Source organism: Acomys minous, assembly GCF_964271855.1.
Source record: "Acomys minous genome assembly, chromosome: 16".
Taxonomy (NCBI): Eukaryota; Metazoa; Chordata; class Mammalia; order Rodentia; family Muridae; genus Acomys; species Acomys minous.
Genome location: NC_140498.1, coordinates 20,808,419 through 21,033,418, shown reverse-complemented (window position 1 = coordinate 21,033,418; position 225,000 = coordinate 20,808,419). Strand labels below are relative to the sequence as shown.

The 225,000-nt window shown below is 47.1% G+C and overlaps 8 protein-coding genes and 3 long non-coding RNA genes across 37 annotated transcripts in view; 4 read left to right on the top strand and 7 right to left on the bottom strand.

Moving 5' to 3' along the window:
• Window positions 1-4,984, bottom strand: part of SQSTM1 (sequestosome 1) — a 13,429-nt gene extending 8,445 nt beyond the window's left edge. Inside the window, exons 1-5 of one of the 5 annotated variants that reach the window (XM_084763310.1) lie at window positions 4,733-4,984; window positions 2,454-2,549; window positions 2,022-2,251; window positions 1,787-1,928; window positions 640-720 (exon numbers count right to left, since the gene is read on the bottom strand). In XM_084763310.1, the coding sequence (XP_084619436.1) occupies window positions 640-720; window positions 1,787-1,928; window positions 2,022-2,251; window positions 2,454-2,549; window positions 4,733-4,931 (748 nt within the window). In that variant the 5' untranslated portion in view covers window positions 4,932-4,984. Of the gene's footprint in view, window positions 1-639; window positions 724-1,786; window positions 1,929-2,021; window positions 2,252-2,453; window positions 2,550-4,732 lie in introns of all 5 variants that reach the window. The other 4 variants (XM_084763309.1, XM_084763306.1, XM_084763307.1 and 1 more) reach the window with 4 other exon arrangements.
• Window positions 4,985-20,199: 15,215 nt separating this feature from the next.
• Window positions 20,200-29,964, top strand: MGAT4B (alpha-1,3-mannosyl-glycoprotein 4-beta-N-acetylglucosaminyltransferase B). The gene is made up of 15 exons (XM_084763287.1): window positions 20,200-20,577; window positions 25,556-25,741; window positions 25,831-25,971; window positions 26,061-26,194; window positions 26,650-26,696; window positions 26,948-27,061; window positions 27,261-27,336; window positions 27,505-27,619; window positions 27,830-27,960; window positions 28,162-28,269; window positions 28,366-28,559; window positions 28,919-28,997; window positions 29,077-29,164; window positions 29,244-29,356; window positions 29,448-29,964. Exons 1-15 carry the CDS (start codon window positions 20,481-20,483, stop codon window positions 29,469-29,471), a joined length of 1,647 nt encoding a protein of 548 aa, XP_084619413.1. The 5' UTR covers window positions 20,200-20,480; the 3' UTR covers window positions 29,472-29,964.
• A 1,084-nt stretch (window positions 29,965-31,048) lies between these two features.
• Window positions 31,049-33,407, bottom strand: LTC4S (leukotriene C4 synthase). 2 transcript variants are annotated; one of them, XM_084763321.1, is made up of 5 exons: window positions 33,262-33,407; window positions 32,208-32,307; window positions 32,061-32,131; window positions 31,892-31,973; window positions 31,049-31,289 (listed from the first exon to the last, which is right to left on the bottom strand). In XM_084763321.1, the coding sequence occupies exons 1-5, from the start codon at window positions 33,317-33,319 to the stop codon at window positions 31,148-31,150; spliced, it is 453 nt and encodes a 150-aa protein (XP_084619447.1). In that variant the 5' UTR covers window positions 33,320-33,407; the 3' UTR covers window positions 31,049-31,147. The 2 variants fall into 2 exon arrangements, with proteins under 2 accessions (XP_084619447.1, XP_084619446.1); XM_084763320.1 differs by having other exon boundaries at window positions 31,892-32,131.
• LOC311586968 lies at window positions 32,126-73,553 on the top strand. 2 transcript variants are annotated; one of them, XR_014775710.1, is made up of 4 exons: window positions 32,126-32,246; window positions 66,001-66,146; window positions 67,334-67,490; window positions 73,117-73,553. It is a non-coding gene; the product is annotated as an uncharacterized lncRNA (long non-coding RNA). The 2 variants fall into 2 exon arrangements; XR_014775711.1 differs by having other exon boundaries at window positions 71,374-73,553.
• On the bottom strand, window positions 41,351-139,119 carry LOC311586966. 4 transcript variants are annotated; one of them, XR_014775705.1, is made up of 4 exons: window positions 138,980-139,119; window positions 131,630-131,869; window positions 124,713-125,453; window positions 41,351-41,685 (listed from the first exon to the last, which is right to left on the bottom strand). It is a non-coding gene; the product is annotated as an uncharacterized lncRNA (long non-coding RNA). The 4 variants fall into 4 exon arrangements; XR_014775708.1 differs by lacking the exons at window positions 41,351-41,685; window positions 138,980-139,119 and adding exons at window positions 136,422-138,038; window positions 138,520-138,611 and having other exon boundaries at window positions 116,431-125,453; XR_014775707.1 differs by lacking the exons at window positions 41,351-41,685; window positions 138,980-139,119 and adding an exon at window positions 138,520-138,652 and having other exon boundaries at window positions 116,431-125,453.
• MAML1 (mastermind like transcriptional coactivator 1) lies at window positions 49,887-84,242 on the bottom strand. Its single transcript, XM_084763281.1, is given in 7 exon segments — window positions 49,887-53,013; window positions 57,033-57,129; window positions 59,305-59,526; window positions 60,960-62,375; window positions 82,431-82,445; window positions 82,447-82,551; window positions 83,640-84,242. Coding segments are annotated over 7 exon segments (3,171 nt in total). The 5' UTR covers window positions 83,976-84,242; the 3' UTR covers window positions 49,887-52,033.
• On the bottom strand, window positions 86,559-115,788 carry CANX (calnexin). 3 transcript variants are annotated; one of them, XM_084763285.1, is made up of 16 exons: window positions 115,620-115,788; window positions 114,493-114,618; window positions 106,885-107,068; window positions 105,641-105,714; window positions 105,184-105,242; window positions 101,975-102,116; window positions 101,289-101,370; window positions 100,318-100,510; window positions 97,655-97,844; window positions 93,786-93,899; window positions 93,097-93,253; window positions 91,443-91,658; window positions 90,558-90,677; window positions 89,258-89,378; window positions 89,050-89,129; window positions 86,559-87,930 (listed from the first exon to the last, which is right to left on the bottom strand). In XM_084763285.1, exons 3-16 carry the CDS (start codon window positions 107,059-107,061, stop codon window positions 87,877-87,879), a joined length of 1,779 nt encoding a protein of 592 aa, XP_084619411.1. In that variant the 5' UTR covers window positions 107,062-107,068; window positions 114,493-114,618; window positions 115,620-115,788; the 3' UTR covers window positions 86,559-87,876. The 3 variants fall into 3 exon arrangements, with proteins under 3 accessions (XP_084619411.1, XP_084619410.1, XP_084619412.1); XM_084763284.1 differs by lacking the exon at window positions 114,493-114,618; XM_084763286.1 differs by lacking the exon at window positions 114,493-114,618 and having other exon boundaries at window positions 106,885-107,064.
• On the top strand, window positions 137,310-139,483 carry CBY3 (chibby family member 3). 3 transcript variants are annotated; one of them, XM_084763318.1, is made up of 2 exons: window positions 137,310-137,413; window positions 138,538-139,483. In XM_084763318.1, exons 1-2 carry the CDS (start codon window positions 137,406-137,408, stop codon window positions 139,166-139,168), a joined length of 639 nt encoding a protein of 212 aa, XP_084619444.1. In that variant the 5' UTR covers window positions 137,310-137,405; the 3' UTR covers window positions 139,169-139,483. The 3 variants fall into 3 exon arrangements, with proteins under 3 accessions (XP_084619444.1, XP_084619445.1, XP_084619443.1); XM_084763319.1 differs by having other exon boundaries at window positions 137,335-137,417; XM_084763317.1 differs by lacking the exon at window positions 137,310-137,413 and adding an exon at window positions 137,450-137,561.
• A 15,340-nt stretch (window positions 139,484-154,823) lies between these two features.
• Window positions 154,824-164,825, top strand: HNRNPH1 (heterogeneous nuclear ribonucleoprotein H1). Of its 13 annotated transcripts, none has more exons than XM_084763300.1 (14): window positions 155,509-155,636; window positions 156,154-156,282; window positions 157,752-157,907; window positions 158,105-158,248; window positions 159,752-159,890; window positions 160,846-161,024; window positions 161,118-161,189; window positions 161,267-161,379; window positions 161,497-161,632; window positions 161,991-162,050; window positions 162,144-162,233; window positions 162,920-163,012; window positions 163,445-163,494; window positions 164,081-164,825. In XM_084763300.1, the coding sequence occupies exons 2-13, from the start codon at window positions 156,186-156,188 to the stop codon at window positions 163,492-163,494; spliced, it is 1,329 nt and encodes a 442-aa protein (XP_084619426.1). In that variant the 5' UTR covers window positions 155,509-155,636; window positions 156,154-156,185; the 3' UTR covers window positions 164,081-164,825. The 13 variants fall into 13 exon arrangements, with proteins under 13 accessions (XP_084619419.1, XP_084619421.1, XP_084619417.1 ...); XM_084763289.1 differs by having other exon boundaries at window positions 161,246-161,379; window positions 162,144-162,203; XM_084763298.1 differs by having other exon boundaries at window positions 161,246-161,379.
• A 3,096-nt stretch (window positions 164,826-167,921) lies between these two features.
• Window positions 167,922-214,954, bottom strand: RUFY1 (RUN and FYVE domain containing 1). Of its 2 annotated transcripts, none has more exons than XM_084763282.1 (18): window positions 214,461-214,954; window positions 204,249-204,422; window positions 202,783-202,900; window positions 201,779-201,880; window positions 199,298-199,421; window positions 194,659-194,720; window positions 193,294-193,359; window positions 189,908-189,977; window positions 186,932-187,033; window positions 185,394-185,510; window positions 184,309-184,476; window positions 180,280-180,377; window positions 177,530-177,649; window positions 176,850-176,979; window positions 174,278-174,372; window positions 170,685-170,733; window positions 169,119-169,196; window positions 167,922-168,584 (listed from the first exon to the last, which is right to left on the bottom strand). In XM_084763282.1, exons 1-18 carry the CDS (start codon window positions 214,777-214,779, stop codon window positions 168,441-168,443), a joined length of 2,136 nt encoding a protein of 711 aa, XP_084619408.1. In that variant the 5' UTR covers window positions 214,780-214,954; the 3' UTR covers window positions 167,922-168,440. The 2 variants fall into 2 exon arrangements, with proteins under 2 accessions (XP_084619408.1, XP_084619409.1); XM_084763283.1 differs by lacking the exon at window positions 214,461-214,954 and adding an exon at window positions 204,533-204,684.
• Window positions 214,955-224,466: 9,512 nt separating this feature from the next.
• The window catches only part of LOC311586967, a 31,092-nt gene continuing 30,558 nt past the window's right edge, over window positions 224,467-225,000 (bottom strand). Inside the window, exon 9 of the long non-coding RNA XR_014775709.1 lies at window positions 224,467-224,828. This is a non-coding gene — a long non-coding RNA (uncharacterized lncRNA). The remainder of the gene's footprint in view (window positions 224,829-225,000) is intronic.

Below are 225,000 nucleotides of genomic sequence, written 5' to 3'. Positions count from 1 at the left end.
CCCTCAGCAAAGGCTCATTTTACAAAACAAAACCTTGCTGGTGTCAGGCACACAGATCTGCTCTGGCCTCTGCAGCATTCCATGGAAAGCTGCCGAAGGCTCCTTGCACATTGAGTCACTGTGGTGGTCTGAATAAAATGGCCCCCACAGGCCCTAGGGATTGGCCCTATTAGTAGATATGGCCTTGTTGGAGGAGGTGTGTCACTAGGAGGGTGAGCTTTGAGGTCTCAGAAGCTCAAGCCAGATTACTTCCTGCTGCCTGTCAACCAGGATGTAGACCTCAGCTCCTTCTCTAGGACCAGGTCGGCCTGCACACCACCACGCTTCCCAGCAGAACAATGTACTAAGCCTCTGAAACCGTACGCCAGCCCCAATTAAATGTTTTCCTTTGCAGGGCTCGGTGGCGCACAACTTTAATCCCAGCACTCAGGAGGCACAGGCAGGTGGATCGATGTGAGTTCGAGGCCAGCCTGGTCTACAAAGCGAGTCCAGAACAGCCAGGGCTACACAGAGAAACCCTGTTTCAAAAAAAAAAAAAGTTCCTATAATCATGGTGTCTCTTCACGGCAATAAAACCCAAACTAAGACAGTCACTAAGTCACAAGGGTGTCTCACAGGCTGACAAGGAAGCTCACTCACCTAGAGGACTGAGGGCTGCTGCCACACTCTCCCCCACATTCTTCAGGAAATTGACACTGGGGTCCTCTGACGGAGCAGAAGCTGCTGGATTTACAAGAAGGAAGATGACCTCTAATTCTGTAACTTTGACCCCTACCACAGTCCCCGGACTTGGAGCCAAGGTCCCATCATCTAGATAAGCAGTCCTGGGAACCTGACCACACATGGTGCTAGCTCCTCTTCCCGTCCACTCTGCACCCCTGAACCCCTGAGTGGGCAACATGGTGAGCCTTTCTGGGCACTGCGCCAGAACTCAGTACAGCCAATATATAAATATTATGCTGGCACATGTCTGTAATCCAAGCATTCAAGAGGCTGAAGCAGGAGTCTCAAGGAGCAAAAAAAAATAATAAAAATCAAAAGGCAAAAATCTCAAAATCAAGGCCAGGTGTGGTAGCACATGCCTTTAATCCCAGCACTCCAGGAGACAGAGGCAGGCGGAAATCTGAGTTTGAGGCCAGCCTAGTCTACAAAGTGAGTCCAGGACAGCCAGGGTTACACAGAGAAACCAAACAACAACAACAAAAAAAAACCCACCAACCAACCATACAAACAAACAAACAACAAAAAAAAAACCCTCAAAGTCTGGAGTATAGAACTACTTTGTGAGGTCTTTGCTTTTAGGTTTTTTTGAGACAGGGCCTTGAATTCCTGATCTTCCTGCCTCTACCTCCTGAGAACTGAGATTACAGTCAGTGCACCACTACACCTGGCTTTGTGACCATGTTTGGTTTTGGATTAGAGCAGCTTTGGTCTCGACAAAAACAAAACAAAATACATTGTAGAAAGCCAGCCACTCAGCCAGGCGTGGTGGCGCAAGCCTTTAATCCCAGCACTTGGGAGGCGGAGGCAGGTGGATCAATGTGAGTTCGAAGCCAGCCTGGTCTAAAAAGCGAGTCCAGGACAGCCAAGGCTACACAGAGAGACCCTGTCTCAAAAAATCAAAAAAAAAAAAAAAAAAAAAGAAAGAAAAGAAAAAAGAAAAAAGAAATTCAGCCACTCACTTATACCCCAGAAGGCAGCATGGCAGGACAGGGTGTGCCACGTGTGGAAATTACTGGCCTTAGGCAGACACTTATTCCAAAAGCCAATTCAAAGCCAGCCTTACCTGGCTCAGCTGTGGGGCAAGGGCGAGTGTCCCCTGCTCGAGGAGGACGTGGGCTCCAGTTCCCAGGTGGGCCCATCTCCCAGCCAGGCCAGCCAAAATGCCCATGTTTCAGCTTCCGAAGCCAGCGGCTGTGAGAGAAGCTCTGGGTAGGAGAAAGCAAGACAAGGCAGTGAGGGGTCAGGGCTCCTAGCTCCCACCATCCTGTGCCCCCCAGGACTACAGAGACCCAGCTCACATCAGAGAAGTGGCCGAAGGGGTTGGGAAAGATGAGCTTGCTGTGCTCTCTGTGCAGGCCCTTCCCCTCGCACACGCTGCACAGGTCGTAGTCTGGGCACACACTGCACTTGTAACGAGTTCCCACAACAGGCCCATTGCAACCATCACAAATCACATTGGGGTGCACCATGTTTCGGGAGGCCTCCTGAGCACATGGTGGGCGATGGTCCCGCCGGCACTCCTTCTTCTCTGCAGGGAGAGTCAAAAGCTGTTAGAGCAAAGCCCCAAAGTTCCCCCTTCCTTGTCACTGCAGCCCCGCACCTTGCCACCCACACAGCAGGAGCCCATCTGCACCTCTAGCAGCTCCTGGCCCCCAGAGCTCATGTTGGTCGCAGACTCCTGCCCCACAGCAAGTGCCTGGATTCAGGCGTGCCCTAGAGCAGCTCTTTACCTTTAATGTAGATGCGGAAGGTGTCTTCTTTCACGTAGGACATGGCCATTGTCAGCTCCTCATCACTGGAAAAGGCAACCAAGTCCCCATCCTCATCTAGACAGTTTAACAGAAAACACATTAGAGCCAGGGACAAAGCTCAGTGGTGGAGCACTTGCCAGCACTAGGAGAGAAAGCAGCAGAGGCATCCAGGCCTCTCTGCTGGGCACACACGGCTGCCATGGACAAAGTCCATCTGCAGAGGCGCTAGACTCAACCTGGGTGCTCAGGCAGGCAGCAGGATGGCCACTCACTCTTGATACAATCACAACGTTCCAACCTAGGTCCTGGACTCCAGGTGCACGCCGGAGGCAGAGCACATGTGGATATGTAAAAGGACCCAGCCTCCTGCTACTCAACCTCTGGGCCACCTGCGCCCTCAGGCCACACCTAACAAGGCCCAGGTCCATTTTCACCTACCTAGGAAGTCCCTGCCAGGACCCTGGTCCTGGGTGGCCCAGTCCCTCAGGCCTTAGGCTGCAGAAGGAAAGAAGGTAAGGTCTGCCTGTCCCCTCAACGCTAGGGCTAGAAAACATTGTGCATTCACATGTTATCTAAATCGTTTTATGGCTAAGGTTGTTTTTGTTTGTTCTGATTTATTCATTCATTCATTCTTTGGTTTTTCCAGACAGGGTTTCTCTGTATAATACCTTGGCTATCCTGGAACTCTCTTTATAGACAAGGCTGGCCTCACAGAGATCTACCTGACTCTGCCTCCTGAGTGCTGGGATTACAGGCCTGTGCCACTATGCCAGGCTTCTTCTGTTTTGTTTTTAAATTCTGTTTTGTTAGGGCGGAGGGCATGGGGGCATGGTGGCGCACGCCTTTAATCCCAGTACTGGGGAGGCAGAGGCAGGCTGATCACTGTGAGTTAAGGCCAGCCTGGTCTACACAGAGTCCAAGACAGCCAAGGCTACACAGAGAAACCCTGTCTAGAAAAACAAAAAAACAAAAAAAGAAAGAAGAACCAACCAAAAGCTCAGCCTGGTAATCCCAACACTCTCAGAGGCAGAGACAGGCAGATCTGTGAGTTCAAGGCCAGCCTGGTCTACAAAGTGAGTGCAGGACAACCAACGCTACACCAAGAAACCCAGTTTTGATTAAACAAAACATAAAACCAACAAAAAAAATTGTAAGATTGCATTTATATAAAGTGTCCTAATAGTAAAATGAATACTAAAGTACATCAGCCATTGCCTGGGGCTGGAAAGATTAGGAAATGACAAACATCAAAAGAAATTACATAAAAGACAATTTATAAAACAATGAGACTCTAAATTTTAGAGTGCTAGGCTAGCATGCATGAGGCTCAGGATTTTCCTACCACGATATAAAGCAAGGAATCGGGCAATTTGGAGTTACAGGCCAGCCCAGCCATAAGGTGAGACCTGTCTCTGCTAATACTTAAAGAATACGCTTAGCCAGGCATGGTGGCCCACGCCTTTAATCCCAGCACTTGGGGATCCCAGCAGAGGCAGGCTGATCACTGTGAGTTCGAGGCCAGCATGGTCTACAAAGTGAATTCAGGACAGCCAAGGCTACACAAGAGAAACCCTGTCTCGAAAAACAAAAAAACCTTTGTACACACTTTTACTGCGTGAACTGCGCAGGACCTAGTTATAACACTGAAAAATGTTCTGTTCAGGAGTACTGGTGAACGCCTGTGATCACCACACTGGGAAACTGAGGCAAGAGGGCTGCAGTAGTAAGCGAGACCAGCCTGAACCTCGCGTGAATTGAAGGCCAATCAGGCTACGTGGCTTTAACGCAGAAAAAAAGAAAAAAAAAAAAAGACTTAACCTGGCAGACCCACAGTCTTCCATAAGATCTCGATACTGTCCCCTCCCGCAGGGAGGGCCTTGGCCACCTCCCTCTTGTCAACAACTCCTAGCTCCACCCCATGCAGCCACCAGCCACTCCAACACAAGACACTGAGCTGGTTCCGGGGTCCCCCGCCTCCCCTCCCACGGGCCGCCCCACCCGCCCCCGAGGCTTGTTTACCCGCGTCACTCCTCTCCACCCCCTCCTCCACGTCGGCCCGCTCCCTGCCCTTCCGGGCTTTTAACTGAAACCTGCACCTGGCGTTACAGGGAGCAAGCGAAGGGAGGGATGTCGGCCGTAGCCTGAGCCGCCTGACCATCCAACCCCCCAGGGGAGCCGCAGGACGCCCCGCTGCGTCCTCGCCCAGACCTGCCACACCGTGGTGGGGGAGGCTGGCTTCCCCGTCCCCGGCCCCTCACCGCGGTAGTGCGCCTGGAAGCCGCCAGGCCGCAGCGTCGGGAAGAGCACGGCCACTCGGCTCAGCAGCCTCTCGCAGGGCCCTGGGCCCGCCGCAGCCTCGGCCTCCGGCTCCGGGCTGAAGCAGAAGCTGAAGCGGCGGATCTCGCGGGTCGCTTCCTCCTTGCCCAGAAGATAGGCCTTCACCGTGAACGAAGCCATGGCAGCAGACTAGGTACGGACGAAACAGCTGGGCGGCTGCGGCGCCGAGCCCAACCTTTATAAGAAACGAGGAGCCACGCCCCGTGTGGGCGGGATCTCGCTGAGTCCCGCCTCCCCAGCTGGCTGGGCTGCCGCGCGAGCCCCCTTGACTGGGGCCCCTGTCAGGTATCGGGGAAGGGGTCGTCCTCACTGACAACCCCTTTCTCTCCCTCCCAATACATGAGTGACCATAAGAGACCAGCCTCATCTCCACTTGTTAGGAAAAGGACCCGTAAGTGTCCGAGCCTTGGGGCCTACCTGGTTTGGGCCTGCCTATGACTCAGCAGTGTAGTCCCTAAGTCTAGGGGGATGCCCGGCGCAGAAGCGAGGAGGGACGAACAAGATGGTTCACAAGATGCTGTTCTGAGCCTTTCAAGCTTAGTGTCCCAGGGGTAGTCCTCCACCATACTCTCTCTCCCTGGCATACATGACCAGGCCCTAACAGGATAAAAGGACATTACCCCTCTAACCTAGGCCTGATCCAGTTTAACAAGGATCGGATTGAGAAGTGTTGAAGAAGCACCAGCCGACTTCCCACAAGCCCATCCTAGGTAGCCAGGACGCCAGCGCCCGTGGCGTGCGTGCGTGCGTGCGTGCGTGCGTGCGTGTGTGTGTGTGCGTGTGTGTGTGTGTGTGTGTGTGTGTGTCAGGCCCTGTTGGCCAAAGGGATCAGACCACCTGCCCTACAACTAGGAACCAGTCCTGTGCCACAGGCTTGTAATCCCAGCTGTTTTAGATGCTAAGGCAGGAGGATACCAAGTTCAAGGTCGCCCGAGCAATTTGGTGAAACTGTCTCAAAATAGAAAGTGATGCTACCTGGGTGTGGTGGTGCTTACCTTTAGTCCCAGCACTCAGGAAACAGAGGCGGGCAGATCTCTGTGAGTTCAAGGTCAGTCTTGTCTACTAAGTGAATCCAGGACAGCCAGGGTTCTGTTACACAAAGAAACTCTGTTTCAGAAAAAAAACAAAAAAAGAAAGAGCCAGAAGTGGTGGCACATGCCTTTAATCCCAGCACTCCGGAGGCAGAGGCAGGAGGGTCGCCATGAGTTCGAGGCCAGCCTGTTGTACAAAGCAAATCCATGATAGCCAGGGCTATTACACAGAGAAACCCTGTCTCAAAACAAAAAACAAACAAACAAAACAAAACAGAAAGAAAGAAACTAATCCTAGCACTTGGGAATTAGGGGCAAGAAGCTCAGGAGTTCAAGACCGACCCCAGCTACTTACTTGAGGCCTCTCAAAATAAATAAATAAATAAATACAATAAGATAAAATAAAATAAAAGGGCTGGGTATACAGTTTAGTATACCCCTCACGGGGATACTGCCAGTGGGGATTTGATGCTTAGGGACATAGGTCAGTGACAGCAACCCTCAACCCTCAAGCCAAAACCAGGAAGTACTGCTTTCTCTGGCAAAAGTGACTTGTTGCTGTCATGATGACACCCATCTGTACCCCAGCACTTGGTAAGCTGAGTCAGGAGGATTTCTAATTCGGGGCTAGCCCAGGCTGGCATAGCAAGTCCTCTCAGAAGCAAATGAAATGAATAAAAGTAAAAGGAGCTCTTAGCAGGAACCCAGGCCGTGGAGGAGTGTCACCCTGTAAGGCCTTCAAGTACAGTCCTGTCACTAGACAAACTTACAGTAGACGTGCTTGCAAACTGCAGCTCGAATCATCTCCCTAAGGCAAGTGCCTAGGGTCCTGATTCCCATCTTTTCCCTGGGCCTCTCTAGGAGCTGGATTTGTGGGAGCAGAGAAACCTCCGATTGTTAGGAAGACTCAGCAAGGGACAGTGATTTGCCACACCGGTGTAAAAGCCTTTTCTCTGCTGGCTGGAAGGTTCACACCTATGCCCTGTCCTGTGGAGGGCAATTCCATCTGAGGGTCTCCCACCCTCCACCCCTACCCCATTAAGTTGGTAGCCCAGGAAAAGAGGAAAAGGCCTCTTACCCTGCAGGAGCCTCTGCTAAGGAAAAAGGGAGGGGGGGGGGCGCACGTTAATCCTGATGGCTGCTGCTGGCCAAGCATGACTCAGCAGCATAGTGGCCTGCAAGCCTTAAAGCTTCCTATGGGCCTAGAAGCCAACGGGGAACCACCAGGAACTGCTCAGCTTTGTCACCAGTGGAAGAAAGAGAAATGTCAGGAAATAGAACCCTGGGAAAGTTGGCCTAAAGACTCCTGCCTCTGGGAGATGCCCTGGGTTCCAGGCCAGGCCATCATGCCGGATTGCCTAGAGCAGCCCAGGCTGTCTTCCCGGTTCCCAGGCCAGCCAGGAAGGTAAACAAGACAGTGGTTGGGGAACCCCCTGGCAGGGCCCTCTCTGCTAGATGCAGTCAGGTGGCCTGGGCCAGGCAGTGAGTCAGAGTCCCATGATCATGATCTTAGCTGGGAGATCCCAGGCTGCTGCCATCTATCCTATTGCCGTAAGGCAGGATGGAGAAAGGTCTTGGGCTCCGTGTGTGTGTGTGTGTGTGTGTGTGTGTGTGTGTGTGTGTGTGTGTGTCTTTGTCTATGTCTGTCTTTGTGTCTGTGGTGTGTGTGTGTCTTTGTGTCTGTGTCTATCTGTGTGTGAGTGTGTCAGAGGACAAGGTTGCCAAGATAAATCAGACCATGAATCTTGCCACTGTCTAATGTCTTTTTTTCCCCATGGGTTCCCCTGTCCCTCCTCATCCTCTGAAGCCCAGAATGGAGGAAAGGAGAAACGTCAGCACCTGAATCAAGAGATAGGACCGTTGACTATCGTTGGGTCCTTGACTAGCCTCATCTTGGGGAACTGGGTCAGGGGTGGGAGGACCTGCGCTGCCCCTCCCCCCCAGGTTATTCCCCACAAGTGACTAATTATCTGTTGGCCTTTGGGAGCATAGGCTTCCAGGAAAGTCAGGGTAGAGGCCTTAAACGGGTTAAGGTAGATGTGTCGGGAACACAGAAGAGACCTAAGTCAAGAGGTAGGTGCTGGCTGGGCGTGGTGGCGCACACCTTTAATCCCAGCACTTGGGAGGCAGAGGCAGGCGGATCGCTGTAAGTTCGAGGCCAGCCTGGTCCACAAAGTGAGTCCAGGACAGCCAAGGCTACACAGAGAAACCCTGTCTCCAAAAAACAAAACAAAACAAAACAAAAAAAAAAGAGGTAGGTTCTGTGAGAAGAGCAGAGTGGCCAGGTTTTCTGCCATCTGTCTCCTTGGGTTCCCCCACGGCGTGGCAATGGTTTTTCTCCAGTTTGATTCACATTTTTTGGTTTCAGGTAATCCATAAATGTAGACATGAGCTCAAGCTGGACTGTAGAAGGATTTCTGGTGGTGAGATAAAAGCCAGTATTCCTCAGGAACCTACGAAATGGGTTTTCATCCCTAAAAGAAGTCATTTCCTGTCTCTGGCCAAAGGGATGCGGTTTTCCACTGACATACACCTGTAGTTGTACATCAAAGCCCGTGCTGGCTTCCAGGCTCCTTCAGTCCCTACTCACTAACTAGATATTCCAAAGCCCCCATGCTAAGCCAAGCTTGGTGCGCATGCCTTTAATCTTAGTACTTGAGAGGCAGAGGCAGGCAGATCTCTTGTGTGAGTCTGAGGCCAGCCTAGTCTACAAAGCGAGTCCAGGACGGCAAGGACTACAGGAGAAACCCTGTCTTGAAACAACCCCCACTCCTCCGGGGGTGGGGTGGGGGGGCGGGGACCCTCCACGATAGCATCCTGTCTCTGCTCACCTACCCAGGCCCCTTCCTCCCAGATACCTGTTTGTTGTCTATATAAAGGCAAGGTTCCCCCCCCCCTGAGACCTACCCCCCACCTCTGGCTATCTCCACTATACTCTTCCAGACACCTCTGGATATTTTCTCTCTCTTAATCTCTCCACCTCCCCCCCCCCCAACCCCAGGGTTTCCCTGTGTAGCCCTGGCTGTTCTGGACCCTTTGTAAACCAGGCTTGCCTCCAACTCACAGTGATACTCCTGCCTCTGCCTCCCCAGTGCTGGGATTAAAGGCGTGCGCCACCACGCCTGCCTGACCCTCTCTCTCTCTCTCGTTTACAATAAAAACCTTTCCCTAATAATGGAGCAGGCATGTGGCGGCCTCTTTGCCACACCACCCAGCATGTGGTTGTGGGATGAAGCCTCCAGATGATGCTGCCACTGAGGATTCAGGCTGAGATGCTCTGCTTGGGCCATCCTCAAGGAGACTGGGGGCCATCCTTAAAGAGACAGCCGCCTCTAGATCCCTGCTCCATGTAGGCCCAGTGAGGCGGGGATGCGCAGGTTAAGGTAGCCACTCTCTTCCACTCAAGACACACTGGAGTGACACACCCCAAGTTCCCAGATATGCCCAACTCATCTCACCTGGCCCTCTCCCCGCAGGTCCTTACACCTGTCTAGACCCCTTTCCTTCCCCACCTCTGAATGGCAGTTTCCCTCCCTAAACGCTCTCTCCTGAGGAGCATCTTCCCTGGCCACCCCTAAGAAAGGCCTCCATGTCCTGGACATCATTTTGCTTATGGCTGGCTGGCGTGCTGTCACCACCTCCGCAGGTCCCTCCATGGCTTTCAGTTGATATCCTTTTGGGAGTCAAGAGTGCAGGTGGGCCATGCTCAGCTCTTAGGTCCTGTGTTTTGTTTTGTTTTGTTTTGTTTTTGGTGGTGTCAGGGAGAAAACCCAGGGCCTCCCTTCAGGCACACTGGGCATGCGCTCCGCATCCCCAGCCTCTCTTTTAGCCCACGCGTGAAGTGCCTGGCCCTGTGGTAGGAGTAGGGACACAGCCCAAAGGCTCTTAAAATTATTCTAAAAGAGGAACGGCCAAGTTGTCGGGGCTGCGGAATCTAAGGGCCCTCCAGCCTCTCTGGAGTTGGGCCACCCATGTGGGATGAAAGAGGGACCACAGGGTTGGGGTTGACTCTAGCATGAGTCCACGCTCGTCAAGGGGAAGGGAGGGGAGGGGAGGCCACAACACAGGTGAAGGCGGTGAAGCTGTTATTGGTACCCAGAGAGGGAAAAGGGAGGCAGAACAAGGCCCAAGGTGAATACCCAGATGCAAAGCTCAGAGCCCCAAGTTGGCAGAAAACTCCCCGTGAGGAGGTGCAAGAGAACCCCAAAAGGGCAGAGGAGGAGCCCTGGAAGGAGGGCAGCAGACGACCTGGGGGAGGCTGTTCTCTACGTATCCCACCCCCCACGTGTGTGTGCATCAGCAGGGCGCCTTCCTGACCCTTCACTTTGCCAACCTGTTCTTCAAGATTCTTCCATGTAAGGCCACCGTTCTGCTTCCTCTCCAATGTTGAAGTCAAACCTGTCCCTGGCCCTGGCCCTGGCCCTCTCCTGGGTGCTGCACCCTTAGGTACAGGGTCTGAGGCTCAGAGAAGTGAAGAACAGGGATCTGATGGCCTCGTTCACTTTGTGGGTCTTTTCCTAACTCCACCCCTTCCCCATGTGATTGAGGCTCCCAAAGCTAGGGGCTGGGCCACATGTTAAGAATGATTCTGGGCGTCTTTAATCCCGGCACTCAGGAGGCAGAGGCAGGAGGATCGCTGTGAGTTCGAGGCCAGCCTGGTCTACAAAGCGAGTCCAGGACAGCCAAGATAACATAGGGAGACCTGTCTCGAAAAAGGAAAAAAAAAAAGATTCTGGGGGCCCTGGAAAAATGGCTCAGAGGTTAAGGGCACTGACTGTTCTTCCAGAGGACCTGAGTTCAATTCCCAGCAACCACATGGTGGCTCACAACCATCCATAATGTAATCTGATGCCCTCTTCTGGCCTGCAGGTGTATAAGCAGGCAGAGCAGGGCACTGCATACATAATAATAAATAACTTTTTAAAAAGAAAGAAAGGGAAGCCGGATGTGGTGGCGCACGCCTTTTATCCCAGCACTCGGGAGGTAGAGGCAGGTGGATCGCTATGAGTTCGAGGCCAGCCTGGACAGCCAAGACTACACAGAGAAACCCTGTCTCGAAAAAACAAAACAAAACCAAAAAAAAAAAAAAAAAAAAAAAAAAAGAAAGAAAAGAAAGAAAGAAAGGGGCTAAAGAAATGGCTCAGCGGGGGCTGGAGAGATGGCTCAGAGGTTAAGAGCACTATCTGCTCTTCCGAAGCTCCGGGGTTCAATTCCCAGCATCCACATGGTGGCTCACAACCACCTGTAATTGAGATCTGGTGCCTTCTTGTGGTGGGCAGGCACATGTGTGGGCAGAATACTGTATAAATAATAAATAAATCTTTAAAAAAAAGAAAAAAGAAAAAAGAAATGGCTCAGCGGTTAAGAGAACCACCTGCTCTTCCAGAGGTCCTGAGTTAAATTCCCAGCAACCACATGGTGGCTCACAGCCATCTATTATAATGACTTCTGGTGCCCTCTTCTGACCTTCAGGTGTACATGCAAGCAGAACACTGTATATGTAATAAATAAATAAATCTTTTTTAAAAAAGAAAGATAGATAGATAGATAGATTTTGGGGACTAGAGAGATGGCTCAGAGGTTAAGAGTCCTCTTCCAGAGAGCCTGAGTTCAATCCCAGCAACCACATAGTGGCTCACAACCATCTAGGACATGATCTGATGCCCTCTTCTGGCACTAAAGTATACATGTGGATGTAGCACTGTATACATTATAAACAAAATAAAATATTTTTTAAAATATTTATTTTTTATTTATTATGTATACAGTGCTCTGCCTGCATGTACACCTGCAGGCCAGAAGAGGGCATTAGATCAGTTTATAGATGGTTGTGAGCCACTATGTTGTTACTAGGAATTGAACTCAGGACCTCTGGAAGAACAGTCAGTGCTCTTAACCTCTGAGCCATCTCTCCAGCCCTAAGAGAAAATATTTTTTTGTTTTTGTTTGTTTTTGTTTTTGAGACAGGGTTTCTCTGTGTAGCCTTGGCTGTCCTGGACTCACTTTGTAGACTAGGCTGGCCTCGAACTCACAGTGATCTGACTGCCTCTGCCTCCCAAGTGCTCGGATTAAAGGTGTGCGCCACCACATCTGGCTCTAAAATAAAATCTTGAAAGAAAAAAAGAAAGAAAGATAGATTGATTGATTCTAGCTAGGCATGGTGGCACACAGGACAGCCAGGACTATTACAAAGAGACCCTATCTTGAAAAACCACCAAACAAAAAACAAAAAAACTACACAAAAGTCTTGGAGTATAACTCAATAGTAGAACACTTGCCTAGCATACAGGCACTGGAGCTGGATCCAATCCCCAGTAAACACACACACACACACACACACACACACACACACTATTATAGAAGATATCATGACCACTATTTTATTTTATACCAGGGTCTTCTACCAGGCCCAATAGACCACACTAAAAATCAAAATAGAGGCCGGGCGGTGGTGGCGCACGCTTTTAATCCCAGCACTCGGGAGGCAGAGGCAGGCGGATCGCTGTGAGTTCGAGGCCAACCTGGTCTACTAAGTGAGTCCAGGACAGGCAAGGCTAACACAGAGAAACCCTATCTTGAAAAACAAAAGACAAACAAACAAAGAAAAATCAAAATAGAATTAGCTCCCTATAGAGGGTCAGAAGACAACTTTTGGCAGTCAGTTCTCTCTTCCTACCATGTGGGTCTCTGGGCGGGGGAGGTACCACTTAGGTCATCCAGCTGGATGGCAAGAGTCTTTACACAGTAAGCCATCTCCCCAGCTTTTTTTTTTTTTTTTACTTTATTTACTTATTTTAAGATGGCTGGCCTGCAATTACTATTCAGACCAGGCTGGCCTCAGACTGTCAGTCATCCTCTCTGCTTCTGTTTCCTGAATGCTGAGGTGACAGGTGTGGACACCTTAGGTTTGGATCAATAGTATCCAACAGTACTAAGCTGCCTTATTCGCAGACCCCACCTCTACGCCAGAGTTCCAGAGAAAGCCACTGAGATAAAGGCTAGAAGCCTGTGGCCACACCCTGTCCCTCACACCAACAGCAATTTCTGTTGACTGTAATTCCTAATAGCAACAGTAATCAACTCATGTGTCTTTTATGCCAGGAAACTGAGTGTTCCAGGTCTATAAAATCAGCCCGCTCCCTTAGTGTGAGACCAACCATGTGATTCGCTCCGGCCAAGGCCAGTGACAAGGCAAGTGTTTCTTTATCTGCTAAAGCCAAAGAATCTGTAGCTTTCTTTCCTCCGCCAGCAAAGCATTATCGCAGTTGCTAACCCTGAGGCCTGGGCAAGCACTAAAAGGAGTAGAGCTGTCAGAGTCCTTGACGGACAAGCAGCTTTGATGATGAGCATACTTTTATGAAAACTCCCTCACCCTATTCCAGACCATCTTTTCCCTGCGTGCCTATTCAGGGACCTCTACCTTCCTATGTCCATTTGGGGGAAGGGGACTGTGAAATTAAGGTAAAGTTCAATCGCATTTCTTTACTTACCTGTTTGTATTTGTATATGTGTGCCACAGTGTGAACGGGGAGGTCAGTGGGCAACTTGCAGAAACCATGTGGGTCTGGGAGAGTCAAAGGGAGATCTAAAGACCTGGCCTTAAATGGCTATACCCACCGAGCCATCTCCACGGTCCTGGTGGTTGTGGCTGTTAACTGTTTGGCGTTAGAGTACGGAATGGTGAGCTTCTGTTGGACATTTCGTGTGTGTGTGTGTGTGTGTGTGTGTGTGTGTGTGTGTGTGTGTGTGTGTTAGGCCTGTGAATTTAGCCAAGCCATGGCTACACAGAGAAACCTTGTCTTAAAAACAAAAACAAAAACAAAAACAAAAACAAAAAAAAAAAAGAAGAAGAAGAAGAAAGAGAGAAACAGGAGCCAGGCATGGTGGCGCACGCCTTTAATCCCAGCACTCAGGAGTCAGAGGCAGGAAAATCACTGTGAGTTCAAGGCCAACCTGCTCTACAAAGCCAGACCAGGACAGCCAAGGCTACACAGAGAAACCCTGTCTCGAAAAACAAACAACAACAACAAAGATTAACTCTTTACTGGTCTGTCCATATCTGTTGATTTATGTCAGTTTTTTTTTGTTTTTTTAATATTTATTTATTTATTTATTTATTTATTATGTATACAGTGCTCTGCCTGTATGTGTGCCTGTCTGCTAGAAGAGGGCGCCAGATCTCACCATAGATTGGTATGAGCCACCATGTGGTTGCTGGGAATTGAACTCAGGACCTCTGGGAGAGCAGTCAGTGCCCTTAACCTCTGAGCCATCTCTCCAGCCCTGTTTGTTTGTTTTTTGAGACAGGGTCTCTCTGTGTAGCTTTGGCTGTATTGGACTCACTTTCTAGACCAGGCTGGCCTCAAACTCAGAGGAAGCTGCCTGCCTCTGCCTCCCCAGTGTTAGATTTATGTCAGTTTATGTTTAATTACTAGATTGTTGTTATATGTTTCATGTTCTGGGAAAAAGGCCAAACTTAATTCACTGACCATTTCACCCTTGACTTAGTTGCTTGTTTTGTTGGTTTTGTTTGTTTGTTTGTTTTTTGTTTTTGTTCTTTTGAGACAGGGTTTCTCTGTGTATCCTTGGCTGTCCTAGAACTCTGTAGGCCTCAAACTCACAAAGACCTGCCCGCCTCTGCCTCCGGAGTGCCCTTGACTTAGTTTTAATTCACTTCCAGCCCTATAACTAGGAGTCTTAACACAGTGCTGGAGAAGCCCCGTCTTCTGCCTGGATGAAACTGACAGCAGGCCCAGAGAGTTCAATTCCCAGCCAACTACATGGTGGCTCACGACCATCTATAATGAGATCTGATGCCCTCTTCTGCCATGCAGGTGTGCATGCAGGCAGAATACCGTATACAGAATAATAAATCCTAAAAAGATTTAAAAAGTTTAAAACAACAGGTTTATATGAAATGTAAGATTTAAAACTATGGGGGTTGGGGATTTAGCTCAGTGGTAGAGCGCAAGGCCCTGGGTTCGGTCCTCAGCTCTGGAAAAAAAAAAAAAAAGATTTAAAACTATGCCTGATTAATGAGATTTTTTTTTTTTAGATTTATTTATTTTTATGTATATGAGTGCTCTACCTGCATGTAGGCCTGAAGGCCAGAAGAAGGCATCAGATCCCAATGTAGATGGTTCTGAGTTACTATGTGGTTGCTGGGAATTGAACTCAGGACTACTGGAAGAGCAGACCGTGCTCTTAACCACTGAGCCATCTCTCCAGCCCTGACTAATGAGAAATTAAAGCTGCACCTCCATGCATTCATGTGTGAGTACTTTTTATTTGTTGTTTGTTTTTTTAAGACAGGGTCTCTCAGTGTTAGCCTTGGCTGCACTGGACTCACTTTGTAGACCAAGGTGGCCTCTAACTCACATCGATCCGCCTGCCTCTACCTCCTAAGTGCTGGCATTGAAGGCATGCACTACCATGCCCAGCTTGCAGGAACTTTTCTTGCTGGCAGCCAAACCATATAACATCAAAATAATATAGTTATTTTATTTATTTATTTATTTATTTATTGGTTTTTTGAGACAGGGTTTCTCTGTGTAGCCTTGGCTGTCCTGGACTAACTTTGTAGGCCAGGCTGGCCTCGAACTCACATCAATTCACCTGCCTTTGCCTCCTGAGTGCTGGGACTAAAGGCGTGCGGCACCACCACCTGGCTGAAATTGATTTTAGAGATTGTTTACACTGTTAAAATTTGGTTTTGTTGGGGAGGGAGGTGGTGCACCCTGACTCAAAAACAAATCAAAGCAAAACAAAAAAATTGGTTTTGTCTTATAAAAATGGTTAATGAGGGAATGTTATAACCTGCTTAAACTCTATAACTGCTCCATCGAGAGCTACTTTAGCTCCTCTGTGGCTTTTGGCATATCAGAAGCCATTTTGCCTCCAAGTCTCCATTTTGATCATAAAGTGAAATTAATTAAGTTCATGTTCTCAGGCTCTGCCTGCCTGGGAGCTTGACTAGCCTTTTCCTCACAATTCAATGCTGGTTGAACATTCTGCTTGAATTAATGATTAATGTTCTACTTAAACAAAACCACAAAACCAAAACTGCAGGATGGTGGGGAACTGAACAGTCTCCAAGCCTATATATCCTAGCCAATCACCTTAAAATGCTTTGTCTAGCTGCCTGGATATTATGCTCAGAACAAAATCGATTCTTCTGGTGTTTAGCTAATCAAAATGACCCTCCCCCTTGCTTCCTACCCGGTTACCTGGCTGTTATCTGGTTACGGTCTTTCTTATAAAAAGCTTGCCTTAGAAACAGACCTGCGGTGCACACCTTTAATCCCAGCATTTGAGAGGCAGAAGCAGGTGGATCACTGTGAGTTCCAGGCCAGCCTGGTCTACAGAGTCCAAGACAGCCAGGGCTACACAAAGAAACCCTGTCATGAAAAACCAAAAAAAGAAGAAAAAAGAAAAGAAAAGAAAGAAAGAAAAGAAACAGATATGCATCACAGGCTTCCCAGTCCACTGTGTCCCTGGCTATGGTCAGTCTTAGGGTGTGGCAAATCTAATAAACCATCAATATCTGCCATTGGTGCTCGATTAATTTGTGTGGCAAGTCTTGTATTATAACAGCCCCAGAAAAAAATTAAATCAAAACCTGACAACAACGGGGCTTTAGAGATGGCTCAGAGGTTCATAAGAGCACTGCCTGTTCTTCCAGAGGTCCTGAGTTCAATTCCCAGGAGCCACCTGGTGGCTCACAACCATCTATCATGTGATCTGGCGCCCTCTTCTGGCCTGCAGGTGTGTAAGCAGGCGGAGCACTGTATACATAATAATAAATAAATAAATCTTTCTAAAAAAACCAACCTGACAGCCAGGCAATAGTGGCGCACATCTTTAACACAAAACAAGGGGGCTGGAGAGATGGCTCAGAGGTTAAGAACACTGGCTGTTCTTCCAAAGGTCCTGAGTTCAATTCCCAGCAACCACATGGTGGCTCACAACCATCTGTAATGTGATCTAATGCCCTCTTCTGTTATGCAGGCAGAGCACTGGATACATAATAAATAAATAAATCTTTAAAAAAAAAAACACAAAACAAAACCCAAAATAAATAGATAAATAAAAGCCTGTTTCAAATGCTGTCAGTGCAGAATAAGTTCCATACAGTGAGTGCATCTGTTCTTTTGAATTGCCTGCCACAGCTCTAATGGAAGTAGATGAAAATCCTTGTGATTTCCGTTGTGACCGGCACACCACAGACTGGGAAATCCACAGGATGCTCTTCCCATTCATAACTGAAGGACACATCAAGTTTCACATAAAGGATAGTGAAAACATGCATGCATTTTATATTTCCCTCTGCTTTGTTCTTGACTCCCACCAGGGCTGGGAGCCCCTACGCCACCTCCACAGGTTGCCCCAGCCCGTGGACTGAACCTGCGATCAGAACAGCTGGGGCTCCTGTGGGCTTTTAATGCCGGCTTTCGTGTGCACAGTGAATTACAGGCCAGCCATGGTTACAGAGTGAGCCGCTGACTCTGAAAAAGGAAGGGGGTGGGGGTGGGGGGCGACGACTGTGTTTTCACTGTGTGGAAAGTGAGGAGAACAAAGGGGAAACAGCCCACAGCTGGGGGTTGCAAGGAAGGCAGGATTTTTTTTTTTTCCTTCTCTTTGGTTTTTTTTTTTGAGACAGAGTTTCTCTGTGTAGCCTTGGCTGTCCTGGACTGGCTTTGTACACCAGGGACTCACAGAGATCCACCTGCCTCTGCCTCCCGAGCTCTGAGATTAAAGGCGTGTGCCGCCACCGCCACCGCCCGGCTGGAAGGCAGGAATTTTCAGGGCCCATGTGGTTCCATTTTCCCTAAGTGGGTCCCCAGGACCTGAAGCCGAACCTCTGAACTCCAGATAAAGGTGTGTTCAGAGGTTCACCAGCTTCAAGGCAAACCGCCGAGCTAGGAAATGCCTGGAGAGACTCTAGGTGGCAGGAAGGCCCAGATAAATTTAATTACTACTAAGGCGAAGAGAGTGGAAAATAGGACACACGCCAGGCAACTGCTGCAGTTTTAAAGGGAGGAGGCTGCTGTGAGGTCCTCGCCCTGAAACGACAGCTCTACAGAACCCCATGTGGTCTGTGTCTACGGAGGCCGTGCTCCCCAGACACCAGGGCCCTTCCTGGGCTGTCCTCATCCCTGCTCCCCTCCTCCAAGGTAGTAATAGGATGGAGAAGGAGATCAAATGTGGTCACCTACAGCCCATCTCTTTCACACCCACTGGTCTAATAGTTGTAGCATCTCCCTTAAACCATCCCATTTAAACCGCAAATACACGTTTTGTTGTGTATATACAGCCCCAGGGCTGCAGGGTGCTGTAGATAGACACTGATTTTGCCGGAGAGTGCTCAGTCACATCTCCAGCTGGGATAGACATTTTTGTTTGTTTGTTTTATTTCAAGACAGGGTTTCTCTGTGTAGCCTTGGCTGTCCTGGATTTGCTTTGTAGAGCAGGCTGGCCTTGAACTCACAGCGATCAGCCTGACTCTTCCTCCCGAGTGCTGGGATTAAAAGAGGTGCACCACCACTGCCCGGTTTATTAGATTTATTTTTAAGTGTGTGTCTGCACTCAGGTTAAGCTTGGAGGTGACTGACCCCCAGTGAGCTAGAGTTCCAGGCAGTTGTGAGCCACCTGATACGACAGGTGGGAACCTAACTCGGGTCCTCTGGAAGAGCAAACAGTTAAGTACTTTAACCTTTAACTATTAGGCCATCTCTCCAGCCTTACTGTTTTTAGGACAGTTCCACTGTTTAGCTCTACTTGGCTTAGAATTTTGAAATTTCTATGTATATCAAGCTGGTCCCAAACTTTTTTGGGGGGGTTGGAGGGATGACAGGGGCTCACTGTATACCCTTGGCTGGTCTGGAATTCACAGAGTTCTAGGCCTGCCTCTGCTGCTCAAGTGCTGGGATTACAGCCAAGGCTACACAGAGAAACCCTGTCTGGAAAAACCAAAAATAACAAAACAAAAACAAAAACAAAAAACCTCACCAAAACAAAAACAGTGGCTTTCAGGCTGTGTCTTGCCTTCTGTGCCTCCCCATCCCCCACCGGCCCCCAAGTTCTTACTTTGCAGCCTTGGCTAGATCAAGCTGGCCTCAAACTCATAACGATCCTCCTGCCTCCTGGGTGTGGGCCAGTACACTCATTGTACACACACATATATCTCACCACCATTGTAGCTTTTGCTTTCCTGATTGCCCCCACCTCACCCTCACACACATACATACACCCCACATCCCAGGTAGCGACCTCCGGGACATCACCCACACACATATGTGTGGATAGCACTTTCGTGCCACAGTGAGCATGAGATCAGAGAACAAATTGCGGGGGTCATTCCCTCCTTCCAGCCGGTGAATCGTGAGGGATGGAAACCGGGCTTGACAGCAGCCATCACTCTGTTCTTAGGTAGCTCCATTTTACAAAGCAGCAGCGTTTGGTTCCATTTTGAATGTCAGTTGAGACCCAAGCAGGGAAGTAAACACAGCGCTTCCAAAATGCACGCCCAGAGGCTGCCCTGGCCCAGGCAGTCCTTTCATTGTGTGTTCAGTTCCTGGTTCCGCAGAGGCCTGCGGAGAAGTCTGTAATGAATCCTTACGTGAAGGTGCAGGAAGAGACCAGCAATAAAGTCTGAGGCGGCTGCTGTACAAATAGGAGCAAGAGGCTCGCGTCACCCTACGGACCTGGTACCCCACTAAACTGCAGGTTGAGCCTGACTCCCGCCCACAGCACCCCCGGCACTGGGAAGCTAGCGAGCTGGGCTCAGAAGGGTGCTCCACACCTACAAACAACAGCTGTGTTACTCCTGAGAGCGGTCCATTGTCCTTGTTCCATAAAGTAGGAGCGCCACCCCCGGTCCCTTGCATACCATCCGGGGTGCAGCAGAGAATGTCCTGAGCAGGGAGTACTGGTGGGCGCGAGAGAGGGCGGCGGGCACTCCTGGCTAGCCAGCTGGCTGGAGACAACCTAAGCTCGGTCACAATTGGCCCCTCCCAAGCCTAGACCCTCTGGGTCTGCCTTGAAGGTCTGTGTGTAAGGAGTTGCTCGGGGGATCTTCTGGAAAGAAGACTTGTGGGGGCAGGCACCTCCGCCGTCTATCCCTGCTGCGCAGAGCTGACCCTTACTCAATACCACCGTAGCCTCGACTTTCCTGAGGCTAGACCACCTCTCCCTTTAGGCGCGCTATTCCACGGGCGCGCCATGGTCCCAAGGCGGGCCTCCCCCGATCCCCGGAGCTGGCCTCCTACCCCGCCCCCTCGCGGTGCTCCCAGCGGCAGCGGGTGATGCGGCCCCTTTAAATCCCGGCCGCCCCGCCCTTCGCCGTCGACTCGGCGGCGGTCCCGGATCCAGCCGGGCCGCGGCTCTTGCCGCCTTGCCCCAACCCTGCCCCGCCCCGGCCCAGCCTCTGACCGAGGCCGTCAGCGCCGCGGAGAAGCATTCCGCACGGCTCCCGCTCGTCCCCATTTCCGTCTAGTCAGTAGGCACCTCTCCCGGGCCCGCAGCTCCTCCGCGCTCCGGGGCCGGGGCCCCCTGCCGCCTCCCGGCCCCCGCGCCCCGGCCCCGGTCCCCCGGGCCATGCGGCCTCGGCCCCGCCGGCGCTCGCCGCGCACCGGGGGAGATGAGGCTCCGCAATGGCACCTTCCTGACGCTGCTGCTCTTCTGCTTGTGCGCCTTCCTCTCGCTCTCCTGGTACGCGGCGCTCAGCGGCCAGAAAGGTGAGGCCTCCCCCCCACCCCGCCGCCACCCTGCCGCCGCCCGCGCAGGCTTGCCCGGGGAGCACCTGAGCCCCTCCCGTCCTCACCCCACTTGTTTGCTGCTGGCAAAACGAAATTCCCAGGGCCGGCCTGGCAGATCCCCGCCTCCGTGTGGCGCTTAGGACTGGCCTCTGCCTGCGGTTATCCCATGCCAGGGGTGGGCGCTCCCACTGGCAAGTTAAGGACTTACGGAGTTCCCACAGGGGGACAGAGACACAAGGTCAAAGAGGTAGTTGTAACCAGGTGGACCCAGAGAACCTGCGGCAGGCTCTTGGACAAGAGCAGGCACAGTGTTGTTAAGACAGGTGAGGAGATAAAGCCAAGGCATCCATTCCCCTGCCCCACTCACTGCTGTGCTCTGCAGCAGCCCCGCTCCTGGGAGTGCTGCACCCTGGGGGCCTACAGCCTCCTCCACGGCACCGAGCCCCAGGGTTCCTCTGGAGGGCCTCCTGAACAGCTCGCCTAGAAACCCTGATATGTGATCACTTTATGGGGTTTCCTTGACCCACCCCAGCTCCCTGATAACACCTCTGAAGCTTGAGCAGGTTGGCCAGTACACACTATGGCCTCCGAGCCTGGCCAGCCCTCTGGGGAGTAGGAGGGGCACGGGGGACCCCTAGAGCTGCCAGGGGTCTTCCTGAGCTAGGTTGAGTGGTTTGAGCTGAAGTAGGAGCTGAGGATCTCGGAGGCCATGAATCCACCCAGCCTGAACACAGGACTCTGCGAAAAGATGCTTCCTTCCTGCCTGCCTTGTGGGCTTCCTGTCCTGACAGGCTGAAGCCAGCTAGCTCCCTTTCTCCCTCACGTGGGGTTTCTGTCCGCCCCCCCCCCCACCCAAGGTTATGGAAAATGGGTCTGGGGATAGAGCCATGGGGCAAGTTCTTCTCCGACCACCAGGCTCCTGCTAAGCCCAGCCTTGTCTAGTGCGCTTGTCCTGTTTTGGTGAAGGCCTGAACTGGCCTTGAGAGAATTGGCAAGCCAGGAACTCTGAGGAGAGTTCCTGAGGGCCTGCCACAGAGGGAGTGTGGTGAGGGCTGAGGCTGTAGGAGCGGATGGGCTATCAGGGGAGGCTTCTCCGAAGGGTAGGGAGAGTGACCATGAAAGGCCGGAAAGGCTGCTGTGGAGCCGCAGCGGCGTCTGAAGAACTGGAACCAGGTTGCCCCACTGTGGGTTGGGCCATTAGCCCCCTCGTCATCTCATCGGTAGTGGTTCCTGTGTGCATCCTACAACAGTCACATGTCCCCGTCTGATGTCAGGAAACCTCCTAAGGGAGTAACCAGGAGACTGGCACTCTGAGGGCCTGGGGAGCAGGAGAACCAGAGAAGGGTAGGGTTCGGATGCAGAGATCTTCCTCCTGAAAGACAAGCCGCCCAGGAGCCTGTGGGCATGAAGGGAGTAGTAGTGACCAGGCCCACCCTGTCCAGACCCTGTCCTGTTTCCGTGGGTGTCCAGCGGGGCCAGGTGTCTAGTCTGTGAACCTTTCTCATTCTTCCATGCAGACAGTTGAGTAGCAAGCTCCTAGGGACGCCATGCTCACGAGTTCAGCCACTAGATTGGAACTGGTTTCCAGTTCGCAGCGGACACGGGGCTCAGGAGAGGAAGCCCCGCGGACTTAGGGGAAGAGAAGAACTGGAAGCAAGGATGTAGGCAGGGGGCCAGAGAGGAAAGAGCCAGCAGGAGCAGGGGGTCACCCCGGAAGCCTGGGTTAAGGATAGCAAAGAATCAGACTTGGCCAGATGTACCTAGGGTTCAGGACCCAGGTTCAAACCCAGCTGTCCAAGCAGCCAGACCTGCAGGGAGCAAACTGTAGCTTCAGCCACGCAGCTGCTGAGCTTGCACTTCAAGGGGAGACGGATCCATACAGCCCTCCTCAGCGTCCAGGGCCACCCTCCGCCACTGGGCTGGATATCAGTGATGGACAGTTCCTCTAGAGTCCTTGGAGGCTGTAAGATCTGGAGACCAAGTAGACACCTGCCTCTCTCCGCCTTTACCTCCTACCCTCTTGTAGGTCCACAGCAGACCTCTGGCCGGGCCTGGCAACTCCCTAAAGGCCCTGAGCCTATTCTCCCTCCCTAAATACAATGTACAAGGTTTTGTAACCCCAGCTTGGCTCTGAAGTCTGTTATCTCTGCCAAGAGGGAGCCAGGTGGAATATTGCAGTTTGTGGGCCTCAGGGCATGTTAATTGCCTGCTTACAGGGCATCCCAGTTCCCATAACCACTTTAGTCTATTATGGTGTGGCCACTGCTGCATTCCTTCCCTGAGGCCAGCTCCAACCTGCTTCCCTGGGATTGGAGGGTGTGGATAGAAGCCAAAGTCCTCTGCCTCCCAGGAAGGCCTATCCCAACCTGCTCAACACACCCAACACACCCACAGAGATCAAAGAATCCCCAAGGCCTTAGCACTGACCTTCCTTACTCTCCAGCCTAGCAGACATGTGGGGTGCCAGGATGGCCTAGCAAAGTCCCCTGCTTTAAGAACAACCCATTACCAGGTGGTGGTGGCCAGCACTTGGGAGGCAGAGGCAGAAGTAGATCTCCAAGTTCAAGGCCAGCCTGGTCTAACAGAGTGAGTTCCAGGACAGTCAGGGCTACACGGAGAAACCCTGTCTCGAAAAACCAGAAAAAAAAAAAAGAAAGACAACAACCCATAGGGATATAATCTCACAGCTTAAGTTTCTGGATTTGAAGGGTACAACGGCAGAGCCCACACCCACACGCATCCCCCATCAGAGGTCCAGACCACTAGAACCAGACCAATAGAGAGCAACAGCAGGCCGAACAGGGTCAGAACACTATGGTGGGCTGCTAAGTGAAAGGGCCTGTGGGGTTCTGAGGAATGACAGCAGGCTTGGTGTGTGGGCGGCAGCCAGGCCCAGGAACCCAAGGGGCCCATTACCTGCTGGTAAACAGACAGCACAAGCCTTAGGAGGAAGGGAGGCTGGGCCAGGGATCCAGCTGTGCCCAGGCCTGGATGATCAGGGTGATTCAGAGAAGTGCCACCCACCATGACCTACCTGAGGCAGTCTAATGCAGGCTCAGCTTCCTCCCAGAGCAGAGTAAATCTGCTAGAAACAGACAGACCAGGGTGACTTCCCTGTGCCCTCTCATGCCTCTGCCACAACGCTGCTTGGGATGCTGCCAGTGGCCCAGGCTGCCCTTTAGCTTTACTGTGAGGGGAGGGCAGGGACTTTTCAGGCAGGCTGAGGGGGAAGGCACCTGGCTGTCTAGGCAGCTGTGAACTACCTCCCTGGCTGGCTCTGACAGCCTGGGCACTTCTGGCCTTCTACCCTGGGTGGCTGCTGGTATAGCCCAGTGCTTGGAGGGTGTGCTTAGGGGTGGGCTCTCAGTATTCAAGGGGTCAGGTTTCCAGGGTAACCTGGCCCCTGAGCTGAGCTCTGAGTCTCACAGATCCTGAAACCGGACTCCTCCTCCTTCTTCCCCCACAGGGGTGGGGTGGGGGTGGGCCTGGGACCTTAGCCCTGGATAAGACAGGGTGTAAGATATGGGGCGAGCGTGCTCCTCAGGTAAGGATGCCTCAACAGAGCCCAGCTGGCTCCTTCATCTCCAGACCTCTCTCCTTTTCCCTCTGCACTCCTTGCCTGTGACTTAAGCAGCACTCAGACCTCTGCCTTAGTCGCTCCCAGGAGGAAGTGTGTCCTGAAGGGACTCAACTTGCCTTAAGCCTCACCTTCGGTTTACAGGGCTCTAGGAGAAACCCCCCACCCCACCCCCCCCACCCCCCGCAAGGCCTTCGGAGGGTGTTTCCTAAACCAAGGCCTTGGTGCCTGGGGGCTGGAGGATGGGATGGGAGTTAGAAAGGCTTTCTTAGACTTAGAGACAAGGCCTTGAAGGCTGGGCCAGATGATGTGGGGTTCAGGCAGAAGAAACAGCTTGTGCAGAAGCCAGCACAATAAAGCAGGATGGGGTGTATGTGATAGCAGATAAGGAAGGCAGAACCCAGCCAGCCAAAGGCCTTGAGTGCTGGGGCTGGCAGGAGCTGCTGGCCCCCAGCCCCCCAAAATGCCGCTTTCCCACTTGCTGTTGATCCCTGCCAGGCCAGTGGCACCAGGTGCTACTCATCCTGGGGACTCATCTCCACCCTCAGGCGGCTCCACTCGGGGGTCCCAAGTATCCCCACAGTGCTCATCGTATCTGGGCCCTGCTGCTCCAGCTCTGGGGTGCAGCTGAAGTTCTGACAGTTCTCCTTGGGGTGGCATGCACAAGTCGTTTGAGGTTGGGGTGTCTGCTGTGGCCTGGTTGAGCAACCCCTGGGCTAGTCAGTTTCTTCTCTTGATCTGAGCATGGGGGGTTGGGTGGACTGGGCTGGGGAGGGTGTGAAGGGGGAAGAACCCAGCGAATGAGCAATTACAACTGTGATGGAGGAGCGCCCTCCCCTCCACTTCCATCCTGCAGGGACACAAAGTCACAGGTCCTGCGCCCAAAGTCATTTATTTACTGTTGTTGTTGGTTTTTTTTATGAGACAGGGTGTGTGTGTGTGTGTGTGTGTGTGTGTGTGTGTGTGTGTGTGTGTGTGTGTGTAATAGCCCTGGCTGGCCTGGACTCTTCTTTGTAGACCAGGCTGGCCTCGAACTCACAGTGATCTGCCTGCCTCTGCCTCCCGAGTGCAGGGACACTAAGGGTCACGCCACCACTACCTGGCTAATCTTTTTGGTGGGGAGGGGGTGGATGGGTGGGTGGGGAGGGGAGTGGGGGTGGGTGCGTGGGTGGGGGTGGGTTTTTCAACCCCAGGCTGAGTGTCAGTGTAGCTTCACATGAACTGGTATATGCCCCAAGAAAGTTGGGTGTGGCAGGCATCATCCCCTTTCAGGTGTGCTGTTGCACAGACAGGTGTTCAGTGATGACATGCTGTGTGGGACTGGGTCTTCAGGAAGCTGTTTCCTGGTATGTGTCACCTCCCTACTCCCCTCCCCACCAGGTGACGTGGTGGACATTTACCAGCGCGAGTTTTTGGCGCTGCGAGACCGTTTGCACGCGGCGGAGCAGGAGAGCCTCAAGCGCTCCAAGGAGCTAAACCTGGTGCTGGAAGAGATCAAGAGGGCGGTGTCTGAGAGGCAGGCGCTGCGGGAAGGAGAGGGCAATCGCACTTGGGGCCGCCTAACAGGTGAGCTGGATGGGGGTGCATTGAGGTCTGCAGAGCTGGGCCGGTTTCAGGCCCAGCAAAATCTGACCGCCTCTTTCCCAACCACCCAGAGGATCCGCGACTGAAGCCGTGGAACGTCTCGCACAGGCACGTGCTTCATCTGCCCACCGTCTTCCACCATCTGCCGCACCTGCTGGCCAAGGAGAGCAGCCTGCAGCCCGCAGTGCGAGTGGGCCAGGGCCGCACCGGAGGTATGGGCGTGGCCCGGGAGGGGCGAGAGGCGGGCAGAGAGGCTGTCCCCCGGAGCCCTGTCCAGTGTCACCCCTCCGCGCCCCTGCAGTGTCCGTGGTGATGGGCATTCCGAGCGTGCGGCGCGAGGTGCACTCGTACCTGACGGACACGTTGCACTCGCTCATCTCGGAGCTGAGCCCACAGGAGAAGGAAGACTCAGTGATAGTGGTGCTGATCGCCGAGGCGAGTGGTCCAGGGAAGACTCACAGTAACAATTCAAAACAAAACAATCCCCCGGGGGACAGAACGACCTGGGGCGGGGGGAGGGCCTGTGGCAGGGGGTGGGGGTGGGTGGGTGGGTGATGGGGGCAGGTTTGCTGGACAGGACGGACAACAGAATTGTAGACCTAAGTTTCATTAGATCAAGACAAAAAGTTAAAGATGCATCTTTGCGCCCCCTTGTGGAGAAACTGGCTATCTGGTTCCCTTCACCCTACTGGCCAGTGTCTCTCAAAAAGGCTGTTTTCTGAGGTTAATCGTGACCACAGCCAGCCCCAGCCCCCATCTGTCTTGGCACACAGGGCGGGAAGTTGTGCTGCTGTACGTGGGGGGATATCTGAAGCTCGCAGTCCTGCCCCTCCCTCTCCCAGACCATTTGGGGGTGGTAGCTAAGCTAAGTGTACTTGGTCTTCCCACAGACCGATCCACAGTACACATCGGCAGTGACAGAGAACATCAAGGCCTTGTGAGTGTCGGCAACCAGGAAAGGTTGCTGGAGGGCGGGCAGCCGGGTACCTGCCTCCCTTAAGTTGGTGGTCTGCCTTGTGTTGGGGGAGGGCCTGTGTGTGGCTCTTGGCCTTTCCGGAGCTCCAGTGCCTCTGTAGGCTAGTGGAGGAGGGCCGTCTGCTTGGAGAGCCCTTAGAGGCAGGTGTGGATGGATCCTACCATTCTTTTGCCCCTGGAGGCTACACTGGATCTCCCCCCGCCCGCACCTAGGTTCCCCACAGAGATCCATTCTGGGCTCCTGGAAGTCATCTCCCCTTCCCCTCACTTCTACCCGGACTTCTCCCGCCTTCGAGAGTCCTTTGGAGACCCCAAGGAGAGAGTCAGGTACTTAACACTCAGTACCCCCAACAGTCTGTTGGTGCTAGGCCACCAACCATCACCGTCTCCTCGGAGGACCCCGTCTGATGGGTATGGGGTGGGGAGTGGGCAGGGCGGGTCCTACCCACCTCAGTGGCTTCTCTGTGGTAGTCCACCAGAGGTGGAGTTGTCTCTGCCTCTGAGGCTACCTGCCCCTGGCCCATAGGTGGAGGACCAAACAGAACCTCGATTACTGCTTCCTAATGATGTATGCGCAGTCCAAAGGCATCTACTACGTGCAGGTCAGCCTGATGCTTCTCCCCTGCCCACCCTGACCCCCGCTGGACCTGAGTGTCTGGCCTTGCCCGGCTTCTCACCCTATCCTGCACGCGGTCACACCTGGGTGAGGGACCCACTTCTGCCCTCCACCCATCCTGAGTCCCCGCCCCCTTCTGCTCCTCCCTGTGCAGCTGGAGGATGACATCATAGCCAAGCCCAACTACTTGAGCACGATGAAGAACTTTGCCCTCCAGCAGCCCTCCGAGGACTGGATGATCCTAGAGTTCTCTCAGCTGGGCTTTATTGGTAGGCCGCCCCTGTAGTGCCCCCACTAGCCAGAGGATAGCCCTGAAGTCCCACCTGTGCATCTCTCAGCCCCAGTACCTGGCTTGCGAGCCTTGATGGAACTATCTTCTGTATGCGGCCATGCCAGGGTCTCCAGACCTACCCTGTTTTCTTGGGTCCAGGAGCAGTATTTTCCCACTCAGAGCTCTTTTCCCTGACTCCTACTCTCAGGGAAGATGTTCAAGTCGCTGGATCTGAGCCTGATTGTGGAATTCATCCTGATGTTCTACCGGGACAAGCCCATCGACTGGCTCCTGGACCACATCCTGTGGGTGAAAGTCTGCAACCCTGAGAAGGATGCGGTGAGCAGGGGAGGCTTGGAGCCAACACAGGGAAACGGTGGGCCCTCAGCTGCCAGCGCATACCCGCCTTCCTGGCCGTGCCTCCATGTCAAGGAGAGGACGCTGCTGGCTGAGGAAATCCCCTGGTTATCCCAAGGAAAGGCCCCATCCTTAGAGTCTGGGCTGAGCTGCACCCTAATCAGGGCACCAATCTGTCCACAGAAACACTGCGATCGGCAGAAGGCCAACCTCCGGATCCGGTTCAAGCCGTCCCTCTTCCAGCACGTGGGCACGCACTCCTCGCTGGCCGGCAAGATCCAAAAACTGAAGGTGGGCTGTGCCTTCCTCAGAGTTTGGACAGAGGGCGGTGGGAGGCAGGCGGGACTGGAGAGGGTGGCCCTCACGCCTGCTGCTGCCCCTCCCTAGGATAAAGACTTCGGGAAGCACGCTCTACGGAAGGAGCACGTGAACCCGCCAGCGGAGGTGAGCACGAGCCTCAAGACGTACCAGCATTTCACCCTGGAGAAGGCCTACCTGCGCGAGGATTTCTTCTGGGCCTTCACACCCGCCGCAGGGGACTTCATCCGCTTCCGCTTCTTCCAGCCACTGCGCCTGGAGCGGTCAGTGATCCCTGGGGCCAGGGGCCAGGGTGGATAGCAGTTAGAGGCCTCAGCATATACTTCTGGGTCTTTAGGTACCCTGTCTGTAGTCTCTCTCTACCGCACCATGCCTCAGTTTCCTTATTGGAAAGCACCTACCTTGTAAGAACTATGGCAGGCAGATCTTTAGGTACTCGGGTGACACACCCATCACCACAGTCTCAGGCCACGGCCCCAGCTGTCCAAGATGGTGCTCTCCTCCCCCAGCACCTGGAGTTATTACTGGCCCAGGCATGGCCCTCTTGCTCCTGGGCCTGGGCAGTGCGCCCGGGCTGTACCTCACTTTTGCAACAGCTCCCCGGCCTGCTTGGCACCTGTAGGTTCTTCTTCCGAAGCGGGAACATTGAGCACCCAGAAGACAAGCTCTTCAACACTTCTGTGGAGGTGCTGCCCTTTGATGTGAGTATGTTGGGTATAGGTGGGAGCTGAGGGTGCCCCCTTCTGGCCAGCCGTTCCGACCCTGCTGCTTCGCCCTCAGAACCCCCAGTCAGAGAAGGAGGCGCTTCAGGAGGGCCGCTCAGCCACTCTCCGGTACCCCAGGAGCCCTGATGGCTACCTTCAGATTGGTGAGTAGGGCGGGGCCTGCGTGGGCTGGGCTTTGCGGTGTGGCTTGTGTGTTTACCCCTAGGTACTGCGATCCCACAGGCTCCTTCTACAAGGGCGTAGCCGAAGGAGAAGTGGATCCCGCCTTTGGCCCCCTAGAAGCACTGCGCCTCTCCATCCAAACGGACTCCCCTGTGTGGGTCATTTTGAGTGAGGTGAGATCAGCTGGGTGCAGGGATGGGACCAACCAGCTAGACCTTAAGAAGCCCCAAAGGCCCCTGCTCATCGCAAGCCTGACTCTTCCAGATCTTTCTGAAAAAGGCCGACTAAGCGGAAGGCTTCCAAGGGTGCTCTGTGGCCGACTCTGGAGCCTACAGTTCCGAGGGTGTTGCTGCCTCTGCTGCTGCTGCTGCTGCCGCCGCCAGCCCAGAGGACCAGGCATATCCACCCCACGTGGAGGGTTCTGCCTGGCAGGCAGCTCGGGCTGGCCTGGGGTCCACCGCTGGCCCGGAGGCCCCAGAAGCTGGTGCTGCCCCTGCCCGCCGGGCCGCGGGAGAGGCAGGCGGCTCCCACACTGTGCCTGAGGGCCGGCCTGCTGCCGCCCAAAAAGAACTGAACCGAATTATTTGCCCCTGGCCGGACGTCTTCAGCCAGGCCGTTAGAAGAGCTTTTTCTTAGGGTGCCCGCTGTGTGCGGCGCAAACACTGGAATGCATACACTACTTTATGTGCTGTGTTTTTTATTCTTGGATACATTTGATTTTTTCACGTAAGTTGGCATATACTTCTATAAGAGCGTGACTTGTAATAAAGGGTTAATGAAGTATGTGCCTCATAGGTGAATGTTCCCAGTTCTGGCCAGGCATTTTAATGTCTGCTTGGCCTATCCTCATGCTTTCCCAAAACTTGCTGGTGGTGGGCATGTGGGGTATATGTGGCGTGCCTGTGCTGTGAGACCCTCATCCAGTATTGGCTGGCTACTTGGCCACTGTCATGCCAAGAACTGATTCCCAGACCCCCTTTACCATGTCAACTATCGCATACCAACACAACCTCATCCCCACTTAGCTGGAAGATCTTAGCCACTGAGTCGGTAACTGGGGTTCCTTGCTCCCAGCCTTGTGCCTGTCTGTCCACATGTCACCTTAGGCTGGCATCACATTACCCACCCCAACTATTGCACAGACCTCAGTGTCTCAGGGGGGAAGAGTTGGCCAACCTCTTTGTACTGGGGTTACAACATGAACCACAACACCTGGCTCATGCTGTGGTCATCTCTAAAATAAATGCACCATTTCCACCTACCCAGGGTCTTTTCACACATCGATTGAGAGGCGTGTCCCCTTGTCAGAGAGGTTAAAAGTCATTTAGAGCCTTTTTTTTTTTTGGGCCTATCCAACGAAGCCTGGCCCCCTTCAAGCACCCTGAGTCCACTTGAGAGTACCTATCACTGACCACATTTCTGGTCACGCTCACTGCTTTGTGGGCCTCTGCAGGGGTGTCCAGAACACCTACCTACACTGAGCTTCATGTTGAGGAGCTAGTACTGATCTAAAACGGACCCATTTCCCACTCGGGGAAAGACCAACTGGTTCTAGTTGTGAGGTTGGGTTGTGGTGGGTGGGGACGGGCATACAAGAAAGAATACCACAGCCGAGGCTCAGGCTGAAAGGAAGGTGAGCCTCAAGTGCAGAAAGGTGGGTGGAAGGTTCTGTCGCTGGAAGTAAATGTCAGGACAGAGGTAGACTAGGTGCTGTCTAGAGGAAGAGTGCAGGGATAGGAGGATGAATCCAATCCTGCCCACACCACCCCCGCCTCCCTCTCCCAAAGCCAGGCTACATCTTTCTAGCTCGGGGCCCTCCAGGCATCACAGTCTGCGGTAAGCGACCCTCTCAGACACAGAGAATGCATAAGGGACCGTCGTGGGAACTTTAATTAGAAACTGGGATTCGGAGGTGGACACCCCAGCATATTGTTCTAAGGTCTTCTCCAGCTCCTCTGATGCCTTCAGGCCATCGGCAGGAGCACCTGGAGATGTCGGAAGAGCGCATCCCGTAGCGTGCCTGGGAGGAAGTGTAGCAGCAAGCCCAGCGTAGCCATCGCCACCAGCAGCCAGAGCGCGCGCGCGCTCGCGTACAGAGGAGTCAGCCTGCGGGCGGCACTCAGCGGGAGCGGAGCCAAGGCCCCGCCCTACCAACACAGGCCCCGCCCCCTCCGCGCCAGGACTGCCTCCAGGCCTAGGCCCCTCCCTACAGATACAGGCTCCGCCCCCTCTGCCCTAGGACTGCCTCCAGGCCTAGGCCCCGCCCCCTCCGCGCCAGGACTGCCTTCAGGCCTAGGCCCCGCCCTACCAACACAGGCCCCGCCCCCTCCGCGCCAGGACTGCCTCCAGGCCTAGGCCCCTCCCTACAGATACAGGCTCCGCCCCCTCTGCCCTAGGACTGCCTTCAGGCCTAGGCCCCGCCCTACCAACACAGGCCCCGCCCCCTCCGCGCCAGGACTGCCTCCAGGCCTAGGCCCCTCCCTACAAACACAGGCTCCGCCCCCTCCGCCCTAGGACTGTCTCCAGGCCTAGGCCCCGCCCCCGCCGGGGTAGTCCAGCTCACTAGGGCTGGGTCCACCCACCCACCGTGCCCGAAGGCAATCTCTTTCCACTGGTCCCCACCGGCCGATTGCCACCTCCCACCGTTGAGTGGCGTCTAGGAGCAACCCTCCCCTGCAGCGCTTTCCCGGAAGTCCGTCCCGAGTTACCTGAGCTGCGCTGAGCGCGCGTAACCTTGGAAGTAGCGGAAGCGCGCGAACAGGTAGAACAGTCCACACACGGCTGCGGCGCCTGCGAGGGCCGAGGAGGTGCGGTGAGCACGCGCTCCAGCCACCCAGGGGACCAACCCCGGATCGCGCCCCCCGCGCTGTCCCGCACCTTCGTGGAAGAAGATGCCGGCGACCCAGAGCATGGCGAGGAACAGCGGGAAGTACTCGCTGCAGTTCACCCTGCGTGGGGCAGGCTTGGTGAGCGTGCGGACCGGCTGAGCTGACACCCGAACCCGCCCGGACCCGCCGCGCTCACTGGGCTCGGAAGACGCGCTCGAACTCGGGAGGGCCAGAGGTGAGCGGCGGCGAAACGTGGAAAGCCCTTCTCGCAGAGATCACCTGCAGGGAGAAGTAGGCTGCGGCCGTGGGGATGTGGGAGTCAGGTGTGGCGCCCGAAGTCCTGGGATGAGGACGGGGTTCACCCCGTCCCCTTCTCCCTGTCTCTCCCTAGGTGACTCCCTCCCAACTCCTTCCCACCTGCCCCACTAGTGATGCTCAATGGAGACGCCCAGTGGGCCTGAGGCTTTGCCTGGGGTGATGCAGGCCTGAAACACCTGTCGGTGGGAGGAGCTCCTGAGCTATTTGACTTGTAAATTCCCACTTCCCTTTCTGCAGGTCTGGACCCCAGTCTTTTAGCCTGAGTAGGCAGTGTCCTGGGACAAAAGTGGCTGTATTCCTTACGGAACTCGCTGTAGCTAAGGGATCCTGGTTTCCTACCTATAGAGTCGCCCAGAAGGGACCCTGCCTCAGGCCAGGCTCACACGAGCTTGAGTCTCAGTACCACCCAACAACGGCATAAACTCTTGTCTCAGCCTCTCTGAAAAGACATCACAGACTCAGCCCTAACTCTGGCAGATACCCTGTTCCAGATGCCTGTAGAAGCCTGAACTCTCCCAACCTAAGCCCAAAGCTGGCCTCCTAGCCCTCATACCCCGAAGCAGACACCAGCCCCTGCCGCGGGCACCTGACATGCTTTCCTCAGTGGCCCCTCAGCAATCTTGACCGTCCTTCAGCTGGTCCTGCCTCTAGACCTTGACCCATGTACACTTTCCACTGCTTCCCTTCAGAAACCTTTGAGGCTTCTTCCCCATTGCAGGCAAGTGTGGGCTCCTCAGCTGGGACTTAGGCACTTTGACACCCAAAGACTCCAGTAGCTCTTGAAGACCTGCGCTCTTGAGGACCTCCCGTCCTTCACCTGGACCTAGGCCTGCCGGCACCCCTATTCCCCCCCCCCCCAAAGACCCTGAAAGGCACAGAGCAGGCCGCCTGGGAAGAAGATCCACCCACCTCCCGCCCAGGAGCCAGCCCACCTTGCAACAGAACTCCCAAGAGAGTGACTGTAGCCAGAAGAGCCACGTCGTCCTTCATGGTGCTAGCCACAGGCAGAGGTAGCCCCAGGGTTCTTATCAGCCCAGTGTGCTACTCAGCTGCTGCCCCAGGACAGGAAGAGCCTCGGTACTCCCCACCCCTTCTCAGTAGAGAGGCGGGGAGGGGTGGGGGCGTGACTGTATCCACAGAGGCAGGGAGCCTGGCCAGGAAGGTAGAAACCAGGGCAGTGGACAGCTTGGCCACACTTCCCTCCAGCCGTTCTTGGCCTTGCGTGCGTAGTCCTGATGATGGCAGAGTCCATGCTGCTCACCCAGGCCCCGCCGTCTCACTCAGGCCCCACACCCTCGGGAGGTTTCCCACTGGCCTTTCAGACCTCCCCTTCATCCTGCCTTCCGTTTTAGGCTCTGTGCTCCTGGACTCCCAATCCCGACTTACCCTCTCCCCACAGTTGCTTAATTTGTGTCCACATAGTCTGTAATGTGTAGGGTTCACATATCCTTCCCAACTCCCTATGGCTTCAGAATGCTGTCCCGCTGTCTCCAGCCACAGTGGACCTACTGGTGTCTTCTACTCCTTGTCGGCATCCTGAGGCCCACCACCCCTCCAGCCTCACAGACCACCGCCTCATGAATAACGTCTTCCATCCTTGGGCTGTGGGAGAGAGTTTGTCGCTAGGCCCGTTTATTTGCCCAGCATTCCATTTAGCCTCAGGCAGTGATCTTTCCCTTCCTCAGTTCAGACCTTCCCACACCAGACAGAGCTGGCACAAGCTACCCTCCCCCCCCCCCCCCCCCGCAGTGTGTCCCCAACCCCCGCCAAGTTTGTGATGTGTATACACCTGTGCCAAGACTGAGGGAAGAGAGACCCACTTCTGGAAACCTCAATTAGCACTTTGGGAAAGGAAGCTCAGATTAGGGAAGCCGAAGGCTCATGTTGTTGAGTCCCCCCCGGGGGGCCACCTTGTCTGATATGCGCCCCTGGACTGTTCTGTCTTGTGAAATAGTCACTTCTCTTTTCTGATGAAGTTGGTTTGAGGTGAATCTGGTCGGCAGTGGCCGAACCCAGCTTGGAATGACAGGAGCTGTGGAGCCGCACGTGAAGGGCCCAGACCAGCACAGCATAGGAGATCTGAGGACTCCCAGCTGGGGCTCTCCAGGCGCCTCGAGGCCAGAGCTGGGTCTTCTGCTGGTCCTTGCTTTGATGCTCAGTGACAGAGGTGTTTGGGGCAAAATGAACTGTGTATCCTTATGGTCTGCCTAACCTTTCAGCCCCCTTCCTCCCTGAAGCTGCGGGGACTGCAGGCTCCTGATCTGTCCCGTCCCCCCCCCCCCCGCCCCTCCAGTGTCACCTGGAAACCCCTAAAGTTTGGAACCTAGACATTGGCATGGCTCTGGCAGGCCGTGCTCCCATAGGCCCATGTGAATGATGCGTGTGCCTGTCGGCGTGGCCCATCAGCAAATGAACCCGTCCATGTGTCTCTGCTTGTGAGTGCGGGTGCTCATGGCTGCAGGCTACAAGCTTGGCCCAGCTCGTGTTTCTTCTGAGGCCCACATATCCTCCCATGATTGTTCATTCTCTCTGGCCTGGCAACAGGAAACAGAGGCTCGACATCAGCAACTTCTCAGGAAGTCTCTGGGCGGATGTTCAGGGCAGAGGCAAGGGTTACCAGCCTCTCACCCCCCCCTCCTACATCCTTTGATCCTTCTTGATTCTTCTCCCTTGCACTCCGAGTTTGCCCAGCTTCTGAGGGCTCTCTTGGGCATGCCCACCCTCTGCCACTCAAGTGCTGGGTTTTTTGTTATTGTTGTTTTTCGAGACAGGGTCTCTCAGTGTAGCCTTGGCTGTCCTGGACTCGCTCTGTAGACCAGGCTGGCCTCGAACTCACAGCGATCTGTCTGCCTCTGCCATGTCTGGATGTTTTTCATCCTCTTGACACTGTTTAGTGTCTTTGTAATCAATATTGTATATTTGGTACGGGGGCAGGAGGCAAGGCTTCATGTTCTTATGTAGCCTAGGTTAGCCCCCAAACTCACAATGTACTCAGCTGATATGACTTAACTCCTGACCTTCCTGCTTCTACCTCCCACCTAGTGGTTGGGATTACAGGCATTTGGTACTATGCCTGGCTGGTTTTTTGTTTTGTTTTTAAAGGTTAAACTAACTTTCCTTTCTTGCTATAATTGCTATTTGGTCATGGTATATAATTATTTTATATATGTGCAGACTTCATTTATTAGTCTTTGTTGAAAAATGTCAACATTTTAATTTAAATCTTTTAAAAATATTTTTTAAAAGATCTTTATTTATTATGTATACAGTGCTCTGCCTACATGTATACCTGCAGGCCAGAAGAGGGCATCAAATCACATTATAGATAGTTGTGAGCCACCATGTGATTGCTGGGAATTGAACTCAGGACCTCTGGAAGAGCAGTCAGTGCTCTTAACCTCTGAGCCATCTCTCCAGCCTCTAAGATATATTTTTATATCATCATCATTAAAATAAAGCCAATATTGAATTGGTCATGTACACCTATGATCCTGGCATTTGGTGGGTCAGAGGCAGGAAGACCACAAATTCAAAACCTGCAACTTAGTGAGACCCTGTTTCAAAATAAGAAATAAGAGGCCTGGAGGTAGGGCTCAGAGGCGGGACTGCCTGCAGGGTGTGGAGGGAGGCTGGCCGCCCGGGTGGAAGGATCTCAGTTATAGCTGAATCCTTTCATGTCCCTCTTTTTTTTTTTTAAAGATGTATTTATTTATTATTATGTATACACTGCTCTGCTTGCATGTACTAGAAGAGGGCGCTATATCACATTACAGATGGTTATGAGCCACCATGTGGTTGCTGGGAATTGAACTCAGGACCTTTGGGATAGCAGGCAGCACTCTTAACCACTGAGCCATCTCTCCAGCACCCTCATGTCCCTCTTAAAAGGTGATGCCAAACAAACCAACTCCACTGTTTTGCCATCTGTGATGACGTCACATGTCTAGACATGGCGTTCACAGTTGACAAGCTCTGAAGGAAGTCTCTCACGATGGGACCCTGGGATTCCAGTCCATGTGGCCCTGGAAACAAACTTCCCTTTCTGACCCTCAGCTGCTTCTGCAAAACCTACTTTTAGTAGTGTGTACTGTTGTTATAGCAATATTTTGTCTTCGTTATTCTGATCCAATCTACTTGTGTTTGTTTGTTTGTGTGTCCCCACTACCATCTTTTATTGATTTATTTATTTTTGTAATCAAGGGTGACTTTGAACTTTTGGGCTTTTTTTTTTAAAATAATTTATTTATTTTCATGTTATGTGCATTGGTGTTTTGACTGTCTGTATGCCTATGTTAGGGTGTCAGATCCCTGGGAACAGGAGTTACAGACAGTGAGCTGCCATGTGGCTGCTGGTTAACCAAGGTCCTCTGGAAGAGCAGTCAGTGCTCTTACCCACTGAGTCATCTCTCCAGCCCGGACTTTTGGTCTTTATTTTTTTTATTTTATTTTATATTTTTGGCATATCAGCTGTTCCCTCTATGCCTGGCTTCTATCTGATGTCAGGGACTGAACCCAGAGCTTCATGCAAGTATGCTACCGCGTGAGCTACAGCTCTAGCCCACTCTATACCATTTCCTCATAATGAGTCATGACCTGAGTTGAGCACCCTCCCCACAAGCCTCCCTGATGCAGGCAGAACCCCATTCTGATTCCTTGACTTGCAGACTGAGAGGTATCAGAGTAAGACAGTCAAATAGAATCTGATCTGCTATTCACTATGGAGAGTTTGTCATCCCTGGGTCTCCATCAGGGACCGCTGGTCCTGGGACCCCCGTGGATGCTAAAATTTGTAAACACAAGTCTTGTATAACATGGGCTAGTGTTATATGTAAGCTATACACACCCTTCTATGGGCTTTAACCATGTCTAGATGGTGTGTGTGTGTGTGTGTGTGTGTGTGTGTGTGTGTGTGTGTGTTTTGTTTGTTTGTTTCCTGAGACAGGGCTTCTCTGTGCAGCCTTGGTTGTCCTGGACTTGCTTTGTAGACCAGGCTGGCCTCAAACTCACAGAGATCCACCTGCCTCTGCCTCCCCGAGTGCTAGGCTGGCTTATAATTCTTTTTTTTTTAAAGATTTATTTATTATTTATACAGTATTCTGCCCGCATGTGTGCCTGCAGGCCAGAAGAGGGCACCAGTTCTCATTATGGATGGTTGTGAGCCACCATGTGGTCTCTGGGAATTGAACTCAGGACCTCTGGAAGAGCAGACAGTGCTCTTATCTGCTGAACCATCTCTCCAGCCCTCGCTTATAATTCTTACTATGACATGAGCATTATGTAAATACTTTTATGGTTTGGGGAAATAATGCCCATGGAAGGGCTTTGTATGTGCCCTGCAAGTGTTTGTTTTCTGAATAGCTGTCTTTTGAGGTTGGTTGTATCCTCACATCTGGGCCTTGTGGGTACAGAAAGTGTCTTCTTAGTTTCAAAAATCATATTGTGATCTGGGTGTTGGTGAAGGCAAAAGGATCATGGGTATAAGGCCAACCTGGGCTACATGGTGAGACTTTGTAAGTGGTTGAGTATAAGGCCAGCCTCGGCTGCACGGTGAGACTTTGTAAGCGGCACACACACTGTCCTGATTTTGATCTTCAGCACCATAAGAAAACAAAACAAAACAGAAACTCCAGAACGTTATGGTATCCAGGAAGGAAGACTTAGAAGCCCCCTTGAAGGATGCAGAGGATGGGTGGTTCCCATGGTGACATCAGTTCTTTCACCATCTGGCTGCTGTAAGAAGCAAGGGGCCCTTACTAGCAGTGCGTTCCTGCAGACTCAGCCACGTGGGTGCTGGGTGCCAGCTGCTGGGCTCTGTGTGGTCACAGAGTGTGATGCTCAGATACTCACGGGTCCTGCCTTCTCATCTGCAACACCCCTCACCCCACTCCCCAGCCCCCCCACCCCCCACCCCCCCATCCCCAGCTCAGCACAGCTGCCTGTCGAATGAGGGCCTTCCACACGGACAGTCTTGAGTGACAACTGTTCATGTTAGGTGGCTGCTCCTGTTGTGGTTGGTTGGCTGGCTGAAGAGTGAGAGTCTATGCCAGGCTGCCCTTGAAATTTCTCTGTAGCTGAGGATGGCCTTGAGTTTCTGGTTCTTCTGTCCTTTGGGGTTATGTGGAGCAATGGCCACACCTGGATTTCCACAAACGCTTGGCATGCGCACTCCCAACTGAGTGACACCCTGTCCTGCAAGCCCTGTTTTGTTTGTTTGGCTGTGGGTTTTTGAGGCAGGGTGTATCTGTACAGCCCTGTACTGCCCTGGATCTCTATATCCGACTAGTCTGGCCTCCAACTTGTGACAATCCTCCTGCCTCGGAGAGCTGGATTACAAGTGTGACCCACCACACATGGCTCAGGGGGAGCCTCTGTAGGATCTATTTAGGCCATTACATTGACAACATCGTGCTAACTAACATGTTGGGCAAGTAATGCTGCAGCCACTGGATAAAAACAAACACTGCAGCAGTGAGGAACCCTGCACACAGCTGGGGTCTCAGGCTTGCTCTCTCAGGGAGGTCTACCACCTGGTAGTGTCAGGGGCCCCCTTAAAAGAAATGCAAGTTATTGGGATTTTTAACTGTTTATCACTGAAAATGGATAATAAGATTTGGCCTGTAGAGTTCCAGGACAGCCAAGGATACACAGAGAAACCCTCTCTCAAAAAACAAAAACAAAGCCCAGCGTGGTGGAGCACGCCTTTAATCCTAACACTTGGGAGGCAGAGGCAGGCGGATCGCTGTGAGTTCAAGGCCAGCCTGGTCAACAAAGTGAGTCCAGGATAGTCAAGGCTACACAGAGAAACCCTGTCTAATAAAAAAAATTCTTTTTGGCCCCTTTGGGTTCTAAAGGCAGCAGATTTCACATGGGAATCCCACTATGACCCACTTAGACTTGAGGAAAACCAAATGGGAGCAGGACGTGGAGCAGGAAGGGGCTTTGTGTGGGTATGATGTCGCACACTTTCTTTTTCCCTTCGAGACAGGGTTTCTCTTTGTAGACCTGGCTGTCCTGGCACTTTATCTGTAGACCAGACCAGAGATCCACCTGCCTCTGCTTCCTGAGTGTTGGGATTAAAGGTGTGTGCCACCACTAACCCGGCCTATACTGCATACCATATTTTTCGGACCATTAGATGCACTTTTCCTCCCAAAAGTGTGGGTGGGAATTAGAGTGCGCCTTGTGGTCTGATTGCTGTTTTAACTGTTTTTCTTGTTTTACTGCTCTAAAAACTGGGTGCATCTTATGGTTGGGTACATTTTATAGTCCGAAAAATACGGTACTTTTTTTTGTTTTGTTTTTGTGTGTGTTTGTATGTGTGTGTGTGTTTGTTTTTCGAGACAGGGTTTCTCTGTGATGCCTTGGCTATCCTGAACTCACTTTGTAGAGCACGCTGGCCTCGAACTCACAGCGATCCACCTGCCTCTGCATCCCAAGTGCTGGGATTAAAGGTGTGTGCCACCATGCCGGGCAAAATGCGGTTCGTTTAATCTCAGCATTTGGGAGGCAGAGGCAAGTGGAGGTTTGTTTAGTTTGGTTTGCTTTTTTTTTTTTTTTTTGGCTGTAAGCTGCTTTATTGGCGTATCAGGGAACAATTGGGGAGCAATGTTTATACAAGATTGAGATAGGAGATTCTCAGAACTAGGATTGCAACCAGATGTGGGGTGGGGGTACAGAAATCAGCATTTGAATTACACAATAGCCCTATGCCTATACGTGGGGTGGTGTCTGCTGCAGGCTTGCTGTCAGCAGTTTCTGACCTTTGCCCCTGGATTGACCCACCCCACTCCAGTTACTATCTGGATGAAGGTGGAGTTTAGAAGAATTCCCACAGTATCTGGACACGGGACCCATAACTGCCCTGCCTTTTACTTTTAATTTTCTTGTTTCCTAAGTCAGGGTCTCACATCATCCCAGCCAGTCTCAGACTTGCTGTAATCCTCCTTCCTCAGCCTCCCCTGGGCTGAGCCCCTAAGAGCACAGAGGTGGAGTTGAGTTGTGCCTTGCTCACACTTGGTGCTTTCTAGTCTGTCATTCCAGTTCCCCTCCTAAGGCTCAGGATAGTTTTTAACAAAATCTCAATCTTTAGATTTTACCAGTAAAGACTCAGGAACCAGATGAAATCTGCTAGCTGAGAGAGGCAGAGAAAGCACCCAGATGACCTTCCACCTTAGCTGACATCCCAAAAGGAAAAGGAAGCCTCCTTCCCCGTGCCATCTCCAAAACACACAAACAACAACAAAACCCCTCAAACTGAATGTCCCTGCCTTCTGCTTCCTGTGCATCTCTCTATCCATCCTCCTGACTTCCTCTTAACTCTGGTTTTTCCCTATGTTTGCTCCCTGTCAACTGGTTGCTTGCTCCGCCTCTTGACCTGTGGTTGACTTTATTTAATCCCATTTACAATTCTCAAACAGAAAACTCTTGGATTAAAGATGTGTAGTAGGATCTGGGTGCGGTGGCACTGCTCGCCTGTAATCTCAGAACTCAGGGAGGCAGAGGCAGGCCAATCTCTGAGTTCGAGGCCAGCCTGGTCTACAAAGTTAATCCAGGACAGCCAAGGCTACACAGAGAAACCCTGTCTTGAAAAACAAAACAACAACAAAAAACGTGTTTGCTAAGGCTGAGCCACACTACAGCTATAAATAGTTTTTTTCCAAACAACAGAATCTTGGGTGTCACAGTGTGATTAAATATCCTGCAACAGCTCAGGCTCAGCTTCTCCCACTGGGTTCTTTTCTTGGCGTGAGAAGCTCAAAGCAACTGTCACTTTATGTTATTTTTACTTTTTACAACTCAGTGTTTTTAACCTCATGTCTTAGGGTTTCTGTTGCTGTGACCAAAAAGAAAGTTGGGGAAGAAAAGGTTTATTCGGCTTACATTTCCATATTGCTGTTCATCACCAAAAGAAAAAGTCGGGACATGGACTTAAACAGAGCAGGGAAGGCAGGAGCTGATGCAGAGGCTATGGAGGAGTGCTGCTTACTGGCTTGCTCCTTATGGCTTGCTCAGCTGCTTTCTTTTTTTTTTCTTTTCTTTCTTTCTTTTTTTTCTTTTTAAGACAGGGTTTCTCTGTGTAGCCTTGGCTGTCCTGGACTTACTTTGTAGACCAGGCTGGCCTCGAACTCACAGCAATCCGCCTGCCTCTGTCTCCCGAGTGCTGGGATTAAAGGCGTGCGCCACCAATGCCCAGCTTTCTTTCTTTTCTTTTGGCTTGTAGAGAGAGGGTTTCTGTGTGTATCCTTGGCTGTCCTGGACTCCCTTTGTAGACTAGGCTGGCCTCGAACTCACAATCATCCACCTGCCTCTGCCTCCTGAGTGCTGGGATTAAAGGCGTGCGCTGCCGCCACCACCACCTGGCACTCAGCTGCTTTCTTGTAGAACCCAGGACCACCAGCCCAGGGGTAGACCCACCCACAATGGGCTGGGCCCTCCCCCATCAAAAACTAACTAAGAAATGCCTTACAGTTGGAGTTTATGGAGGCCTGTTCTCAATTGAGGTTCCCTCCTTTCAGATAACTCTAGTTTGTGTGTCAAGTTGGCAAAGTCTAGCCAGCACATCTTGTTATGCCCAAGGAGTGGGTTCCAAAGTCCAGCTTTGTGGCCTGGACTCTGCCTGTGTGCTGCTCCAGATGGAATGGGCTGGCTGTAGATGGACAGACTTATTCTTTTTCTTCTTCTTTTTTTTTAATTTTAATTTTATTAATTTATTCAGATTACAACTCAATTGTTATCCTATCACTTGTATCCTCCTGTTCCCCCCCCCTTTCACCCTATTCCCCTCCCCTAGGTCTAAGACCAAGGGGGACCTCCTCCCCCACTATATGGTCATAGGATATCAAATCTCATCTTGGTAGTCTGCTTATTTTTTCTTTGAGTGCCACCAGGCCTCCCCACCAAGGGGAGGTGGACAAATATGGGGCACCAGAGTTCATGTCAGAGTCAGTCCCCGCTCTCCACACAACTGTGGAGGATGTCCTGTCCATTGGGTAGATCAGAGTAGGGGTTCGATGTTTGCTACTTGTATTGTCCTTGGTTAGTGCAATAGTTTGAGCAGACACCCCTGGGCCCCAATCCACCCGTCAAGATGGTCTTCTTGTAGGTTTTTAGGACCCTCTGGGTCCTTCTATTTCCACATCTCCTATATTTCTCTTACCTAGGGTCCCAATAGGATGTCCTCACATCTATCCCAATTTCCTGGTAAGTGAAGCCTTTCATGGGACACGCCCCTTGGCCTAGTGTCCAATTATAAGTGAGTATATACCATGTGAGTCTTTCTGCTTCTGGGTTAACTCACTCATTATGATCATTTCTAGTTCCATCCATTTGTCCACGTTCCTTTTTTTTTTTTTTTTTTTTTGGCCATTTCGGAAGCTATCTGGGCTCTTAAGATGTTGCTGTTGTTATTGTGTGTGCACACAGTTATACATGGGTGCACGTGGAGCTCAAAGGACAGCTTTGAGAAATCGGTTCTTTCCTACCTTTATGTGGGTTCAGGGGATCAAACTCAGTTTGCCAGGTTTACCGGCTGGACTATCCCACTAGCCCCTGCTTTTGTTTTTGAGGCAGGATCTTGCGATGTAGCCCTGGCTGGCCTGGAACTTGACATGGAGATGGAGCTGGCCTTGGAAGTTACAGCTGTCCTCCTGCCTCTGCTTCCTGGATGTTGACATCACAGCCTGTCCTCGTGTTCCACTCTGAGAATATGCTCAGTACCTACAGGCTCAATACACACATTTATTCCCTTGGTAAGAATTGACAGTACCGTGGCTCCATAGCTCTGTGAATATGCTAAATTACCCACTGGACTGGCTAAAATGGGTGGATGAACGAGCCAGGCAGTGGTAGCACACGCCTTTAATCCCAGCACTCAGGAGACAGAGGCAGGCAGATCTTTGAGTTTGAGGCCAGCCTGGTCTACAGAAGGAGTTCCAGGATAGCCAGGGCTACACAGAGAAACTCTGTCTTGAAAAAACAAAACAAAACAAATCTCAAAGAATTGATACCTTTACAACAATGCCAAAGACATGCTAGGTAACAAGCATGGCTCTTATGGTAGGACATTTTTCTTTCATTTTCTTTCTGTTTTGTTTTTGGTTTTGGAGACAGAGTTTCTCTGTGTAGCCTTGGGTGTCCTGGAACTCACTGTGTAGACCAGGCTGGCCTTGAATTTACAGGGATCCACCTGCCTCTGCCTCCCGAGTACTAGGAACAGTAGGCTATATCTTCGAATGGCACCCCTGTGCTTGCTGTTCACAGTGTCCACCTTCTAAACCGCTGCTTTAGAGGTGTTTGTGTGACTGCAGGAACAACTCTAGCTATTTTATTTTTAATTTTTAAAATGTTTTTGTAAAATCACTTAAGACTTTTATTAAAAGTAACTGTTTTTGAGCCGGGCGTGGTGGCGCACACCTTTAATCCCAGCACTCGGAAGGCAGAGGCAGGTGGGTTGCTGTGAGTTTGAGGCCAGCCTGGTCTACAAAGCGAGTCCAGGACAGTCAAGGCTACACAGAGAGACCTGTGGGGAGGCGGGGCAGCGGGGGGGGGGGGAGGGGAAACGACTGTTTCTTTAAAAAATGAAGTTTTAAACTTTTACTAGAAAAAAAGCCGGGCGTGGTGGCGCACGCCTTTAATCCCAGCACTCGGGAGGCAGAGGCAGGCGGATCACTGTGAGTTCGAGGCCAGCCTGGTCTACAAAGAGAACCAGGACAGCCAAGGCTACACAGAGAAACCCTGTCTCGCAAAAACCAAAAAAAAAAAAAAAAAAAAAAAAAAACTTTTACTAGAAATTTAAAATGAAGTTCTTTTTTAAAAATCACATTTTGGGGCTGGAGAGATGGCTCAGAGGTTAAGAGCACTGTCTGTTCTTCCAAAGGTCCGGAGTTCAATTCCCAGCAACCACATGGTGGCTTACAACCATTTATAATGAGATCTGGTGCCCTCTTCTGGTGTGCAGGTGTACACGCAGGCAGAGCACTGTATAAATAATAAATCATAAAAAAAATCACATCTTGACCAGATATGAAACGATATTAAAGCATTAAAAGCGTGTTGAGAAAAATTGTGCCTGAAAAATATGCTTAGTAAGCTGGGCGTGGTGGCACCTGCCTGTAACCGCAGCACTTGGGATCTCTGAATTCAAAGTGGATCTCTGAATTCAAGGCCAGCTGGGTCTACAGAGCGAGCTCCAGGACAGCCAGGGCTACACAGAGAACCCCTGTCTCGAAACCGCTTACCCTCACCCCCATACATGTTTATTTGGCTGGGCATGGTGGCACTCAGGAGGCAGAGACAGGACGAGCTCTGTGAGTTCAAGGACAGCCAGGTCAGCCACCCTGTCTCAAGACAAAGCAAAACAAAACAATATGTTTATCGCTTATGCTAGTTAGTTTTTGTCAGTTTGATATCAACTAGAGTCACCTGGGAAGAGGAACCCTCAATTGAAAAACTGCTTCCATCAGATTGGTGTATCGGCAAGTCTGTGCATTGTTTCTTGATTAATGATTGATGTGGGACGGAGGGAGGGCCCAGCCCACTATGGGTGGTGGGTGCCACTGCTGCACAGGTGGTCCTGGGTTGTAAGAGTGAGCAAGCCAGTAAACAGAGTCCTTCGGTGAATCTGCCTCAGTTCCTGCCTCCCAAGTCCCTGCCCAGGCGTTCTGTTCCTGTGTGTGGAGTATGACTTACAAGTTGTAAGTTAAGATCAACCCTTTCCTCCCCAAATTGCTTTTGCTCACAGTGTTCATCCCAGAAACAGGAAAGAATAGAACAGAGGTTGGTAAAAGGACTGTGGGATGCTGCTGAGAGGGACCTGACCTTTGGTTTTCTTTTTGTTTTTTTGAGACGGGGTTTCTCTGTGTAGCCTTGACTACTATCCTGGACTTGCTTTGTAGCCGAGGCTGGCCTCAAACTCACAGCGATCCGCCTGCCTCTGCCTCCCAAGTGCTGGGATTAAAGGCGTGTGCTGCCACCACCTAGCTGACTTTTAGTTTTTTGAGACCGGCTTTCTCGCTGTAGCCCTGGCTGTCCTGGAACTCTCTGTAGACCAGGCTGGCTCACAGAGATCTACCTGCCTCTACTGGGATTATGTCTGGCAGGATATGACCTTTTAAACCTTAGCTGTTCATGGGAGGAGGCTGGAGGCTTTTTGGAGCTTTGGTCAGGAAAGTCCACTGAATGCTCAGAGCTGGATGAACTGCTGTGAGCATGCACAAAAGACCCCCCACTGCTCCCCGGTTATGAGGCTGTAGGGCAGTGCTTCTCAACCTACCTAGCGCTGTGGCCCTTTAATACAGTTCCTCATGTTGTGGTGACCTCAACCATAAAATTACATGTGATCATGTACATGAATCATAATACAAATATTTTTGGTAATAGAGGGTTGCGACCCACAGGTTGAGAACCGCTGCTTTAGAGGGCTGTTCATATGATAATTTGGATTAAAAATCTGTGGAGGTGAAACCTTTGCTTCACTGGGACAACTGATTCTGCGTTAATCAGCTGAGACTAAGAAAAGACTAGCATCATTGGGGCAAAATCTTCTGTGAAGTATTTACTGAGGTTCAGCTATGGCCCAGTGGAGAGAGGGAAGGGCAAGGCTGCACCTCAAGCCAGTAATGTGTAAGAGTCTTCCATATGCTACTGGCTTTGCGGATCCAAAGGGTCGTCTTAGTTATTTTTCATTTTTGTTTGTGTTTTTGTTTGTTTGTTTTTTTTACTTGTTTACCGACCCTCCACCCCCAGACAGTCTCTATGTAGTTCTGGCCATCCTGGAACTCAGAGATTTTCCTGCCTCTGCCTCCTGAATGCTAGGATTAAAGGTGTGTGCCAGCACACCCAGCTAAATGTTTGAATTTGTTTTGCTTTTTCAAGACAGGGTTTCTCTGTGTAGCCTTGCCTGTCTACTGGACTCGCTTTGTAGACCAGGCTGGCCTCGAACTCACAGAAGTCTTCCTTCCTCTGCCTCTGGAGTGCTGGGATTAGGGATGTGTGTCCCCATGCCTGGCTTAAATGTTTTAAGTTTGTAAAGTCTAAAATTATACTATACTTAATGTTAATATTAACAGGATCTTGCACAAGCAAGAAAAGAGCTGTCATGGTGTAACAGGGACGCTTTGTGTGTGAAATGGGGGTAAACTGTGTTAAGTTCTGTCAGCTTGCTAAAAACCAAAGTCACCTAGGAAGCAGGAACCTCAGTTGAATTGCCTTCATCAGATTTGCCTGTGGACATGTGTGTGGGAGTGATTTCTCAATTGAAGATCGATGTGCGAGGGCCCAGCCCTCGGTGTATCATGCCAGCCCAGGGCAGGTGGTCCTGGGGTGGGTAAGTAAAGGACCTGGGCAAGCCACGGAGTGTGAGCCAGTGGGCAGAGGTCCTCTTTGACTTCTTGCCGCTTCGGTTCCTGCCCTGAGCTCCTGCCCTTTGCTCAAGTGGAGTGAACCCCTTCTTCTCCAAGAGGAATTGGTCACTGTGTTTAACACAGCGACAAGAAAGCAACAGTGCATCCTTACCACATCATTACCTTGGCAAACACGATAGCAACCCCATGCTGTGTGGAGATGTGGGTAGTTGTGGTCTCTCTCTGGTCGATGGGCAAAAATAGAGCACTGGAGGTTTTCTGCGCCCAGGCTTCTGTTGTTTCTTACAGCCGGCATTGCACTCTCATTTCTTCTTGGATTTTTTTTTTTAAGTCAGACGATGGCTGAGATGTTAGGCCAGCTTTTGCTCAGCCTTGCCCTGCTCAGCTTCAGGAGGGGTCAGGTTCTCAGCTGGAGCACCAGCAGCTCTGGTCTTGTGTCATCCTGTGGTTCTCTGGCATCTGTGTAGCCAGTTGAAGTTGTTGATACTGACACTGAGTTGGCTGCTAACTTTGGGTCCTTGACTTTCCTTGCCATCCTCTCTAGGTTGTTGGCCTCGGCAAGGAAGGCTTTGTGGACCTGTCGTCTGTAAGTAGCGGACTCCATCACTCTACCAGCTTTGGGGGCTGGACACTGGTCTGCGCAGTCTTTATATATTCCCTGCAGTAGGGAACAGGGCTGGTGGTGTTGGGCCTGGCCTTTAGGAGTGCTGAAGTGACATCCCTTCCCCCACTGCTGGGGTAGTCCTGCTGATAACTGCATGAAGGACCCTAGGAAGCAGATAGTATCTACAGTGTCCTTTTGCTGTTTGTACTGCTGTGGACTGTCCCTCCCCCTGGGATTGTGACATTGGCTGCCTTTAAACCCATTTCTATGTCAGCATTGAACTCCACAGCGACTTCCCTGGTTGGTTTGTTTGTTTGTCTGTTTGCTTGTTTTTGAGACAGAGTTTCATTGTGTAGACCAGGCTAGCCTGAAAGAAGCAAAGATCCACCCCCCTCCCATGCCCCTTAAGTGCTAGGATTAAAGGGAGTGCCATCATGTGTGGCTTCGTATCTGCTTCTTACATCAAACCGTTCTACCGTTGAGATAATCTTTTTGGCCCTGTCACCAGGCACGTCAGACTTCAGGCCACGTTGGCCAGTGCTGCTTGCCATACTAGGCTTGGGATTGGAACTGGTGTGAGCTGGTGACTACTGGGTGTCACCGTTGCTATTCATGGCAGTAGTGATGGGTGTTTGGAGTTGGCCTTGGCAGCTGCAGCTCTCTCAGTGTTGCCATGGTAATTAGGTGAGCAGAACTCCAGCGACTCCAGGCTCTCTGGGATTCTTTCTCCATTCCTGTTACTGGTCCAATGCCATCTTTTCTCTCTGCCATAAGATTTATTTGAGAGCTCGTATTGGAGACGCATGCCTTTAATCCCAGTACTTGGGAGGCAGAGGCAGGCGGATCACTGCGAGTTCAAGGCCAGCCTGGTCTACAAAGTAAGTCTAGGACAGCTCAGGGCTACACAGAGAAACCCTGTCTTGAAAAACAAACCAAACAAACAAACAAACAGACAAACGATTTGTTTGAGGGGCTGGAGAGATGGCTCAGAGGTTAAGAGCACTATCTGCTCTTCCAAAGGTCCTGAGTTCAATTCCCAGCAACCACATGGTGGCTCACAACCATCTATAATGAGATCTGGTGCTCTTTTCTGGCCTGTAGGTGCTATGTAGAGGCAGAACACTATAAATAAAATAAATAAACCCTTAAAATTTTTTGAGTGTTTTTTGCCTCCATGTATGTGCACCATGTGTGTGCCAGATGCCCCCAGAGTCACAAGAGCATATTTGATCCCCTAGCACTGGAGTTACAGAGGGTTGTGAGGTGCCATGTGGGTGCTAGGAACTGAAACCAGTAATTGCTAAGCCAACTACCCACTCCCCATCTTTCCTTTTTAAAAATCAACCCTTCCAACTCTTATCCCCCTTCATTTCCTTTGTACTATCTCAAACTGGCCTTGAACTCCTTGGTTTATTCACATGAGCCTTTCCTCAGCCTCTTGAATGCTAAAGGTTAGACACATTCTACACTGCTCATACTCAAGGTGTTTAATTTCTTGGGTTTTTTTTTGTTTTTTGTTTTTTTCTTTCCGAGACAGGGTTTCTCTGTGTACTTTGGCTTTCCTGGACTCTCTGTAGACCAGGCTGACCTCGAACTCACAGAGATCCGCCTGCCTCTGCTTCCCGAGTGCTGGGATTAAAGGCGTGTGTGACCACCACCCAGCTCCTTTGTGTTTTTGTTTGTTTGTTTTTTGTTTTTTTCCGAGACAGGGTTTCTCTGTGTAGCCTTGGCTGTCCTAGACTTGCTTTGTAGACCAGGCTGGCCTCGAACTCGCCGTGATCCGCCTGCCTCTGCCTCCCCTGAGTGCTGGGATTAAAGGCGTGCGGTACCACACCTGGCTTTATTTTAATTTTATGAGATTTATTATTATGCACATGGCCAGCTCAGCAGCAGCATTTCCTTGGAGATGCTGCAGCACCCATGAGCTGCACTGCGTCAGCCCAGCATCATGAGGAGGCAGTGCTGTGTGGGTGGACTGGGAAAACACCCAAACTCAATTCTGAAGCAGTTTCTCTTGACTACACATTGCATTCGCACTATGAAAAAGCAGAGTAATCACTAACTGAGCATCTTAGAAGGGAACTGGCTGTAGGTACCCTTAGGCCCACCCTCATTCATTGACATCTCCCTAGCCTGGACACTTACTATGATAAGCACACCAATGTATTTGTGTTTGAGACAAGGTCTCCCTCTGTAGCCCAGGCTGACCTGGAACTTGAAGTGATTCTTCCGTCTCCTCCTCTCATGGGCTTACCATAATTGGCCCCGTCTAGCTCCCGTGACGTCTTCAGCTGCCTCCCGGCATCTTTTCGTCTAGCAGGCTGGCCCAGGAGAAACAAAAATTCAGAGAGATCCAGGCTGGCTGCCCATGTGTAATTTCTCTTTCTGGTAAATGGAACATGCTCTGAGTGTTACTGGATGCATCTGACTAGTGACTTGGGACCCACCAAGACAGACCACTCCATCCCAGAATAACTGCATGTCTGGATGTCTGCTCCCTTTCTCTTCCATCTAACAGCTACTTTTGTGATTTCCCTCAGTGAGGAAATCAGGAAATGTTATCCCACCCCACAGAAGTCAAACACACTGGTGGTTTCCATACTAGTAAAATATTTTTATTATTTTTATAACACAAGGAAAGTAAAGATTTCTTTTTGGTGTACACCAGAGCTACGGGAAGCAGAGTAAGGGGGATTAATAGGACTTTTATGCATGTCTGATGATCATAAAAGGTTAACAATACCAACTGCTTGCCATAAGACTCATCATAGCTCCAAACACATATAAAGGATCAGTTTTAAAATCTATAAAAGTAAAAAATATACAGTTGGACGCTCTAACACTTATTTCATCTTCAATATAAAATTGTAAACATTTATTTACACAAAGCACATGTGTATAAGAAAGTCCGAGCACCCTTTTCTTCTTGAGTCATGGCTCTGAGAAGATGGGATGTGCGAGGAAGTGGGTCACCTCTTCCCAACTCCTCAAAGCCAGACTCATAAATAAAGCCATGGGCAGCTCTGGGGGGACCCCAATAATCACATTTTATTGCTATGACACTGCAGCAGTGAGCTGCCCACTGCCTGTGTGGCCAGCCTGGGGCTAAGGTAGAGTGCTGGGGCCAGCAGGTGTGCCCCTGGCAAGGGAGGCAGGAGGTGGCAGCTATAGCAGGAGGCTGGAAGAGGAACCAGGATCCGTCTTCAGCCTTGGCCCTATTTTTGGTAGAGAACCCGCTGATGTTACCCTCTTCCCCAGACAGCTGGGGACCGATCAGGGGGCTACACCTGCTTCTCTGAGAGCTGAGCTGAGTTTCTGGGGAGAACGGGTAGCAGGAGAAATGGCTATGAGACAAGGACCTGAGAGCACAGCTGCCCTCAGTGAAAGGCACTGCTGGTGCAAACTAGTTAGCAGTGTGCACGCCCTCTGACTCCTCCAAGTGTGCAGGCTGCTCTTGTCACTTCCTTGGCTGAGACACCAGGACAATGAGAGGAGCTCTGGTTCCCCTAGATCACGCTGCCTGGAAGTCACCCCAGAAAACACCTCTCCCTCCACCCTCCTGTTTCAGGTCTCGCTGTGTGCTCAGCATCTTGCTTGTGATGAGGACAAGTGCTCAATCTTGCTGTCAGAAGCCCACATGCCATATTCTATTCCATGGTTTCTCTGGTCAGACATGTCTTTAGCAAGGATGGGTTAGTGTTATAAAACCACTTTAAAAGTGCAAGTCATCAGCTGTGGAAGAGCAGAAGTCTGGCAGGTAAAGAATAAAGTGACTCCTAGACAGCAGGCTGCCTGCAGCCTTCTTTCCCCAAGCATATGCCAGGCTCAGGCTCCCTAAGGAGGTTGAATCTTTCTCTAATGTAGTAAAGCAAGTCACTGTTTCCCCATTTTGGCTGGAAGAGGAAGGGGGGGAGGCAGAAAGGAGGGTTGTGGGGATGATGCGGAGGAGGAAAGCCACGCACACAACTGAACAGCGGCACTTTTCTACTGTAAATACGGTTGTCAGAGACGAGCAGAAGGCTGGACTGCGCATCTCCACTTCAGCATTTAGCCATGCCAGGGCATGGAGGGGACTCTGAGGGGCCAGTGTCCTCAAGAGTGGCAGCCAGGAAGTAGGAGGAGCTTTGAGGAGGGACCTTATCTGGACCACTAGATCTACAATCTTGTGGCATCCTGACCATTCTGGCATCTGCAGTCAGAGCCTGTACTTATGGCAGTGATTCCCAGTGACTGTGAAAGCTGACAGAGCAGAAATAAAAAAGGCTCTGACTCATAAGGAAACTCTAGGTTTCCAGTGCCACTTACAAATACAACCACCACCTATTCTAATCTGCTTAAAAATCTTAAATTAAAAAATTACTTCTATGCTATAAAATGCAAATAATCCTATTTAAAATTTCAACAGAAGTTTGTTCCCAGCCTTGAGGCAAGTGGAGAAGTCTTGGTAAAAACATGGCACATATTCTTGATAAGCCCAACATGGTGGGGCTTAGTTATTCCCACTGGCTTTTTTTGGTCATCTGGGTAGGAAGCCACCTTTCAAACCTCTATCCTGCTGTCCCAACCCCAGGTAGTGATGCCAATGGGCTGGGCCAGCCCAGTGGACCAGCAGGTACTGACCAGAGCTGGCCTCAGCTGTGGCCCAATTCCTTGGGCCATGGGCTTTTGGTCCAAAGTAGTCACTCTTTCTTGAATCTGAGAACAAAAATGTAAGATGACTAAACACCACAAATTTCTCCATTACTGTGACCCTAAAAGATCATCCAACTCATTTATCCACTCCTCAGAAGTCCTGTTCTTCAGCAGCGAGTCGATCAGGTCAGTGTGTCCAGCCACACTGGACAGCCCACTGCTGCCTGGCTGCCCACTGTAGGCAAAGGGCAGCTCCTGGCCCATGGTCCTCACAGGGTAAGCCTGAGCACAGTGCAGCCCCGCCCGGCTGTTCATCTGTGAAGTGGGGCTCTGGCTGAAGGCCCCCAGCTCAGGCCCTCCAGGGCTTAAGCCAGGCAAGCCCTGCTGTGGGGCTGCTTGGGGAGGGGCAGGGGCAGGGGCACTGTTCCTCTGCTGCGTGCTCACTGGGGGCAGCAAGGATCCCGCTGCACCTGCTGAACTCATGGGGGCCATGGGCCTGTTGGACATGGCTTGGGAGAACTGCTGGCCAGATATTTTCAGGTGGGCCTGTTGCATGTGGAAACCGGAAGCTGCAGTGAAGGGGCTCACGCTGCTGTTTGCAGGTGTCTGGCTGCTCAGGTTTGGCATTCCCTGATGTTGCCATGAGGCATTCTGGCTTCCCATGGTTGCTGACACCCTTGGGACTTGAGGCTTTGCTAAACCAGGAGGCATGGTTCCCTTATTGTGCTGCTGGGAGAGGCCAGCACTCCCCAGAGAGGTCTGTCCATAGGCAGCTGGAGCGGAGGCATTCTGGCCCACGGGGGTTTGCCGTGGAATGTGGGCATGTGTGCTGGTAGCCTGTGCTGGGGGCTGAGCAACTATCTGGGCTAGGCCAGAGGCCATGCCATAAAGGCTGTTCTGAGGCAAGCTCTGGGACCCAGTAAACTGGGTCACTCCTCGGTCCTGCTGGCCTGAGCTGGAGGGAAGAGAGGAAACAGCGCCATGTCCAGGACCCATTGACATCAGAGTCCCAGGCTGAGGGAACACTCGAGGGCAGCTCGAATTGGATGGACCCAAGTTGTTCATGCCAGGCACAGCAGCAGAAGGTCCTAGAAGACAGAAAGTTCTAGTAATCAAGTTGGCATTTTTATTTTTATTTTATTTGTGTGTGTATAGTTTCTATTGCTGTGATAAACATCATGACCAAAAGCAACTTAGGGAACAAAGGGTTTATTTCATCTTTTTCTCCCCAGAGAGAGTTTCTCACTATATAACTCTGTCTGTCTTGGAACTCAGAGATCTCCCTGCCTCTGTCCCCAAGTGCTAGTATTAAAGGTGTACATCACCACACCCAGCAGTTTATTTCATCTTTTAGCTTGTAGTCTATCATTCAGGGAAGTCAGGGGCAGAAACTCAGGGCAGGAACCTTGGATGCAACTTGTTCACTCTTTCTCCTACACCCAGGAACAGCAACCAGCGCAGGAGTAGCATCACCCACAGTGGACTTGGCCCTCCCACCTTAATCATTGATTAAGAAATGTCCCACAGCCTGGTGGTGGTGGCGTGGCGGCACACGCCTTTAATCCCAGCACTTGGGAGGCAGAGGCAGGTGGATTGTTGTGAGTTCTAGGCCAGCCTAGTCTGCAAAAAGAGTTCCAGGACAGCCAAGGCTCCACAGAGAACCCTGTCTCAATGCTCTCCACCCCCCCCCCCCCAACCCCACAAAAAGACTGGCCTGTAGGCAAGGCTCTGGGGCATTTTCATTTCGTTTTCCAGACAGGGTTCTCTTGAGTAGCCCTGGCTGTCCTGGAACCTGCTTTTCAGACCAGGCTGGCCTTGAACTCAAAGATTTGCCTACCTCTGCCTCCCTGAGTTCTAGGATTACAGGCATTCGCCACCACCACTCAGCTTGCAGGCCAATTTTACGGAGGCAAATTCTTAATTAATAGTCCCTCTTCTCTCTTCTGACTTGTGTCAAGATGACATAAAACAATCAATAGAAAACTCCCTCCTGCCACCATATGGGACCTAGGGATCACACCCAGGCCATCAGGCTTGGTGGTTGGTGGTACGTATCTTTACTTGTTGAGCCATCTTTGCAGCCCATGTTGGCATTCCTGACTACCATGGTGGAGATATCTCTGAGACCCAAGCTGCAGTTCCTTTTCCACAGGCACAAGAGTCAGAACCTCACACATTATGGGCAGTGGGACAATGACAGTACTCAGAGACCGAGGATGGAATGAAGCTCAGAGGGGAAAGCCAAGTGTCTTGTCCACTTATTTATCAAGTAGCCAACAACTTTTTTTTTTCCCTCAGTTTGGATCTAGCTAGGGACTAAGAATTTTGAGACAAACAGAATCTGTCTGTGAAAGACAAAGCCACCACCACAGTGTGGTGGTGTGACAAGGTCAAAGCTCAAAGCCTGAGCAGCAGGCTAGAGGAAATGCATGGGCCTGAAGGCTTTGTGCCTAACATTTGGGAAAGTCTTCTGAAAGAAGAGGGCTTAGAATTGAATTTAGGGTTGGGAGTGTAGCTCAGTAGGCAAAACGCTTACTTAGCATGCACAGGACCTTTGAGCATGCACAAAACACGCATGCATGTGTATATCCATGCAAATGCACACATACACACATGGAGATGAACATACTCATAATGCATACATACACAAATGCACACATATGTACACATAAATGTGCACTCACATGCACGTTTGACAAAATAGCAGTTTAAAGGGCATTTAGAACAGAAAAGGCTGCGAAGGGACAGAACTGTGACAAGCTATGGGACCTTAAGCAGCTAGCCAACGCTGGGTGTGTCAAGAGCCACACAGTAAAGCCTGAGACTGCAGTTGAGTTCTGGGATGTGGCTGTGGGTGACGTGGATGAGGCAGTAGCCATGTGGGAAGGGCTATAGCTGAAGCCACGCCTCTCACCCTGTTGTTTATGACATAAGGTGGTTGAGGGAGGCAGAAATCTAGCATGGAATTACCAGGTATTTACTGAGCACAAGCCTTTGTCCTCAGGAAACTTGCTGTCTGCCCTTTGTGTTCATGTGTGTATCTGTGCATGTGGGAGGTAAAGGTTTACCTTAAGCATAGTTCCTCGGGAGCTGTCCTCCTTGTTTTGGGACAGTTTCTCATTGACCTGAAGCTCGCTGAGTAGGCTAGACTGACTGGCTAGAAAGCTCCAGGGATTTGTCTGCCTGTTTTTGTGATACCTGGATTACACATTTTACACACACACACACACACACACACACACACACACACACACACACGGCTTTTACATTGTTGCCAAGGAACAACTTAGGTCCTCGTCCTTCCAAACACTTCACTGAGGTCTCTCCAGCCCTCTCCCCTTATTTTTGGAGACCGGTTTTCTCTATAGAGACCTGTGTGCTGACCTCCCGATTGATCCTCCTGCCTCTATCTCCTAGGTGCCATCATGTCTGGCTGGAGCTTGCTGCCTACTGGTTCCGGCCTAAGCTTTGCAGAGCATGAAAGTTTAGTCTCTAGCACCTGCAACAGGTGGCTCAAACTGTCCATAACTTTAGCTCCACAGGAATCCAACAGCTCTGGCCTCCATGGGCACCTGCAACACAAGTGTATATAACTCCCCAAATGTAGACATAATAAAAATAACTTTGAAAAAATAGTTTTCTGGGGCTGGAGAGGTGGCTCAGGGGTTGAAAGCACTGTCTGTTCTTTCAGATGGTCCTGAGTTCAGTTCCCAGCAACCACATGGTGGCTCACAACCATCTCTAATGAGATCTGGTGCCCTCTTCTGGTGTACATGAAGATGGCATGCTCATATACATAAAATAAATAAATAAATCTTTAAAAAGAAAAAGTAGTTCTGGTCAGGGGGTGGTGGTGCATGCTTTTAATCCCAGCACTTGGGAGGTAGAGGCAGACAGATCTCTATGAGTTTGAGGTCAGTCTGGTCTACAACGATAGTTCCAGGACAGCCACGGCTATTACACAGAGAAACTTTGTCTCATAAAGCAAAAAAAAAAAAAAAAAGTTCTGAAGAAAAGAGGAGAGCTGAAATGGACCACTTCACTTTGTTAAAGCCTATATCAATGTGCCATGGGATGGAGACCCAGGCCAGCCACAGGTTCTGTGACACTTATAGACTTCAACTCCATCTTTACAGCCAGCACACCAGGACACCCCACTTAGAGTTTTACATGGCTGTGGTTAGTTTCTCTATGACACTTCACTGTAACAGTCTCGAAGGAGGGCAAGGCCAGAGCACACCCAATGATATGTGACCTGCAATATCCACCCAAACAAGCTGTTCAATACACCTCAGAGGTGATACTGAGGCTCAGGTGCTGCCTGCTTTCCCTGTGACACCAAAGTGAGCAGACAGAAGAAGCAAAAGCCCACACAAAGTGCATCAGAATAAACTCTTCCATCTGGAGATCAGTTCTGTTTTTGAGACAAGATCCCTCAAACTCACTAAGAAGCTGAAGATATTAAACTGATCCTCCTACCTCCACCTCCCAAGTACTAGGATTACAGGCACGCACCTCCACACCCGGCTTGCCATGGGGCTCTTCTGAAGATACAAAGAACTATCTTAATTAAGACTTAACAATTAAGCCGGGTAGCGGTGGCACACGCCTTTAATCCTAGCACTTCGGAGGCAGAGGCAGAGACAGGTGGATCTCTGTAAGTTCGAGGCCAGCCTGGTCTACAAAGCCAGTCCAGTACAGCCAAGGCTACACAGAGAAACTCTGTCTCGTTAATCTCATAACTAGGAGGCAGAGGCAAGTGGATCTCTCTGAGTTTGAGGCCAGCCTGGTCTACAGAGTGAGTTCTAGGACAGCGAGGGCTATACAAGAAAGTCTGTCTCAAAAAACCAAACCAAAACAAAGACATACATAAGATGCCCTCTAGTAATAATTTTGCTTTAAAAGCATGCTTTAACTGTGAGCATCCTCAGTCAACCCTGGAGACCCTCTTCTTGTGCCACAAAGGAACTAAAAATCAGGCCTCTTCTCCAAACCACAAAGTCTACAAGCAGGTAAACTTAGGAGTTCATCAGCACCACAGTCATGAGTTCCACCCACCTTTATGCCCCAAATTGCCTGCCCCACAACCTCCTTCACATCCCCTTACCTGTGAACTGTCCAACCTGCTGTGGGAAGGTGCTTTGTGTTGGGTCTTGGTACTGGGGAGGAGGGCGGGTCAGATGACGCTGAAACTGTTGCTTCTCCTAGAATGTGCCAAGAATAGAAACAGTAAAACAAAACTAAAACTCAATGTAAACCTGAAGTAAAAATCAATGAGCAGAAAAGCAAGGTACACAAGCTAGTGTGTCACTCACAGATAGGCTCCTGTGGGTGCAGAGAAGGAAGGAAGTACTCATGGAAAGTGTCTGGGTGATAACAGTGGGTTCTGGTAGTGACTGCACAATTACAATGGAAACCACTGAAGTGTGCCTAAATAAACTGCATATGACATGAGCAGTTCGTTTTTAAAAGATGGTGGCCCTGGTGGTGGTGGTGGCACACACCTTTAAATCTAGCATTCAGAAGGCAGAGGCAGGCCGACCTCTGAATTCAACGCTAGCTCCCTGGCCTACAGACAGATTTCCAGGATAGTCAGAACTACAGAGAAACTCTGTCTTGAAAAACCAAAAATTAGAGCTGGAGAGATGGCTCAGAGGTTAAGAGCACTGGCTGCTCTTACAAATGTCCTGAATTCAATTGCCAGAAACCACATGGTGGTTCATAACCATCTATAATGAGATCTGGTGCCCTCTTCTGCTGTGAAGGTGTATGTGTAGGCAGAACACTGTATACATAACAAATAAATAAATCTTAAAAAAAAAAAAAAAGAAAAGAAAGAAAAGAAAGACCAAAAATTTAAAAAAAAAAAAAAAATGGTGGAACTGAGGCAGTGACCAACCTCAGCAAAGTGTCGTCTTTGGAGTTGGTTTAAAGTATTGTCTTTGTGTGTTTGTGTGTGTGAGTGCACGCCATGGTTTCTGTCAGAGGACAACCCTGCATGTGGGTTCTGCTGCCTTCATTGGCTTTGACAGGATTTCTTTCTGTTCAGTACCGAAGCCAGGCTTCCTAACTCAGGTGCATCAAGGGGATCTGTCTCTGCTTCCCAGCTCCACTTAGGAGCCCTGGGGTTACAAACTTGGATCCTGCTTTACATGGGTACCAGGGATATGAACTCAGGGCCTCAGGCTTGTGAACCATTTCCTGGTCTCTTTCCTCCTTTTGAGCTACAGTATCACTCTAGCTCAGACTGGCCTCAAACTTACTCTGTAGCCATGAGGGCAACCCTCTCGCCTCGCCTTCCTGAAAGCTAGGATTACAGGTGAGAGCCACCATGCCCAGCTGGCTCCTGTCTCACTGGACGATGTGGTGAACCCTCTCAAAGGTGCTCATGGTTGCTGGGGTCTGCACTCCATCCATGTAACCCAGCATCTTCATCTCAGGACGTCAGGGCACCATTACTGTTCTGCTTCCTCACAACTCATGTTTACAACCAATGCACTGATGGCCCGTGTGCCAGCATGAAGATACTGCCTTCAGTAGCTCCCACAGAAAACCTGCCTAAGAAATGCTACTGCCTTAGAAAGGGGGTTCTAGTCATTTGTTTTAAGTATTAACATTTTTTAGCATTTTTTTAAAAAATGAAATAAGCTGGGCATAGTGCGCACGCCTGTAATCCCAGCACTTGGGGAGGCAGAGGTAGGTGGATCTTTATGAGTTCAAGGCCAGCCTGGACATGAATCCAGGACAGCCAAGGCTACACAGAGAAACCCTGTCTTGAAAAACTAAACTAAACACTGAGAAACATTTTTATTTACTTGTATGTTTATGAATGTGTCCCATGGTAATGGAGTTATCAGTTTGTTTCATTTTGGTTTTTTGAGACAGGATTTCTCTGTATAGCCTTGGCTGTCCTGGACTCATAGAGATCTGTCTGCTTCTGCCTCTCAAGTGGTGGAATTAAAGGCATACGCTACCACAAAACAGCCTGGCTTTTTTTTTTAAAATAGATTTATTATTAAAGGTCTTTGTTGTTGTTGATAAAGCAGCTGTGAGCCACTTGATGTAGGTGCTGAGAACAGACCTTAGCCTAGCTAGTCCTGATTGCTAAGAAAACAAGAATCTAGCATTATATCATGTGTGAGTATGGACATTTACGCTTTGGGGTATGTGTGCCATGGTGTGGGTGTGGAGGTCAGAGGGCCACCGTGGAGGTGATCTCGTTTCACATGTATGTGGATCACAGGGATTGAAGATTGAACTCAGGCCATCAGGCAGGCTAGCAAGCACTTTACCTGCTTTGGGTTCTTGCTGGGCTAAATGGGATTTCAAAGGACACTGCACTGACACTGGGTGCCTGCAGAGTTTCCTGTGCCTGTTACCTGCTCAGCAAGGAGGTGCTGCCTCTGCAGGAACTGCTGTTGCTGCAGCTGCTCCCGCTGCTTCTGCTGGTCCAGGAGCAGCTGCTGGTGCTTCATCACAGCGGCCTGCTGCTGGCTGCTGAGATACTGGGAGCTGCTGTGAGTGCTGGCCGCAGACACGCTAGGCTGGGTCCCCACACTAGCAGTCGGGGCTGGTACAGGGACACTGGAGGGGTTCTGCTCCTGTCAACAAAGATGAAGTGATCCAAGTAAGGTGGTATGAGTGATCCAGCAGGGAAGCCTCACCCAGTAATGACCTTGCTCACTGTTGTGTCTTTAACTCCCAGCCTCTGCTTCCCCACTGTTAAGAGTCTGGACATGAAATGTCCTTTGTGTGTATGGTGGCAGCATCTTAAGGCCTAGTGCTTGGGAGGCAGAGGCAAGAGGAACTCTGAGTTCCAGATCTGTCAGGGATGCATGAGACCCTAACTCAATAAACAATACCCCCGCCCCCAAAGCCCTAACTAACCAACCCAAAACAAAAGCCCTCGTCAAAAACAATACTACCCTACAAACATCCTACCCACCCCCCAACCAAACCAAACCAACATGAAATCACTTTTATGCCCACTTGTACATGTATTTTTCTGGGAGAACAGGGGATAGCTCTTCTCAGATACTTTATATGTTTAGACTTTATCAAGTGTTTTTCTTAATTGTTTCACTTCATTTTTTGAGAAAGTGTTTCTCACTGAAGCCAGAGCTTCCCCATGTGGCTAGCCGGCTACTGGCTGTGAGCCCCAGCACTTTGTGACTGTGCTGTCCACCAGCTCCACACTCTGCCTTTCTTGAGTTCATGCTTAATGCTATGTAGCCTTACTACATCCCTTCCTCCTCATTTTTTTTTTTCTTCTCCAAAACAAGCATGGCCTCACACTGTAGCCCAGGTTGGCCTCAAACTTGTGGCTGCCTCAACTTCCCTGTGCTGAGATTACTGGCTTCTTGTTTTGTGACAAGTGTCTCATTATGTAGACCAAGCTGGCCTTGAGCCCCGTGCCTCTGCCTCTGCAGAGACTTTTGGGATTTAAGACATGATACCATGCTTGGGTTTTTTCTATTTTATTTTTATTTTTTGAGACAGGGCTTTATGTAGTTGTTTGGCATGCAACAACTAAACTAGGTTATTTCCCAAATGTCTATGTAGTTAATGTCAATTATACTAAGGAATATTTTTTTTCTTTCAAGACTGGGTTTCTCTGGTAGCCCGGCTGTATTGGAATTTACTCCATAGAGCAGGCTGGCCTCGAACTTACAGGGGATGCGTGTGCCTCAGCCTCCTGAGTGCTGGGATTAAAGGCTTGTGCCACTACTAGCCAACTCTACTAAGGAATTTTACTCTATTTTTCCTAAGGATCAATTCCAGTCACCCGTGATCTCAACACTTAGAGGTAGAAGCAGAATGCAGAGTTCAAGAGCAACTCGGCTGCACAGCCAGCTAGGGCTAAATGAGCACAAAACATGTCTGACATTTTCCTGGTCTATTTTTTTACAGTTTCCACTTCAAATGGTGACAGCAGCTGCTCCCACCACTGTCTCTTGCCCACTGACTTCTAGTTTAGTAGGGGACTTCACCCGAGCCCATAGCAGAGTGGTGGGAAGGGAAGGCTCCTACTCACCTGACCAGGTGGAACCAGTGACCGAAAGGGCATGCTTCCTGGCTTTGGTTTCATCAGAAACAAGGAGTTCTGCTCATTACTCAGGTGAGGCAGCTGCTGGGGAAGATACGCCATCAAAGCTGGCTTGTTCTGGCCAGACCCAGGCCCGCCCTGCCCACAGTCTGCTTTGTAATGAGAGAGGGGTTTTGTATTGCCGTAGTCTAGCACAGACCCTTGGTTATTCACGGAGCTCTGATTCAAGTTACTTGGTGACTGGTGACTCAGCAGGTTTGAGTGGCTGGGTTGGAGGTAGGGGCCTCCCGGCCGAGGAGAACTCTTGTTTACACTAGGCATCATGAGCAGTTTTGAGTTGGTAAAGTCTTGCTTATAGCCAGGAGGGCTGGTAGGCTTCTCCATGGGATAAGGGACATCTAAGGGACTGTGGGAGGGCCCCGCCTGCTGCCATGTGGACAGCTGGCCCGGGGCAGGTGCTGGGGCAGCTTGCTGTGGATTCTGCAGCATCTGCTCACGCTTCTGCTTGGCAGCTATCTGCTGGAGCTGGTGAGTAGAGGGCAGCTCTGAGGCCCCTCCTGGGCCCTGGCTGGGCAATACCACACTTGCGAGGGCTCTTTGTGCATTCTGGGCCTGGGCTGATGCCGGCATCAGGTTTGAACTGGGATTGTCTGCCCCAGGTTGACCAGTGGTATGAAACAGAGTCTGAGAGCTCCCAAGGCTTGGAGAATCTGTGCCCACAGGGGCAGATGAAGGTCCCAGAAAGGTCTGTCCTGCAGACCCAGCCCTCACTTGTGGAGAGCCTAACTGCTCCTGCTCAAAGGCTGCTGGAGAGAACTCAGTCTTAATATTAATGTCCTGAGCCAAGGGGGTTTGTGTGGCAGACCCAGGGGGCTCTGGATCCTTCTTCTCCTCAAAGTCCTCAGTAAACAGGTCCTTCATGTCTTCGTCAGGCACTGACCTGTTCAGCTCTTCAATGAGCTCCTTCCACTCCTGCTCATTGAGGTTGAGGTCGGGCATGAGATTGCTCTGGGCCACGGAGCCGCCAGCCCCCGCGATCATGCATGGCAGGTCATCCACTGGCTCTTGCTTGAGCTCTTTACTCAGACTCAGAGGAAATGGCTCACTGGAGCTGCTTCCTCCGTTCAGGTGGATGCTTGAGTCTGCCAGACACTTCTTGCTGATAGAATCTAGCCCCAGCGAGTGCTTCCCACCAGACTGTAAGGCATCTCCCCCAGGAGGCTTATCAGGCTGACCAAGGGGTGAGGCAGGAGGGAGCCCATTGGCAGACACGCTGACGCCCAGAGGAGCCTCCCTGCGGGTCTTCTTGTGCCCAGGAAATAGATCTCCATAGCCATTCTGTTGATCGCCGTTCTGAGGGGAGGCAGCGCTGTCAAGATTCCTCTTCACTGTCTCATGAAGATGCTGAAACACATGAACCGTGGACTTAGGACACAGTACCCTGTCTCAGGTCCTCTGTGCTTCCAACAGTGGCTCCACCCAGGGACCTGCAGTCTTGCCGCACTCCCTGTGGGCTCAGACCTCCCTGCATGTCTGCTTCCCTTTATTTCCACCTCCTCACCAGGGCTGCCCTGCCCAGTCAGAACTGTACATCTAGCTTGCTGTGGGAAAGGGAGCCCCAAACATGAGGATGGCCACGTCACCTAGTGTGAGGGTCCGCAGGAGACCATCACAGGAATGCCGTGGCTTGCCACACCAGGACCTGCCTGTGGCCTGGCCCCTCTCCCACCCGACTGTCCACTCATATGAACCCATACATTTTTTCCCCTTGTTCTAAGGTCGATATGGATTCTGTTACTTCCAAGCAAAGGAGCTGTGGCAGTCTGATGAGAATGGCCCCACAGACTTAGATTAGACTGCCTGGCCCACAGCTAGTGGAGCTGTCTGTGAACGACTAGGAGCTGTGCCTTTGGAGGAGGTGAGCCGATGGGGGTGGCCTTGGAGGATTTTTGGTTTTTGTTTTGTTTTGTTTTGTTTTGCTAGCTGGGCGTGGTGGCACACACCTTTAATCCCAGCACTCGGGAGGCAGAGGCAGGCGGATAGATTACTGTTGAGTTTGAGACCAGCCTGGTCTACAAAATGAGTCCAGGACAGTCAAGGCTAATACAGAGCGAGCCTGTCTCGTAAAACCAAAAAAAGAAGTTCCTAACAGGTTTTAATTTTCAGTTTTTAGAGGCGTCAGAGCAGGTCAGAACCCAGGTGAGAATCCACGCTATCCCGCTCTGCCTGCAGGGAAGGGCTCCTGCCTTAGAAGCAGAGTGTGGGCGTGCACTGATGAGTTGTTGACCAAGGCACTGAGTGCTGCAGCTATCAGCCTGTGCTCTGGTCAGAGGACAGCTTCCTCCACCTCTCAGTCTCAATTGTTGCCATCCTTCTTTCCCACATTATCAACCTTTTCTTTTTATCCATTTTCTGTGTATGGGTGTTTTGCCTGTGTGGAGGCCACAAGAGGGCATTGCATCCCCTGGGACCAGAGTTAAGAGTCAGTTGTGAGCTGCCATGTGAGTGCTGGGAATGGAACCTGAGTCCTCTCAAAGACAGTCAGCACTGTCAACTGCTGAGCTGATGGTTCAGCTGCTAGCTGGCATTCCTTTAAGTTCATGTATGGGTACATAGCTGACTGAGAAAGGCAACTGTGGGGTATACCACACGATATCAGTCCAAGAATCCAACTTAAGAGCCTTTGGAGGCTGGAGAGATGGCTGAGTGGGTAAGAGCACTGGCTGTTCTTCTAGAGGACCTGGGATCAATCTACAGCACACGCCGCACGTGTGTACACGTACACACACGCACGCACGCACGCACGCACGCACGCACGCGCGGTAGCTCACAACCACATGTAACTCCAATTCCAGGAACACCCTTTTTTTTGTCCTCCTCAGACATCAGATATGCACGTGGTGCACATATATACATGCAGGCAAAACTAATACACATACAAAATAGATTAATCTTTAAAAAAATAACAAGCCCTTGTAACCAACAGGTGTCGCACTGCTCCATGGAGGTTCTTTTGCTTCCTGCTGCCACAGAGGATGGCCAGGGAGAAGAGAGCCGCCCTCCTGAATGCATTCCTCATAAAACTGGTTCAAAAAGTTTTATTTGAAGAATGTAAATATATCCTCCATCCTTCTTTAATTATTCAGAGGAAATATATTTGCCAATATTCCCCGCCCCTGACAGGGTCTGTCTGTGTTAGCCTTGGCTATCCTGGACTCGCTTTGTAGACCAGGCTGGCCTTGAACTCATAGTGATCCACCTGCCTCTGCCTCCTGAGTGCTGGGATTAAAGGTGTGTACCACCATGCCCGGTTTTCTTTTCTTTGTTTTTAGAGACAGGGTTGTTCTATGTTGCCCAGGCTGGCCTTGAAGTCTCCTCCTCCTGCCTCAGCCTCTCAGGTGCTGGATTAGGGTGTGAGGCACCACACTGGGCTCTAACATTTCTTTTGTTTCTATCTTCCCTACTACCATCCTTTGCCCCACAGAGCTACTGCTGGGTTGGTCATTTTCATATCTTTCTAGTGACGGTAGACACCAAAGGTGTCAAGTCATTTGATGAGCCAGCCAGCTGCCTCGGGTTAAAACAGACCCCCCCCTCCACTCCAGCAAACCTAAGACCTCTGAGTAACCACATGCAAACAGCTGCAGACAAGTGCCGAAGGAACAGCTCATTTTTCTAACATCCACTGCTTTCAGCCAACAGAACTACTGGGCCACATCCTCAACTAGCCAAAAATTTACCTGGCGTGGGTAGGGGTTGGTGGTACGATATTGTAAAATATGGTAGCCCTGGCAGATTCACAACCTTGGGCACTTGCACGAATACCCCACACGGGCAAAGTCCCTGTGGTGGCCGGTGAGGTGGGGAAGCCTTGGAGCCCAGACAGTTACAAAGGAGGTGAGAAAGCAATCTGAACTGGTTAAATAATGGCCACCTATTGGGCTGGAGACGGGACACAGCAACAAGGTGCTCACCTACAACCTGTGATACTGTATGTTCCATCCCCACCACCACGACAGTCAAGTTATGTGAATGCTGCATAGTAACACAACTGGCCTCCTCTATGACTAGGGGCCTGTATGTGCTCAGCCTAGAGGTCCTTGCAATTCCAGAATGACGAGTTCAACAGGATGCTGTGATCTGCAGATAGCAAGGGCCTCCATCATGGCATCCTCAACCCTTTAACCCCAGCACTTGGGAGGCTGAGGCAGGTAGACTGATGTGAGTTCAAGGCCAGCCTGGTCTACAAAGCCAGTCCAGGACAACCAAGGCTACACAGAGAAACCCTGTCTAAAAAAATAAAAATAAATTAAAAAGTGCTCTTCCTTCACATTCCTGCCCAATAGTCTTGCTTTAGTGTCAACTGGGAGCAGCTGTTTTTTGGGCTTTGTTTGTTTTTTGAGACAGAGTTTCTCTATGCAGCGCTGGCTGTCCTGGAACTCAAGGATTAAAAGGCATGCGCCACCATTACAGGCGCTCTCAGTTCCTCCAGGCTCCTCTGAGCGCTCTTCCTCTCACTTACTTGCTACATGCACTAACACAGCAGCTTCTCTTATTTGGACTATTTCAATGATTTCTAGAACCAGTCTAGCTGCAGTCTCGCTCCCACCCACATGTGACTTCAGGGTCAGATAATGGCAGTGACAAGCAAATGTGTGATCACTCCTTTTCTTTTGCCCTTCTGTGGCTCCTGGTTATGCTTGGGTCTTCACAGCCCCAAGCTTTGGCTCTGTTGTCCTTGAGCACCGTCTCTCCAGCCTCACCACAGTTGTACCAAGGCTATGGCTCCTTGGACTCCTCCAGAACACAGGTTAAAACAAAAAGGAAACCTCATGTTTCACTGCCCCCCCCCCCCACTACATTGCATTATATAGCCCAGGCTGGCCTGGGCTCACAGCCTCCTTTCTTAGCTTCCCAAATTTGGTTTGGGTTTTCTTAGTTACCCACACTTGGCTAGAACACTTTAAAAAATAAAAAAATTTATTTATTTAATGCATAATGAATGTTCTATCTGTATGTCCACCTGCAGGCCAGAAGAGGGCATCAAATTTCATTATAGATGGTTGTGAGCCACCATGTGGTTGCTGGGCATTGAAGAACTCAGGACTTCTGGAAGAGCAGCCAGTGCTCTTATCCACTAAGCCATCTCTCCAGCCCCTGGCTAGAATTTTAAAGGTAAACACTGTTAAATACTGGCAATTTCAACTTCACCTCTTCCTTTCCCCCCAGTCTCTACTCTGCATATATACAGTAAGAGGCCTTGCTACTGTTTTTGTTGGGAAACCCATTATTTACAAAGTGTTCCAGGCCACTCTCTCATTCCGTTACTATGATTTATTTTTGGCTGTCCTCAAACTCAAAGAGAATACTGGGATTAAAGGTGTGCACCACTACCGCCCAACTTGTCTGAGTCTCTTAATCTGGGATTCCACTCAATATTTTTTTAAAAAAATAATGTTTTTAAAAGAGCTTTATTTATTATGTATACAGTGTTTTGTCTGCATGTACACCTGCATGCCAGAGGAGGGCACCAGATTTCATTACAGTTGGTTGTGAGCCACCATGTGGTTGCTGAGTATTGAATTCAGGACCTTTGGGAAGAGCAGGTAGCACTCTTAACCTCTGAGCCATCTCTCTAGCCCCATCCACTCAATATTCAAACAACCCTAGGACACTAGACCATTTGTTCCTGTGTTATAGTCAATAAAAGTCAGTAAACCCCATGTGTTTCTAAGGTTTCATTGTTCAGCTGTCTTGGGAAGGAATCTTGTAAGTGTTGAGGTCTGTTCCAGATCCTTCAACTCAGGCTTGCAGACGAAATGCCAGTGGGCACATGGCATGCATCAGAGTTCCAGACCATGCAAATGTTCCCCTCAGCAAAGAGGGAAGAGCCTCATCCAGGTGTCATCATTAGAAAAACAAGCCCACAGCAATTCTTTTTAAAACACTTAAAGGAGCTGGGTAGTAATGGTGCACACACCTTTAATCTCAGCACTCAGGGGCAGATGCAGGAGGATCTCCGAGTTTGAGGCCAGCCAGGTCTACAGAGTGAGTCCAGGACAGCCAGGCTACACGTGAAACCCTATTTCAAAACAAGGAAGATACTTAAAGGAAAAGGACTGCCTATAATATACCCAGTTACTAAAATTTTCCAATTTTGTATCATTTGCCTCTAGTTTAGAATGCAAACAACCCAGCCTGGGGTGGACAGAAGGGCTCTGGAGACGCCTTCCACTTGGCAGGGAGTTTCCATCCAGAAGATGGGAAGTTCACTTCAGAAGACTTTTCAGTTTGATGCCTATGTACTTTTTGAAGAGTTATTATGAGGTAGCATTTTGAAATTTCTTTTTCTATTTATACAGTATTCTACCCGCATGTGTGCCTGCACGCCAGAAGAGGGCACCAGATCTCACTGTAGATGGCTGTGAACCACCATTTGGTTGCTTGGAATTGAACTCAAGACCCCCGGAAGAATAGACAGAGCCCTTAACCTCTGAGCCATCTCTCCAGCCCCCTGAGGTTTCTTTTAATAATTTATTTTTCTTTCATGTGCATTGCTCTTTGGTGTTTGCCTGTTTGTATGTCTGTGTGAGGGTGTCAGATCCCCTGGAACTGGAGTTACAGCTAGGTGTGAGCTGCCATGTGGGTGCTGGGAATTGAACTGGTCCTCTCAGAAGAGCAGCCAGGGCTTTTTTTTTTTTTAAGGGGGTGGGTGGGTTTCAAGACAGGGTTTCTCTGTGTTACCCAGGCTGTCCTGGACTGGCTTTGTAGACCAGACTGGCCTCAAACTCAGAGATCCGCCTGCCTCTGCCTTGCAAGTGCTGGGATTAAAGGTGTGTGCCACCACCTCCTGGCTCAGCCAGTGCTCGTAACTACTGAGCCATCTCTTGAGCCTCTGGAGTCTGGAACTTTTGATTGTGCTGTCTTGCCATCTCAAAAGCTGGCACTACTGGCATGCTACAAATGCACACTGTATGGTTTTCTTTTAGGAAGAAAACAGGTTTATCAAGTACACTGGTAAAGGGCAGCAAGCTGGCTGGCAGCACCAACGAGCTGCCTGCCTCCACTGTCTGCTAAGGGTTTACTGTGAGATATTGTTTCAGGTTAAGAGGAAACTGAGGAGGAGGAGGCAGGACTGATGGGGAGGAAATGATGGAGGAGATATAGGATGTCTTACTATTCCAATGAAAACATCCTATATATAACTGACAGTGTAATGGCTCCACACACTATGGATCCACTAAAATGCCTGCTGAACTGGGTAACTGAAATGAGCGAATGACCCGGCATGTGAGTGAAGCCCTTATTTAAACTGAGGGAGGGTCAGCTGGGCGAATGGGCTGCTGCCAAGTCTCACACCTGAGGTTGTTCCCCAGAGCCCCACACGTTGCCCTCTTACCCACATACATGTGTGTGCGTGTAAGTAGAGGCTAGGGGCTGAAACCACGTATCTTTCTCAATCACTGTCCACCTTATCCACTGACCCAGGGTCTTTCACATGACCCCAGAGTCCACACTGAAAAGTCCAGCTGAGTCTACTTGCCCATCTGTCTCTGCTCCTGAGTGCTATGGTTACAGGGGAGCCACCACGCTCACCTAGCATTTACTAGGTGTTAGAAGCAAATGCAGTTCCTCCCACGTGCACAGCACATGCATTCTCACCAATTTCCCTAGATCCTCCCCCCTCAGGTCTTCTAGTTCCTACTGTGGTGTGGGTCTTCACATGTCACAAGGGACCCTCCTTCCAGAAGTTTAAAATGGTAAGACTGGTGTGGGTGGGTTTTATTAGCCTAGTACTAGGCACAAGCATGCCCTGTAATATGGCAGCTCACTCCTTGCAGATGTCAATGAACTATGTAGGGAATTGCCCACTGCTGTGCTTTCACTGTAATTTCTATTATTCTGTTCCTGGGACTGCCGCACTAGTCCTCCAAATCCTTCTCCCCAACCCCAGTTATTCAAGACAGGGTTTCTCCGTGTAGCCCTGGCTGTCCTGGAACTTGCTCTGTAGACCAAGCTATCCTCAAACTCAAGAGATCCACCTGCCCCTGCCTCGTGGGTACTGGAATTAAACTGTTACCACCATGTTTGCCTCCTTTTTTCTTTAAAAATTATTTTACATTTATTTATTATTTGTGTGATTTGGTGTGCCACGGTATGTGTGTGGAAGTGGGAGTCCAAGATGGCCCTTAGGTTGTTAAATTTGGCAACATGTTCTTAGTCAGCTATCTTGCCAACTTTTTTTTCTTGGATTTTCTGCTTTTTATTTTATTTATTTATTTGATTTTTTTCAAGACAGGGTTTCTCTGTGTTGGCTGTCCTGGACTCAGTTTCTAGACCAGGCTGGCCTCAAACTTACAGCGGTCTGCCTGCTTCTGCCTCCGGAGTGCTGGTATTAAAGGCGTGCGCCACCACCATCCAGCTCCTCTGCTTATTTTTAAGATTTATCTTTTTATTTCTATTTATGTGTATCTGTATGTAGTCTGTGAACATGAATGTTGGCTTTCCTAGAGCTGGAGTCATAGGTGCTCATGAGCTGCCTGATATGCAAGCTATGAACCAAATTTAGACTACAAGAGCAGTCCATGTTCTTTCCTTTTCTTTTTTTTTTTTTCTTTTCTTGGTTGAGACAGTGTATCTCCGTGTAGCCTTAGCTTTCCTAGACTCACTTTGTAGAAGAGGCTGGTCTCAAACTCACAGTGATCCGCCTGTCTCTGCCTCCCAGAGTGCAGGGACTACATGTTCTTAAGCACTCAGCTCTCTTTCTAGGCCCTTCTTTTGGTTTTCTTCTTCACTGTAGTTAGGTATTTTTGTTTTTACAAGACAGAGTTTTCTGTATAATGGAGCCCTGGCTGTCCTGGCACTCACTCTGTAGACTAGGCTGGCCTCAAACTCGGATTATCTGTGTGCTTCCACGCTGTGGCCACCCCTGCCCCCCAGCTGAGTAAGGATAGTCTTGTGCATCATATGCATGCAGTGCCCATGGTGGCCCGAAGAGGACATCAGACCACATGGACCTGGAGTTACAGTTGTGAGAAACCATGTGCTTGCTAGGAACTGAACTTGGATCCTTTTTTAAAAGATTTATTTATTATGTATACAGTGCACATTAGATCACATTATAGAGGGTTGTAAGCCACCATGTGGTTGCTGAGAATTGAACCCAAGACCTCTGGAAGAGCAGTCAGTGTTCTTAACCACTGAGCCACCTCTCCAGTCCCTGAACTTAGATTCTTTAGAAGAGCAGCCAGTACAACTCAACTACTGAATCACCTCTCCAGCCCCCAGGCCTCACCTCTGATATTGTTAGAAACATGGCTGAAAAATAAATTACAGGGCTGATGATGTAGCTGAGTGTGGAGTCCTTGCCTAGCACGACAAGGCCCCAGGTCAATCTCCAATGTTATTAAAAAAAAAAAAAGTGCTAAGGTGCTTGCTACTTGAAGGCTGAGGAGGAATGACTGCTTGAGTCTGGGAGTTCAAGACCATTACTAGGTGATAGTGAGACTTTCTTTAAAAAACCAAACAAACACAACAAAGGATGGTTGCACACAGTCATTTTAGCACTCTTAGCAAAGAGGCAGGAGTTTGAGGCTAATCTAGGCTACAAAGCAAGGCCTCTCCCCCCACCCGCCCCACCCCCATCTTAAACAATAAATGGCAAAAGGCTGTTTGGGGATGAGAAGCCTGAGCCGCCTTGGGCGTCCATCAGCCACCCCTCTCCAAGATGCAGTCAGCCGCCACCATCACCCCGACCCCCCATGTCCCAGGATCCTCAGGTTCACTGTGCTCAGCTCACCTACCCGTCAGACTTTAGGGCACAGATCTAGCTGCCCTTCAGTCTCTCACAGACCGTCTCGACAGGCAGGTGTGGATCCCTAAGGCTGAGCTGTAGCTGTACCACACGACCATGATGGCAGCACAACCAAGTCTTTCTTCTTGCTTCACAGTAGAACTCTGAAAATCCCCTTTCAATTGTGTCTGATGGAATACAACATTGCTGTCTGAGACCCTGTAAATCTCCATTTACCTCATAAATCTATGCCTAGATAGAAATAAACTTGTGCAGCTGGAGGGGGTCCTCACCTGCAAATCCCAGGGTCTGCGAGGAAAGCAGGAGAGTCACAAGTGGGAAGTCTTAGCTGAGGGTTCACCAAGACCTCACCTCCCAACACCAAACAAGCTGAGGGCCCAGCGCAGGAGCACAGTGCCTTGACTTCAACCTCCCAGAACCGCCAAAACAAAAACTTAGAACTGCAGCACAGAGCCAGTGCTACACGACCCTTACTGCCCACATACCTTTTGCCTCCCCTGTCTTTGCTGTTTAGCACAACGTGTGTGTGATACACATATATGTTTAATATTGTAAATTTTTTCCTGAATTTTAGTATGTATTCTTTAGCTTTCAAGCAGCATCTTAGTGGAAAAGGAAGAGCATATGGCTAAACCCAAACTAACAGGATGAGGAAGCATCTTCCATCTCCTGTGAGGCACGGCAAGGGTGTATGCAGACATGTAATAAACTGAACTAAGCACACACTCCCACACTACTAAGAGTGGGACATCGCCATCACTGAAGTTCATTAGCAACAGTAAGAACTAAAGGCCCAGCACTAATGGAGAACACAAGAGGATAGGAGTTCAAGGCCGCCTCAGCTGCAGACTTTAAACCAGTCTAGGCTTTATGAGACTCAGCAAACAAGAACAACAAGGTTGAGAGGAAGGGATGGCAAGAAGATAAGAAGTTACAAAGTGCCGCTGCACCTCTGCCATAAAGCCTTTGATGCAAGACCGCTGGTCTTTATTAAATAAAATAACCAGCAATTTATTTCCTAAAAATGTGTAATTTTTATGAGTGTGTTCCCATATGACCCATCTGCAGAAACTAAATAACCCAGTGAAAGGATAAGGGAGCTGGAGGGATGGCTGCTTTTCCAAGGGTCCTGAGTTCAATTCCCAGCAACCGCATGGTGGCTCACAACCATCTACAGTGAGATCTGGTGCCCTCTTCTGGCCTGCAGGTGTACATGCAGGCAGAGCACTGTATACATAATAAATAAATAAATCTTGAAAAAAAAAAAAGGAGCCTTGACAGTGGCCTTTCATTTGAATTCTGGTTCTACACTTCGCAGGTGACTGTCAAATTAGCCTACCTGAAATCTCATTTTACTTACATGTAAATTGGACAATCAGTGTCTACTCTGTGAGACTGAAGTGAATAGTAAGAGAGAAGCAAAGGCTTTCCTTGTTTCATATGTAGGAAGAAAGCCATGGCCATCTCTCTTTGACTTGCCTTTGAAATGACAATGTCCTTGACCAGGTGGTAGTGGAGTATGCTTTTAATCCCAGCACTAGGGGAGCAGGCCAACCTGGTCTTCAGAGTGAGTTCCAGGACAGCCAGCACTAACACCCCTCAAAACCAAAACCAAGACGAAACAAACAAACAAAAACCCTGGCAATTATCTATACTTTTATTAATCCCATACAAGGCATAGGGCCAATGCCTCAGTGGTTCCTGAGGACTTGGGTTTAGATTCCCTAGATCCCATATAAATGCCAGGTAGGGCTGCGAACCTGCCTGTAAATCTGCTTCAGAAGGCAGATGGGGGTGGGGGGTCCTCAGAGTAGGCTGCTTAGCAAGACTAACCACATCCAGGATCTCAGGGTTTGACCGAGAGACCCTGCCTTAAAGAGTAAGGTGGAAGAACTACTGAGGGGTCACCATCTATACACACACACACACACACACACACACACACACACACACACACACACACACACTTTTCCATACAGTATTAGAAAAAAATGTCAGAGGACACATGGCTTATAAAATAACTTGTTGAGCCAGGATGGTAGGCAGAGGCAGGCTTGATCTACAAAGAGTGTCCAGGACAGCCAAGGATGTTACACAATGAAACCCTGTCTCAAAAAAACAAATAATAAACAAACAAATAAATAAAATAACTTGTCCTATCAAAAACACATTCAAGATGGGGATAGCTCAGTGGGCAAAAGTGTTAGCCATGCAAGCCTGACCATTTGAGTTCCATTCCCAAAACCCATGTAAAAAGTCCAGTGGAGGAGACTCACAAACACCTACAGACATTGCGTATAACAACGTCACTGGAATGCCTTTGTCTTCCAGAAATAAAACCTTGAGGCCACAGATGTTCCACGGTAGAGCACCTGTGAGCACGACAAGGCCCTGGATCCAACACTAAGAACAAATCAACCACAGAGCCCCGAAACTCACTATCCATTGGACATTCCCTCAGACCGCAGGAGCCAACCTTCCACTGTCTCCGACTCTTTTAAGTATCTCATACAGGTGGAATTATGTAGTCTCTGTCTTTGGTGAACCTCTGGGTTTGTCATGTTAAAAGAGGGAAGACTGGGGCTGGGAGATGAGGCTCAGTCAGTGCAAACACGAAGAGCTGAGCAACCATGGGAGGGAGGTGTGTGTGTGTATGTATGTGATTCACAACCATCTGTAATGTGATCTGACGCCCTCTTCTGGCCTGCAGGTGTACATGCAGGCAAAACACTATACATAATAAATAAATAATTAATAAATACATCTGATGTCAGACTTCTGGTCTGCACACGTGCGCGTGCATGCACACACACACACACACACACACACACACACACACAAAGATACACAGGATTTCCTTCTTTTCAAAGTAATATTCTGGGGGCTGGAGAGATGGCTCAGAGGTTAAGAGCACTGCCTTCTCTTCCAAAGGCCCTGAGTTCAATTTCCAGCAACCACATGGCTCATAACAGTCTTAATGAGATCTGGTGCCCTCTTCTGGTGTGTAGATGTACATTCAGGCAAAACACTGTATACTTAAAAATTTTCTTAAAAGTAATATTCCAGGGGCTGGAGAGATGGCCTCAATGATTAAGAGAATACGTTGCTCTTGCAGGAGCCCAGTCTTTTTCCCTGCACCCATATGGTGATTCACAACTATCTACAACTCTACTCTTAGGTGACCTAACACTCTCTTCTGAACTTCTTGGACACCAAGTACACATGTGGTGCACATACGTTTTTAAAAATAATATTCCAGGGTAAAGGTGCTTGCTGTGTAAGCCTGATCCCCTGAGCATAATCTCCAGGACCCGCGGAAGATGGATGTGCTGGCAGTGAGATGGGAAGCAGGGACAGAAATTCACTGAGTATGCAGAGTGGCAGAAATGGTGTGTTATTTTCTGATGTTAGAACAATGTGATTTAGGACTAACAACTCAATTTCTTCCTTTCCTTCAAATTAAGATATGAACCAAAACTGGGCATGGTGGTGCACACTTTTAATCCCAGCACTTGGGAGGCAGAGGCAGGCTGATCTCTGTGATTTTGAGGCCAGCCTGGTCTACGGAGTGAGTCTGGGACAGCCAAGACTACACAGAGATCCTGTCTCAAAAAACCAGATTTTTTGAGGACTTAAGTTTATAAAAATAGAGTAAGAGGGCTGGAGAGATGGCTTAGTGGTTAGGAGAACTGGCTGCTCTCCCAGCGGCCCTGAGTTCAATTCCCAGCAACCACATCGTAGCTTACAAACATCTATAATGACATCTGGTGCCCTCTTCTGGCATGTAGTTGTACCTGCAGGCAGAGCACTATATACATAATAAATAAATCTTTAAAATAGATGTGGCACATAGACGTGTCCATGCTCTTTTATTCATTAATAATTAATATGCATCATTTGTACAAAATAATAGATTGTCATGACAGCCATGTTTATCTGCACTCTACTCTGGCCATAGTTGCCAAATCCCTCGTCACTGTTCCTTTTAGAATTGCCCTTTTATTAAAAATCTAGATTATACTCATGTATTATTTCCTATGAGTCAACTTCATTCTTTAAATTAATTATTTTATTTTGTTTTGTTTTTGTTTGTTTTTAAAAGCTAAGGGTATGCCAGGCGTGGTGGCGTATGCCTTTAATCCCAGCACTCAGGAGGCAGAGGCAGGCGGATCACAGAGAAACCCTGTCTCGAGGGGGGAAAAAAAAACCAAAAAACTAGGGTATGGGCTCAATCCCCTGTACCACACATGCTGAAGGTAAACAATGAAAGTCTGAAGTTCAATTGTGGATTGATTTTTGTTACAGAGAAATGTGAGAGTTATCAATAAAAAGATTCTCATACATTTATATTAAAATTAAAATATGTATTATGGAGAGTTAGTGTAAAAGAAATGTAAGCTCTCTAAGAGAAAGAGTAATGATTCAAAGTCTTATATAAAGAAAAGCATTCTCCAAATGGTTATTAAAAGAGCATGCTGCTAAGAAGTTTATTGGCTCTATTTTAAAAAGTGATGTAGCAGGGTGTGGTGGTGCACGCCTGTAACCCTAGCACTCTGGAGGCAGAGGCAGGCAGATCTCTGAGTTTTCGAGGAACTAAAGAGTGAGTTCCAGGACAGCCAAGGGCACACAGACAAACACTCTCTTGGGGGCAAAAAGTGATGAACTATTTTATATTTAAATGCTAATATTTATAATTCTCTGGAAGTTAAGTTACTTGTAACTATAAATAGCATGTTTAACCATTTCACCTTCTAAAATACCTGATTTATATTAAGCATGTAGACTATATAAGGCTGTTATATACAATTTGTATTTCATTTTCACTTAATAAAAGAATTATGGTAATTCAGCATACAACTAGGCTAAAAATAAATGCATTAATATTTAATCTTTAAATTTTTTAATGTGTATGGCTGTCTGCCTACATGTATGTCTATGTACCACATGTGGGCCTGGTGCTGAAAGAAGCCAGTACAGGGCATTGGCTATCCAGCAACTGGAGTTACAGAAGGTTCTAAGTCACTATGTGGGTGCTGGGAACAAAACCTGGGTCTTCAGGAAGAGCAGCCAGCCTTAACCTCTGAGCCATCTCTCCAGCCCAACATTTTTAAATGTGCAAAAAAGACCTAGTTATAATACCCCATGCTTGTAATGCCAGCACTTTGGTGCCTAGGGCAGGAAGATCACAAGTTCAAGACTGTCTGGGTAACAGTGAGATCCTGGATCAGAAAGAGAAAGAGGGGAGGAGTCTGCTGCAGAGGTGCTCAGACTTTCTTGTGGAGTACAGAAGTTTCACTCCCAGGAGGCTGCAACTACCTGCAACTCCAGCTCCACCTTCTTTTGGCCTTTGCACATTTGTGTGCATATGCAGACACATAGAAAAGAAATCAGAGGGAGAAATAAAGCCAGGTATGGTGCCTGTAATCCCAGTACCTGGGAGGTGGAGGCCAGGAATGTGGATTTTAGGGCCAGTGTTGGCTACACGGCCTGATTGGACTACATGAGATCCTGTTCTCCCTAAAAACAAACAAAAAAAGCAAAGGAAAGCTGGTTTGCTTTTCCTTTTCTTTCCTTCCCCCCCCCCCCCCGCCCTTTTCTTTTCTTTTTTTCTGTGTAGCTCTAACTGTCCTGGAACTCACTCTGTAGATCAGGCTGGCTTCAAACTCACAGAGCTCCATTTGCTTCTGCCTCCTGAGTAATATGTGCCACTACCTCCAGGTTTGCTTTTCTTTTCTGTTGAAGAGCTGGCAGTTGAACTCAGGGTCATTCTTGTGCTAATGTTCTAACCATTATTGACCTATACTTTCAGTCCCAAATTTTCCTTCTTTTTTTGTTTTGTTTTGTTTTGTTTGTTTGTTTGTTTTTCGAGACAGGGTTTCTCTACGTAGCCTTGACTGTCCTAGACTTACTTGCTTTGTAGACCAGGCTGGCCTGGAACTCAGAGAGATCCGCCTGCCTCTGCCTCCTGAGTGCTGGGATTAAAGGCCTATGCCACCACGCCCAGCTTTTTTTTTTAATTTTTATTTTACATGTATGAGTATTATGCCTTTATGTGTACGCATATATGTGGGTGTGTGCGCACGCGCATGCTCGCATGTGTGCTTGTTTTATGCACCACATGTAAGCACTACCCACAGATGTCAGAAGAGGGCCTAGAACCTCTAAAACTAGTTATACGATAGTTGTTAGTTACCATGTGGGTGCTAGGACTCAACCCTGGGTCCTCTGCAGTATCAGCGAAGTGTTCTAAATCACTAGGCATCTGGCCAGCTCTCCTGCTCTCCCCCAACCCCCCGTTTTTTCTTAAGACAACTGAGGAATGCCTATTTCTCCACATGGCCAAACTACCTAGTCTAGCAGTCGAGACCTGTGCCTTTGCCTTCAGGATCTGTTGTGTTCACCAACCTGCTACCTTCTACCTGGCACCAAAATGATCATAACATGGAAAACACTATTACCAAACCTGATACCTGAGTTGCCCTGGGTACAGCATGGTAGGAGAAAATCGCCATCACATGCATGCACCTTTCTCCCATACAGTAAATAAATAAATGTAATAAAAATTAAAAATAGGGGCTGAAGAGATGGCTCAGCTAGTATTGGTTACTCTTCTAGAGGCCCTGGGTTCAATTCCCAGCACCCACATGGTTGCTCACAACTGTCTGTAACTAGTTCCAGAGGATTTGACACCCTCACAGACATATACATGTACGCTAAGGACCAAATGTACATAAAAATAAAAAAATAATACATTTCTAAAAATTAAAAATAAAACCCTGAGGATAAGCCGTCTGTGTCTGTCCAACCCCTGCTGCTGACTGCTTCCCAGTGAACCTGACTTTTGTCTGCTCGCTGCCACCGGACGGGCTGCACAGGACACTCAAAGCTCCTGTCTCAGCCATCTCTGCTGCCGGGCCTATCTGGGATGTCCTTTCTCAAGACTCTCCGCTAGCCAAGGGCCTCCTTTTAGGTACAAACAACAGAACATCTTGGTAGTGTGGTGGCCACGCCTTTAACTCCAGCACTCAGGAGGCAGAGGCAGGTGGATCCCTGTGAGTTCTAGGCCAGTCAGGGCTACACAGAGCCTGTCTATCTATCAATTAATTACTCTGAAACAGGGTCTCACTAAGTTATCTAGGCTGGTCTCCAACCTTCCCTTCAACCTTCTGAGCAGCTGCGCTCAAAAGTGCACATCTATACTCCTAGACAGAATCAACTTCTGAAATTCCTGATCCTCTCTCTCCATGGCAGCCAAATTTTAATTTGTTTTGTTTACTGTTATATTTCTAGTACCTAGAAATTCTGGTGTACACAGTAGGAACTCAGATATTTGTTACATGAGCTAAGGAAAAGGAGACTGAGAATCACACACACACACACAGCGTCAGAGCAGGAGAGAAAATCAGAAGAGAGCAGAAGCTAAGAGTCTTTTGGAGGAGGAAGTCAAGAACAGTGACTAAGAAGCCACTGAATTTGGCAATACCAAATTGGTGTGTTTAAAGAGGGCAATTTCAGAAAAGCAGGAGGGGCAAACAACAGATAACAAGGAGCTGGTAGTTTCAGGTGGAGAGTACAAAGGGAAGAAGAACACGGCATGTGAGCTTAAGGGTGAGAAAGCACAGAGGAGAAGACTGAGGGCAGAAAATGTTTGCTCTTGTTTTCAAGCTAAAGGAAAGGGCTGGTGAGAAAGGAAAGGAGGAGCGTCACAGGAGAGGGCGGGACGCCTCAGGGGAAAATGGATCCAGAAGCCACATCAGTCATCTTTAAAAACCAAAGGCTGCCCTGCATAATCAAGTACAGTAGCTTCTTTATGCTTAGAAAGACGTATTCTTTGAATTCATTTACTGGCATAATCCTTACATGAATTTCCGGTCTTACTCTTAGGCAGTACACACTGGGGAGCTGGGAGTAGAGAAGTGTGCATCTTTAGGTGGCTCACAGAACAAAGCAAGGAGGAAATTTAGGAGGAGAAATTTAGGGCGCAAATGTCCAGGCAACAGGAACTCAAAAGTAACAAAAGGCCAATCAGGGTGAAGTGTTCTTTGTACTGTTGGTGCCGTGCTTCTCCCTGAATGACCAGCTAAGCTGGGCGTGCTGGGACACCTGTCATCCCAGCACTCAGGAGGCAAAGGCAGGCAGAGCTCTAAATTCATGGCCTGTCAGGTCTGTAGTAAGACCTTGTCTCAAAAAAATTAAACCAGACCAAAGAGACAAAACCGATAAAAGGTAAAAAAGAGGAGCCGCTCATAACTAAATGAGGTAGGGAAAGGGACTTTAGGGATGAATAGGCCGAAATGCAGTTGTCAAAACCACACAGGGTAATTGCCTCTTGACCCAGTGGCAAAAGTCCATAGAAGTACTGGGAATAAACCTTTATAACATTTTGTTAGAGAAATAAACTATGCTTCTGTAGAAGATTGTTTTCACTCAGAATGAAGGTTTCTATGAAGTGGGTGGGATACTTTGCTATAATCTAGCAAGCCTAATTAAAAAAAAAAAAAGGCAACCCCACCAGCAAGGTAAGTTCAGTGAGTACAGGTGCTTGCCCACAAGCCTGGCAACCTGAGTTTGATCCTCAGAACCCACATGGCAGAAGGAGAGAACCAACTCCTGAAAGCTGTGCTTCAGTGTCCACACGCCAGTACCTGTGCACATAACCACTCCCCACGCAGAAAAATAAAAAAATACTAGTACTTTTTTTTCAATAGCAGATTATAAGGAAAACCTAACAGGCTTATTCCTCAAAAGTCAGGAGAGAAAAAGTCTAAAGTATTGTTCGTGATTCATCTCTAACACAGTGATAGTGGTCAGGCCCTTGCTGGGGTGGGGGTGGGGGGGAGTGTGTGTGTGTGTGTGTGTGTGTAGGAAGAAAACAATAAGTAAAGGGGAACTCTCACTAGCAGTATCTGTCTTGTCACACACAAGGCATGCCGGTTAGGGAACTCTGGCTGTGCAGTGACTGCCTCATGGTTTGACAACTACCAACCCCCCCTGGGGGATGTATCAGCAGCCTTTCTGCAAAGATTGAGACCGAACACACAATTGTCAAAAACCAGGAGTGAGAGAGGTGCTCTTCTCTTTTTCATCTCTGTGCAGCTGTGTTCTTGGGCTGTCACGATGGCTCAGCTAGTCCTGGTGTCGGCCACCAAGCCTGATCACCTTATTTCAGTCCCTAGGACCCACTGAGAAGGGGAAAGCCAGCTCCAGCAAGCTATCTTCCAGTCTCCACAGGCATGCCGTGGCATGCACCTATGCACCCACATACTTTTTTTTTTCTTAATGTAGTTAAAATTCAAAGTGGTGCTTTCCAAATCAAACTCCTACAGAGTCAAGCAAGGCCTCTTTTCCCCTCTAAAGGAGCCACTAAAATGGAAACACCACTGCTCTCTTAGTGATACTCCTCTTCTGGGTCCAATCCCAAGGCTGAACAGCTCAGCTAGAATCACCCTGCAGCCTGATTGAAGAGGGGTCCTTCCTCCTTAAAGAGATAAAGAAGAGCACTACCCACTCAAAGTTTAAATTCCCAAGACCTTCGCGTCAAGGTTTAACGCAGTAACATCAACCTGACATGGCAAATCTGGTCAGGGTTTCACACTCAAAAGTCTGACAAGCCAGACTCAAATTGCTTTTTAACCTTTATTTTCTAGCTAGGCTTAGTGGCCCATGTCTTTAATGTTTTACTCAGGAAGTAAAACAAGAAGTCGGGGCTGGGTGTGGTAGTGCACACCTCTAATCCCAGTGCTCGGGAGGCAGAGGCAGGCAGATCTCTGTGAATTCAAGGCCAGCCTGGTCTACAAAGCGAGTCCAGGACAGCCATGGCTACACAGAGAAACCCTGTTCAAAAAAACAAAACAAAGAAAAAGAAAAAAAAAAGTTTTTTAACAATTTGAGTGTTGTGCCTAAATGTATGTCTGTATATGAATTATGTAACCAATGTCCTCAGAGCCAGGAGAGGGAGGGCACTGGATCTTCTGGAACTGGAGTTACAGATGGTTAGCTGCCATGTAGATGCTGTAAACGGAACTAGTTCCTGTAAGAGAGCAGCTAGTGATCTTAACTGCTGAGCATCTCACCAGACTTCCTCTCCCCACCCTTCCTTTGAGACTCCTTCTCCCTACATAGCTGGCTTAACTACATATCCCAGGCTGGTCCTGAACTTGCAGCTGTCCTCTTCTTTGCTCCGGGTGCTGGGATCACAGGCATGTACCACTATGGCCTGCTGGGTTCAAGTCCTAGCTATCTCCTATTGAAACACTCGGCGAGAACTCAATTTTTTTCTCCAGTGACTCAGAAATTAAAAGTTATAAAATCATCTCTTCTCTCCCTATCCTCTCTCTACATAACTTCTCTCTCTCTCTCCCCCTCCACTGGCAAGTCTGCCCAGAGTTATTTCCAATAAACCTGAATTTATATACTAAAAAAGTATAAAATTATGTAAAGTCAAACCTTTAACATAATTTTAAAAAGAAATTCAAACACTATTACTATTCTTTCTGGGAAGGTGTTCAAGGCAACTGTTTTTGTGTGCAAGTTAAGTTTTTCATGAGCTTTCATAATTTACTTCAATTGGGATGACTACCCACTGGATTCAAAGGTCTTTCTTTAGGGTTAGCAGTGTAGCTCAGTGGCAAAGCACTACTTACCTAGTGTGGTGGTTTGTTTGAAAATGGCTCCCATAGGCGCACAGGGAGTGAGTGGCAGCACTAGGAGCTGTGGCCTTGTTGAAGAAAGTGTGTCATGGGCAGGGGAGGGGCTTTGAGGTTTCAGATGCTCAAGCCCAGTGTCACTGTCTCTTCTTGTGGCCTGCTGCCACCACGCTTCCAGCCATGATGGTAATGGACTACATTTCTGAACTGTCTGCCAGCCTCAATGCAATGTTCTTTATAAGAGCTGCTGTGGTCACGGTGTCTCTTCACAGCAATAGAATCCTGACTAAGCCATCCAGTAAGTACAAAGTCCTGGGCTCAGTCCGCAGCAGCGACCGGGGAGGAGGTGGAGATCTTTCCTCCAAGCAACATTTGTTAGTAAAGGTGACTCATTCAGTTAAGTAATTTTGGGTAAACACAACCAAGTTCATTATCAATCACTCAACAAACATATGGATGGCCTAAACTATGTATGGGACTTAGCCCAAGCCTGTTCTGATTCCAAGAGCTTACAGTCTACTTGGCAAGACACAGGATGGCTGAAGTAATATGTGACTTTGTGTTAAAAACAAAGAGCATAAGCCAGGCAGTGGCGGAGCACACCTTTAGTGCCAGCACTTGGGAGGCAGAGGCAGGGGGATCTTTGAATTCGAGGCCAGCCAGGTCTACAGAGCGAGTTCCAGGGCAGCCAGGATTACACAAACGAGCCCTTTCTGGAAAAAAAATAAAACAAAACCACGTGTAGCTACATTTCATAACTATATTGATGGAGGAGGTTCTGCTGTGAGCTGGGTTTTCAGAAACTAACTGCAAAGGAGGTGGAAGGATGCTAGGATTCTGAAGTGTTGAGAAAGACCCTACAAACAGCCCTTCAGTTTGTGAAATTCGCTCACATCCATAGTCATTTCTTCCTCCCACCTGCCTCTGGGCATGAGCCACCACACCTGACCTCATACTCATTTGATTCCTTAAAGAAACCTTGTAAGAAGCCCAACATACCCTCAGTTTACAGGTGAGAAAAGTGGGGATGAAAAGACTTGACCAGCTGGGTCAGAACCCAAGCGTTCTGTCTTCTAGTCCTGCGGCGGAGATAGTGTGATAAAGAATGAAAACAGTATTTCTGTGGGGGACATGGAGAGAGAGGTTAGGTCAGGCTGGCCCCAAAAGCTTCCCCTTCATCCCCCTCAGCCTCAGAAGGGTCTCTAACATTTCAAGAGGAAGGGTACTAAGTCTGAAAGATTTAGGGAAGAGTTTTACAAGTAAAAGTATTACAATGGACCAAGTGAGAGACAATAAAGACATGAATTAAGAATTACTGAACAACTTAAGCGTTGTCAGTTTTTTTTTTTTTTTTTACTTTTAAACTTTAAATTACCACAAATTTTGTAACGCCCCTCTCCTCCACCCAACACACACAGGTTTCCAGTTTTATAAACCAGTTTCAGGGAGGCAAAACTTCTAACCAGTAAATCTTGGGATTAGCTACTACAAACCAAAGGGCACAGCTGACCAACAACTATCGTCATTTCCTCTGTTCAACGACTATTAATATGATCAGAGATTTTTAAACAGGCTTAGTAGGTTAAAATTGGAACTGCCAATAGTATAGCAGGAATCTCGCGTTCAAATTCTTGGGTTTCCTTTTAAAAAAATAATAAAAATACTTTTTATTCCACTCAATGAGCAGAGCATACTAAGGCTTCCAAAGGCATTTCGATTTTCCATTCGGAAGCCTTAGGATATTGTCAACTGAAGGGCAACTTATTTCCATATTAAAGCCTTAACCCGGCCTACTGCTCAGGACCTTCCAGGCAGCAAGGATCCAATCAACACTTGCAGACTAAACGAGGCCAGGCCTACAGCGCAAGAACGCCCTACATCTTAGGCGACTCCAACGCGGGTCTGTTCCAGGACGAAGTTCTCAACAGTTGGAAGTCAAGTTTGGGAGGAAAAGCTTATCACCAACTAACCTCCTGCTTTTCCAGCCCCGACTTCACTCAAAGTCCTCACGGTAACGTTTTCCCCAAGTCCACCGCAGTGCCACTTCCCGAGAATGACAAGCGCCCAGCTCCCTGCCATGTTAGCCTCCTCCCAGAACCCAGACCCAGAAACGCGAGCACCCGGGGAAGTTTCCCCGAGGCCCGATGCGCGCCGGGAGAGGCATTTTCGGGAGGAAGGAGTCCTGCGGCAGGAGCCAGCCTTACTCACCGCGACCGGACGGCTGTGCTCCAAGCCGTCGGCTGCGTCCAGGCGCGCGGCCGCCGGGGCCGGGGCGGGGGCCGGAGCGGCTGCCGGGGCCGGGGCGGCGGCGGGCGGCTGCCGGTGCTTGCCGGCGCGCTTGGCCTTGGCCTGGATGCAGCGCTGGTGCAGGGCGAAGGTGTGCTGGCGTTCGAGTTCCAGACGCTCGGGAGACACGGCCTCGTAGCGGGCCTCGCAGGTGCTGTGGTGCCGCCGGCACAGCTCGATGCGCCGGCGGAGGCGCTCCATGACCGCGCTGTGCCGCGGAAGCGCGAACTCCGCCATGGGGCAGGTGGGCAGCACCATGGGGCGCGGGCCGGGCCCGGGCCTCCCGGTGCCGGTTGGCACTTCGGGCTCCTCCGCTTCTGGCGGCTCACGGCCGCGCCATGCCCCGGCGGGCTGCGGAGCGGGCTCGGGCGCGGCGGCGGGTCTCCCTCTGACCCCGCTCGTCCCGACTCCAGGACAGCGCTGGCTGCCTGCCTCAGGCCTCGGCCTATCCCCTACACCCCTGGCCCATTGTTTTCCGCGCCGCTGCCGCCGCCATCTTAAAATTGTTTTCGGGGCTTTCGGAAGAGGGCGGGGCCTGGGCCGGCGAACCCCGCGTCACTCCTGACGGACTGGCGGTCTGGCCAATCAGACCAAGCCCGCCGTCCGAGGGCGTGGAGACGAGCAAGTGAAGGGTGCTCGGGTATTTAAACTGAACACTCGGGAGCCGAGCGAAGGGCAGCCCCTGAGGCGGGGTCCGAGCGCGAGAGCTGACTGTGACTGACAGGAACCTATCCAAGAAGAGCCACGTTTTCTGAACACCGCCCCCAGAAGGCTGTCCCTTCCGGGTTCGCGGGGGACGCGGGGTAAATCTGAGTGCTGTGGAAATCGCTGAGCCCAGAAGCCTGGTGCGGTCTTCTTTTTCAGTCAGCCCACACTATTAGACGTCAACCACTTTCTGACCTCATTCCTTACACACGTACTGTTTGCGTGGACTAGTAGAGATGGGAATCTATGGTACTGTCAGCAAAATCTCATTACTTGGACGGCGCTGAAAGGAGAGCCACTAGAGGGGACTAGAGTTACTCAGATTCCCAGCGACTTACACTTAAAACAGATTTGTATGTAAAACCGAGACCCTGGGTTCCAGTGATGCAACTAGCAAACAAATGGGCTAAGGAAAAACGCCAGGAAGGACCAAGAAATATTCTAAGTAGATATTGACGCCCCAACTGCCACATGAGATGCTGGGAGGCTGTGCACTAGAAGGCACCACCAGCCACTCAAACATGTACTTCTTGCTAGGATTCATAAACGCTTTACTTTCAAAACCACAGGGGGGGGGGAGAGGTAACAACCAAATGTTTTTATACAAATGGAGTAGAAAAAATAGAAATTCGAATTTTTTGGTGGAGGAAGGGGGCCTGCTTCTGTCTTGTGAACGCTGGGGTTAAATTATGACCAGTTAGAATTGAAAGGTTGTCTTCAAAAACTCTTAAAAGCACTATACATACTGTGTATACTTTATCAATTCAGGACACAAGCTAAAACCTTAATAAACACAAAATAATCAGGGCACGATTTTCAGTAATATCCTGAAATATGGATCCTGAGCAAAGTTATTTGCTAATAAAAATGTTAAAGAGTTTTTATACATCTTAAAGAATATATTTTAGAAGGTAGTTCGGTGGTAGAGCACTGGTTCAAATGCCAGCACTGAAAAAAACATACATACAACCCACCCTTAACCCCCGCTGCCCCATTTCTGTGCTGTTGTCCATTTACACACAACAGAAATGACTAAGCCATCGCTGGTGAGAGGAAGTTAAAAAACAAGACTGAATTAATCTCACCTACAGTAGCCAATGGAAAGAACAAACCACTATTCAAACAGTAAAATACATCCAAGGTTATCATGACGTTCAGTCAAAAGAGGACACTTAACACAGGGCTGTAATGTAATGCCATTTAGTACCATGACCATCTGGAAAGTGAAGAGTACTTTGTGGACAAAGTAGAGCACAGTTGAAGTAGTAGGCACTTTACAAAAATGCAACAAGGAATCCAGCATATAAAATAATATAAGGGCCTTTATTTTTTATTCAGGGCTGGGAACCAAACCTACGGCGCCTCGCATGCACTTGGCAGTTGTACCTACTCTGAGCAGCAACACCAGCCCTCTCAGCTTTTTGTAAGAGTTGAAAACTGCTGGCCGTTCACTAATGTGTCGGACATTTAAGAAGGCTGTAACTCCCATGAAACCCTAAGGGAGGAAGAGGGACCCAGACAGCAAGGAACACAACCAATGATTATAAATAAACCTGTCGTTTTACTAATCTAGAATGATCAAACAGATAAGCAGATTCTAGAAAAACAATCATCCCCACATGTCTGATTCAAGGAGAAACCTACAGACGTTTTCATTTCTTGCTAGTAACTGTTTATTTCACTCTATACATTTGAGAACATCCGCTACATAGCTATGGTCACTGTGACCACAAACAACAGATGGGGATTAAAGCACTGAACAGCGAGAAAAATGCATTCCACCCTCAAAAGAAATGAAATGAACCAGTGTTTAAAAAGACAACAGATACAGCCTTCATCCTTTACAAATATATTTCTTTCCCAGTATCAACCCAATATAAACACTGTGGAGTGTTTATATATATATATATATATATATATTCAGTGCAAGGAACAGTATAGTCGGTACATGGAACGCCTCTGGAGAAAGAGTGAAATTGAAACATCTGTTTCTGAATACATTTCAGTGTGGTGTAAAAATAATATTACACTATAGTGATGTGGGAGAGGCTCTTCTAGCACCCATCTGCATTCCGTGGGGGGGGGGGGAGGACCTGAATCCACTTTAAAAAAAAATTCTTCAAGCCACCATAAAAACATTTTTGAACAGGACTGCTTTATTGTGTGAATTTGAAGATGAAACTGTTACACGAACTGCAAATGAAAAGTTTAAATATCCTACAAAAGTAAAATAACTCATGCTATGTGTCAATCCTCCCATAAACACATTTTAGCCTGTGTTCAATTATAATCAATTCTGAATTGGCCCATCTCTGGATTAGACTTTCTAAAGTCTACACAGAGTAAAAGAAATAGACACTATGGAAAGTCTGTAATCTATCCTGTAGTTGGACCCTGGAAAGGTGTGGGTCTGCTTAAAAAGAAGAAACAGAAGTAATCACAGTAAAGCTAACACTATGCAGAGCTTATAATAATTTTCAGCAACGGACGGCAAGCTGCGCTGTGAAGAAGATGCATAGCAGAGAAAGCTGGGAAATGAGGAGATCCATGAGGAAAACAGTGTCAACACAGTGGAACAAGTGATAAAATCGTGTACTTAGGCACCACCAGCATTCCTTAAAAAGCCTCGTGCTCCAGAGGACCCGCGATGTCTGGCCTTCTATGTGGAGTATGGCTGCTGCATTAAGTCAGGTTCTCTCCTCTCCTCTGCAAAGCTGTCTGTGAATGGAGCAGTCCCAAGGGCAACAGAACACTGCACTTTATGATCTGACCAACACCAAGTGATAGTCTCCTTTTGGTTCTTTTTGGGTCTATTTAATACAATGTAAAGGGAACTTTGATATGAATTTGGGCTTCCATCCAATCCCTCTCTTATGTTCTTAAGAGGAGAATTAACTAATAGAAGCACACAAAACAAGATTATAACCACAAATGACTGAACTTGAACGTGATTACAATTTTAGGGACAGAGACACGTGAGTGTTTTAATACCAAACTTAAAAAAAAATTGCTATAAAAACTGCAATTCATTCTTCCTAGCATTCCTAGTGTTGGTGTTATTTCTGCATTAACAGATTAATATATTAAATTAAGCCAAGATTTTAAACTGGCAAAAATTCTATCATTCTATCTAAAAAGGAGAAAAAAAAAAGAAAAAAACCCAAAGATTTTAAAAACAAAACAAAACACAAGTTAGTTGCTTCATGTTACATTTCACAACCATTATGTTAAATGTTTTCTTTTCTACAGAAACAGGGTCCTTTACATTACAACTGTAATTATTTACTGCTAGATGTTTCAAATTACAGACTAGTATTCACTGGAACCTGTAGATGGTGATGTCTTGAGGTTTTCTGAATTCCCACCTAAGGTATACCAGGCCCTCTCTCCTAGGACCACACTTGCAGGGGAAGGGGAGGGAGAGGAAATCACAGATCAAGTTCTTAAGATTGTTTCACTCTCTTCGTGGCTTTCTGTTTCTTGGCGATCTGTTCAAAATTTCATCCTCCTATTAGGTGAAAAGAGAAGTTCATATAATCAACATATTTAAAAACAAGTGTTGCCAAATTTCTAAAACCATTTAAACTAAGTAACTCAAATGGCAAAAAAGTATATCAAAGGTAGTAGAATTATAGGTAACCAACTTTAGTATTTATTTTCCAAAGCCATGTACTTTCCTTAAAACCTATCAACATTTTAATTTGGGGGAGAGGGGTTTGCCTGGATCAGTAACTGTACACCCTGTGTGTGTCTGGCACTCTCAGAGCCAGAAGAAGGGCATCAAATCCCTAGGGAACTGGAGTTACAGACAGTTGTGAACCACCCTATGTGCTGAGAATTAAACCCAGGTCCTCTAAAGAGCACCTACAGCACCACATAAAATAGAGTAGGGTGGAGCACATACCTATAATACCTGCATTGTGGAATATCAAAAGTTCAATTATCCTTGACTACACAGAGTTCAAGGTCAGTGTGGGCTACATGAAACCCTGTCTTAAAAAGTGAGGCTGGAAAGGTGGTGCAGAGTTCAAGAGCACTGACTGCTCTTCCAAAGGTCCTGAGTTTAATTCCCAGCAACCACATGGTGGCTCACAACCATCTATAATGAGATCGAGTGCCCTCTTCCAGCGTGCAGGTGGGTATACATGTAGGTATAACACTTTATCATAATAAATATAAAAATATTTTTAAAAAAGTTTCAAGTGTGCCATGTCGTGGTGCTGCATGCCTTAAATCTCAGCACTTGGGAAGCAGAGGCAGGCAGATCTCTGAGTTCCAGGCTAACCTGGGTTACACAGAGAAATGCTGTCCTGTGCTGTCCCAAAAGGTTTAAAATGCAGTAGTAGGGGTTGGGGATTTAGCAAGCGCAAGGCTCTGGGTTCGGTCCTCAGCTGGGGAGGGGGGCACACACAAGGCTGTTAAGAAACCTGGTACTCTTTTTCTCTCTTCTAACTTCTATTTATTTAAAAACAAAACAAAAAACACATGTTCCATATACAGAAAACCTTCTTGAAATGCAAATAAAATGTCCATTGGCATGTGCACTCACTTGTATATACCCACACATTGCACATACACACAAATTTTTTCTTTAAAAAAAAAATTTACTAAATATGCCCCTGTTTACCTCTGCTTTAGGCTTCCTATCTTCTTCATCTTGACTGCCAGTGCCACCATCTTCCTCAGCATCACTTTTCTGTTTCTCTTCTAAAACAGAAAATAAAACTACTGAACAGAATTTCACATCTGGCTTTGACAATAATTAGAGCATCATCTAAAAACAATCTCCTTGTTTTTTAATCATGGTTTAGGACAGATTTCTAGGTACCACTCACCAAGCTTCTCTTCTTCTTCCTCTTCCTCACCCTTGTCCTTCTCTTCTTCCTTCTCTTCTTCCTCCTTCGTATCTGGCTGGGGAGCATCTGTTTTCTTGTACTCCATAGCATTGGACTGTTTCTGAAATATCGCCAAATTTAAGAGTCATGCTTGTGTTGTCACAAATATATTACCCCTCAACTTCTGAATGTCTCTGGGCAAATTTATGTTGAAGGTTATGTACACGGAAGACATGTACACATAAAAGTAAAATTTTCTTTTTTTCCGATAGGGTTTCTCTGTGTAGCCGTGGCTGTTCTGGACTCACTGTGTAAACTAGGCCGGCCTACAACTCAAAGAGATCTGTCTGCCTCTGACTCCCAAGTGTTGGGATTAAAGGTGTGCGCCACCCACACCTTGGCTCAAGACATTATCCTTACTCTACATATCCCCCCGCCCCATGGGAGGGATGGTGAGAGGTATCATCAAAACAGGAAATTAAAAATAAATAAAGAGCAAAGACACAGGAAGAAAGTACAGGCCTAGTTTGTCAAGCTCATTCAGATACAATAACCCCCAGTGAGCAGTGAGGGCGAGGGGAAAATGGACCCTTGGATTTGACAAAGTGCCATAATGTGAGCAGAATCCTAAATTAGTAGGAGGCAGTATGCAACAAGGTCTGAATTAGAAAAACATTGAGGCTGTAGAACCTGCATAGTTTTGACATGTATTGTTTTGAGAGAGTGAAAACAGGGAGGGAACCACGGTTAAATAGTTAGATCAAATTACCAAGTAAATGAATAAAAATAACATCAGGAGGAAGACTGTTTTATGCCCAGATGGCTGAACTTACATCCAAGTTGTTCTTTCTTCTCTAAAAACGGCTGCTACCAAGTATTAAGGAGAGTACTAGAGTGGAGTGAAAGACGAGGGAATCTCAACCCGCCACCATACGGGTACAAGGAGCCTTGAGACTAAGGTTTTAGAAGCCAATGCAAAATATGGCCTCGTGGGGCTGGAGAGGTGGCTCAGAGGTTAAGAGCACTGTCTGCTTTTCCAAAGGTCCTGAGTTCAATTACCAGCAACCACATGGTGGCTCACAACCATCTTTAATGTGATATGATGCCCTCTTCTGGTCTATAGGTGTACATGTAAGCAGAGCACTGTATACATAATAAATAAATAAATCTTTGGGGGGGAAAGTATGCCCTAGTATTTATCAAAGTCCTACTATAGAAAGTCTCAGTCGATATGATTAGTTATTTTTCATTAACATCAAAAGAGCTTTTTCTAAAGGTAGCTCTAAAGAGACATGCCTACCTTTCCAGAACAGCAGAAGAGGATCACAAGGAACACTGGCAAAGCTACAGTCAGAATGTAGACCACCCAAAGCCATGGGCGCTCTTCAGCTGCTTCCAGCATCTGCCCCACTACACCTGGCTGAAATAGAAAACAACAGTAATTCAGAGAACTGGTTTCAAACATGAGAAATACAGGCTGGACTGATTGTTCCATGTTCAGACAAGGCATGGTGCAATTTAGGCTCTTTATTTTCCAAAGGAGTTAAACTAAGATGCACATAAAGAAAATAGGAAAAAGCCCTCATTTTCCTGCTCTTACCATCATGACATTTCACCTTCCAAGGTGCAAAAGATGGCTTGTAATAACCACAGAAAGCCATTACGCACGAAACAAAGATAAAGAATGTCTTTGTCCTACCCTTCTGGCTCTCCAAACCCCAGCTCAGCCACACCATTGAAAATTCCATACAAGGAGTAAACTAAGAGCATTTTCAGTTCATTAAAACATTAAGCCAGGGACAGTGGCGGGTGGATCTCTGAGTTCAAGGCCAGCCTGGTCTAGAAAACAAGTTCCAGAACAGCCGGGGCCACACAATAGAAATCCCATCTTGAAGACAAAACAAACAAAACACCTTAAATGGTAAGCGCATGCGTGCACGCGTGTGCAAACACACACACACACACACACACACACACACTCTGCCCATAACCATAGGACTCTTAACGCCAGAACATGATTCTAATAGAATCAGGTCTAAAACCCAGTATTTTATCTTTAGCAGATATGCAGTTATACATTTTGACATAATAAAGGGGGAAAAAACACTAAAAAACTGCTTTTTACAAAGCAATCAGTCTCCCCCAAAAGCAGCTATAAATGCACAGGTAATGAACAATCACTAACCTCAGCAGCACCATCAGCAGCTTTCTTCAGGCCCCACCCATCAGTGGCCCAATCATCAACTACTCTTCGGTCACCACTAATGATAAAGTTGTCAAAAAAAATGTCAGATGTCATGGACCAGAGCTCCAAACCAATAGCGCTGAAAGGTGTCATCCTAAAAGGTTCCAGGTCTTCAAAGAAATCTGGATTTGGTATTTTCCTTGGTTTCCAGACACCCTAATTTTGGGAGGGTTTTTTAGAGGGTGGGGGTGGGATAAAAGGGATGGAGGTAGAAGACATTTCAAAACATTTCAGATAGTAATAAAGAAAATCCATCTAAGACTCGTTTTGCATAATCAAAGAAGATAAGCACTAACTTTGTCAAATGTAAGTGACCAGCAGAACCACAAATCACTCTCAACAGTGACTGGCTGGGGAGGCGGGTTGGAGGCCCAGAGCTCGCCCAGCATACACGGGACAACTGATTCAGTCTCAATACTAATTCTCAACAAAACACAATTCACTAGCTGGCCGCCAGCTTTGTTAAATGGGGTTTCACATAGTCCAGGCTATCCTGGACTGTACGATCCTCCCAGCTGGAGCTGAAGTTGGCCTTCAAAACTCCTGGTCCCCACATAGGCATGTACCTATATCCAGATAGCTAAATGACAAGCTAAAGCACGATTTTTATTTCATCTTAATCATCTAGATGAACAACTAAAAACATTTGACAATAAAGACATATAAAATATATGCACAGATGTACTTTACATCTAAAAGTCTAAATAGAAATGAACGATTATAGTTTCCTTGGTTTGGAAACTGAAGCCAGGCAAGGATCCGAATAGGTACATTCTCAGAACACAACTGCAGCTTCACAATTTCACTACACATATTCCTACCACTTCGTGTGCACCTATCTTTTGGCAGGTGAAGAAAACCCATGAGACCAAGCAATGAGCTAATTTGACATGGCAAAATCCAACTCCCATCACAGTTCCTTTATGGCCAATTTATATCTTGATCCTATGGCTGAGGCAACCCTGACACTCAACAATAGGGTATCCACACCCTAAGGTCTTCTACTGTACTTTTATTTTTAAACATAGGTCACAGTCCTGACTTGAACAGTATGGCCCCCATAGCCTCATGTGTTTGAATGCCTGGCCATGGAGAGTCTCGCTATTAGGAGATGTGTCATTGTTGGAGGAACTGCACCATTGTTGGGGTGGACTTTGAGGCCCATGCTCAAGCTTCACCCAGTGTGGAACACAGTCCCCTTCTGCTACCTGTAAGTCAAGATGTTGGCTCCTCCTGCACCATGTCTGCCTGCCTGCTGCCACACTTCCTGCCATGATGATAGTGGACTAAACCTCTGAAACTGTAAGCCAGCCCCAGTTAAGTGTTTTGTTTTGTTTTTATGCGTTGCTGTAGTCATGCTATCTCTCTTCACAGCAATGAAAATCCAAACTACGATAGTCACATAGCAATTGCGAACACTACACTCCTGTTTTTAGGTGTTATGTTTAGCCCATCATACTTTCTCCACTTAATAGCTTGAATATAGACATCAAACCTACTGGCCTCATATCTATTAGTCAACTGTCTACCCTTATTGTATTTTATTAATACAAACAGATTAATAAAAACAACTAAACCATCAAGAGACACAAACCTGGTAGTTAGGATTGTCAATCATGGGAGGCTTCCATTTGCCCTTATAATTGGGGTTGTCCATCATAGGTCGCTGCCAGACACCACACCCAGGGGCTGACTCACATTTAGGGTTGGCAATCTGAGGAGCCTCCCATTCTCCATCCATATCCTCATCCCTATGGAGATATATAAGTTATAAAAAGAAACAGCCAGCCTGTGCTTTGAAGAAGCCACTGGAGCTATACCAGAAGCATACTGCAGAACAGTGCTTCATTTCTCACTCCCAGTAACAATCATTTTATAAATGACTTATTTTGTTTTTATACAATGACTTTAGTAAAGTCTGTAGAGGTCTCCATTTAAACTTGGGCATTTGGCTGTATTTCACTGCTATTTTTCCTTTTCTTTTTGGTTTCAAGACACGGTTTCCCTGTGTAGCCTTGGCTGTCCTGGAATTATCTGTAGACCAGGCTGGCCTTGAACTCATAGAGATCCACCTACCTCTGCCTCTGTTAAGATAAAGGTTTGCTTTTAATTGCAGCTGGAGAGATGGCTGCTTTTGAGGCCCAAAAGGGACAACAATCTATACATTTGTCAATCACATTTAACACCTTCACACAGACATACCTGGCGGCAAAACATCAATGCACATAAAATAAAAATAAATTTTAAAACAAAAACCAGGTAATTCTAAAAGCAAACTCTCACCAATCTTCTGGCTTCTCTGCATCAGGGTCTGGGATATACTCAGGTTCATCATCTAACCAGCCTTCAGGCTTTGTGGCCTCCTCATCTGGAATCTTAGCAGGGGCATCTTCATCCCTTAAACAGAAAACACCCATTATGAAAACACTAGCCAGAGAATCAAGCACTGTAGCCTCCTTTTAAAAACTGAATTAATTCATCCTAGAAAATATTTACAAATCATTACCTGGGCTACGGCCCAGAACAAGAATGAATTGAAAACAGTAGCCAAAGATCAAGTAGATATTTCTCTAGTGGAACTAGAGGAATAATTAAGAGTTAAAGGAGAAGATACCTAACTTGATTGGTCATCAGTGAAATAAAAATTAAAATCATGGTAATATACCACAATCATCTATACTGGGATCTGATGCCCTTTTCTGGCGAGCAGGTGTACATGCAGATAAAGCACTCATATACATAAAGTAAATAAACAAACTTAGAAAGAAAAAAGAAAAGAAATCAAGCAAGTAAGCAAAACCACTACAAGGCCACATAGTGGTGGTGCACACCTTTAACCCTAGCACTCAGGAGGCAGATTGAAGCCAGCCTGGTCTACAAAGTGAATCCAGGACAGCCAAAGCTACACAAGAGATCCCTTGTCTCGAAAAACTTCAAAACAAAACAAACAAACAAAAAAAGTGCTGGTGGGGAAAAAAATGGTGTAGTTCCTCAAAATAAATGTTACATGACCTTACAACTTAATTCTTAAGTTTATATCCAAGAAAAATAAACACATACACAGAAGCCAGTACATCAAAAGGGGCAACAACCTACACATCTATCAATCACATAACAGATAAGGTGGATAAACACCCACCAAAATTATGAAGTAGTTCTCAGTCATAAAAAGAAATGAAGTATTTATTCATGTTTCGATATGTTGAAACATTAATGTTGACCACAAGAAATCAAATGCAAGTGGGACAATGGTGGTGCAGGCCTTTAATCTCAGCACTTGGAAGGCAGAGGCAGGCAGATCTCTGTGAGTTCAAGGCCACCCTGGTCTACAGAGCAAGTTCCAGGACAGCCAAGGCTACACAGAGAAACTCTGAGGGGGAGGGGCACAGGGGGAGGGGGGGAAATTCAAACAGAAAATTAAAAGGCCACATAAGCCAGGAGTGATGGCGCACACCTTTAATCCCAGCACTCAGGAAGCAGAGTCAGAGAGTCAGGCGGATCTCTGTAAGCTCAAAAGACAGCCTGGACTACAAAGCGAGTCCAGGACAACCAAGGCTACACAGAGAAACCCTGTCTCAAAAAAAAAAAAAAAAAAAAAAGAGGCCACATATTATTCAATGTCATTTCCATAAAATGACCCCAATAGACAAATTCAGAAGAGAACAAGCAGATCAAGTGGTTGCCAGGGTCTGGGGCAAGAAGTGACAGTAGAGTATAGGTGTTTTGTGATGATAAAAATACCCTACAGTAAGACAGCAGCGTATAGGATTGCACATACATCAACAACACTGTCTTGTGCATCTAAAACAGCATTCCTAAGATGGTCACGGTGGTAAAGGTAGCAATTTCTGTCAAGGCTGAGACAGAATCCGGACTTTGAAACTAACCTGGACTACAGAGAAAAAGTCTTGTGGGGTCCCCCCCCCCACAAACAGCTGACAAAAACAGAGGAAGAAAAATAACCACCTAAAATAATACTCAAGCTAAAAAGATCATTAGGTGGTTAAGAGTATATGCTGCTCTTTCAGATTATCTGAATTTTAGTCCCAGCACCTCCACGGCAGGTTACAACCACTTACAGTCAGTTTCAAAAGATCCAATAATACCCTCTTCTGGCCTCCTAAAGACCAGAACAAATGGTGCACGGACATACATGCAGGCATAGCACCCATACACATAAAACAACAAAACAACGTTGTGCATAGTGGCTATAAAAGTGCTACTTCAGCTAGTAATCAAAAATATTTTACCTGTGCTCAAGTTGTATTGTTTCATTTTGTGCAGGCACTGAACTCAAGGCCTCATGTGCTCTACCACTGACTAGTAACCTGCTTAGCACATACTGTTTTAGAACTCTCTTAGTTTTAAGTTAACTCTGTGATAACCTAAAGGATTTGTGTAACATTTACCTGGTCTTTTAAAGCTGAATACTTTCTTCCTCCTATTGAAAAACATTGGTCACAGAATACAGTACTGATTCCAGATATAATATGCACCGTATATACAAATCAACCTAGTGTACCATAAAAATTTAAAGAGAGGAAAAAGCTGGGAGATACACTGGAAGCACTGCCAACCCAGAAAATAGGCTTTAAAAATATTGTTAACTTAGGGCAATGGTATTTTTCAAATTAAAATTTACATTTCAGGGGCTGGAGAGATGGCTCAGAGGTTAAGAGCACTAGCTTTTCTTCCAAAGGTCCTGAGTTCAATTCTCAGCAACCACATGGTGGCTCACAACCATGTTTGAGATCTGGTACCTTCTTCTGGCCTGCTGGCACACATGCAGTCAGAATATATATAAATCTTTTCTTTAAAAAATTTACATTGGAGGTTACAGCAGATAAAGGAAGAAGCCTGATGACCTGAATTCAGTTATCTATTTTACAAAAGTGACTCAAGTTGTCCTCTGACCTCCACAAACATGCTGTGCCCTGCGTGTGCCTGAACAGAAACACATACAAACACATATAAACACACATACAATCTCTTACTTAAAGTTTGCTAGCTGGGTTGTGCACACCTATAATCCCAGCACTTGGGAGGCAGATCTCTCTCAGTTTAAGGCCATTCTGGTCTACATAGGCAGGACCAGGACAGCTAGGGCTATATGGTGAAATTCTGTCTCAAAAAAAAATCTTAGGGGGCTGGAGAAGTGGCTCAGAGGTTAAGAGCACTGTCTGTTTTTTCTAAAGTTCAATCTCCAGCAGCAACCACATGGTGGCTCACAACCATCTATAATGTAATCTAATGCCCTCTTCTGGCATGCAAGCACACATGAGGGCAAAATACTGTATAAACCACAAATAAATAAATCTTGTAAAATAAATAAAATTTACCCAGGAAGTGATGGCACATGCCTTTGATCCCAGTACTAGGGAGGCAGAGGCAGCGCGGGTCTCTGAGTTCAAGGCCAGCCTGGTCTACAGAGCTGGAAGGTTAGTTCTAGTAGTTCTAGGATAGCCAGGGCTACACAGAAAAAAACCTGTCTCAAAAAACAAAACAAAAACTTAGCTTTAAATGTGGATCATTACATCATTACTTAGCAACACAGCATGTTTAGTATGTAGGAGGCTTTCAGTTCAATCTAACCCAATAAAAACTAGCAATAAATAAGTGCCAGAATGGCCGGGCATGGTGGCGCACGCCTTTAATCCAAGCACTCGGGAGGCAGAGGCAGGTTGATCACTGTGAGTTCAAGGTCAGCCTGGTCTACAAAGCAAGTCCAGGACAGCCAAGGCTACACAGAGAAACCCTATCTCGAAAAGCAAAAAAAAAAAAAAAAAAGTACCAGAAAGACTGAACGAAGAGATTGTCACAAACCAACCACAAAAGCTTTAGTGCCCAGTAATTTATAAAATGGTGAATAATAATCTGTATTATTACTGCTGGGTACCTGTCTCCTGTAAATAGATTAATTAGCTCTATCTTCTCTGCAAGTGGGGCACAGAGTCTTACCGTGTATCCCACACTGGCCTCACACTCACACTCTTTCTGCTTTAGCTGGGATTACAGGCATGTGCCAACATTCCTAGATGGTATCAGAGATTCTTTAAACAATCAGATCTTACTAAATCAACATTTAATTGTTCAAGATATGTCCAACACACAAAATGTTTGCTTATACTCAAAGATGGAGTTCCAAGATTTACCAGTCATCTGGTTTGACGGCATCTGGATCTGGTATTTTGGGTCTTTCATCCCAATCCTCAGGCTTTCGGTCTTCTGGGTCCTCGATTTCCCGTGAAGGGTTTACAGCAGGAGTCATGTCATTCAGCAGATTTCCACTGTTCACAACTGTCTGATCAACTAGTATTTCAAAACTATTGTCTGGATTCAAGACTGAAAAGAAGTTAAATGCAATTAAAAATACTGACTTAGCCATTCAATCCAACATCCCTTTCAATCCAACACAACAGCTCATTCCTTCTGGAGAAAGAACCAGTGGTTAGTCATAAAACAAAGCCTTTTCTCAAGAGCCTCAGGCACCAATGCCATTTCCTTGTGTTCCTAGAAATTACTTCCCTCATCCCCACCTCCATCATGTAGGGTTTCTCTACATAGCCCTGCCTGGTGGTGCCCACTTGTAACCCTAGCACTCAGGGAGGCAGACACAGGCAGATCGCTGGGAGCTCGAGGCCAGCCTGGTCTACAAAGCAAGTCCAGGACAGCTAAGATAACAGAGGAAAATCCTGTCTTGAAAAAACCAAAACAAAAACCAAAGTGAGTCCAAGACAGCCACAGAAAAACCCTGTCTGGGGTTGGGGTTGGGGGCTTGGGGGATGGGGAGGGGGAAGTATCATTGCATGAATGTACAGGTTCACTCTCCTACCAGGTAGGTTCTAGGAAATAAACTCAGTTCCTAGGGCTTAGCACCATATAAACACACACAAAATTGGTTATTTAAAACAACAACAACAAAAGAGTCCGAGGGTCTCAAAGAAATAAATACCCTGAAAACTGTTTTTGTCTTTTTCAAGACAAGGTTTCTCTCTGTAGCCTTGGCTGTCCTGGAACTTGTCCAGGATATCCTCGAACTCAGTATCTGCCTGTTTCTGCCTCTCAAGTGCTGGGAGTGCCATACCACTACCCAGCTCCCTGAATTCATAAAATTGCCTGAAACTTCATTCTTACGTCAACCTAAGGAAGAGAAGCTTCTTTCATTGATAACCAATTAAGCTCATTTACTAAGCCGGTAAGTCAAAAATGTTTTCTATCTTTTTTTTTTCCAGATACAGTATGTATTTATCTCAGGCTGGCCTTCAAAAGACAAGTAACTGAGAATGATCCTTATTTTCTGAAACTCTTGCCTCCATCTCCCAGTGATAGGGTTAGACAGGTATGCTCCATCATGCCCACTGTAATACAGTGCTGGGGATAAAAACCAAGGCTTCATATATGATAGACAAAGCTGGGCGGTGGTGGCGCACTCCTTTAATCCCAGCACTAGAGAGGCATACACAGGTGAATCTCTGAGTTCGAGGCCAGCCTGGTCCACAAAGCAAGTCCAGGACAGCCAAGGCTACACAGAGAAACCCTGTCTTGAAAAAACAAAAAACCAAAACCAAACAAAACAAACATACATATATAATAGACAAGCAATCTCCCAACAGAGCTACACAGCCAGCCAAAAAGTGGTTTTTTTAAAAAAAATTTCTCAGATTGCCGGGTGTGGTGGCACAAGCCTTCAATTTATCAAGCACACAGTCAACAGAGACAGGAGCATCTCTGAGTTTCGAAGACTCTGCCTCAAAAAAACCACAGCCAGGTAGTGGTGACACATGCCTTTGATCCCAGGACTTGGGAGGCTGATTTGAGGCCAGAAACAAGTTACAGGACAGCCAGGACTACACAGAGAAACCCTGTCTCAAAAAAATCATATTGTAAAAACATTATTAATTTGTTGATGTAGTGAACAAATTTCAACTTCTATTACAATTTAAAAGACAGACAAGCTGGGTGTGGTGGCCCCCACCTTCAGCCCCAGCACTCAGGGAGGCGGAGGTAGGCAGATCACTCTGAGTTCCAGGCCATCCAGGTATATAAAAAAGCAAGCCTAGGACAGCCAAGGCACACAGAGAAACCCTGTCTCAAAGAAGAAAAAAAAAAAAGAAGAAGAAGAACAAAAGACAAATCTACTCTATAACTTTGTAGTTAAAATGCTTATGGCAACATACTCTATATGGGGCAAAACCACTAACTGACCTACAGGTAGGAAAAACTAATATCTCATTATAATAGGAAGTTCTCAGTCATTAATAGTTCTAGTGCATTCCAGGACAGCTAAGGCAACACAGAGAAAGCCTGTTTCAAAAACCCAAAAAAGTAAAGTTCTAGTGCAATTTCAGGTGCAGCTGAAAACTTCTACTCTAAGAGGTGGACCTATTAGTATATCAGCAGAACACTCCACATTAACATCCATGAAGGATCTCTCTAAAACTGACCTCACCATTTCCCTCTCAGCATACTAGCCTGGGTCCTCAGCACAGCCTTTAATGCTCCTGGTGTTAGCACATGTTTGCTTTCTGTAGTAAACAGGTGACCATGGGAGACGTAAATTTCCCACAGGGCAGGGTGCCTTCTCAGCTACAGTTTTTTTCCTTCCCTTCAAATTCTACTTTGGTCCCACAGGTTTAGTTTAGTAGTTTCCTGGTGAGGCAGGAGCACAGCCTTTTATCCACTTTCATTGGCAGGCAGTACACAAGGTCTTTTCTAAAGGTTCTTTATAAAGAAAGCTTTAAAGTATGCAATCTTAACATGAACCAGATGCTAAGTATGTAATGTCTTAAACCCCCAAACAGCTGAATTTTCTTACTTAATGTGTAAAGATGCGTTTTCTTGTCACTGAAATAGGGCTTCAGATCTGCATCTGGCCTCTTAGCATGCTTTTCTTCATATACACCTGTCTTAGGGTTTTTATGGCGAAAGATGAAGTGCAGTTTGTAGTCCTCTCCACATTTATCTGGACCAAACATAATAGTATAGGGAGTCTTGTCGTGGAATTGATCCTTCAGAGACAAAAGTGGAATGCTTTAAGTAACTTTAGTCAAAGAATTAAAAAAGCAAACTTTGAAAAGTTATAATACTTCCTCTTTTAAAATTGCATACAAATCAATCTATTGCAATAAAAACCTCATGATTTTATAGTATCAATGAAAAATAACTAGCAATCACCAGAAATAGTAAAATGTTAAAGAAAACAAAGTTATATGATATAAGCTTGTTTCAAAAACAAAACATAAGCTTGAGAAAACTAAAAAATGCCAGCACACGCCTTTAATCCCTGTTATTTGTGAAGGAGAAGCAGGTGGATCTCTGGGTTTTGAGGCCTGTCTAGTCTACACACCAAGTTCCAGGTCAACCAGAAATATACAGTGAGATCCTGTGTCAAAAAGTAGATAGCCAGGGATGGTGGCACATGCCTTTAATCCCAGCACTCGGGAGGCAGAGGCAGAGGCAGAGGCAGGCGTTTCCCTGTGAGTTCAAGGCCAGCTTGGTCTACAAAGCAAGTCCAGCACAGCCAAGGCTATACAGAGAAGCCTGTCTCTAAAAAAACAAAAAAATAAGACAGATAAATAAAATCACAAAACTAACTAAAAACTAAAAAGTCCACAGGTAAGAAATAAAATATAACTAAAGCTTCAACAGTCATCCTTTCAAGTCAAAAGCACATCAATGTCAAGCCTTCACAGTTCAGTAGCAGGGTAACCTTTATTTTCATAGGTCTCGCATGGTCAGCTCTAAGAATCACAAAACAAGTTTTACATAAGCAGACTGTGAACCTACCAAGTTGAGTTCTGCGGTCTTGGAAAGCAGCTTCACATAGGCACCACCACATTCTATTCCATTCTGAAAATTAACCTCATATCTAGTTTCAAAGAGAAGAGAAAGAGAGTTGTATAGAGTTTTGAAAGACCATATTTCCTAACTGATTTTCCCCAGCCCAGTCCATTTCATCACAAGCCCAATGATCAGCTCCATAATGGTTCCATCCTCTACTGCTTTCATGTGGCCACTCAACCACACAAAAATCAGAATACAAAACAAAAGTAATCCTTTTTTTAATTTATTTATTAAAGATGTTTTATTTATTGTATATACCATGCTCTGCCTGCATGTACACCTGCAGGACAGAAGAGGGCATCAGACTGGATTGTAGATGGTTGTGAGTCACCATGTGGTTACTGGGAATTGAACTCAGGACCTCTGGAAGAGCAGTCAGTGCTCTTATCCTCTGAGCCATCTCTCCAGCCCACAAAAGTAATCCTTAATGCAAAATCCAGACATCTTTTTACTTCTAAGAGGGTAAACAATTAGACTGTTGGCAAGCAGTTAAAAACAAACCAGTCAACATGTTCTGGTACAGTACAAAATTTCTACTGTAAACATGATTTTTTAAGTGAATGTTAAGTTTTATACCGTCACCTGAGAGTATCCTTTCTAGAAAACTCTCAAGGAGGCACTGAACTTACTGAACAATGAGAGGCTTGGTATCAAACAGGAAGGGCTTGTTCAGTTTAGCAGAGATGGCATGGTGTTTGGCCCGAGACATCAGAACAAGTCCTTTATCCCCTGGAAGCTTTGTTTCCTTCATTTCATCTACTTCCCACTTTCCTACAAGACAATACAAAAAAGGCTCTTGACTATTACCCACAGCATTTAAGGTTTTCTTTTTTTTTTAAACTTCAATACTATGTAATGTTTTCTTTTAAAATACAGTCTCTTCTGAGGTCGACAGACCACCGACTGCAGAGCATCATTAGACAGGAGATAAATATGCACATGTACAACACACAGCCAAATGAGGTAGAAATGGTCACAGTTGAGGGAGAGGATCCCAATATTAGCAGAGGGAGTGGAGGGCCAGTGTGCCCTCCTCTGTGCTCTATCCCTGGATTCTTTGGTATGCCCCCCACCATTGCTAGACCCGCTCTACCATCCTGCCCCATACTCATGAGGCAGGTGCTGTAGCCGGGCTGTCTTCTTGAGCAAAACTTCTAAATCAGTCAACAGGAAGAGTCCAGCAGAGGAAATGGGGACCCAGGGGATTTGTCCATGTGTTCATACCCAGCCCCATAGTAGAGGTGCTGCTGCTTGAAGGGACAGCTAGGGCGCCAACTCTACCTCCCTGCCCCTGCACCCCGACCCCCAGACCTGAGAGAACTAACTGCCTTACTCCATGCTCCCATCAAGGATATTCTGCAGTATTCTGTGGCCACTTGCTTTAAGGCATCAAGTCCTACACTTGGTCAGCTGGCTCCAGAGGAAAACAAGAGAGAACAAGGATGAAGGGGACACAGCAGCTTTACTGTTCCCAGGCTTGCACCTGCCCTCAGTACCCTACCCCTGCTCCGTCTCTCACGCATCCTCAGCATCCAGAAAGTAAAGGGAATGAGCAACTTTAGGGGCAAACAGAGGAGCTGGAGTGGAACAAAAATGGTGAGTGTCCCTTCTTCACACTGAAGATGGTGAAATGGTCTGAGGGTCCCATCAGCTGAAACCTTATGGAGGGAGTAATCAGGAGAGCCGATGGCACAGAAGTGCTCTAGACGACTGTCACAGGAAACCACCCTATGCCCTCCAGCTCTACATCCAGCACTCCAGGAACATTTAAGGTCTTTTAAATGGTAACAAACTAAATTCCAGGTTGTATAATTACCACAATGATCAATGTTTGCCATTACATTTACCTGTGAGATGAAATACTATAGAGTCATGTGTATCTGTCAAATAGTAGTACATGGTTTGGAAATAACTGTAGCTTGCCTATTCATTATACTTAAAGAGAAACTTCAATTTCTAACATAGTTATTAGAAGGTCTAACTAATGGCTGGAGAGATGGCTCAGAGGTTAAGAGTACTGACTGCTCTTCCAAAGGTCATGAGTTCAATTCCCAGCAACCATATGTTGGCTCACAACCATCTATAACGAGATCTGTATACATTTAAAAAAAAAAAAAGTCTAATTCTACCACATATAAAGCCATATACAAAGATGGTATCTCTCCAAGGGGGAAAAATATGAAAATATCTTTTTTTCTAAATTTATTTTTATTTTACATTCATTGGTCTTTAGTTTGAATGTATGTCTGTGTGAGGATGTCAGCTTTTGGAGTTGCAGACAGTTGTGAACTGCCTTGTGGGTGCTGGGAATTGAACCCAGATCCTCTGGAAAAGCAAGCAGTCAGTGCTTTTAGCCTAAGCCATCTATCTCTCTAGCCCTGAAAATATCTGCTTTTTAAAAATACTAATGTTTCAGCCAGGTATGGTGGAACAAGCCTTTAATCGCAGCCCTCAGGAGACAGAGGCAGAAGAGTTTGAAGGCAGCCTAGTCTACAGAGTGACTTCCAGGACAGCCAGGGATACAGAAAGAAACCCTGTCTCAAAAACCAAGCAAAAAACCTGGACAGTGGTGACCCACACATTTAATCCCAGCACTTGGAGACGGCAGAAGCAGGCAGATATCTGTGAGCTCACAGACAATCTGGTCTACAGAATGAGTTCCAAGACAGCCAAGGTTACACAGAGAAACCCTGTCTAAAAAGACAAACAAAAACAAAAACCCCCCCAAGCAACAAATTTTTTATTTTTCAGCGGTGTGTGGTGGTACAAGCCTTTAATTACAGCACTTTGGGAAGCAAAGGCAAGCTTATGACTTCAAGGACAGCCTGGTCTACATATCTGGTTCTAAGACAGGCAAGGACACATAGTGAGATATTATCTCATGAAGTCTCATCAGTGTGGCTGTCTAAACAAGGACACCAACAGACATACTAATTCGAAGGAGGGAATCTCATGGGGCCTCAATCTTAGACAAAGAAATATAAGCAATTCAGGAATGCGGAGAATGGGATAAAGTCTTCCCAAGGAAGAACCCCCAAATTGGTTACCAAGTGGTCAACCCTAAAATCATACACATGCAAATAACTTTATAAAAGGGAGCAGGCTGCACTTACTTACAGAAAAATACATAATAAAGAAATAGAGACCATGAATTTGAAAGAGAGCAGTGAAGTGCGTGGGAAGGACTAGAGGGAAGAAAGGGAAGAGGAAAAATGTAAATATATTTTAGTTGCAAAAAAAAAAATCTTAAGTAAATAAGTATTGCTTTTATTTCTGCGTATGCTTGTGTGTATGAATACCCTTGAGTTACAGATGGCTGTGAGGCACTGACATGGGAGCTGGGAAACAAGCATGGCTCTGGAAGAGCAATACATGTTCCTGCCTACTGAACCATCACTCTAGCCCCAAAGATCTTCTGAACTAGTCTTTTGTTTGTTTGGTTTGGTTTGGTTTGGTTTGGGTTTGGTTTTGAGACAGTTTCTCTGTAGACTTGGCTGTCCTGGACTCACTTTGTAGACCAGGCTGGGCTTACAGGCATGTGTTAACACACCTGACTTGAGCTAATCTTAAGAGATGGCATGGATCTAGTGGATACCCCCAGCCATGAGCATATGCGCAATACAAATTGGAATCAGTGGGCTTCAAGTTGGGAGAGGTAAAAGATCTGGGAGGAGTAGGAGGTGGAGAGTGGGAGATGGATGTGATCAATAAATTAATATGCATGTATAAAATTCTCAAAAACCAATAAACTCATTTTAAAGAGAGAGAGATGCCATGGACACAAGATGCTACTTTTTTTTTTTTATCACACTGTATCTAGAACAAACAGAATTCTCACCATCATATTTGGCAATTTCATCATCAGTGTCATCTTTTTTGGCTTTAGATAAAATCCACCTGTAATTAAAACAAACCTCAGAGTTAAAACTTAAGTGACTGTAAATGCTGCCTCAAGCAGCATCTCTTTTCTGTTAAAGCTAGCCTACTTAACAAGACTGAAGAGAAAACTCCCAAGAATGAAATCTAGGGTAGCAGAGAGGAATAGGAATGAAAGCAGCAAGAGGCAAAGTTCCAAGATAACTTCCATGTACAATGAGCACTAGAGATATACAGTGGGACATGCTATTCCAGGGGCCCACATTTTAAGGCTGTATTTAGCAGCAGAGCAATTGCCTCCCACACATGACACCAGGTTCAACCCCAATACTGATTTTTAAAAAGGTCCAGAGCTTTCCCACCATTCTCTTACTTACAAGACATTCACCTCTCAAACTTTCATCCCCAGGAAAACTTACCCTGACAGAGACCCTCTGTCAAAGGAGTCAGCAAAATAAACTTCCCCTGTTGGAACTGGAGCTTTGTAGGTGACCTGTGTTAAACATAAAACAAAGTAAGTAAAACCAGGCGTGGTTGCGCTCGCCTTTAATCCCAGCACTCAGGAGGCAGAGGCAGGTGGATCACTGTGAGTTCGCGGCAGCCTGGTCTACAAAGCAAGTCCAGGACAGCCAAAGCTACACAGAGAAACCCTGTCTCGAAAAACGGAAAAAAAAAAATCCTAAGAAGCAATTTTTTAAGAAAGAAGTAAAATTTTAGCCAAGCACAGTGGCACAAACCTGCAATCCCAGCCCTTCAGAAAGATCTCAAATCCTAGGCCATCCAGACCTAGAGAAGACTCTTTGTATTGGGAGAAGAGGGGCATTTAGTAACATTCCTTAGAACTCACTCATGTGGTTTGTTTTCAATTGTCATAAAGCTTTCACAGCTGACCCTGAATTCAATCCTCATGTACTAAAGGCTGTCAAAAAGCTTAGCAAGAATTTTTTTTAATTTTTCCTTTGTGCCAGGTGGTTGCGCATGCTTTTAATCCCAGCACTCGGGAGGCAGAGGCAGGCGAATGCTGTGAGTTCGAGGCCAGCCTGGTCTACAAAGCAAGTCCAGGACAGCCAAGGCTACACAGAGAAAGCCCATCTCGAAAAACAAAACAAAAACAAAATTTTCTTTTGAACCAGGCAGTGGTGACGCATGCCTTTAATCCCAGCACTCGGGAGGCAGAGGCAGGTGGATCTCTGAATTCGAGGCCAGCTTGGTCTACAAACCGAGTCCAGGACAGTCAAAGATACACAGAAAAATCCTGTCTTGAAAAACAAAACACTTTGCTTTGCCTTTAAAAACAATCGGGTTTTTTTGTTTGTTTGTTTGTTTTGGGTTTTTTGGTGTATGTGGCGTAGGGGTGGGGTTTCCTGGGGATCAAATTCAGAGCTTTACACATGCTAGGCAAGAATTCTACCACCAAACTATATATTCTCAGCCTCTGGCTTCCTATTTTTTGCTTTTTAAGCCAATAGATAAAAGGATTTACCTCAAGCAGAGTGTGCTGACAAGTGCTTTGGCAAGCAGAGCATGGTGGCATGTGCCTTTAATCCCAATTCTAGGCTGGCCTGGTCTACATAGTGAGTTCCAGGACAGCCAGAGCTACAAAGAGATGCGCTGCCTCATGAAAACCAAAAAGAAAAGTATAGAAGATTGATCTACTTCAAACCTTTGGAGATGGAGGAGTACTGGTATCTGATTTCGATTTTGAATCTTCTACCTCTTCAATAACATCATCAAGATCATCTTCAATATCAATCATGTCATCATCATGTCCATCGTGAGCCTGAACAGCTGCAGTTCCAAGGACCAGTAATAACAAACATAGTAACCATTTTCCTTCCATGATCTACCTGCACAAAGAATGGAATGTGAGATATGCTGTCTCTCATTTTAAATTCCATAAAACCACTAACCTTTGCCTGTTCCTTATTTAAAATCAAGGTTTCCAACAATCATACAGCTAAAAGAAGCATTGTATTTCAACCTAGGAGATAAAAAGGATTTTCCTAAAATCAGTTAATTAAAAACATTCAAAGACAGGTGGAGGGGGGAGGCAAGGCTTTAATTCCAACATTCAGGCGGCCAACTTGGTCTACAGAATGAGTTCCAGAACAGCTGGGGCTACACAAAGAAACCTTGTCTCAAAAATTCCAGAGAGAGGCTAGAGAGATGGCTCAGAGGTTAGGAGCACTGGCTCCTCTTCCAAAGGTCCTGAGTTCAATTCCTAGCCACGACACGGTAGCTCACAACGATCTATACTGAGATCTGGTGCCCTCTCTGGCACACAGGTGTACATGCAGGTGAAACACTGCATACATAATAAATAAATAAATAAATCTTTTTTTTTTTTAAAGAACTGGGGGGGGGGGGACATGCAAGCATATATAATTATACCATATATATACTATAACTACATATATAAACTGGGTATTCTGCATACTTTGGATGGCAGAAGAAAGAAAACCCTGAATTAAACACCTTCCTGAACTGTGAAGTGCTGTCAAAATAGAATAAAATAAATTACAGCAGTCCTCCACTCAGGAAGCACAGGTAAGAGACTGAAGCTCAGTGTTACCTTTGACTACAGAGTAAATCTAAGGGTAGCCTGAACCACAAGAAACCCTGCCTTGGAGCTGGAGAGATGGCTCAGTGGTTAAGAGCACTACCTGCTCTTCCAAAGGACCCGGGTTCAATTCCCAGCACCCACATGGCAGCTCACAACGGTCTGAAACTTTAAGATCTGACACCTTCACACCAATGCACAGAAATTAAAATTAAATAAAATATTAAAAAAAAAAAAAAAAGAAGAAACCCTGCCTGCCTGTCTCTTTCTCTCACACACAGTGTCTTTCAATTAACTGTACACCCTCTTCTTGAGAACTGTTAAAAGACAAGTTGCATAAGTCTTTCCTTCTACTGTCTGAGTCCAGGGATCTGACTTAGGTCATCAGGTGGTGGTAACCCCAAACTGTTTTATAATGTCCAAATGCTCTTTCATGTTTAATTTACAGTGTCTACTGATTAAAACATTAAAATGAAATGACAGCCGGGTGTGGTGACACACGCCTTTAATCCCAGCACTCAGGAGGCAGAGGCAGGTGGATCACTGTGAGTTCGAGGCTAGCCTGGTCCACAGAGTGAGTCTAGGACAGCCACGGCTACACAGAGAAACCCTGTCTTCAAAAACCATAAACAAAACAAACAAAATGAAATGACAATGTATTGTAATAATTCACTTCACATTACAGACTTACTATGGCCACTGCTGCTGCTGTTCAGTTCTCAGGTGTGTGCACTTTTTAAATTAGTATTCCATAACAAGAATATTAATCAGAGTACCAGCTACTTCAATGTCTCATCAACTAAGCACTCCAGTCTGGGTATTAAACTAGCCCTTCTTGGGTAGTAGGAAGGCGTTCCTTCTATGGATCACAGCTCTACTGAAATAAAAGCTGAGCTCTATAGGCACAAAAAGTGAGCTGCGAGTAGACGGGGCCTGAGAAAACATCCAAGATACTGGGGGAAAACAAGCACAGACATGCCCTCCATAGGGCACAAGTGTCTCTTTCTCACAGTCACCCAGTCAACCCCAGTCTTTCATTCTCCATTACCAACATCAGGATACTTACCGTCCTATCCTTTCTGAAGCCACCCTACACCCAGATGAGATTCTTCACCTCACAACACTGTTGTGTATGGAGTCTGTATCTGCAGACACTGTACACCCTCTGGCTAGCAATCAGACCTTTCCTTCAGGCTGCTCTGCATAGTATTATCCCAAAAACCCTCACTCACTTCAGTCAAGACATTTTCCACCTCTCTCATACACATTAATGTATCCAGCCCCCTCTACTCTCTTAACACACTGCTGGTCTACAGAGTGAGTTCCAGGACAGCCAGGACCACACAGAGAAATCCTGTCTCAAAAAACAAAAACAACAACAACCAAAAAAAATCACAAACCGAAGAGAAAAATATTTACAAAACACACATCTGATGGACTTAACTTAAACATACCAAGAAATAAACAAACTTCAACATAAAAGAACCCAATCAGAACTAAGCAAAAGCTGGGAGTATAGTTCAGTGGTAAAGTTCTTTGAGAGGCCAGGCTGAGTCAATGACCTGTACCCAAAATAGGCTACCAAAATACTTCCAGCAGGTGAATGGAAAAATAAGATAGCTCATCCATACAATGAAATCTTGTTCAATCATTGAAAGAAGTGCTCAAAGACGAAGATGATGCAGGTGCATCTAAAAGTGTATTGCTAGCTAAACAAAAGAGGTCAGCCTGCAAAAGCCCAATTACTAACATTCTGAAAGGAGCAGAACTATAGACTAGCATAAGATAAATTATGTGAAGAGGGCGTTTACTTACTTTTCTTTTTGGTTATTTATCTATTTATTTTGGGTTTCTTTTTCTTTTGAGACAGGGTTTCTCTGTGTATCCTTGGCTATCCTGGACTCACTTTGTAGACCAGGCTGGCCTCGAACTCACAGCGATCCTCCTGCCTCTGCCTCCAGAGTGCTGGGATTAAAGGCGTGCACCATGATGCCTGGCAAAAGGGCATTTTTAAAAGGCATTTAAACTGTTCTTAATACTTTTGATTATGAATATAAATAATACTGTGTATATATTAGAACCCATAACATTGTAACACATAGAAATTTACTTTAAAATTTGTAAAAAACAAAGCAAAACAAAAAACCCTAAAAACTAAAACATTTAGGAAGCCAATTGATCAAAGAAAACAGTTACAATTAGACAAACCGATCTACAGCTTTATTGAACAAGAAACAATCTTACTGAGGGTGAAGGGAGAGTGCTCAGTAAAAGTGAGCCTTTCAAAGTACCATACTAGCTCAAAGAGCTACTTCTCATGGCAGATGATAGGTCAATGATTCTGATATTGCCAGGAGTGTCAAGAGTAACTCAACAATTAAGTAGATGGTGGATGGTAGCCACTTTCTCTGCTAGAATAAAAATTTACAAATAAGAAAATAGAGGCTGGCGGGAAGTATTCACATAGCAAAGTAAACAGAATCAGAGACAGTGGTATGACTGTTTAGCTTAATACAGAGTCATGTTTAAAAAAAAAGAAAAAAATGTTTGCATGTGTTTGTATATATACATCAGTTGGAATGCTTACTACTTCCTTGCTGTCACCTCAGAAGGTCCACAGAAATGAAGGACACTACATTACTGTAACCACCAAACAGACGTAATACAAGATCTTAGTTTCTAATATTCTCCATGAAATAGCGATTCTACGAGAACAGGATAATATACAAGACAAGCCTGGAAGCTAGACACAGCTTGCTAAGCTAACGGAAGCTAGAAGTGGCACATGCCTGTAATTCCAGCACTCAGGAAGCTAAGTGAGGCAGAGCAGCTACCAGACTCACTTTGTAGTCCATGCTGACCTTGAACTCAGAGATCTGCCTGCCTCTGCCTCCCAAGTTCTGGGATCACAGGTGTGTGCCACTGCAACCTGCTCCAAATCTTTTATCTTTGTATCTATAGTCTCCCAAGCAGATAGCACACTTGTGTTGTTTCCCAGAGTTTCTAAAATTGTCATTAAGGAATCTCTAACAAGTTACAAAGCAAAAGAGAGTGGAAGTACACACTTTTAATCCCAGAACTCAGGAAGCAGAGGCAGGTGTCTAGTTCGAGGCCAGATTGGCCTACACAGTAAGTTCTGAGACAGGTAGGGTTATTTAGGGACCTTGTCCAAAGAAAGGAAGGAAGGGAGGGAAAGAGAGAGAGGGAGAGAATAAGGCTTTGTTTTTAACATTTATTGATTGTGGATGGGAGTCAGAAGAGAACAATCTTCAACTTTGTAGGGCCTGTTCTCCTTTTACCAGGTGGGACTTGGGAACTGAACACAGGGTACCAGGCTTGGCAGTCACCATTTTTACACACTGAACCACCTCCTCACCCAAGCAATCAGTTAAAAAAAAAAAAAAAGCAAGCAACAGGAGACAATTAGAGCTTGACAGAGAATACTCACTTGACATGCTACAAATTCTAGGTTCGGTGCCCAATGTGAAAAACAATTAGCAGAGCTCTAGGGCCACAGGCAAGTACTCCCTGGATTTGCAAGGCTCAAAGGGAAGTCAATACAGAATTTATCTTACTCCTATAAAGTAACATATTTCCTACTTAATGATATCCCTGCCTCCACTGCCAGGAGCTGGGATTAAATGCATGTACCACTGTATCTGGTTTACTTTTGCCAGCTCTTTCAAAAATATAATTACTTCAAAACTTGAGGGTTTTTTTTTTCAATTATTATTGAATCACTGAAGATGGCTCTGTAATTGGAAGCAGTGACTGTAAGACCAGCATGAGCTCAAGGCCAGCAAGCTCCAGCCTATTCAGGGATTCATAGCAACATTGGCTAAAAGAAAAGGGCTGGCAAGAAGGCTCAGTGGGTAAAGACACTCACCCCCAGGACTGACACCTGAGTTCATTCCTGGAACCGACATAATGGAGAGAACGAACTCCTGCAAATGATACTCTGACCTAGACACATGCACGGCACCCACATCCATGCACACCTATACACACTATAGTAAAGCCTTAACTTTATTTTTTATGAATGTCTGCCTGCATGTTTGTACACAATGTGCAGGCCTAGAGCCTGTGAAAGTGAGGTGATGTCAGATTCCCTGGAACTGATGCCTGTAAGGCACTGTATGGGTCCTGGGTACAGAACCCAGGCCCAACACATTAAATTTAAAAAAAAGAAATGTAAGCTTAATGAAATTTAGTCATTCTCAGTTTAAAAGGGTTTGAAGGGCTGGGAAGAGATAGGTATGTTCCTGGGAACCTGTATAAATAAGAGTTTAAAAAATAGATCCGGGCGCGGTGGCGCACGCTTTTAATCCCAGCACACGGGAGGTAGAGGCAGGTGGATCACTGTGAGTTCGAGGCCAGCCTGGTCTACAAAGTGAGTCTGGGACAGTCAAGGCTACACAGAGAAACCCTGTCTCAAAAAAACTATAAAAACAAAACAAAACAAATAGATGGCTCCATGGTTAGGAGCACTCTGCTCTTCCAGAGGTCCTGAGTTAAATTCCCACAACCACATGGTGGCTCACAACCATCTATAATGTGATCCAATGCCCTCTTCTAGCCTGCAGGTGTACATGTAGGCAGAACACTGCATACATAATAAATAAATATATCCTTTAAAAAATATTTAATAGGGGAAAATACATATAACGCTAAATGTTCATCTATTAAAAAAAATAAACTTAGGTATACATGATGGCACACTCCTGTAGTCCCAAATTACTTGGGAGGCTAAAGCTGAAGGATGAACTGAGCCTAGAAATTCAAGATCACTGTGGCAGTTAAGGATATACTAAGCAGTAGTGTTTTCCTAATTGTTAAATTCAAGGTCCTAGATTTCATCCTTGTAAAGTGTGATCTGAGACCTGCTCTATAAATGAGATCTGCAATACCTTATTCACATATCAGACTTGGAGTTTTTTTGGTTCACTTGCTAGTAGTGGAATTCTGGGTCTCAAGCTTGCTAGGAAAGAGCTACAGCATACCACCTTCTTGTATTTTTTTTTTTTCATTGACAGAAACATAAGTAACCTTTTTCTTTTAAGTTTTTCAAGAAAGAGTTTCTCAAAAAAAAAAAAAGAAAGAAAAAGAAAAAAAAAAAGAAAGAAGAAAGTTAGTTTCTCTGTGTAGCCTTGGCTGCCCTAGAACTCGGAGATCCACCTGCTTCTGCTTCCTGAGTGCTGGGATTAATGGTGTGTACTACTGCGGCCCAGAAGTAATTTTTTGTTTTATTGAGACAGGGTTTTTTTGTGTAACCCTAGCTGTCCTTTGTAGATCAGGCTAGCTTTGAACTCACAGTGATCCACCTGCCTCTGCCTCCCAAGTGTTGGGATTAAAGGAGTGTGCCACCTCGCCTGGCCCAGAAATAATTTTTTAAAGCAACTTTTCCCCTATTAATTCACTTTAAGATATGAATATATTGCATATACTCACACCTACATACAGATTCTTTTAAAATTAAATAAATTTTTAAAAGAGATTTAAAATTTTTTCTAGATTCCTTTAAAAAAAAGAAAAAGAAAAAGAAAAGAAAAATATCAGGACTTAAAAAGACTCAGCTCAGTGGTTAAGAGCACTGGATGGCGGGGTGTGGTAGCGCAGCCTTTAATCCCAGCACTCGGGAGGCAGGGGCAGGCAGATCACTGTGAGTTCAAAGTCAGCTGGTCTACAAAGTGAGTCCAGGACAGCCAGGACTACAAGAGAAGCCCTGTCTCAAAACAACAACAACAACAAAAAGAGCACTGGCTGTTCTTCAGAGGCCTCAGGTTTGATTCCCTGCACCAATATGGTGGTGGCTCACAATCACCTGTACCTTCAGTTCCAGGGGATCCAACGGCCTCTCACATCCTCCTCAGGAACCAGCACACACATAGTACAGACATACACACAGGCAAAACACATACACATAAAATAAAAATAAATAAGCCTAAAAGACTTTAATTCTCACCTAGCACTTGTAGGTGAGAATTCAATAAGCACTTTTTACAGTAAACTATATAGACTACAACTATCCTTAGTACTGTAATTATTTCTTAGAGCTGCCAATTCTACTTCCCCACTTCCTTACACTTCCCAAAGCAGTCTCATGGTATCTGCCCCCTCAAAGGTGGAGAAGGTAGGAGGCTCACTCCCATTTTAAAGGGATAGGAAGCAAAGTTACCATGCTGGACCCAGAATTCTATAGGTATCCTTACCAACTGCCACTCTACTCCTTTAAAGCTCTCTTGCAGGGCAAGTGACCTCTGCAGGACAAGGATGCAACGGTGTGACTGTCAAAGCGGCGGCAACTCTGTCAAGATGCACGGCTTGTGGCCCTTGAAAGATAAGGAGCTAATTGCACTGTTTAGTTAAGATAGCAAGGTGGAGAAGGGACGCTGACACCCATTTTCAGAGAGATTGGTGAAACTCCTACTGTGGATGGTCCATCACGACACACAGCTCCTCAGGGCCTGACTAAGCTGTGCACCCAGTCTGGCCGGGAACTTAGTTATAGCACAAGTACAACATGGGAATCGATTCTGTTCGAGCCCTTTCAAACATTACTGGAAAATATTTCAAGACTTTTAAGATAACCCAATTTCCCCCTTAAAAAAAAAAAAGTAAGAAAAAACAAAAGGGCAAAGTATTAAAAAACAAAACAACAACAAAAACCAACAGAATCTTCCATTTCCTCAGGGTAAAGAAACTGTAGCTCACCTTTGTCCTCAAGCTTTTAATATTCAGCTCGGTTTAACTTCACACAACCAGTAATCACTATTGTCTGGACTAACAGGTAAGACACAATGTGTGATGAATGTGTCTTCAGGTCCTGGCACAGAAGACCTGACCCAAAAATTAGTATGTCAGTGTAATGGACCAAGGCATTCAGACAAGAAGCCACTGCAATTACTACCCACTGAACCTTTACTACACAGCTAGCTTCCTATCCCCTTTATTAATTTAATACAAGGCCACTAGGCATTCGATCTACGACTGGGGGCTGAGTACTAAGAAGGAAAATCTCCCAAATTCCCATGCCCACCCCCCAAAAAATAGATTAGGTGTTTGAACCCAAGCTTCTAACCTTAACTACAAAACCAAAACTGGATGGTCCTCGGTTATGTCGCCAATGTGACCACTAAAACTACCTGCATGACCTTGGACCAGCCAATTCAAACTTCTGGGCCTCAGTTGCCTCCACTCGCTAACCCGAACTTTTCCTTTGGCTTTCCTGCTTTTCAGCTTCAGTGAGTAGCCCCACTGGATTACTATTCACCACTGAATTAGGCAGGTGCTGAAATAGTTAAGTCCTAAGTTTCTCAAGCGCTACGCGTTCTAGTACATTCTACTTCTTCGTCAAGGTGCTGTGGTCCAGTCTTCGCTTTGGGCAAGTTATTTTCTCCTATCGCAACCGTAACGCTTCTCTCTCCCGATTTACTTCACCTTCCCTACTGCTCGGGCTACCTACTAGGCCCGGCTCTCCTTCTACACAGGTACCGGGTTACTCAGTCCACCTCCGGGTGGGCCGAGACAGGGCCTAAGAAAACTCTAGAAGCAAAGCTAGGGGGAAGTTGTTAGCTTTCTCAGAGGTCAAGGGAAGCCCCAGGACACCTGCCACGCCTCCCGACCCCGGCGGCGCTGCCCAGGCCAGCCGAGCCACCCTGGCCGTTCTCCTCGCTGCCCTGAGCGTCCGCCCGGGCCTGCGCCACCCCAAAGACCGCCGGACCCCTCGGCCGTCGAGACTCCGGCCACGCCCGACCCCTCCGCCGCGGCGCCGCTCTCCCAGGCCCCCGCCCCGGGCTCGTCCAAGGCCTGAGGCCCCCCGCACACGCTTCCCGTCTCACCTCGAGCCTCACGGGGACTACAAGCGGCTCCTGCACCTTCTCCCACTCGCACACCCGGCCCCGCGCTGCAGTGGACACAGCGGCGGAGGCGGCCCGACCGTCACGTGCCGCAGAACTAAGAGGCCTCGACTACCGCCGCCGCGCGAACGAGCCCCACCGCACGAAGCCCAGCCCCGCGTCCGCCCCTCGCTCCTGAGTGGCTACAACAAACGCCAAGTCCCGCCCCTTCACGCAAAATCTGCGACTCTACTGGCAGTTACGGCCATCGCTCGAAGAGCCTTCCCATACGCCCCCTAGGGCTATTCTTCGTGGAGCGTGATGACTGGTCAAGAGCGAGGCAGGAAGTGGGTTTTGATTGGGTAGCAGGAAAGAAGGCGGGCCATCATCAAACGGGCGGGTGCGCGCTCCCGAGGCCGGGCGGCTTTGGCACGGGTTCTCGCGTGGGTTCACCCTGGTTCCTCAGTGGGCGGTGTGTCGGCGGCCATCTGGAGAAGACGCCTTTCCAACCCGTTAAATTAGGAACTTTATTTCAGCCCCGGCTACCTTTCGCTACGGGACACATAGCCTCCATCAGAAATGGTGAAAGGTCCCTCTGGGCGGCAGACGCCACCGTTCCTGCGGAGTCATCGCCCAGAGCCCTGGAGTCTTAGACCTCTTCACCTAACAAAACACTATCTAGGCTCCTAATCATGCAACATGAAGTCGCCTTTCCCACGTTCCCGTGCTGTTTCCTGATTTTGGCCATTAAAATAAGGCATACTCTAGCGACAGGGTTGGGGGGGTGGAAAGTGATGCCATGTGCAGGTTTAAAATACCTATTAACATAACCCACTCTTTTTTCATTTTCAGTATGCTAAAAGCCCTGTAAGATTGACATGGCTACCGATTGGCTAGATCTTTGAACATCTTGATCGCCTCTGGTTGTATTTGGTGACCCAGCGTTTTGAACACTGGGGAAAGAATCAGCAGGTTTTTATCATCTATGTAACTCATGAAACCAGCTCTGTTCCTGCCACCCGAAGAGGCAGGCAGGGTTTTTTGTTTTGTTTTGTTTTGTTTTGTTTTTGAGACAGGGTTTCTGTGTTAGCCTTGGCTGTCCTGGACTCGCTCTGTAGATCAAGATGGCCTCGAACTCACAGTGATCTGCCTGCCTCTACCTCCCGAGTGCATTATACGTTTTAAATTAGGAGCTCTTTCTTTTTATTCCTTTTCTCATTTTTTTCCCTCTCTTTCGTGTTACAGTTTGTGAGAGTTTGAGGGCTGTACATGTGTGTTATACTTGCATGTGTCTGTGTATGTGTTAGCAAGATGATTATATCCTTACCATTCTCCACCCTAATCCCTGGAGACACTATAGACTGGATCTCCTCACTGAACCTCGAACTAGGCTGCCAGCCAGCAGGACCCATTGCTCTTCCTGTCTCTGCCTGCAACAGCACTGGGTCATAGGCATATGCACCATGCTCTAGTTTTATACAAAGTGTTCTTACTTATCCTTCAGTAATTTCACACATATATATTTCCTTTATTATTTTTTTCTGAAACAGGGTTTCTTTGTGTAGCCTTGGTTACCCTGGAACTCACTCTGTAGAACAGACTGACCTCATACTCAAAGAGATCTGCCTGCCTCTGCCTCCCAAGTATTGGGATTAAAGGTGTATGCCATCACAGCCCTATTTTTACTTTTTTTTTTTCTGAGACAGGGTCTCTCTGTGTAGCCTTGGCTGTCCTAGACTTCACTTTGTAGACCAGGCTGGCCTCCAACTCACGGCGATCCACCTGCCTCTGCCTCCCAAGTGCGGGCATTAAAGGTGTATACCACTACACCCAGCTCCTATTTTTTCTTTTTAAACAAATAATGTTCTTGAAGCTGGAGAGATAGCTCAGTGAATAAGAGCACTGGCTTTATTGACTGCTACTTAAAATCCCAATATTCAAATGACAGCTCAAAACTGTAACTACAGTACCATGTGGTCTGAGGCCCAATTCTTACCTTCATGAGCACCAAACACATACACAGTACACAGACAGACATGCAGACAAAATAACTACACATACAAAATAAAATTTAAATTATTTTTTAAAAACACATTTTTATTCATGTGCACACACGTCTTACATGTCTGAGAAAGACGACGCCTCTCTCTCATGAGACCATTCTCTTCCTACCTTACACATCCCAAGGATGCTGTCATCAGGCCTGGTGCTATCTTAGAGTTACTATTGTAATAAAAGCAACTTCAGGAGGAAAGGCTTTATTTTTCTACTTAAACTCCTGTCACTATTCATTTCGAAGGAAGTCAAGACAGGAACTCAAACGGGCAGGATCCAGGAGGCTAGAGCTGATGCAGAAGCCATGGAGGGCTGCTGCTTACTGGCTGCTCCCCATGGCTTCCTCAGTTTGCTTTTTTATAGAACCCAGAACCACCAGCCCAAGGGTAGCCTCACCTACAATGGGCTGGTGCCTCCCTCATAAATCACTATTAAGAATATGTCCCACAGCAGTGGTTCTCATCTTCCTAATGCTGAAACCCTTTAATGCAGTTCCTCATGTCATGGTCACCCCAACCATAAAAGTATTTTCATTGTCCCAGCACTCAGGAGACAGAGGCAAGCAGATCGATGTAAGTTCAAGGCCAGCCTGGTCTACAAAGCAAGTCCAGGATAGCCAAGGCTACACAGAAAAACCCTGTTTCAAAAAAAACAAAACCAAAAAAAGAAGTATTTCCATTTCTACTTCATAACTAATCTTGCTAGTGTTATTAATTTTAATAAAGTCTGGCTTTTTGAATGGTCTTAGGCTACTCCTGTGAAAAGCTGGCTCAGCCTCTAAAGGGGTTGCAACCCATGGCTTGAGAACTGATGTCCTACATACTTGGCTGATGCCTGATCTTTTTGTTTGTTTTTTTTCGAGACATGGTTTCTCTGTGTAGCTTTGGCTGTCCTGGACTCTCTTTGTAGACCAGGCTGGCCTTGGAGTCAGTCTGTGGCTGATGATGGCCTTAAACATGTTGTCTTCCTCCCTTCACCTCCTAAGTGCTGGCATGAGATACTCCATGGTTTATGCAGCTCTGGGGATGGAACCCTAGGCCTTCTGCATGTTAAAAAAAAAGCATCGTTATCAGCTGAGTGCACCAACATCTTGGCTTATCATTTTAACAATCATTTTGTCAGCCGGTGTGCTGGTGCATGCTTATAATCCCAGCACTCAGGGAGATAGAGGCAGGTGGATCTTTGTGAGTTTAAGGTCGTGGTTTGTAGACCAGCTTGGTCTACAAAGTGAGTCCAGGTCTCCAAGGCTACAAAGAGAAATCCTGTCTCAAAAAAAAAAAAAAAAAATCGCCAAGTGTGGTGGCGCACACCTTTAATCCCAGCGCTCAGGAGGCAGAGACAGGGGATCACTGTGAGTTCAAGGCCAGTTTGATCTACAAAGCAAGTCCAGGACAGCCAAAGCTTAAGAGACCCTGTCTCAAAAAAAAAAATTCACTTTGTATGCATGGCCTGGGGGGTGGGGTGCACATGCAAATATATGGAGGTCAGAAGACAACTTTGAGAAGTCTGTTCTCTCCTTCCACCATTTATGTGGGCTCCAGTGGTTTGAACCTAGCTGTCAGGCCCACGCAAGCACCTTCCCCCATTGACCCATCTGCTAACTCCTGGATCTGGATCTGAAAACATCAACTTCCGCACATCCCATTTAACCACTAAGACCGTCATGGCAGAGAACATTTCCATTTCCCTAATGCTGTTTCCATTTCTCCTGATGCCAAACCTGTGAGTGTTGGTTTCTGACATCACTCTGTCAGTCCAATCCTCTCCTGACACTGCCTTATTACAAACCAGCCTCCATATGCTTAGTCTCACAAGAATGCACTCCCCTCAGATGCCAGCTGCTGCAGGATGCCCAGTTAACCCAGCCACACTTCTGGACTGACTACAAATCTGAGGATTCTGACAAGCTTCCTCAGGCTCCATAATTTGCTAAATAGAATCACCCCAGAACTCAAGAGAGGTGTTTTATGTATATTTCCTGGTTTATTCTAAAGGATGTAGCTCAGGAGCAGCCAAATGAAGACATGCATAGAGCAAAAGATGGGCGATAGGGTGTGTGCTTAGAGCTTCCATGCCTTCTGTGTGTGTGTGTGTGTGTGTGTGTGTGTGTGTGTACTCTCCTTGTACCTCAGTTGTTGAGTGGGAAACTGTCCTAGTTCTATGTGCTAGGATTTTATAATTATTGGATTTGGGGGGCAGGGTTGGAGAAGCAGGAGTGGAAGGTTCATTACACAGGAATCACTGAATAAATCACTGGCCATAGGTGAGTGAACTCAGCCTCTAAGACCTGCACCCCAGAGTAAGAATAGAAAGTTCCAAGGCAGTGCTCACATGGAGTGCTCACATGGGTCGCTAGCTCTCATGATGAAGCTATCTCGAGTCCACCAGTAGTCATGTCACCAGCACGATCTCTAGAATGGCCGAAAGGGGTTCTGGGAAGTGCCAAAGATATGACTCAAAACTCAAAACTCCATCTCTTCCCCTCAAAGGGAATATGTTTATTCTGGAGCCAAAAATGAGTAACCATGGCCCAGAGACCTAATTTTTACTGAAGGTTTTACAGCAACAGAACAACAACAAAAGACCCATAAATCAAGAGACTTAAAAAACTTGAGGTAAAAGGCCGGCGAGATGGCTCAGAGGTTAGGAGCACTGGCTGTTTTTCCAAAGGCCCTGAGTTCAATTCCCAGCAACCACATGATGGCTCACAACCATCTATAGATCTGGTGCTCTCTTCTGGTCTGCAGGCACACATGTGGGCAGAGCACTGGATACATAATAAATAAATTTTTTTTAAATGAGGTAAACTGCCTACAGCAGTTCAGAGATGTCTCTGCTCTAGGCCTCAGATGTGATCTGATGACATTCTTCCGGAAGATAAGGGTCTTGCTGGTACATTCTAAAAGGATTTACTCAATAAGTATAAGGACGTTGGTTACACAGAGAGGTAGGCAATGGCTCATTTAAAGAGCTAAAGACATCCCAAGAGAATTTGACTCTTCACCTGGGGAACCTTCTGGCTCTGCACAATCACATTTAACCGGTTGATCGGCTTTGTAGCATGTTTAACGTTAAGTGCAGTGGGGGAGGGGGTGTTTTGGTTCCCTTCTATCATACAGGAAGTCAAAGGCTTTAGGACTCTATGGTAGGAACAGCACAGTGCTGACTACACTTTGTCCCATTCCAAGTCTCTCCCTGCCACCAGGATCAGCAAAACTGACCTGCTTCTCTAGGTAAGAGCTGTCTTTCATAGAGCTTCATGGGCACGGAGTCACCAGTAGCCTTCCCTTACTCAAGGCCCTGCTAAGATTTCAGCTGCCTCAATTAACCTCACTCCAAAATTAGTAAATGGAAAATTCCAGAAATAAAAATAACCAAGTTTTAAATAACTTTTATTACAGTATAGTTACAACTATCCTATTATTAGCTATTGTTGTTAAGCTCGTATGTCCATAAATTAACTGCCATGAGCATGAGTGTGTGAGTTTAGCAAAGATGGATGTACAAGCTTCGTCAGTGGCTTAGGCTCCAGGCACCTGTGGGACACCTCAGGACAGATTCCAGACAGGTGGCAGACAACTTTACAGTACTCTGTGTCTGGCTCTTAGTTTTTGCTTTTTTATTATTATTATTATTATTAATTTATTCTTGTTACATCTCAATGGTTATCCCATCCCTTGTATCCTCCCATTCTTCCCTCCCTTTTTCCCCTTATTCCCCTCCCCTATGACTGTTCTTGAGGAGGATTACCTCCCCCTGTATATGCTCATAGGGTATAGTTTTTGCTTTTTTATACATATCGTACATGCACTGGTGTGTCATAAATCATGTATGAGGATCACAGGACAATTCTGTAGGAGTCAGTTCTCTCCTTCTAACATGTGGATCCCAGGGCTTGAACTCAGATCATCAACACTGGCAGCAGGTAGCCTTACTTGACATGCCATCTTGCCAGCCCTTCTTTTTATTTTGTGGTGTTTACACTGTAATCTTTACGGTAGGTTGGTCTGCCCTTCCTTCCTTCCTTCTTTCCTTTCCTTCCTTCCTTCCTTTAATGGTACACTTTATCACATTCCAATACCAGAGGTGGCATGGAGTCAAAGCATCATGACAAAGAAAGTAAGGAAATGACCATGAAACAGAAGAACCTCATGGCCTTACAGAGGGCAGAGCCCAGAATGGCGCGGGAGAGCTGCTGCTTGAGACACACATAGCCAATAATGAAGCTGCTAAACACTACTCCAGTGCCAGCTGTTGGAGGCTGGTCTGCTGTATTCTGATGCTCATTACTGCTTGCTGTCTGTCTCTGCCCCACTTGTACCTTGCCTAAGAGCCTAACCTATTTGACCAATAAAAGGCCATCACACCTGGGCAGGGCAAACGGGATAGGCATGGCTAAGGTTCCCGGAGTGGGGGATAGAGGAAGAAGCATGGAAGGAGAGAAGAGACCCTAGGAGAGGAGAGGACAGGAGAAGCTGCCTCATAGGGAGGTGGAAGAGAAGCACATGGCTGGCGTGGATGGAGGATTTGGCCCAGATGATGGTAATTAGCAAGAATCTGGGATTATGGATGGGAGGTAGCTTGATAGAAATTAAGAGGAGATGGCATGGGATTGGGGAGGCATCCCATACCTGCCCCACTATGGGAGGTAGTTTAGGGGATTAATATCTGCCCTGGCCCAGGTTAACTAAGGCTATTTTAAAATATAACAGGTGTTTGTGTCTTGATTGATTGCTAGCAGGTTAGAGAATATTGCCATAATAATAATTATAGGCCTAATAATAAACATTATTAGGTCATACTTGTAATTTAACCACAACAGTCAGCCCCTAATCCAGCTGCATCAACTGTGTCCCAGGAGACAACAGTGGTCAGGACTCTTGCCTGGCCACCTGGAGAAGAGGTGTGTCCTCTCAGGATGGATGCAGACATAGGCCCGACGAGACTTGTGACACAAATGTTGAGTCAGAACTGTAGGAAGAAGCAGTGTCCTGGTGGTCTCCATCTTCTTTTTCACTTTTTTTTTTTTTAAGACAGAGCCTCCAGATGGGCATGGTGAGTTCTAAGACAGCTTGAGCCACACAGAGAAACACTGTCTTAAAAAAAAAAAAAAAACAGGAAAAAATAAAAAATAAAAAAAGACTACGACGTCCCTGGCCAGCCTAGAGCTTGCTATGTATACCAGGCTGGCCTCAAATTCAAGGAAATCCACCTGAGTTTGTCTCACAAGTGCTGAGATTAAAGGTGTGCACCACCACTAAACATGCATTCCTTTAAAACTGTTCTTCCCAGGGCTGGAGAGATGGCTCAGCAGTTAAGAGCACTGACTACTCTTCCAGAGGTCCTGAGTTCAATTCCCAGAAACCACATGCTGGCTCACAACCATCTATAATGTGATCTAATGCCCTCTTCTGTCCTACAGGTGTACAAGCAGGCAGAATTCTGTATACATAATAAATCCTTTTTGTTTTTTTTTTTAATCTTCACATTTTGTGCATGGAGTGTTATACACTTGCTACCACATGACTGTGGAGATCGGGGACGACTGTGGTGAGTCAGTTCTCTCCTTCCAACATGTGGGTTCCAGGGGTTGGACTCAAGTTCTCAGGCTGATGGTCAAATGCCTTTACCCACCAAGCCAATTGTGCTGACCAAAAGAATGTGTATTCTATCGTCCGTCTGTCTGTCTGTCTGTCTGTCTGGGTACCACATGAGTGCCTGATGCCCATGGAGGTCAAAAGAGAGTGTCTAAAACCCTGGAAATGGTTGTGAGTCATCGTGTGGGTTCTGGGAACTGAACCCATGACCTCTGCAAAAGCAGCAAGTGCTCTTAACTGCTGAGCCTTCTCTCCAGCCCCAAACGTGTGTGTTCTAGCAGGGCAGGGTGGTACATGCTTATGATCCTAGCAGTTGGAAGTGGAGGCTCAAGGGTCATTTCACTCCAAGAGTCTGAGACCAGCCTGACAGTACAGCAAGACCCTGTCTCAATATTAAAATAAATGAGAAAATGTAAACCAGGTGCAGTGACACAGGCTTGGATTCCCAGGACTCAGAAGACAGCGGCAGACTACCACAGAGGAGACCAACCAGGGCTACATAGTAAAATCTTCTCTCAAAAATACCAAATGGGCCAGGCACAGTGTGCACGCCTGTAATCCCAGAACTCGGGAGGCAGAGGCAGGTGAATCGCTGTGAGTTCAAGGCCAGCCTGGTCTATGAAGTGAGTCCAGGACAGCCAGGGCAACACAGAGAAACGCTGTCTCAAAAACAAAACAAAACAAAAAACCAACCAACCAACAAAAAGGGGTCGCTAAATGGCTCAGCAGGCAAAGGCACCTATAGCCAAACTCAAGGACCTGAATCCCTAGGACCCTACATTATGAAGTCTCACCAAATTGTCCTCTGACTCTGACATATTTATAGTCACACACACACACACACACACACACACACACACACACACACACACACACGATAAAGATAGATAGAAAGAATAAAAAATAATGGTAGAAGCAAAATAAAAATGTGTGTTCTCAGCCAGTTAAGCATGGCATGAAACTGCACACTCAGTTACTCAGGAGGCTGGGAGTTCAGAACTGGCCTAGCCAACCTGACAAGATCTTGTCACAAAAACGAATAACTTTTTAAAATCTACTGTTAAGTCAGGCATGGTGGCACACACCTGTAATCCTAGCACTCAGGGAGGCAGAGACAGGTGGATCTCTGTGAGTTCAAGGCCAGCCTGATCTACAAAAGCAAGTCCAGGACAGTCAAGGCTACATAGTGGGAAACCCTTGAAGAAAAAAAAAAATTTTAATTTATAACCAGAATAGAGGATCTCATGCTTCCTGTTACTATAAATATCTCAAAGACCAATGGGCAGAGTAGGAATTGATTTTCTCCCCCCACCCCACAAGGCTTCTCTGTGTAGCCCTGGCTGTCCTGGAACTCACTCTGTATACCAAGCTGGCCTCGAACTCACAGAGATCTGCCTGTCTCTGCCTCCCGAGTTCTGGGATTAAAGGCGTGTGCCGCCATCACCACTGGGCTGGAGCTGATTTTCTTAATTTTCATTTATTATTTTCTTGAGACGGGGTCAGTTCTTGGGTATCCCTGGCTGGCCTTGGATTTACTTTGTAGCCAAGCATGATCTTGAACTTCTGAATTCCTGCCATCCAGTCCTTCATGCTGGGATTATAGGTGTGTGCCTCCTCCTCCCCGTTTTATCCAGTACTGGGGATTGAACCCAGGGCTTCCTGCATGCTAAGCAAGCATGCTATCAACTGAGCTACTTCTCTAGCCCTGAGCTTGAATTAAGTTGTGTTTTACCCAGAGTGTCAATGATCTGAGAAGTTTACCAGTTTAATACCCTGGAGAAACTGTCAACACCACAGTAGGGAGCTGGTTTTACAGTGGGGTGAAAGAAGGTGTGGCAAAGACAGCCCGTCAAGGCGTAATCCCAGGGCTCTGGGAGGCAGAGGCAGGTGGATCTCTGTAAATTCGAGGCCAGCCTGGTCTACAAAGGGACTCCAGGACAGCCAGGGCTACAGAGAGAAACCCTGTCTAAAAAACAAAAACACAAAAAACAAAAACAAAACAAAGAAAAAAACCAGTCAGTCACTCAGTAGCTACATGTGACGCGCTGATCCATGCTCAGCTGCCCTTCTGCGATTCACTGTGTCTCATCAGGCCTTGTGCTTCTCAGTTCTGTGCCTCTGGACTGCTGGACTTGGTGGTTAGCAGCTGCCCATATCATCTCTGTTCCTCCAGGCACCATCTGGGCTAATGGAATCAATTTGGAACAAAGAGGCATTAGCTGCCTTGTGCTGAGATGTTCACACACACTTATAAAACCCTTTTCATAATGTAGAAGTGCTCGTGTAAAATGGGATCAGACTTACATGATTTTATGGTGTTTTATTTTAGGGATGGCATTTTACTGTGTTGCCCAGGCTGCCTCTGAATTCCTGGTATCAAATGATCTTTTACCCAGCCTCAGACAACTCTACCTAGGACTACAATCTTTATGAAACATTGTTTACAAACTAGGAAAGTTACCCGGTTTAAGAGTGGTTACTTTCCCTAAATTTATATAGTATATGTACCTCCAACAAATTCCTTAGTATTTATTGACAGTCAACTCCCAACAACTGAAATATGTGTCTCTCTTTACATCATATTTTGTAATAGGCTGTGGATTTGGAGTGGTCGTCCACACGGGGTCCGGCTGACCAAACTGACATCGTTATCACAGTAATTGAGCTCAGACTAGTTGCAAAAGGCCCTGTGACCAGTGAACTAAGCTACAGTTAGCGTCAAGACTGTAACAGAGGGTCCCAGCACTGGGGACGCAGAGGCAGGGGGATCTCTGAGTTCAAGGCCAGCCTGGTCTACAAAGAGAGGTTCCAGGATAGCCAGGGCTGTTACACCAAGAAACCCTGTCTCAAAAAACAAAAAACAGAACAACAACAAAACAAACAAACAAAAAAAACCAAAACCACCTGTAACCTGGGGCTGGAGAGACAGCTTGGTGGTTAAGAGCACTCCCTGGCTGCTCTTGCAGAGAACCTGAGTTCAGTTCCCAGCAACCACATGTCAGCTCACAACTGTTCCTAACTCTTTTTTTTTTTTTTTTTGTTCCTAACTCTTGCTTCAAGGGTCTGATAACCTCTTCTGGCCTCTTTGGGTACCACACACACAGATGGTGCATATGCATATATGCAGACAAACATTCACACAAATTTAAAAAAAAAACTGTAACCAATTAACTGGTTTATTGTGCTACAGGCAATTAGGTTGCTTTTGTAATGCCTCACTTGGTTTCCATGTTGTGTGATCAAGTCATTGGCTGCTTTGGCTCTGGAAGCTGCTTGACTTTCAAATCATGTTTTGTTTGGCTTTGGATTTACTACTTTAAGGAATTTCCATTTTAGCAGAGGGATGATCTGCTATTGGCGACTAGCAATATCTGATTTCTTTTGGTTTGAATGTTTTTTTTTTTTAGCTTGTTCCCAATGAAGCATGTATCAGTACTTTATCCCTTTTTATGGCTTAATAATATTCTATTATATGGATATACCAATCTTATCTACTGACCATCTGAAGGACATCTGATGGCTTCCGGTTACTAGCCGTAATGAGTAATGCTGCTGTGAATGTCTGTGTACAAGTATTTGTGTGGGCATGTTTCCAATTCTATTGTGCACATGGCACATAGCTGAATTACTGATTCGTGGGTTTATGTTTAACTACCAAACTGTCCTCCGCTGTGGAAGAACCCTGTGGAAGGTTCCAGTTTTTCTATGTCATTGCAAATTTGCTATTGTCTGGTGTTTTTGTTTTGTTTGTTTGTTTTTTGAGACAGGGTTTCTCTGTGTAGCCTTGGTTGTCCCGGACTCACTTTGTTGACTAGGCTGGCCCCAACCTCACAGCAATCCACCTGTCTCTGTCTCCCAAGAGCTGGGATTAAAGGCATGCACCACCACTTTGAAAACCACCTAGTGGGTGAGAGGTTATCTAATTGTAGGTCCTTCTGGGCCAGATGAGTCCCCTCTGCTAATACTTTGTGCATTTTGCCTAATCTTTCTTGGTACACGGACCCTGTTGACCAGGGTGGAGGAAAGGTAAGAGCCCCAGGCAAGAGTGTTACTGTTCGTTCTTACCCTGTTTGTGCCAAGCTTCTCCTGGATAAACATTTCTGCAATTGCTCTAGTGCTTTGGGTCAACTTTCAGAGCTCCCCCGCCCCCCCCCCCCCCCCCGTGTGTGTGTGTTTTGTGTGTGTGTGTGTGTGTGTGTGTGTATGTGTGTTGTGTGTGTGTGTGTGTGTGTGTATATCAGGCCTCTGGCCCTCAAGCTGGGGCTTCTCTGCCTCTTCCTTCCCTGTCAGGGTATTGGGGTCACAGCCACTTGTGCTATACATGCAGCTTTTTTGTGGGTTCTGGGGATTCTCACACTTTTTATGTCTTTGCACACTTCCACACACTTGAGTAGCAAGTGTTTTTACCCAGGGAACCATCTCCAAAGCCCCTTGTTTTGTTTTTTGAGACAGAGTCTCACCATACAGCCAAAGTTGTCTGGGATTTACTTCATAGCCTAAATGGGCCTTCCACACAATCTTCCTGATCCTGAGTAGTTTTATTTTATTTTATTTATTTATTTATTTATTTATTTATTTATTTATTTATTTTGGTTTTTCGAGACAGGGTTTCTCTGTGTAGCCTTGCCTGTCCTGGATCTGCTTTGTAGACCAGGTTGGCTTCGAACTCACAGCGATCCCGCCTGCCTCTGCCTCCCAAGTGCTGGGATTATGGGCGTGCGCCACCACGCCCAGCTCCTGAGTAGTTTGAAATTCTCTCCAGTTTTTCAGGGTTAGGGCTCAGCCATCTCATGACTAAAGTAACTGAAGGACTTATAAACTACTGAAAAATATAAATCAATCCAGGAACGGTAGCACCTACCTGTAATCCCCACACTTGGAAGATACAGGAAGCTTTAAAATTCAAGGCCTATGGTATATAGGACCCTGTCTCAAAAACAAAACAGGAGCTGGTACTCCCCTTTAATCCTAGCACTTGGGAAGCAAAGGCAAGTGGATCTCTATCAGTTTGAGACCAGCTTGGTTCCAGGATAGCCACAGCTACACAGAGAAAACCCTATCTCAAACAAACAAACAAAAACAAAACAAAACAAAAACCCAAAAGAACAACAACCAAAAAAACCCCATCACCACCAACAACAAAAAACAAAACAAAAACCCAACCAGGCATGCTAGTGCATGCCCATAATCCCAGCACTCTGGGAGACAGGCAAGAGGATCTTTGTGAGTTCGAGGCCAGCCTGATCTACAGAGTGAATCCAGGACAGTCAAGGCTACACAGAGAAACCCTGTCTTGAAAAACCAATAAAGAAATAAAGGGCTGAAGAGATGGCTCAGTGGATAAGAGCACTGACTGCTCTTCCAGAGGTCCTGAGTTCAATTCCCAGCAACCACATGGTGGCTCACAACCATCTGTAATGAGATCTGATGCCCTCTTCTGACATACAGGTGAAACACTGTATACATAATAATAAATAAATCTTAAAAAAAAAAAAAAAAGAAAGAAAGAAAGAAAGAAAACAAAACAAAAACATAAAAAGCATGGTTAGATATGGCTCGGTGGTTAAATGCATTTGCTGCTCTTGCAGAGGGACTAAGTCAGTTTCCCAGCACTGACTTGTGTTGTTCTTATATACCTGTAACTCCAGTTATAGGGACGCTGATGCCCTCTTCTGGCTCACATGCAAACACACACACATACACAAAATAAATCTTCAAGGCAACAAACAAAACATCAGAGTAAGCAAGCTGCTCTGGATGTAAATGTACTTGACAGCGAGCCTGATGGCAGTCCTCGGACCCACAGGGTGAAAGAGGAGAACTGACCCTGACAGCATATCCACCACATGTACACAACAGCACATGTGTGCCCGTGCCATAAACAAATGTGTGTAAAAAAAATATCCAAGTAAGTCATACCGACAGTAAACAAATCAATCATCAATCGAGAAGAAAATGGATCCTTGTTTCCAGAAGCTTGCTAAAGGTCAACTGGCAGACATGAGTTGAGGAAAAGGGTGAGTGTAGGCTCAATTTTCTTAACCAATATATTTTATTAAGAATTTATTAAGATTTATTTATTATGTATATAGCGTTTTTACCTGCCTGTTCCCCTGCAGGCCAGAAGAGGGCACCAGATCTCATTCTAGATGGTTCTGAGCCACCATGTGGTTGCTGGGAATTGAACTCAGGACCTCTGGAAGAGCAGCCAGTGCTCTTTACCTCTGAGCCATCTCCCCAGCCCCTTATTAAGAATTTATTAACTGAGCGTACGTCCCTTATAACCTGACTAACCGAAACAATAGGAAAAGAGGATTAAAGAATACAATAACAAAACCATAAGAATATCAGTTCCGAGGAACGATTCTCCAGGCATAGTCAGCAGGATTTCTTCTGCTGGAACCTGGAGTAACCAGAACCCAGAACCTCAGCAGGAGCCGGAGCCCCAAAGCCTTCCCTCGAGCGGTTCTCTCTAGGAGCATCTTGAAGTGGAGCAAAAAACAGCCAAAACTATCACAAGTCTCCAAAGGCCCCGCCTCCAGTTTTGGGCTCATTTATATATCTCCTCCCAGAGTCTGTTCACGGATTCTTTTGGCTGACAACAATCAAGCTTCCACACGAGGTGGTTGGTCTTCTGTGGGAAAGACTGAAAGCTTTGTCACAGGTGAAAGCAGTCTTGGCAGGCTTTACCCTTGGACACCCCATGGATACCTTGAGATAGACTGAGTGGAGCCATCCTGGACCTGGAATTCAGGAAGCAGACCTGGGGACCCCACCTGGACTATTGTTTGTCTAATCGACTCTCAACAGGAGAAGGAGACCACCCTTCCGCACATGACACAGACAGGCGGAGAGGAGAGAACACCAGCAGGTTCAGACTGGGTTTGAGCACATGTGGATCAGTGAACTGGCTGGACCAGCACGCAGGCCAGAGATACCTAAGGACCCGTCCCGTGGAACGGATACCGGAAAGTTCACTCTTTTTTCCCTTTAACCTTTTTTCCCTCTTGAGTAAGCTACTTGGGTTGTATAATAAACTTTAATTGTTAAGAAACAGAGCCTACAGTCTTCTAGTGGATTAACCTCACCTCTTGTCTCACAAGACCGGTCCGATCCCACACTTGGGATCATAACAAAAACCGGTTTATCTCTCCATCTCCCCATTTCTATGTAATAAAATAAGCTATATACAACAGGTGAGTCTTCCACACCATGAAACATTTGGATCAGACAACAAAGCACGTGGCTCACATGTGCTAGGCTTGGGCTTGAGGTTTTGGTTTTTTCTTTTTTTTTGAAGACAGAGTCTCACTACGTAGTTCTAGGTGGTCTAGCACTCTCTACACAGACCAAGCTGGTCGCAAATTCAGAGATCAACTTGCCTCTGCATCCCAAGTGCAAAAGACTTGAACCACCACCTCATTAGAAAACTGCACATTAAAACCACAGATTTGTGAGTCCAGGACAGCCAAGGCTAACACAGAGAGACCCTGTCTCGAAAAACCAAAAACCAAAACCAAAACCAAAACCAAAAATAAACCACAGATTAGGGCTGGTTGTGGTGGTGTGCGCCTTTAATCCCAGCACTTGGGAGGCAGAGACAGTTGGATCACTGAGTTCAAGGCCAGCCTGGTCTACAAAGAGAGTCCAGGACAGCCAAGGCTACACAGAGAAACCTTGTCTCAAAAACAAAACCAACCAACAAACAAAAACCCCACAAAAACAAAACCACAGATTAGACAACATAGACATGGTAAAACAATGGCTAAAATTAATTCCTATTTTACCAAGCTTTAGCCAGGCCTAGAGGAGCTGAAACTTGGGGTTGCTGGTATTAAGGATGTGCTTAAGCAGACTGGGAAAAGGCTAGCATGCCTGCCATGTGACCCTACCATTCCTATACTTATAATAATTCAATAGAAACACAGAGTGTGTGTGTATGGGGGTTGGGGCAGTTCAGACAACGATTTGTACAGATATGTGCACTAAAGTTTTATGTATACTTGTTTCCAAACTAGAAACAACCCAAATTTCTACCAACAACAACAACAACAACAACAAAAAAACAAATTGTGTGGTACCGCCATACAATGGAATACTAATCACCTATAAAATGAAATGATTTGTCAATACAACATGGATACCTTAAAGCCAACCACTCCCTCCCTTTTGCACAGGAATACATAAAGACCAATTCTATTACCTAAAATTCCAGACTGTTCACTGCAGCGATGAGAACAGAGAGCTTCTGCAGGCAATGTAAACCTTTACCATATTTTTATTACCATATACTTTTGGTCACATAAATTATCAAGATACCAAATTGCACATTACAAATACAGTTTATTGTATCAATTATACCTCAATAAAACTGTGACAGGGTGGATGTGCTGGGTTTCTGCAGTTCTCAGGGCTGCTGAGTCCAGAAGTTCAAGGCCAGCAATATAGAACAGTTGAAGAGCGGCTTGGAGAGATGGCTCAGAGGTTAAGTGCACTGGCTACTCTTCCAAAGGTCCTGAGTTCAATTCCCAGTAACCACATGGTGGCTCACAGCCATCTATAATGAGATCTGGTATCCTCTCCTGGAGTGCAGACAGAACACTGTACACATAATAAATAAATAAAAATGTAAAAGTTATGTGATCTTGAATGTCACTTTACATATTTTTACTTTACATACTTTTTTAAAAACTAATTTTTTTTAAAAAACCAGTTAAAGAAACTTCCAGAAAGCAGTGCTGCCACCTGCAAGCATTCCCCTGGGGGTGAGTTCAACCCCTCTTAGGGCACGCAGAGGTGAATTAACTAGGAAGCCCTGAGAAGAAACCACTGAGATTAGAAAGAGCAAGTAGTGACAGTCATTTGGGGCAGTTTCATTTCCTTCCTCTGTCCCAAACATGGCCTTCATGGATGGCAAGTTTCTTCCCAGTCTAGACCGCAGATCTTCAGTGCGGTCTCCCCACTGTCATCCTTCAGGCTTAGGCATGGTAATTAAGTGCCCTCTCTGAATACCATGTCTAAAGTAGTTCTTGGGGAGGTGGTGGCAAAAGCCTTTAATCCCAGTACTCAGGAAGAAGAGGCAGGCCCATCTCTGAGTAGCAGTCGAGCCTCCTCTACAAAGCAAGTTCTGGGGCAACCAGGGCTACCCAGAGAAACCCTGTCTCACAACAAACAACAACACACCAATAAATAAGTCCTCACGCTTCACCTGTCCTAAACCATTTTCTTCACTGCCATGTATTATAGTCAGAAATTATTCTCCATATAATGATTTTCCTGCCATTTTCCATGTATTTATTCACTTTGGGTTTTGAGACAGTGCCTGTATAGCCATGGCTGGCTTGGAACTTGCTCTATAAGCCAGGCTAGCTTTGAATTCACAGTCCATCTGAAGGTATGTGCCACTGTGCCTGGCTCCTCTGAGTAGCAGTGGTTATCCTGGACTAGCCTTGAACTCACTAAGATCCACCTGCCTCTGCCTCCTGAGTGCTGGGATTAAAGGTGTGCACCACCACCTGGCTTGCTTTTTTTTTTTTTTTTAAAGATTTACTTTTTAAAAAAAAAGTTTCCAAGACAAAATTTCTCTAGGTAGCACTAGCTGTCCTGACCTAATTCTGTAGACCAGGCTGGCCTGGAACTCAGAGCCTGCTGCAGCCTCTTGACTGCTGGGATTAAAGGCATGTGCTACCACTACCTGTTCCTATGTTTAATTATGTGTCTCGTTGGGCATGTGCCTGTCTATGCAGATGCCTGCAAAGGCCAGAAGAGATTGGATTCCCTGGAGCTGAAGCTATAGGCAATATGAGCCACCCAACCATAGTGGGTGTTTGGAACCAAGCTCAGGTTTTGTGTAATGGTAGTACATGGTCTGAGCCACTGGGCCATCTTTCCAGCACATTTTAGTTTAAAGGCTTGTGTGTGTGTGGTAGGTGGGGGGGGGGGGGGAAGGCTGGTGTGTTAGGGTTACTATTGCTATAATAAAGCACCATGAATAAATGCAACTTGAGGAAAAAAGGTTTGGGAAGTCAGGGCAGGAACCTGGAGGCAGGAGCAGAAGTGGAGGGCATGGAGTGCTGCTTACAGGCTTGCTCCTTCCTCACCTGCTCAGCCTGCTTTCTTAGAGCACCCTGGGCAGACTACCTGTTCAGGCAGACTGTGTACCATTCGGCACAAGGGGCTAAATCAGTAACTAAGAAAATGGACTACAGATTTGCATGCAGACTGATTTTCTTTTTTCAAGACAGGGTTTCTCTGGGTAGTCGGCTGTCCTGGACTCAATTTGTAGACCCAGTTGGCCTGAAACTCACAAAGATCCACCTGCCTCTGCCTCCCAGAGTGCTGGGGATGACAGGCGTGCGCCACGACACCTGACTCTCAACTGAGAGTCCTTCCCAAATAATGCTAGCTTATATCAAGTTGACATAAAACTAGCCAGGACTGTCTGTGTGTTTGTGCAAGTGCATACACACATATGCCTGTGCAGGTCAAGCGAAGGTATCAGCTCCCCTGAAGTGGGAGTCAGAGGAAGTTGTAAACCAGCTGACATGGGTTCCAGCTACCAAACCTGAGTTCTCTGGAAGAGCAAGCACTCTTACCTGCCAGCCATCTCTCCAACCCTCCGCCCAGAACTTTATTATTGATGGTGTCCCATCCATCCTCTTGCGGCTTTTGTTGTCAGGTGATAACGCATAGCTGCCCCTGCCAGTAACTGTGAGGCCTCTTTTGACTGTGGTACAACCTGTGCTGAGTTGCCCACGGAGTCAGACAGAAGCTAATCTCCACTTACACCAGTCTCCCCTTAGTGTTAAGCCTACCCTATTCCCATCTTTTCTCCTGAAAGCACATCCCTCATAAATCACCTCAACAAGAATTCCATCTTATACTGTGCTTCTCGGGGACCCGCTGCATGATACCATGTCATGATGGATTGTCTGGTAACTCCCTCTATCAGTCTGTTTTCTGTTATCACACTTGAGATGGTGCTTTGCAAAGAAAAGAGGATTTGTGACTAAAGAATTGGCTCATAGGTTAAGAGCACTTGCTGATTTGACTTCCAGCACCGCAAAGACCAGCTCACAACTCCGTGTAAGTGCTGGCAAGGATCTGATGCCCTCTTCTGGGCACTACACTCACGTTCACAAACCCCACAGACACACACACATTATAACATTAAAAATAAAAAGTAGATGTGGGCATGGTGGCACACTTTTAATCCCAGCACTGGGGAGACAGAGGCAGGCAGATTTTTATAAGTTTGAGGCCAGCCATGGTGCTCCAGGACAGCCAGGACTCTATCATAGAGAAACTTGAAAAAACAAAAGTAAATTTAAAAAACAGAGAGACAGGGGGTTGGAGAGATGGCTCAGTGGTGAAGGGCACTGGCTGCTCTTCCAGAGGATCCGGGTTCAATTCCCAGCACCCACATGGCAGCTCATAACTGTCTGTAATTCCAAAATCTGACACCCTCACACAGATACATGCAGGCAAAGCATCAATGCACATTAAAAAAAGGGAGGGAGGGAGGGAGGGAGGGAGAGAGAGAGAGAGAGAGAGAGAGAGAGAGAGAGAGAGAGAGAGAGAGAGAGAGAGAGAATTATTTGGCTGACTATTGAGGGCATCCAAGAGACTAGTACTGATATCTTCTGGCCTGATGAGGTCTTCCTGGCTGCAATGCAACACGGCAGACAGCGCCATGGTAGGGGTTCAAGAGGAGAGGCCACACGGAAAAGCTGACTTCAAGCTTACTCGCTTGGTCTCTTTTTTGTTGTTGTTGCATTTAGGCAGTCTCAGTGCTCCAGGCTGATCTAGAACTCCTTCTGTAGGTTAGGCTGGCCATGAACTCAGAGTAAGCCTCTGACCTCAGCCTCCTGAGTGCTGAAATACAGGTAGGGGCTACCATGCTTGGCATTCATGCTCTTTAAAAATACTTGAGTAGGGGCTGGAGAGATGTCTCAGAGGTTAAGAGCACTGCTTATACTTCCAAAGATCCTGAGTTCAATTCCCAGCAACCACACGGTGGCTCACAACCATCTGTAATGTGATCTGATGCCCTCTTCTGGCTTACTGGCTCACATGCAAGCCAAATATTGTATAAATAAATCTCTTTAAAAAATGCTTTAGTAGTATAGATTACACATAATAGCAGGTTTCACTGTAGCTTATTCATAGATTAGACTGTGTTTTCATCATCCCCTTACTCTCTCTTCACCCATCACTATCACCAGTCCCTTTCTCTCTCCAGCTAGTCCTCCTCTACTTTCAAGTTGTATGTGGTATGTGTGTGGGGAGAGGCCAGGAGCCTGTGCAAGCTCAAAATGAGCCAAAGAATTTCCTTAGGGATGCTAACAGGGATGTGGGTGTTTTTTTTTTTTTTTGTTTACAGGAACATTAGAACCATCAACTATTAACTGCATATAAACCCTCAGGGAGGGGTGGAGCCCCAGGTTCACTCCATAAACCAGTCTCTGAGGAACTAACCATGCCAGCCCAGCATTAATCCCTCTTCCGTATAGCAGCCCCAATGGCGCATTGCCCTCAGTAGACCTGTCCTTTTAAAGGTCCAGTCGGGGCTAGAGGTGTAGGGCCTGTAGAAGAGTATACAAATACTATGCAGGAGGCCCTGGGTTCAATCCCCTGCCCCCAAAAGGTTCCATTGCCACACACAGGAAGGACTAAGCTGTCAGGACAGGACAATCCACATACATACCAGAACAATTCCCAATTCCCTATGGTCACCTCCCACTTCACACCACTGCTGAAAATGGTGGTTTAAGCCAACTGTGTGCCATGAACCTAAGGACCGGAGCTGCTCAGAAGACTCAGGCCTAGGAGACTGGGCCAGCCTAGGCTCACAAAGTGAGACCAGGACTTAAAAAGCCCAAGAAAGGGGCTGGGGAGAAGGCTCAGTGAGCGAAGTGCTGCTGCGTAAGCTTGAGACCCTGAGCAGACACCAGCACTCATAGTGAAATGGGTGTGGCGGCCTGCTTCTATAATTCCAGTGCTGGGTGGAACTGGGGCACAGAGACAGGCCAACACTGGACACCGAGTGACGTACACGCACCCCTACATATAAACTCTGCAGGGCACAGATCTGGAACTTGAGGAAGGGAGAGAAGTTCCTAAATACCATCTCTGGGAGCTCCTGGACACTCACCTTTGGTGTTATCACAACTCCAGAAGACACTTCCCTGGCAAAGGTGGGCAGAGAGATGGATGATCCCTAGAGCTTACTGGTCCCCTAGGTTAGCCGATTCTGAGGTCCAGGTTCCCTGAGAGACCCTGACTCCAAAAATAAGGCTGAAGACCAGGCCCGTTGGCACACGCCTTTGATCCCAACAATCTTGAGTTTGAGGCCAGCCTGGCTGACACAGCTAGTTCCAGGACATCCAAGACTATACAGAGAAACCCTGTCTCTAAAAACATAAATAAATAAGGTGGTGAGTGATCAAGGATGTTGACCTTTGGCTAGGGGCCACACTACCCATATTGCTACTTCCCACATTCAAGCCAAAAAATAAAAAATAGAAAAAAAACCTGAGCACAGTGGCTTAAGCCTATAATCCAGCTGGAACGCAGAAGCATGAAGCAGAAATTTTCATTTGTTTGTTCGTTTGAGAGTTTTTCTGTGTAGCCCTGGATGTCCTGGAACTCACTCTGTTGCCCAGGCTGGCCTGGACCTCCACCTGCCTCTGTCTCTGGAGTGCTGGGATTAAAGGTGTATGTGACACCACTGGCCTGCTCAGCAGGACTCTTATTAGCTTAACACATAGTCAGGACCATCTTAGGCTACAGAGAATGGCTACTCTGTCTCAAAAGGACCCAGATCAAAACAACAAAAACCTAAACAGGACAAGAGGTGCTACTTAATAACAGAACGCCTTCACCTCCCTAGAACAGCGCCGGGGAGCACAGTAAATGCTCAATAATTTCACTTAACTGGACACACTTCACTGTCAGCACCTCCTTCTACCCTAGGAGGCATTGTGACTCATAGCTGGCAGGCAAGTGGGGTGAGGTGATCCAGAAATGGGGCCAGGCCTGGGACAGCAGCTTGGGCACCTCCACCACATCTTCCAGGTGAGGAACACCTTGCAAAGAATGTCAAGGAACAGTCTTCTGGGGAGTTGTGCCCTCCAGGATGGATGTGTAGGTACTTGCAGGGACGGTCTCTATGAACCAGAGGGCAGGAACCAGCCTGCCTCTCTCCGCCTGCAGAAGTGTGTGCTGACTTAATGAAGGTGTGGCAGAGGGACCCTGCTGGCATCTCTCTTTACTCCCAGCATGGGCAGGAGAGGTATTTAAAACACACTGTAGCCATTTAATCCCAGCATTTGGGAGGTAGAGGGCAGGCGGATTGCTGTGAGTTTGAGGCCAGCCTGGTCTACAAAGTGAGTCCTTGAGAGCCAAGGCTACACAGAGAAACCCTGTCTGGAAAAACAAAACAAAACAAAAAACAAACAAAAAAACAAAACAAAAAAGGAAAAAACCACACACTGTAGAATCAGCATTTTGTAAGTAATTGTAGGAGATAAGACGCTTATCTGGTCTTTACATTGCTTGAAGTAGTGGTCTGCTAGGAACAGAAGTCAACTCCAGTGTGCAGAATCCCAGCTACCTTAAAGCTACGCATAGGTCTAGGCCAAGGCACCTGGCTCAGGCGGATGTGACCACTGACCACACTGAACTTTAACACACGTCTTTCCAGCTGGACCAGGAGCATCTCGAGGGTAGACAAAGGATGTGCTGGTGGTGTCCCCTGTGCAGGCCAGACCTGGCATGGAGCAGGCGCCGGTGTAAGAATATCATCACCTGAGAGATGCAATTACGCTAGACACCTTAGCGGACACTGCAGAATCCGTACCAACCCTGCCGTTGCAGCCATCAGTAGCCTCCCTTAAAGACTGACAACTCAACAGTCCAGATTCCCTGTACTGCACCTCAAGATGCCCTGGCTCACCTTTCTAGCCTACTTTTCTGCTATTCTCAGAACTAACCCTATCCCCAGGCTCTCCCACACATCTGGAGCAACAGCCTTGCCCCACAAGTCACACTTCCTCAAAGCTCTCCATTCTGTTCCCACTCCGCCTAGCAAAGGCCTGCTCTACCTGACCCCCACCTGGGGTCTCTTCCAGCTGCATCTCTGAGAACGGGGTTCCCAGGCTTTTACCTACATTATCTCTTAAAGCACCCACAAATGAAGGGTCCTGGGGAAGTTGGGTTTGGGGGCTGCCAATCCTGAACGGGCCGCTCACCAGCCATTTGCTTTTCAGCTGTGCCACTGGCTCGCCTGCATCATTCCAGGACAGCAGGGCTCCAAGTCACCCCCCGCGGGCCCACCCACGCTTCAACCTGGAGGCCTTTGACTGCCTGGCCGCGAGACACGCGGGCCGCCTATGGGAGCAGTTGCGGCAGTTCTGGGCGGACCACTTCTCGCGCCGCTTCTCGCCGCGGAGGCCGCCGCTGCGCCGCATCTCATCCCTGTCCACCTTCTATCTGCTGGACCAACGCACGCGCCAGACCGAGCTGGGGCTGAGCTACGGCGCGCCGCGCACCCGGCTGAGCGACATGGCCTTCGTGTTCCGCGGCGGCCGCTGGAGCGCGGAGGTGCAGCGCGCACGCGCGCGCACGCCACTGCCCTCGCCCACCGGCAAGGCCTGGAAGGCGCAGGCGCAGCCGATCAAGAACCAAGTGCTGCTGGAGGAGAACAACTACCTGAAGCTGCAACAAGAACTGCTCATGGACATGCTGACCGAGACCACGGCGCGCATGCATCTCCTGGAAAAGAAGGTGGACAGGGATGCCGACTCCGCGGCCTCGGCGCGCGCCTGGCAGAGGAACATGCGCAAGACCGAAGATGCGAGCGTGCTTATGATTCAGCCGCGCGCTCTGGAGTCGCGGTGACGCAATAAAACCGTGCATAAAGCCAAGCTGCGCGTGCGCGCCCCGTCTCGCCTCGCTCCGGGTCGTCAGGTGGTCGGTTTCTAGCTGGCAGACCCGGTGCACCTTTGGTGCGTTGCATGCGGGCCTGTTGTTCGGGTGCGGGAGTCGGAGAGCATGTGGCGCTTGAGCCGGGGAAGCAGTGGTCAGGCTAGGGGTTGTGCTTGGTTTTTTTCTTGAAACCTTAGGTTCTGTTTTCCGGCACTCACAGGAATGGTTTGCTCTCCGGTAGGATCATATTTTCTCCTACAGGGAATAAAGGAATCTGTTTGAATCATCTCCCTTAGGGTCCGATTTTCTCTAAAGGGAATAAAGGAATCTGTTTAACCCATTTTAAACAAACAGACAAAACAACAACAGCAATGCTTTGGAAACCGGGTGGAGGTGGCGCACTTTTTTAATCCCAGCATTTAGGGAACAAAGGCAAGTTGAGTTCAAAAGAGGCCAGCCCAGCCGGGCGTGGTGCCTCATGCCTTTAATCCTAGCACTTGGGAGGCAGAGGCAGAGGCAGAACTCACGCTGTGAGTTCGAGGCCAGCCTGGTCTACAAAGCGAGTCTAGGATAGCCAAGGCTACACAGAGAAACCCTGTCTCGAAAAAACCAAAAAAGTACATAAATAAATAAAAAGAGGACAGCCAGGTCTACAGAGCGAGTTCCAGGACACATTCTCACTCAGTAGCCTTCTCATTTGTTAGAATCACAGCAATCCTTCCGTCCCAGTCTCCTAAGTGCTAAGACTATAGGTGTGCACCATGACAACACCTGATTTAAGACGTCCCAGGGATCAGACTTGGGGCTTCACCCATACTAGGTAAGCACTCTGACCACTGAGCCCCAACAGTAACTCAAAGGGGGAAAATTCACAGTTTCCGAGGTTTCAGCCTTAGTCTCTGGCCCCTTTGATTGCACGGTGTAACATGGTGAGAACACCCGGAGGAGCAGATCTGTTCAGAGGCAGGAAAGCAGAGATGGGTCCAACGTCCCCTCAGGGACAGGCGGTTAGTGACCACCTGCCTTCTTCCAGATCCCACTTCCCAAAGACACCTCCATCTCCCAAGGACGTGCAGGTTTATAGTCTTTCCGTCTTTCAGGGAAGCTCCTTAAACTGGAGGGTAAACGACTCAAAATAGCTTCAGGAAGTCCCTGAAACAGAGCAGACTGACTAGGCGCCTCCCTGGCAGAGTAAAACAGGAAAAGCTGTGAGTCCCTCTCAGGTGAACAAAAACTGACTCTCAGAGAGCTAAGTTGCCAAGACTCAGACAAGCTGAGCTTCAGCGAAGACTCTCCGAGGAGGAAAGCTTCCAAGAGTGTGAGTCCAGGCCAGCTGTCTGGAGAAAGCAGAACCCAGCCAAGCCGCCTGGAAGACGTTGAGACCAACCAAGGCACCCGGAATGGCTACCATCCAACTCATGCAGCTGCCTGCCGGCTGAGCCGTGTGCTCCAGGGCCCTGGTTTTTTGAGCCATCATTCATGCCGGGGTGGGCTTTGGTGATTCAGCTGTCTTTGAGTCATTTCTGCCCATTAGTAATTCCTCACCCATATTCCTGTAAGTAACCATATCATTGGTTCTACCAAATTGGGTTTTGGTGATAATAGCCATACTTTGGCATCTCACGAGTTCCCTAATGGGATGAGTAGATGTATGCTGCATCCTCACCTAAGAAAATCTTGCTACACAACGAGCATGTAGGCCTTTGGGGGTTATTTCAGAATGAAAACATGAAAGTGCAGAATTTTGTACTGGTGAGATCATTTCAGATTTTGGAGTGTTCTGGATTTCAGATTTTCAGGTTAGACTATGTTAACAAAACACAAGAAACAGGAGCAAACGTAATTTTTTTTAACTTCAGTTTTTCTTTCTTCTTCTTCTTTTTTTTTTTTTTTTTTTTTTTTGGTTTTCGAGACAGGGGTTCTCTGTGTAACCTTGGCTGTCCTGGGCTCTCTTTGTAGACCAGGCTGGCCTTGAACTCACGGCAGTCCACCTGCCTCTGCCTCTCGAGTGCTACGATTAAACGTGTGTGCTGCCACACCCGGCCTGCAAATGTTATTTTAAAAATTATTTAGCTGGGAGGTGGTGAGAAAGCCTTTAATCCCAACACTTGGGATCTCTGAGTTTTGAGGCCAGCCTGGTTTACAAAGTGAGTTCCAGGACAGTCAGAGCTATACAGAGAAACCCTGACTCAAAAGCAAATAAACAAAACAAATAAAAATAAAAATTAGGCCAGGTAGAGTGATGCATGTCTGTAATCCCAGCAATTGGGGAGGCAGAGGCATGTGCATCTCTGTGATTTTGAGGCCAGCCTGGTCTACAAATTGAGTCTAGGACAGCCAACGCTACACAGAGAAAACCCATTTCAAAAAACAAAAAACAAACAAACAAAAACAAAAAAACAAAAAAAAAAGGAGAGAAAAGAAAAAAGAAGTTACAGGTGATTGTGACCTACTGTCTGTGCTGGCAACTGAACCTGGATCCTCTGCAAGAACAGCAAGTGATCTTAGCCCCCAAGTAATCTCTCCAGCCTATGATTTATTGGTTGGTTGATTGATTTTTGAGACAGGGCTTCACTATGTAGAACTCACTATGTAGAACAGGCTGTCCTGGAACTCACAGAGATCTGCCTGCCTCTGCTTCCTGAGTGCTGAGATGAAAACTCAACACTATGCTTAGTTCAGCCCATCTTTCTTTCTTTCTTTCTTTTTTATTTATTTATTTATTTTTGGTTTTTTGAGACAGGGTCTCTCTGTGTAGCCTTGGCTGTCCTGGACTCGTTTTGTAGACCAGGCTGGCCTCGAACTCACAGAAATCCACCTGCCTCTGCTTTCCAAGTGCTGGGATTAAAAGTGTGCGCTACCACACCCAGTCCCATTCAATCTTTTTTTTTTTCATTCAATCTTTCTTAACTCTCTCATAATTTTGGTACTAATTGGCTCAGCAGGATGTACCTCAAACACTGCGTCTTTCATGCCCAATTCCTTCAGTCATACTGATCCTTCCTCTGCTGTCCTGAATTTCTTGGGGCTGTAAACTGGCAAAAACCAAGTGCTAGCAGCTGCTTCAAGCCTTCCTCCTAGACATGGTGAATTGAATGTACCTTTGAGTTTTGGGGGTGGTGGTGGTGAGACAGGGTTTCTCTGTGTCACCCTGGCTGTCCTGGTCTCACTTTGTAGGCCAGGCATCACAGAGATCTGCCTGCCTCTGCCTCCCGAGTGCTGGGATTACAGGTATGAGCCACTGAGCCCCTCTTGAATAGACCTTTGTACTATGAGCCAAAATAAATGAGTAAATATATAATTGAGTGCAAGGTCTAATTAAGAAAAAATGGACAGCTTTGGAGTCAGAGTGTGGCAACTGTTACACACAATTGTGAATAAACGCCAAATTATACAGTCCCAATTGTCCCATCTCTAGGACTGCATAAACTAAAAAGGGCACAGTGCATCCACCTGTAATCAGAACTCAGAGGTGCAGACAAGACAATTAGAAGTTAAGCCATTCTTGACTTTGTGTTCTTGAGGGCAGCTTGGGCTACATGAAACTCTGCCTGAAAACCAAAACAAATGCAAACAAGCAAATAAGTAAAATCGGTGATGGTAAGAGGGCTAGCTCACTTGGTAGGATGTTTGTCTATAATGTACAAAACCCTAGGTTTGACCCCCAACACTGCATGGACTGGGCACAGTGTTAAACTATGACCCCAGCACTAGAGGGGTGGAAGCTGAAGGAACAGAAGTTCAAGGTTATCCTCAGCTAAATAGCAAGTTCCGGTCTAGTTTGAGATACATTAGATCTTGTATGGTGGGTGGGCAAAGCCATCTAGAGACAGCACTCTAAGTAAGAAATTTGAGAAAATCTAACCAACATATGCAGGGCTGTCCTGTATGTATCACTGCATTAGTGATTACCATATTAATCACTGTATGTTTGTATGACTGTATATTTTACGGTATTAGTCATACTAATCACTACATAGCTATGACCAAACTGCTTGACTACAGACTGAAGGACTTGGCCCGGCATCTGGAGGGAAGGCAGGCCCCACAGGCTGGTAAAGGCCCAGGCCGACCAACTCAGCTACCGTCCATGCCCAGAATCTGGCACGGTGAGTTGGTTCACCCAACATCTACTCCATCTATGAGCTGCTGGAGCTTGTGAAGGAGCCGGTCCTGTAGAACCGGAGGCACAGGATTACTCTGACTCTGGGTAACAACAGGACATCTGAGAGGAGACTTGGTGATGGTCCAGCATTGATGGTGTGTCAGAAACCAGAAACCTTGAGCCAGACCAATGACTCATTGCAACCAACATTTGCATGTAAAGGTGTTTGGGGGAAAAGTGTGACACACTGCAGTTTCCAGTGCCACCACAATGACTGAATATGTTATGGAGAAGTGGGAAAGACGGAGGAATGAGGACTGGAGAGATGGCTCAGAGGTTAAGAGCACTGACTGTTCTTCCAGAGGTCCTGAGTTCAATTCCCAGCAACCACATGGTGGCTCACAACCATCTATAATGTGATCTGATGCCCTCTTCTGGTATGCAGGTGTATATGCAGACAGAGCTCTGTATACATAATAAAATAAATCAGAAAGAAAGAAAGATGGAGGAACAAGCAGTGCATGCTGGGTTGGTGGAGAGAGGCAGAACTAGAGACTCGACAACTGTGACAAGTGTGAAAGAGGAACATCTTGTTGCCCAGTAGGAATGTCTGGGTTGTGTGCAGCAGTTTGGAGTTTGAGTGGACTCAGTTCTCGAACACGCTGTCCAGCTGCACAATCTCCCTGGTTCTGAGCAGCAACAGGATGTCCAAGATGAAGAAAGGTTCATTTTCTGGATTGGACCGCCTAGAAAGACCTCCATGGTCAATGCTGCCCCCTAGAGGCCATGCTGGTATCAGTGGTCGGTAAGGCTGTCCCAAGCCTTGTGGATGTCGTGGTTTGTACCACTGCCTGAAGCCATGCCATATCCGTGGTCCGCACTGCTGTTGAAGGGCAAATTGGGGCCTGTGGTCCTACTGCAGCCAGGGTCTGTGTTGATGTCCGAGGCCACTAAGGGCAATGCGGTTTTCTATGCCATCCCCTGAAGCCATGTTGATGTCCCTGGGCCGTGCTGCTGCTGGGGACCAAGCAGAGTCCTTGGTATACATACATATACACATGTGATACATGCACAATGATAAGTTTTAAAACACAAAACAATTTCTGGGTTCTGGTGCACACGCCCTTAACCCTAGCACTCAGGAGGCAGAAGTAGAGGCTCTCTGAAATTTCCAGGTCAGCCGGAAGAGAAACACATTGAGACATTGTCTCAAACAAACAAACAAACAAACAAGGGTCAGGAGAGATGCTTCCACAATTTAGAGCACTGGCTGTTCCATTCCCAGCACCAGCATGGCTGCTCATCACCGTCTATGGCTCCAGTCCTAGGGGATCCAATGCCTTCTTCTGGCTTCTGGAGGAGCTAGGCATGCAATTGTGTACAGATAGATATGCAGGCAAAGCACTCATACATGTAAATTAAAATATTTTTTAAAAGCTGGATGTGGTGGTACACGCCTGTAATCCCAGCACTCCGGAGGCAGGCGGATCTACAAAGGGAGTCCAGGACAGACAAGGCTACACAGAGAAACCCTGTTTTCGGGGGAATATATATATATATATATATATATATATATATATATATATATATATATATATATGTATAATTTATGTTTATATATTATATATTATATTTTTAAATACACAAAAAGAAGAGAAAAGGGTTAAAAACAGGGTGTAGCTCAATTTGTAGAGGAGTTAGCTGCCTGGCATACCTGAAGCCCTGGGCTGGATCAGCAGTACAGCTCAAAATTGGCGTGGGCGTGGTGGTGTATGCACGGAATTCCCATACTAGGGAAGCGGGGATGGGTTAGAGTCTGAAGCTCAGGGCCCAGCTCCCTAGGAGTCAGGACCAGTCCATGTGATCGCACAGACCCAGGTTCTCAAAATGGGTTTAATGTCATCTATATTTTAGTCTCTATTTTATTTTTAAATCTAAAGAATATTAGCCCTCAATACCTTTTAAACACAGCTTGAGATTTAACTACAGTGAGTGACCTTGCCTGAGGCATTAGGAAGCCAGGACCAGTTTCCATAATATTCACTGTTAGTTGGGGGCGCGGGGGGGGGGGAGAGGAGGGGGGCTGTAGCTCACAGCACTTGGCAAGGCTCTGGGTGCCATTCCGAATACCACAGAAACGAAAAAACGTATACTTCAAAAAACAAATAATTCGGAGCCGGGCGCTGTGGCGCACGCCTTTAATCCCAGTACTCGGGAGGTAGAGGCAGGTGGATCAGTGTGAGTTCGAGGCCAGCATGGTCTACAAAGCGAGTCCAGGATGTCTCGGAAAAACAAAACAAAAAACAATTCGGAACAAAGACTTCTTTTTCTAAGAAATGCGCCAGGCGAACTGAAGAGGGCGCAGAACCGCAGCCCTTGAGTGCAGGGGGCAAGCTTGTGGGCAGAGCTGTGAGAGGTCTTCCTTCCCACACCGATTCTCACTGACTAGTTTAAAATGGTTGCCAAGCCATCGCCAGCCGTTGGGAGAGCCCACCCTGCTTAAAGCAAGGAGGTAGGCGGCAAGGCGAGCCCCGTAGGAACCCACCTAGCTCTCCCGCTGTCCCCAGGTCACGGCAGCTTTGGGAAACTGTCTTCTGAGCAGACCAGCTGCGGAAAGACGGAGCTCCACGCCCCGGCGTTCTGCAGCCCTTTTAATATTATTTTAGCCTTGCTGAGGGATAGGATCCATGACAAATGCTCCCCGACTGAGCTGAACCCCCAGGTCCCATTTGCCGCAACACTCTGATAATCCTTAATAACTTTGAACTTTAAAGTCCATCCCAACATCTGTCTAGTTAATTTTTAAATTTTGTTTTTTGTTTTGTTTTTTCAAATCAGGGTTTCTCTGTGTAGCCTTGGCTGTCCTGGACTAGCTTTGTAGACAGTGATCCACCTGCCTCTGCCTACCGAGTGCTGGGATTAAAGGCGTGTGCCACCACGCCCGGCTTCTAATTTTTATTTTTTGTGTATTGGTGCTTTGCCTGCATGTATGCATGTATGTTGAATCCCCTGGAGCTGGAGTTACAGACAGTTGGGAGCTGCCATGTGAGTGCTGGGAATTAAATCCAGATGCCCTGGAAGAGAAGCCATGCTCTTAACCGCTAAGCTCTCTCTCCAGGCCCCACCCCTATCAGTTTTTTGAGACAGGGTATCCCTATGTCCCCCTGAAACTATAAATGGTCTAAAAGTCCTTCTTCAGACCAGGCTGCTCTCAAACTTGTGATCCTCCTGCCTCCGCCTCCAGAGTGCTAGGATTATTGGCTAAATATTTAGATGCATAAGTAACTGAGTGTTCAGCATTACTGCAGTTACAAATACTGAGAAAAGGGCTGGAGAGATAGCTCAGAGATTAAGAGCACTGGCTTCTCTTCCAAAGGTCCTGAATTCAATTCCCAGAAAGCACGTGATGGCTCACAACCATCTATGAGATCTGGTGCCCTCTTCTGGCGTGTGTTATGTGCAAGCAGAACACTGTATACATAATAAATAAATAAATCATTAAAAAAAAAGTACTGAGAAGAAGAAAGGAAATCCCAGGGGTAGTGGTGGCACACACCTTTAATCCTTGCACTTGGGAGGCAGAAGCAGGTGGGTCTTTGTGAGGCCAGCTTGGTCTACCTAATGAGATCCAGAAAAGCCGGGGCTACACAGAGAAATACTGTCTTGAAAACCAAACCAACAACCAGGCGGTGATGGCATACGCCTTTACTCCCAGCACTTGGGAGGCAAAGGAAGGCAGATCTCCATAAGTTCGAGGCCAGCCTGCACTACATAGAGAGTTCCAGGACAGCTAGAGCTGTTACACAGAAAAACCCTGTCTCAAAAAAGCAACAAAAAGGCTGGGCAGTGGTGGCGCACGCCTTTAATCCCAGCACTTGGGAGGCAGAGGCAGGTGGATCACTGTGAGTTGGAGGCCAGCCTGGTCTACAAAGTGAGTCCAGGACAGCCAAGGATACACAGAGAAACCTTGTCTCAAAAAATCAAAACCAAAAACAAAAACCAAAAAAGCAACAAAAAAACAAAAAACAAACAAAAAAACCCAAACAAAAAAAAACCAACCAAAAATCTATGAAAACATTTTAAAATACCTGTTTAATACACACACACACACAAACACACACACACACACATATATAGTGTCTGTGTGTGTAATTGTACATATTTCAGAAATCTGAGTACTATGGCTCACTTGACTTTGAAGTCTCAAAAGCCCATTCTGTTAGGTGTGATGGCAAATATCTTTAATCCCAGCACTCTCTAAAGCAAACTGAATTTTAAAATATTTTCTCATGTAATTAACAGAATCAAAATGTATTAAATGTGCATTTTGAGTACCTTCAGCTTTGCATGGTTTTTTTCCCCTCCAGACAGGGTCTCTCTGTGTAGCCCTGGCTCATTCTGTAGACCGGGCTGGCCTCTAATTCCCAGGGATCCACCTGACTCTGCCTCCTGAGTGCTGGGATTAAAAGCCTGTGTCATCACTGCCGGTGCATCAATGTTATTGTGTTCCAAATTGCCAGACATTAATTTTAACATTTATTTAAGATCCTTTTTATCCTGGTAGGAAATAATACCTTAATGGGTGATGATTTTTTTAGGGTTTGTTTGTTTGTTTGTTTGTTTGTTTGTTTGGGTTTTCGAGACAGTGTTTCTCTGTGTAGTCCTCGCTGTCCTGGACTTGCCTTTGTAGGCCAGGCTGGCCTCGAACTCAGAGATCCACCTGCCTCTGGCTCCCACCTGGGATTAAAGGTGTGAGTCACCAGGCCCGGTTGATTTTTTTGGTTTTTTGAGACAGGATTTCTCTGGGTAGCCTTGGCTGTCCTGGATTTGCTTTGTAGACCAGGCTGGCCTCGAACTCACAGCGATCCGCCTGCCTCTGCCTTCCTGAGTACTGACTCTGGACTGGGTGATGAACTCTAAGCCACATCTTGGACCTGTCTCTAGACTGTTGCATTAAATAGTCAATGCACCAGTATCATATGTTTAGAGGTTTAATAGAACATCTACTTAGTTTTACATGGCTGATCTGAAAATTACAACATACACAGGACTGGTCATGAACTCACACTGAAAAGTACAACATACACAGGGCTGGCCATGAACTCACAGAGCATACCACAGCATTCTGAATGTTGGGATTAAATTTATGATCAACATAGTAGTTGAGCGTGATTTTGAACTTCTGATCCATCTTCTTCCACCTCGAGTTCAGGGATTATATGCACCTGTCTTAGAATATACCAATTCTTCCAACAGGTGTGGTGGAGTGCACCTGTAATCCCAGCACTAGGGACACAGAGGCAGGTGGAACTATGTGAGTTTACGGCCAGCCTGGTCTACAAAGTGCATTCCAGGGCAGCCAGGGCTACACAGAGAAACCCTGCCTTGAAAGAGAAACAAACAAACCACCAAGAATAAAACAGTTCTATCAACTCTAAGATGCCATTAGCTTTAGGACTTAATATTAGTTTACATCTCAATATGAGGAAACCTGATATGCAAACTCCGACAGGCCATTTGTTTTAAGCTATATTCATGCTTTGGATAAGCCCCACTGGAAACAAATGTGTTTTACAACTGCTGAAAAATGTTTTCATGTCTGGATAGGAAAGAGTTTTCAGGGTTTGGTTTGGTTTTTCAAACCCTTTTTAAAATATGTATCAGGCCAGGCATGGCGGCACATGCCTTTAATCCCAGGACTGGAGAGGTACAGGCAGTTAAATTTGAGAAATCTTTCCAGAGCCTCATGTAAACCTTTTTTTTTTTTGGTATTTCGAGACAGGGTTTCTGTGTAGCCTTGACTGTCCTGGACTCACTTTGTAGTCCAGGCTGGCCTCGAACTCACAGTGATCCGCCTGCCTCTGCCTCCCAAATGCTGGGATTAAAGGCATGTACCACTACGCCCGGTTTATGTAAACCTTTTATAAGTAGACTATTCAGAGATTAAATTATCTGTCATATTTACAGATAAGAAATTCATCTTGGGGCTGGAGAGATGGCTCAGTAGTTAAGGGTGCCGCCTGCTCTTCCAGAGGTCCTGAGTTTCAATTCCCAGCAACCACATGGTGGCTCACAACCATCTATAATGTTATGTGATGCCCTCTTCCTTAGGTAAAGCACTCATATACAATAAATAAATCTTTCAAAAATATTCATCTTGTTGTAACCTGCTTAAACTCTATAGCCCCTCCACCGAGACCTACTTTAGTTCCTAGCATAACGATGGCTCCTCTGCTAAGACCTGCTGTTGCTTTTATCAGGAGCCATTTTGCCTCCAAGTCTCCATTTTGATCATAAAGCGAGATTACGTTCCGGTTCTCAGGCTCTGCCTGCCTGGGAGCTTGAACAGCCTTTTACTTGCAATTCGATGCTTGTTCAACAGTCTTCCTGAATTACTGATATATGTTCTACGTAAGCAAAACCGCAGTGCCCTGCTATGTCCCCTCCTCCTGGAGTGGTGGGGAACTGGAAGTCTGTGTCTTAGTCAGTTTAAAATGCTTTGTTTGGCTACCTGGATGTTGTGCTCAGAACAAAATCAATTCTTCTTGTGTTTAGCTAATCAAAATTATGTAATGCTGCCCTCCCCTTGCTTCCCACCTGGTTATGGTTTTTCTTATTTAAAAAAGTCCCCCTTAGAAGCAAACCAAAGTCACCATTTGGCTCCTGAGTGCACTGGGTCACTGGCCATGGTCCGTCACGGGGTGTGGGGTTCTAACAAACCATCAATATCTTACTGAGGTTCATACTTGAGTGGTTTGTGAGACAGTTCTATACTAGCAATCTAGGCTCCGCCGGGCGTGGTGGCCACGCCTGTAATCCCAGCGCTCGGGAGGCAGAGGCAGGCGGATCGCTGTGAGTTCGAGCCTAGCCTCGTCTACAGAGAGAGTCCAGGACAGCCAAGGCTACACAAAGAAACCCTGTCTCACCCCCCCCCCCCAAACAAAAAACAGTCTAGGCTCAAGTGGAGCATGGTAGTGCATGCCTTTAATCCCAGCACTTTGGAGGCAGAGGCAGGTGGATCTCTGTGAGTTCGAGGCCAGCCTGGTCTATAAAGGGAGTCCAGGACAACCAGGGCTACACAGAGAAACCTTGTCTCAAAAAAAAAAATCTATACTCAAATAATAACAACAAAGCTACTGCTGCTTTGAGAAATGCAAGCCCCACGTGGATTTTACACCCAGAAGGAGAGGACAGCAGGCACACTGCCCTTTGGACATGTGGATTAGGGAGAGAGCAGCGGAAGTGAAGTGTGTGCAGCACCATCTGACCCCTCCTCATTCTGCTGCAGAGCCTACGCATCACCCTGCCCCTCTGTCAGGCCAACAGCATCACTTATATAGGGAAACTGTGAATACGTATAGAACAGTATTCAGAGGACAGGAGAGGGAAGGTCCATAGGCAATCTTACTTCTTCCAGGACACAGCAACTGGGGAGATGGCTCTGCCAGTAAAGGCACTTCCTTCTCAAGCCCCCAAACCTGAGTTTAAGCCTTCACTCTGAAGAATTTGAGCCTTGCTTATCAAATTTAAATTCTGAAATATCTTCTGCTGCTTAGTCTGCTTTTCTTCTAAGGAGCTCCTTAAAGCAATATGTAAGAAGCACCCATGAGCCAGCTGTGGTACCTCAATCCTGTAATTCCAGCATTCCAGAGACTGAGGGAGGAGAATGTTTGTGGACAAAAGGCTAGCCTGGGATATGGCTGAGGTTAACCTGGGATACAGAGAATCTGGCTCAAACAAAGGAGAAAGCAGTGAAGAAAAAAGGATGGCAAGAAAAGCAGACCTTTGTGAGTTCAAGGCCATCCTGGTCTACATAGTAAATTCTAGATGAGACAGGAAATATAGTAAGACACTGTCTAAAAAGAAAAAAGAAAGATGGACTCACTAAGTAGACCAGACTGCCCTCAGACTCACACTGAGATAGTCTGCTCTGCTGGGATTAAAGACATACACAAACCCAAGGAGAGACTTGATACCCTGTGAGCATACACAGGGGGGAGGAAGTCCCCCTCAGTCACAGTCATAGGGGAGGGAGTAAGGGAAAAATGGGAGGGAGGGAGGATACAAGGGAGGGGATAATCATTGAGATGTAATATGAATAAATTAATTTTAAAAAAGGACATACCCAAATGTGGCTAGCACAGAAACTGAACTTTCTATGTGAGAAAGCTTTGTGTTGGATGATTTACATAAAGGGGAATGGTTATATCATAAAATTTACTTAGTGATCAGATGCAGATAATTACCATTTTCCCAGTATTAAATTAGTAAAGATTAAAGGAAAGGCACTGTGTTAGTCAACTTTGATTTAGGTACCTGGAACCCTCATATACAAAAGGATCTTCAAACTCTTTCACTATTACAAATTGTAAAAATTCTCAGATCCCCTGGGCAGCAGTGGTGTACACCTTTAATCCCAGCACTCAGGAGGCAGAGGCAGGCGGATCTCTGTGAGTTTAAAGTCAGCCTGGTCTACAAAGTGAGTTTGGGACAGTCAGTACTACACAGAGAAACCCTCTGTCAAAACAAAACAAAAGCCAAAAACCAAACAAAAACCCCCCAACCCACCTCAGAGCCTTCTCCTGAATAATTGTCCATATATAAATCCTAAATGCGGTGTGGTGGCATACACCTTAATCCCATCGCTGTGGAGGTGGAGGACCGGATGTTCAAGGCCATGCTAGTCTACAAGGGGGTTAGGGGCCAGCTTGTGATATGTGCAATCATGACTCAAAACAAAATCTATCCTAAGGGAAGGATTTTTTTGTGTGTGTTTTTTTTGTTTTTTTGTTTTGGTTTTCCGAGACAGGGTCTCTCTGTGTAGCCTTGGCTGTCCTAGACTCACTTTGTAGACCAGGCTGAGCCTCGAACTCACAGCGATCCGCCTGCCTCTGCCTCCCGAGTGCTGGGATTAAAGGCGTGCGCCACCACGCCCGGCTTTGTGTGTGGTTTTTTGAGACAGAGTTTCTCTGTGTAGCCCTGGCTCTCCTGGACTCACTTTGTAGACCAGGCTGGCCTCGAACTCACAGCGATCCACCCGCCTCTGCCTCCCAAGTGCTGGGATTAAACGCGTGCACCACCACGACCAGCTTTGTTTTTTGGTTTTTCAAGACAAGGTTTCTCTGTGTAGACCTGGCTGGCCTTGAACTCTCAGTAATCCACCTGCCTTTGCCTCCCGAGTACTGGGATTAAAGGCGTGTGCCACCACGCCCGGTTAAGGAAAGAATTTTTATCTATGATTCTCCCAACCCAGTAGCTGGGGCTATAGGCACATAACTGTACAAAGTGAAAATGATTAAAAAACAACAAATGGTGTGTGTGTGTGTGTGTCAAGATATAGTTCAGTGGAAGGGTGGGTGTGCCCAAAGCCTCTCTAGTATGCATCGCTCCCCCACCCCCCCAATACATCTAATCATAAACCAATGATTATAGATCATCTAATAACACTAGAGCCCTCAAATTGCTGTGAATTGACTAAGAAGAGTTCTTTCCTGGTAATCTATTTGTCTTAAGACACGGTTTCAGTCAGGCCCGGTGGCACACACCTGTAAACCCAGCACTAGGGGGCCAGGTGGGATCTCTGTGAGTTCGAGGCCAGCCTAGCCTCGTGTACAAAGTTAGTCCCGGAACGCCAAGGCTACATAGAGAGACCCTGTCACGAAAAAAACAAAACCAAACCAAAAAGACAGGGTTTCACGATGTATGCGGGGAATGTACACGGCATCCCACCACTAAGATTTTTCCTGATTTCTTTTTTCTCCCCAGTTCCAAAGTGTTGTTTGGATTTTTTTTTTTGTGTGTGTGTGGTTTTAGAAAAGAGGATCCATCCACTCAGTGGGATGAGGAGCTGTGTCCAGGGACCCGGCAGTAAGGTTGAGAAAGGGCCCTATATTAAAAAAAAAAAAAAAAAAAAAAAGAGAAAGGGCCCTATTTACCCACCTTCACTCACACCCCCCAGTCACGAGACTTGTAGTCAATCAGTTCTTCAGGCTTTAACCACAGATCGATCGATCTCTTTCTCAGCACTTTCTACTGAATCACCGCCAGGCATGATGTTCCTGCCACTTTGAATGCAGAAATCCCCCTGAATGGTGCCTGGCTTAGAATCGGCTCCATTGGTTTTCCCCGCAGCATTCGGCCTGTTTTCACCACATTGAGCCCCTCCCCGAGCATGGCCACTACGGGCCCTGAGTTCACCAGCCTCAGGAAGAAAGGACGGTCCTTCAGGTCAATGTAGTGCTGCTTTCAGAAGCCTGACAGAACGTCATGGCCACCAGGCAGAACCCCTTCCGCTCGAATCACTCGGTGATCTCACCCACCAGGCCGCGCTGCGTGCCCTCTGCCTGACGGTAATGAAGGTATGTTAGAGGCTGGCTATGGTGTGAAAGTCTGCAGGTCGGCTGGGGTCAACCATGAGCCACGCGAGAAAACACACTAGGGCGACCATCAGCCAGCGTGGGATACTTTGTTGTTGTTGTTTTTTTTTTTTGAGACAGAGTTCTATGTAGCCTTGGCTGTCCTGGACTCACTTTGTAGACCAGGCTGGCCTCAAACTCACAGAGATCTTTCTGCCTCTGCCTCCAGAGTGCTAGGATTGCAGGCGTGCGCCACAACGCCCGGCCTTCCGGCCTTCCTGAGACAGGCTCTCACTAAATTTCCCAGGCTGGCACGAACACAGTCTGTTGCCGTCCTGGGCTGGGCTTGTGTTCTTGCCTTTCACCGATCTCCTGGCTGGAAGACTCGGAGGTCTCGCTTTTCGGTGATCTTAGCTACTGTTTCCTATCTCCTCTAGATCCGCTGCAGGTGAGGGCATGCACAGTTACTCTTCTGCCTGCTTCATCTGAGTTTCCTTTACACCTGAAGTTTCACGTTACACAGCTCTCTTGCAGAAGGCTTGTGATGCCTTCCTGAGTACTTAACACCTTCACGCAGACTTTACAGGGTCGGCGTTCTGCCTGCCCTCCGTGCACCTTTCCTTTGCTAACCCCTCCGTGTCGCAAACCTTTAATCCCAGCACTTGGGAGGCAGAGGCAGGCAGATCGCTGTGAGTTCGAGGCCAGCCTGGTCTACAAAGCGAGTCCAGGACAGCTAAGGCCACACAGAGAAACCCTGTCTCGAAAAACCTAAAACAAAACAAAACAAAACTCCAAACAGTCCAAACTGGATTTAGCCTCCTCAGTATTGCACTTGGGAGGAAAACGTATTTTGCGTGCAACCTCTTGCGATGGCACTCAGAGGGTCACCCACCGGTACCCACAGTGGTACCCATTGGGGCACTGCCCAACATTCTTATAAATTTCTACCCGGGCTGGCTGAGGTCCGGGGAGACTCGGGGTTTCACCTGTTTTCTGCTGTACTTCACTAACTTTACCCCTTGACCATTTTACGTGTACAAGGGGTGACTCTGGGGCCTCCTAGACCGGGGTGTCTTCCATCTGGGAAAGAGGTACGGTGTCGGGCGCCGCGCTCTGGGGGCCGACTCGGACTTGACTCGCGAGGCGCAGCACACAGAGAGCAGTTCTCGTGCGAGGGCCCGCGGCCCTAAGGAGACGACGAGGGGTTCGCAGAGTGCGAGTTCGTTGGGCAAAGTGGGGTATAGGGTCGGGCGCTGGCCGCCCATGTGGGCCGGGGGACTGAGCCCGCAAAGCGGCAGGTAAGGAGGGGCCGGCGCCAGGCGCCCCGCGGCGACCGCGGCTTTGGGCTCAGGGGTGGGGAGGCGGCAGCAGGAGGCTCGGCACAACGCTGCTCTTCAGCTCCCACGGGTTCTGGGGGAGAAAGGGCAGGGCCTCCTTTTCCTCGTGCTGTCTTTCAAAACGGACAGGATCGCGGATGAAATGCTGCGGGTTAAGGGTAGGAACGACCGCCTCCGCAAACCGCGAACTCTGGCTTACTATCCAGTCGCTGCTGGCCGCTCGTTGCCGCCATTCCCATCCCCCACGGCGGCGGGTAGGGCTGGAGAACGGTTTGAAGGCAGACGCCTGCGCATTAAGTAAAATGATAAACCGCTGGGACGCCGAAGCGCAATAGCTGCGAAAAGGCGCAGGCGCAGAAAAAAAACAAAACAAAAAAACCCAACCAAAAAAAAAAAAAACCTCCGCCGGTTTAAAGAAGGGGAAAGAGGGGGGGTTGAGCCCATACGCATGCGTGTGTTAAGCAGACGGCGGGAGAAGGCCCGGGTTTTTCGCATTACGCATGCGTCCTACTTGTTAAGTGACGCCAGTGGGCGGGGCGGGCAACGGGGTGCGCGTGCGCAGAGCTTGTTCGAAGGGCTTTATTTAGGCTGCGCAGGCGCCCGCTAATCATTTCTCCTCAGCCACGCCGAGGCATTGTGCGGAGGTGAGTGTCGGTCTGTCTTGCTTTGCTGCCCGCGCCCTCCACGGACGCCTGTCTTTGCAGCGATTGCTCGTCCCTGAGCCTAGGTTGTAGCCCGGGGGGCGGCGGCCCGGTGCGATCGCAGGCCGCCATAGGGAGCCGCGGGTGGCTCGCCGGCGTGGCAGCGCCGCCTAGGCCTGCAGGCCGCGCCGCTTCTATTGTGTGAGATGTCTGAGGAGGCGGAGCGGAAGCGGCGGCCGCCATTTCCTTGACTCCACCATGGCTCTAGGCCGGGGTCTTCTTAAGTCGGGGGCCTTAAACACTGGACGCACAGAGCGGTTTTGAGGATCGGGATCGGGGTCGGGCTAGCCGGGGCCGGGTTGCATGCTTGAGTCTCCAGGGGGTTCGGGTGTCTGCAGAGGCGGGGCTCCCGTCGTGGCGCCCCGACTCCGCAGGGCGCCGTGGAGTGGGAGGGCCACTTAAAAATGCCTATTTCCACGGCCGCGTTCCTAACCCCCAACCCCGCCCCGCCGCCCTGCAGTCGATTTCGACGCCAGGACCCGGGAAGAGACGATGATGCTGGGCGCGGAAGGCGGAGAGGGCTTCGTGGTGAAGGTCCGGGGCTTGCCCTGGTCCTGCTCGGCGGATGAAGTGCAGCGTTTCTTTTCTGGTGAGTTGAGGCGGGAGTTGTCAGTGGGGCCCGGGGCGGGGCGGGGCGGGGCGGGCCTCATCCCACGGGCGCCCCCTAGCGAGTCGCGGGCAGCAGCCGTTCCCCCAGGCTGCTCGCGCCCCGCTGGCCGCTGTTACGCAATGGTAATTGCGAAATCCGGCGCCCCCCCCCCCTTTCTCCCTTTGGGGATGCTGGCAGCCCGGCGGAATTCTCATTTTCTTCTTTATCTTTTCTGTCTCCAAGCACCGATCCGTGCCTTCTGGGGTTGTCTTTAAGGAAAATTTAAGTCGGGGGAAAAATGTTATTTCTCCTCCTTCAGTCTTGAGAAAATTGACGAGCCAGTAGTTGGACAAGTTATTATTGCAGCGCCACTGGACTTGTGTGAATACTTTGCAAAGCTTATTTTTCCTAATTAAAGATTTTGGTCGTTGAATTCATGCTTTAGATCTAGCTAATTTACAGTCTGGCTCCTTTTACAATTGTGAGAACCCTGAAACCAAGGAAGTTTTCATCACTCTAGTGTTCCTTTTTTACAACACACAGGCTTTCTGAGTAATTCCTACCAGAATCTTGTTCCCACTGTTGTAAGAGAAATTTGTATTTAGAAAAAAATGGGAAAAAAGTGGTTTTTTTTTTTTTTGCTTTGTTTTTGTTTTTCAAGACAGGCTTTGTAGGCCAGGCTGGTCTCTGCCTCCATGAGTGCTAGGATAAAAGGGGCGTGTACTACCCCCAAACGACTCAAAAGATTTTGTAAAAAGGTATTTGTAGTGTTGACCTGAATTTAGCTGTGGTAACAGAAAATGGAACCAAGTATACAGGAAGCAATTGCAGGGGGCAATTGCTGGCGGGGCTTGACTTGAATTGTGCAACTTGCAGCCTTTAGTTGTTAACATTGATCCCAAATCAGGTGAGTAAAGCTAACATGGTAGCCAAACCAGAAAATGCTGTGAATTCACTAGGTCCAGATAAATTATTCTGAGACATTGTAGTAAGAGATGGTTAGTGGGCCGGGTGGTGGTGCATGCCTTTAATCCCAGCACTCGGAAGGCAGAGGCAGGTGGATTGCTGTCAGTTCGAGGCCAGCCTGGTCTACAAAGTGAGTTCAGGACAGCCAAGGCTACACAGAGAAACCCTGTCTCGAAAAACCAAAAAAAAAAAAGATGGTTAGTGGAGACTTAAAGGCAAGGGTGTGGCTTTATTAGAACTTGCTTTGAGCATTGAGTTATCTTGATGGATTAGGAATATATCCTATATGTGAGGTTATGATTTGGTGGTGCATATGCTTGGTCAGTTTAGTCTTGTTTTTTGAGCACCCTCCCAAGTGCTGGGATTAAAGGTGCCACCACTGCCCGGCTGGTCAGTTTAGTTTTTATACGAGATTTTTGTGATGACACGAATGCATTTCATCTATATCATCCAGAGGTGGTTTTAAGTTTTAAATTCTGTATTAACAGTTGTTTTCTTTTCAGACTGCAAAATTCAAAATGGGGCTCAAGGTATTCGTTTCATCTACACCAGAGAAGGCAGACCGAGTGGCGAGGCTTTTGTTGAACTTGAATCAGAAGATGAAGTCAAATTGGCCTTGAAAAAAGACAGAGAAACTATGGGACACAGATATGTTGAAGGTTTGATTTACATTGCCCTAGTAACAGTAAATGCTTAAACATGCAGAGGTCTCACCCCTTCTGAATTTTAGGTATTTGACCGCATGGAAATGGTCATCTAAGGGACTTTATGGCAACTCTTCCTAGTCACCTAAAAACCCAGGAAATCTGAACTTTGTTCTCCAACTTAATAGACTAATTCTAAGCACCTCTTTCAGTATTCAAGTCAAACAACGTTGAAATGGATTGGGTGTTGAAGCATACTGGTCCAAATAGTCCTGACACGGCCAATGATGGCTTTGTACGGCTTAGAGGACTCCCTTTTGGATGTAGCAAGGAAGAAATTGTTCAGTTCTTCTCAGGTATGTAGTCCTGTTTGTTGCTGAGCAGTGAGGTATGGCAGCTTCTGGCGACATGATTTAGTATTAGCAGACTTTAAAGTTGAGTAGTTTAGGTACTTAAGTAGGCTGTTGAATATATGTTGTTGAATTCACATTTTCTTCCTGGAGACCTTCAAATAACTTAAGCCCATCTTAAAGGTGGAATTCAGAAGTACTTCCAAAGTGTTAACTTTGCCTATATTTAGTATTGTAGTTCAGAGTAGACCTTTGAGGATTCTACTCAGCCATCTTAACTACCTCATATTGCCTTTAGCAAAGTGCTTCAAGTTACAGGTAAGCTTTTGTAACATTAGATTAGTATGAGTTTAGATTACAGTTTATGATACTTGTTGTAATAGAACTTATTTTCAGTCACGGGACCAGATATATTTCAACTAGTGTAATTCTCTATGTAAGACTGTTAGGAAAGGAACTTGGTTTAGCTAATATTAGAAATCATGAAAGTCAAATGTAGCAAGTATAGGTTGAATGCTTGTAGTCTCATGTGAAAACAGTATAGAAAGTATTTTGAAGTTGTTCTGGGCCTAAAGTATTTGAATGTTTTTATGTTGAAGAGCTGATAGAATTGCATGTTTAGCAGAATGTTAAATCTTATATTTTAAATACTATTAATACTTTTGATGTTATAAGCAGAATTAATCAGAAATTCTTTTATGGTTTTTAGCATAGTATGTATTAGAACTTTGACTATAGATTAAAACTTTATGTATCAATTCGTAATATTTTGTTAGTTTGAAATCAAGTCTGTTTTGTTTTATCTAAATTGGTGAGAATTGAATGCTATCTGTCAACGTTAAATATGAACATAATTTCATATCTTCTAGGAAAAGTGCTTTAAGGCCTTTTTGTAAGCTTGGGAATGTATCCACGGGAAGGATTTTTCATAGACGGAATTTCCAGAAGTGAATCATACTACTGTTAGAGCATATAAGAGTGCATGATTGCTGTGTAGATAGTTATTGTTGAAAGTTTAGTTTGTATGTTTTGTCAATTATGATTCTTCAGTAATGTTTTCAATTTTTATATAAACTGTTTAAATGTGTAATTTTAAACTCGAAGTTCCAATAACTTAAATAATTGAAATATGTGAGGTTAAAAGGTATCTTATTTTACTTAAACTGTTATTTTAATGCTTAAATTTTTTTAAAGTTCTTGTATAATTCTGTTAAATTGCATAGATTAACATGTTTTTAATTGTTGAATTCTTAATGCACCCTCTGGAGTAAAAAAGTTTTTTTTTTTAAATGTATATACTGTGCCTTGGGTGTGTTAAGAATTGAGTTATACTTTGTAATAGTGGAACTTCTTATTATTTCAATGCATATTCTTAAGAGTACTTGTTGAAAGCATACCATTCACCTAAAGTTAAAATTCTGGTTTATTTAAAGCTATAAGAAGAATCATTTCTGGGCTTGTGATGTTAATATTGCCCCCCTACTGGGGTTATTTGTCCTTGGGTTGAAGGGTTGGAAATCGTGCCAAATGGGATAACATTGCCGGTGGACTTCCAGGGGAGGAGTACGGGGGAGGCCTTCGTGCAGTTTGCTTCACAGGAAATAGCTGAAAAGGCTCTAAAGAAACACAAGGAAAGAATAGGGCACAGGTGGGGATGGATGGTTGGTTGGATATGTCACTTTTCTTATGGTAAACAATTAAATCCATATTCTCTCTGCTTAGAAGGAGGAAACAATCCATTTCCTGTTCTCAGTTAATTGATAACTTGGTATAACTTCTAAATTCGTACTAGTTAATGTATTACATTCAAATTACATTTAGGCTTTAAAATTATCCCTAGTTTATTTGGGCCATCTTTTCTTCAATTTCGTAGGACTCTTAATTTTATTAACCCCAATAATAGAGTTGAGAGACTATGGCTTTAAAAAAAATTTAATGCAAATCTGTCTTTAGCTGTAATAACACCTACATAGGAAATTAATATTACCATAAGAAAATGTGATACTTTCTGATCTTGTTTTTAAAGTTGAAATGCAACAAACTTTTTCTTGCTGTATAAATATTCTGCATATGTATTAATAAGCATAGCTTTCAAGAAATTGTCACAAAAGGTTTTCTCTTTGCTTGTGACTATTTTTCATTGAAGCATGCGCTTTTTACCTATGCTGATTTCTACTAAAAGCATAGGCTGGGTATTGGCGAAAGGAAGTGTGTAGTGTGGGCTAGACTGTTGGTGGAGGCTGGCTTTTTAGCCCACTTGCTATACATGCTGCCAAAGGATTTAAAAGAGTTGAAATACTGAAAGTTGAGTGGAATTCTTCCCTCCTAAAAACCCTTTACTTATAATACTCCTCTCTGCCTCTAAGGTTGGGCTCTGCCTCAGAGGAGTTTTCCCTTTTTCTTTTTTTTCTATAAAGTTTAAATAGTCTTTTGAGTGAATTTCTGGTCATTGCCTATGCAAATGTAAGAAATCTGGCTTTAAATAATAGTCAGTTTCATGGCTATGACTAAATTGTTTTTCTTGTGTAACTGAGTAACTGTATGACATGAACTAATGTTTTCTCTCCCCTCCCCGTTCCCCTTCCTTTTGGACAATGCTTTAGGTATATTGAAATATTTAAGAGCAGTCGAGCTGAAGTTAGAACTCATTATGATCCACCACGAAAACTTATGGCCATGCAGCGGCCAGGTCCCTATGACAGACCTGGGGCTGGCAGAGGGTATAACAGCATTGGCAGAGGAGCTGGCTTTGAGAGGATGAGGCGTGGTGCTTATGGTGGAGGTGTGTATGTGCAAGATTAAACTAGTTTGTTTTGTCTAGTGTTTGTGTGTGTGTATGTGTATATGTGACTAATTGTACTTTTCCATCTTTCAGGCTATGGAGGCTATGATGATTACAATGGTTATAATGATGGATATGGATTTGGTTCGGATAGATTTGGAAGAGGTAAGGTAAGAATTGAATTTCTCAGTTGAAAGGTACTTACACACTTGTCCATCTAGACCTCAATTATTGTTTTTCAGGAATGTCTGATCACAGATACGGGGATGGTGGTTCTACTTTCCAGAGCACAACGGGACACTGTGTACACATGCGGGGATTACCATACAGAGCTACTGAGAATGACATTTATAATGTAAGTGCTCAAATAAATTTACTTCAGATAATTCAGAACAGCAGTAAAAATACAGGTGATTATAATAAAAATTAGACTTAAAAATTATTTCTGAAATAACTTGTAAACTTGTTTTAGTTTTTTTCACCACTCAACCCTGTGAGAGTACACATTGAGATTGGACCTGATGGCAGAGTAACTGGTGAAGCAGATGTTGAGTTTGCAACCCATGAAGATGCTGTTGCAGCTATGTCAAAAGACAAAGCAAATATGCGTAAGTGTAATTATAATTAAAACATTGTAACCTCAGGCAATTGAGTGACAAGCATTTGGAGTAGAGGAATAGCATAGTAAGAATATTTAGGAGAGATTTGATCTTTAGTGGGCCAGCTTGGATGAATTGAAAAAACAGTTTGTTTTGTTTTTGTTTTTAATGTTTTGGGATTTGTGATAAGTACATAATTTTTCCTTAATAGGTAGTTTTAAGATGAGTGCTTTAAAAGCTAGTTCTTAACATGGGAATTTTCTTTTTCTTTTTGCCAAAACATTTGTTATTCACAAATTATTTTTAAATTGTTTATCTTGCTTTCTTTCACCAACAAACATTTTCAAACTTTTTTTTCTCATTTCAGAACACAGATATGTAGAACTCTTCTTGAATTCCACAGCAGGAGCAAGCGGTGGTGCTTACGGTAGCCAAATGCTAGGAGGCATGGGTTTGTGTAAATATCACTTTAGTGTCTTTTTCTTAAAGCTAACCTTGTATGCCTTTTCTCTCATTTCAGAACACAGATATGTAGAACTCTTCTTGAATTCTACAGCAGGAGCAAGCGGTGGTGCTTATGGTAGCCAAATGATGGGAGGCATGGGCTTGTGTAAATATCGTTAGTTTTTTTAAAAACCAAAACATTTATATCTGTATAAGTAGATAATGAGCTAGGTTAATATATATATTTAATTAAGCAAAAGAGTTTGTTAGCATAGTTTTAAGTTGCAATAATCTTAAATTAGCAAACAGTTTAGGCAGAAACAGTACATTTTTTGAAAGCTTTATAATTACTGTATTACTGAAATCTTATAAATAACATAAAGCTACTTAGGTAGATTATTCAAAGTAGATATAAGTAGTATTGTTCGGGGGAGGGGATTATTGAATGTTACATTATCTGTAAAGTTTTAAGTCTAAAAGTACTTAGCAAAAATATAAGATGAAAAGTTTTATTTGGGAACATAATTAGTTGAGCATAATTAGGTGTTAATTGAAACCTATATAATGACATATCTGAATATAAAGCTAAGGGGGGAAGCCCATTAAATTAGATTTATAAGATGACCACAAAATGCTGCTACAGAAGAATTGTGTACTCTAGTCCTCAACCCTTTGGTAAACATACATTTGACTAGCTCAAGTGATGAATAGAAAGGTTAAAGGTCATAGATAATAGAAGACAGTAATAGAAAATCAAGACTGGAAAATTGTAGACATAGAATTACAAGCCCGGTACCACCAGGTACCACCTTGGATAAGGAGCAAAGCTCTAATGTTTTCTTAACTTAACAGCAAACCAGTCCAGTTATGGTGGCCCAGCCAGCCAGCAGCTGAGCGGTGGTTATGGAGGTGGCTATGGTGGCCAGAGCAGCATGAGCGGATATGGTAAGTTTGGATTTTTACATATGTAAAGTAAGTTTTAGGTAGGCTTCTTTAGTTGATGGGATATGTAAACAGGCTCCTTTTAAAAAGAGTGGGGTATTAAATGTATGGTTTTGTTTTGTTTTTGTTACAATTCTTACTAGCTTAATTGTAGACATAGTCATTGGGAGGAGGGGGACGTGTCCTAATCATTGCAGTTTTGGAACAATGTCAAGCCAGAAAAACATGCGTTCATTTATTACAACATTAGTTTGCTTTTCTGTGATAACATTTAGTTTTTGACAGAGGGTGATTTTTAAATATTGTGAATGGTGGTTGGGTTCAGGACAGTGTTTTACTAATTGGTTAACCTAGGGATGGTTTTATTTTTTTTCAATTGGTCTAAAGAATGGTGATTTTGGTATTATAGTCTTACCCTACAAAATCCTTTTGCAGACCAAGTTTTACAGGAAAACTCCAGTGATTTTCAATCAAACATTGCATAGGTAAATATTTTCTCAAAAAATATAATTTAAATTCCCAATAGCAAATACTGATAATGTTGTGATAACACTATAGCAGTCAGTGACTCTGACTTAACTCCATGGAGGCTGCCATTTTGGGCACAGTGAGTTGCTTTTAGTCTAACTTTGATCCTCACTTCCTGCCCACCATGAATAGGTAAAGCAAAAAGACTTCCCCTATGCTCCCTATTCATACACACCATTCGATGGACACATAGTACATGTTTATGGTACAATTTTTTTAAATGCTTTGCTTAGCTTTTAAAACTTGAAGTAATTTTGCAATTTTTGAAAAACACTAGTTTTCCTTTAAACTTAAATTTTCACATTGATCCTGAAGAATCCACTAAAAATGGTAGCACAAGAGTCTGGCAAGTTGGTACTGCAGAGAAAAGGGTTTAATTGAGATTTATTTGGAGTCGGGATTCCCTTTTCGCAGACATGCTTCTCGCCACTTGGACAGCAGCCATTTGCACTCGTATACCTTTAAAACTTTTTCTTGGAATGGTATTTTATTTGGCTGATTATTTGGCACCACTCCTAACTTGTCAAATGGATCTCTTTGCAGGTAGCCAAGGAACAGTGAACAGCAGCTACTACAGTAGCGGAAGCCGTGCATCTATGGGCGTGAATGGAACGGGAGGGATGTCTAGCATGTCCAGTATGAGTGGTGGATGGGGAATGTAATTGATTTTGATCACTGACTCTTGGTCAAAAAATTTTTTTAAAGAAAAAACCCTTCGGTTTAACAGTTTTTGCAACCCGGCCTTGTGATTTATGCCTGCTCTGAGTGGATATTGGCATTGTTAAGGAACTAAGGTTCAGTGCTGAACATAGCAGTCACCTAGAATGATAGATGGGGCAGAATTGCGAGATGAAACTGTTAAACAATTCCCAGCTTTTCTCTAGTTACTGTAGGATGTACGTAAGCAGTAAGTGTATTTAGGTTAAAGCAGTTGAATTATGTTAAATGTTGCTCTTATACATACATTACATTGAACACCGTTGATGCATGTTGAAAAGACATGCTTTTTTGTAAAACTCAATGTAGGAGCTGTGTCTACAAAGTGAAACATTTGGCATGTTTGTTAATTCTAATTTCATTTGATAACCTGTAAGGCACGTGAGTTTAAAGCTTTTTTTTTTAAGGTTAATGGAGAAGTTTTCAGACGCAATACCATTACTTTAGGATTTTTGGTCTTGGTGTTTGTATGAAATTCTGAGGCCTTGATTTAAGTCTTTCATTGTATTGTGATTTCCTTTTAGGTGTATTGCGCTAAGTGAACCTTGTCAAATAAATCTTTTAAAAGCTACACTTTGTTTTGTCTCTGCCTCGGTGTCTGGGACAATCTTGTGATGCTTTATTTCTGCCAGGGCTTTAGTCTCTGGTTATGACAAAAAGGCTGAGGATGTCTTCAGACTTCTCTTTCAGTGCAAGCAACTGCAGTTAAACCCGACTGTGGGGCCCTTGTAGAGGGTTGTTTGGGGCTGGTTGCACTGTCTCACCTGAGCCTACTCCACAAGCACATATAAGGCTCACAGTGCCAGCACTCATTGTTTGTCTAAGAGGCTTTCAGGCTGAAACAAATGTCAGAGCAAAGGCACATAAACAGGTTGGGGGTTTTCTTGATGGCCTCTATATGTACTTTAGGCTAATCTCAAAAACGGCGTCCCAGTACTGGTTACTGTGTGCTGCTACCTATTGTGTCTTCACCACTGCTGTGCCACCAGGACCTTAACACCTGCTAAAGGTTCTACAACTGAGCCTACACCCTTAGATGCTTGTGGAATTTGCAAGGTTTGTACTGAAAGCCACATCCACTTGGAGAATATGCCATTACTGTTAAGCCACATCGGAGTACTAGAAAAAAACTTGCTAGGCAGGTGGTGTACACAATTGTGAAGCAAGTGGATTTTGAGGCCAGCCTAGTCTAAAAAGAAACCTCCTCCCCCAAACCAGAAAACCTTGGGGATTGAGTCTTAGTATGTAGCCCTGGCTTGTAGAACTCCTGCAGATGTCCTCTGACTTCCAATTGCTAGATGGTGTACCCATATACACAATAAAAATGAAATTTGGATTTAGTTTAGGGCACAAACCTGTGTAGTCTGCCACACTCTGCCTTTCTGTGTTACTGTAGAGCACAGTAATATGCTTTGCTCAGGCTGTAAGGTACAGGCCAGATTTGGCACTGAAGCTTTTAGAGTTGAACCTGGTGCTAAAACTACCTTAAAGCTGGGTGTGGTGGCACACGCCTGTAATCTCAGCACTTGGGGAGGCAGAGGTAGGTGGATCTGAGTTTTGAGGCCAGCCTGGTCTACAAAGCGATCCCAGGACAGCCAAGGCCACACACAGAAATCTTGTCTCGAAAAACAACCCCCCCCAAAAAAAAAAACAAAAACAAAAAACAGCAAACTTTAGCTTGATGGGTAAGCTGAGTATTGGTGATTTGGATCCATACTTGGCAAGGTGGGGTTGAGTTAGGAAGAAAAGGGGGATTTAAAAAAAGAAAAAACCAAAACCCTGAGTAGCATGAGCATGTCATGTGTTGGTAGGACTTGACTTTTTTTTTACCTCCTCTAGACAGGGTTTCTCTGTGATAGCCTTGGCTGTTCTGGAACTCTGTAGACCTGGCTGGCCTCAAACTCAGATCCTCCGCCTGCCTCTGCCTCCAGTATTGGGATTAGAGGCCACCACACCCAACTTTTTTTTGTACACTGGTGAGATCCCTTGAAACGAATTACATCTGTGAACTGCCATGTGGGTGCACAGAGTTGGACCGGGGTCCTTTGGGAGAGCACGCGGTGCTTTTAATCACTCAGCCATCATCTCTACAGCCCCAACTTGACGTGCTTTTACTGACAGATTGGCAGGATGAGAATTGGGGGGTGTTGCCCCACTTCCTTATTTGTGTGCAGATGAAAGATAAGACACTCGTAAGTGAAGTGACTTGACTTGTGCTCCCAGCAGGCTGGAGCTTAAGCCGGGCACACCAAAAACATAACAATTTGGGGGCACTGCAGTGGTATTTGAGCTTTATGGGAAAACTGGGTCCTGCTTGAGGTTAGAGAATGGGCGTGGGTGGGGGAGGGCAGGCTCCCTTAGCCCATTTCACTGTGTCTGCTTTCTCAGGGCTTAACTGAGCCTACAGTTTAGACAGTTCTGGAGCGACTCAGGCCCGGTTTTCAAACTTGGCTGCAAAGCCTTTGCTGTAGGAGTTGGGGTAGATGGGGGTTGGGGAGAGGCAGGGGCCCAATTACATCCTCTTGTTTGTGTTCTGCAAAACATGAGCCACAAAATCCTGCTGAAAATAGAGCACCAGAACCAGTACTGACTGAGGTGGGAAGGAGGGGAGACAGGCTTGGGTTGGGGCAGAGTCTGGACAGTAAACAGTCAGGTCAGGGAATTGCTGAGCAGTGACGAGGGCTGGAAGACAGATGGACTGTGTGGCTAGATGTTAAAATACTTCAACCTTCAGGCCAGCAAGATGGCTCATTAAAGTAAAGGTGTTTGCTGCCGAGCACGTGACCTGAGTGATCCATATAGTAGCTGCCGTCTGCCTCGCACCTGCCTGGCACCTGCCTGCCTCTGTCCCATGTCGGTCCAAAGAAGTATGAGGACACTCTACTTCCTGGTATGGGTTTGTGAACTTGTACTTGGGTGGGAGCCCAAGGAAGATGGAGCCTGTCTGCATGGCCACAGGTGTGTGCTAGTTCCAAAGTCCCATGTAGCTGGATGGTCCTGGTGGGTGGCTCAGCTTTACCATAGTGTACAAGTGCCTGTATAGCCAGATTCCAGCAAATTATTTAGATAATCCAACACTGATAAAATAGGCTTTGTAGGTTTTTTTTTTCCCTTGTAGATTTTGTTGGACTGTAACTCCAGTACTTGGGAGGTAGAGGCAAGAGGATCAGTTCAAGGCCAGCCTTGGCTACTTGGGAGGCAGAGGCAGGTGGACTGCTGTGAGTTCGAGGCCAGCCTGGTCTACAAAGCCGAGTCTAGGACAGTCAAGGCTACACAGAGAAACCCTGTCTCAAAAAACCAACCAACCAAACAAACAAAAATTAAAAACAAACACACACACAAAGGATCTGTGTTAGCTGAGCCTGTCTAATTGCCAGCTTGGTGTTTTGAGCACTCTCAAGGTAGGCTCAGTGAGGGTATACAGTGGCCATTGTTGGCTCATTTCTATTTGACTGTAAGGAGGATGTAACCCTACTTTGAGTCAGGCATCTGTGTAAGTAATTCACTTGGACTTTGGTGATAGGCTTGAGGTCCTTTACCATGGCGTTGGTTCACCTGGGTGGAGCAGCCTGAGTCCAAGCAACACACCAGCTCACACCCAGCAGGCCCTTCCTCCCAGGCCTTGCTGGGCCCTCCACAGGCAAGCTGGAGGCCAGGACACTGTCTGTACAAGAGTGAAAAATAAAGGGTTTTATTGCAGGGCTAACAGTAGCTGTTGGCAGGGGAATGACGGCAAATGCTGGACGCCGAAGCAGACAAGGCACACTGACAGGCCTGTGAGATTCAGAGCACTGCAGAAATGAAGGTTGCTGCGGGATGTGGTAGGAAAGAAAAGGATTCTGTACCAGCGCAACTGCTGCAAACTAGGTTCCTCCTTTGAAAAGTCAAAGTGACAGTAGCAAAATCATGAAATTGCACCTGTACCAAAGCCAGAGTATGACAGAGGACACAGAAGTGTCTGTCTAGAGGAGCTGGCTCCATACGAACCATGGAAAAGTGCTCAGCTGCCACTTGGTGCTGCCTTCAGAGGCTGACAGCCTTGGGGAGGATTTTATTCTTTCCTGTGAGTCTCTTGGGCCCCTGCAGGTCTCTGGACACCCAGAGTTTGGCACTGTACCTGAGGCTTTCCTCCATTCTGAGGATGGAGGTCAACAGGCCAAGGTCCCTACTGGTGGGGCTGATGGCCTCAGGAGGCTGTGGAGGAACAGCGCTGCAGGAGCAGGGTATGGCAGCTGTCACATACCCGCACTGGCTTAGGGTAGGAGGGCAGGGCCAGCTCGTTGCTGGAGCAGGTATTGCAGAAAATGTGGCCACAGTTTCGGCAGTGGTGCTAGAAGACAGGAAAAAGGCAGATAAGACCACTGGGGGTGGGGGTGGGGGTGGAGAGATGGCTCAGTGATTAAGAGCACTGGCTGCTCTTCCAGAGGACCCAGGTTCAATTTCCAGCACCCACATGGCAGCTCACAACTGTCTGTAACTCCTAATCCATGGTTTCTGACTCCCTGACACATGCAGACAAAACACCAATGTACATAAAATAAACGTGAGTTCAAAACAAAACACTGGGGAGATGCAACCCCTACACCCACCCTGCTTGGTAAAGCCTGGCTTCTGTAATGGCCATGTCTTAGGCCCATGTGCTTTTAGACAGCCTGTTGATTAGGTGGCTTACCTAAGTTAGTCAGATAGTTGATCCTGCTACAGGACTGCCAGTGGTATACCCACTTGTGGCAGCTCTACACAGAAGCCTTGCAGCGTGTCAGTCACTAAAGAACATTGGGCAAGGGCCTCCAGCAGACCAACAGGCACAGCTGTAGTGCAAAGACAGGCTTTTCCTGGGAACCAAGGAGGGACCCTTACATACCTTTCTCCGGGAAATGGAGAATTCCTTCTCACACTGCTTACAGTGCGTCGCTTCATCATCTTTCAACCATGTGTGTCCCTGAGAAGGAAAGAACACCCAAGAACGTCACCTCATGTCAGGCCCTCGTTGGCTGCATCTACTATCTTGTGACTGTGCCTACTTTTCTTGGGAGGCATTATTGCTTCACCAGATGTGGTCTTAAGAGGAGCCCTTGCTCCCATAATGGCTGCAGGTGAGATTCATACATCCGTACAACATGCCTGTTCTCAGCATCCTGGCCTCCACCAAGGCTGATTGACCCAAGACACTCCCGTCCTTTTTGTCTTTTGTTTGTGTGTAGACAGGGTGTCTCTGCATAGCCCTGGCTGCCCTAGGACTCAGCCTGTAGACCAGGCTGGCCTTGAACTCACAGATCCCCCTGCTTCTGCCTCCCAAGTGCTTACAGGCATTTACCATCACTACTCGGCTCCCCTGGTCTTTGAAGAAGTCCTCTATAGCTGCAGTTACCACAGTCAAACCCTGGTGCCTGAAATCCTAGTCCTGGCCTGAGACATGATCCCATGACTGTGTAAACTGGCAGGAGGGAAGGCTAACCAGATCTGAGCATGCTTACACAAGTGATGCGGACCTCTGCAGGCAGACAGTGCAGGGGAGAGGAATGCCTTTAGGTCCAGTGAAGCCCTTCTGCACACACAGTCCTACTTCCTCAAATGGCCCTGGCAAACAGCTGGGCTACTTATGTCAAAGAAAATGGAGGCTATGGAGGAGAACGTTTTACCAGGATAAGCTGGTCTGAGATGTATTCTCCCTGAGGGGTCAAGGGCCCTGGGACACATCCTTTACTGTGCTGGAGAAGCAGCCTGCTGGGGCTACTTAAGGCCCTCACTCTTATTCTAGAAAGCCCCTCTGGGAGCTATCTGCTGCCACTACCTTGCAAACACTGCATGGCAAGGCAGAGACAGGCAGCTCCCAACAATTACAATCAAGGAACTTCATTTAAAGAGCAGGTGCAGCCAGGGATCCATACACCTGCTGGGCTGGAGGTGGCTGCGCAGCTTGGCCTCTCACCTTGAAGGAGCCTTTCTGCCTTTTAGCCTCTGCTCTGCAACTGGGTGAGGCAGGCTTCTCTATCTGGTGCCCTGTGTATGTGCAGAGCAGAGACCATGCTGTGTGCTAACCTCAAGCACACAGCAGATCAGAGACGGACAGTGGGCATAGCGCCTACCAAGAGTTTGGGTGTAGGGCTAAGGTCCTTAGAGGAACTGCCACCAGGAGAGTCACCCTCCAGATTACATCTGTCCACTTCCCGCAATGTCATCTCAGACACGCCTATTGCATTGTGCTGTCACCACTGTGAGGGGCACAGGGAACAGTCTTTTTATTTTATTTTTATGAGAAAGTCTCACTATGTAGCCCTGGCTGGCCTGGACCCTGCTATATAGACTAGGCTAGCCTTGAACCCAGAGCTCCTTGTCTCCAGAGTGCTGGAATAACAGATGTGTTCCACCACACTCTGCTGTGATGTTTTTTTTTTTTTTGCTAGCATAAGTAACGTTAATCAATTACCTTCAGTGCCTTATTTACTTCTTTTATGTCTTCCATCTTTAGTTTAGACCTGAGAAAGTAAAGACAGTTTTTTTTGTTTTGTTTTGTTTTTTTTAGCAGTGAAAGATTATGACACAGCTAATGTAGTGACTATGGCCAGGGGTTGGGGATGAGGGGTAGGCGGGGGTGGGGTGGGGTGGGGGTGGGGGTAGGGAGGGGTGGGGAGGCAGGAAGGACACTGGAGTAGAAAGAGGACAAGATAGGGGTTCTTTTAAAATGCTTCCCATTTTTGTTCAACCTTCAGTTGTATTTCATCCCCCTGACTCATGTGTCCGCTAAGCCTGGGGCTATGTGGCCTAAGAGCAACCTAGCAAGTCTACAAGGGTCAAAAAAAACCTCAAGTGGCTGCCCATTATTAAAGAACGGTGAACGAGCTCTGGAAGTCAAGCGTTCTGGCTTCTCTGGGTAGCTGCCCCTGCATTTAATGCTCTTGCACTACGGCCAGGGAGTATTGGCCTGATTGCCACTCTCAGTAGAGACCTCAATCTTCCAGGCTTCTTGGAGGATGTCCAGCCCACTGCACAGCCCAGAAGGGGCAGGCTGAGAGGCTCGGGCATTCCACTGACTCTCCATCCTTTAAAGGATGAACAATTTCTTCACATATAAGATAGGTCTGAAGGGCTGGAGAGATGGCTCAGAGGTCAAGGACACTGACTGCTCCTCTAAAGGTCCTGAGTTCAATTCCCAGCAACCACATGGTGGCTCACAACCATCTGTAATGTGATCTGATGCCTTCTTCTGGCCTGCAGGTGTACATGCAGGCAGAGCACTGTATACAAAATAATAAAATAAAATAAAATAAAATAAAATAATAAAATAAAATATAAAACAAAATAATAAAATAAAGCGCACTCACATGCTTGTTTACAGATGTCATTTGGGTACAAATGCATATGTAGAGTGTCTTCCTTCATCACTCTTCTACTTTACCTCCCCAGAGCTTTCTGACCTGGCTAGTCGCCCAGGGGGGATGACAGGTGGACCACCATGGCCGCTGGCTGTTGATGTAACTGCTGGGATCCAGGCTCCGGTCCTCATGCTTGTATGGCAAATAAGTGCTTTACCCAGTGAGCCACCTGCCCAGTCCCAGGTATAGTTCAGGCTGGCCTCAACTTTGTGATCCTCCTGCCTCCATCTCTTTAGTGTGTCCTATTGGAATGTGCTACCACAACTGGCATTGGCCTTTTAGGTCCCCTGACGCCAGGCTTGGAAGTGCAGGTTAGTGCAGGTGCACCATGACTGTAGCACACGGGCTAGAGCCCTTTATTTTTACTTTTGTGTTTTATGCTTGCTCAGTATGTAAACCAGGGTAGCCTCAAATTCACAGAGATCTAGCAGCCTTTGCCTCTCAAAATGCTGGGACTAACAGTTTCCAGCACCATACCTGGCAATAACCCCCTCCCCACTTTTGGGACAGGTTCAGTCTATGGTCCTGTATTAGGACTCACTATACAGACCAGACTGGCCTTGAACTCACAGAGATCTGCTTGCCTCTGCCTCGTGAGTGCTAGGATTAAAGGTGTGCGCCACTACACTTGGCCTAGGGCCTTCTTTTTTGTTGTTGTGTTTTTTGAGACAGGGTCTCTCTGTGTTAGCCTTGGCTGTCCTGGACTCACTTTGTAGACCAGGCTGGCCTCAATTGTTAGAGAACCACCTGCCTCTGTCTCCCTGAGTGCTGGGATTACAGGTGAGAGCTACCATGCCCAGCTTGGGCCTTCTTAAAAGCTGATTAGCCCGGGTATGGTGGCTCATGCCTTTAATACCAGCACTTGGGAGGTAGAGGCAGGTGGATCACTATGAGTTTGAGGCCAGCCTGGTCTACAAAGTGAGCCTAGGACAGCCAAGGCTACACAAAGAGACCCTGTCTTGAAAACAAACAAACAAATTTTAAAAAGCTGATTAGTGTTAAATGCCTTAGATTGTTAGGTGTCAAAGTGGTAGGTTTCTGAGAGCTAAGCTGAACTAAGCCAGAGCTTAGAAAATAGCATCAGAACATTCAGTAAACCTCCATGGCCTGTGTTAGTGACTAGCAAGTAGCCCCTTCCCTGTCCAGCTGCAGAAAAAGGCCAGCAGGAGCAGGCTGATTGGATCCGAGGCTGTCCCAGCATGCACTTGCAGGAAGGGGAGACAAGGGGCATGTGGCTACTTGGGCAGTCCTGTCTGGGTTGCATAAGCTAACTCCACCACAGCCACACAGCTTGGCTCTGAGGGGCATGGTGACTGAGCATCTCCAAGCTAAGATTCCAAAGCTAGATCAGGTGGGAGCACTGAGACATCCCCGAAGTCAGGAAACCACCGACATCTTTGAGGGCCATTAGGTCTGACTTTGCTTTGTGTCCAGCCAGTGTGGGGACAGGAGAAAGGAATATACCCGTATAAACCTGAGTAGTCCCCTCCAGCCAGCTCCACAGCTGCTCCTGGTGAGCGGCCCTAGGCGGCCCAAGGAGTTGGTCTGTGCTTGGTATGGGGACAGACACTTGGCCTTGTGTTTGCTTAGGGAGAATAGGCTGGGGCAGGGAAAAGGGCGGAACATGAAGTGTGGAGCGTGTAGAGGGGGCTATGGCCTAATGGCAGGCCTGTGCATCTCCAGAAAGATGCTGCGAGAGAACAGTGAATGAGTCCTTCTTTGCATCTGAGAGAGGACAAAGGCAGAACGCTCTCCTTTTCTAGTAACAGGAGACCTTTCAGCTGGCATGGCGGTACATGCTCCAGTCCTGATATGGAGGCTGTGCAAGAAGGACTGGAAGCTCAAGGCTAGCCTGAGCTCATAGAAAGACTGGCTCAACAACCAAGGGCTGGAGGTGACAGAATACTTGCCCAGCAAGTGCAAAGTCCTGGGCTCCATCTCTAGGATCACATGTATACAACAAACATGGAGCCCTTGGGGTTAGAGTGAGATACTCAGCAGTTAAGAGCACTCACTGGGGGCTGGAGAGATGGCTCAGTGCTTAAGAACACTGACTGCTTTCCCAGCAACCACATGGTGGCTCACAAACATCTATAATGTGATCTGATGCCCTCTTCTGGCCTGCAGGTGTATGTGCAGGGAGAGCACTGTATTCATAATAAATAAAGACATAAACAAACAAATAAACAATCTAACAACAACAACAAAAGAGCACTCACTGCTTCCCTAGGGGACCTGAGTCCACTTCCTAGCACGTCAGGAGGCCCACAACTGCCTTAACTCCAGCACCAGGGAACCCAATACCTTTGGCCTTTGAGGGCATCAGCACCTATGTATATAGAACGCCTCCCCATACTTAAACCTCTTCTGGCTACACATATCCTGGCTGTGGGTTACAACCCCAATGCTCTGGCCATGACGGGTACAAGAGGAACTTCTGACAGCCCTACGAGGTACCAGATCCACCAGGGTCTGGTCCCAGGAGGAAGGACTTCGCAAAGGGCTGTGAACCACATAGCTGCCCCTGAGGCCTGATTTCCTGGGAGGTCACCCCAGAACAGCTGAGAGGGGTTTCCCTGCAGGTTCTTCTTCCTGCGCCAGGCCTAGAAAGTGAACAGACGCAGCCTTGCATGTGGGTGGCTCTTACTGGCTGAGGTGCAGTCCCATCTCCTGGAGGGCTTGCTCCTGCTCCTCACAGACCTTCCGCAACTCCACCTTCTCATCTTGGAGCTCCCGTAGCTCCTGAAACAGACAAGCCACATGTCACATACAACCACGCTTTCCTTCTTAGTAACCAGAGCAGCCAGGAGATCAGAATGTCTTAGAAAAGCAAAGAGCAGATGTGTTGAACGAATAGCATGCAAGGTTGGATGACTTTACACCAGCTCTGGGCAGATGGTACAGTGAGCTTGAGACCGGGATATCCACTCAAACAACAACCACAAGGATACAAGGACACAGGACACGGAGGAGATGCATTCAGGCTAATGAAGAACAGTTACCTGGGCTGGGCACGATGTATACATTTTTTAGATGTTGTTGGTTTTTCCAGACAGAATCTCTCTGTGTAGCCTTGGCTTTCCTGGATTTGTTTTGTAAACCAGGCTGGTCTCACATTCACAGAGATCTGCCTGCCTCTGACTCCCTGAGTGCTGGGGTTACAAGCGTGTGCCACCCTGCCCAGCTGGTGTATGCATTTTTAATCTCAGCACTCAGGAGGCAGAGGCAGGTGGATCTCTGAGTTCAAACCTCGTTCTTGGAAAGCCAAGGCCCCATGGAGAAACCTTATTTCAAACCCTGCCTAACAACAACCAAAAAAAAAAAAAAAAGGAAAAGAAAAGAAAGCTGGGCGTGGTGGCTCACACCTGTAATCTCAGCATTTGGGAGGCAGAGGCAGGCAAATCACAGTGAGTTTGAGGCCAGCCTGGCCTACAAAGTGAGTCTTGACAGCCAAGGCTACAAAGAGACTCCACCCCCACCCCCCAAAAAGAAAGAGACTGTCCTATTCTTGAGCTCCTTCTTTCCCTTAAAGATGCACATTTGCCTTGGGTTTCCAGGTTGGGTCAGTAGGTCTGGGAGCCCAATGCTCAGGTGTAGTGTGATTTATTTTGTGTGCCTGGCCCTTTAAAGGATCCTCAGTTGCTAGTCAACAAGCCCTTTGGGAAGGTTGAGCCCTTAGAACTGCCTGACCCTATGACCTTCAGTGTCAGTTGCCTCTTGGACTTCTGGGAACAGAGGGGATAAAAAGCCAGGAGAGGTTAAAAGAGAGTAAGTAGGGTTAGAGAAGACAGATTTTAAAAAGCAGGCACATAAGCCAGAGAAGACACCGATAGGAGACAGAAGAACACACAATAGCAAAAAAGGCAAAAAAGCAACAACTGGAGCCCAAATGAGGCAATGCTGTTTATAGGAAAAACAAACATTAGGGGAAAAAAAAACAAAAAGGAACCCCACACATTTTGCAAGTGGCCACCAACGTGGCTGCATAGAACGGGAGGCTGGATTTCAAGTTCTGTAGGGCAAAAGGCAGGAGGATGAGGGATGCATACTTTGTTTTACAGAGCTGACGGCGTGTTTGCTGAGGCTGCTGGGACACGCCCTGCAGGATTTTCAGCAGCAGTTATTTTCTCCTTTTGGGCTATTTTGTTTATAACAAGGTTGAAAAACTGGGTGAGCAACTCAAAAAAAAAAATACTGGTGGAATTAGAGATGCTTGGGAATCAAAAAAACTGGAGAAAAACATCAAGAAGAGGGAGAACAAATAGGTTCATCCCCAATGTCTGACCAGAGAGGGAGCTTCCCCCAGGCAGAAAGAGGGGAAGGGGCTGTGTCACAGGGCAGTCAAGTCGAAGAAATGAAAAAGCAGGAAGAAAGATGGAGCAGGGTTAGGAAGTCAGCTGAGCCGGCGTCGGTGGCGCACGCCTTTAATCCCAGCATTCGGGAGGCAGAGGCAGGCGGATCGCTGTCAGTTCGAGGCCAGCCTGCTCTACAAAGTGAGTCTAGGACAGCCAAGGTTACACAGAGAAAGCCTACAAAGAGACTCCACCGCCCCTCCCCCCCCCAAAAAAAAAGAAGGAAAGAAAGAAAGAAAGAAAGTCAGCTGAGCCAGAGAAGCTATTGATAGCAAACAGTCAGGAGAAGAACCCACCAAGGAGGTCTGCTCCTACAACAAGAATGTCACTAGGCCAACACACTACTTCTCTTGCTCACAGGATCCAGGACATTCCTGAAAATGACACTGGGGACTCAGAGGCTGGTGCCAGGAGATGGAGTATGGGATGATTATGAGGTCTGGTTCTGTCTGCCTCCTGGGATGACTTGAACTCTGGGAAAAATGGCCAGTCAACTTCTGGGGCAAAAGTCATGTGCACTGGCTTTTGCTGAAAATGTTGTTTGGTTCCCTGTAGTTTCCTCAGACAAGAGCAGGGTGCTGCACTTCTCAAGCAGGTAGCTTGTCCTAAGAGCAGCTCCTGAGTGCCTGGCTGGCCTGGCTCTCCCGCAGCCTGTCTCTCTTTCTGCTTTTCCCAGGCCCTCTCTGCCTTCCACTCTCACTCTCTGGCTTACTGCTCCTTGGACTTTGCCATCTCCTCTTAGGATAGGCTTTCTGTTGGGGAGAAGAACAGTCCCCCGACCCTGGTTCGCACACAGAGGCAGGGGAGACTGGTCTCGAAGGGGCTTGTGGAGGAGCCCAGGGCACTGTCCACAGGTGACCGCCTTACCTTCTTCAGTCCCTCCACTTGCTGCAGCTCTGTGTGGAGCAGGCAGGAGGTGTCCTTCTCACGCTGTAATTCTCTCTGGAGAGCTTGTCTTTGTTCTTTTTCTGACTTCAGTTCTTTCTCCAGACCTGAGCTGTTGGTGTCCAAAAAGTGAACTACAGTTAGTTTCAATGGGAGACTCCCATGGCAGACCCACAATCCACCATACAAGCTATGGGGAGCCATCTGAGTGACCACATGGACGTCAACACTCTCCCACCTCCTCCCGCCCCTGCAGGCTCACCTGTGTGCCCCAAAGCCTAGGAGCTGCCAGGTACGTACTTGCCTGTTACACCAACGAGAGGAAAACACTGAGGATTATACAAGGCCCTGAGCAACAGGAAGGCTCAGTACCGCCTGGCTTCTTACCACATTCAGTAGACAGAAAGATAGCAAAGGCGTGAGGAGAGTGACGAGGGTCAGGGTGAGCCTGGTTCACCGCTAAGGAGGCTAGGGACACAGTTGGCTCCTGGAGCCTGTCCAGCTCTTATTTGTGAGCCGGGTTTGGGTGTTTTACCCAACTGACAGGGGTGAGCTCAGGTGGGAGACTGGCTGTCTCCTACTCTTTTCGGAGACAAGAAGAGAGGTGGGTAGCCACCTCCTAGTCCTCTCAAGCTGGCCCTGGCACCTGCCCCACTCCTTACCATTGGTCCCGGAGCTGGGACAGCTGTAGTTGCAGGGCAGTGACTCTCCCGCCGAGCTCCTGCTGCAGCTTGTGGCTCCGCTCCTCTGCCCCCTGCCTGGCCGTTTCTGCCTGCTGTAACCTGGAGGCAGTGCCAAGAACACACAGATTTCATCTTTTCATCCCTTAGAGAGAGGCTCACTTCTCTTAACTGAAAACTTCCGGCTTCCCGCCCTCCCTGCCTCCCTCATTGCTTTTGTTTTGCTTTCAGACAGAGTCTTGCTCTGTAGCTTAGGCAGGCCTTGAACTTGCTACCTAGTTTAGTCTGGTTTCAGACTCACGACCTTCCTAGCCTAGCCTTGGTGTGCACCACCATCAACAGCACGTCACCTGACGGGCATTTACATGGTAGATGCTGCTCCATCTTTTCTTCTTTCATTTTTTGGTCTTCAGACAGGGTTTCTCTGTGTTTCTCTGGCTGCCCTGGAACTCAGACAAGACTGGCCTGGAACTCAAGACATTCTCCTGCCTCTGCCTGCTGAGTGCTGGGATTAAAAGTGTGTGCATGTGCAGCTCAGAGGACAAATGGAGATGCCAGTGCTCCCTCTCACCTTGTTCGAGAGACTCTTATTCGCCTCTGTGCACACAGGGCTCGCTGGTCCATAAGCTTCCATGGACTTGGCTTTTTGGGCCTCCCGTCCTGCCATAGGCACTCCATTTTTGTAGTCCTGTGCTACTGCACACGGCTTCACGTGGGTTCTGGGGATTTGGGCAAAGGTCCTCAAGCTCTCCCAGGGCAAGCCCGGTTAACTGCAGAGCCATGCCCCAAGCTTCAGCTGTTTTTTAGCTGAATTGTTTGGCTTGTGTCTTGAGAGTTCTTTATAGTCTAATATAAGTTTGTTGTAAGATATCATCTGCAAATTTCTTCTAAATTCATAAATACCCTTTTAATTCTTTTAACTATGTTTCACAGAATGAAAGTTTAAAGTATTATTATATTGCAATTGCTACTTTGTTTTTCTTTTCACTTTTGAGACAAGATTTCTCTATGTATTCTTGCCTGTCCTGAAACTTTCTCTGTAGACCAGGCTGGCCTCAAATTCAGAGATCTGCCTGCCTCTGCCTCCTGAGTGCTGGGATTAAAGGCCAGTGGCCCCCTGCCCAATAAATTTAGAATTCTGATTCATTAGGGAGTGGTGCTATCTGACAGGGATTAGGAGGTGTGGCCTTGTTGGAGGAAGTGTGTCATTAGAGGTGGGTTTTGGGGTTTTAAATGCTCAAGTCAGGTCCAGTCTTTTTTTTTTTTTTTTTTTCCAAGACAGGGTTTCTCTGTGTAGCTTTGGCTGTTCTGGACTCACTTTGAAGACAAGGCTGGCCTGGAACTCACATCTGCCTCTGCCTCCCCGTTGGGATTAAAGGTGTGCACCACTACGCCCAGCCCGTGTCTTTATTTCTTCCTGCTGCCTGCTGATCCAGATGTAGAATTTTTGGATCCTTTTCCAGTACCATGTCTGCCTGCATGCTGCCATGCTTCCCGCCATACTGAGAACGGACTAAACCTCTGAACTGTAAGCCAGCTCCAATGAAATGCTTTCCTTCTTAAGAACTGCCATGGTCACAGTGTCTCTACAGCAATAGAAACCGTAACCAAGACATAGGTCATGTTTTTATGCTATCTCAAACAGAAATCAATCTCTCTCTCTCTCTCTCTCTCTCTCTCTCTCTCTTTCTCTCTCTCTCTCTCTCCTCCCTCTCCCCCTTTTTGTTTTTTTTCCAGACAGGGCTTCTCTGTATAGCCTTGGCTTTGTAGGCCACATGGAGATCCGCCTGCCTCTGCCTCCCTGAATGCTGGGATTACAGGTGTGAGCCATCACGCCCAGCTCCAGAAATCTCTTTACATACCCCAAAGTCACAGTTTCCTCTTCTTTCCTTCTAAAAGACTTACAGTTTTTAGTTTTACATGGAACTGTATGATCCTCTTTGAGGCAGCTGTTCCCCATGTTAGAGGCGCGGGCTGAGAGGCGCTGCAGGTGGAGTTCCAACTCCTCTGACTCTATTTGTTCAAAAGACCATCTTTGTTTGGCATCAGCATCTCTCAGAAAGTAGCCAGCCACATCTATGCAGATCTGTTTTGGGATACTATCATTTTTTAAAGATTTATTTTATTTTTGTGTATCTCTCTGTCTGTCTGTGTGTGTGCATGCACATGCACTGTGTTGGAGCCTGTAGAAGCCAGAAGATCTCATGGAGCTGGAGTTAGAGGTCACTGGGAACTACCCAGTGTGGGTGCTGGGAACTACCCAGTGTGGGTGCTGGGAACTACCCAGTGTGGGTGCTGGGAACTACCCAGTGTGGGTGCTGGGAACTACCCAGTGTGAGTGCTGGGAACTACCCAGTGTGGGTGCTGGGAACTACCCAGTGTGGGTGCTAGGAACTGGCCTGCAGTCCTCTGTGAGAACGCTAAATGCTCCTAATTGTTGATCCATTTCTCACTCTGTGCCTCTATTCTGATCCACTGCTGAGCGGATATTTGAATGTGGCAGTGGCAATCCACTCTTTGTCTATTCCCAAAGCCCAAGAGGAAATGCTGTTACAGTGGCCACAAGCCTGACTGACTGAGAACGGCTCCAGCCAGGCTGCTGCGCCCAGGGGGCCAAGGAAGGCCAGTCACCCAGCTTGTCTGTACTTCTCCGTGAGACTCTGTGGTTATTTCTAGGCCCAAGGATGCAGAGAACTGTCTGGAGACAGCCTGTCTACCGGGGAAGTGATTACCTTTCTTCCATTTGTTTCATGCTGGACATCACTTGATTGGTTTTTCCTTCAAAAGATGCGATGGCTTCATCCTTCTGCTGTAAGCAGCTCTCTGCATTCTATGAAAGCAAGGGGAGGGGTGTGTAAGCTGCCCACCTCTCCTCTCCATCTCTAACAGACTCTGCAACCCTCTCAAGAGTATTTCACTAATTGCTGTTCTTGCCTAGAGCCCAGGAAGACAAACCAGGTCAAGGCTCCAGCTCTGCCAATGGGAGAAGAGCAAAGAGGCAGGCACAGGGGTTGGCTCACTGCAGTCAGTGTGGACTCTGCTCCGAGTATGTGCACAGCCTGGGCATGCCTGCCAGTTCATGTGATCCCTTAAAGGGCTATCAAGGGAGGTGTTGTTAGCCTCAGCTTCCTATCAAGACAGAGAGGCTCAGAGAGGAGAGACTGGCTGGGGGCTGAAAAGGCAGTCAGAGGCAGGGCTGTTCCTCAGCCATGTCTGTAAGACTCAGACTGTTCCAGCTCAGTCAAAACAGTTACCCAGGCCTGTAAGCAAGAGGGACACTCTGCAGTCACAAGAGGCACGCTGTAAAATGGCAGGCCACAGAAAGACCGCTGGAGAAGGAAGTCAGAAGTCAGTCCTAAGGGACAGACTGCATTCTCTGATGGAAGCTTACACCAAGGAGAGCACTGATGAAAATACAACAGCATGCTAAGTGTTGGTCAGCTGAAAGAAAGGATCTGGAAATCATGAAATGCTCATCCTAGAAGACCACAGCCCCAGGATGCTGCAGGGAAGCGAAGTAGTGCCACACATGGAAAAAGGTGACCGCTGACTGAGACACGACATCCCCTGACTCTGGGCGGCACCTCACTGCTCAGATGCTAAAACAGAGACATATGCTTCTTTGGTGATGAAATACTTTTGTCAAAATTTGAAGGAAGAGGGCTGGAGAGATGGCTCAGAGGTGAAGGGCACTAACTGCTCTTCTAGAGGTCCTGAGTTCAATTCCCAGCAACCACATGGTGGCTCACAACCATCTATAATGTGATCTGATGCCTTCTTCTGGCATGCAGGTGTATGTGCAGCCAGAGCACTATATACATAATAATAAATAAATAAATCTTAAAAAATACAAAGATTGGAAGGAAGGACATAAGACAGTTTGTTTTTTGCTGTCTGTACCCTCAGGTTCTTTCTCTCTCTCTGATCTTACTATGTGGCCAGTCTATGATTCCCCTTGGGGCATTCTCAGGAATGATGGGATCACATGAGTGCGCCCAGCCTTTTTCCTTATTGGCAGTGCTGCAGATGGAACCCAGGGCCTCCTGCACATCAGACAAGTGCTCTGTTACTCAGCTCTCTTTTGCTAATTTTTGTTTGTTTGTTTATTTCTTGATAAGGTTTCTCTCTCTAATAGGTCTGTCTGTCTGTCCTGGAACTAGCTCTGTAGACAAAGCTGGCCTTGAACTCACAGAGACCTGCCTGCTTCTACCTGCTGAGTGCACCACCATGCCTGGCTCTTGTACTAATTTTTAACTTTAAAAAATTCTAAGAAAGCAGGTGTGATGGCACATGCCTTTAACCCCAGCACTTGGGAAGCAGAGAGGCAGGCAGATCTCTATAAGTTTAAAGCCAGACTGGTGAAATTCCAAGACAGTCAGGACTACATAGAGAGACAGTGTCTCAAAAAAAGAGAAACAAATCCCAACAAAACAATAATAAAAACCACACAGAAAAAAATTCTATGAGCCAAGAGAAAGTGAATGAGTTAAACACCATGCACTTTGGAAGCTGAAATGAGCTACAGAGGAAATGCAGGGAAGGTTGAGTGTGACAAAGGCGAGGGTGACCTGCCATATAAGTAACACTTCTGACACCTGTGTGTATGTGGGTCCCACATTATCAGCCCTGACGCCACCTGGGCAGTCCACTGTTCAGCTTAGTTCAATCTTGCTAGCACCCTGTAGAGGCAGTGTGGATACCACAGGTGAAATGCACTCCACAAGACTGCCCACTTTCCTCACCCCAAGGGAAGTCCCATAGCTACCACTTCCCTGTTTCTCCATTGGTCTCCATCCTGTTGACCAATAGGACAGCCCGGGGTACTGCTCTCCAAGCAAAGGCTGCACAGGGATGAGCTTGGCCCTGTCAAAGCTCATGTGACAAGCTGGAAAGCTGGTGGTCCTTGCCAGCTATGCAAGGCAGTCAGTAAAACTTAGTTGCCCAAAGGTGGATGACAGTTGGTGCCAGTATTGCCACCACTCCAGCAGAGGGGCTAGGGAGAGTAAGCATGCTAGCTGTTCTCAGTGGTCCTTGCTTGCTTGAGCAAAGTTCTAAAAGAAGGGAAGAGTGCAGGCCACAGCCTTCTACTTTGCAGAGAGATGCCTAGCAAGTTTAGAAGGAGAAAAAGGAGCCAACTGCTCTGGATTCTTCAACATGTAAGACTAAACACTAGGATGGGCGTGGTGGCGCATAACTATAATCCCAGCACTTGGGAGGCAGAGGCAGGCGGATCACTGTGAGTTCGAGGCCAGCCTGGTCTACAAAGCGAGTCCAGGACAGCCAAGGCTACAGAGAGAAACCCTGTCTCGAAAAACCAAAAAAACAAAACAAAACAAAAAAAACCAAAAAAAAAAAAAAAAAAGAGGTAGGAGTGCATTCACTGAACCTGGGTCTCTAATAAACACAAGGAAGGGAAATGACCAGAGCCTATGACAGGTGACAGTGCTGCCAAAGAGCCAAGAGCCCACTGTGAGGAATACTGATGACCATGGTTCCTATTATAAATGCTGGGCTTGCAAACTGACACCAGCGAGAGGCTGGCCATCACAGCTGTCTATCTTCGAGAAGGGCGCACTCCCTGAGCTCCTTCAGAACGTGGCCAAGGATGGTAGTGGCCCTCAGGTGACAGAAAAGTTCTTTCAGAAGGCAGAAACAAAGGCCACTGATAGGGCTATGGTCTTAGCAGCTTCTACTCAGACAGTGTCACTGTTTCTTTTCCAAGTTGATACTCTATACTGTGTGTTTTGTTTCTACCATCATAGGGCGGTGATGGCCAGTGTGAGAGGGACAGCTGGCTTCCGGCTCATAGGTCATGTGGGCTGCTGGAGAAATTCTGGTCATCAGCCAGGGGCTGGGGCCTTTGAGGAGGATGCAGGGCCTGATGGAACTCTCTAGCAGCTCTCTTGGGGCTGACTACAGACAGACACTTATGAGCCCACCAACACATATTCTCTCTTTCACTTGGCTGCGGCCCAGAAAAGATGGAGTTCTCAGAACCCTGGAGCTAGGAGGATCAGCCCTTCCTCAGGGAGCTGACCAGAGGCAAGGTATACAACCTCCATCTCACCTTGAGACAGGAAGTGGCTGGCTGGCTCTAGAGAGCTCCTTTTCCTCTTCCTTCTCAGAGGCAGGACTAGTGCCCTGCAAAGCTTATGGCCACTCTGCCTAGGTCTCTGAGTGACTGCCAAGAGCAAGGCTGCTGGTCTGCAAGGCTACCCTATGACACCGATACTTCCATGCTTCAAAGGCATTGTAGTAGATTATTACAGTCCTTTCCCTAACATACATTATTATGTCTCTATATGGGTCAAACCCTGAAAGAAATTAAAAACTTAAAACAAATGGTTTGTCAAGAGGTCCCAGAAGCCACACTGGACATCTTACAGATGCTCTCAGGAATCTGATATGCCTGGCCTCCTCGAGTACTTGAACACACATGTATACACACACTCACAAAGATATACATAGGCACACATAAATAAAAATAAGCCTTTAAAAGTAAATATATGCAGCAGGCATGGCAGGGCACACTTTTGATTGCAGTATTCAGAAGGCAGAGGCAGATGGAACTCAGTGAGTCTGAGGCTAGCCTAGTCTATGTGGTGAGCTGCAGGCCAGCCAGGGCTACACAGTGAGATCCTGTCTCAGGCAAAATAACCAGAACACAGTAATAACACGAGGGCTGAGGTTCAGGCTGTGCACACGCTCTGCAGTAAGGAAGACAGTGCTGGAAGGCAACAGTGGAGGGCAGTGGTACAGACCTGGACTTTGTGAAACATCTGTAAGTTAATGGCTTTGACCTCCTCCAGCTGCTGGCGGAGGGCGACCAGCGTGTCCTGCTTCTCATGCGTGTCCTTTTCCAGTAACTTCATGGCGATTTCCATCTCTGTCTTCATCCCGATCTGTAACTCCAGCTCCTTTTCTAGTTCCTTTAAAGACACGTACAAGGAGAAACACTGAGGCAGAGGCAGAATCACGTTTAGCTGAGGTGGGATCTTGAGCAATGACTAAGTGTCACTGCAGGACAAGCGAGTTGGCAAAGTGGAGAAAGGTCTGTTGGGAGTGCTTACGTTCACTCTCTCTGTCCTTCCTTCTTTCCTTCCTTCCTTCCCTCCCTCCCTCTCTCCCTCACACTTTCCCTTTCTCTTTCCCTGCTCTTCCCTTGTTTCAGTTTTGGAGAGATTCTGAGTAACCTAGGCTGGCCTTTAACTTGTAATCCCCCTGCCTCAGTGCCTGAGTTTTTGTGAGCATGACACCATCACACCTGGCTCTTTGTTTCCCTTTTCTCATGGCTGGCTCTGTATCAAGCCAAAAGAACACTGATTTGGCAACATGACCCTAGAATTCTAGAAGCAAGGTTGCCCCAAACTAGAAAACAGAACCCGCTCTTTCTCTTACTCTCTTACTCACTCTCTCCCGTCTCCCTCAGTGTCTCTTTCTCTCTAGGACACGAGTGCCTTCCTTTCTCTCCCTCACTGATACCTCTCTGTTCTCCCCTCCTCCTTTTCCACAATAAACCTCTTTTAAACCAGAAAAAAAAAAGAAAAGAAAAGAAAAGAAAACAACAACAGCAACAACAAAAAAACAGAACCCATGATCTGCAGAAACGCCTGGCTTGTGTCTATACACCAGGAAGACAGAACTGGTCATATATATAACAGGCTCTAGAAATGACTCATATGACGGGAACAAACACAAATGATGACACGGATCTGCAGTGTAAACATGAGCTGAAAAGGGCATCTCCTCCTCCAAAGAGCACCATCAGGTGTAATGGTGAAAGTGGAGTGCAGACAGGCTTCATCTGGAGGAGACAGTCAGCCCCGAAGCCCCGCAGCTCACTCACCAGGCGGACTTTCTTCTCTTCCTTCAACTGTTTCCACACATCGCTGTACATTTCATCCAGGCCCTGCCGAGTCTGCTTGTAAGTCTCCAGCTCAACTTTGGTGTCCTGTTTTGTTATCTGAATCAAACAAGAACACCAAGAACAAATGAACTAGCTACATACATTTCAAAGCATGTCACAATCCTTTAAAAAAAGAAAAAGAAAAAAAAAAGATAAATTTCTAACTTCTAAACATGATAGAGTTTTTGTTTTTGTTTTTGTTTTTTTTTGTTTGTTTGTTTTTCAAGACGGGGTTTCTCTGCATAGCCTTGGCTGTCTTGGACTAGCTTTGTAGACCAGGCTGGCCTCGAATTCAGAGCGATCTGCCTGCCTCTGCCTCCCGAGTGCTGGGATTAAAGGCGTGCGCCACCACCACCCGGCCATGATAGAGTTTTTATTTTTTCAAGACACAGTTTCTCTGTGTAGCCTTGGCTGTCCTGGACTCACTTTGTAGACCAGGCTGGCCTCGAACTCACAGTGATCCACCTGCCTCTGCCTCCTGTCTCCTGAGCACTGGGATTAAAGGCTACCACGCCCAGTTACATGATAGATCTTAAGATATAATAACCTGAAAGATGAAAGATGCCAATAGATTTGTGCGTGACTGTGCAACAGGGCCTCACTATGCACCTCAGCCAGGACTTGAACTTGCCATCCTCCTGCTACTGCCTCTTGAGTGCTAGAATCACGGGGTGTGCTACCCCTTGTGGATAGCCCAATATATTTTTATAACAATTAGGTTGTGAAACAGGTTAATTTTCTTCACAACAGGACAAGAATTCCTGGTGCCAAAGGCCCTCATTTGATCCATCACACAGTATTTACTGCCATTTTTACCTGGCACCAGGGACTTGTGGTGATTCAATCCTGACCTCTACCCTTAGGCCACCAGGTGAGGCAGAGCTGCAGCCTAGCATCTTACAGACTGCCAGGGGTATGTGCAGCGAGGGGAGACTGGAGTGCTAAGGGAATACAGAAGGAAGACCATGCCAGCCGCGGAATCCGGGACAGAGTGACAGCCCACTTAACACAGAGCACAAGCTAAGGAACAAACTGAAACTCTGGAGTACAAAGGCTGGGCGTCTTAGGAGTCTTCAGCGATCGCAGTAGCCTGTGGTGACAATGGAGGGGACAGCAGTGAGAGGCACTTTCTACTGTCATACAAGACACCTTTTCTGCTCTCTGCAGGCTTGGCATCAGCATGCTCACCGTCCACAGCATGGGACTAGTGAAGGCAGCTCTTATGCACAGAACAGGCTCTCAGCCCCAGACAATCCGGGTGGCTGCCGCTGCCACAGCTCATCTCGGGAGGTCAAAGCGTCCTGAAGGGCGTGTGCAGGCTAGCTGTGACTGTGACGCCATTTCATACCAGACACGCAGTACTCTAGGGGGATCCTGACAATCTCTCTCATGATGCCAAGGGTCAGCTGCAAGCTTGAGACTAATGACGGATGTGCGAGGGTAAGGACCACTGCCCAGTGGTCAGGTCAGCCTCTCACCTCCACGCTCTTTTCACTTCTTTCTCGAATCAGCTCATTCTGTTCCCTCAGCTGCTGCTGTTCTTCTTGCAGGGAACAAATTCGGTCCGTCGCAGCCGAGAGCTGATTAAGAAAGATTTCTTATATCTCTTAACATCAAAATTAATCTTGCTCCCCAAATTAAGAGCTGACATTTACTTAGCTCCTACACAATTTATGAAGCATCTTAACGGTTAATGTTTCACTGCCTCAATTTAAATAGAAAGTGCACAGTCCACACTGCCAAAGACATCTATGTTGTAAAACCTCTGCTGCACCCACTACATCCTTGCTTTCTGTGCCCTCTACAAATTTTCCCCCACATTGCAAAGTCAGTTACTGGATGCAGTTACAGTGATAATTTATGTACACACACATGTTATTAGAGGTCAGACACCTGTCAGTACTCAAGCATTTAGAATAGCTTTTGATGACTTGAGCACATACTTATACCAACGGGGAGGCCGTATGGCATGCTCTCGGCTGTAATTATAAGTCAAGTAGGCCCAAAACTTGTAAAATGGGGAGGATTTATGTTACTGTCAGGCAAAGGATTTCAGGGTGGTTTGTTTTTGTTTCTTGAGTCAAGGTCTCATTCTGTAGCTACTGGCTGGCCTAGAACTCAGAGACATGCCTACCTCTTCCTTCTGAGTACCGAGATTAGCACTGTGTGCTACCACGCCCAGCCTCGTGTTGTTGCTGCATGTGTCTGTGTATAGACCTTTGCCTGTGCATGCATACGTGAATGCCAGAGGTGGCAGAGGGGTCTTTCCATTGTTCTTCCTTAGTTTTCGAGACAGGGTCTCTCACTGAAGCCGGAGCATGCTGTTCTGGCTAGGCCTGCTGGCCTGGCAAGGCCCTGGATCTGCCTGTCTCTGCTTCCCGGCCCTGGGCTCCAGGCTTGTGCTGTTGTGCCCTGCTCTGACTCAGGTGCTGGAGATGCTACGCGGTTCCTCAGGCTTATGGAGCAATCTCTCTGCACCGAGCCATCTCCCCCATTCCCACTTTCAATTTCTTGATGAGCAGAGATATAGTTTACTGTCAAGGGAGATTAAAGATTTTGGAGGAACGAATCAAACTTAAGTCATCAGAAATAGGCCCCAGAGGAACCCTCTCTCCTGAAATGTGTCACTGTGGCTTAAGGGAAGAAAAGTTGGATTCATTCACGAATGTGTCTGGTAAGCAGATATCATGGGAGGCAAAGGAGATGGGCTAACACAGAAGCCACACCTGTCCTTATTCCAGCCTCAGACTCCAGCTTGCAGAGGACAAGTGAGATGTAAGCCATCTGGCCACCTTTCCACAGTGAGGTATCTCGAGACACTCAACTATTTTCTAAAACCCTTCAGAGTTCTCCTCAGACCCAGACTCAAGTTTCTAAATAACTGCTGTGCCTAAGAACCCCCCTAAGGCCTTGAAGGTGTTAGGGGACAGCCACCAGCTCTTTCCCCTCTGAGGGGCCTTTTCTAAAGGATGTCTTTTCCTACAGTCTGCTGAAGAAAACACCCAGCCACTGAGTTTCAAGAGCACAGTCGGACTTCCAGGTGAAGCTTGCTACCCGCCTGGGAGCACTGCTTTGTTCTGAAGTCAGCCAAGCCTCCAGCCCCTCCCCCCGTGCTACTTCATGCATATTGATACCATAGTAAACTGAGTTGCTCTCTACAACAAAATTACAAATTCTATGTGTCACCCAACTTGGAGACACCGGATTGAGGCTTAAAGACCTACCCCTATCTCCATGGAGGCTCAAAGGCCTGCCTGCCAAGCAAGGTTTGTGGCCTGACTACAGTGGTTCCTCTCCTGAAGATACTGTGTGTCTCCTTTAACTCACATAGTCTGAGCCCCCTCCCCTGAAAGCCTCTAAGCAGAGCAGTCAGCCTGCAGGGACCCTTAGTGGGTCCTTCACTTACAGACCCTCCTAGCCTGCTGCACCCTGCATACTGCGGGCTGCCCCTTCTCAAAGCTCTCCCCCTTCCTACTACCTGTGAAAAGCCTCAAGGCTGAGCAACCCCCTCCTGCTAACAGGAGACAAGATGTGTCCGCCAGGGAGACTGCCGGGCAGCGGGCAGCAAGCCTTCTTCCTCGGCCTCAGCCCTCCTTCTTCCTGTCCTTTCATCCTCCCTCTTCCTAGTGAGAAAGCAGAGAAAGAGCATGCTGTGGGGCGCCTGCATCTGTGCTCCCAAGAGGCCAAGCTAGAAGGGATGAGCTGGGGTGCCTCTGGGGTTGTCTGTGGTCTCTGGGCAGCCGGGAGGCATGGGGGTCTACAGCAAAGGTGGGCAGAGAAGAAAACTACCTTTTCAGGTCACCTGATGGTGCATTACCCAGAGGTGAGAAAACCGAGGTCATTGGGAACTGCCTCAAGATCAGCTTCCATGTCTCACTGGGAACCCTACATGGGCAGAACATAAGTGCTCTCTCTCCTGTGCAGTTCCACATGAGGCTAGCTCCCCTTCTTCTCAGCAGGATGCTATGGTCAGATACATCAACTATCCCATCTCTCTCTCTCTCTTCTTCCTGTACTGTCTACTGAACCTAGGCCTCATTTACTAGGTGAGCACTCTACCATTGAGTCCTCTTTACTTTTTGAGACAGGGTCTCCTTATCGTTCAGGCTAGTTTTGTTTGTTTGTTTGTTTGGCTTTCTGAGACAGGGTTTCTCTGTATAACAGTCCTGGTTGTCCTGGACTCACTTTGTAGACTAGGCTGGCCTCAAACTCAGAGATCCACCTGCCTCTGCCTCTGCCTCCTGAGTGCTGGGATTAAAGTTATGTGCCACCATGCCCGGTTATTCAGGCTGATTTTGAACTCCCTCTCTAACCCAGGCAGGCTTTGAACTTGCCATCCTCTCGGCTCAGCCTCCCAGGTAGCTGGGATGACAGGCCTGCTACCACCAGGCCCGACTTATACCACTTCTCTTAACCGTGGGTCACTCTATTTTGTTTAAGCAAAAGTTACAAACCTCCTCTTGAAGCTTTGAGTTTGTCTTTTCCAAGCCATCGATCTTGGTTTGAAGATCCCCAACTGTGCAGCTGAGACAGAAACACACAAAGCCAGCGTAAGCTTAAACAGTGGACTGTTCTCCAACTGGCCAATGAGAGGGACAGTCCTGACTTCCTGTATGAGAGGAAAGGCGCAGGGCTGCTCAGCACACCGAGGTAGGAACTCTCGATGTGTGTGGATACTGAAATACTGTCAGCCTGGTGTGGTGGCGCACGCCTTTGATCCTACCATTTGGGAGGCAGAGGCAGGCAGATCTCTGTGAGTTGCAGACCAGCCTGGTCTACATAGCGAGTTCCAGGACAGCCAGGACTATGTAGAGAGATCCTGACACAAAACTCAAAAATAACAAAAAGCTATTGTCAATAAATCTTATCCTCCAAATAGTTTACTGATGTAGCTACTCAGTCATCTATTAAGAAAATGTTTTCCCTCTACTATAATAGATGATGAGAATAAAAAAATGCATGGACATTCATATTAAGACTTTTTTTTTTCTTTTTCAGACAGGGTTTCTCTGTGTAGCCTTGGCTGTCCTGGACTCGCTTTGTATACTAGGCTGGCCTCGAACTCACAGTGATCCACCTGCCTCTGCCTTCCAAGTGCTGGGATTAAAGGCGTGCGCCACCATGCCCGGCCATATTAAGACTTTTAAAATAAAAAGACTGAGTTATATGTATTTAACTGTTTGGCAGGCGTCACCTGCCACAGCGCAGCTATAGAGCTCAGTGACAACTCATGGGAGTTACTGCTCTCCTTCCACATGTGGGCCCCAGAGGTCAGCCTTGGTTGGTCGGTCATTCATTCACTCATTCATTCATTCATTCATTCAGGGTCTCTCTATGTAGCCCTGGGTGACCTGGAGCTCACTATATAGACCAGGTTGGTGTTGAACTCACAGAGACCTGCCCGCCTCTGCCTTCCAAATGTTGAGACTAAAGGCGTATGTGCCACCATACCCAGCCAAGATCATCAGGCTTAGCAGCAAGAACCTTTACCTGCTGAGCAATCTTACCAAATTTTATTTGTGTGCACTTGTGTGTGCACATGTGTAGGCCGGAAGTTGACCCTGGATATCTAAGCTGTTTTTCACTTCTTCTTCTTTTTTGGGGGGTTTTTCGAGACAGGATTTCTCTGTGTAGCCTTGGCTGTCTGAGACTCACTTTGTAGACCAGGCTGGCCTCGAACTCAGAGTGATTTGCCTGCCTCTGCCTCCCGAGTGCTGGGATTAAAGGTGTGCACCACCACACCTGGCTGTTTTTCCGCTTCTTCAAAAAAGATTTATTTTTATGTATGTGGGTGTTTTGTCTGTATGTATTTTTCTATGTACCTAGTAGCTAAGGAGGCCAGTAGAGGGTGTCACACTCCTGGTACTGGAGTTACAGATGGCTGTGAGCTGTGGGTGCTGAGAACTGAAACCTGGGTCTTTGCAAGAGCAGCCAGCGCTCTTAACCACTGAGCCATCTCTCCAGCCTTCTGAACACGGTCTCTCACTACATGTGTAGCTCACTGATGGGCTAGCGCGCTCTAGGGATCTGCCTGTTTCCACGTCCCCGAGGCTGAGGTTACGTATACACAGGGCAAAGCTCAGTTTGTTTTCTTTTCCCCTGAGACAGGGTTTCTCTGTGTAGCCTTGGCTATCCAAGACCAGGCTGGCCTTGAACTCACTGCAATCTGCCTGCCTCTGCCTCCCTGAGTGCTGGGACTAAAGGCGTGTGCCGAGCCGGGCGTGGTGGCGCACGCCTTTAATCCCAGCACTCGGGAGGCAGAGGCAGGCGGATCGCTGTGAGTTCGAGGCCAGCCTGGTCTACAAAGTGAGTCCAGGATGGCCAAGGCTCCACAGAGAAACCCTGTCTCGAAAAACCAAAAAACAAAACAAAACAAAAATAAAGGCGTGTGCCACCACACCTGGCTTTAAACTACCTTTTTTCTTTTTCAAACTACTTTTATACTGTGAAAAAATATAAGCAATGTAAGAATCTGCAAACAGGAAATAGCAACAAGCCCTTTGACAAGAACAGGAACTTAAGTTTCTGGACTATATGTCAAGCCATCTTTGCTGTAAGCATTTTAAATGCAACAAAGATAGACCTTTCTGTTAACGTACTTTGCACATGATCAAACAAAAGCATTTGTGTTAAGGAATTCAAGTACATGTATGTATGTATGCCATCCTTCACTAAACTTTTTTTTCCCCATAAACTTAAGATTTTTGGGGCTGGAGAGATGGCTCAGAGGGTAAAAACACCTGGCTGTTTTCCCAAAGGTCCTGAGTTCAGTTCCCAGCAACCACATGGTGGGTCACAACCATTTATAATGAGATCAGGTTTCCTCTTCTGGTATAAAGGTGTTACATGGGGGTAGAAGAATATATACAAAATAAATAAATACATTAAAAAAATTTTTTTTTTTAAAATTTTAGGCCAGGCATTGTGGTGCACACCTTTGACCCTAGCACTGGAGAGGCAGAGGGTAGTGGATCTCTGTGAATTCCAGGTTCCAGACCAGCCAAGGACTACATATTCAGACCCTGTTTAACACACACACACACACACACACACGCCCATGGTGGTCAGAGCTGCAGGCAGTTGAAAGCTGCCTGAGGTGGGTGCTGGGAACAGAACCTGAAGAGCAATTTGCCTTTTGTTTGTTTGTTTGTTTGGTTTTTTGTTTTTGTTTTTTTTTCAAGACAGGGTTTCTCTGTGTAGCCTTGGCTGTCCTAGACTCACTTTGTAGACCAGGCTGGCCTCGAACTCACAGCGATCCGCCTGCCTCTGCCTCCCAAGTGCTGGGATTAAAGGTGTGTGCCACCACATCTGGCCACAATTTGCCTTCTTAACTGCTGAGCTATCATCTAGCCAGTGGGTCTGACCCCTTTGGCAAACCTTTATCCCCCCAAATATCTAAATTAAGATTCATAATAGCAAAATTACAGTTATGAACTAGCAGTGAGATACTTTTATGGTTGGAGGGTTCACTACAACATGAGGAACTATATTAAAGGGCCGCAGCATTAGGAAGGTTGAGAACCACTGCTAGCCCCTTCCTTCATTTTTTGTATTATTTTATTTGTTCCCTTTCCCAAGTCTGTGGGGTAGAGGCAGAGCTCCAGGCGCTGTGTACTTATTTATCTCTCTACGCTGTAAACCACACCCAACAAAGCTGAAGTCCTCCCCAAACTGCTCATCAGGAAGGCGTCTTCTTTGAGGCTGGACACATGAATGTGGCTTGAATGGTTATAACTTGTCTCTCCATTTGGACACAACATAGTTATGACAGTTAAAACAGTGAACACCTGCAAAGCTCATGGTGACAGAGTGACTGGCACTGAGGAGGGGCGGGCCTTACCTTAAGTGCCGATTAAGTTCTTCCACGTAATTTTTCTGATCAAGGACATCAGTAATTCTTTCATGTCTTGTGGAAAGAGTACACAAAGAGAAAAACATCTTAAATTCATGTCAACCCATTTATAACTGTCCCTCATCCTTCTGAAGACCCTGCAGGAACTAAGAGGCCATCAGAGCCACACATCTGGTGGAGACTGAGAGCAGGGCTTGCCTGAGACAGCAGTGAGGCCTGAGGGTAGGCCACCCTGCCTGCCTGGGCCTCTGTGGGGAAGGCAGACTGCCTGCCTGCCACACACAACAGCTCTGGTCTTACTATACTGAAGGAAAGGGGATACGCTTTCAAGGAAATGAGGACTGTTCAGAGCACAGCACAGCAGTCTACAGGCCAGAGAAGGTGCAGTAAAAAAAAGTCCTTCATGTTTGACAGTCAAGCTGTCCCTCTGATAGACTGATTTCTTAAAAAAAAATTCCGGCTGGGTGTGGTGGCGCACGCCTTTAATCCCAGTACTTGGGAGGCAGACACACAGGTGGATCACCGTGAGTTGACGGCAGCCTGGTCTACAAAGTGAGTCTAGGATAGTCAAGGCTACACAGAGAAAGCCTGTCTCGAAAAACCAAAAAAAAAAAAAAAAAAAAAAAAAAAAAAAAAAAAAGGGCTGGAGAGATGGCTCAGTGGTTAAGAGCACTGTCTGCTCTTCCAGAGGTCCTGATCTCAATTCCCAGCAACCACATGGTGGCTCACAACCATCTATTCCCTCTAATGCCCTCTTCAGGCATGCAGGCATAACGCAGTGAGAGCACTCACATACATAAAATAAATACATAAATCTTTAAAAAAAAAAAAAAAAGGAAGTCTGAGACGGTTCAGTGGGCAGAACACTTGCTATGCAAGCCTGATGACCTAAGTACAATTTCCAGAACCCTCATAAAGGTGGTTGGAGGAAACTAAGGCCTCAAAGTTGTCCTTGGACCTCCACAAGTGTGCAGTGGCATATGCATCCACGCATATGTAACACACCACTGTCTGTCTGTCTGTCTGTCTGTCTGTCTGTCTCTCCTCCATCCCTTCCTCTTTCCCTTGTGCCCTCCCCACCACCCCCCACTCCTTTCTCAAGCAGGGGTTTGGAAGGAAGTGACCATAGCAGCTTCCTGTGGTGAGGGGAGTGGGCTGCGATGGGCCAAGGAGACGGTATAAAAGGGGAATTTCCACACACATGCTCTGTTCTGAGCTCAACTCCTGAAACAATGAGGATGCCACCAGATGCACCTCTGAAATTAAATTAAGGCAACACAGCTAAAGTTGCAAAGCTAAGCCAGGTTGGCACCTCGCCAGCTGGTGAAGCGCTGGGGGCAGCACGATACTCACTCTCTGCCGCTGTCGAGATCCTGCACATCCTTCAGATAGAGGGAAAAATCAATCACTCCGACCTGATGGAAATAAAAGGCACAGGCTTAGATCAAACACGGCAGTCCTCACTCCCACAAATCGTGTGGGCTGCGAAATTCTGGCTGTGTACTCCAGTACTGGGTGTGCATCCAAAGGAGTATAAAGAGCAGCAGAGGTTGGGGGTACTAAGTAACTTTAAAAGACAGGCGAGCCGGGCGGTGGTGGCGCACGCCTTTAATCCCAGCACTCGGGAGGCAGAGGCAGGTGGATCGCTGTGAGTTCGAAGCCAGCCTGGTCTACAAAGTGAGTCCAGGACAGTCAAGGCTACACAGAGAGACCCTGTCTCAAACAACAACAAAAAACCCAAACAAACAAAATGACAGGAGGAGTGATGGGGAGGGAGGGAAGGAGGGAGGGAGGGAGGGAGAAAGAGAGGGAGAGGGAGAGAGAGAGAGAGAGAGAGAGAGAGAGAGAGAGAGAGAGAGAACCACTAGATTTCTAAACTAAAGTGGCAGTCTTATTTTTCTGACACTTCTAAGTCCTTCTTCCCACACCTGTGTTGGAGTTTATTGTTTGTTTTGTTTTTTCTTGTACTTGACACAAGCTAGAATTATCTGAGAAGACGGAACAATTGAGAAAATGCTTCTGTAGGCAAGCCTAAGGGGCATTTTCTTGACTGACAATTGATGACTGATATAGGAGGCCCACTGCAGGAGCCACTGGGTATGTGGTCCTGGATGCTATAAGAAAGGCTGATACGGCTGGGTAGTGGTGGCAGACGTCCTTAATCCCAGCACTTGGGAGGCAGAGGCAGGTGGATCACTGTGAGTTCAAGGCCAGCCTAGTCTACAAAGCAAGTCCAGGGCAGTCAAGGATACACAGAGAAACCCTGTCTCGAAAAACAAAAACAAAACAAAACAAAAAATCAAAAAGAAAAGAAAAGAAAGGATAGGCTGATATGAACCACACCAATGACCAGCAGGACACAGTGAACCTAAGGGTGCAGTGGTGGCACGGGTATCTTGACAGTAACTAGCTGCTCTCTGGAGACCATGGCTGGTACTTGTTAGGATGCACTGTGTGCGATGTGTCTCTGTACATTCAGTTGTTGATTCCGAACATGGCCCATCATGTTTTGCACACACACATCTTCCCTCACCTGCCTACAGAAAGACAGAATTGTATCTGACTGGCTTTAATAATGAGCTGACGGCCAATATCTAAGCAGCAAGGGAGGGCAGAACTTGTGTGCAGAGAGAGGGTCTCTGCGAGAAGTAAGGTGCCAGTGTGACACGGGAAGGAACAGACGGACCGGGGCTGAGAGAGACCTGAAGAACTAGCCCCATGGCGACCACGAGCTGCAATAGTCGGGACGAGCTGGCTGAGAGTCTGCCCAGCGAAGGCCCAAACTCTTAAATATTAATTAGACTCTGTGCCTTTACTTAGCCACTGGCAGGTCCAAGGAAGTCCTGCTATAGATACTGGAAATGCAGCCAGCTACTCCTACAACGCCATGGATCCTGGACAGGAGCCTACGAACACCGCTTTATTAACCCAGCACCATCCCTAACTATATTCTAAATATTTGTCCTTATCCCTACAGATAAGCAGAGCCCTCACAGTCGTCAGGAGAACTGCTCTTTGTCACAGATGGAGACCAGTACAGAAAGTTACAACCAATTAAACTGTAGCGCTGTGGGCTCTATCCCAATGGACACATCTCTAACACAACTCCTGCCCTGGCTCAGGCATCGGTGCAGAAGCGCGGTTGGAAAGAGTTTAAGAGTGAGAGAAGCAGGGAGTTTGCTGTGAGGTTGTGTCTCCTAGGAATGGCTGAAGCCACACCCATGAAGTGCTAATGTATATGTGGGGGAACGTGAGGAAGCGGAAGCTCGCGGGGCCTCAACCTACGCAAAGAACGGCAGGCCCCTAGGGAGCGGAGCACTGGACAAGGTCTTCCTCAGGGACAAGCTCACCAATGCGCTGTCTAACCCTAAATGGCCAGCCCTGAAAACGCACACACAGGTGACATCAGACAGACCGAGCAGGTGCTGCTTACGTATCAGGAACATACTAACACACATACATACACATGGATGTAAATCTTCAAAAAAAAGTACAAAACAAACAAGCAAAGAGTCACAAAAGCCTAGAGGAAACTTGGAACATAAGCGGAGACATGTGATTCGGGGGGTATAGGGAAAGAGTCTGACACAATGGCCAAGCAGGGCTTATCTGGAGAACATAGCAACAGTACTGTTACAGGGGAAGCCACACACGAACTGCTCTGCTTGAGTTAAAAGCTGATGACCACCAAACAATAATCTGATATTATCCAATGTTCACTTCCAATAAAAACACAAAGCAAATTAGAAAACAGTTTTTCACACACACATTTCCTGGAGGTTATCCATCCATCCATCTATCCATCCAGCCATCCATTTATCTATCCATCAATCTTTATCTACTTTTTGAGATAAAGCCTCACTAAATGGTGAAGCCCGGCCTCAATCTTGCAATCCTCCTGTTCTGGTCTCTCAAGTACCTGGCTTACAAGAACAGTACTTTTGGGACTGGAGAGATGACTCAGAAGTTAAGAACATTGACTGCCCTTCCAAAGGTCCTGAGTTCAATTCCCAGAAACCAAATGGTGGCTCACAACCATCTATAATGTGATCTGGTGCCCTCTTCTGGTGTGCAGGTGCACATGCAGGCATAATAAATAAATAATAAAAAAACTCACAAGAACAATACTTTTATTTCTATTAAATATGGTGTGTGTGTGTGTGTGTGTGTGTGTGTGTGTGTGTGTGTGTGTGTGTGTGTGTGTGCGCTGCTGAGTACAAGCTGATTCTGGGTGTTTGTTTCTTTCAGCAGAGTTGAGTATTTTATTGATGATATGTTAATGGAAGCCTCAGTAAGGCACACCGGAGAGCAGGCTCTGGGCTCCCTTTTCTTCTTTGAGACAGGGTCTCACTAGGTAACCCTTGCTGGCCTGAAACGCACTAGAATGTTTGCCTAGAATTTACAGAAATTTGCCTTTCCTCTGCTTCTCCTGTGCTGGCATTAGAGGTGTGCACTACCACTCCCAGCTTTTCTTTCCTCTCTTTTTTCCTTCCTTCCTTTTCAAAATTGAGACAATGTAATGTTTACTTTCTTTTCTCCTTTTCATTCTATTTATTTATTTATTTATTTATTTTTGTTGTAGCTAGCTTCTCTTTATTTTTAAATTTTACTGTGTGTGTACTTTACATACTTAGGAATACTTATAATGTCTAATATGTGGTAAAACTTAAATCTATGATTTGCTTTCTTTTTCATTTTTTCACTTTACGTCCTGATTGTAGTCCTTCCTACCTCTCCTCTTGTTTTTTTTAAACATTTTTATTGAAAAATAAAAAAATTCATATTACATCTCAATTGCTATCCCATCCCATGCATCCTCCCATTCCTCCCTCCCTCCCGCTTTCACCCCATTCCCCTTCCCTATGACTGTGACTGATGGGGGCCTCCTCCCCCTGAATATGATGCTAGGGTATCAAGTTTCTTCTTGTTGGTCTGCTATCCTTCCTCAAGTGCAGTCATCATCAAACCCCTACCCAGATCTAGCCAAGGGACAGAACATTCTCCAAAGTTAAGTGGAGACTGGGAACTGACTTTCTTTTCTCCTTTTTAATAAAAAAATAAATAAAATCTATCAGGGAGATTTTAAAAATTTACTTTATGCATATTGGTGCTTTGCCTGCATGTGTATCTGTGCACCATCTGCATGCAGTGCCCGTGGAGTCCAGAAGGGCAGTAGCTCCTCTGGAACTGGACTTAGATGGGTGTTAGCTGCTATGTGCATGCTGGGAACTAAGCCTGGGTTCTCTGGAGGAGCAACTTGTCGACCAGTGCTTAGCATTTTTTTTTTTTTTTTTTTGCTTTTTCAAGACAGGGTTTGTCTGTGTAGCCTTGGCTGTCCTGGGCTGGCTTTGAACTCACAAAAGATCTACTTGCTTCTGCCTCCCGAGTGCTGGGATTAAAGGCATGTGCCACCATGCTTGGCATTTTTTTTTAAAAGACAAGATTTCTCTGTGTAACCCTGGCTGTCCTGGAACTTGCTTTGTGGATCAAGCTGGCCTTGAACTCATAGAGATCTGCCTGCCTCTGCCTCCAGAGTGCTGTGATTAAAGGCGTGCGTCACTATGCCTGGCTTACAACCCGTGAGCCATCTCTCTAGTCCTATCTCTGTTTTTTTGAGACATGGTTTCATGTATCCCACACTGACCCTGAACTTGCTTTGTACTGAGGATGACCTTGAACTTCTGATCCTTCTGGCTTCACCTCCAGAGTGCTGGGGTTCCAGGCATGCACCACCATGCCTGGTGCGTGTGGTGTTAGGAACCCAACCTAAGGCGTGTGGATGCTATGCGAGTGCTCTACCAACCGAGCCAGTGCCTGGCTGCCCAAGTTACTTCTTCATTGCCCCTGAGACGCCCCCAGCGCAGCAGCCTGCCCAACCTCCACAGAGGCCTCTAGCCTTTTGTCCCTTTCTTAGGTTCAGTACACGTCTGCAGATTTCAAGTAAAATATAGCTGGCCTGGCTCCTCCCATCAAAGCCTAAACTGTGTATTACCTGAGAATCCAAGTCTTCTCCCTTCAGGCAGAGATTGGCATCCAGAACATTGAGTCCCACCAGCAGACCGACAATCACCATCCCCTCTTCCTCCATCATTAATGCCTCAGGCTCATAGAACTCACTGCAAGAGACTGACATGTCAGGGAGCTGCTCAGACATGCCTTTCGGAAACACTACTCACCCTCACCCCAGCCTCCTGCCACCTGGCTCCCGGCCCTGCCCTGGAGCAGGGGACCCTCAGGGAGTTTCCTTTCTCCCACCATGTCATATGCTTCCTCTTCTGCTACAGTTGAGTCCTAAATGGTAACGTTGCTCCCCATTTTGGTACTGTTAGAAATGGGGCCAATTGATTGGTCATTAGGTCATTGAAGGTGTGTTCCGAAGGAGCATGACCTTTGCCCTTTCCTCTTTCTCCATTCTGGCCAGGAAGTCAGCATTTTTATTCTACCTACCACATGCTTCCCACAGGATATGTTGCCTTGCCACAGGCACAATGCAAAAGGACCAATTATGGCTTGAAACCTGGGACTGCGAGGCAAACAAACCTTTTCTTTTTCTTTGATATATTAACATGTTTGTGTGAAACTGTGTGTATGTGTGTGTGTGTGTGCACATGCCAGAGGTCAACCTCAGGTGCTAGTCCTCAGATGCCTGCCTTTTGTTTTATTTTGTATCATTTTACTCTATGTGTATGTATGGGTATTTTGTCTGCATGAAATCCAGCTTCTAAATCCAGCTTTTTAATGTAGGTGCTGGGGACTGAACCTCATGCCTGTACAACAAGCAGTTTATATGCTCAGAAACTTCTCCAGCTCTTTCTCTTTAAAATCTGATTCCCTCAGGTGTTTTGTGACAGCAACAGAAAGCCAGTCGGGCTCCTGCATTTGGATCAAAGCCAGTCGAGCTCCTGCGTTTGGATCTTTTTTTTTTTTTTTCAAAGATTTATTTATTTTATTTATTGCATATGAGTGCTTTATCTGCAGAAGAGGGCATCAGATCGTATTATAGGTGGTTGTGAGCCACCATGTGGTTGCTGAGAATTGAACTCAGGACCTCTGGAAGAGCAGGCGGCACTCTTAACCTCTGAGCCATCGCTCCAGCCCCGAGTTTGGATCTTGATCTCAGCCCTTCTCGGCTACTCTTGGCTACTGACTTCCTGTCATTCTGCCTCCTGCCTGTGTCTTCCTGGCTTTTCTCTGCACATGGAACTTACTATCTGAAACATTACGTCACCAGGGCTGACTGGTGAGGTGACAGTGGGCAAAGGCACCTCCCACCAGCTTGACAAAATGAGTTGATCTCAGGGACCTAGTGGATTGAAGGAGAGAACTGAGCTGGGTGTGTGGTGCCCATCTTGAATCCCAGCACTCGGGAGGCAGGGGCAGGGCCAGCCTGGTCTACCGATCCAGTTCCAGGACAGCCAGGGCTACACAGAGAAACCCTGTCTCAAAAAACTAAAAAAGAAGGAGGAGGAGGAAGAGGAAGAGGAGGAGAAGGTGGAAGAAGGGGAGAAGAAAAGAAAAAGCAGAAACAGAAGAAGAAGAGGAGGAAGAAGAGGAAGAGGAGGAGAGAATTGATTTCTTCAGTTTGTTTTCTGACCTACATATGTGCCATGGTATGCACAATCCCCCAAATAAATAAACTTCAAGGAAAGAAAAACCAAAAATCAAAACAAGCTATGTTCAACAGTAAATCATGACTTGAAAAATTCTGAAAAATCTGGGTCTTGGCCATGATGTAAAGGATATTTTTATCTGTACTAGAAAAGAGAATTAACTCTGGAGATTTCTGTTATATAAATGTTCAGTCTAAAGAAAAATCTCTTTTCTAATGGCTACTTTTTATACAACCATAAATATAAAGAACGAGTCAGTCAAACATTTCAGTGATAGCCACTATTTAGGTTTTCACTAATGCTAAGAGATGTACATTTTACAAACTGGATATGAAATCTTCAACCAGATGACATATGTATGTTTTGTGCATGTGTGTGTGTGCCTGTGTTTTCTCTGTGTAGCCTTGGTTGTCCTGGACTAACTTTGTAGACCAGGCTGGCCTTGAACTCACAGTGATCCGCCTGCCTCTGCCTCCCAAATGTTGGGATTATAGGTGTGAGCCCTGTGCCTGGCTCTATATGTCTTTTTTTTTCTTATAAAAAATTACTGTGTCTAGTTCAAAAGTTATTTTATTACTGTTATCATCTAGTCTAATAAATACCATTTATGTGAATATATTTATTTGAAACTTAACTGAATGGGTTGCCAGTTACCAAATTATAAGTCTTAATATTTTAGGAAAATATAAAGATACTATAGCTCCACAAAGAAATACTTCAAACCTCGCCTCAGAGCACTGCAGATTTAGTAATGATTTAGTAATGATTTAGATGTCAGCGGTGAGTGTTCTATTCCTTTATTTCTCAACGCCCTACAGACTATGCCGCGGCTACAAAGTAAAAGAGAACACAAGGTGCAATACCTTAAGAGATGCTTATTGTCTATGAGCACTTTCAGATAATCTGCCAGTTTCTTTTGCATGAGAGCAAGATAAAGCCAAGCTCGGCCTCTTCCCACAGCTGTCCTAGAATGCAAACAGAGAATCAGAGCACTGTGGCGTAACTGCAGCAGCAAACACAGAAGAAAAGAAAATGACGTGGGGGAGAGGTGTGTTCGCTTACACACAAGCATGCTCACTCGCACACGCACGCACAGACACACACACACAATCACATGGTAGTTTTGGGGTTAGAGAGGTACTATCTGGGCAGAGAATGGTCACTGTACAACTTAGTGCTTTTTGGATTTTTGTGTCACACTTCAAGTGTACTAAGGCACTTCAAGTGTTGTAGTCTCATAGCGTTTCTGAGGCACAGACTCATCTATGCAATTTTATGTCTGTGCTGAAATATAATGTAAGATTTACCATGCTGGGCTGGAGACACACCTGCAGTTTCCCAAATTCCCACATTCCACCTGATGTGACTGCTAGAAACAAAATTCAAGTCCTCTGCACGGTACTCTTAACTGCTGAGCCCTCTCCACAGTCCCAACAATGAGTTTATACTATGTGAACCACGTGGCAAGAGGCAACTGCTATCTTCATATTAAAGAACAGGAGTGTGAGGCCCAGAAAGTTCAAGTCTCACTCAAGGGAGTAATGCGCATCACAGGTGGGGTTAGAATCCAAGTCGAGTCGGGCATGGTGGTGCACACCTTTAATCCCAGCACTCGGGAGGCAGAGGCAGGTGGATTGATGTGAGTTCGAGATCAGCCTGGTCTACAAAGTGAGTCCAAGACAGCCAAGGCTACACAGAGAAATCCTGTCTTTAAAAAAACAACAAACAAACAAACAAACAAACAAAAAGAATCCAAGTCAAGCATGGTTCCTGTTACAGAGCGTTCCAAATTAGAAAGGACTCGAGACGGGGCAAACACGAGAGAGTAAAATGCAGACACTCCCTCCCACTCCTCCTCCTCACTCACTTTAATTCTGGAAGATTCCGGACACTGGTGGCGATATCTGATGCTTCAGGGCAAAGTTTTTCCACCAGCTCCAAAGGACCAAAGAAAGATTTATTTTGACCAATGAAACTCTTCTTAACTAAAAGGGAAGACAACAGTGTTAGTCAAGGGAACAGGTTGCAGCGTCGTCTGGGGCTCATAGCCTTCCCTTTAAAAGCCAAGCACAGCTACAAAGCTCCACACTCAATGCGACAACCCAGTCTTTCGGACTGGCAGAGGCTGCAGAACAGATCATCTCTGCTTTCCTCTGGCATGAGTGCTCCCTGATCGCATACTCTTTCTGCAAGAAGTTACTGCTTATGAATCGAAATCTGTGAAATCCTGGCACCTCTGTCCTGGTGTCAGCATCAATACTCGGCTCCTAATTGTCACAGCCAATTCCCTCCTGAACTGTCACAATAACCCAATTGCTTTCCTGATATCTTCATTTCTCTACCCTTCCAATTTGTTCTTTATTTTTTTTTTTTAAGACGCGATTTGAGCTTCATTCTCCCTTAAACTCCTCCAAATTCACTTAGAAGAAAATCCAGCTCCCCATCACGACCTCCAAGGGCCGGCAGGATCAAGCCCCTCCCTACTTCCTGGCTCACCTCCCAGCCACCCCCCCTCATTACCAAGTGTCAGCCTCAAGCCAAGGTTGCCCCAGTCAGGACATCTGCACCTTCTCTTTGGCCCGCCCCTCCTCCCCTTGTGCTAGGAATGTTAGGGCTCAAATCACCACAGTGTTCTCTCTTCCTTAGGTCTCAGCTCAGGTGTCAACCCCTCAAATTTTTTTTCCTTCCTGCATCTGAACCTTCCCGGTCTTCATTCTCTGTCGTCTCACTTATAAGTCTGTGTTTCTGTATTCACCGTCCTTGCCTTTAATTGCGCCCCCCCCCCCAGAGCCACTGGGTTACTAACGGTGCATTTGCAGTGTGGGCGGTGCAGCCAAGGCCTGAATGACATGTGCTGGCAACGTAAAACATGGTAGATTTTATGCTGGCCGCTGGTGGCGCACGCCTTTACTCCCAGCACTCCGGGAGACAGAGGCAGGTGGATCGCTGTGAGTTCGAGGCCAGCCTGGTCTACAAAGCGAGTCCAGGACAGCCAAGGCTACACAGAGAAACCCTGTCTCGAAAAAACAAAAGAAAAAAGAAAAAGAAAAAGAAAAACCCCCCCACAAAAACCAACCAACTAATCAACCAAGCAACAAACCTAAAAAGCCACGGTAGATTTTATGCCTTCCTATTAAAAAAGCCTACCAGGGAACTAAGACTGGTCTCTGTGGCTTGCAGTACCCTTTCTACTGGACTACGCTGCTCTAGAACACAGGGGACCTGTCTGTCCTGTGTGCTAATTCTCCTCTCTATGCCTGCAACAACGCTTAGCACTAGCGAGGGCAAAGACTTAGCCCAAATTTCTATGCTCCCAAATGCCCCCAGGCTCACCTTTCAGCCCATGTTTGAGGCAATGCTCCATCACTACAAAGAACTGCTGCAAGGGGGCGTGGTCTGCATCCAGACTGCGTCCCAGGCTGAGGGCAGACTGGAGTAAGACCTTAATGCTGAGTTTCATCATGTGCATCAGGTTGGCACGCTCCTCCATCACCTGGCCTTTGGAAGCTGTGGGCACAAGCGAGGACAGCTTCATTAGTGGGCTGAGTGGGGTTTGGTGTGAGAGGGGTCAGACTGGTGCGGAGAGGGCCAGGGGCTTGCTCAGGGTGAGGACGCACTGATGGGAGGATGTCCAGGGTTCACAGTGAAGTCGCAGTCCATCTCTGCAGGTCACAGTTCCTATGCAGCCGCTGAGCCTAGTGTGGAAGCAAAGGCGGAGAGCCTCAGGCTGAGCCCGCACCCAAACAGCTCCTTACGTTGCTTGGGAGATGGCTCTAACAAGACTCGCCGCGATTGGCCTCCTCCTTGACCAATGAAAGGCCGCAAAGTCTAGTCTGCCTTGCCTCCAAACTAGAAGGTGTACTGGAGAAGCGCCCCGCCCCCGATCGCTCCTATTGGACGAAGCCAGCTCAGAGGCGCGCCATTTTGTACTATCGCCCCTAGGACTGGGATGGAACTACCTAGACGCTTACAGAGTTTTAGGGTGTCCTTATTTCCAGTTATTGTGCCCGCAGGAAAGTGCCCTTCCTACTTTTTCAGACTCTGGGCTTTCATCCACATTCTATGCTTTGCAAACACTTAAAATTCTTTTTTTTTTTTAAACAGGGCTGGAGAGATGGCTCATCCATTAAAGGCTAGGTTCACAACCAAAAAGTTTGTTAGAAATGACTCAGTGGCCGGGCGTGGTGGTGCATGCCTGTTATCCCAACACTTGGGAGGCAGAGGCAGACGAATTTCTGTGAGTTTGAGGCCAGCCTGGTCTACAAAGCGAGTCCAGGACAGCCAGGACCACAGGAGAAACCTTGTCTCAAAAAACCAAAAAGGAAAAAAGAAATAACTCAGCTACATTTCCATTTCCACTCTATTCATCCTGTCACTTTGGGGAGTAAGAGTCTGTCTGCAGTTAGTATAGGATATCTAGCCCAAGCGCTTACCAATGTTAGCTGGAGCCCAAGACAATGGCATTCTAGAGTTAAAAAAAAAAAAAAAAAGACTCGGGGCTCTGCGGTTAAGAACATGTACTGCTTTTTCGGATGACCAGGCCTACCAACCCACACTCACAACCATCTGCAAGTCCAGCTCCGGGTCATCCTATGACGTTTTCTGGACTCTGTAGGCATCTGCACATAGTTCTCTTCCCCCCCCCCCATAATCAAATCAAAACAAGGCAAAAAACCCTTAGCACCCCCCCCCCCCAAATTAGACTAGAAATTAAAAGCCCCTGCTGGGTGGTAGGGGTCTCCCTGTGGTATGCCTGCACTATCCTTCCATTGGTCCTTGGTGAAGGAGATCTCAGTTTGCAGCTGTCTGATTACTACTGAGGTCTGTTACTTCCTAGTTTTGTTTCGGGGGTTTTTTGTTTGCTTGTTTTTTTTTTTCCCCCTGCAAACACTCACTCGATCTTAATGTTTGTGTGGGAGGTTTTGCTATTCTTGTTGTGAAGTACATTCTGGACGCGAGCACTGATGAGGGCATAGAATCACAAGAAGAAGTAGGTGTTACTTGAATGAAGACGAGGACAGGAGCGCTCCTGGGTGTGGTCGAGGTTGTTACTGTAGATATAAGGGAGAGGCATCTGGAAGAGTCCAGGCTGAACATGGCCAGCAGAATAGAGGGCCGTGAGAGAAGAGTGGGAGAGAGAGGAAGAGAGAGGGAAGAGGGCAAATGGATGAGGAGAGATACAGAGGACCAAGAGCCAAGCTAAGACGGAAGCCAAATGAGCTTGTAGCAAAAATGGCTGAGTTACACAGCAAAGGGAAGCTAAGGGAAACGAAACTGGGGCAGGGAAGAGGGGTTGTGGTGCAGACAAGTTTAGGGTAGGGGCAGGGTATGGTACAGCCAGCCAGGATGACGGTACCAGCCACTTAGGGAACGAGGGAGCCCAGGAGCTAGCACCCCAGGCGTAGGTTAATGGAGGAGCCATGAGCCCCTTTGCCAGGGATAAGGAGGACAACTTCTTTTAGCAAGTATCAGCTCTCTTCTCAAGGCCCTGAGGGAAGGCTGCCTGTGGGAGGGGAATTTTTGAGACCTAAAGCCACTTAGCACATATATAGAAAGTGAACAATAATTAAATCTAAAAGATGGTTTACATCTCTGAATTTCTAATAAAGATTACTAAGATTGCAATGGGGCTATATTTTCTAAATTCTCTCAGTAAGACACAAGAAGCCTGGGGAGAGGCACTGGGTCTGACACTCTCAACACTTCATCTTGGCTGCAGGAGGAAGGAATGGTAAAGATATTTTTATTGTGGAGAAAATCCTATTAATTAAATGTTTACATTATAAAGAAACAGATCCGAAAAAATGTAAAACTTAAGGAAAAAATAATAAAAAGGGGGGAGTTCTTCAAGAAAAAAACATGAATATGTCATAATCATAGAAAGTTTATAAAAATATTATTTGTTTATTAGTTTTTGAGACAGAGTTTCTCTATGTAGCCCTGGCTGTCCTGGAACTTGCTCTATAGATCAGGCTGGCCTCAAACTCAAGAGATCCACCTGCCTCTGCCTCCTGAGAGCTGGGATTAAAAGCGTGCACCACCACACTAGGGCCCTGAGATCTTTCAGTGAACTTATTTCGAGACCTCAGGTTTCTTATGCCTTCTTCTCTTGCTTTGTAAAGGCAAGCGGTTCCCAAGCCCATAGCTTGTCTCAGTGCAGTGACATCTGGGGCAAAAGACTTAAAAAAAAAAAAAAAAAGAGCCTTGACAAAAGGGTAATGAAATAAGCAATATTTAGATTATTTTCACTTTTCTGGGTTAAACAAAGCATGTAAATAGAAGACCAACAAGTATAATTACCACTTGGCCCCCACACATACATGCACACAAATAGATTTAAAAAAAAATAGGAAATAGATAAAAATCAATATGACCTTGAACTTCTGATCCTTTTGCCTTCATCTTGCAAGTGTTGAGATTATAGCCTGCCCACTATGCCCATCCCAAGCAAGCACTCCACCGCTGAGCCACATCCCAAGCTGGATGGTCTGTCAATATGGGGAAGTGTTATCCTGCACTGAACTGACAGCAAGAACAACCTTGGGCTTCCTTGACTTTCAGACATTTTTCTCTTCTTGTTTCTACAGCTCAGTCACTAACATGAAAGGGGAAAGTTAGCCAACTTCCCCTGAGAAGGGCTGGGCCACTTGTGTAGAAGCCTTCTGACACATGGAAGATGGTGGGGCAGCATGCTCCTGAATCCCAGCACTTGGGGGTTCAGAGCCCCAAACCAGTCTTGTTGACCCAGCAAGTTTGAAGCCAGCGTGGGCTTCATGAGATTGTTTCGAAAAATCCAAAGCAAACCAAACAAAAATGATGGACAAAACCAGGCAGACATAGCTCACACCATGACCTGATGAGGCGGACACAGTAGTTTTTTCCAGACCGGTTGCCACTCTGCTACCTAGTACAGCTTTTAGCCCTCTTGCCCAAGCTTATGAGTAGCAGGAACTCCAGGCCTATCTGAAGAACTGTGAATTAATGACTGCCTGTCATTAATCATTCTTTTATCATTTAGAAAGCTTCACTCTAAAAAGCAAGATATGCCTTTATGTATGCCCATTGTACGTGAGAGGGGAAAGCTAGTGAGCTCTGTGCAAAGACACCTGGGAAGATTCAACAGTTCTCATGAGTACGTGAGCACACAGCACGTGAAAGAAAAACCCCCCAACCAAGACAGGACAGCTGTGCACCTGGGCTCACGTGGGATATTTTAAAACAACTATTCAAAGCATCTGACAACATTCCGCAGCAGCTTCTCTTTCTTTTCTTTCTTTCTTTCTTTCTTTCTTTCTTTCTTTCTTTCTTTCTTTCTTTCTTTCTACGAGACAGGATTTCTCTGTGTAGCCTCGGCTGCCCTGGCCTCGATTTGTAGACCATGTCGGCCTTGAATTTACAGCGATCCGCTTGCCTCTGCCTCCTGAGTGCTGGGATTAAAGGCGTGTACCACCACCGCCTGGTGTTTCCTTCTTTCTTTTTAAATGGTGTCTGGTAAGAGTTCTGCTCCCATTCAACTTCTGCTCCCAAACTGCCATTGTCACCACTGAGTACCCATGACAGTAGTGACAGAGGGGGTCTCAGGGGGCCTGGTTTGCTTCTCCAATGCTTCAGCAGAGTGTGTGGCTTCAAACATGGCTGACCTTGGGGAAGACACACATCCCAACCCAGCATTGCCTTGAACTGCAACCCCTAAGAAGCCATGATCATATTTTGCCACATCCTGTGTCTGATGTTACTAAGTAATTTCACTGAATAAACTAATTTCAAAACTCCACATTATGACATTTACATAAGAAGTCACCTAAACCACCAACCAATGAGCTTGCGTGGGCCAGGCCTAGACCTCCTACACATATGTAGCAGATGTGCAGCACGGTCAGCCCGTGGGTCCCCTAACAACTGGAGTAGGGACTCTGTTGCCTGCCTTTGGATCCCTTTCCCTTAGCTGGGCTGCCTTGTCTGGCTCAGTGGGAGGGGATGCGCTTAGTCCTGCTGTAGTCCTGCTGTGACTTCGGGTGCCAGGGTGGGTTGGTACCCTTAGGGGCCCTTCTTCTCTGAAAAGTAGAGGGGTCAGGGAGGAAAGAGGTCACAAGAGCAGGACTGGGTGGTGATGGGGGAGGGGGCTGGTATCAGGCTGTAAAGTGATTTAAAAAAAAAAAGAAAAGGAAATCGCCTAAGGAGAAAGGTAGTTTTGTGTGTGACTAGCAGCATGGGCTTGAGAGATAGACTGTTTTGGTTCAAGTTTCCTTCCTTATGAAATAGAGATGACAGCACGTGTAATAACAGGACTAGCAAGATGACTTAGTGGGTAAACGTGTGAGCTGCCAGGCCTTATGATCAGAGCTCAATCCCCAACCCACAGGGGGAAGGAGGAGACTCCTGAAAGCTGCTCTCTAACTTACACACACACACACACACACACACACACACACACACACACACACACTGAGTCTCTCACTAAGTAAGTACAAAAATGTACTAAAATGGATAAGGATAATAGTAACCATCACCTGGTTCCACCACACAATTCATAAAGAGCATGTAGAGTCTGGGCCTGGACCAAAGCGTCAATGCCAATCTTCCCTTCCCACAGATCAGCTTGCCCATAGGGACTGCTGGGTCACAGTGCTGCTCTCCACAGTGGCTTGACTAGTGCTGTGATTTCACCCTGCCCTGAGATTCAGAGGGCTCAGAGGGGCTCTGTCCTTGCCCTTCCTGCCCACTCACGGCTGCAGCGGAGTCAAGGAGGACTAGGGGGAAGTTCCAGAGTGTTTGAGAAGGCAGACAGGGATCCACATGAACTTGGCTTCAAGTGCCCTGGCCACGCTCCCTGGTACCCAGTGCACTTCATTTATAAAACACAGATTCAGAGCTGCAGAGTTGGTTCAATAATTAACCTGTGAGCTGTTCTTCCAGAGGGTCTGAGTTTGGTTCCCAGCACCCACATCAGGCGGCTCACTCCAGCGCCCTCTTCTGGACTCTGCAAGCACCTACATGTATAGTGTGAACATAAATTCACCAAGGCACATACATAAACATATAAAAATTAATTACCCCCATTAAGGAAAAAATATTATTGTATCGTTCTTTTTTGTAGGGGGCAGGAGTCTCACTATGTGGGCCAAGCTAGCCTCAAACGTATGGTAATTTTCCTGCCTCGGTCTCTCTAGTGCTAGGATTACAGGTGTGAGACAGAACACCCCACTGAGAAAAATGATCCAACTCCAAGCATGGGGCTTGGGGCTTCTGCAAGCCCTGTCCTTTGATCACAGTGGCTGTGTTGAGTCCACACACATGAAGCCAGCCCTATTATCATCATCCAGGCTTTCTGTGGAATTTGAGTTAAAGGGGGGGAGGTGTCTTAGAGTGCAGACCTAACACTATTATGGCATTGAGCAAGCTGCTAAATGACATTACACTTTATGTCATTGCCCTAAAAGGAAAACAGCGCCTTTCTAAATATGCACTTGTTCATCGGATACTGACTATCTATGATTCTGGAGAGGCACAGGCACATCTTGATCTATCAATGAACGGGATGAGCTATATAACAATGCTCAGTCAACGAGTGACCAAGTACAAGACTACAAGGGAACAGAAGAATCCCATGGCCTCTGACCTTAGAGCTGTCGCAAAACTGCATTCCTCATGCACTGGGAGACAGCCCTGTAAACAAACCTACCACACTGCTGGAGGTGCAGAGTACATCCACACACATGGACGGCAATAGAATCCGGTCAGGATAAGTCATGGCTGCTGGCTGTACACTCACTATAGTATGCTTTTTATTATCATTGTGGTAACGTACCTTTCCACACTTAAAAAGTTAACTGTGAAATGTGACGGACCAACCTGACTCCATCTTAAGATTAAAAGTCTCCACCACTGCTCAGGTGGTGGTGGTGGTGCATGCCTTTAGCCCTAGGAGGCTGAGGCAGTTGGATATCTATGATTACAAGGCATATTTGGTCTACAAAGTGAGTTTCAGGACAGCCAAGGCTATTACACAGAGAGAAAGTGTGTCTCAAAAAACCCAAATAACCAAAAATAAATAAATAAATAAACAAATTAAATAAAAACAAAATGAAAAGAAAAAAAATTAAAAGCCGTCTTATTACAATGTCAGAGTTCATTCCTGTTTTCTGTAAAACTTGGGTTTGACCATATCTTGACCCCTCTGACATACCCTAACCTCCACCCTGATTAGTTAAGATGATGTGTCAAATAATTTGAGGTGTTCTGCAATTTCCTATGTAACCAAAACTCCTTGGAAACCTCCTAGCCTTACAATTTTCTTTTCTTTTCTTTTTTCTTTTTGGTTTTTCAAGACACAGTTTCTTTGTGAAGCTTTGGCTGTCCTGGACTTGCTTTGCAGACCAGACTGGTCTCAAACTCACAGCGATCCACCTGCCTCTGCCTTCCGAGTGCTGGGATTAAAGGAGTGCACCACCATGCTTGGTTGCAATTTTCTTTTTTTGGCGGTGGGGGGGGGGAGGTTATATAAATCCCACTTTCTCCTATGTTTGATGCTATTTTCTTGAACCCTGCTTAGCCCTGTCTACAGAAAATAAAGCTTGCAAAATTTGACCAGAGAATTTGTGTAATGGTCTTTACTCTTATTCTGTGGGATTAGCAAATGTTAGCCACAGATGTGGGTGTGGGTGTGGGTGGAGAAGGGGAGGTATGTTCTAGAAGAAGGCATTGTGAACATAGGTGAAGGCTCTATGTGTGTTGTTTTCTGAAGAATTTCCAGTGGGACAAGATGTAGAGGCAGAAGAGTGATAGTCATGATGTTGACCTTGGAGGCCTAAACTAATATATCTTGGTTAATATATATACATAACATATATATATGTGTGTGTGTGTGTGTGTGTGTGTACATATACACATACAAGCATATATCCATATATAAGTATGTATTTTATTTAGTGTGTTGAGAGGCGCTTGTGCATGTCATGGTACACATATGGTGATCAGAGATCAACTTACGAGAGTCACTTCTCTCCTCCTGCCATGTGGGTTTTGGGGGTTAGACTCAGGCCATCAGATTTGGAGGCATGTGCCTTTACCCACTGAGCCACCTTGGCAACCTATATTTATATTTTAAGTTGCAACAATACTTGTACAAATTTAAGGGGTACACTGCGATATTTTAGTTTATGTGTATAACAATGTAATGACCATCGGGGCAACTGGCATATCTATCAGCTCACATAGTTTTCCTTTCTTTGTGTTGGGAACATTAAAAACCTCTCCATTAGCTGTTAGAAAATATTCAGTAGCTGTCGCAGGTCTTTGCTATTCTAATTATGCTACAGAACATCAGCAACCATGCCTGCTATCCAGTTCTACCCTGGATCCACTAACCAGCTCCCTTCCATCCTCACCCACACCTCCTGAGATTTGGGAACTGTCGCTGACTCTCTGTGAATCTTTGCTCTTGGCCAAAAGGCTTAAAAGTAAAAACTAAAACCAAAACAATTTTAAATATAAAAAGGTTAAAAGGGATATAAATAAAGACAATATTTCTTTATAGGTACATAGTGTGTGTGTGTGTGTGTGTGTGTGTGTGTGTGTGTGTGTGTGTGTGTAGTTTTTTTGTTTGTTTGGTTTTTTGAGGACATTGTGTTTTTGTGTAACAGAGCCCTGGCTGTCCTGGACTCATTTTGTAGACCAGGCTAGACTCGAACTTACAGAGATCCGCCTGCCTCTGCCTCTCAAGTGCTGGGATCAAAGGGGTGCACCACCACATCCAGGTGTGTATGTGTTACACCATCGTTATTATGAGTCAAAAAGTGAAACCCAGGGCTGGTGAGATGGCTCAGTGGGTAAAGGTCCTTGTTGACAAGGCTGGTGATGAGTTCTAACCCTGGAGCCAACATAGTAGGAGGAGAAAATTGACTCCTGAAAGGCATCCTCTGACTTCCACAGGTACATGGCTTGCCTGGTAGTAGTAGTAGTAGTAGTAGTAATAATAATAATAATAATAATAATAATAATAATAATAATAACAATAACAACAGCAATAATAACAATAACAATAATAATAAGAAGAAGAAATAGCAGGGCTAGAGAGATGAAACATCAAGATTTAAATTCGGATCCCCAATGCTAAAAAATCTGGGCACCACAGCATCTGTTAGTATTCCCAGTGCTGGGAAAGCAGAGGCAGGAGGATACCTGGGTCTTGTTGGACAGTGTGGCTTACTGGTGAGCTCTAGACTTAGTGAGAGACCTTGTCTCAAAAACAGAGTGGATTAAACAATCGTGGAAGACACTCAAAATTGACCTCTGGTCTTCAAGTGCCCAAATACATGTACAGACATATATGAACCCATATACACACATCAAAGTAAACGTTATAGGAATAACCAAGGTTGCTGGGTGTTGCTGGCACGTGCCTTTTAATTCCAGCACTCTGGAGGAGTTCCAGGATGGTCAGGAGAAACCCTGTCTGGACCCCTGCATCTCCCCTAAGACCCCCAATACCAAGGTCAGTTTATTACCAAGGAAGCTTTTTCTTTTCTTTCTTTCTTTTTTTTTTTTTTTTTTTAAAATAAACTCCGGGTAACAGAGTCCACTGAACGCACATGATGTCCCAGGCATTTACAGTTAACACTCACTCCACCACAGCAACTTTAAGTCTGCATGGTCCATTCACAGTAAGTGCCCTAGCCATGTGAAGCACGGTTATTTAATTATTGATTTATTTATTTTGAGGCAGGGGCTCACTATGTACACCAGGCGGGTCTCAGACTCACAGAGATCTGCCTACGTTTGCCTCCTGAGTGCTGGGATTAAAGGCAAGCTCCACAACGCCATGGCTACCTTCTATATTGTATTTTTAGATGTGTTTAGTAGCGAATACATCACTGCATACAATTAGCACAGTCCTGACTATATTAACACGACGTGCAGTAAGTATGTACCTGAATCACCATGTCCAGCAGTCAAAAATAAATAATCATTTGTTTTTATTATAGATCATAAGAGCTGAACCGGGCTGTACAAGGTAGCTGATTAAAAATTAAAAAAAACTCCATTTTATAGATTGGGAAATGCGAGTAGGAGGGGTGATGGCTAGTCCACAAAGTCCCACAAGGGGGTTAGTGGTGGGAGTGTAAAGGGAACCAAAACCTCCTGACTCTGACTCGCCGCCGCTCTCACCAACTTTGGAATTGGGCTGTCAACCTCAGCTGCAGGTGCACAACCGGCTGGCTGCTGAGATAAACAGGGGACCAGCACCGGACTTCGTTTCTCAAGTAATGCAAAACACGGACACAGATGACTTTCTGTCTACGCCTCTTATTTAATCCTCCTATTTAGAGTCAATCCGTGATCACCTTGCTTGGCGCTGTCCTGGGCTTCACAAAGACAAACACAAGGTGGGAGGGGAGTCCCCGGCCGCGGCCGCCCTGCCCCGCGCTTCTCCCGCCGGGTGGCACCATATGCAGAGCCCGGCGCCGCGTGGCACAGGTAGACGGAGCAGCTCGTCGGGTTCCCCCCCAGCCACGAGCGGCCCCAGCCCGCGGGACCCCGGCCTACCTGCGCGCTCCCCGCTGCCGCCGCCGCCGCCGCCGTCTCCCAGCCCCGCGGCCGCGCGCAGCGCGTGGCCGCAGCTCGCCGACAGGTTCCCGGTGGCTCTGCGCGCCAGCGTCAGGATGGGCGCCGACCAGCCGTCGGCCGCTCGAGGCCGCGCCGCGCTCCGCAGCTCGCCGGGACTCGGCAGCTGGCTCCGGTCCACGATCTCGAACTCCTCGCCCGACTCTAGGCCGGCCTCGGGCCCACGTTCCGGCCCGGGCCCCGGCTCGGGCTCCGGCTCCGAGTCCTGCCCCGCCCGGCGGCAATCTCCGCGGGCGGCCATGTTGGCCGGTCACGTGACCCGCCGCTGGCCCCGGGCCGGCGGCCTCGGCGCTGCTCCCTGCGGCCGCTTCCCTCTGTGCTCGCGCTCCCCTGGCCTTGCCTTCTTTTCTTTGATTAACGCTTGGGAAAACGCAGGTGATCTTCAGCGATCCCCAGCCGGAAGTACTTGGAAGTTACTTTTGAACTTTTCTACTCCCCAGGACTTGGAATGCACCTTTTAGTTTTTAGCGTTCGGGCAACCCCGTTGGTCTTGGTGACACAGCTTCCTCTTTTAAAGTTTCATGACTGTTTTTTTCCTTTGAGACAAAAATCTCACTGTTGGGGGCTTTTTATTTCTTGTTGTTGTTGTTTTGTTGTTTTTGTATTTTTCCGAGACAAGGCCTCTTGCTGCATACATAGGCTGACATCAAAACACGCCATGTAGCTGAGTGGTGGTGGTGCGCGCTTTTATCCCAGCACTAGGGAGGCAAAGGCGGGCAGATCTTTGAGGCCAGCCTGGTCTACGGAGCAAGTTCCAGGACAGCCAGGGTTTACACAGAGAAACCCTGTCTACGCACCTCCCACCCTCCCCCAATATGCCCTGTAGCAATGATGGGATGGGCTTAACTACTTTTGGGGTGTCAGTTTTCTGAGTTGAACTTTGCACCTCACACATGCTAATCAAGACCTCAAACACTGAGCTGCACCCAAACCCTAACACACACACTATCAATAAGGGACTTTGAATTTGCGATCCTCCTGCCTCCATCTTTCAAGAGCTTGTGGCACCACACTAGGCAGGCGCTGTCCCATCTGAGCTACATTCCCGGTCAGAATCTCAGGCTGTAGCACAGGCTGGCCTAGAACTCAGCAAGGTGGCACTAGCTAGCCTTTATCTCCTGGTGGTCCTCCAGGGTCTGCAGTACCGCGATTCAATGTGTGCCTCACCATGCCAACTCATGTCTGATGTTTTTGACTTAATCATTTTTCTTCAGAACAGGCCCTTAAAAGGGCTGCTGAAGAAACTAGGACGTATGAGTCAGAGCGCTCTCTCTCTCTCTCTCTCTCTCTCTCTCTCTCTCTCTCTCTCTCTCTCTCTCTCTCTGTGTGTGTGTGTGTGTGTGTGTTGGGGCTTTTTCTTTTAAATCAAATGAGTATGAACAGGAACCTGGCAGGCAAGATCCACAGTGGTGGACTGGAAACGAGATCTGGATTCTGCTATTAATGAGGTGTGATGGGAATTGAACCAACCTCATTTCTAAATACGATTTCGCAATAAGGAAACACAGCACACAGCCTCCCTTGTGATTATTGTCTCTGGCTTCCAACTCTGGCTGGGATAAGTCACCAGTCAGATATGTGGTTGGATATGCAGCCTACTGTCTTACAAGGAACAGAAGGCTACATGGTCAGATTGAGGCGCAAGTGTCATTAGAATTTAACAGTTTGCAAAAAATGAGGGCCATGGGCCGTATCAAATCCCAGAACTGTTAGTGTTTAAAATGATTAAGCTATTGTTGCAGGCCAGGTGTGGTGGTACATGCTTTTAATCTCTGCATTCAGGAGGCAGAGGCAGGTGAATTTCTGTGAGTTCAAGGCCAACCTAGTTTATACAACCAGCTCCAGCTCAGCCAGGGCTAAGTAGTAAGATCCTGTCTCAAACAAACAAACAAACAAACAAACCAACCAACCAAAAAAAAAAAAACACAACCCACTAAAACCAAGAAGTTGTGGCAGAGAGTTAGCCATCAAATAATTTCACCTAAAAATCCAGATTTTAGCCTTACTTTTGAATCATCGAAAGATTGGACAACTTAGAATATGTTTCCTGATGGAAACGCATTAGTGGTAGTGGCTGAGAAACTATCCACACATAGATAGTAAACCTGGAACAGCGTAGAGATGCCTAGCATGGTGTCTGTGCGCTGCAAGGCGCAGAGGCGAAGGTTCGCACTGTTTAGGTCACCGTGTCCGTTGCACGAAGCCGTAGAACAAGGAGCATGTGATGGCGGCCCTACCCAGGCCCAGGCTCAGGCTCGCTGACCACCCTCAGCTGGAAGAAACGGGGCCTTCGCCAAATTTAAAACAGATGGGCTTGAAGGCCCGAGAAGTGACTCATCCTCTGCGCACCTTCACAAGGCCTGTTGGTTTCTGTGGCGGCAGTTTCTCAGACAGTCCCGCCTGCTTTGGAATTCTGGCCGAGGCTAAAGCACATTCCTTGACTCCAATCCCGACTCTCCTATCACGGTGCACTCAGTAGATAGAGCTCTCCATAGGCGCCTAGTGTGTGGTTTACAGAGTGGATGCAAGTTCCAGAGGCTGCCGCAGCGTGCAAAGGCTTTGAGAAGTGGCTGGGCAGAAGTGTCAATAATAGAGAAGACCCAGAGACCAACCCTGGGATGAAGTCGCTGCTGTGGCCCAAGGGAGAGTCCAGGCTGAAAGGCAGGGTTCAGGGTAAAGTCTAAGGGAGAGTGGAAACAGGCTGGGGCAGGAAACTGCGTGTGTGTGTGTGTGTGTGTGTGTGTGTGTGTGTGTGTGTGTGTGTGTATGTCCAGGTCCACCAGGCAAAGAGGTGGACCAGTAGGCATTCCAGTGGGCAGCAGGGGCCCAGGCTGACCTGAAACTTCAGGGACAGACTAGTGTTTTCTGACTGTGGTTCCTTGGTCCACACTGGGTATCAGGTTGGCGGGTCATGCCAAGTCATCTTAGTGCTAGGTGTCCATCACCTTATGGGGTCCAGGAGCCCTATCCTTGGGCTGGGGTGGCCAATAAGTTCTTGGGCTTGGTTTTTTTCCATTTGGTTTAAAAATATCCACATTCAAGCCGAGCATGGTGGTGCACACTTTTAATCCCAGCACTCGGGAGGCAGAGGTGGGCGGATTGCTGTGAGTTCGAGGCCAGGCTGGTTAACAAAGTGAGTCCAGGACAGCCAAGGCTACACAGAGAAACCCTGTCTCGAAACAAACAAACAAACAAACAAACAAACAAAACAAACATCCACGTTCCCCTATCATCTCAATTTACCTTGACAAACATATAGTTTGGTTCTATTACCAAGGACCAGCCACTTAATAAGTCTGTGTTGCATTGACGGTGCCTGACACATGGTGATGTCTGCAGGACCGTCCAAGGGCTCCAGTCATCGCTGAGAAGGTATAACTCAGAGGTAACTGCACTGCAGCCGGAGTAGGGCCCCCCTTCCTGTGACTGCTCTCCCGCATGACCAGCAGCGCCTCCTTCGACAACATTCCTGCATATGCTAGTGTAACCATTAACACCAACTGACCAAACCAGACCTCCATCTGCCTGTCAGCCCCGATCCCCAGCGCAGACAAAACCCCTCATTTGTAGGAGATTTCTCTCTGTCTCACCTTCTCTGGCACGAGCCTTGTCAGGGTTACCCCATAACAAACCTGTCCCCATCACCATTGAGCACCCCTAGTTTTCTCCTTATATCCCTCCACCCTAAATGCATACAAAAGCTGCCTGTAAAAACAGTGTCTTCTGGGTCAGGCTGTTCCTGTGTCGGGCACAGCCTGGAAAAGGCGCCGTTTTATACAGCATGCAGTAAGTTAAAGTAAGGCCTTGCTTGACCTCAGCATCCTTCATTGGGACAAAAGAGTCTCACCTTGTGAGCTGTGCTTCCTGTTTTTCTCCACCGTGACCCACTGAGGGTGTGGTAACTTGGGTTGTATATTGAACGCTGTGAATAGGAGGAAGCTGATTGCTCCAGAGGTAGCACTTAGGGAGTTTGGCTTCTCTAGACTTGCCCTGGTCCTGTCTGGACTAAGGGCGTTAACAGCTTTGCACAGCAGTTTGCTCTGTGGCCAACCTGGCTAGAAGGGGCTGTACTGCTTTGTAGTCTATTTTTCTGTCTCTGTTTCTCTGTCTCCCTGTCTCTCTGTCTCTCTGTCTCTCTCTTGAGACAGGGTTTCTCTGTGCATCCCTGACTGTCCTGGACTCGCTTTGTAGACTAGGCTGGCCTGGAACTCACAGCGATCTGCCTGCTTCTGCCTCCTGAGTGCTGGGATTAAAGGCATGGGCCACCTCACCCTGCTTAGTCTATTTCTCAGTGAAGAATATGAATGCTTTTAAATGTATGCCTATAGAAAGAGACATTTGGGAGCTGAAGAGACGGCTCAGCCATTAACAGAGCACGCTGCTCTTCTAGAGGACCTGTGTTTGGTTCCCAGCACCCTTGTCTGGATGCTCACAGCTGCCTGTAACTCCGGCTCCAGGCTGAGAGCATATGTACCTACGTGCATACATATACATAGAAATAAAAATAAAACAGAAAAAAAAAAAAAAAAGGAAAGAAAGAGCTCCTATGTAACAAATAGAAACATTTGGCTTCCACCTAGTGGTCTAAAAAGGATTTGGGTTTCTAACCATGTAGGATTTGACAGTGTCTATTCATGTATATATACATCCGTGCATCCACAAATGCACTTATGCACCCATCCTCCTTTCCTCTCATTTATTTATCCTTCACCACCCTCCAACCCATCCATATCCATTTCTACCTATCTGGCTATCCTGTGACTCTAGGAAACCTGCCCTCTGTCAGCGGTTCTGACCCCTTTTCATATCATTTTACAGTATGTGGATTTGTGAGCCCATGATCTCTTCATGTTCTTTCTTTCTATCTATCTATCTATCTATCTATCTATCTATCTATCTATCTGTGACAGGATCTCCCTATGTAGCTCTGGTTGTCCTGGAGCTCGCTACATAGACCAGGCTGCCCTTGAACTCACAGAGATTCTCCTGCCTTTGCCTTTCAGTACTGGTACTAAAATACACTACCACCCCAGACAGTTTATTCTTATGTATGTGTGTGCACATGAATTTACGTGTATCACATATGTGCATTGTCTTCAGAGGCCAGAGGGTGTTGGATCTCCTGGAACTGGAGTTAGAGGTAGTTGTGGTAATCTGATGTTGGTGCTGGGAACAGAACTCAGGTTGCCTGGAAGAGCAGCAAGTGCTTTTTAACTGATGAGACATATCTCCAGCCTGTTCTTTCTGTTCTGTTCTTTTTCTTTTTAAGATTTATTTATTATTTATACAGTATTCTGCCCACATGTGTGCCTGCCCACCACAAGAAGGCACCAGATCTCATTACAGGTGATTATAAGCCACCATGTAGTTGCTGGGAATTGAACTCGGGACCTTTGGAAGAGAAGAACGGTGCTCTTAACCTCTGAGCCATTTCTCCAGCCCCTCTTTCTGTTCTTAAAGGCTCGAAACTAAGTATCTGCACAGGCTCTGTACTCTATACCAGTTTTAGCATGACTGGCTTGCTTTAAAAAATGCATTTAGCTGGGCATAATGGCATATACCTTTAATTCCAGCACTCTGGTCTACAGAGTGAGTTCCAGGACAGCTTGCGCTATATAAAGAAACCCTGTTTCAACCCCTGCCCAAATTCCCCCTTTCTCCCCCCCTATTATTTATATGTAAGTGTACTTTTGTCAGTATGTGTATGTCACATGTGTGCAGGTACCCTCCGAGGCCAGAAGAGGGTGTCAGATCCCCTGAAACTGGAATTATAGGTGATTACGAGCCACTGTATAGGTACTGGAACTGAGCTCAGGTCCTCTGCAGGAGCAGCAAGTGCTTTCAGCCGCTGAGCCATCTTTCTAGCCCTGTGACTGTTTTTGTTTTGTTTTAAAACATCAAAATAGCCGGGCATGGTGGCCCATGCCTTTAATCCCAGCCCTCGGAAGGCAGAGGCAGGCAGATCATTGTGAGTTCGAGGCCAGCCTGGTCTACAAAGTGAGTCCAGGGCAGCCTAGGTTACACAGAGAGGCCCTGTCTCGAAAAAACAAAAACAAAAACCCAACAACAACAACAACAACAACAACAACAACAACAAAAACATCACCATTCAATTTCAGTTTCACACACCTTTTCAAAGAGATTTTTTTTCTAGTCATTTTAAGACACGCATTCCTCCAAACTGCCATCTCTCTTTGCCATCAGCTTGGCTTTATTTCATTCACACTTACCCTTCCCAATATTTTCCAGTTCAATTTGTCTGCATCTGCGTCTTCCTCCCCACCTCCCAGAATGCAGGTCAGAGGGAAGCTTGTTCTTTGTAGTTACCACTGCATCCACCGAACATACTCCAAATGTTTTCAAGTTTAAACAATGGCATTTATTTCATGCACTACAGCACAGCCACCTTGGGTTAGTGAAATACCTGTTATATATATATATATATATATATATATATATATATATATATATATATATATATATATATATATGTACACATGTACACACACACACACACACACATATGTTTCTATAGGCTTGGCTGACAGATCCTCTACCCTGTTGACCTTTATCATCTGCAGGAAGATGGAGACAGGAACTCATGACCCAGCTTAACTCCCAGGCTTCTTCCCCCTTCCCTCTTTCTCTTTTGTACACCAGTTTAACCTTTGTGATCAAGTAGTTAGAGGAGAGAGAGACACACACACACACACACACACACACACACACACACACACAGAGAGAGAGAGAGAGAGAGAGAGAGAGAGAGAGAGAGAGAGAGAGAGAGAGAGAGAGAGAGAGAGCAGGGCTGCCGCTGTAGCTCTCTTGGCAAAGCGCTTACACAGTATACATAAAACCATGAATTCAGTCTCTAACACCTCATAAAATGTAGCTGGTGGCCCATGTCTGAAGGGTTCTAGCAGGCTTGAGCATGGCAAAGATGTCCCTGACAGTTTTTGCCTTTTACCCTTTCCTCCCATTCCCTCCCCCATGCTAGATTAAATTCCAAGTGGTTATCCTTCTACCCACCCCAAGTGGTTATCCTCTTACTTACCCCGAGAGGTTATCCTTCTTCCCGCGCTAAGTGGTTACCCTCCTACCCATTCCAAATGGTTATCATCCTACTCCACCCCAAGTGGTTCTCTTCCTATCCCCTGCACTCCAAGTGGTTCTTCTACCCTACACCAAGTGGTTATCCTCTGACCCTGCCTAAGTGGTTATCCTCTTATCCCCACTCCAAATGGTTATCCTTCTATCCCCTCACCCTAAATCGTTATCATCCACCCCCGCTCTAAGTAGTTATTCTTCTCTATTCCTCAAGTGGTTATCTTGATATCCCCACTCCAAGTGGTTTTTCTCTTACCTCCACTCCAAGTGTTTTTGCTCCTGTCCCAGCCTCTTGGGAGCTGAGAATATAGGCATTTACCACCATTCCTGGTGTTAGGAGGGTTTTGTTTTTGAATTCTGTTTTAGTCAGTTTTATGCCACAGTGACAAAATAATTTAAAAATCACCTTAATAAGGGAAAAGGTTTGTCTTGACCAAATTTATTGAGATTATAATATAATTAGATCATTTCCCTCTTCTCTTTCCTCCTAAATGCTCCCATATACCCCCTCCTTTCTCTCTTTCAAAATCATGGCCTCTTTTTTCATTAATTGTTTTTATCCCACATATATGATAATATAATACACATACATTTTCCAAATACATAAATAGCCCCTGCTCAGTCTTTATAATGTTATGTGTATTATGTTTTTAGGGATGATCATTTGGTATTGGTTTACAGACTGGTGTGCTCTTCTCTGGGGAAGACTATTTCTCTCACTCTCAGCATTCTGTAGTTGCCCGTAGTTCTCTGTGAAGGCTTGGGGCCTTGTGGGCTTTCTGCCATCCACTTTAGCATTGCTATTGTTGTTGACTGACAGCCTTTTAGCCCATTGTCTCTCAGCCTTGTTGCTTTGGGCGTGTGGTGAGGTAGCATGGCATGGCAGGCTGTGTGTGTATATGGTTTGTTTCTGTTAGCTATATTTTATTTTATCCTTATGATCTTCCTGTGGCCCCCATAGTAATAATTTTAAAGTAGAAAGGTTAAGTGTCAAAAAGATAACAATGGAAATAAAAGACACAATAGATGGTGTAAGTAATAGGAGGGAGGGAGGGAGAGAGGGAGAGAGAGAGAGAGAGAGAGAGAGAGAGAGAGAGAGAGAGAGAGCTGAAGAGATATTTCTCAAGTTGGAATATAACCTTACAATGATCCCAGAAGCAGCAAAGGGAAGATGTTTGCTGCAGAGATGGCCCAGAGGTTAAGAGCACTTGCTGCCCTTGCAGATGATCCAGGTTCAGCTCCCAGAACCCACAGGGTGGATCACAACCATCTGTTACTCCAGTTCCATGGAATCTGATGCCTTCTCTTTTCTGGCTTTCATAGGCACCAGGCACACATGCAGTACAAACATATACATGCAGACAAACACTCATACACATAAAATCAAAATAAATCCTTTTAAAAAATAAAATGGAGATTGAGAAGACATGTTCATGAAAACCTGAGTTCAGATCTATAGCGCAAAGTAAAAAACCTGGGTGTGGTTCCATGTGTTTGCAGTTGCAGATTTAGGGTGGGGTGGGCAGACACGGGTGCCTCCCTGGAGTTTGCTGGCCAGCCAGGCTAACCAAAAGGGCAAGCTTCAGGTTCAATGAGGAGACCTTGTCTCAAAAAATAAAGTGGAGAGCCACTAAGGGAGGTCCGCAACATCAGCCTTCGGTCTCCACAAGCACACGCATGGCTGCATGTACCTGCACCCACATGTCCATGTGTGTGGTCACCTGTATATAATTATCACCTGAGCGCACACACACACACACACACACACACACACACACACACACACACACACACACACGATAAAGAGAAGTTCCCTTACTACTGGGAGCACAAGAAAACAGACGCACGCACGCATGCTTAGTGCTTAGCTAGCATCCCCCACCCCCAGTCCAGCCCCCAAACCAAGGGAATGGTCCTGTCCACTTTCAGCCCAGGGCCTTTCAATCTTAAGTAAAGAAATTGAGACAGACCCCCACAGACATACCCAGAGGCCAGCCTGATCTAGACAGCCCCTCATTGAGACTTCCTTCCCAGTGCATCGTGTTGACAATTAAACAAAGCATCACAAGTGAGTACATTTCTCAGCGCACCGAGCCTGGATATGCAGCTATGCAGGCAAACTTTCATTCAAACATGTGCATATCATTAAATAACACTCTCAGGCAGGCAGCTCCTCGGTTGTTTGCTCACACAATGACTCACATTGGAAACAAGTCTAGTTTCATATGACTCAAAATCCAGAAGCAATAAGAGCAATAACGGATACACATTATTACACACACACACAAAATAAAACTCAGGGCCTGGAGTGATGGCTCAGTGGGTTCTTACTTGCACTTGCTGCAGAGGACCAACGTTCAGTCGGCAGCACCTATGTGAGGCAGCTCACAACTACCTGCAAGTCCAGTTCAATGGGATCTGACGCCCTCTTCTGTCTTCCTTGGGTACTGCATGTATGTGGTACACATACATACATACAGGCACACTCTTCAACTTCAGATGATCTGTACATCCATCTCTTTCTCTCTGTGCTATATAATGGGTGCCTTCCTTTTATCTAGTGAATTTTCAGTTGGAGTACAAAGTAATAGGGTTAGTATGACATTTTCATAAATATGTCCTATTGTGCTTTGCATATCTAACTTCCGTTATCCTCTTTTTTCCTTCCTCCCTGTCCTGCTGTTCCTCTTCATCCTCCCAAATAGTCCCCCTTTCATGTTGCGCACGCGCGCGCACACACACACACACACACACACACACACACACACACACACGCATGCAGATATCTAGATTCTGCATATAAGAGAAAACGTGGTGTTTATTGGACGGTAAGAGTCTTTTTTGTTTACTTTATTACTTACGATGACTTCGGCTTCCATCCATTTTCCTGAAAATGACATAGTATTCTAGAACTCAGCTCTTAGTTCAGGTTGGTGGTGATCATCTTGCCTCTGCTTCCCAAGTGCTGAGATTACAGCAGTGTGCCACTATGTCCAGCTTTTAAAAATATTATTAATTACTTGTGTGCATGTGCGGTTTGCTTGCTTTTGTGTCTCTGCAGCACTTACTTGCTTGGTATCCACAGCAGCTAGAAGGGTGGGCCAGATGCCCTGGAACTGGAGTTAGAGCCAGTTGTTAGCCTCCATGCAGGGATGGGGAAGGTGGTTCATCTGATAAAGATGCCTGCCTGTCAAACAAGAATGAGGGCCTGAGTTCAGATCCACACCACCAACGTAAGAACCAGCATTTGCTGTAAGCATCTGTAACCTTGTCTCAAAATATAAGGCAGAGAGTGAGTGAGAAAAACATACAATGTCAATCTCTGACCTCCCTATACATGCACACACATGAGCAT

Excerpts from the sequence above, each read along its gene's own strand:
- MGAT4B (XM_084763287.1), top strand. The coding sequence starts at position 20,481 with ATGAGGCTCCGCAATGGCACCTTCCTGACGCTGCTGCTCTTCTGCTTG. Across the intron at positions 28,998-29,076 it reads TGGAGGTGCTGCCCTTTGAT|AACCCCCAGTCAGAGAAGGA; the intron begins GTGAGTATGTTG and ends CTTCGCCCTCAG. Across the intron at positions 29,165-29,243 it reads TGATGGCTACCTTCAGATTG|GCTCCTTCTACAAGGGCGTA; the intron begins GTGAGTAGGGCG and ends GCGATCCCACAG.
- LTC4S (XM_084763320.1), bottom strand. The coding sequence starts at position 33,319 with ATGAAGGACGACGTGGCTCTTCTGGCTACAGTCACTCTCTTGGGAGTT. Across the intron at positions 32,132-32,207 it reads GAGCGCGTCTTCCGAGCCCA|GGTGAACTGCAGCGAGTACT; the intron begins GTGAGCGCGGCG and ends TGCCCCACGCAG. Across the intron at positions 31,290-31,891 it reads GCGCGCTCAGCGCAGCTCAG|GCTGACTCCTCTGTACGCGA; the intron begins GTAACTCGGGAC and ends TGCCGCCCGCAG.
- CANX (XM_084763285.1), bottom strand. The coding sequence starts at position 107,061 with ATGGAAGGAAAATGGTTACTATGTTTGTTATTACTGGTCCTTGGAACT. Across the intron at positions 105,715-106,884 it reads GTACTCCTCCATCTCCAAAG|GTCACCTACAAAGCTCCAGT; the intron begins GTTTGAAGTAGA and ends TGTTTAACACAG. Across the intron at positions 89,379-90,557 it reads TCTTCTGCTGTTCTGGAAAG|AAACAGTCCAATGCTATGGA; the intron begins GTAGGCATGTCT and ends GCGATATTTCAG.
- CBY3 (XM_084763317.1), top strand. The coding sequence starts at position 137,500 with ATGAAGGTGTGGCAGAGGGACCCTGCTGGCATCTCTCTTTACTCCCAG. Across the intron at positions 137,562-138,537 it reads TCCCAGCATGGGCAGGAGAG|CTGTGCCACTGGCTCGCCTG; the intron begins GTATTTAAAACA and ends TTTGCTTTTCAG.
- HNRNPH1 (XM_084763293.1), top strand. The coding sequence starts at position 156,186 with ATGATGCTGGGCGCGGAAGGCGGAGAGGGCTTCGTGGTGAAGGTCCGG. Across the intron at positions 161,633-161,990 it reads AAAAGACAAAGCAAATATGC|AACACAGATATGTAGAACTC; the intron begins GTAAGTGTAATT and ends TTCTCATTTCAG. Across the intron at positions 163,013-164,080 it reads GAGCAGCATGAGCGGATATG|GTAGCCAAGGAACAGTGAAC; the intron begins GTAAGTTTGGAT and ends ATCTCTTTGCAG.
- RUFY1 (XM_084763282.1), bottom strand. The coding sequence starts at position 214,779 with ATGGCCGCCCGCGGAGATTGCCGCCGGGCGGGGCAGGACTCGGAGCCG. Across the intron at positions 201,881-202,782 it reads CGGAATCTTCCAGAATTAAA|GACAGCTGTGGGAAGAGGCC; the intron begins GTGAGTGAGGAG and ends TTTGCATTCTAG. Across the intron at positions 174,373-176,849 it reads AAGTGGAGGGACTGAAGAAG|GAGCTACGGGAGCTCCAAGA; the intron begins GTAAGGCGGTCA and ends TGTCTGTTTCAG.